At 37.6% G+C, this 222,545-nt stretch overlaps 3 protein-coding genes across 4 annotated transcripts; 1 reads left to right on the plus strand and 2 right to left on the minus strand.

Annotated features, from left to right (window-relative positions):
* The first annotated feature begins 3,174 nt into the window (after positions 1–3,174).
* Positions 3,175–35,379, plus strand: kcnmb4 (potassium channel subfamily M regulatory beta subunit 4). Its single transcript, NM_001017211.2, is given in 3 exon segments — positions 3,175–3,571; positions 16,124–16,251; positions 34,852–35,379. Coding segments are annotated over 3 exon segments (633 nt in total). The 5' UTR covers positions 3,175–3,235; the 3' UTR covers positions 35,021–35,379.
* Positions 35,380–64,882: 29,503 nt separating this feature from the next.
* On the minus strand, positions 64,883–123,168 carry ptprb (protein tyrosine phosphatase, receptor type B). Of its 2 annotated transcripts, NM_001137616.1 has the most exon segments (34): positions 65,027–65,120; positions 65,202–65,322; positions 67,627–67,762; positions 68,026–68,189; positions 69,210–69,332; positions 70,660–70,794; positions 71,774–71,850; positions 72,245–72,335; positions 73,308–73,389; positions 73,473–73,490; positions 73,577–73,666; positions 75,373–75,478; positions 75,812–75,918; positions 76,607–76,850; positions 77,682–77,831; positions 78,048–78,326; positions 78,909–79,190; positions 79,729–79,992; positions 80,429–80,692; positions 80,995–81,264; positions 81,357–81,620; positions 82,343–82,606; positions 83,150–83,413; positions 83,661–83,924; positions 85,636–85,902; positions 86,387–86,647; positions 87,675–87,941; positions 88,489–88,755; positions 89,542–89,799; positions 90,168–90,446; positions 96,215–96,485; positions 108,069–108,658; positions 110,465–110,848; positions 122,940–123,168. In NM_001137616.1, coding segments are annotated over 34 exon segments (6,981 nt in total). In that variant the 5' UTR covers positions 122,995–123,168; the 3' UTR covers positions 65,027–65,097.
* A 1,886-nt stretch (positions 123,169–125,054) lies between these two features.
* ptprr (protein tyrosine phosphatase receptor type R) lies at positions 125,055–210,730 on the minus strand. Its single transcript, NM_001103009.1, has 14 exons — positions 210,641–210,730; positions 199,101–199,402; positions 179,446–179,559; positions 177,563–177,718; positions 172,623–172,733; positions 166,017–166,276; positions 153,014–153,200; positions 150,526–150,610; positions 146,216–146,295; positions 145,397–145,534; positions 140,695–140,805; positions 139,258–139,415; positions 137,038–137,151; positions 125,055–125,675 (listed from the first exon to the last, which is right to left on the minus strand). Exons 1-14 carry the CDS (start codon positions 210,699–210,701, stop codon positions 125,582–125,584), a joined length of 1,971 nt encoding a protein of 656 aa, NP_001096479.1. The 5' UTR covers positions 210,702–210,730; the 3' UTR covers positions 125,055–125,581.
* Positions 210,731–222,545: the final 11,815 nt, after the last annotated feature.

Here is a 222,545-nt window from a genome sequence, read left to right on the forward strand (position 1 = left end):
TGACCAGTAAGACCAGCATGGAATGGTAATGTTATCAAAGTACTGACTCTGGGGCTCATTTCCAAGTGAGATACTAAAAAGTGGCTTACAGGTTTATAGCACTGATATGGTGAAGTCTTTGAAGTGAAGTGTCATAGACACAGGACTAAAGGTAAGTGTGCTGAGGCCCTTTATTAATGAACTATATGGTTTGCAGTCCCACTCCCCAGCTCTGCTACTGTTTTATTCTGCCAATCTCTGGTGGTGCAGGAACAAACACCTCCCCTAGTAGGATGCCAGCTCCTGTGGTTGCAACACTCATCATGAGCCCATGGTACCTGCATAGCTATACTTTTTACAAAGTAGGTCCAGTGCTTTAAAAGTAGGCTGAAAAGGTATGATATTGAACTATGCAACCTGTCCCATCTGGGGTTGCAAGTGTGTAAAGATATCTTGGGTTACTGATCACAACTGGATAAATTAATTTCCTATTGCATTGCGCATTTTATATTTTGGCTTATGTCACACAGGGAGAGGACTTGCTGGTACCTGTAGCTGCCTAGGAATAGGTTTATTTATTTCCTATTGGGGATGAAAGAATACTTGCACAATGTGAAGCAAAAAATAATTCTAGACAGCTACAAATAGCTGTTACTCATCCCCATGTGTGACATAAGCCTGACAGTCATTTTCTGTTTATCCATGTACTACCACTGATGTAGGTCACCTTCAGATGGAGTCACAATAGATGTGCTCACCTCTCTGAAATAAGCCACATAGATTTCATTTTTACTTTAGCAGCATTTTACATGTTTCTTCAATGTTTTCTTATTCTTCTATTAAATCTGTTGCAGATCCTTTTGTACATACTGGCTTCTTTGAAGGCAGGAAACAAATAATTATGTAGTAGGGTGCTTATAAGAAGGGCAAATAAACCAGCAATATCAAAAACGTATCCCAAACATATTTTTATTCAAAAATCCATATTAAAAACATACAAACCCCACAAGTTGCCGCCTTCCACATTTTCATACCCAAACCGGTAGTCATAGGCAGTTGTGACCCCATGGGTTCCAAAGCACATTTTTAAGCACAAGGTTGACCCACCCATCGTCAATTAAAGGGAGACACCCCCTACATTCACGGTTCCCAGAGCACCCTGCGTCAATAGGCACAGATGTGCCAAAAGTATAGTCCAATTCACATCTATGTGAGAGTGCAACGGCTTTAGTTTTGACATATAAGCTGCAAATGCATCAGGCACAACGCCCTGCAGACGACAGCGTTGTTGAAATGCTGCATCTTGGAAAAAAAACACGGTGATTGCCCTCAGAAATGCAGTTTGCTTAATGCCCTTGTAGTGATAAATGACCCCTTCTGCATAAGGATGACTTCTTCAGCTGAGCAGTTGGCAAGCAGAACCTTATAGACCATACTGCATGTGGCCAGGTACAAAGGCAGTAGCACTGCTTAGAAGCAACAAGTGAATCCAGTGAGGGAACAAAGCTTGCAGTGAAGATACACAGAGCTACTAGCAGCAGCTACTTGTCATGGTTACCAAAAAGAGACAATGCTGATCGTTTACTGATAATTGTCTCTACATGTGTTTTAGCAGAGGTAATTCTCAGTATTATCTATGACAAGGTATATTCTGGTGCTTAATAGCTGTGACAAGAACCCGCTGATAAAGGTGGCCAAACACTGTAAGATCCACTCGTTTGGCAAGGTCGTCAAACGAGAGGATCTTCTCCCGATATGCCCACCTATGGGTAGGTAATATTGGGTTAATTTGATCGTCTGGCCCTAGAGCCCTACATCAAATTAAAATAGTGGGTATAGGTGCTGTCCGTTCAGGGACCACATCAATGAACCAATGTGGCCCCCGATTTAACAGAAAAATCAAACCAACTCCACCGAGATCTAGCCAATTTTGGGCCTGATTTCGGTTGGGAAGGCCCAGCATTGGTGCCCATACGTGGGCATACAAGTTGCCACATTGGTCCAAAGGACCAATATCGGCAGCTAAAATCTGCCCGTGTATGGCCACCTTTAGTAGCTCCATGTGTCTTCACCCTATGCAGCTGTGCTGTCTCCTGTACTGTACTTTTCCTAACAAGCAAGCAGCCTCCTGTGAGCTGCAAACAGCAGATGTGATGTGGTGCTCAGTCTGCAATCTGCTGATCAAGCTTGCTGTGTGACTGATTGTTAGGGTGAAGACACACTGAGCTACTTAGTAGCAGCTACTTGTCACGACTCATAAACACCAGAAAATACCCTGCCATAGAGAATACTGAGAACTGTCTCTGCTAAAGCACATGTAGAGACAATTATCAGTAAATAATCAGCATTGTCTGTTTCTGTAAACTGTTACTTGTTCTGTAAGCTGTTACTTGTGGCTTTGTGTGTCTTAACCCTTAGACGTCCAGCACAGGAGACAGCACTGCTGCTAAAAGGTCTACTCAACTGCTCCACAAATCAGTACAAAGGGACTGGTGCTTTCTTGGGCATCTGGAAGTATTAAAGGTAATAGTAAGGGAAGGACTAATCTTTGCAAACTGTGGAGGGGAATGAAAGTAATGAAGCGCTGAGCAGCCGGTAATACCAACAATCAGGCAGCATAAAAGGCAGATTTAAATGTAACCAATCAGGAAGCCACATTCAGACTTGACTGACATTTGATGCACTTAGTGGGGTTCGGTGATAGGGAAGGTATTACACAGGGACTGTATTAATGACAGCTCCCAGGGCACTTCATGGGGCCAATTTGCCACAGGGCAGGAGGTCTTGAAACGGGGCCTGTCCCTCTGGGAGTAGGGGGGGGGGGGGGGGAGATGGTAAAGTTATGCTAAGGATTCGAGCCAGCCTGGGCACAGTACAGTAGCAGGGTCCCCTTTGCTGCCCCCGGTCCCCAGAAGGAGCCAGTAGCGATATGTGAGCGCTTGTTGCAGAAGACTTGAGTGTGATCTCACTGGGTACAAGCGGCTGCTATAGGCTCCCAGGCAGATGCCCCCATTGGTGGGAAAAGAAGCGACAGTGACATCCCTTTATCTCCAGGGGGTGGGCATGGGGAGGAACTCAGCATTGGAGCATCCTGATTTCTACACTGAGCTGGAAGTGATCTAAAAGTAGCTCGAAAGAGCCGACTTTGTTCTTCAACATGAGCTAAGTGCCCGCAGGCTGCCCATTGTCCCTCAGCCTGATGAGTCGGTGCCACCCAGTGTGAAGTCTCTGTGCAGATGCCACCCAGCCACACGCCATGGCAAAGATCCGAGTGGCTTACGAGTACTCAGAAGCCGAAGACAAAAGCATCCGCTTGGGATTATTTCTCATCATCTCCGGTGTGATCTCTCTCTTTATCCTGGGCTTCTGCTGGCTGCACCCGGCTCTGCTGGAGATGCAGGGCAAAACCGCCAACTGCACGGTGCTGTCTGTGCAGCAGATCGGGGAGACGTTTGAGTGCACCTTCAGCTGCGGGAGTGAGTGTAAGGGCACCTCTCTGTACCCCTGCCTGCAGATCTATGTCAATAACTCCGAGTCCAATTCGCGGGCTCTGCTTCACCAAGACGAGCGGCAGCTCATCAGCAATCCCAAGGTAAGGGCTCCGGCAGGTACCCAATCCCAAGGTAAGGGCTCCGGCAGGTACCCAATCCCAAGGTAAGGGCTCCGGGCAGGTACCCAACCCCAAGGTAAGGGCTCCGGGCAGGTACCCAATCCCAAGGTAAGGGCTCCGGCAGGTACCCAATCCCAAGGTAAGGGCTCCGGGCAGGTACCCAATCCCAAGGTAAGGGCTCCGGGCAGGTACCCAATCCCAAGGTAAGGGCTCCGGGCAGGTACCCAACCCCAAGGTAAGGGCTCCGGGCAGGTACCCAACCCCAAGGTAAGGGCTCCGGGCAGGTACCCAATCCCAAGGTAAGGGCTCCGGGCCGGGACCGATAGGGAACAGCTCAGCTCCCCAGCGGCAAGGGGCTGGCTTCTAGTTAGTAACCAGGGAAGGTTTCCTTAGTAACGCTGGCAACTTGAGATCTTTGGAGACTTTCAGGCGGGACATATATAGGCCGGTACTATAGTTTATTGCTGCAGTGTTCCCCCCAGTGTCGTACCATTTATGTTTATAGATTTCTACTGAGCCCTGGGGGATTGGTAAGGAAGATACGTGTAGCATTGCAGTGCACTTTCTCTGTGTTCCCACTGAGTAACTTGTGTGCCCCTGAGAGACACAGTCCAGGTGTTGTGTAGTTCAGACTTATGAATGTCCAGGTTTGAGTTGTAGTTAAGGCATATCACTATCCAGCGTTGAGTTGTAGCTCAGACTTATGACTCCAGCTGTTTCATTTCAGACTGTTTCATGTCCAGCTGTTGAGCTGTAGTTGGGATAAGTGGGACAGCAGGTCAGACTTGTTTGAAAGCTCACACATCATTTACTGATATAGGAAACACCGCATTACACAGGGAAAAGCATTCCTGGAATGCCTAGTTCCACATTTAGAATGCCCTCATTCCCAGTAGGATGCCCAGGAATTGTTCTATTTTATCATATTTGTAGGAGCTTCATGATATTCTGAGCATCACATCTTGTAATGTCAATAGAAAGGCTTTCTCTAGCACAGGGATCTCCCACTGTCCTCCAATGAAAGCAGACTGGGCAATCCAACCCCAGACCCTTTAAAAAAAAGGATTGTTCACATTTGTTCTTCCCAGTGCTATTGATCTTTCAGCATCCACTGAAAGGGAAAGACTAATAGAAAACATGGAGATAACAGCCACTGGAGGGCAGAAATTTGAATTCTGTTGTTACTTTGCCTTCGGTTTCTACAGCTCAGTTCCACACACAACCTCATATATAGAGGTCTCTTACAGAGGTACAGTAAAGTTGTAACTAGAGGGGGTAGAAGGGGACAGCTAGATTAAAGCTGGAATGCTTATTATAAAGGAGTAGGTAAGAGAAAGCCCTGCTTTAGGTGAATAAGAATATTTACACAATATGGTAGCAGTGAGAGCAGTAATGTGGTGCCATTTGTGACAGACCCCAAAGGGATGTACCACAACAAAAGGGCTACTTGGAATTTCTCGTACAAACTGTCACCAGTAATCCACTAAAAGAGATATGACTTGTTCATGTTATTCTCCCAGTCAGTTGTCATAAAAGAGTTAATGCAATTTTTATCATTATGAGATCAGCTCTGTTGCCTAGGGGATGAGATTTGCTAGTATCTAAGGGCGACTTTTTAAAGTGAAACTGCATCTCACTGCCACAGAATACTTATCTACTGCATTTTCACAACCTCATAGGTAACAGTCATTGCAGCTCATTTCCCTACATATCTTATATCATTAGGTGCTGTAAAGACTAAATTACTGTAGGTATAATGTGCAGATATCCCTTCTAACTGTACCAAACAATTCTGTATTGGGGATAGGAATACTATTGGCAAAGAGACCAAACTAATTAGTTTTTCCAAAGTGCAAAAATACCATGCTCCACAAATCCTTAATTACAAGAGCATTATAGTAAAGATTGCCAGAATAAATATGTGGTAAGTGAAGTTCACTGACACCCAAATTCATTTGCTTTCTAATTAAAGTGAAGAGAGCATAGCACACAATCAGCACCGCAGGCCCAGGCATGTATTGAATAAATATATAGTTTATTCAGAACATGCACAATATAAACCTATATAATTGTAAGTTGAGTTTTTTTCTATTCTTCCAGCTTCTTTTTTTTGTTCTTTGAAATTAGTTTCTTATTCAGTCAGTTGAATAATTTACTGATATTTCAAAAGCATAAATGAACTTGATTTCCCCATATAGAAGTATAACAGGGATGCCCTGCATAGTATGCACTTACTTCCAGCCTGTTCAAGCGACTCATATTTTAAGGCATTAGGTTACGGATTTAAAAGTATATATGTGGGGGCATGCCCTTCATAACACACATCTCAGTTCTACCTACCCGTAATGGTTCCTGGCATGAAATGTGGCACCAAAGTGCACATTATAACAATTCTGCCAGTTGATTGAATAAGAAACCAAAGCCTAAACAAAAATTGAACATGCAGTTTTGTCGGACCTCTGATGTTAAAATTCACTCATTCTTTATTTCCTATGTGCTGTATCATGTATAACAGGGCTGACACAAATCTGGGGCCAGTCTGCAGTTTATTGCTCTCAGATTCACTGGTCAAGCCAGTAGGGCACAAGGGAACAACCATGTGTGTATATGGACATTTCTACAAATTGTGAGTGACAGGAGGCTATTCTTGCTGACATTAGTGACATTATCAGTATGGCAGCCAATTAGAAAGAGAAGGTTCAGAGCATGTTCTGGAACCAGTGTCTATCTTGATCAGAATGTCAGCAGTATTACAGCAAGTCACTTGTAACAATTCAGGGTCTCTCACTGAATGGTTTTCCTTTTGATTATGATATATGCTTAATGTTTCAGGATCAGTTTTAGGTATGACAACTATCCTGGCTCTCAAACCTTAAGCTTTAGGGCCTCCTGACCAGAAAACTTCCTAGGTACTCATTCATTCATAGCATACTATCAGAAAATTCCCATGGCTGAACATAAATATTCAACATTCACAAAAAATGCAAGCGTTAAATTTTGTGTGAAATTTAAGTTTAATGCTCTACTAAGTGATTTTTCTGCTTTACAATATCTTGTCACTTCACTTATCTGCTTCTCTTCCTCCTATTGTTACTGTGCCTCCCTTCAGTTCCCTTGTATTTTATAAGACATCTGTCTGTTACTCATATTCTCTCCCAGCGTTGCTCTCACTTTCTCATATCTTTCACTTCCCTCAGTGTCATCTATTTGTGCTGCTTTCGCCTCTGTTTTCTGCTTCTTGCCATCTGGGTATTAATTACCTCTTTCCTTTCTTACAAGTGTCCTTCTATCACATTTATCCCTATGCTACTTACAATACATATTTTCCCGGGCAATTAGAATGCTCCCTAAATTCATCAGAATCAAATTTTTTTTGAGAGGGGGGGCGATGCAAAAAGTTTTACAAGAGTAGTTTTGCATAACTGATAAATAGTGCAGATGTTATATGTGTCTACCAACAAACTGCAACTTTGTTCCCAGTCAGTATTGTGCATAGCGGAACAATAGTGTACAGTTTTTTTAGGCCAGTATCTTCTGCATAGTGGAAAAGAAGGCATTCTTCTTAAAACCTCTTTACAGCTCTCTAGCTATTCCGATATAAGGACTGATAACCTTTATAACCCCATGTCATGCCGGCACAGTATTTCTCTGGCATGTCCAGAGTTAAACCTGGCAACATTTGGCTTTGTGTTCAGAGGAGACCCTTAATTAATTAAATATGCAACAAGGGACTGTGGAAAGGTGACAAATTTATCTGGGTTAGCAGACAATTCAGAGCCAGCCAGTTGGGCGGGAAAGTTGGTGCAATTGGTTTCTTTGATCTGTTGATCAAAGAAAGGGAATTGTGGACCTAAGAACTGCAGGGGGTGCAGCTATGAGAAAATATGGATTATAAAAATGGATCCATATCTCCTTTGCTTTAGGGTTCACATCCTCATAAATCACATATGGGTTATGAGGAGGTCACATGCTTCCTAATGATACCAAACAAGGACAGCCTATACCCACCAATTTGGAGGGATAGTTTCTGGGGGACAGGAACATGAGACCCCCTTCATGTTTGGTATCATTCTGATCACCCACATATGGGCTAAAGCAAGCCCATATTTTCATAATAATATTGGATACTGGCAAGTGCCAATATTATATGACAGAAACTGGCCTGAGAATTGCAGCCCTCTACAGGGGGTCCCAAGGGACAAGTTCCTGGACACTCCCCCTCATGCATACAGTAATGAGGAAGGGTCCCAGCAGGGGATAAAAGGGCAAAAGACCCAGTTACTGACAGCTCATACCTAAGGTCCCAATTCTCTAGGGGGTGTGTGCTCAGGTGAATGATGTGCGTGCGTATATGCGTACCCTAAAATAGGAATTTTACTGACGAAAAGGAAGGAAAAGGATTTTATAACATGTTGTATATTATTTGTTTTGTCCAATTCAACCTAGCAACAAGGCATTTGTTTGAAAGAGATACAAGAATACAAATAAAGGAGAGATTGAATAGTAATAAATAATAATAATAAGTAATAATAATAATAATAATAATAAGTAATAAAAAGTAACAATAACAATAAAATTGTAGCCTAAAGCAATAGTTTTTTGGCTGCTGGGGTCAGTGACCCTATTTGAAAGCTGAAAGGAGTCAGAAAGGCAAATAATTCAAAAACAATAAAAAATGAAGACCAACTCCCCAGCCCTTTTTCAATATATCCCTGCCCCTCGCCATCGCCCCATCTGCGATACCCTAGCTTGTATTTTTTTCTAAGAAAGGTGGCAACCCTAATAGTACTGCGCTGTGGAATATGTTGGGGCTTTATAAACATGTTATAATAATAATAGGTTCCTGAAATACTACCTGAAATAAAATGTGTCATTTAGCACGTTTATAAACCTACTAGTTTTTTCTGACTTGGCTACCCCATTACACCAGTCAGTGTTTGGATAATTGAAGTCATCTATAATATACTGTTATTCCTCTTACTCCTGGGTGGTTTGTAACATACACCAGTGATCATTTTTTTGTTGTGTAAACTTAATTTCAGCTGAAATCTTCACCCAAAGGGCTTCCACCAACCACACCCCATGTGCTATATCTGGTAATTTCTTTAGTGTATGACTTCAATTCTGGCTTTACATAAAGACATCCACTTCCCTTTGAACTCTATTAATAATCTGCTTTCTGGTCAAATATGACCAAGCTTAGAGCAAAAGACAAATTACCATTCCAGCACCATGGACAGTTCAGCTCTCATCATGGCGCTGCACAATAATGGGTCTGATACACAAAAGCAGCGATAGGATGCCAGAAAGTTTATGTATGGGGTTATTTCTGTCCTACTCATACTTACACAACACCATTCAGAGTAATAGGAAGTGAGTGATATGCAGTGTGCTGTATTGAATGATGCTGTGATATTTCAGGTAGCCAGTATAACTGGAAGCTATACTGAGTGGGTGAATGATTAAGATGCTGTTTGTAACAATGTTGTGCCATTCTGGATACTTAAAAGAGATCAGCTTTCTATACCAAATGTAAATGCTTATATAATTACATCTCCAGCATACATGGGGACGTTTCACTGGGTGGAAATTTTTTTTTAAATCATACATACCTGTGCATGAATTAACATACATACTGATACATATATATTAAAGGCCAAGCATATAAATCACTAGCATTTTTTGCAAAGTAGAATTTAATAGTCCTATTGTCTTATATGGGACTATGCAGTTCTCTGGTTGTCATGTAGAAGGAGCTCAGCTATTCCCAAAGTTGTTATCATTGTTATTAAATGCAATCAAGTTGATTTTGATTCCTGGCAACCACAATCAGGTTGTTTGTGTAGAATGCTCTGGTTTGTTTTTACGCCTTCAGGCTGATTAATGGCATATTTATAAATGTAGTGACTGAGTACATCCACCTTGTTGCTGGTCTTCCTCTTTTTCGCTTTTACTCTTCTGTAATGTACTTCTATATGGTTCCAATCTTGCTCTCAAATTGCAGACGTAATTCTGTTGGTGGTGCTTTAGTTGAGGCTTATTGATAATATTAACGCAAAAGCCTCACAAAGTGGAAAATATTTTTCTAATGTAGATATGCTAATATTGGGTGTTTCTGGCTCTTCGGGCAGCACATGCTTATTTCCTATATCGGTTCTCCGTGAACAGAGATGAGCAAATCAGTTTAAATAAGAGTAAAAAATATGTGTGCACTTTTGCTTGGGAACTTGGGCAAGTAACTTAATTCCATGTCCCTCACTTATTAGCTAGATACATGTACCTGGAAATTGTTGCTACATGCTGGAGTTGGGACATGTAAAAGTACGGTTACCACCTCTTTATGGCTAAAAATCTGGTTAGGGGATGTTAGGGGCAGGTTGAGTGACATTTGGGAGATGATGGAGTTTGGTGGGCGAGCTTGTGATGTCAGGGGGCAGCTATGACACAGCAGCCAGTAATTGGCTAGTCATTCAGTGCAGTGTTCTGTTGAGGTTTCAGAATGCTCAGTTCAAAACTTAGCAGATGGCAACACCATGTAAAAGCAATTTTTCTAGTTTCCTAACAGTTTTTGAATTTACATTTTATGCCAAAACTGTGCTTTCTATGGATGAATTACTGAACAGTTTGCAAGTAATTAATTATAAACTGTATTAACAAAGATAGAATGTTACTTTATTCCCTCAATTAATTTTATTGCTGACTATAATTTCAAAGCTATCAATTAAATATTCAGTTATAAGAAGAATGACTATGGCAAAGGATAAATTGTTGAAATAATATGTACATTTGCATACAAATCAACCTTTCTTTTTCATTAACCATGCAGTTTTGTCAGTTTTATGCAAAGAAAACTTAGCACTCCAAATTCTGATTAAAGTTAGAGGAATAGAAGGGCTTTTTCAGGAGAAAAGGCATAAGGACAAACATCTTTGTACTTCCGACCCTGCAGTTCTGTAATATACAGAACATATACACAGAGCTGTCTCTTTGAACTCAGAACTTTGCATTGTAAAGAGTGAAATGTACTTTCTGTGAGTACACAAAGGCAATGTACCCTGGCAGGGAAAGTAGTTTAGTAGTTTAAGCTTACTGTTTTATCTCAGATTGCCTCCCCAGAGTAAAGGTGGCCATAGATGGGCAGATTTCAGTGCTGATTTGGGTCCTTTAGGCCGATTTGGCAGCTGATCTGCCCCTGTATGGGGATCCCTGACTGGCCTACTGATCGATATCTAGCCAAAAATCATCCAGGTGCTGTCTATATAGGTTTCATTTTACCGACGGATCGGTGACCGCATTGGCTTATTGATGTGGTTATTTGTCCGACAGCTCCTGTGCTATTATTGTAATTCGATCGAGTATGGCCAGCTTAATGGAGAGTAAAACAGATTTGCATTTGAGAGTAAAACAAAATCTGCACATTTACATAGGTAGTTTTACCTACATTATATTCCCTATTATTTGATACAACCTGTGGCCAAAGTGCTGCTCTCACTCCAACTCTGTAATGAAACTACTATCGCACCCCCAGTGATTGTATTTTCTTACCTGATACCCTGGACTGGAGCTACTGTTAGGAGAAAATTGCACCAGCCCAGGGTACATGCGGGTGAGTGATCCCCTTCCGTCTTCTTTCTTCTCGCTGGCTGCACATTAGCAGTAGTGTGAGAAGCTGCACTTTAACAAAAAAGACAGCCCTGGGATCACAGCGAAAGGAGAAGAATGGTAGAGAATGCCTCGCCTGCATGTACCACGGGCTGGTGAGATTTTCTGCTCAGCACCAGCCTGGGGTATCAGGTAAGTGATCTTAATCACCTTTGTTTTAATCCACCTTTCCTTCTCTTTTAAAGGAAAACTCTACCCCCAAACAATGTAGCGCATATGTAAAACCCTGCTTCATCTAAATAAACCATTTTCATAAAAATATACTTTTTCAGTAGTATGTGCTATTGGTTAATTCTTAATAGAAAATTGCCATTTTAAGAATTAAGGGCCGCCTCCTGGGATTATAGGATTCACATTGCACACAAACAATGCTAGGCCCCATCAGCCAATTAATGGACAGAGTTCTGCCTTTTGCTCCCACACTACTTCCTGTTACAGTCAGAGCTGCATTATTTCTGGTCATGTGATCTCTGAGGGAGCACACAGCCCATCACTAAATGGTGGATCAAGGGAAAGGATGTGAAAGGGCAATATTTATTGATATATATATATTCTAGTTTGGCGAGATTCTTTGATAAGTCACTTAACATAATATAAACTATCTGTGTTTATGTATTCATTCTGGGGGTATAGTTTTCCTTTAAAAGCACAAATATTATTGGTTGCATTGTGTTACTGCCTTTAATTATATGGAGGAATTCATGCCTAAGCTTTCAAGTACCATATGATATTGTTTTTTTAAACATAAATAGCTGCCTCTCATTAAACTATTTTTGTCCCTAAGTAGGCCATACGGGCTTCCAGATTCTATGGGATCACACAAAGCCTGGGAACCTTGCTCATCTCATTGAGCTGCCCCCCAGCATCTACATTAGCAAAAACATATCTATGACAATGCCTGGTTTTGTTTTGGGAAGTACACAGTATCCTCCAGCGGAGAACACAATCCAGGAGTGGTAGTGACTAAACTGAGTACTAAGATGCGTCACTCCTAGAATGTATTTCCTGTGGGGCCTCTAGAGGATATTGTATTTTCTGCTGGATTCCTTAAATGGAATAGGCATTATTTTAGCATAAATTAATAAGCATTGGGAGCTGTGACCTTTTACTTTTTTAAAACATACATATTTCTTTTGAAATGAATTTGACAGGAGTTTCTAATTAGAAGTGATGTGTTTTTGATCAAATGTGAATCATCTAGAAGAGAGTTGCTGCAGTGTATATGAGGTGGCTAAAGTGAGCTTACAGCGGACAGTTGGTCTGTCTCTCCTCTCCCCTGTGATTATCACACAAGGAACAGAGCACCTTCTGCTATTCCCTGTCTATGGGAAAACTCTTGCTTTAAAATTATAGTAATCTCTTCTTTCATGAACTTTTCTTTTGTGCCTAGTGGAAATATTGTATTATGTATGTATGTATGTATGTATGTATAACTTTATTTATAAGCGCCACAAGGGTACGCAGCGCTGAACAGTCTTACAATATACACAATTACACACAGGGAGGACAAGTGATATAATAAATAAATACAATAAATATATATATATATAAGTGCCATGTGGTATAAGACACAGTAGGAAGGAGGTCCCTGCCCCATAGAGCTTACAATCTGAGTGGTTGGGTAACATACAGGCACAAACTGGAAGGTAAGAGTGCCTCAGGTATGGGCATTTGCCCTTAAGCGCAGGACTGGGCAAAATAATGTCTTAGTGCTCCAGAAGGTAACAGCTGAGTTTTTTCTTAAAGAGAGTGGGTAAGTTTTCCCTACGGAGGGATTCAGGGATAGAGTTCCAGAGGTAAGGAGCAGCGAGATAGAAAGGTTTAAGACGAGAGAGCGCAGTGGGTGTGGATGGTGTAAAGAGACGGAGGCTCTGAGAGGAGCGGAGGAGACGACCAGGAACATGTAGGGAGACCAGTGAAGAAATGTAGTTAGGAGCAGAGGAGTGAAGGGCTTTGAATGTCAGCAGAAGGATTTTGTAAGCTATCCTTTGCTTGACAGGCAGCCATGCTAGTGAGCTTAATTGAGGCTGAACAGGATCCCTCTTAGGAGACAGCAGGAGGGTCCTGGCAGCAGAGTTTAAGATTGATTGCAGGGGAGAGAGGTGCGAGTCTGGGAGGCCGGTTAGTAGGAGATTGCAGTAATCTAAGCGGGAAAGGATAAGGGCATAGATTAGTGTTTTAGCTGTTGCTTGTGAAAGAAAGGGGCGTATCTTGGCAATATTGCGGAGGAAAAAGCGGCAGGTTTTGGCAGTGTTATTAATATGGTTAGAGAAGAAGAGTGACTGGTCAAAGATAACCCCAAGGCAGCGTGCAGAATTTACAGGGTTGATGGTCATGCCATCAATAGTAATGGTGAAAGAAGGAGGAGGGCCAGGTTTGGGCGGGAAGACCATGAGCTCTGTTTTAGCTAGGTTAAGTTTGAGCTGGCGTCGGTTCATCCAGGAGGAGATAGCCAGGAGGCAGTTACCAATCTGGGTTTGAACATCAGCGGTTAGTGCAGGGGTGTCTAAATATATCTGGATGTCATCTGCATTTAATTGATATTTAAGACCAAAAGAAGAAATAAGGTCTCCTAGAGAGAGAGTATACAGGGAGAACAGCAAAGGACCAAGCACAGAGCCCTGAGGCACCCCCACACTAAGCGGAACCGGGGTAGAGGATTTGTTAGTAAGAGCGACAGAGAAGGAGCGGTTAGAGAGATAGGAAGAGAACCAGGATGCTGCCTGATCCCAGATCCCCAGAGAATAGAGAATTTGCATAAGGATAGAATGGTCGACAGTATCAAAAGCAGAAGAGTATCAAAAGCAGAGGATATTTTAGATATTTTATGATACAGAATGTGCCTTTTGTTCATATTTCTTTTGATCTATAGAGGTACCATGAATAAGTGTGCATACAAGGCACAGGCTCGGAAGGGCTTTTATAGTCCAGAGGTATTGTGTTGGTGATATATGGAAAATATGATCCAGTTTCTTTCTCATTATTCAGTACATCTAAAGGACACACTCATTTGCATTGGTCAGTGGAGATTATAACTCTTTTTGACTTTGCCTATAGTAATATGTGCGATAATTTCAGTGTTAGGTGCCAACGTTTCGATATTTTGATGCCTTTATATAAGTGCCTAATATATAACACACACGAGCCAAGAGTCTTGTAAATGATATCCTTACAAATGGTGCATAGTGATGCTGTCAGTTATAATAGGTGCTTAGTGAGTCATATGACTCACTAAAATGTGTCTATTATAATGTACCCCTTATGAAAAAATATAAGAATATTATGTCACCTCAGAGTTCCATGACCTGTATAAAAGCATTTGGCCTAGTGCCTTTGTATGGGGGTACACTTTTCACTATATGTCTCCTTTGCACATTTTGCACATTTGCTTATATTTTGAACTGCTTTGCAACATTTGATCCATTTTTTTGGGGATAGTTAGTAGGTAAAATAATTTCACAGAAAATGTAAACAGTACAAAATAGTGTTGTGAGCTATAATACATTTTGTACTACTGAGATTAAACACAGATCGGGGTCCATTTACCAATGTATGTGTTAACCAGTGTATGTGTTAACACTAATCTTTTACACAACAGCATACCTCCCAACATTTGAAAAATGCAAAGTGGGACAAAAGAAAATGCTGTGCATAGTCCCGCGGAAATTGACCATGCCCATTTTTTTGACCACACCCCTAAATACCACTCCCATTTTACACAATTTGGCAGGTTTCGTAAAGTTTAAACACATTTCTGGGGATTTTGGGGGTCTTGTTTTATGTATTATTACAGTTTTGCTAATGCTGGTGAAATTGCCCATTAAGCTGCAAGAGACCGGTTTATCTTATTAGTTACTATTGTATCTAAGTGCAGGTGTTGAGTATTCTAGGCTCTCTGCCAAAAGCCTATTTTTCTAATTAGGTTTGAGAAACTTTGTTTTGTTTTTCCTTTGGTATTATTGATATATGTTCCCCTGACTGGTCCTACCCACTGGGGTGTTATTTTGATCTTAGGTCTGATTAATATGAAAACATTTTGTTTAGAAGCAAGGACCCCTTTCTTGCTTTTTGTGTAGTGCAAAAGCACCAATAATGCAGCTTCTGGCAATGCACCACTTAGATTAAGTGTAAAATAATAGTAAACCTTGGCAAAATTCCTTTGTATTCACACATATAGTCATTATACTAGAGATAGTAACAGTGTTACTGAAGAGACAGTAATAAAGGCACACTTTGCTTTCTTCATATAGAGGAGAAATATCCTCTAATATTATTCATCAGGAGGTGCAGAAAAGGCCATATATAGTCATCTAGCCTTAGTAAAAGATATTATTATCTAATATAATACACAAGTTACTATTTTGAAAACCAGGAAAATATATAGAGGTAAACTCTCCTTCCCACACTATGCTTAAGCTGTTGCATGCTGTTGAACCTTAGTAGGAGGGCCCTGTGTTATGCCTTTGTTAGGGGCCCCACCTTCCTGCTTGTGCTGTGGTCTTGTATCCTTCCAGCCTGCTCTCTCCCCTGTATACTTGCTTTTCCTCCATATCCTCAATCCCTCTCCTCCCTCTCTTACTCTTGCTGCTGTCACAAACATATTGATTTTTGAAAAAATTTACTTCTGTGGGAAAGGATTGTCACTAGGCTTTCCGCACCAGATTAAATTGGCATACTATCTGTTAAATCAGTCTGAAAAACAAAATACCTGCGCAGCAGATATGTCGGTGTAGATTGTCCCAACTCTTTGTGGTTTATAAGAATTCAGTACTAGGTTGTGATTAATATGATTTCTTTAAAGGAAGGGAAACTTGATGTACCTATTGTAGCGCATAGAACTAATTAAATGTTTTCTGAAATCCATCTCAACAGTGTTCCTATATTCCGCCCTGCGAAAGAGAAAACCAGAAGAACTCTGAAAACGTTCTCAGCTGGCAAGAATACTGGAATAACGAAATTGGATTTCAAACCTTTACTTGCTATTTTAATAAGCACAGAAGGTAAAAGAAACATTTTATACCTACAATGGCAGTGGGAAGTTGACAATGGAAAGTTGTCTGAAAAATTTAGTATGAACAGATTTCCAGTTGGTATTACATATATTTAAAGGGTAAGGAAAGTCACAATTGTCTGTGGGTGCAAAAAGTTAGGTGCCCCCCAACGATTGTAATCTCTTGCCTGATCCCCTGGCCAGTGCTCCTGGTAGCAGAAAACTGTGCTAACCAGGGGTTTTAATAGCAACCACCTTCTTCTTTCGTCAACATCCCAGAGTAGACATATGCGCAGTAGAGTGAAAGGGCAGGGTTTTAAAGTTCTGCTTGTCACTGCACCTGAACCCCAGGCAGTGTTCTGCAACATTGTCCCGGGGTATCAGGTAAGTGAATATAGTCACTTAATTTTTGCACCCTCAGTGATTAATAAGAAAGGATTATTCTTATTTTCAAATGGGGCAGTTTTGATTCTTTCCCTGATAATCTTAAAGGAACAGTTCAGTTAAAAAAAAATATTTGAATGTAAAATTGCTCAGTGTTCCTCTGAAAACAAAGTTTTTAAATTTACTTTGTTGAAAACTTCTTTTTCTTAGTAGCAGTTTTACACTGCTAATTTCATGATTTTGAACAACAGGGCTTTCGCTGCTCTTCTGGCCCCCTGGCCACCACAGTTTAACTTGTATATTTATCATGCTGTGTAAAAAGTGGAGTAAAACATCATCGGTGATGTTGCTCAAAGCAGCCAATCAGATGCTTTGCTTTCATTTTCTAACTGTTGAAATCTAATTGCTGATTGGTTGCCCTGGGCAACATCACTGGTAATGCTTCACTCCACTTTTTACACAGCATGATAAATATACCCCTTAGTGTATGTTTGGACACTTCTCTACACAGTTCTCTTGCTCCTTACCAGCTGGTGTAATATTAAATGTAGCAGTTGACCCTTTGTGAGAGTGCTGCATAGAAAAGCTATGCTCCCACATTCAATATAATACCTAAAAAATATGGTGCTTTTTCTCTTTAAGAAATGCCGCATAGGTCATTTGCCAGCATTCTGTATTTGATGTAATATGCTAGAAAGGTCAGTGGTTTTAAAATAACAGCAACACATCACTGAATCAATACAAAGTAAAATTCTAACACCTCAGAAGAAATGAAAATGTATTGTTATTTAAAAAAATGTGGAAACATATGATTGCCTGCAGGATCTCAGTCTCGAAGTGTGGCTGGAGAGGAGATATATTAACTTTATTACCGCAGCAAAGTAGATCTGCCATTTCAGTATTTTATTTGGGATTTATTCAGTATTCACAAAACACTGAGGAGCATGAAAATAGAACTCCTGTGAATGTGCTGGGTTTTATGTACTGGTTGTTGTTGAGTTGCACTTACAAAACCTTTAGATATAGGCCTTTGACGCAGTCAATGATTGGCAATGATTTCACCCAGTCAATGATTGGCCAACTGTAGGACCATTGTGACCATATGTGTTAGTGAGGGCTTTAGGCAGCTAGATGAATGGCAAAATTACCTGAGGGGCTGGCAAATGCCTGACTGCTTTTAGTGATATGAGATAATCATTGGCTAAACTGTTATACTAACAGAGAATGACAAAAATGGCCAAGGGGTCCCAACTGCTGACGTATAGCACTTGGCTACAAATGTCATTATATACTGTTCTAACTGTTACACGTAACCTAAAATCTGAGAGAAAGTCTAAGGAGGTGATATATCAACATCCCAATTCATTTTTTTTTTTCGCTATTCGTTTTTTTTGCGCAAAAACTTGCAATTTGAATTATGATTTGAAGTCAAATGTTAGATATTTACTAAGTGCAAAAAAAAATTTTTTTTCATCATTGATAATGTAGAAACAAGACACAAATCATCTGGGCTTATATATAGTAATATATTATATAATAATAATATCCAGGGTTGCATACATCTCTTGATATAGATCATCTATAATCAAAATAGCACTTCTTGTAAATCTGGGGGATATTATAAGAGTAAGTGGCAGAATTAGTGGACCCTACAGCAAAATTATTTTAGGGACCCCTGAACATGGGTTATTACATTTTTTGTTACATACAGTATATTTTGGATCTGCTTATTATCCAATGCCCCATAGGTATGCTATTGGTAAGTTTATATTCTTTTGAACAAGAATAAAAATGAAATTACTTTCTGGTAATCACAAGATCTGTACTGTCTTCTTTACCAACCAAACAATAATTTAGTCATGCTTTATGACAGAAGTTCATATGAATTCCAGATTCACCATCTGGACGAAGCAGCATTCTGTTGTTTAGAACATTAAATTAGGAAGGGGCCTTCAGGATTAGGAGAGATAAGTGAGTGGGAAAATGCAAACTAGATTCCTGTTAAATTATATTATATATGAAATCAAGAAAAAGTTATTTATGGTTGTGGTTTTATGTTAAGGTTACAGACAAACTGATTTTTGCATCAGGTGGGGCCAGTTATCTTTTGTGGATAAAACTGCACAAGATGAGATTGTGGTTTCATTTATAGAAATGTAAAATTTCCAAAAGACTGAAGCTTTATTTTAAATGTATTAACTTCTGTCACGTTACACATATTTGTATTGTTACTAGAAGCTCTTTCACATAAAGTAACCGCCACTTTAAATACCAAGACCAAGACCCTGGGTCATGCACATAATATAGAATTACTATGCAGTGCATGTGAATAAATAAAATTTGTGAACGTGCTTTGTACTCCCTAAGAAGGAGCACTCCCAAACACTCAGCCCACCAAAGCCTTCCCCTTAGTAAGCAGTGACCAATCGCAACCAGGTTGCCATGGTGATTTGTAAATCAAGCTGTAAGATATACACACCGATTGGCATGGGCTTATTACTGTGTTCTCCTCTGAGCCTATTTTACTTCTGCTCCTGCCTACAGAGCTGTAAGGAAGATCATCATCTAATGTCCACAAGTGTAATGAAATTTACATCAGATGTTGGTAACAACCCAAGTAATCCACACATACAAAGAAATCAAAACAATTAAGTTTATATATTAAGCTATGTGTAGTAAAGTGGAATGACACAGGATAAAAGTATTGAACATGCTTACTGAAATGTATTTAATACTTAGTATTTACTACTTACCTTTGTTGGTAATTTATCATTCCTTGAATTATATCATATATATATAATTATATATATAATTATATGATAATTAACACTTATTCCCTATCCCTGGCCAAATCCATATATGCAGAGTTATATCATTTACTACGTTACATCAATAGTACCACATTACATGTACGTATTTGTTTGTAGATAGCAGGCTTAACAGCTGGAGCCTAAGCGTCCCCTTGGTTACGCGCCCCCATTTGGCGAGCGGCCTTTTTTGTATTGTGCCTGCCGCGCGCCGTACCTGTTGCCATGACTACGCGCCTCTTCTTCCAGCGAGACTTTCACACATCCGGTTTCAGGTTCGACGCGTCTCCATGGCGACGTGTGTTTCCTGGCGAGCGGCCGCCCGTACTCTGTGCGTGCCGGCTCCACACCGGTGTTTTTGGTTTCAGGTTTAGTTAATTTCTCTATATATACGGTTTCTAGGGCCTATGTTGGTATACTCCATTTTTGCTCCTGAGGAAGCGTGCAGAGAGCACGCGAAACGCGTTGGGATACCACTGACTCCTCTACTGTTCTGTGTTTTTATACCTACTACTACATTGTAAGTAGCCTGTATTGCGCATGATTTTATTATATTAAACGATTTTACACTATATTTTGCTTCATTTTCTACCCTATATACATTGTGTTACTTGATCCCTCTTCAATCAACGCCCGGTTGGGATGGTTCTACATGCTCCTTTATAAGTTGTTCTGGTGAGCAGATACAGAATCAGTATCATAATATATACAGAGTTGGGGTCACTTTACCTAGCATTGGTGTTTTGACTAAGCACTCACGTTGAATTTTTTGTACCTTTTACCACATTGATTTGCACTATATTTTTATTTTTTTACTTTTATTTTTATTTTTATGCGCTTCCACCAACACCACTGCACATATTCTTTGAGGCTCATCTAAAGGGGAGCTGACATCAGGAGGAAGCAGCATTTCATCCACATTGATTTCCACCACATCGAAGGTTTATACATACGGATCCTTTCATCAAGAAGCGCTGGATTAGGAGTGTTCATTCACTCCATAAATATATAATTATATAGTCTACCAGTACCATGTGCTGAAAAACAGACCCACCTCAACTTCACGGTTGGTATGGTGTTTTTGGGGTGATGTGCAGTGCCATTTCTTCTCCAAACATGTCTCTAATTCAGCAGTGGAGTCTTGCTCGGTGAGCATGCATAGAGGCCATGTAGGTTGAGTGCAACTCTACCTGCTAATTTAAGCAGGCCCGGATTTGTGGCGAGGCCGGGGGGCGCCGAATGGGGGCGGCCTTGGGGCGCCCCAAGTAGAAATCCGGCCCTGAATTTAAGGTCTTTCTGAAGCTCTTCGCTAGTGATCCTTGGCTCTTGGACAACTCTTCTGTTTATTCTTTCTCTGTCAGAAATCATGCGAGGAACACCTGGTTGTGTCTGGTTTACGGCAAAATGTTCTTTCCATCTCCGGATTATGGCCGCAACAGTGCTCACTGGAACATTCAGAAGCTTAGAAATACATCTGTAACCAGTGCCATCTGTATGTTTTGCAACAAAGGTCTTGAGAGAGCTCTTAGCTTTTACCCATCATGAAATGCTTCTTGGTAATGAGAAACCCTTTTATAGGCAATCAATTAGGACTAAACTAGCTGATATTAATATGCACTGATAGGGGGCAGGATTGCTTTCTAAAAACTAACTGATTTCAGCAGTTTCTTGGCTTTCCTTGCCTTTTTGCACCTCCTTTTTACCTTTTCTTCATGTATTTAATACTTATTCCCTGTGTCATTTCTACTTTATTACACAAAACTTAATTTATAGATTTATTTGTTTTGATTTCTTTGTATGTGTGGATTACTTGGGTTGTTACCGACATCTGGAGAAAAACATTGATGTGTTCAATACTTATTTTCCCTGCTGTAGCTTGAAAGCATTAATTGAAACTCTGTTGCTAGAATCTTTCTCATGTGTCATTACCCATGTTTATATCACTGAAATAAAAGAAAAAAAACAGGACAGTCCACTTCATTTGCAATATTTATTTTCCATTTCCCTAAGTAACATTCCAATTTCCTAATCACTCAGCTTTCTGAATAGCATTAATATTTTACAGATGAACATTCCACATAACGAACACCAATTCTCTATCATCTCTAAAATGGTATTTAGTAATTACCCCATAGTAGTTCTGTATGTCTCTCTCCTGTGGATTATCTTCCTTACACCATGATGCTTTATGGCTTCCCATGGTCCTGCTGTTCTACAGCACATGCCAAATGAGGGCATATCATAGGTGCATAACCTGTGCGGTACAAAAAAATGACTTAATATGTCATAGTTTTTTACATTGGGTAGGTCTTTGATATGGTAATACTTAGGGGATGCAAGTCTTAAGAATATAGGTTACTATATAGATTGACTGGACTAAGCACTGTATGTGTGATTTACATAGATGTAAAAGATGCCAGGGCATGTTAATAAATATCTGATTATCAGATTTTTACAGAAACCTTATGTGAAGCCTGTCAGCTATGCCATGTCCAGCTTCCCCTGTGCTTTGAATCTGCTAATAAAGAGACCCCTATAGTGCAATAACAATTTCTTTTTTTACTAAATCTTCTGTGTGTTTGTGCCTGGCCTGCCAAGTTTCCAATTAAACAAGTAAATTACACAGCAAGCCCGAACCAAAAGATGAAGATAGGAAGCCAGTATCTGAATAAACTCAATTTATTGCTGAAAATTAACTGTGACATTTAACAGTACTACTGTAAAATCCCACAGGGGCAATAATTGAGGTTTGGTGAATATATTAACCATTTCATTATCTTTAGACAGCTTTGTAATTTAGCATCACTTTAAAGACATTTTATCTGTGCTATTTGAATAATTATACTTCATTATATTATATTTAGTAATGATTGTACTTTTAGTGCCCATTTATAAAAAAATTGTATTTTTGAGCGCTAAAAGTCACAAAATAAAGTCTCGAATATTTTGAGATTTTACCCGTGTCAAAACGGGTAAAAATCATTCGCTACCTAAAACCTGCCAGGATCATGTAAAAGTCAATGGCAGATGTTCCTTTATTTTTCCTGGAGGATCCTTCTTTTGCTTCAAAACTAATAGAGGTTTCAGATTTTTGATGCTGGTTTTTTGTGTGATAATTCAAAAAAGGTTTTGGTGGGACAATTTTTTTTAAAAAAAACAGGGTTTTGAGACTTTTTTGCAACTTTTTCTCTTACAAACGTTTTCAGGTCAGACTATTAAGTAAAAGTACCCTCTGGTCTTAGGTACATGGGCAAACTTTCCTAATGGTATCCCTGGAACCTGTCAGCAGCTAGCTTTAAAGCGGTAGTTAACCTTTAATTAACCTTTAGTATGAAATAGAGAATAATTGCAATTAGTCTACATATTTTATTTATTGCAGGTTTTGAATGAATTAGCACTATGCAACATGCCAGAATTTTGGCAACTCTCTGTTTGCTAGGGTCCCAAACAACCAGAGAATTACTGAACAGAGAGATAAGTAATAAAAAGTAACAATAAATACAATTGTAGACTCACAGAGCATTTAGGCTGCCAGGTCAGTGCCCCCATTTGAATAAAACATTGTTGCATATTTAATGAAGACTATGAAAAATGAGGACTAGTTAAGAGCTGCTATGATCAGGATATTCTGTAACTTAATTAAAGTCAACTCAAATGTGAACCACCCCTTAAAGGAGAAGGAAAGGTAAAAACTAAGTAAGCTTTATCAGAAAGGTCTATGAAAATACAGCCATAAGCACTCACAGAAAAGCTGCACTGAGTTCTCTATCAAAAGAAACACAGGATTTCTTGCCTCCTTTTTTGGGAGCATATTCTTTGGTATCAGACTTCCTCTCTTCTAGGGCTCCTTCAGGTTTGGGGCTTGACTCTGCTCAGTTCTCCCCTTTCTCACTCACCCCCTTTCCTACCTACACCTAGTTCCAGCCCTGCCAATGGCTCATGAGGTGTTTTGTCAGTGGTTTTGGTATGAAATCTCCCTCTATGTGGGTGAAAAAACTGCCCAAAAAATACCTTTGTATTCAGTGCATAACTGTGTGGAACTGCTCCCTGCTGCATGATTAAGTGATTAAAGTGGCATGCATGCAGAGAGGGATAGAGGCTGAGATTATTGCCTTGCCTCCCTGAAAAACAGGAGATCCCACAAATGTGCAGGGTCAGGCCATCCTTGAGGTCTGCAGTATGGTAGTTGCAGCACAGAGTAGGAGACAGACCACCCTCTCTGTATAATAAGGTAAGCTATCATTACCATTCAGTAAAATTTACTGTCCCTTCATAAATATGCCCTATTTTAAGCAGAAACAACTGGTTCTTCCCAACTTATCCCCAAATTATAATGCTGTCACTGTTTCTTTCAATCATTCTGTCTATTGAATATACACACATAGAACAAGCTTTCACAGTCACAGCTCTCTCTCTGCTAAAATACAAAAGGCTTGACCTTTTCTTGGCTTTTTTGTTTCTTTTCTGTTTTTAAATAGAGCAGCTAGTGCCAGAACAAATAAAAAAATGTAACTTAAATGTTTGACTCATTCATGAACTGGCCAGCTGCTGGGCAGAATTCAGTAGGATCTGAATGTGTTTTTACTCCATTATTATGGAATATTTCTTATGTGGCTACAGCTTGGGAACTCAATTGCAAATGAAGTCTAAAATTGTATGAGGGTTTAAAGTTTAAAGAGCAGTGTAAAGAGTGTAGGCATTGGCATTTTGGTTACTGAATATAAATACTTCTTTATATTAAAATACCAGGGAACTTTCACTTGGGCTTTGATGGTACAGTACTATTTTCTGTTAGCTAAAATGATCAAACAGAATGCCACAGAGATATTTTTCTCTTGCTAAATATGAAAGAATTGCTTCTTTCCTAAATAAATACAACCCATTTCTCTATAATTTTACAGGCTTATTAAGAAACTATATAATAAATGTTACTTATTTTGTTGGGAACCAAGGGTGTTTATTCTCCTTGTAGGAGAATAATCCCTTTGTTATATGGTCCTGCTGGCAATGTGGTATAGGTACCCGGCCTGTAGTATTAGTGTGGGTGCAGGTATTACACCTTGCTTGCTTAATGGGGCATTTCATACAATTTGTTTTTTACTGTTTGGTGGTTGTCTATATGCCAGTAGCGGTGGTTCTGGGACTATATTTTGCAGCCCATTATAAAACTGTGTTATGTTGGCATTTTTTCATGATTTTGCTTTAGGCCTCTAGGTGTGGATCGTATGTGACGACAACAGGGGCCCATTTATTCTTTCAGTTGAAAAATACACAAATAACTAAAAATTATTGATATATTTAAATGCATGTATATTGTAACATTTCTTGGGTTAATACAAAAAATATTGGCTTTCACTCTTTGGGAAGACATCCCCTTTAATTTATATGTTGGCAGCTGTGCTACAAATGGAGTATTACTCAAACAATACTTTGCAATGATAAGACATCAGGTCCTTATTGTTATTGTGGATATAAGAGAAGCTTGTTATTATAAGATGGCAATACCCATTTCTGTGAGTTGATTTTTAACAGTACATGATCATCTCCACTTTGTTTCCTGTCAATTCCTTATGACAGTAAATTCAGTTATATCTACACATCTGATACATTTTTTTTTTTTACTGTATTACTATTTGTATGGTAATATTCTGAAATAGAAATAGACAGTAAAAAAAGCCCGACATCAAATATTGGGAATGACAGGTAGATTGTAATACTGAAGGGAGAGTAGTGCACAGATGACTGACTTTATCTTGGAAGGGGGTATTTCAGCAGAGATGATCTGCACATAAAGGGAACACCTGTAAAATACTATTAATGAATAATCCAAAGGAGACGTTCATCTTCCAAACACTTTTTTCAGTTCATCTTTAAATTCCACAGGCCTTTTACATTTGATAATAAGTAATGCTGTGGACAAATGTATCAACTAATGTAACAGATCTGTGTTTTCTCCCACAGTTCAAACACATACAGACAGTTTGCAACTGAACCTAGGATTGATAGGAAAATTAGTTTGCAAGCTCCAATGTGGATGTGTGTCATTGCAATATATATAAGGGGCAGGAATGCCCTGTGCCCACTGATGCTACACTCTGTACCTCCTGCAGCTAGACCCCAGCCAGATATTCTCTCTGCATGGGCAATAAGGGGTGCATTTTTGTGTCCCTTAGTACTTTTACACTTCTGGTTGCGGAAAACATGAAAATAAAGCTTCTCCAGCAGAATTCTGCATTGAAATTATTCCCCCCCCAGCAGCTGATTTACAGAACAATAGGCAGGTAACAAGATAGCAACTTCCTAAACTGATAGTGCTTCCATGGGCTCATAGCACTGCTGGTACTGTCTTGAAGTTTAGCAAGTCGGTAAGCGGGCAAAACTGCCTATACTGCCTCCCAATAATTTAGGGTGGCTTCAGGCATTTCTCTGCCAGCTAAAAAACACTGTCCCGTAACTGCCCCATGTGCTATTATCCTCAATTAGCTTATATATATATATATATATACACACACAGTTTGCACATTAACTTCTATGAAAAAATAACTCCAGATCCTAAATACATTATACAGTGAGGGGCAGAAGTAGCGGCACACATTGAATACAGTGATAGAGAGAGGGCAGTGGCACCCAAAATACATTAAATAGAGTGAGAACCAGTGTGAACTTCACCCCCAAATACAAGTAAAAGAACACCATAAAAATCATGACAGAATCCCTCTAAGTACAACCAATGTATGGCTTAAACATTATGGTGTTCATACATTAACTCAGAGCCGGACCATTTTCCACAAATGTATCCATGAATAGTGTGGCTATTTTTAAGAATTTTGCCATTATCAAATTTTATAGAGTTGTTCTGTAGGAAGTTTTTTTGCACAATGGCCCCAAATGTGTAGCATTTCTAGCTTGATTTTTTGTTGAGCTTTGCTACCTTTTTAACCTTTACTTGCTATTTATCATCATGCTTGATACAATTTTTGTTGTTTTCTAATGGAAGTGATATTATATGTTGGTACATGATTGGAATAAAGGATGCTGTCTTATAAACATTAAGTCTTAATACAGACCCAACGTGTCACTATTGCAGAGTTTTAGTTACATCTGTAATTAGGTGCATGTCTCTCAGATGTGACCTTCTAATATTCACAGCTACATTTACCATTCATCAATAAATCATGATAATGAATAATATATCTACCATTAGCTGTGTCTAAATAAGCATATCATAAGCTGCTAGATATAAACATGCATACTTTACTCATTAGGGCAACTTCTTTATGTAAATTAAAGCAAATTAGATTAAAGCAATATATTGGCAAATATGCCCCGCCTAGGGATTATTATGGCCCCTTGCTTCTGAGACCCCTATATATTGTTTTTTAATTCATTTAGCGGTATATTCTGACCTGTGAGGTATGTGTGAACAGTGGCCAACAGCGTCCCACCTGGCACAAAAATTAATAAACAACCGCAAAAAATCCTCTGCACTCACCCATTATCAATATGTAGAAATTGGACACTAGGGCATTTCACTACTAAGAAATGCCTTCCCTCCCCACCTCAAAAAGAGGGATTGTTTGTCCGTACATTCCCAGCTACAGTCAGGTGATCCCAATGGAGCTAATAAAAGGGCAACCATATGGGAGTTTTAACCTTATACGCAAGCATGTTGCAGGTAAAGCTTAGTCCCTTTGCTCAGTACTAATCTTAAATTACTTATATAGGTCAGTTAGGGTAGGACTGGCCAGAAGGGATGACTTTGACGTAGTTGGCCAGCTTGAAGTATATTGCAATGTACGGACAAACAATCCCTCTTTTTGAGGTGGGGAGGGAAGGCATTTCTTAGTAGTGAAATGCCCTAGTGTCCAATTTCTACATATTGATAATGGGTGAGTGCAGAGGATTTTTTGCGGTTGTTTATATGTATTTTATGGTCACAGCCTCATTGCACCCCCGCTTAATGGTTTACAATTTAGTGGTTGAGCACAACTTTCCCTTTTTGTGTTATTGTTTATACAGGAGCAGTGGCCAGCTCCATGTTGTAGCCCCCACTATTCCCAGCTACAGTCAGGTGATCCCAATGGAGCTAATAATAGGGCAACCATATGGGAGTTTTAACCTTATACGCAAGCATGTTGCAGGTAAAGCTTAGTCCCTTTGCTCAGTACTAATCTTAAATTACTTATATAGGTCAGTTAGGGTAGGACTGGCCAGAAGGGATGACTTTGACGTAGTTGGCCAGCTTGAAGTATATTGCAATGTACGGACAAACAATCCCTCTTTTTGAGGTGGGGAGGGAAGGCATTTCTTAGTAGTGAAATGCCCTAGTGTCCAATTTCTACATATTGATAATGGGTGAGTGCAGAGGATTTTTTGCGGTTGTTTATATGTATTTTATGGTCACAGCCTCATTGCACCCCCGCTTAATGGTTTACAATTTAGTGGTTGAGCACAACTTTCCCTTTTTGTGTTACAAAAATTAATAATAAGAGCTGAGGACAGGGTTCAATGTCTGAGTATAGGTTCAACTCCTGAGTGTTCCTGAGTGCACTATAATTCCTAATTTCTGTCTCCCGACCTTCCTGATTTGTCTCCTGACTACAACTGACAGGCACCTGCCCTGATTTTTTGTGTGGAAATGACCATGAATTCTTTTAACCCCTTGATTACCGTGAACAAGATTATTTCCTGCCTAGTCTGTGCACCAGCTTCCTCCTTGGTCCCGACAACCTGTAAGCTGCTAGTATATAATACCCATGAACTTGTCTGCAGTAATGTATGTGGATAATAGAACTGAACCAAGATAATAATAGATAATAGAATAGAACATCTCCCATATGTAATAAAAAGCACACAGCTTATCTTTGTGCAGTAACCCACAGCAATCAATTGTGATTTGGTACAAAGCCTGTACCAGACGTTTGTATAACAGGACAAGCTGTCCCCACCAGTTATGGTTTCAGCTCCCCTTTCCAATCTTTTTCCTGCCATGTTGCCTACCACCTTAGGGGTGTCCCTGCAGTTATACTTTGTACCTCCTTATCAATTGCCCATGTACCTTTTTTTGTATTAGCACTCATCATTAGCAATTAATAATTTGCAATTAGGATAGTAAATACCCCATGTTAACAAACTAATTTAATGAGGTAATGTACTGTGTATTGAAAACCAAAATGCCTGCCAAATAAAACACTGCCTTGTGGTCAAAAATGACTGATGTCTATGGAGTATGCCTCAAAGCAACATGGAAAATGGCAGCATCCTCCAGTCCTATATATAAATACTAGTATGCACAAAATAGAAGTTCATAATGAGCAACACCCCTTGATTTGCTCTTCCTGTTGCTCTCTTCATGAAAAAAAAAAATCTCTGTGTAAACAGGGTTTATTTTAGCTTTAGAAGATGTAGTGTCAATAAAAGGATGGGATTAGTATCTGCCTGTTTCTTTGCAAAGAGATTCCATCTTCTAATAATAAAATTAATTTTAGAAGGTCTAAAGGGATTTCATCATGTGATTAAAAGTTGAATTATATCTGACATAAGTAGTAATTACATATTTCAGTACAATCATAAAGCAAAATCCAGTTACAGTGATGTGTGCAGCTGATCAACTCCAGTTACATAGAAATGGGAAAGAATATAAGACAAATATAAGGGTGGTGGCCAAAGCTAAAACTGGTCACATAAGAAACATAAGAGCTAAGTCATATGACTTCCGTTGACTCTAGTGGGTTATGTAATTAAAGGTGTTAGGTTTGCCCAGGAGCAGTAGCCCATAGCAGCCAATCAGCAGATAGCATTTAATGGTTACCTGTTTAAAAACAATCATTGTATTGGTTGCTATAGCTTACTGCTCCTGAGCAAACGTAGTGCCTTTTTATTACATATGGGGTAAGTGATACTACTAAAAGAATACCTACTGGTTTTACTGGGGATGTAGAACAAGCTAATGCCCATTAACTATACATTGTTTAGGCTGTTTTCATTCCTTGGAGGTCATTTATTAAAAGAAATAAAATGGATAATTCATTTTAATTGCACAGACACTGACTTTTCCCTTTGGAGGCCAGGTTTCCCAGTATGCACAGCTGTAGTGGAGGCATGTGGTTGCAGGAGTTGGCATGGGTTTTTTTCCTTTTGAGAGACAAAAGAAATGCATACTTTCACATATTTGCTTATTTACTTGGTAAAAAGTTAGGTCCATCCCACTTGTCCCTTTTATTACACTTGTTGAGGACTCAGCATTTGCAGGTCTAGGTAAAAAAACTAAATATTCTTTAATGTGCAAAAATCAATGTTTCGCTTACAATTTAGGACCTTGAAGGTCATAAATTGTGTCCACTGGAAGGGTACTGGTATAAAGCATTAAAAAAACTATATATTTTTACATAGTTATTACATACCCCTTAAGCACCTCTTCTCCAGTGTAAACAAACCCAACCTAGCCTCCCTATTCTCACAAAAGAAGCAACCCCTTGGATCTGGGATCCCCAACCTTTTTACCCGTAAGCCACACTCAATATAAAAGTATTTGTGAGCATCACAAGCATGAAAAAAGTTCTTTGAAGATGCCAAATAAAGACTGTGGTTGTCTATTTGGTACCCCCTTGTGGGCTGCTAGCGTGTAGGAGGCCCTGCTTGGAGTAAATCTGCATCTCTCTGCTTTCAAACTTGCCTCCTAGCTAGAAATGTAAAAATAAGCACCTGCTTTGAGGACTCTGGGGGCAACATCAAAGGGGGTGGTGAGCAACATGTTGCTTAAGAGCCACTGGTTGGGGATCACTGCCATTGTTGTAAAAGGTCTAAAAAGCTCACAAGTCAGTGAATTGGGTTTGGGTGCCAAGCCCTAAACCTACAGCGAGAAGGAGCAGATTACACTGTAAACACATAGACGAGCAGGCACTAAATAATTCCAGTGTTGACAGGTTCAGTTAAAATAATACATTTTTTTTAAATTAAAGTTTACAGGTCAAAAAAAAAGCCTCAGAAAAAAGCTTTTTTTTCTGGACCTGTAAACTTTAACAAAGATGGATTTAATATTTTACCTGAACCTGTCAATGTTGGAATTATTGAGTGCCTGCTCATCTATGTGTTTCAGGTTCTCTTAGCCGTTACATTCTTTTTTATTATAAGTTCTTTTGGACCGTCTCTGTTCCATTAATATCTCTTTTAAGGAGACAGACAAAATTTAACTGCATATTCAACATGGGACCTTACCCCCTCAGTACCCTTTCCTTCTGTGAATCTTTACCCCTTTTAATACAGGATATGTATAGTTCTCTGCGATGACTATGGTGTAGACAAAGAAGCTTGTGCCTGTTAGGCCTATGCCACAAGTGGGCGGGAAGCCTTTTATTTACTAGCAGTAACAGGGGGATTTCAACGAAAACATTATGGGCTGAAATCCATTTCTACCTTAAGTGAAAAAGTTAACTTCAGAACACATGGCCACATGTGGATGCTTCTCCACTGGCTGAAAAATTATGGCAAAGAATATGCCCTACTGCAGGATTCCTGCAATACAAGCTGTATGTTGCTGTATACTTTTTGAGCTACAATATCCTCCACCAACATATTTACTTGTTTCTAACAAAACGCCCCATCATAGCCAGCCTGACATTTGCATGCAGGCCCCAGCTTGTTTAACACTTGCTTGGTTAAACTTGTAGCTGTAGGATTTTTCCCAGTTAATAATATTGTCTTGCCTGGAAGGCACATGGTGCTTTTTATTTAATTGCTTTGTGACAAGAGCTAATTATTCAGATACAGTTATGTCATTACTGACACGCATTGTGCTCTTCTTATTGTTTGCACAAAATGTTTTTCTACTGGTTTGCATTAGGTATTCAGAGAGTATAGAGTCTTTGGTGTGTTTTTATAATGATTTATTCACATGCTAATTTACCCTGTTATATTTTTCTAGACATTTCCTAGCAATTAAAGTTGCCTTCTGGAGTGAAAGATTATAGTTATTTTTTTCTAATTATTACATGGGGCTGTTTCATTTTTAAATACTTTCTGATAAGTATGATGATTTTTAAACTGGAAAATGTTCCTTAGTCTTAGCACAATAGGTAGGAAAAAAGCTTAAATGAACCCCTTTATGACCACTAAAAATATACACTGTGCTCAATCCGTATCAGGCAAATTGCAGTATGACATAGTCACATACATTCTGCATGCAGTGTTAAGAATATACAGTAAGTGCAGTTACACTGATGGGAAATAGGTGATAGGCCTCCTCATCATTATCCCCCACCCCACTTCACCTACTATGTCACAGTCCTGGTCCCTCTATATTACTGATCTGCAGTGCACCTCTTGGTCCCACCGTGCTCCATCACCCGGACCCGGGCAGAAGGTTGCAACCCTACTCCCTACTCATGCATGTCACTATAAACAGCAGCTCAGAGATTCATTAGAAAACTGAACATGAATTCTGCAGTCTGACATTGCCTAACTGACTGACTAAACTAACTAGTTTTGAAAGAAAGATAACTTGCATTTTATGAAAGAAAACGAACTTGCATTTTATGAAAGAAAGGTAACTTGCATTTTATAAAAAAGATATCCTGATTTTCCCTTTTCCTTTTTTGCCTGTCTGTCCTATATTTAAATGGTAATTGTTTAGTTTCATCGATATATTAGACTTGTTGGTCCAGCAAGGGGAAGATATATAAATCTGAACAACAACAAAAATGTTCTACCTAGGGAAAGAAAAGACTAAACCTCCCTTCCTACAAGGATCTGCAGTTTTTTATGTTAACCTACTCTTAGGATAATGCCAGAATTTTTAGTTAATAAATGCAATCAACACCACAATAAAGGCAGTCGCCTCATTTCAGTTTTGTTTTCCATCATGGAGAGGAGATGTGTGGCACCAATGACTTTGACAATAACCTTTGTTGCTGTAAATGAGTCATTTATCTGTGAATGCCAGAGAAAAGAGTGGAAACTGGAAATAAAAGGGATGCAGACTAGAAAAAATGCAGCTAGAATGGATAAAAATGTGGCCCTGGATTTCAGGTGATACACAACTGTACCAGAAGGGACCCAGTGCATAGTGGAATCACCCAGCTACCTTTTGGAGATTGTAGTAAAAGGCCTCATATTTTTCTCTTCAGTCGGCTCCATAGCTGAATAAAAATAAGATATTTATTGTTTTGTTTTTTCCTTACTTAATATTTAACATTCACATTTTTGTTGACCGTTGCCTCTGAAATGCCAGCTGCTTACACAAAGAGTTTCACGTGTTTTTTATCATAACTATAGCATGCGAAATGTAGGATTACATAACAACAACAAAACGGTGTTTGCCACTTGCTGACAGGTTGCCATAGCTACCACTGAGTTACTATATTCCAACATTCTGGCACACTGTGCATAACAAATCAGCTCATTTTGTATGAAAGACACACAGAATATGTGACTGCAAAGGGGAATGGGCTCAGAAATATTTTGTAAGGTTTCTTGCATGCATTGCGATCCTGAAAAATGTGTAACAATTAAAGCTAATAATATATTCATTATTATGCCTATTTTAAAGTGTAGCGCAATTAGAAAATATGTCAGTAGTTTAGAGTTTTAGCAGTTTGGCTAAAAATAAAATAGAGTTTTCTAACTGGGAAACCAAAATATTGAGTTATGCTTCCTATAATTTCTTAATATCTAAAAATGCTTATTTAATAATACACTAATTAAAGGAGTACTGTCATGGGAAAACATGCCATGTGACCTGTGCTCTGATAAACTTCAGTCACACTTTACTGCTGAGCTGTAAGTTATAATGGTATCACCCCCTTCCCAGCAGCCGATCAGCAGAACAATGGAAAGGTAGCAAGATAGTAGTGATGTGCGGGTTGACTATTTGTCGACCTGCACCTGACCCTAACCTGCCCCTTCTTCACCCGCACCTGCCCCAACCCGCGGCTTCACATCTATTTATAGACTTGAGCCTGATCCGTCCCGCCTATCACTGATGGAGCAGGGCAGGCACACGCTTATAAATAGATGTGGCCAGACCTGGAACTGGGGCTCAGTTAGGTTGCGGGTAGGGAGGGAGGAAGAAGCCTACACACACCCGTGACCTGCTTTTGATGTTGCGTTCTCAGACTAAACCCACCCAACCCGCAGGTTGCAGGCTGGCCCACACGTCACTACAAGATAGACGCTCCAAGTAGATACCGGAATAGCACTCAATAGTAAGAAATCCAAGTCCGGCTTGGGACTCCTACAGTTACATGGGAGTAGGAGAAACAATAGGATACCTGAAAGCAGTTCTAATGTGTAGGGCTGGCTCCTTCTGAAAGCTCAGACTCAGGCACAATGCACTGAGATGGCTGCCTACACACCAATATATCAACTAAAAAAAAAACATTTGTTGGTTCAAGAATAAAAGTTTAAATGGTAGAGTGAATAACTTGCTATGTAAGCAGTGTAATTTATAAATAAAAAAGTAATGAAAACTTTATAAAAAAAAATGGTAAAAACATTTAGGGGCATATTTATTATGCTGTGTAAAAAATGGCAAGAAAATTTGCCACATATCACCAGGCTTCGCTGTGTAAAAAATGGTGTCAAATTGGCCTTTTTTCTTCCACCGGAACTTACGTAAAATACCGGCGTAAATTCTGCCATTTGGAAGGCGATGTTCTCCGTTTATTTTACACAGCTTTATACACTGTTTTTGTAGCAAATTCGTTTTATGCAGCATAATAAATATGCCCCTTAGTGTAAGCAGATGATTCAGTCTTCTTCCACGATTTTACATGTTCTTTAAATGCAAGTAGCATGCACGTTCTGCAGAAGCCATGAAAATATGTATGCGTTATTCAATTTTGAGGTGTCTGGTAATCCAATGTATCTAACTATATAGTGGACGCCTGGTGTTTGTATTTATGATTCATTATCTTAGTACCTAAGGACATGTGGGAGATAAGATGCAGTAAAAGGGATCTTTTGAGCTGATTTTCAGAAAGTGCTCTTTTCGCACACCCTATTTTGGATTAGTCGTAATGTGGGATCATCTTACTGTTAATGAACTCTTGGCAATGCAAATTAAAAAACGTCTGTACCTGGCACAGTGCATTGAAAGCTACTACTGCGGTGAGTTTACAATCTATAGAAGCCAGGAATAATAATCATTTTGATATGTTTTGTTACAGAATACACAAAAATTCAGGCAGATTCAAAAAGTTTGTGCTGAAACATACTTTTCTCCCAAGAAATGCCCCTAAATGTACAAAGTGTTTTTGCAAATTAAGAGTAAAAATCAGACAGCTGAAGGGTAAAAAAATGTATTAATTGTTGGCTCAGCCATGCCAAAGGTTCATAGTGGCCAGAAATTGTATAATTCTTACCATGTATAAAATGTCATTCTTATCTCCTAATGTTGAATGTGTTTTGTCCTTTGCTTGTAGGCCAGAAGATGTGCTTCTGAGAAGAACTCATGATGAAAGTGTTCTCCTGCACTGCTTTCTGTGGCCACTAGTTACTTTTATGGTGGGTGTGCTAATTGTAGTTCTCACCATCTGTGCAAAATGCCTTGCTGTGAAAGCGGAAGCTATTCAGAAGAGAAAGTTTTCATAAAAGAAATAAGACTGATAAAGCAGCTTTACAAGCCAATACCCAGTAATACTTATAGTCCTCTTCTTGCCTTTCCATCACTATTTTAATGTACTTGGATCTCTGAGGATGAAGAATGCATTAATTATCATATTCACAGACTCTGTGACTGTGATTTTCCTTGGGAAGGCTGCCCAGAGAAGGTCAGAGGAAGATATCTAACGAGATATATAGAGACTTATATTTGGCAGAGTGTATAGGAAACGGAGAAAGTTACATTTCACCTTGATGATAACATAGTTTTTTAGTTGGTATATGAAATATCAAGATTTCAGTTTATTTTGTATCACCTATTTCTGAGCTATTAAAATGTGCTTTTTTTATGCCCTTCGTCTGCATCTTTTTATCAGTATAGTTTTTTATTACAAAGTTCTTTGGGAATTTAAAGTACCTGGTGACTTTTGCAGGCGTTGATAACTTTGTATATGATATTTTGAAATACTGCAGCAGTTACGTGTCAGTGAAGCAATGCCCAAATTTGTATTTCCTATAGCTTCATTTTTATCTTAATAAGCTTCTTCTGGCTGTCCCTGACAGCTGCCTGATTTATTGGTTTATATACAGAGATATATATGTAAGGCAATTCCTGATTGTAACATTTCTAGAATACAAACCAAAGCCTTGAAGACTGTTCTGTATTCTGTGAGATGTAAAAAGACTTACTGTAGATGCTATCACACACAATCTACACATTGAAATGCATCTCATAAACTTGTTCTTGATACCAACCACAAAACAGTTCCTTGTTTGCTCTTTGTTGCAAATGTAGGTTAGAACTCAGAATAAAGCACTACTACAATAATATGCAAGGAAAATATTTTATAGCAAATGTAAATACTAGGGCTTTGTGGGTAACTGTAATTGCCTAAATGGGCTTTGTGGGTTCCAGTTTGTTCTTGTGAGGAGCAGGCTACATAGATTAGCTACAAGGATTCCAAGTGGTTGTGTGAGAGCTTTCTGGACATGAATTGTGATAACCTTATGGCTCAGCACAATAGGCTGCCTGGCAACAGTGTTGCTTGACCACTCTATAGCATTTTCTGTTGCCACTATTACTTAAAACCACTGTATCTGTCATAGATGAGGTAGGTGAGGGGGACAGTACACAAGTAAAAAAACAACAAAATTTGTAGCAATTTTCAAGCTGCCATTAGAAGGTTCAAAATTGCCACCTAGGTAGGAGTAATACCAACTATAGGCAAGTATTTAGAGAGAAAACTGGAAATAATAATTGTGTACCATTGGATTTCCAGCTCATAAATATTTGATCCTGGGACCACGAGGAACATTTTCCATACCTTGTATATGTTTCCTGTGTTTACTGCCTTGCTTGTTCCATTTCTTGTGCTCAGTATGTTACCATATGTGTGTCCTAGTTCTGCTGTGGTAGAAAAAGACAGCTTCTTTAACCCCTTCTCTTTTGAAATGCTAATTCTTCAGCTAAATATATTCTGTTATGGTATTATTGTATGAAGATAGCAAGGCAATACCTTTATATGGGAAATGTACTGATAGTTGAAAATATTGCACACTTTTAAGACACCCAGGCCCATTCTTCAGGTCCATACATCTCTTTTCTCATCCTATTAATTTACTAAACCCAGAAAAATTTTGTTTTTTTTTCTAGTTTTATTCTTACATGGGATAATTATCTTTTTTTATATACAAGGGGCATATGATGGGGGAAACTTTTTAACATTTTAAAAAGCAATACTTAACACAATACATGTAATACTTTTAGCACGTCCTGTGTGTGTCTTTTAACTTTGTTCCATTTTGTTTTCTGCAGAGTAGTGAGAATTCTTGACAGTTGTACTGGTTTAAGCATTTTTGTTTCCAGAGGAGTTTTGAGCTCACAATAAAATGTAGTGTGCACACAGATAGTTTTGTGAGAATATAAATAATTAAGTACTTATTCTGACCTTCTACACTCACAAAATCAAGTTGCAAGCACTATTACAAATTGTTAAAAAGTTGTTTAATGAACTTGTGTTATGATGTAACAACAAATGTTGAAAGGGTACATTTTCAGTAGTATTAAAGGAGAACAAAACCTAGACTAAAGTAAGGCAGAAATGTTGTAAATTATGTTTTGGGCTTCTGTACCAGCCCAAGGCAACCACAGCCCTTTAGCAGGAAAGATCTGTGCCCCCAAAGATGCCGCAGTAGCCCCCCATCTTCTTTTCTGCTGATTCACTGCACATGCTCTGTGCTGCTGTCACTTACTGAGTTTATGGACCAGCACTTAATATAATGTATTTGGAGAATATAAATGTCACAATATAACGCTGATTTGTAAATAATACAGATTATTTGTACATGGCATCTCTAAAACCAGTGCAGTTAGCATCACAATTTAATAATCAGTCCTGTATCATCAGGTTATATGACAGACAAACATCATTTTCTGCTTGATAATTTGCTACAACCCCTAAGCTCAGCTTCCAAACAGCTGCACAAAGCACACTGAGCATGTGAGTGTCACTGACACTTCTAACAGAATTCAAGTTTGGGAGCTCCTATGACAACTCTGAAGGCCTGGATCATTACTACTGTACCTTTAGGCTGTTGCAAGAAGTTCAGTATATAAAATATGGCATTTCTAGCCATATTGTTTTTTATATTGCTTCAGAACCTCAAACAGGTGGCGCCAGGGCCAGAACTAGGGGTAGGCAGAAGAGGCACCTGCCTAGGGCGTAACAGTGAGGGGTTCTAGGCAGGTAATTCTTTCTAACCCCTAGTCTGGGATCTCTCACCCCTGCTGCGCATTTCATGGTACTCACCCCCTGCACACCTGTGTGCTCCCCCTACACAATGCGTGGGGAAGGGGTGGTGGGGGCAAGGTGGCTGGCTGGGTTGCCTATGTGCCATAGCCCCTATTCCTTTTCAGTCTCTGTTTGTTTTCCTCCTTTTACCTGCCATTTGTTTCTCCCTCCACAAGGTTCTGGTTTTCAATTGCTACTTTTGCCAGCACCTAATCTGTGTAAAGCAAATTGGGCAACATATACACAAATTTTATCTTTTATCATGGTACAGAAAATTCAGGAACCAATTATCAACCCAGAGATGTAAGACTAGGGTGTGATAAAGTAACCCATAAGTAACCCATGTGATTACAAACTCTGGGTAGTGCTCTGCCAGGCCAACACTGAATATGGTTGATAGTTATGGAGTCATTTGTATGTGCAGAAAATCCACTACAGACTAATGTTTTTTTAGAAGTATATTTTTCGAAAATGTAACTGATAACTGGCTAGACAATTTACTACCTTCAAAAATCCTATAAAATTCAACAGAGCTATAAAACTCTCTTTGTTTGTTGAATTTGTGTTAAATTGTCTGTTCACACTTTGATAACTATGCTCCTAAAAATTACAGTTTGTGGTATAGATGCTGCATGTATACATGGCAGAAAACAATGCATCATTATGTGTGCCTCACTTCTGTAAGGAGAATATGAAACCTGTAGGAAGAGGTTTCACATTCAGATATATGAACAGCTGGACAATATTGTTCTGTATTTGTCTTTACTATACAGCTAAATGCTATCTTGTCTGGGGCTCTGAAGGCCAACATTCTTTTTTGCACTACAGTTAACTAACTTAACTAACAGTTAAGGAGTAACTTCTCCATCTACTTCCCTATCATCAGTTACAGAAAAACACATTTTTTGTCTGCCATTTGTCTTTAGAAATGCTAACACTGCTAAATACCGAGCAAAATATATACAATGTATATAATGTTTACTATATTACATCTGCCTAATACATGTTCACATGGCCATAAAAGAGGTGCATGATACAATATATAGTCATTTGGAAATAAAAGGCAAATTCACACAATTCTTACAAACAAAAGCAATGCTTGGGATATTTACAAAGTAGTTATTATGCACCACATATAAGCTCGGGACCTAGAGTCTTTCTGTAATTTGGATCTCTATACCTTAAGTCTACTAAAAAATTAATCAAACATTAAATTAACCCAATAAGAGGTTTTTGCCTCCAATAAGGATTAATTATACTTTAGCTGAGATCACGTAGTAGGTACTGTTTTATTATTACAGAGAAAAAGGAAACATTTTTAAAAATTTGAATTCTTTTTTATGGAGTCTAAGGGAGACAGCCTTCCTATAGTCAGAGCTTTCTGGATAATGGGTTCCCAGATAACCAATTCCATAAATATTAAATGAAAAAACAAATGGTACATTAATCAAATGTTTATGACATATCAGGGTAGTACTGTCAGTTTATTTTTATGAGCTATTCTTAGCTACTTTTCCAATCTGTATTGAACTACAGCTTTCTGAGCACTTTTCTAAGTCACAGTTATGTTCAAAATTAATGGAACATATCATGGAAATGGTAAATTGGAGATGGAGTTCAAAGCACACAGCCTTTCATGTATCAATGTCTTTAGCTACTGTATGGCAGCACATGATAGCGTCCTTGTAAATAAAGTACATTAACTGTTGAAGAGACTCTATAAAATAGGCAGGATTTGCGTTATTGCTTATTTTGTTTCCTTGCCTGCAACAATATATCTATCTTTTCTTCACCGAAAATTACAGCTTTCCCTTGACCTGTCTGGTTTGCTGCTCATCTCACTATCCTCACCCTTTACCCATTAAAGTGAAAAATTAGGTATACGCGTGATAATTCTAATGAACTTATTATTATTATTAAGAAGAATAGCTGATTGCAGCCCAAAGTGAAAATGTATAGAAAATAGACCATGACTACAACCCTGTATAAGTGTATGTTTTAGCCCTTTTCTGCCCTTGTAAAGCATATGATCAATTCAAGGAAAGAATAAAGAGATTATAACAGAGAATGCCTGGGAACATAAAATAACTGTGAGACAGATGATTAAAAAGTTCAAAAAACAAACTGTTTCCAAAATGTAGAACTAACAGAACAGAATTCTAACAAATCTAATAGCATTAAGTTAAGCATTGTGGTTGAACGTGATGGACGCACGTCTTTTTTCAACCTAACTTACTATGTAAAAAATTAGATTCCAATACTGCATCATGAAAAACGTACTCTTCACTATCCCGCTCTCTGCACATTTTCTCTCTTCACAGAGGCTGTTGTGTAAGTTAGTTTTTTTAATGGACAGCTGGCTCTAATATATTATTGTTTTATGGTCCCTTTGCCTAGCTGAGGGATTAGAACTAAATGCCTCCAACACAAAGCCTGCATGTAGACAGATTGGTGAAAGGGCGATAGTGAAAAGACACTTGTATGTTTCAGATGTGGATTAATTGCATATATATTTATATATATATATATATATATGTATATATACATATACATAGTGCTCCTTATTTCCATGATAAAAGGCTCGCATTACATTTGTGCTTTTTTGATAGGTCACCTATAGCATGCAGTTTAATGTTGATAAGGCAGTTTAATGTTGATAGGTCACCTATAGCATGCAGTAATTGTATTCATTGTAGTTTTGTATCAATCTGATTACTGGGGAATTATACTGGGGTGCTGGTCTTTACTGATGTAGGGTCTGGCCTGCTGATAGACATTACATCAGGGTATACCATCTCAAGTTTCATGCTAACACACTTTAATAATCCTAATAAAAAGCAACCAGACTGGTGATCTTATGGTAGTGTTCATAGGCAATGCTGAGTTGCTGTTACCTACTGGTCACCAGTGCAAGATCTACTGTTAGACCACAAGCCTCCTTCAAAATCTAAGTGCCACTAAAGAGTGTTGCAGTCATTTACTTTGTTCTAAGTTACTGATACTTGGCGAATCATGGTGCCTGAGACGAATAGAGCAATGCCTTCTCGCAATGTGGTTAACTGTTATAAATTAACTGTTATAAATGGAACGTATTCACTTAAAACAACTGCAGCTATCTACACTCTAACCTCATTTCTTGTTTGGGTGCCCTTACCCAGGTACTAATGGCCATTGTTGACATTTTTCTCACTGATATGCTACATAAATTGAGTTGTGAGATTCAAACCTTAAATGAAAATTAGTCTCTTGTTTTATTTGTTTATAATATTTCATGTGATTTTATCTGTTTGAAAGACATGGATTGACAGCTTGCCATTAAGAATACTGAATTGGCTTTAAGAGATGTCGCTCTCCTGAAAGTAATTTCCTAAGTGGCATGTCGTACAAGCTTTGAATAACCCAGACAGATACCAAGCATTGTAAACAAATAGCCACTTTCAGAGACGGCTTCCCTCTCGGATCATTTCTTGTCATCACATATGCCAACTGACCCCACAGCAACCGTTATGTGATTACAGCGTCATATTTCTTCGAGCCAATTTTTAGAATCCACAGCATCATAACTGGCTGTAACCTAGCAACTAAACTAAAGACAGACTAATTTGGCATGATTACAGCCAAGCATAAGAAAACTGCAGGAGACAAAAGACGAATGTGAAATAACATAATTAGTTAATTTTTCATAAATAGGTAACCCTTACAAGCAACAGTGGCTTTTTAATGAAAATTAACTAAACATGTCCTAAAGGGCTTCTATCTTTACATAAGATGTGCACAACAGCCCCATTATACAGACAAACTGCAAATGGAAGAGGAATAGCAAGGAAAATAATGAACAAATACTTTGCATCTGCTGTAAATGACTGTGACATAAGGGTAGTGGGAAGTGCAAAATGTTGCAATGGGATAGCAGTCATGTTGGTAGCTTTCTGATTTATATTACTGTGTATGTGCATATGAATAATTTATTATTGTTATTATATATATAAAATGACAACATATTCCAAAAAATCAATACAAGAGGTAGGGCACATATATATTGACTGGAGAAAGAAGTTTCATTTTACATCATTTGTAAATTACAGACCAAGCATTCATTATTACCTGAGGGTTGGCCACCAGTGAAGAGGTGAAACAAGTGCACAATTGAGAATAAAAAATATGGAATAAAGCAAATTGAGTTTTGTTTTGTTTTTTTAAATCACGAAAATAAATCTCCCCCTTACTGTGTTATTACATCCCAGGTCATCAAAATGTATTTTTCATTTAACACAGACGTAAAGAATTCCACAGATTGAAAGGGACTTAAGAGCATGTCCTGAGAATATGCACACCACCCACTAAATATGGCAGAGGGATTTCAAGTCCCAGAATCAGTGGTGTAAGTAAATGTTACTTGGTCCGGCAGTGAATTCAATTTATGGCCCCAAAACAATTCTAAGTTGACTAATTCCCCAAGATATTTTGAAATGGCTCATTAATAAAGGCCTTACTGGACCCTTTGCACTCCTGGGCCCGCCTTCAACTGCAGGGTTTGCTTTCTCTGTAGTTACAACACTCCCCTGAATTCATTACTTCACACAGGCCTGGGTTTAAAAAGTAGGTGCCCCTAGGCCCTATGGTCCCTGTCTCTGTTTTGGCCCCCCATCCCCCCTTCATGCATGTGCAGATATCACTTTTTGGGTCTGAAGCAATGGGAATTTAGCGCACAGGGGATTTAAGGATCTATAAAAGCTCTTGTGTGTACCAGGTGCTTTAGAAAGAATTTAGATGTGGTTGGGCAACATGCCCTCCCTAAAAAATCCTGCCACCCTAGGTCTGGGCCTTCATGGTCTTCCCACACATACTGTCCTGACTTCACAGTGGAACAAGGTGAGGGAGGGGTTGCAATACACTGTGAACAACTTTCACTAAAAGTACTTGTGGAAAAATATGCTCCTTGCACTTTATAGTTACTGTATAGTTGATCTTGGTGCCACTCTTTCCTGCATGCTGTTCCTAATTTAGCACTGCTGTCCCTATTGATGCACCCTGGAGCTACCACCACTTCCAGACCAGGCGTTGGGTATAGGGTTCCCTCAGGACCTGCATGGTTTCAATTCTGGGATTGTTTTTTGGGGGGGGCAGGCTAGGGATGGAGTTAGTTTAGTCAAATGTGTCTTTGATCTTTATGAAACATGATATGGGTTTAAAATGAGCCAGTTTTACAGGTATGGGATCCCTTATCCGGAAACCCATTATCCATAAAGCCATCTCCCATAGACTCAAATAATAATTTTAATCAAATAATTCAGAATTTTAAAACTGATTTCCTTTTTCTCTGTAGTAAGAAAACAGTACCTTGTAATTGATCCCAACTAAGATATGATTAATCCTTATTGGATGCAAAACAATCCTCTTGGGTTTAATTAATGTTTTATTGACTTTTTTAGTAGATTTAAGGTATGGAGATCCAAATGACAGAAAGACCCCTTATCCGGAATACCCTTGGTCCCGAGCATTCTGGATAATGGGTCCTATACCTTTACTGCATTTTCTTGCAGGCACTGCAAAGATATCAATGCATTTTAAGCTTTTACTTAGATTACATGATACTGGTCCCCTGTCTCACCACTACCCTTGGTTCCCTGTCTTTTCTGCATTAAACCACTGCCCCTTGTTCAGTTCCTTCACATTCTATCCTTCCTAATTCTATTTCCCTTATTCTATTTCCAAACAAGCTCTCTAAGCCACTGAACATTGTCCAACTTTAGGTTGTAAAACAGTGAGTAAGGTACCCTCTGCCACGTGTAGTACTTCTGACATTGCATTTCTCCTTAAAGAATAGTATTTTTCTTTCAATGTTTGCAGGTATAAGCCAGTGCTGTTCCTTAAATGTTATTGGTTTTCAGTCACTTGTAAGCCCCTATTCAAGCATTAACCTCTAAAAATATCCCCTCTGCATAACTGATATTTTCCATGAACATTACATGAAAGGGCCAGATGCTGCTGCACATTTGCATGATAATGTTTTTCTCTTTCCTTTTCAAGAAGCAAAAACAGTGAAATTCCCAACACACATATTTGGTTTTCAAATGATGAGAATCTCATTCAGAAAGAAAAGTTAATTAAGTAAAGCTATCCAAAGGTATACATAGTTATGAGCATAAGTAAAAATTGGATTGAATAATGAGAGATGGTTCCCATTTATACCTTATCCTGCAGTTGTGCTTAAAGGGGCAGTACCCCCCCCCAGTACAGCATGAGTTCAATGATCAAAATTTTTTATATCATTAGCAAAACAGGGCAAATGGAAATGTAAGTTCTTTATGTTTAGTCCTTGCAAGGTAAATAGGTATTTTACTAGTGCACAGATAATCCCTCTGCATAATGGCATAAAGGCAGGGTTATATACTGGAAATATAATAATCATCCTTGCAAGGACCAGTAGCTTTACTTTTCCTGTTTGGACCATATTTTTTTTCTAGCAAGAAAATGGGCCAAAAGGCTTCAGCACAAGCCCTATTCATTTAAGTCATATTGAACAAGTGGTTATACTGCCCCTTTAAGAGATTCAAAGACCCTTCTTTGTCTTTTGCCAGTTTTATGCTTTGTTTTTGCTACTGTGTTATGCACATACTGATTGTTTATAGAATTTACATTATCTGGATTTAAAATAGAAAAGAGTGTCTAACACCTAGCTAGCATGGGGTCATAATCCTTTTGGAGGTGTTTTTCAGCTTTACCATTGACCCTTACCATTTAAGGCAGCAATCCCCAACCTGTGTATTGCCAAACACAGCCTCCTGTACTCTTCCAGTCCACATTGGGCTACCAAATAACCAATCACAGCTCTACTTGTCACCCCCCTAGAAATGTTTTTTATGCTCGAATTGCTCCCCAACTTTTTTTTATGCTTATGTTTTTATGTTTAAATGTTGGTAAAAAAGGTTGGGGAACCCTGATTTAAGGAATAGGGTTCTAGTAATGGAGAGGTTGGTGAATATTACAAGTACCAGGAAACAGCCCAGTTACCAATAAATATACTTAGCTGGATAAAGGATAGAACCCAGCGGTTATTTAATTGAATCCCTTTTCTTGGAATCCCTCTGGGCAAATGGTAGTCTTACAGTTACTGAATGTGATAGGTACCCCTTGAATATACAGATCCATTTCGTTAACAGCTAAAATGTGGTTCAGCCTTCTATTGGGTGTAGAGCCAAACTCTGGCTGCTAAATCCTCTTAAGGACCACTCTCCATTTGAACTGGAAAATAATAATAATATCAAATATTTATCAGAGAGATGAGTGGAAGTCTTTTTTCAAGGGCAGGGGCACATGTAGCAAATTGTCCACTTCCATGTGCTCACTCTTACAGCTTCATTGACAGACCTGGCATTGGCCTGTGTGGAGCGACATGGTGTGGATATCAGTGGGAAATGCATACGTTCACGTTTTCACACCAATATCCTAAATGCTCTGAAGAAAGTGAGAATTTCAACACTCTGCCTCTTCTCTAGTTCTATTAAAAACTACAAGTTCCAGAACATTTTTGGAAATATAAGACACAATTTTTTCTTAAAATCACCAAAATTACAGTTGATGTTATATGCATTCTTACATGGCTTTCACAAAAAGAGATCTAATCAATGCTTTATCATAAAATATACTAGAATTCACCATTCTGATAAAAAAAATCTCGTGTCAGAAGAGATTTTAGCGAAGAAGAGAAAAGTTTTTCAACAAAGCAGTAACCAATTTTATATATATAGCAAGACTTTGCCCAGAACAACTGTGACAGGCGGGGAGTAACAATGCGCTTGGGAGAATCTGTAGGCCTCTCTGTCTCTGGTTGGGGTGTAAAAGCCCTAAAAGATCTTCATCTCAGATGGCTAGGCAATACCTTTTACTTTTAAATAATGTCCTTTAAATGGAAAGTTGTATGGATAGAGCTCTAGGAAGAACCTGTCAGCTCTTTCTGCTCAGTTCACATCAGGGTGGTGTGTGACCAGAATGTTTCCTATACCTGCACAGTCTGCAAAAACGAGCAGTGGCAGCTTGATAGAACTGTCAGTAACAAACAAATGACAGTGTTCTCTGTCAGATATCCTGGAGGACCATCAGCATACAGATAGTTGGCTATAACATTTAGGCACAGTATTTCAGGTAACTTTTTTTTAAGTTTTAAAGGGGCACAGTGCATTCATAAGGCATAGTAACAGCATCACAATGAAACTGTTCTACAGAGCTAGAACACTTTCTTGTTTAAAGTAGCTTTTACATAGTTTAATGCTTAGACACTTAAGAAGAAACTATGTTTTATAGTGTGCCAAGTTAGTTTCTCATAACAGATTCTCAACACAGTTTGTATACTCTCTCCATGCTCCAGGGACTCTGGGTTCCTCCCACACATAGAAAGGCTAATTGGTTCCTGAAAAAATTTACCATAGTGTGAATGTCACTGGGACCTTAGATTTTATGCTCTAACGGGGCATGAACTGATGTGAATGCTGTACAGCATGATGTGATACTCTATTTGCTAAAATCTATTGGCAATGGGTTGAACTCAGTTATTATATATGTTTTTCTTTCTTCTTGTTCCTCCTTACTGTAAACTACAGTGTGAAAAGTCAATAAACTTTAAATTAAAAAAAATAAACCTGTAATTATTCCTTACTTTTCCCTAAACCTTTTTTTTCAAGATAGCACTTGAGTAGGGACAACATTGTGGTTAAGGCACATTATGGATTTGAATTCAATTGTTTCTTATGCTCCTTCTATATGCCAACTAAGCCTTAAGTTATTCTCACTAAACACATATGAGTGTCTTTCTCCAAAGTTTACTGATGATGCCACAGTTTCTACCCTAATACAAGATTAGCAATCAAGTCAATGAGATGTACAGGCATATGGTGGAGATGATCATTAAATATAGTATGGATAGTAAGCACAGCAAAAACAAAGGAAATGGTAATTAGACAGACAATTATTCACTCAACATAAGACTCTCCTCATAGACCAGGTCTTAACATATTAAATAATCCTGTCTGGAAAGAGAACAGGAAGGTCATGGTGTATAAAAGGCACATCAGAGCCTCTACTTAAGTAGCCTTAATAAAAAAAAAGAGCTTACTATCTATCTTTAACTCTTTAACTGAAAGTATACTCCCAAATAGCTTTACAGTCTGGTTTGAAAACATAACAGCTCGACAAAACAGCACTACAAACAATAATAGGAACAGCTGGAAAGTCATAAGCACCACACCTCCACTTTGAACAATCTTAATAGAACTTGCTGCAGGGAAAATATTTTATCCATCGCTAGTTACCCAACTCATTCCAATAACAAACCGTTCAAACAACAATACAAATATGAAGTTCAACATACAAGTTATCATTAAAACAAAATGCACCAAATTCAGAAATAATATTTATCCTAGTTCAGTTGGCTTTATGGAATATGGAAACAGCCCAAAGCAGTTCAGCTATTGTGCCATCTCAGACCAACTTGCTCACTGTGTTGAAAAGCATGCCACTAATGCATTTATTGCCAAACCCCATTCCTTGTTCTATTACCTTGTATTATGCATCTGTCACTATGAACTATGCAGTACCTGACACTATCTTAGCACAGTAAATCCCTTGTGACATTACCTTTACCCTTCCTTTGCTATGCAAACTGTTGAAATTGTTTTATTATGTTAATATGTTATATTTGTTATGTACCTAGAACAAAATGCAATAAACTTGTACTTAAACCTACTAACAATGAGAATAAATATAAGTTAATTTACCTGGTCATAATTGATATGCCTCTATTGCATACACTGAAACATTAGTCATGTTTATAAAATACATTTAGCACCACCATAGATGTGTTCAGAATCTGTTTATCTTATGGTCAATGTGTCCCAGTATTGCTGGACTAGGACTATTGAAAGCTCCAAAATTAATTATACACAGCATCAGTTTAACAGTAAACCACGGAACCCTTTAATAAATATACAGTAACTCATCAATAGCGATAAACAACATTTCTTAACAGGCATGGATTCAGAGCAAACTCCCCATTTTGCCAAACTGTGGGATGTTTTGCAAATAAAAAAACAAATGCAGAGCATGTTGACTCGAATATATTTTGCATGGGAGAAGTCACCACAAAAAATCCCAATGAGTCTGATGTATTTTGTACAAAAAGCCTAGGGCCTAGGTTGTATATCTTCCTCTTCTGCATTGTGGGAAATGTAATACCATTTTGGAGCACTGTGCCTATTTCATATTTATTTGCAATATTTTTGAATCATATATACTTTTGAAACTTTCTGGAGAATCTTATATACCTAGGGTGCATTGTGGGCTGTATCATACTCTATTTGGGGGGATTTCACTACTTTGTAAGATAAATATTTTGTTAAATCATGAACAATGAGGCCATTATAGTATATCTGATGCATCTTGAGATTATAGGGCCAATTCACTAAAGTGCGTTATTTAAAGCATGCGTTAAAAATTTTATTGCATCTAATTTTTCGCGTCAACGCACGATTCACTAAAAGTATATTTGCGTTAATTTAGACGTGATGCTGCTTGTGTTATTTAAGTCACAAAGACTATTTTCGTGCGGTATTTGAGGGAACGCGCGCTAAGCAACGCATCGCGCACAAATAGTCGCCACGTGCGAAAAAATTCACGCCATATTAGCCATACACGCTACTATGAAAATGACCATTTCCCTGCAAACTGGAGGCTGCATCACTCTAGGGCCAACACACACTTGAATAAATCCCACTGCAAAGTCCATATTGTGTTGCCAAAAGCTCATAAACTGTACTTTTCTATAATTACCGCCTGCCTCAAGTAGGTATTATTTTTCGCACAGACGAATGCGATATTTAGCACGTAAGTGTTTGTGAATCATGCGTTAGTATTGTTTCTGCGCACTAATTAACGCAATGCGGTAAAATTAACTCATGCGGTTGCGCATAAATTAACGCACGCGATATGCGCCTTAATGCATGCGATAATACTTTAGCGAATCGCGCATTTTTTTTGCGTCAATTTTAACGCAAAAAAACGTGCAATAAAACTTATCGACCATTAGTGAATCAACCCTTATGTGTTATATGCACCTTGGGGAATTATGCTCTATGTAATGCAATATAGATCTTCTGCAGCCTATGTCATGCACTTTGGGTTCATTTTGATCTATACAATGGTTCCTCGGGGGGTACTGAGCTATTTCTTGTACCAAGTAGGCATTTATGAATTATAATGTCCTTAATTAACAGTTTCCCATTGTATTTCAATTACTGATCTCTGACTTTTCCGTGAATATTTTGTGCATAAAAGCAAAATTATATGTAATACTATGCATTTCAATTATGTTTGCTATTGACCTTATTAATAGAAGGGCCTTTACACTGTTAGACTGGGCCACCTAGTACCCACCATCTGGCATCAAAGGACCCACTCTTACAACTATTAGATAGACAGTGCTACTTTAACAGGTACCATAAGTTTATATAATGGAGAAAAGAAAGGACTGATCAATATATCTGACAATTTAATGTGTACTGTACCTGTAATTATGTCATAATGGGTTGCCTAGCCGAGCATGACAGATTATATGTCTGCCCTGACTATTATAATGTCATAATGTATGGCCTGGCCAGGCATACCATACCATTATTATTACTGGTATATCACCATGTCTTGCAGTTCCCAACCTAATGTTTGCTTTAATTAATTTGATGTCATAATGCTGTACAACTGTCTGCCTTGACTATTATGTGATTAAAAATGTATCCCCTTGCCAGGCTTATCATTAATACGCTAATGCATGCTATTCCACTTACAATGTCATAATGCCTATCAGTAGAACAACCAATGTAAGCCCTGACAATTATGATGCCATAATAAATCCTCTAGTCATGTCTTGCACCTCAACACCTCTGAATTATGTAATTTTTATGATCTCATAATGCATTGCCTCACCTGCCATATCTGTACAACTGTCTTCCTTGACTATTATGATGCCACAATGTATTCTCTAGGGAGGCATAGACCTAATTCTCATAATTCATCCTCTTTTATGATGTCATTAACTATTATGATACCATAATGTACATAGTATGCCTGGCCTGGCATACCATTATAACAACCAGTGTAAGCCCTGACAATGATGATGTCAATATACATCCTCTTGCACTTCAAAACCTAATACATGTTTTTATTATTTTGATAATAGATTCATAATACATTGCCAAGCCATGTATGAATGTATTTTTATAATTTTACTATTTATGGTAAATCTATGCATGTTATTATAGGTCTCCATGCTAAATTCATATCTATTGCTAACCCTCATTGGCAACATGTCCTCATACTTAGAAATTAATAGCTAATCTTATTCTGCATTCTTACTGTTTGGTATGCATACACTTATTAAACATCAAAAGGTAGCATGTATAATGGAACTTTAGGACATAAGAACCCAACACTACATCTATATGCAGAATTATTCAATTCTACAGGGGTGCATTTTGATGGTGCATTTTTGATGATCATGTATACATCTAACATTTGGGACCCAATCAAACTCATTTGCAGTTATTACATCATTAAAGGGATTCTATAGTGATGGTTTAAGGCCAATGGGCTATACAGATCATAATATTTCTGCAGAAGAGGCATTTGCCTTGATTATGATGACGTCATATTATGATGTCCTTATACGGGGGTCCCCAACCTTTTTTACCCGTGAGATGCATTGAAATGTAAAAAGAGTTGGGGAACAACACAGTTATTTACATGGGGGTCCCAAATAAGGACTGGATTGGTTATTTGGTAGCCCTATGTGGACTAGCAGCCTGCAGGGGGCTGTTTGGCGATACACCTGGTTATTATACAACCAAAACTTGCCACCAAGCCAAAAATAAGCACCTTTTTTGAGGTCACAGGGAGCAACATAAAAGGGGTTGGTGAGCAACATGTTACTCCTGAGCCACTGGTTGGGGACCACTGTCCTAATATACTGTAGCCAGACTTAAAGTGAAAATACACAATGCACCTCTACCTCTATAGATGTCATAATGCATTGTCTAACAAGGCACATTAGTACAACTAATGTATGCTCTGAGTATTATGATTTTCAAAACACAATGCTTTACCAGGTATAACTAAAAAACTTAATATGAAAAGGGGGTATACTGTCCCTTTCAAACATCTAATGCATGCTTTTTCACCTATGATGTTAAAATGCATTGTAACATCAGGCATATCAGTAAAACAACAATAATGATGTCATAATATGTTCTTTAGACATGTTAGTAATTATAACGTCAAATATAACGTTATTAGCCCCCCCCCCCCCCCACTCTTAATCTATATTGTATTTGTTAATGTCTGGAATGTTTTCTTTCTGCACTTCGACTTTTCGCCATCTTTCAGTATTATTAAGAGTGATATCATGATCACATAATGTGATTTTGGTTTTCAACAGATGTAATTGTTATATTTTCTGCTGCTCTTTTATCTCTTTTAATTAGTGGTTGTTCCTGTCCTGAATTGTGGGGCAGTGGTTTAATATGGATAATAATATTTGAAATCTCTTACATAAAGCAAGGCAGGGTTGCTGCTGTTTGCAAGAAGGGAAACCAAACCAGTGCCAGAAAATGGATTCTTCCATGAAGGTTGAAAATATCACAATAACATTTTCTGAAGTAAAGTTAAACATTGTCTCCAAGACAACATCAAATTTAAGATATTATTTTTTCACAAAGCTGTTACATCTTACTATAATTTGCTGTATAACAAAATGCAGAGAAATTGCTCTTCAATCATGTTTGTCTTAGGAAATAATAATAATAACAGACATAAGTTGCCCTTTAATAGCTATAATATTTAGGACATAAGTAATTCATTGTTTACTGTAATTCATAGTTACTAGAATATAATGTATTCAGATTCTAAAGATATAAAAAAAATTGACCTTTTCATTGAAATATGATCATTTTTGGGCATTCTATATGCCGTATACGCCAGAGTAGTATTGTTCACTTTATGTTAGAAAAGGCATAATGTCATCTGTATTTTAATGAACACATTGTCAGTTTGTCACATTGTTACATATGAAAAAATAGAACAGATTTGTTTGTTCCCTTAGACTAGTGTTTTGCAAACACTAGAGCTGCAACTGGAGGGCCAAATATAAAGACCAGTAGACCAATTGGAGGGACTAAGGGAAAAACTGCCATTTGGAGTTCTTAATGCTACTTCATACAATTACCTTGACTCACACAGAAACCAAGGGCACACATACATCAGCTAATTAATCGACAAAGATAGATAGATAGATGGATAGATATAGATAGATAGATAGATAGATATACCAATATGATAAGATTCTTTAACTGCTCACTTATTATAATATAAACTGTTGGTTATGTTTTCATCCTGAATGTTTCCTTTAGGCAGCTGCATTACCAGTTCTATACCAAAACCTAAATGTGGCAAATGTATTTTCTGAAAAATGTTAGACTGTGGTAACAATTCGTAGTGGAGTTCCATCCTATTTAATCTTTTCTATTTCTCTTCATATATTAGGTGATTGCAGTCCATGGGCTGGAGCTATGCCTAGAACACGAATAACATACTGTTTAAGATTTTCCCCTTAACTTTATTTTTCTGCTACTGAATATATATTATTTTGTGTAGGTGCAGAATCTTTGCGTCATTCTGAATGCATCACTTGGCTCAAATGCTTGTTTTGGTTCACCAGAAAGGCTTTGCATACTGACACTGAACATGAGTGTGATTTCTCTTAGGTTTATTAATAGTTAGCTGGTAGTATTGCCAGCATATAATTGCAAATGAAAGACTGGTAATTTGAGGTAGAGGAGTCTCAGGCTAAGATCAATATGTCTGGCTAAAAGCCAGGTCATATTGCTCCTGGCAATTTCTTTTGACTAATGCTTTTAACAGAGGAATTATAATGAGCCCATTCATTAAATTGTGCCTGAAGGGGTTTCCTCTTGGCTGGGCATTTGGTTACACAATCTGTGCCAGTGATCACACCCCAATAGTTTACCCTGCAGTAACCTAATGTTTAGTAATGTGCACAGAGCATTAGCCACCAGCTCAGCTACATACAGGGAGCTACAGTACAGCAAAACCTGGGCCCCTGACATTTCACTAAAACAAGACTTTTTTACTGAAAAGAAAAAAGCTATATCTGTCAAGTTAAAATCACTTTGTCATATCAAGACACAGGCAGAAATCGTTTTCCTAATAAAAGCCCAGCTTTACTACTCTTCAGTGCTGCCTAATAATAAAAAATGGCAAGTGCTGCTTTTGAAGAAATAAGAAGTGAAAAGACCAATCCAGAAAGAAATATTACATGTTTAATGCATAGAATGGAAAGGAAATGATGTGGGGCTTGGATGTACAGTATTATGGTAGGAAACTGTTTGTATGTGTGTGTTGGCCTTTTCAAACTAGTAGTTTTAATTTAGATCCAAGGGATCAGGTGGCCACAAATTTCATTCTTGTAATAGGATTTCCTCCTGGTTTGTTTACTTGAGATTAGATTTCTATTTATCAAGCATCAAATTGTGTTTACCTTGAAGCAGATGGTGCTTGTTTTCTCCTATAAATCTGTTACGGGTTGGATTAGGTATATCCGATTTGATTTTTATTATTACTGTTAACAGGTTATTTTATAGGTAAATCTTAGATACTTTTTATTGACTACACCTAAAGGACTCTTTAATGCCATGTGTGGCATCACTGCTGCTTATACCTATATTTGATGTGGATGTGATAAACGCTTGAAATAACTGCATGAAGATCTCTTAGCTCAGCGTTGCTTATCTTTTCAAAGCAGTAGGGGCCACAGTTATACAGTGTACTAGATGTTCAAGGGCAGGCTTTTATATAAACAGTGATGTCATACAAAGAAGTCTGGGAAACCTTTGGCAGACTTTGGGCCATAAAACTCCCTAGAAATGTGCTTTTGACCAGCAGACCTTGACAGCCCAGCCTTAGCATGCGGCATGCAGAAAAAAGTGAAATATTTTAAACAGCTCTGAAGTACTTATTTCATGTTCTGGCTTGCTCCATTAAAGCATTATTGCATTACAGGTCCATTATACGTAATAATGACACCTTAAAACATATAGCATCATTAGATTCTTGGCACAAACTTAGGGGCTGATTTACTTACCCACGAACGGGTCGAATGGAGTCCGATTGCGTTTTTTTCGTAATGATCGGTACTTTGCGATTTTTTCGTATGTTTTGCGATTTTTTCGGATTCTTTACGAATTTTTCGGATCCAATACGATTTTTGCGTAAAAACGCGAGTTTTCCTATCCATTACGAAAGTTGCGTAAAAAGTTGCGCATTTTGCGTAGCGTTAAAACTTACGCGAAAAGTTGCAAATTTTTCGTAGCGTTAGCAACTTTTCGCGTAAGTTTTAACGCTACGAAAAATGCGCAACTTTTTACGCAACTTTCGTAATGGATACGAAAAACTCGCGTTTTTACGCAAAAATCGTATTGGTAACGAAAAATTCGTACAGAATCCGAAAAAATCGCAAAACATACGAAAAAGTGGCAAAATGTTCGTTTTCAAGTCGGAACTTTTCCAATTCGGGTCGGATTCGTGGGTTAGTAAATCAGCCCCTTAGTCTCAGATTGTTCACAATGTTTGCTTTGCTTGTGACAGCCCTGTCGCTTCTGCCTGCTGTTCTTTCTGTGCATTGCAGAGAGAAGCACCAATAACTTCATTTATCTTCAAATAGTCTCTTCTCAACAATCTGTTTCTCTTTATACAGGCTTCTGTGTCAGTCATGTTTTTTTTTAGAAAACTTTTAGTTTTTTGTCTACAGAAGATTGATGAGAGGGGCATCGTGAAGATAAAAGATGGCCATACTCAGGCCAATAAAAGCTGCCATTTCAGAGTTTAATATGAGTTGGCAATTCATTGACCTGTATATGGTGTGCTTGGAGCTGCCCAGATGACTGATATAAGGGCAAAAATTGGTCAGACATCTACTGGGCAGGTTTAAAAATTCTGATGGCCAAGGGCATTATTGGTGCAATATGAAGTCCTCGTCTCATGGGTCCCTCTATGGCTGCAGCATGATCCAATTCTTGGTTCCCTGGCCAATGATCGAATGAGCCTGAATTGGCCCAGTGTGTAGGTGCCCAAATCAGGCAGAGATTCATTTACTTGGTGACCTCTATGTGTATGGCCAGCTTAACTTGATTATCTTCTAAATTTGTTATGTTTTTGAACATTTCTTATTTCCATGAGAAGAACATGCAAAATGTCTCTCAGGCAACAAAATACTTTAAAATAATTTTCCTTTATACAGCATGGAAATAGCTGTAGATGTGCCGGCACACATGCTTTATGGCTCAAAAATATAATTACTGTTTGTGTAGCTGAATGCCAAAAGTAAATGAAATTGTGAGAGTCAACTTAGTGTCATTTTTCAGAATTAGACAGTCATTATGCAATAAATTGCTGCCGATACAACAAATGACTACTGATGTCAATCATTTCTACAGAAAGCCTTTAAAGTCTTTATAGAGCAGCACTAATTCCCAAGAAATGCAACCATGCAGGAAAGTTCTAGCCTATAAAAAATGTAAGTAAATAGTTAGGAACACCATTTGAGGTTACCTTGATGTGGGATTGTGCTTTGGCAATTTTATGATCATAACCTTGCACCAAAAGACATTAAAAAAAAAAGAAAACCCTGTCTTTGAAAATGTACGACCTTGCACAGATGTTAAATGACTAATAAAGCATGGAATGCACATCAACCAATGCTGCTATTTGGCCAGGTCATTCGCACTTTCATTATACTTTACTTGTACTTTAATTAGCCTTGGACTGCTCCCACCACCTTTGTATTTCAACACAAATGGGGCCAAATAGTGAAACTTTGCCCCACTAGTAACCTACTGTATACCAATCACAGCTAGCATTTCGTTTTCTATTGAATTTAGAGGTAATATATGAAAGCTGTAGGTTACAGGACAAGGCTAGGTCTGCCATAAGATGCAATTTACAGAATATGGCCTTCAACATAGAATCTAAATGCCTCTAAGCTGCTCTCTTCTTTTAACGATTCTAAAACATATTGTAATTTACAGCCAAATCCAATTCAGATCTTTTTTTTTCAAGGGCCTAATTAGATAATGGTGCCAAAACATTGTCTGTGTTCTGACTTTACGGCATAATAAACTGACTCTTAATAAGTTCCCACTTCCTCTCCTCAAGGGCTTTTCTTATTGATGAATTAGTATATGCTATTTGTCACTCCTGTGATTTAGCACCTATTACTCATTGCATTACATTTTTATTGTTGGCAGTATTTTTCTTGGGCATATATTCAAAACATCTTAGCAAGGTTGTTGCTGGCTAAAAATTTGGTGTGAATGACTTTGTTCTGTTATACTATTGTAAGTCAGTACTGATTTCTTATGTTAAGTTAGCACTGATTTGGCAAATGTTAAATCTCTGTACAGATGGTTAGAGTAAAAGTGAAGCTGTTGGCTACTTGGCTAGTAATTACATTTCTAGATGGCAAATCTTATAAGAGTTGTGTGTTGGAGTTTTGTAAGACTCACAAACCAATTGCATATTTATGCCTAAAGCTAGAAGCCGACATGTAAATTTATGAAGTAAGGAGAGAGACCTAAAACAATATGGTGTCAGCAGTAGAAAAATGCTCTAAATACTATAGGATTCCACCCAAATCTTAGAGAGTTGTGTTTACTAATTAAGAATTGATAGCTAGGCACTTGCAGACGGCAGCTCTTTAGCAAATTTACTGTCTCCTGGGATACAGCTGGAGAGATTCAATTCTCACAGGGCATTGTGATATAATGATCTCTCAATGATTCTGCTTCACAGTTTTTATAAAAGGACTCTCTGCTCATAAAGAAATTGCCTCTAGTACTGAAAAAACATTATGGGGAGTTCACATTGAAAACCTATAATAGCAGCTGCTATGCTTGCATTTGTGCAGGGCTCACACTGGCACTTACAGGTGTTATATACAGTACGTGCTATATACATATGCATGCTGATATCATGTAAAGCAGCTGCTATTAAAAATGCTGAGAGATTTTGCAAACGTTCCTGCACTCCTGCAAGATCTGTAACTCCTGCAAGATCTGTAGATTTTTCCCGGTACATAGTTGTTTGCAGTATTTATTCTTTATACTGGCAAGAATTTGTGCTAAACAAAAGGTAAAAGAGAGGAGATGTTATCTGAAAGGTTGCAGAGGGATCCTAACCCATATGTCTAGAGCACCTTTATAAATTTGGGAGCACCTCTTTGCAACATTTATATATACCGTAATCACATCCTTTTTATTTCAGGCAATGCAAAATGGTGTGGGAAGAGGCCAGAGCATATACCTGCTTACCCACTGCTTGTTTGGATTGCTGAAAAATGTATGTTTTGCTTTACACAATATATGTACATGTATCAGGGCATTACTTATACACAGTCATACTGTTGCATGCTATGTGCCATCCCAGTGAACTACTATTATAGCACAACCACTTTATAGGGGCAAATTGCTTTCTAAAATACTAACATATTACATGACGTTTCTTTCTCTTTTGTAGAACCTGCTGCACAGAGCCACCTGCTGGTTAAAGAAAGCAGAGCAGCAGATGTACTACAGCATGTTAACAACTGCAGCTACTTCTACTTTCATGAACGAGAGTGGCATTGGGGTATATGGATTTATGTTTTTGAATTACTTTTAAATTTGTATTTAAAAGTGTGCACTTAAAAAAACAAGTATAAATGCTGATCTGCGCAAAGTAATGAACAATTTCAGAAATTATCTTTTTCCTTCCCTCTCTCCTTTTCTTGACACCCTCTTTATTCCGTGCTCTTCATTTATTTTATCTCCATCAAATTATTTGATCTTTTCCAAATCGACACTTATTGACTCCACTCCTCATTCCTTGTTTATTAGTCTCCTAGTGCTTACTCTGCAGTTTACAAACCATTAATTAATTGTACTAAGCATAATTACATATTATTGACTTTCCTTGTTTCTGTCTTGGAAATGGAGCAACAATTTGGAAACCTGCAAAACTTATGAGCTGTTGTTTCGCAGTTTAGCAACAAAGCGATTAATAGAAAAAGTTTTGTTTGATTTGCTCACAACAACTTGCAAAGATGTTCAGAAATAAGCTGCTATACAATCCTCACTGTGTGTATTTTCTTTCATCTTAATTTACCAGCATTCGTGGCTAGTTAGAGAGCAAGTGGGGTGCATCTCCTTAATCCATAATGCTGTTTAGCGGCTGAAGGCAAGACAAGAATTGAATGTTTGCATTGTTTTTTTGAACAGCTGACCAGTAAATGCTACCTGTTGATTGGTTGCATGGGTTGCTAGACAAGTAACGAACATAAGACCATTTTTTACATTTCGCCCTCAGTATATAGAAAAAGGGCAGAGGTAATATATATTGCATTGTATTTTATGTTGCTAGGGCTAGGGTAACATATATTGCATATAAATATGGGAGATAGGAGGCCCTTTCAGACTTCAAGGCAGCAAAGGAAGGCAGGCAATGGCAGGGTTCTGCAGCAGCATTAGTTAGACATTTTTCCAGGAAGATATTTAAGTAGCAGCACTGCAAGGAAGAATAAATAGAGAGAGAGAATTGTCATCTAAATATCGATAAGGAAAGGAAATATTCATTAAGAAAAGCTTAATAGCTAGTGTCAGCCAAAGCATTTTAAAGTTAAATGATATAGTTGTCATACAAGATCCCTTAGAATGAAAGCGAGTAAGAGGCTATAAATCTATCCATAATATAAAAAGGCACACTTTGGGTTTGCATACTAAGTTTGCCCAGGAGCAGTAACCCATAGCAACAAATCAGCAGGTAGCCATTTAATTGATTTATGCTTTCTCAATTCTTTTAATAAATGACTAGAAAGTGGAAATTAGTTTATTTGTGGTTTCAAAAAACTCTAAAACCACTAAAAACATTTAAACCACTCTAATTGTTTATTTTCTCTATCAGGACCAGAATGGCCTGCTGGGAGAATGGGAAATTCCCCAGTGGGCCCTGGTCAAGGTGGGCCTTTGCCCCTTTCTGCAGCACAGAGGATTAACTATCTTTTTGTCTTCTGCCTTTTAAAATCCAAATCATGAAAGAAAGATAAGAAAGATGATGTTGGATGAGATGGGGTCAGGGAAAAGACAGGTGCCACATTTATTGCCACAGATAAGCAGGAGAATTCATAGAGGTGCCCCAGTCTGACACTATTCACAAGGGATTTTCATCTGGAGACACTAAAATGCAACAATAACTAGTGCTGTCAGACATAAAGTAATGAAGATATTTGATGTTTTCACATGGGCATCAAAGATGTGTGCAGCTAAACAATGGTTGAAGGAACACTAACAGATAATATGTGTATCAAATGCTAAGAATGCAAATTATTACCTTAAAACTCTTTTTATCACCTGTAACATTTTCTGCTGCTATGTTTAAAATGGTGTATATTGAATAAATAAATACACAAGTTGGTATGCATGTGTTTGCATAGACACTGTATCTCATTCCCTTTTTATCAGACTTCTAAAAAATGAGGCATTTCCTAATATTAAATTTACTGTTGTGCAAATAAGGTGATTATCCAGCGTACACTAGGTTTCTCAAACCCGGCAGCTGCTGAAACATGACAGCTGAAGCTCAGTGGTATTTTAAAACTGTTCTTGCAATGTGACCTTTAATGCCTTTGTCAGTTGATCTTGCCATTCTAATGCTGATGATTCATCCATCTAGTGCCGGTCTCTCAGCCTTAGCCCTAACAGGTTTTCCCATGAGAATCAGCAAGGGGAGTTGTGTAGGTGTAGGAATATATTTTAATTCCTACACCATATTTAGAATAAGTCGCCTTTGAAACATATGGGGAAAACGTGCAAAGTTAGGTACAAGTCTAATCACCTAAAGTAACCAACATTTACTAGTCACAAACATAAAAACAAACATCTATTTGGTTGCTATAGGTTACTGCACCTGGTAAAAAATGTAGTGCCATTTATTACATACAGGGATATTGTTTTAAATTGTGCTGTAGAAAGGGACTTTTCGTGAGAGAGTTTTATATGCAGGTCTGCATTCAAGGTGCTCAAATACCTATGGTGCTTGCCCTAGAATGGGTGGCACTGTCACCATTCCTAAATGTCATATACCCATAAGTTAGCCAGGATTTACTTTGGTACAAGGTCAAACTTGCTGGACATATGTCTTTTATTATTTATAGGATTATTTTACAACACTGTGATTGTTATAAAATGACCTAATGATTATAGAGCATGCAATTAAAGCAACCAGTGGCTATTTGTATGCTAATCAAATCTGCTTATGTTGAATTTGCACCAATCACTATATTAAATATACAGTTTTGTAAAGAGTGACAAGAATTAGGTGTCCACCTGACAGTATCAGTCTTAATTGGGCAAATTATTTCTGACATACTAAAGTTCGATTTGCTCAGGCAATTATATGATTTCATTTCACACATAACAGATTTCCATGTTCAAATATGATTTATTTATTGGCTCTGTAACAGCTTCAAGTTATTCATTAGATAAGGACTTACATAAGGGACTGTGCAAGATTGAGTTTCCATAAATAGTTTGAGCAATTTTAAATTTGTTCATTGATGCATATTATGATATTCACCACCAATATATTTCTGCAAATTAGATTTTTTAAGGAAATCTTATTCTGACAAAAACTCAGTCCACAAAGGGGAATTTTAAAAATGCATGCAACTTTATCAAGCTAAAACCGAGGAACCAACGGTGCTTACTGCCCCTAACAGAGAGAACTTGGTGTCTAGCAGGGGGGGCTTCACAGAATCTTATAGGTTAAGAGAAAAGGTACTAAGGAAGTGAGTGTGCTTGTGTCTCACATTGATTGCTTTTTCCCCCTTGTGTGGAGATTTTTTAACCATTATTGTATTGTATGGCAATGTTTTTATGTTTCTAAAAAAAAAATCATAGAACAAAATCCTGTATGAGAAAGAATAAAAACAACTGATGCAAAAAAATGTGAGCAAGTTACAGGAAAAGGAAAAGCACTTACAGTAATGCTGCACTGAGTCCTCTATCAAAAGAAACACAGGATTTCTTGTCTCTTTTTTTGTAAACAAGATGTTCCAGTGTCTGACTTCCTCTCTCAGAAACATCCTTAATTCCCATGGCCAGAGTCTGCGCAGTTATTACCCCTCTCTTGCTCCCCATCCCTCTAGAATGCTAAGAACTCCCGCCAGACAAAATAAGAGTAATATACATCAGATTTAACCTCTACTGGCTTTTAAGCTGGGCAGGTGTCTGCTTCATTCTCTCCTAGACTGGCCAGCCTCACAGTATGAGAGCATACAGGTTAAGCTGATTTACTCCAGCATGTGCTGAACCTTTCCATTTAACTTGCAGTTTGTGATTGGCATAAACGCTGTGGCATAAAGCCTTTGTTCCTTAATTGGATGCCTTTTAGCCTGAGAGTTATGAAAAGTCAGTTAATCTGCTGTGAGAGCAAAATATCTTTTTAGCATGTGATAAAAAGAGATGAATAAATCTACATAAAATAACCCAAAAATGTAGATGGCTCCTATGAGTTTTTCAATCCTTGCCACCAGCCTATCAGTCACAAATCACTGCTTAGTTCTGTCTCACTGACCCACTACAGCTTCGGATGGAAAATAAACCCACACCAGACGCAAGCTGTTAAAAAGCAGAATCTTTTATTTTTGACACTTTAAATTCGACATGAATGTTGTCATACAGCACAATATCATTAATCAACAAATATCATGTAATGTAGAATACATCATATTACACTTTCAAACATTTTTCATGGGATAATTTCATATATAAATATATGTGTAGATATGTATCTATCTGTCACAGGGCAGCTGCATAGCAGATATTAAGCTCTTTTTAAAAAAAAAAAAGCTATTTATAAAAAAAAATAAAGTTAGTAAAAGCATTTTCTTTTGCATTTCTTTAAAAAAATATTTGCTGGAATAGCAAAAGTGCGTGTTATTTTTTATGTGCATAGTTATCATTTATATTATTACCGATATCATAAGTTATAAATGACAGATTTTGTCTGAAACCACCATTCTGTAGTTACTTAACTGATGGGCACAAGTTTTGCTGCTACTGGCAGGAACCCACCAGAATTAGGAGTATAAGAAGCATTTATCAACACTATTTGGAAATGGCTATACATCTTCCATTTTATAGCACCCTAAACAGTAACATAAGGTATTGAATGCTCAAATAAAAAAAAGCTTGTCCATCAAATTCACCCCTTTAGTATTTTAAATTGTAATCAAATTGAAAAAGAGGTGCAAGAGTGGACCTATTAAAGCTTTCTTAAAGGGTCAATTACAATGCAGAACGCAGTGAGCAAACTGAAAAAAAAAGGCTGCCTGTTTTCTCACCTTGCACACTGCATTCTGCATTTCCTGCACTGCTGCAGGTCAGGGCTTGGCTATACCACCAGATGCTGTGCTGTACCAGGATGCAAGTGTTTGCTAAATGAGTGCATTCTAGCACGTGTGCCATGTGGTAAAGCAAATGACCCCTTAGCAAGAACTTGCACCCTGGGGTAAGCTTGGCTCTGCTGGTGAATGCAGCTGAATGGCGGTCATTAATAAATTTCAAATACACCTGATCTATCTTTGTAGCCACGCTGGTGGTAACCAGTCTATGTTTAGAGTGATACAACAACATATGCAAAGTCTGTGCATGCCTAGTAAAAACCAGTGGATTTTTGCTGTAAAAATGGTACGTGTAGTTGACCAATAAATGCTCCCTGCTGATTGGGAACCATTAATGAAGCAAGTCAGAATGATGTTTTGGGGGGCCCAAGCCCTTGGTCACTCATCCAGTTAGTTACATTTGCCTATTTCAAATAATCAGACTTTCAGGATCATCTTCTTTTCCAGCAGTAATCAATGTTAATCTTTTCTGTATGTCAAAGTATGTCAAATTTGGAATAAACAAATTTTATAATCAAAACTTTAGTCAATAACAATATGTCTTTAAAAAGAAAGATTATGTACTTTTTTGTTAAATTTTATAATATTTTCGTGTGTGAGTGCTCCCAGCAATCTAATGTTTTGCCTACTCAGTCTGGCAGTCTGTGTTATTGGTTACTGACACGCCTGCACTAATATATTTGCACTGGAATTCCAGTCAGTGGTGCAAAATTACATACCCTAGCCTAACTTACTAGAGGCCAACTATTAACTGAATAATGGGAAGACTTACTATCTCCAAGCACTACTAATATTAATGCTGTTCTGTAACATGCAGTATGATATTGGTCCAGTTATACAGTAAAATCATTAAGATACAAATGACTAATTTAATCATATTTATTTCCTGTAACTACATTAAAATAGCTTATGTTCTGTATCTATTCTAGCCTTTGGTTAACCTAATAATCAATACAATCTACCTCCAGCAGGACACGTTAATGCTAACCTCAACCCTGCACCACTCAGTGTAAAACTACTACCTTCAGTGCATACTCACAGAGTAATGGAAAATGAGTCTTACTCAAACTTTAGGTGAAGCTTGGCACCACTTTCTTTTGGGCTTTGCCCTACAGTGGCTGCACATGTTTTTCTGATAGATAATATAATGTGCAGCTTGCGTGCTCTCCATTATTTTATAAACATGTATTTATTTGTACAGTGCATCAACTTTTAAAAGTAGTGCTACACTGGAAAAGAATGACTGTTACCATGGAGGATAGAAAAGGGTTTTAGCTCCAAAAAGACATTTTCATTTCTAAATAATCCACAAGATTCAAGTTTGTAAAAACTAATCAAACGCTCTTTCATACAATTCAGTCCATTTATGACTTGCCATTGAGCCATTTGGCTGAGCAAGCTCTGGTGACATGACATAAAGCCTAAGGGGCACATTTACTAACCCACGAATGGGTCGAAATGAGTCCGATTGCGTTTTTTTCGTAATGATCGGTATTTTGCGATTTTTTCGTTTTTTTTGCGATTTTTTTTGCGTCTTTACGAATTTTTCGTTACCAATACGATTTTTGTGTAAAAACGCGAGTTTTTCGTAGCCATTACGAAAGTTGCGTAAAATCGCCTGATTTTTCCGTAGTGTTAAAACTTACGCGAAAAGTTGCGCCTTTTTCGTAGCGTTAAAACTTAAAAGGTGCGAAGTTTCGCGTAAGTTTTAACGCTACGAAAAAAGCTCAACTTTTTGCGCAAGTTTTAACGCTACGAAAAATCGCCAGATTTTACGCAACTTTCGTAATGGCTACGAAAAACTCGCGTTTTTACGCAAAAATCGTATTGGTAACGAAAAATTCGTAAAGACGCCGAAAAAATCGCAAAAAATACGAAAAAGTCGCAAAATGTTCGTTTTCAAGTCGGAACTTTTCCAATTCGGGTCGGATTGGTGGGTTAGTAAATCAGCCCCTTAGTGTATATTGGTTTATAGCCTAGAGAGTTTCTACTGTTTTGAAAGGTAGTGGGAGAATGGGAAAATGTTGTTCTTAAGTGCTAAGTCAACCCAGAAAACTCAGCTTATAGCTTATATAGTGTTTATCACCCTGATTGTGGGTCATAAGCCACTACTAAATGGTGTAAAGGTTCTCCTATTTTACTTGCATATCTCTAGGAGTAAAATTTGCTGCTTTGAGGTATATACATTTATACAGCTGAGAAAACTCACCAATTTCCCTAGGTTTACACCACTAGACCTGTTTGTTTTAAACCTTTTAGTCAGTCTAACCTATTAAGATCAAAACACCTGGTATGACTTTGCCCTATGTTTAGTTAAGCAAAACAGAAAGACAAATGTTTCTTGAGCTACGCAAACATCTACTAAGAAAGAAAAAAAGCCCATTACTATTATAGTAAATGGAGGGCATAAAATAAAATGACTGACGCTTGTGTGTCTGCTACATTTCCTCAATAAATAAAATGACAAAGGAAAAAAAACAAATTGCAACACTATCTGCTCATGGACATTTCTTAGCTTAGTGATTGTGGTTTAATGTGAGACTTGAAACAGAGAGAAAAAAAAAAATATATATATATACATCTGAGAATGAAATGTACATTTAAATTACATATAGCTTACAAAATGACAAAGACAAATAAATAACTGAAAATCTAACCAGTACAGGCACTGTTTATTGCTTGGAAAATATAGAGTAACACTGTAGAAGATGGTCTCCGAGGAATACTTAATGCCTTAAATAAACAGCATCTGTAAGACAAATGCAGGTTGTTAGTACTGCAGGAAAAACTTTCCATGCAATGCATTATGTACTGTTGGTGACATCCTTACCTCTGTGATACTCTGGATTCACATTTTCATATATTGGAAACAAGGGATTGTCCTGTTCATTGCGAAGTTTCCTGGCTCTTAAGACGTCTCTTACACATTGATACAAATAGACGTACTGACACTACAAAAAAGAAATATATTGTAAACAGAGATATACATGTGTACCTGGCCCTCCGGGTCTGTGTGGGTCTCGGTTATTCCAGATTCCTCCCACACTCCAAAAACAGTTAACTTAAGGCCCCCATACATGGGCGATAGAAGCTGCCGATATCGGTCCCTTGGACCGATTCGGCAGCTAATCGGCCCGTGTATGGGCAGAAACGAGCGGCCTGGCTGACCGATATCTGGCCTGAAATTAGCCAGATATCGATCGGCCAGGTTAGAAAATCCAGTCGGATCAGGGACCGCATCAGCTCGTTGATGCGGTCCCCGAACCGACTGCCCCATGGCCGCAAATATTTTTTTTAAAGCAACTTGCTACCCGATATCGCCCACCCGTAGGCGATACTCCTATTGAAATCTAATCTGCCTTAGGGTGTAAAAGTGATAGGCACCTTAGACTGCAAACACCCCACCACAGGGACAGGGTCTGAAGTTAATGAAGTGTACCCATTAAGGCCAAGTGTTTAGCAAATTTTATATAATAACAGTAGGCATTATAGTCCCTGGTAAATAAAGCTGTCTTAAGAATAATTTCAGCACATTTGAAACCTATAGATGTTCAGTGCATTTTTTATATGTTATTTTGCAAAACAAATATTCATAACCCGACATTATGCCAACTAGTTCATGAAACCTAATATACATTATACAGCTGCAGTATATAAAATGTAGTTGCTATGTTGAAATGTGGTCTACCTACTCTACATAAAAAAGAGCCTGCAGAGTTATTGTATGAAAACTGGAATAATTTCACCTGGTTCTTCTTCCAAGCTCAAGTTGAGCTTTATATAATATATTGTGCCACCCCACACATTATTCAAGCTAACTGGAATGAGTTTATTATACAGGTGGATACATTAGAATACAGGCAGTTCTAAATCAACACAGAGTCCTATTACAGTGACTATACGGATTTCAATGAGGGTTTAATGAAAAGAATTAGTGTAAAAATGACATTAAAGCTGTGTTTGGCGTGTTTCAAATGAATATATTTAAATGTTTTCTCATTAAATATATTTTTCATTATGCAAACTCTGCAGTGTAGGTAAATGAACCTTTCACTATGGACCTTCAGTTCTTGGTATTTGATAAATAAAAATGTTTGTGTCATCTAGCCTTACCTCATCTAAACAAAATGAAATATTTAGTATTCATGACAGCAGCATATTAGCAATGGCTATTTAGTGTAAGTTAATATGATTAATCACAGAAACAGTAAAACAAGATAATGCAAGGGCTGTGCACAGCAACAATATGAAAATAATCATTTATATTCTTGACCGAATAGGAAAGTACTTGCCAGGCCCTCACAGCAAGAATAAAGTGAAAAGATTTTACAGTGTACATGGACACACTAAGGGGCACATTTACTAACCCACGAACGGGCCGAATGCGTCCGATTGCGTTTTTTTCGTAATGATCGGTATTTTGCGATTTTTTCGGAAATTATCGCGACTTTTTCGTTACCAATACGATTTGTGCGAAAAAACGCGAGTTTTTCGTAGCCATTCCGAAAGTTGCGCAAAATCTGGCGATTTTTTCGTAGCGTTAAAACTTGCGCGAAAAGTCACTATTTTTTCGTAGAGTTAAAACTTGCGCGAAACGTCGCGCCTTTTAAGTTTTAACGCTACGAAAAAGGCGCGACTTTTCGCGCAAGTTTTAACGCTACGAAAAAATCGGCAGATTTTGCGCAACTTTCGGAATGGCTACGAAAAACTCGCGTTTTTCCGCGCAAGTCGTAATGGCTATGAAAAACTCGCGTTTTTTCGCGCAAGTCGTATTGGTAACGAAAAAGTATCGATAATTTTCCGAAAAGTCGTAAAGGCGCCGAAAAAATCGCAAAAAATACGATTCGATTTCGAATTCGTGTCTTAGTAAATCAGCCCCTAAATGATTAACAAAATATTTTATTGTACCCGCTCATTGTGAGATTTAGGGGAAAACTTTCAGCATGACACTAAAACCTATCCAGGTTTGGCCATAGTTAGATTTTGAAAATAAACCCTTGTAGTAAATCCATATATAGTACTGATTATTGGCAGCTTTGTTCATCCATTTTGTTAAACCTGGCAGTCAAGGTGAGAAAGTCTATACAGTTTATGCATGTATAATTAACGCACTTATGTTACAAATGTTTTCTGCCTCCTTTACAGGATCATTCTGTATCTATATTTACTACATGCTGCTATGCATTTAATATACAAGTAGTTTGTCAATGGGACTCAGTGATGTAGATGAATTGGATCTGAATCCTACTTCTTACCTCGGTCTGCACCATGTACATCCGGTGAATTCGGAGGTCCCTAACAGCTCCAAATATATCCACTGAATCCACTGTATCAACTTGTTGAAGCATTCGGTCCAGTACAATGAATGTGCCAGTTCTGCCAACACCAGCACTGTAACAAATACACATTGTCATCCCATGTACTGCAAATATAAAATGTGTTTTTAAGGCTGCACCCATGCATGAACTACAATATGATGGAAACTAAGGTAAATAACTTTATTAAAAACAGTATGCCCAACTGTTGTTAAACTGACATCTCCTGGACCACATTTACGATAGTAAAACTGCAGCAATTTTTGCATTAATCAATTATGTTTAATATGCAATAATGTAAATGTAAAAATTAAGGATAAGAAACTAGTTCTGCTGTACCTGCAGTGCACCACAGTAGGGCCACTTCCAGGAGTTCTGTTAATATAGTCTCTGACTGTTCTTACAAACTGGATCAGTGATTGGGTGGTTTCTGGCACCCCATGATCTGGCCACACTGTATAGTGGAAATGACGGACTAGTCGTGGTGCATCAATTTGATCTTCCTGTAAATGAAAAAAAAACAGTGTTCTGTTTCTATAATGTGACATCTAGCCAGCAACATAGGACTGCAACACTTTATAAACAAAATACATTAAAATCAAACAATGAACATAATTTGAACATACAGTATTATTAGTTTTTTTACATTCTATAAAATTGCTACAACAAAAAAAAATTGAAAACATACCATACTAATACATTATGGACTATATTCCCTTTAATTAGACCCCAAAGAAGAACTAGAACCATCACCTCTTAAGACAGTATGTCTTCAATAAAGGGTGCTTAATAGCAAGCCAATCCATCCTCCATTAAAGCTTATAAAATGTGACAATTTAATAATTACCATGAGCCAAGAAGTGTATTTATTTATAAATCACTGTAATTTACACAGTGGGATGTAAAAAGTAAAAAAAACGACATATGATATTTAAGTAACTAAAGTCTGAATGGGCAACAAAAGACAATATAAAAAAAGAGACAGAGCTGTCAAATTAAAACTTTGCTCAGCTAATTCCTACCTAGTTTCTAGCTGTTCAAAAGGAAAGTGACAGGAAAGTGACAATAAACCAATTTTTGATGTGTTGTTACAGTTGTTAATGTTGTCTTACCAGTTCCCAGCATAATTTATTATTGCATTGCCAAGATTCTGTGTATATAGCAAGAAAAGGTTATGTTTGTTTCACTGCTGTAGGCTACGACTTCTATATAAGAAAGCTGGAGTGAGGGAGCTGGGAAGTGTGCTCCTAAAAATTCTGGAGTGCCATGAAATGCCACAATATAGCCACAACTCTGTCTTTTAGTGATTACTCTGCCCCTTTAAGCCCTAAAATATGTATTCTGACATTTAATTTTCCGAGGTATTGAAAGAGGCACACAACAGGATGATGAATTGCTACAACACAGAGAAGCTAAAAACGTACTGTATATACTTTTGCATTGATTTTAAGAGACTGATAAATGGCACTTGGTAGCAAAGGAAAATTCCACATGGTTTAAACTTTATAAGAAGAATTTCTTACACTGCAGATTTTAAATTCCCTTATTGTCCATTCAGGAAGCACAGATTCTGACAGCATTTGTACTATCAGGTCTCCGTAATAGTATGAGTCTTGGTCCATGGGCCAATAATGATCGCATTTTGCCTGTGAAGGGACACAGCAAAAATACAGAATGGATAATGGTGTTAGACAAGATAATGTTTCAATTCATTATGAATTCTTGTTATTGAATCATTTCAGAACTGCTTATAAAACACAAAGCTCTTTAGTTTTTTTTATTATTATTATTTACAAAGAAAAGAAATATGGTTTTGGCAGTAAATAAAAATGCAACCCCCTTGTTAAATATATCAACTGGAAAACAATGCCTATGTATTTTAACTGCACCCCCATTTCACTGCATCCAAAATACACTGTAATCAGATAAAAACATAATTGTTGCTTTCAAACCTTCTTCCTGCTCACCAGGGAAAAAAACCTGTATAAACCTGATGTTAAATAATGTTGACATAATCATCACAGATACCCTTATATATATATAATGATATATATAATTTTTAGAGAAAAATTGCAGTGGACAAAAACTTCACCAAGATCAACCTACAGCTCACCTTGAAAAGGATCCAACAATTCAAGATGCCAAATTTCTAATTGGAATGTCAACCAGGGTCTTTAGACAGTTGAAACATTTTTCCTGCTAAGTCATAAAAAATCCTGGCAACAAGGTGTAGTACAATGAAATGTACAATCCAGGTTTCTATTCTTTTTTTTGAGTTCTGCCCTTTATCATACCGACTTAGTATATATGTCACTTTTCCCAATGCAGCAAAACTTTATCCAGTGCAGTAATGCTATCCTGCTCTATCCTCTTACACAACTTCAATTTACTTCCATCAAACCATCAATTCCCTGAATTCTTACTCCCCTGGCTTGATTTGCTTCCGATTAGGTGTTTTTTTTAAGTAAAAAAAATTGCAGCAGTTTTCTATGCAAAGTAATTTACTCCTCCTCCCTCCTACAACTTTTTATATCAGTTAGCAGAAGATTTCTTGTTCCCAGGATCTTGACCATTAATAAACCTGCCCTACAATTTTCAACCTTGTTCAACCCTCCCTTTCTACTGTACAGAGCTGTGTGCAAAAGTATCACATTATAAATGAAAATATACACACATACCTGCAAATACTATTTATAATATAAAATTACTCAGTTGGGCAAAACAGATGGACTTTTTTTGTACACAGAAAAACTTCTGCTGTGTTTCTAGAATATGGCACTTGCTGTGCATCCGACTTTCCTTTCCATATAAAGCTGTTCTATTTTCATACACTTTTTTGATCCTGAATTCTCCACAATACCAACCCATGTTTGTTATACTTTTTTGGCTCAAAACAAAAATAGATCCCAGTCAATGTGTATTAATGGAACATACTATACAGCTAATAAATAGCATTTATCAACTGCAGCTTACCCGTCCTCTCTCTGTACACTGTGTCACCATCACAATGATGTGAACATTTTGTTCCCACACCATTTTCCAGAAATCATCTTTGGTTGCTGGTAAAGGCCCTTGTGTAGCAATATATTCTCTCCGAAAGTTGATGCCCTAAAAGTACAAAGAATTCACTTGTTAAGATACATTTAAAAAGATATGTAAACACAATCAGTTTCACTTTGTGTTAGCTGTGTATTAAAGCAGTTCGTACAAAGTGAAAATTAATAAAAAAAATTGAGCTGTACCAAATATGTATGGAAAGTATGTCAGGACTAAAGGAAAGCAGAACATCTTACAAACATATTCTATTTAGTCCCCAAATGGAACTAATATAACTTTTTCATAGATTTAATTAGTAAGTTTTACTTAAGATATATACTACTTATTATGAACTCATTCCTAATGTTTGCTCTCATTCGTAAAGGGGCAGTTCACACCCACAAAACTTATGAATAAAAAATTCAGACTTTTATCAACAACTTTTATTAATAACTATTATTCTAAAAAAGTTTTAAACTCAGTATGTTTACTTTGTCCACTCTCAGCACAGAAATTGTATCAATTTGACACCTTAGCTGCTGGTGTTTCTCTGTTGTTGGGGGCAACCAAATCATTTTAGAATTTGGGTGCAGTATTTGATAACAGTGAAAAGGCACATTTAATAGCAAACTTAACTCACTGAAACATGATCCTTTTTAAATGTCATTATCGTAAGATATTTTAAACATCTAGGGGCTTATTATGTTGTGTAAAACAAAATTTGCCAAAAAAAATGGTGTAAAAAGTGGTGAAAAATAAATGCCAACTTTATTAAGGTGTGTTTTATGTCACACAATCTGAATGCCAGATTTGTCACCGTTATTTTACATTGCTGCAGATCTTGTGTAAGTTCCAGCTGAAGTTGCTCTAAGAAAAAATGCATAAAAAAATTACGCCATTTTTTACACAGCAAAGCCTGGCGATGTGTGGCAAATTTTCTCACTGGTGTTTTCACTGCATAACAAATCTGCCCCTTAATGTACACATTCAGAAAAAAATATTTGGAATTCAGGGGAGCTTGGGATCACATAACAATATAACTGTTACTAACTGGCATATAGCTGGCGTTAATATAGTCTGAACAGGGGTCATCGTCAACGTTGGCAAGTTTCACTCTTGTGGAATCATCTGTAAGAAACAACACAAATGAACAGAAATATTAATGATATATACTGAAGTAAAGCTGTAAAAAATACAGCACATGCAAACAATACACCACAGCGACTGTGCTGAAATGTCTTAACCATAACAACTCCAAACTAGTGTTTTCTTTCATGAATTTATTCTAATTTAATTCCAATGTATTTGCCAGTAGATTAAATAGATTGTCTCAATGCAATCTGTATGGATTCAATTTTTTGTTATGAAGTAGCCTAAACAGGTCTACAGACAACAGACCAACTTTCAAACCAGGGCATTTGTTTCACATCATTCTAACAGTCAAAGTTAATGATGCTTTCTAATTACTGAAAAACTCACCTAGACCTAGTAGAAGACACTGAAATAAACATTAAACACTCACAGGGCAATATGTTGCTATATCTATTCTTTCCTCTGTTTTCTGGGAGAAGGGCAGTATCAGAAGACTGGTCTCGACCAAAATCTTTAAGGTTCTGAAACAAATTAAAACAGTCACATGAAATGTAGTTTTTTTAAGTAATTCTTCTCACAGTCTTTACAGGCAGGATACATTCACACAAGTGCAAAAGCCACCCTATTGTGGCTTATCATTTTTATTACTAGGCCCCCTTATTCCATAAAAAGCTACAAATATCTAAAAACACTGTCCTAAATGACATGGTGCTATAGGTAGGAGTATTTGAGACAGCAAATAAGCATTCACTCCAGAGATTACCATAACTAGCCTTCGGTCTGGGCCCCATGAACAGCTTTGAGAAACAAAGCTGTTTGTACCAAGTGGATAGTTAAATAAAAACAATTCTTCTTTGATTACTTTATCAATACATGTTCATTGTATTGATCTTTATAGTAATCTTTATTTAGATTCTGCTATGCATCTAAATGTTAAGGCCAAAGCCTCAATAAAAATATTTGAAAAATAAGAAAGTAATATGTTTGGTTTAGGTGCAATGTGTGTATCAGGGTACTATGTAAATACAATGTGTGCGAGAAATACAAAGAGCCTTGGGTCATATCCAGTTTAGGTTATATTTCTGCAGTGGGATCGCGTACCCACAGTGTAGTGACAGTTTCTAGGGTCTGTGGGTAGTGACACAGGGCAGATCAACACACACCATCAACTTGAAGTAGTTTATGTCATAATCTACCAATGCATACAGACATTTTGTTCACATACTGTTTGTTAAAACATATTTAAAATAATTAAAATAAGGCCTAGTAAAAAATGTAACTAGTTGTGAGCACATAACCAAGCCATATGCAAACAACAAAATGTTAGCACTGTACTATTTACCATGATATAATTATAGCTATGGCAGGCCACTAACCAGTGATCCTAATAGCATTTTCTCACATTTACTTACAGACTGACCTTTTTTATGACACCAGTTTTAGTGCTAATCCCAAATATATAGTCTGCATTTATGCTTGATGAGATATCTCACCTCATACTCCCGAGAAAGCAAGTAATTGGAATCGGTCTGAAGCTTGCTGAAATGTTCTTCAAACTGGGCAGTTAGAATAGGCCTACAATTTAAAAGAACATTTTAAATAGTCAAGTTTTTTTTTTAAACAAATACATTTTTAAATCTCATGTACAGATAACTTACCTTGATGAGATTCTGTCTCTGCAAATAGAAACAATGAAAATGTAAGTGGTTTTGGTATAAAAAAAATAGCTGTGTAGCTCTAAGAAAAGTCCAGTTATACTTACCCTATTTGTATGTGGCCAACATTTAGATGGACTGATGGAATCCTTTCTATTTGTGAACTCAGATGTGTGGTCATTGGATCCTGCTCATACCTAAAATACACAATGAATTCTGCTATGCCACGGAAAGCTCTCCATTTCAGAAAATCATTTACAGCAGGGTCCACAAATAATGGTACTGAAATTGTTACTGTAGTAGAAATATTATAAAATATCAAGACTGTATAACAAATTTTCCTCCAATTACCTACATAAAACTACCAGGATCATGGCTTTTGTCTGTGGGAAAATCTGTAAAGGCAAATGTAATAAAAAATGCAGTCTGAACCAAGTCTTGTAACTCACTGCAACCAATTAATTGCTTGTGTTCTACTGAATGGTTAAAAGAAAACTATACACTATGCTCACACACAAAGCAAGAGCACTCTGAATGGATAGACCTGTGTCTTTTGCTTACACACTTCTTCCCATTACAATGAGAGCTGCATTATTTCCTGTCAGGTGATCTCTTAGGAAGCACAAAGAACATCACCAAACGGTGCTCAAGGTAAATATTTACTGATACATATGTGCTAGTTAGCTAAGATTTTTTTAATATATAATTAATTATGATATAAACTATCTGTTATGTTTTTGTTAAAAAATAAAGAACATTTAGGGGCTGATTTACTAAGACACGATTTCGAATCCGAATTGGAAAAATTCCGATTGGAAACGAACATTTTGCGTTTTTTTCGTATTTTTTGCGATTTTTTTCGGCATCTTTACGATTTTTGCGTAAAAACGAAAGTTTTTCGGCGTCTTTACGATTTTTGCGTAAAAACGCAAGTTTTTCGGCGTCTTTACGACTTTTGCGTAAAAACGCGAGCTTTTCGTAGCCATTACGAAAGTTGCGCAAAGTCGCGATTTTTTCGTAGCGTTAACACTTGCACGCAAAGTCGCGCCTTTTTCGTAGCGTTAAAACTTAAAAGGCGCGACGTTTCACGCAAGTTTTAACGCTACGAAAAAATCGCGACTTTGCGCAACTTTCGTAATGGCTACGAAAAACTCGCGTTTTTACGCAAAAATCGTAAAGACGCCGAAAAACTTGCGTTTTTACGCAAAAATCGTAAAGACGCCGAAAAACTTGCGTTTTTACGCAAAAATCGTAAAGACGCCGAAAAAAACGCAAAATTACCGATCATTACGAAAAAAACGCAATCGGACGGATTCGGCCCGTTCGTGGGTTAGTAAATGTGCCCCTTAGTGTACCACAGTAAAGAGTTTGAGAAGACAAATGTCCCATAAAAGAACTCCATTTTTTCTTCTATGCAAAATTTTTACATGGACAAATACTTTGCTATTAAATACATTTTACAATTTATCAATGAGGATCAATATCAATTAACGTATGGCCTTTAACGTTTTTAAAGTTGCAGGAATATTATACAATATGCCCAACAATTATGTAATGCAATGAAGATTAGGAAAGGCAGTCCAACCCACAGGGACCAAGATGGACTGTGTTGCACTAAACAGTCAATAGCGATGACAAATCTACTATAAAAGAACAGACAAATAAGAGATAAAGAAATCTGAACTCATCGTAAGATGAGAGAGCAGGGCCTCCAATATGATACTTATGTACATAACACATATTTTAGACTATTTCTTATTGTTATATAGTCATAAAACAATACAGATTTCCAACAAACCTTCAGCAGCTGATGGAAATAGGAGTCAGCTATTGGTAACAGAAAGATATAAACTATGTTTACTGCAGACTGTCTTTAAAAAGTAAACAGCAACAAATGACTTACACTCTCTTCTTTTTTTGCCGGTAGATGAGTAGCACAGTGAGCACAATGATCATGATAATGACGAACATGCCACCGCTTACACCTTCTATAACACCAAATAAAGGCTCTGAAAAGCAAGTCACAAATTGTTTGATGTTCATAATTTATTTTAATTAATTGTAATTTAACTTATTATTTAGATATCCTGCAAAGACACATGCATTGCACAGTTTACACAGTGGACAGAGTGCACACTTATGGAACTGCAATAGTGAGCTCATGGAGCAAAGAAAATGATCTATGTAGTCTTTATGAAGGAGAAAAATGATAAAAGCACAGTCAGTGTCCCTGACAGGTGCAGTCATGGCAATGAATTTTCTTCATGCAGTGTGAAGTTATGGAATAGTAAATCGTGCAAAAAAACAAAAAGCTTTCCCCCTGAAAAAAAAAAGTTTCTCACCTGCTTCCGTTGTGATTGGCAAGGAGAAGAAAGTGTCACTATACAGTGGCTCAGGGAATGTCCTCATTTCTTCAGTAAATAGTTGGGTAAAAGCTCTGACACTTATCCTAAGATTTGTAAGAAGAGATAGTTATCAAGGAAATGAAAGACGGCCAAAGAGCATAACAATCTGCAAAGGTGCAATACTTTAAATGGGTAAAATACTCAACATAATACCTATAAACAAAGATGATATATGATGGATTACCAGAATCTCAACACAAAATATTTGGAAAAGTATTTGTGAATTGCTTGACTCTGGGAAGCTCGGAATGTCTTCTGCGACTTCTGATTATACAACAGAGAGTATATTGCCCTTTCTATTTTAACTCCATCTTTTTCTTCAAATACAACATTTTTAGAGGATTCACATGGATTAAATCTTTTGAAAAAGCCTAAACACTTTGATATTAAAACATTTTTGTTAAGCTAAAAAATTAATAAAATATGAAGATAACTTTATAGCCTATTGATCTTGTTGTGTCAAGAAGCACTTTGTGTGCAATGCTGAATAACAGCAGAATTTTAATGCATATGTGAAGGAGATGGTTAAACTTTGCAAGGTCTGGTCTTTAAATGAATGAGCTGTCAGACTATAGTTTAGGGAATATTTACACAAATTTCCTTTAAGGCTGACTCTGCAAGCCAAGATAATAAAATGTGTATAAGAATATGAAAGGCATTGATATGAAACACTTGCTTTTAAAAATAGCACTGGATGTCATGTAGATATGTAGTAGCTGCAGTAAATCTTACCTGTAGGATGTCCTTGGACTCAGTGGTCCATCACAGTATTTATTTTCATTCTGATCACATTTGCCACCCAAAAGTTCCATTCCTGTACCCAGCTTAATTTTGTAACTCTGGATATTGTAGTCAGGGTTCTCTGCACATCGACTTGGAAAGTAGCTAGTCTGGTAAATTTTAGTGGACTTATTTGTTTTATAATCTGCATATGATGGCAAAGGAAGGCTTGCCTCAGGCCTCTGGTTGTCATTGCCTGTTAAAGACAAAATAAAACTTAATTTAAACGTAACAAAATATTTCTTATAATGCTACTGAATGACATCCTACTGCTTTTGGTGCATACAAAACGTTTTATTGGACTTTATAAGCAAATGCTAAATACAAACTGTTAGTAGAGGCAACTGTCAACAATTGCCTGGACTTTGATCTTATTACTACAACCCTCTTTATAAATGTCACTTGCCTAGAATGTTACAGAGTAACACTTCTTGTGCGATACAAGTTAGGAGAGCTTGTGTTGCCAACAACTTAACTCCCTTCCAAATTAGCATAATGTTAAACTGAATCAAAGACAGACCTATATATCTCATATTTTTACAACTCTGCCAGATAATATGTGGGATTTACTTAATGGGTAATTTATGTTTCAGGAAGTCAAATGAATTATGATTGAGCTCCCTCAGGAAAGAAGATTTGTGAGGATAATCTAAAGTTTTCATTCAGTCTGTGCCATGAGTACACATTACTATGGAACAAAGGAACAACACAAGTTCTGTTGGCTTCATCAAAACTTTGCCAGATATAAACTGCGATTAGAATAGCTGTACTACATCATGGAACAGGGGGATGTTTATACAGAATTAAAAGGTCACGTGCACAACTCTTGCCACCATTCCAGCACTGCAGTATACTGTATAAAACTATGGTTATTCTGAGACATATGTTTTAGGCTAACATAAAGAGGTTCTTTACAGTTATTTCAGTTTGAGGAATCCTGATCTCTATAACTTCTAGGCATCAGGGAGTTTTAAGCAAAATCCTTTTTGGAACGCAACAAGACAAAAGGTATTCAGTGGAGACGTACCATCTGCTTCCGAAACAATCACAGTGAAATATTTGACAGCTCCATTGGTGTCACTGAACCAACTGCAATTAAATCTGAAGTGGATTGATGACTTGCTAATGAATGTATCTTTTTTATTCACTCTGATTAAAAGAGGTGGCGGAGGAGGGCCTGTAAAAAAAAATAATGGCGATTCAAAAAATCATTGCCAGATAATGGAAATGTTATTTAATACTTTTGTGCATAAGCTACATAATAAATAATACTTATATTGTTATACTCTTAAAATGTAAACTGTAAGAGTTTCAATTATCCAGCATTTTCTCTACAGACAATACAAGAGTTTCACTCGTGCTCACTCACACTTTGTGGTAGTGATGTACTTACGATCTATCATTGTTATAGCGCTATCTTCAATTACTTGACTAGTCATGTCAGCAGAGTGCACTTTGATTGAAACCACATATCTCTTGTGTGGTACTAGGGTTGAGATTGTGATTGATGATTTGTCTTTTTCTATGCGTTTGGAAAACTCTACATCATCACTTCCATTTCTTCTGCACTCAACACTGTACCCATCAAAGTCTGAGTCTGGTGGTGTCCATGAGCAGGAGATGGCAGTGGATGTTTGTGGACGGCAATGAAGATGATGTATCTTGTCAGGTTCTAGAGAAATATGTATAATAAACAATGAATATATAACTTATACCTTTAGGCCCATAGTCATCCCAAATTCTTCAAGAGTCTTATAGTTATAGAAGAGTAAAAATGAATATCTAAAACACCCCAGAATTTCTCATTACCCAGGATGTAGAAAGATGGTTGACTTTTTTTTTGTCAAAGAATGTGTGGAGCTGCCTCTGTTGCTGAAGCCACATGAACAAGGGGCATCACAGCAAAAAAATAGCCCAAGGAAAACTGAGCTAATGGGATATTTCTACAACCAAACAAGTGGGATAAATGTGAGCTAATTTATATAAAACAATTTATTTGTGTTCACTTCTTTAGCCAACTCATATATATCTGTATGTTATTTACATTTATAAATTGGCATAAATATTACCAAGTACTTCAGTATTACATAAAAGTTTTATACACTTATTATAATTATAATCCTTCTACTGTTTTATGCCAAGCTGAGGTTGTTTTTAGGCATTTCATTTATTCAATGATTATTTATTTACAAACAACTTTGTCTAAAAAATGTAAAGTTTGTTTTAGATAAAAAGCCAGTTATGGATGTCTTACTTGTCCTTACTGTTCCAAAAATGGCTGGGCTTAAAGTCTTCCCTGTGTTCCCGCTGACACTTTGAACTCCAAACGTGTACTGACGCCCAGGGTACAGGCCATTTATAATTCGTCCTTTAGATCTGCCAATACTGTAAGGGTTTACCACCACCAACAGATCCTTTGGTGACCACTGGAGTTCAAAGTCATCATAATCTGTCCAGTCAGGAGGACCAAGCCACATTATGGACAATGAGTTGATTTTGACATCAGCAAATGATACAGAATTAGGAGGTTGAGGTGCTTTTAAAAGATATAGAAAAAAGATGATAAATAGTCTTTCTCTTCTACAGGAATGCTTAACTACAAGCAGACACAGACACATATATATATACAGTCCATAGATTTTCAGCACACCAAACTTGTAACACAAATTACCTGGGTGCTATCTCCATGTATCTGATTATCCAAAAGTCCAAAAATATTAGGTGCACACCACCTTGATAAAGGTCTTAACATTACAGGTTACTTTAGATTTAACAATTTAATTTGTGCTCTGAAATGGTTCAGATGAGTGTTAGTGCTCAGGACTGCTAAGCTACAGTTTGTTGAGTAGTAACCCCCTCTAAGAAATTAAATGTGTCTGACTTACAGCAGTCAAACACATTCTGCCACATTGACACATATATCTGCTTTGATAAATGTCTTAACCTGCACACTTTTGTTTTATTATGAAAGACCATAAATAAACAAAACTTGTTACAGCATTGTGTTCCTGACACAGTTGCATTGCACCTTACATGGATAACAAAAATATAACATTAAAATTAATATTTCATACCTGTCCTTCCAACTGCTGTGGCCTTGTTAAACAGGTCTCCACTATGGGTGAATATAACAAGCGTGTACAGTCTGCCTGGGACCAAGTTCTGGAAATGGCTTTCAGTAAGATCTTTGTCTTGTATTTTCTCTTTCTCAGTGCCATTGGGATTATAAAGAATCAGTTCATAAATGTCCACATCTCCCAGTGCTGGTGCCCATGTAAACCACAGACTTTCAGATGTGTTTCTGTTTGATACTTGTAAAGAGCTGACAGGAGCTGGGACTGGAAAAAAATAGAATAACTGTTTGAATCATTTGGAAAGTCGGAAAAACTGTCCAAAAGCTGTACTTCGTACTTTCTGCCATTCTCCATTTGTGCTGTCTTGCCAATACTATATACTGTATGTAACTTGGCCTCACTAAAGTAACCACACCAAGAAGCCTAACTTATTGGCTCCTGTTTACTTATTCTTTTCTGGAATTAGAAGCAACCATTTGAAAATTTGAAAAGAGTTTAGAAATTTTAATTTGAAGAGCAAACCCCCTCCCTAAAAAAATATTTAATAACATTCTCATATTTTGATGTTCTCTTACCATTGGTACAATTTTATTTAAAAGGCTATTAGTTATCAAATCCTAAGACAAGTTAATACACCATAAACATTCTGACATAAGATATTGAGAGTCTCTATGCTTTGCATGGCGTGTATAATGATTACCTGTCCTTCCATGGATTGAAGACTCATTTGTCAGTGATCCGCTATGAGTAACTATCACCATTTTGTAGAGACGGCCTGGCAGTAACCCCTGGAAAGAGCAGTGTCGAAGATCTGGGTTGCCTGACTTTCTGTCATGAAGAGAGTTATCTGGGTTGTACAGGAATATTCCATAGGAGTCGAGCTCTCCCTCTGAGCTGTTCCATGTGAAAGATAAACTGTCTGTGCTATTCCCTGTGATTTTCACATCACTTACTGCTGCAGGGACTGTAGATAAACCAGATATGGAAACTTCTTAAACACTAAAAGTACAAACCTTCATCCCAACTAGGCAACATATTAAGCTTCTGGTTATGGAGAAAACATGCTAAGCGAAACAAATTGAAAGTAAAATGTTTTGTGGGCTGCAGCATCAGATGCACTAGCTCCAAGCAACCAATCAACAAATTCCTTGTAGAATATGTAATTGTACGTTAGTGGTATTTTCCCTCTATAGCTTGGCATGCCATATTTATGCAACTACTTTAGAGTTTTGATGTATTTTCAATGTAAAACATATTATTTCTTACCTGTTTGTCCTTCTGTTTCAACAGCTGCGCTGAAGAGGCCTCCGCTTACTGTGAAAACTTGGATTCTGTATTTTTTGCCAGGAACTAAGTCTTCAAACTTGTGAGACTTAGCCATGATGGGCACAGATTTATTAGTTATTACAATGCCATGGTCCGACAGAAGAAGGATATCATATCTGTCAGTGACACCCTTGGCGCTCTGCCAGCTGACTATCAACAAGTGACTACTGTATGCATTATCTGCAGACAGACTATGTACAGTAGCTGGAACTGGAAAGAGGAAAAAAGAAATGTTATTCATGGAAGTTGTATTTATTGGTAGGTCTACATTTAGTGAAGATTACACGCATATAAATTCTTACTTGTACGTCCAAAGGATTCTAAGCTTTTGTGTAATGAACCACTGTTTGTCTGGACATCCACTTTGTAAAGCTCTCCTGGGTTCAGGTTTTGAAAGGTATGCTCAAAAATGTGTTTGGACGTAGTGTGAGATCCAATTGGGGAATTATGGTGAAATATGGACACAGTATAAGAGTCCACATCGCCTCCTCCTGGGGTCCAGTTCACTTTAAGGCTGTTTGTCATTCCATTTGGTGAAATATGAATGTTCTTTACTGTACTTGGAACTAAAAACAATTGGTGGAACATAGATATTAGTTAATACTTTATCAATAAATAAAGGAAATACACATTTTGGGGAGCCAGCTGCAAAAGTGCAAAAACATATACCAAGAACCATGTTTTTTGCCAGAATTCCCCTTGGCCCTGCTATTTTGTTCACATTATCCCATAAAGGAGACTGCTTTCTCACCAAATATTGCTTCAACTATGTACTAAGTATGGACAGTTGTATACGTTATGCTTTGACAGAAACTTGCAGTTTCACAACTGTGAGATATTTCCTGTACACTGTATACTAAAAACAGATATGCTACACACATAGCACTGCCATAAACATTAAAATGAGAGGCTTTATGGTCAGAGTCATGCAAATTACTCCTTAATGTCCCCATGGCATGCATCCAGAACCACTGATTTAATGGCACATATATAGTAAGTTTGGATACACGGCTCTGAATTATTATGCTGTGCTATTAAAGCAGTGGTTTTGGATGCATATGTGGCCACAGAGACATCATGGAATTATTTGCATGTCTCCACCAATACTTCCTGAAATAAGAGGTAAAACCTTGATTATCTATAGCTTGTGAAACCCCATTATCCACCTGTACCTTCACAAGAAATATAATCCAAACAAATGCTTGACAAATTATCTGTAGCTCTATGTCAGAAAATACACCCAGTTTTTTGAATGATAAGATTCTTTTAGAAATGCAAATGCAAATACCTGTCAAGGCTTCCACAAACATTGCCCTCTGGGCTTCACCGCTAAATGTCAGCACAACAATTTTATAAAGTCGCCCAGGGGTCAGAGAGGTGAACTTGTATTCGTCTGCAGTGTTATTTAGAGTTATTGGTGGAAAAACCTTCATGTCATTGAAAAGCAGCTGGATTTCATAGTGATCCACATCCCCATCAGCTCTGGACCATGTCACATGGAGCTCCTCACTGCTTCTTTCTGCAAGAGTGAGCTTCTTTACAGCCTCAGGGACTAGTAGAAAACAGACAATGTTTAGATACTTGTGGCAGGCTTGTTATATAAGCAACAGAACACAGATCTAAGAGCCATGATATATTATGCAAAAAATATACAAAGGGTTGACAGAAAAGAGCCACTGGTGATGAGAACAGCAAAGGATTGTGTCTACACAACATAAGCCTTGGCTACAAATCAGGAATCAGTGAGCATTATATATTTGCACCACTGTTAAATCTTTTGTTCTTCTAGTGATTTGCAGTGCATGGAAAAATATTAAACAGTTATCAAGATCCTTACATTTCTACCTAATTAATGATTTTTCACTATCTATTTATCTATCTATCTATCTATCTATCTATCTATCTATCTATCTATAGTAGATCAATGTTTAACATTATATTTTTCAGATGTTTATGCATCCCCCTGCTGCATGGCATAGTTTCACACCCCATATTGTATACAGGAACTGCTGTGAATGATGATCTATCCCTGTAAGTGCTATGTAAATGTATTGGTGCTGTATAAATAAAGGATAATACATAAATATAATCTTACAGGTTCTGCCACTTGCCATGGCACTGGCCTTGTAATTCCCACTCTTGGTCATAACAGTGATGCTGTAGAGCCTTCCTGGTACAAGATTTGTAAAGACACATTCATTTTCTGTCTTGGTGACATCTTTGATTTGTATAAAGTCATTGTTATTCTTAATGGTAACTTGGTAAATATCAAAGTCTCCAACAGCACGTAACCAAGAAGCTTTGAGATAATCGCTCCTTGCTGCATTGTTCACAGCAAGCCCCTGAACAGCAGATGGAACTGAAAGACACAAGACCCAAATTAATTTTAATATGATTTTTAAAATGATTTTAACATATAACTTAAACACTGTATTCACAAACTTAAGCTGGCCATACTTTGAAAGATCTGCTCGTTTGGCAAAGTCACCAAACTAGTAGATCTTTCCCCAATATGCCCACCTTAATGTGGGTGATACTGGACTGATCCAATCATTTGGCCCATCCAATGATTTTATAATCATGATGTATTATTCTAGACAACATACCTGTCCATTCTTGGCTATAGGAATGGTTCTCATACTTCCCACTTTTGGTGGTTACTGTAACATTGTAAAGCCGACCAGCAGTAAGAGAGCTAAATGAGCACTCATTGACAGATTTTGATATTGCTAGAGATGGTAGGATGTTATTCTGATGAGACAGGGTAACAAAATAGATGTCCACATCCCCAGCAGCTGGTTGCCATGAAATACTGAGATAGTCACTTCGACCAAAATTATTAATTGTGACCCTGTTCACGCTAGAGGGAACTGTTAAATATGGAAAGAACACAAAGAACATTATTAAAACACATTGAACTAAGCCTACTATATCCCCTCATTAATGTTCATATACAAGAAGTGACTTGCAAATCTTGCGCATAGAAGTGACTTTAGAGTGGGAAAATGTGCTATAAACAATGGGTCATGGCAGGAAAAATAAATAGTATTGAAACCACTATACACTGAATAGGTGCCATAAAAATATTGACTATTTTACTATAATCATATTTTAGTTGTGAGAGATTCAATCAGATGTAATAGCAGAAGCCTTTTAGCTGTGGCAAAACCCCATAATCCTTAGCAAGCCAGCCCCTGGGAGCTGCAGTTTTAGCATCCCAGAATTAGCTAATAAATAGTTTAATGATGCTGAATGTACTTATTTCAGGCACCAAGTACTTTGGTGCTAACCAGTGTAAAATGGTTCACAGCTTCATTGCTTTTATGCCAGCAGCGTGTTTTATGGTGTCTAGATTCACTGTACTAGCTCTGAATTAACTTTACTGCCTTAAAAAGTAAACTTTTTTGCTCATAAATTTTCTCAATAAAAGGATGAGCCTTCTGCCCTCTGGTGGTGACACACCCTGAATGCCGTAATCTTGGGTGTGTATACTCAGAGCTGACAGAAAGCACGCTTCTTTTCTGAACAATTGGCCCATGATGTTCACAAGCATTGTTTAAGGGTGTTTAGATATGTCTCTAGAGTACAGGAAAATAAGCACTCAGAGGAAGGAAACTGCATGATTAAGATCACATAAGTATGAACTTTAGGATTTTGCTGATCTTGTAATTAAACATTCATTCTTGTCTTAAACATTCCCACTTCCTCTAAAATGCTTTTTCACTTAGATGATATCCTTTCTCAGGTCTTCACATTCTTCTTGATTTGATGTTATTTCTTTTATTGATGGGACTGATGCTTTCTATAACTGATAGCTTTCTATAGCTACTGCAAATTTAGATTATAAATATATATTTATATAGTTTATAATATAATATTGTTTGTGAGAATTTATAGAATAATATTCACTTAAACAATTTATGCAACATGTATTAACTACAACTAATGGAATAGCTTCATTGTCTCTTGGATATCTGTTCGTACCCACAGTCTTTTGGACAGAGGCACCATCAGTCATTACTGTAGTCAACCAGACAGCAGGGAATAATGTGACCATATGGCTAAAATGCATACTTGCTGATAATCCATTCTGACAAAATATAGGGCTCCTTTACTAAGGGCAGAAGGTTGATAAAAAAGGCTCTTTTACCATCACAGTAGATACTAATTAAGGAACACTACAATGCTTTAACAATTCTTTAAACTAGGCAAGCAATATCTTATATGTACAAATGCCATTACACAGGGGAAAGAACATTCAATTCCAGGCCATGCAAAAAAGAGATCTTTTGCCAGAAATTTTCCTTGGCAAATGTGCAAGCATTATTTCAGCATGTCATAATTATAAGATATTTTAGCATTACACCAGGGATGTCCAGCCTATGTATCGCAAGCTGTTGCTGGACCAGGATTGGTGTAGAAAGGGGGGTCAGGCTTCCTGTATTGCCTGCTATCCAGTGATGTTTATATTTTAATGTTTACTACAATGTAAATTGGAAAATCAAATCTTACTCATGAATAGGAATTACTTGCTATTATTTCACCTATACATACTGGAAATAATTGAAAGCAACTTCCTACCTGTTCTTCCTTCTGACACTGTTTGTCTGGATGAGATGCCTCCACTAACAGTGGTTACCACAACAGAATAAAGACCCCCAGGTTTTAGCGAGTGAAAACTGTATTTATTAATTTCATTTGAAACGGTTTCATTTTTGATTACTATTTTTTCATGAATTAGAAGAACTTGGTAAGAGTCAACATCCCCAGGAGCTTTTGTCCAATCTGCATGCAAACTTGAGGTTGTTCCTTGGTTTTCAACATTCAAGTTAGTCACCTGTGCTGGGACTGCATAAAAAAGTAGATACAAGGCACAATTTAAATGTTATTTATGCATTCAGTAAATGGTAAATCTAGGTAAAGGCAAGTTTGGATTTTTTTCTTTGATGCAGTTTCCCTGGCTAATATGATACCCACTGGCTTGTAATGACAGCTCTCAAGGCTAGAGAAAAGTAAATGAAAGGTTTAAAATACCCACCTCTCAAGTTTGCAGTCAGCAATAATTATAGCAAAGCTTATTATGCAACCATGCCTTTTTAGAAATAAATCAGTTACAGTGACTATTTAAACTACAGTTTAATTAATTTTTGTAACAGCAACAATTCCTCTTTAATACTTAAATAGGAATAGTTTTAACATAACTATGAATTATAGGCTACTGACAATTTAAACTGCATAAAAAAACAGAGCAAGTGACCTATGCCATTTTAGTATTTTTGGATATTACTACTAATATTAGTAAATGTAACATAGAAATGTTAACTGTTCATACCTGTTCTTCCTTCAACAGAAGCACGGCTGCTTAGATCTCCACTTATGCTGGTAACTGTTGCTATATATTTTCGTCCTTGTGCCAAATGATTAAAAGTGAACTCTTTGGCTTCTTTAGACAGAACTTTGTTAACAGGAGTAAGATCCCTGTCAGCAAGTGAAACCACATAGTTATCCCATTCCGCAACTGGCATTACCCACATGATAGTAAGGGAAGATTCGTTAGCATGCTTTAACCGAAGGTCCATGACAGCCGGTGGAGCTGATGGCAGAAATAGAATATAAAATTTCATACTGAGACAATTTAAAGATTACATTTTTATGTGCACAGTAATTATTCTGCTTAAATTAAAACATTTAATACTTGCAAAAATGACCTCACTGTATATTACAGATTGCGTTTCACAGTTTTGCTGTAGGTAAATGATTGCCTATCCTTCTCACACTGTTGTGAATAGGAACTACTATCTATCTATCTATTTATCTATCTTTCTACATCAGGAAAATCAGCGCTTGAGTTAACTAAATTTAGCAGTTAAAAAATTGCCTGTGCTTTGCATGTTTGAACATTCCATGGTAAGATTTTTTTCCAGCGCAGCTGGATCCTCAAGCAGAAAGAAATGTCTGAGAGATCCAGATTCCTCCAGAATCCTCCAGAATTTTGCTGTACAAATAGTGGGTTGTGGTTGGGGTGCAAATCATGGAAATGGCCAAAATATCCCCTTTTTCATTTTGAATGTAGGCAGGTAAGCAGCTATGGTTTCTGGGGGACAACCACAAATATGTGCATTGTTGGTAAGTTTTTAGGGCTCTTAGTATGCATGTAAAATTCAGTGTGTCACATAAAATTACTCCATTTTAGGATATTTTCACTGTTATTTTCCAAATAAAGAATCTCATATTAAAATTACCACAGCCCGCCCAAATGGGCCAAAAACTTATTCCACTTCAACAACTCATTGAACTTCTGAATAATCCTTAGCCTTTTTTCTGATTGCTTATTTCTGAGTCTGTTAGTAATTACCCTTCCAATTTTTGCATCTGCTCTAAAGTACATTTAACAAAAAGGAAATCACTGTTGGTGCAGTCTGGTCTGAAATAAATAATTTCTTTCCAAGAAGTAATACTACTTTTATTATATGTGTTAACTCTATAATGTGAGAATTGGGATAGGATCAGAGAATCATCATAGTTATCTTTCATCAGCTCTAAAATTCCTATTTTTCCAAATGCACATAGACACAAGTGAACATGAAAAAGCATTTAGTTTAAACAATACACTCACTAACCTGTTCTGCCTTTGCAGCGAGCAAGGTTTTTAAATTTTCCACTCTCTACAATAACGACAGCCTCATATTGTCTTCCAGGTATAAGCCCAATATCCTGTATAACATACTCTCTGTACTTTTTGTCTATTGTGGTGTTCACCAAAACAGCTGTATTGTTGTAAAGCACTATATTGTACTTGTCCCAGTCTCCAGAAGGTGGCACCCAACTCAGTCTCAGAGATCTCAAACCATTACTAACCGCCTTTAGATCTGCAACTTTTTCAGGGACTGAGGGAAAAAAAATGAACAAGGAAAATTAAAAGACAGTGCGAGGGTGGAAAGCTAATTAATAAGAAAATTAAAGACTGCATCTTTCTGCCAAATCCTGGCAGCTTTATACAAATGTATAAATGCTCTACAGTAATTAGGATGAGTAATGGAATTAATAAAGAAGAACATGATTAAATCTGCATTATGGGCTACCCATTAAGGAATTAACTGTTGTTTTATTTTCTTAAATTGGTATGCTACTTATTCTAATATTATAACGGGAAAAAGAGACTTCTTACCAAACAGAACTACATACAGATTGTATTATACATAAAGGTCAGCATATGCACAATTGGCTGCTTGTTTTTAACTTCCTTCTGTAATTTGTGTATTCAGATTTATTAAAAACTGCCCAGTTGGGTGTGAATGAAAAAGTGAACAAGCAGTAACACAGTATAAAGAGCCTCCGTTTTCATATTTATAGATGGTGAAAGACCACTGTAAGCTCCAACCATTATTTCTGAATTTTCCTACAATTAAAGTTCATCATAAATTATATACTTACTTGTTTGGCCAGTTGCCATCCTGCTTGTGCTTAATTCCCCAGCAATGGTGCTGATGCCGACCTGATAAAGGTGTCCTGGGGTGAGGCCAGTAAAGGTGATCTCTGTGGGTGTTCCTGGATGCACAGTCCTGCTGTATTTTATAGAACCAGTATCAGATAAGGTGACATTGTAGAAATCTAGCTTGCCTCGAGGTTCTTTCCACTGAACCTTTAGCGCATCCGTCCTGCCATCACTTTGTACAGATATGGCTTGCACTTCAGCCGGAGCTAAAGCAGTCAAAATGAAATAAGTTTGCTTTTATTGAATAACTGGGTATCTCACAAAGAGAGTCTTTATAATACATGTGAGGGTAAAATGGTAACGTAGCTAATTATTTACTCCCCTCCTCAGTGTTTCTTTCAGTTGCTTATTAGTCAGTAACACTGCAAGATTCAGATTTCCTGATTTCTCTGCACTTTGCAAAACTCAGCACTGTATCCAGTTTAATAGTTTTTTTGCTATTCAATTGGTGTTGTTACCTTATACATACTTCCTTGTACCATAACTGCAGTATATTCTGGCATATATATTACTATTGTGCTTTTTGGCTACATAAGTCTACTTTATATAAAAAGAAGCAGTGCCATTTCAAAGCAAAGGTCCTATCTACTACATGTAAGCACCGGATCACTAAAAACACAGCTCCTTACAAAACAAACTAAACAACAACACTCAAATGCAGGACATTTTTAAAATTAAATGCTTTTAGTAAACTTTCAAGATGACAAGCAACAGTGAATGTCAATCAAATTCTGCATGAATGCTTATCACCTTACATATTGCATGATCTCAAGTTTAGTCACTAAGGCTCATATGTAATAAAAAGCACTAAGTTTGCCCAGGTGCAGTAACCCATAGCAACTAAATGAATGTTTGCTTTGCAAGAGATGATCAATAAATGCTTCCCTCTGATTGGTTACTATAGGTGATTAGAGCAGTAGAATACGTTGCTTCTTTTATTAAGTTTTCACTTGTAGTAACTACTTTTGCTCCAATATTTTCTGAAACTTTACCTGTTCTTATTAATTTAGAGTTCCAGGTTCTCAGACCAGCTGCTTCAGAGATCACTGTCAGGTTATAAACATATCCTGGGAGAAGCCCATGAAAACTGTATGAAGTGATATTTTGTTCCAGGACAACTTCTGTTATTTTGCGATCTTCATTTAATAAGATAAGTTTGTAGCTATCAATGTTTCCATGGCCAGGCTTCCATGAGGCATCAATGGTGTCTGTTTTGCTGTTAGCATCAATACTCTTCACAGTAGATGGAACTAATGATAAATCGCAAACATGTTACTGAGGTGCTCATTCAAAACCATAATTTTAACCATAAAATAGTTTTGTAGCTTGTTAATGCTACTATTATTATGCTATAGTATTATTGTTGTCCCTGAATTCCTTTAAACTTATCAATTCATTATTTCTTCTCTATGCATAAAACTAAGCAATGTACTTAGCAATATACATATAACAAATGTCTCACAAATGAGACACCATTATTTTATTACACCCAAAAATCTTGCATACTTTACAATCTACTTAAAGAAACAGTAGGGTATACTGGTAGTAGTAATACATTTAAGGAATCTGAGTCTGATTGAAAAATAGTTCAAAATGAGAAACCATAAAACCTTCGAACCTGTAGATGCATTGATCACAGATGTTGGTGACCTCTTGTTCCCAGAAATTGCAGTTATCTCAATGCTATATTTGGTGCCTGGAGTAAGGTTCTTAAATGTCACTTCCTTTGTTAAGCTTATTCCAGAAACTTCAATCTCCTGAACAATTTCTTTTTTGCTATCGAGTAATTTCACTTTGTAGAGATCCACTTTGCCTGAAGACGGTGCCCAGTTAGCTTGAACACTTGATGATGTGACTGAATTCTTATTTACGACAAAGTTTGAAGGTGGCAATGGATCTTCAAAAATCAATGCAAGAAAATAAACCCATTAGTAACAAGTAAAGCACATTTTAACTGCATCGTGATGAACTAATGGAGAAGATGGTGCACTAACATTTTTAAAATACTTTTTCTAATAAGGAAGATAGAATAGAGAGAAGAGAGGAGGAAAAATTAAAAATAAAGAAATTAAAAAAATGGTAAAACAGGAAGAACAATACAGTATTTGAGCAGAAAAGGTAATGGGAAAATCCAGTATGACAAGAATGAAACGTAATGGGGAAAACACAGCTTAGTAGTGGAACCTATAGAACCTGCATGTGCATACTTAATTTGGCATTTCCCCTTCAAAGAAGAGATAACAGTTTTGCTTTAAATGTTTTGTTTTAAACAGTCATTCTCTAGTAGAAAGAAAAATAATAAAAAAAACACTAAATCAAATTCTTTCTCACAAGAAATGCTTAAACCGGGAATTTATTTTCTTTTACTTCTCCCCTGGCAAATGTTATTTTGCATGCCACTGAACATAATGTAAATCACTCTCATCTCAGACCATCTCAAGTTAAACCAACAAAGCCCTTTAAGAGACCCTGAGAAAATGGCTTTAAAGCTGGTAAAGTTGTCGTTTTGTGCTAACTTGTTATGCCCAAAAAGATTTATTATACACATATATCTTTTATATCTTTCAAATCATCTACACAATGCAAAGTGAGTACAGAGTATATGCGTAAAAACTTGGGTAAAGTGGTTTTTCCACATTACCCAATGTAATGTGGCAAGAAGACTTTTAAACCACTCTACAATGCACTATGAAGATTTGGGGGATATATCCCAGTGAGCTGCAAATCGCAGGTTGCGTGCCTAGAAGGTGAAGTTTAGAAATTCATACTTTATCTAATCTATCTGGCCCAGAACACAAAACACTTAGTCCTTTTAACATCCGCTAGAACAAAGGAACAATGTGCTTGGGAAGTGCCTGGGCTGAAAGAGTCCTGTCTGGAAACAAACACTTAAGCCATTCACATTGTTATAAAACGTCTCCGCTGGCTGCTTGCCATAAGTGCAATATCACACAGATTCTGCATTAACAAATGTAAAGAACAGCTTTAAATCAGTTTGGACCTTAAAAGAATCACCATATATATTGAGAATGCAAAATAATATAAGAAGGTTTAAAACATGATGAGGTCCCCCGGAGAAATTTAGTATTGGTTATCCAAGCAGTGGTGTTTGTTATACAATAACCCCAGCATACCACTTGTGCTTATCTCTAAACACCCTGCGCAATGCTTTGGAAATGCGCCAGTTTTCTTCAGTGGGACCTTCTGATAAGTCTCTGATGGGATCTTTTCACTAGTCAGCATGCACCTGCTGAAGCTCAGCTTGAACCTGTTGCCACTGGTGACACAAATAGCAATAACATTGGATAACTGTGTCTTAGGTGCACAGCTTTCATGATCCAGTCTAAATATCTGGAGAGTTACAATTTAGCCATTTATGGAACCTATGCGATCAGCATTAGGACTCTTGCCACTGCAATTATATGTTTTAGGATCCCAAAAAATGTGTCGATATTGTTTTTTATCTAATATTTAAAACTATAGAGAACCTGTAAAATAAATTTCACTGTTTTTAGCATGAGGTGACTCCTATAATGAATAATACACCACAACTAAAATATGAAAGCTACACAGCATATGACAGAATTCATTGGCTGGTATGAAATAGAGTTGGTTCAACATCACAAGTCCAAACAAAAATACACTATTGATTAATACTGTTATTTCTTTTAATAGATACAAAAAGACACTTTACAGTGCCTTGGTAACAAATATCTTTAAATACATAGCAGGGAAAACATTACCCAATAGTTTTTTACATGAGATTTGTTCAAATTAATTGGCTTCACTTACAAATATATCAAGGTGAACACACCATGCTTTTCTGTTAAACTAAATGATGTATGAGAGGTTACTGACTGGTCTAATTCAGCAAATACAGCATTTGTATGATAAGACCACTATGATATTATAATCATTTATCTCACAGGTAAGTGTATTACCCTTTTAGAAGTAGCTTAATATATTCATACTGTGAATGCCAAGCACTGAAGAAATAATCTTATATCTTATATAAAATCTTCACAAAGCTTGCTTAGTACTAAGTATGGGTTACCTGTTGCTACTTTAACATGAAAATCTTTGCTATGAATAAATGAACTTACTGAATAAAGACTGGTGACTGCTTAAGATATGAGGGCTCATTAATGACCACAATGGCATGTCAGAGATAAAAGAGACTATTCAATACTAATATGCAGATGAACCTACCTAACAATAGGGCACATTTACTTACCTACACATGGGGCAGATTTATCAAAACACAAGTTCGAATCCCGAATGGGAAAAAAAACGGATTGAAAACGAAAATTTCTGAAGATTGCAAATATCACGAAAATGCTTATGAGAAAAATCGTATTAGTCATGATAATATCGTATTGGCGATCCGAAAGTCACAAAATTTTTGTACCGAACTACTGTAAACAACGGCAAAACCGGTCCGACTTTTTCGTACTAAAGATACGAAAAAGTTGCGAAAGCGCCGAAAAAGTTAGGTACAGAAAAGTAGCGGAAAATACAATTGGACCTAGGAGGTATAGAGGGCCCCATGAGGCCCTTAATAATAAACAATTCCAATAATTATTGGTAAATCAGGTTAACCTCTGGACATTTTGAAAATAAATTTGCTGTGGGGCACAATGCAAGTTTTTTGCCACAATTCCAGTGACATTGTGGAGAGCAAAGACAGATGGAAATACAGGACATTTTCATTAGCCAGAATACGCAGTAAGCCATTATCACTGTATCCTAAGCTAATAAAGCTACATTGTAGATTGTCTTTCTACCACTTTATTTAAATGATGTATTTTTAATTAAGCATGAAACACCCTATGCATAATATTTGCATGGAAATCAATGTTTGATAGTACATATGACTAGTTTCTCATTTCTGAGTACCAAGGACAGAACACAACAAACAGAATTTATGAATTCACTATAACATACATCTGTCCAGAACACCATGCATCTGACTTCTGAAAAACTCTGGGATGTGCAGGGACAGCCACATACTGCTTTGGCTAGCCATTACATTTACAAATAACTTTAAAACCACTGACATACTTTAATAAATGTATATCTGAGATTTGCATTATGCAATGGGTGGAAGGCACATTTGATGGAATTAAAGGCATTTAAACACAGGGGATTCTCTAGCTGTAAGTGCCAATGTGAGGTTCCCCTTGATTGCCCTCTCAGTAATATATTTTTGTGAAATTAAAATATCCTTATGGGAAGTCCGGGGAATTAAAAAATGAAGATAATATGCAGCAAACCTGGCCAGCCATTCAGCTTCACATTTCCCAAGGGAAACATTTAACCAAATATGTAAAGTTTTCTGATATTTCCAGCTTGTATCACTGTACAGAAATGTATACTTTATTTCTGAAACTGATGTATTTGAGAAGTGTTGTCTGGGCCCAATTGTCAGTGTTCTACAATTAATACAATTTAAATTTTTCCACTGTAAAATTCCTGAATGCTGAATGTATATATTTTGGCAACCTTTATCTAATGCAAATTTTGCTGGTAGTGCAATAAAGTTATTATAATAGCCCAAATTATCATTCCTTTCAGTACTTTCAGTGGGGTCCATGGAGAATTGCTGAACAAGGACCACATTAATTTGCCAATGCAGCCCTAGTCTGACGGGATTTTTTAAAACTCCCTGACAGACTGTTAAGATGTTGCTTCGGCAGGCTGACCACTGGGCCCCATACATAGACCAATAAGCTGCAAACTTAGTCTGGCAGCTTTCATCAGCCCCTATGTCGTCAGCTTTACTCTATGGGGTAACTGAATTCAGGAAGAGCACAGAAATTGCACAGACAGTTAGGGTCACTGGACAGCGGGTGGCAGCCCAAATGTTCTTCTTGGAAACACCTTACCTGTGATATTAACACTGTACCATACCCCCTTCGCTTACTTATATGATAATTATAACTGCCTGCCCTGCCTCTCCAGTTACAAAACTGCCAAAGACAAAATTAATGTAAATTGAAAAAGTGCTCAGAGGAGAACTCAGAGTAAGTTTATTTCAATTCATTTTTTGAGTATAGAAACCAATAATGCAATGATAACATGTTTATAAGCCCTCTGATATAGCCATCTAAGAGAAAATACTTAGCAATGGCGTGTTATGTTTTTGTTTTGTTTCCAAGGAAACTATAGCTAATGGGCTTCCTTGAAAATGTATCACTTTTCTTAGCTTCTTATCCAATAGCGGAGGAAGTGCATATGCGTAAGCTAGAACAAGCAATGTAAATTGTTTTATCTAAATGGAAAAGGTTGTTTCTTAGTTGCATGTTATCCTTATTAGGATAACCAGTGGCATAACTACCACACAGCAGGGTATGGAAGACTGAGGGTGTGTTTCCCCTGGCATTTTTTTTGTGGGGGCAAACCATTGTAAAGGTATGCCACTGAAGGTGGGTATGTAAGATTCAAACATTACTCCAGTTCAATAACCCATAGCACCCAAATATATGTGTGATTTAAACAGGCGATCAAGAAATGCTTGTATGACATTACTGCTCTTTGTAAAGAGGAATGATGAGTGTGGACCCCTGATCTAAAATTAGTAATTGTCTGCTTTCAGGATAAAACACACTGCAGATATGCTATTCTGAATATGCTGATGTCTTCAGAATATAGTAATCGCTAGACTAACTAGGTAATGGCTCTATAATAATGTTCCCATAATGCCCATTTTATACCATTTACTAAACACAATACTTTGCCAGGAAACTGAGATTACCAAAGCAATTTTCTGTTATAGACTTATTTGTTTTATTATTTTATGTATCTTGTGATATGTACTAATATATTGATCAAAAGAAACAATTACCTTTCCTATACACCATTTGACATATTATCTGACATGGATCTATATATAGATGTTGCTAAACTACAGTTACAGGAGTTCCAGCAAAAGCAAATGAATTATACCGTTGCAACTAGACCAAAATTACTGACTGTAGAACTGACTAACATAAAGGAGTTATAAGACCTGCACTTCTACAAATCATTCAGACACAATTGGAGGACTGTTGTTGAACAACTCTAATGTTTTGTTTTATTAGAGCACCAAAGAGAGTGTATTTATACAGAAAGGCATACAACTGCCCAACCTCTGCTTAAAACTATGTTTTTTTTTAGCACATGGAATAAAATGCCCCACTAAGTTGTATGTTAATAATGCAATAATGATATACTGCAATGAAACAGTTTCTTAGAATTCTCTCATTACTCTGCCCCTATTTTAATGTGCATTTTTATAGTGAATAAATGTAACTAACATGGTTACTGTATTTATGCCACATAAAATATATACATATATGTATATACATATATGTATATATATATATATATATATATATAAACAAGGGAAGGTGTTCTCTTTCATTTAGCAATAAGATGCTTATTAAGGAAGTCTTTAAAAACTAGAATTAGAATCCTGTGTGACTAAGATTTCTTCTTAACTATAAAAAAACTACTATTCCCTTATAATGAAGCTATTAAGTAATCATGATACCTATCTGTCCCATGTTATATACTTCTGCTTTATATGCTTCTAGTGTTCCTTTGGTTGTCCAGTTTCTTAATACAATTGAATTGAGCCGTGTGACTGTATAGAATAAGTGCACATAAATGCATCTGTCTTCCTACCTGTCTGTAGGGAGAGATTCTTCATTTCGCCATCTTGTAGCGATACAATCCTTAGGTCAAAGACTGTTCCAGCCTCAAGTCCACTCAGTGTGCATTCATAAGAGTCATTAGACTTTTGGATGGGGTTGCAGGTGATTTCCCAAAAGTTGTGGGAGCTGCAGGTCAAACTGAAGTTGCAGTGACTGCCAGGACTGGTCCACTCTAAGTAAATAGACTGTGAGGTAACCGTTACATCTGTATTGTTGATTGTACATTTCACTGGTTCCACATTCTGAAAAAAAATGAAATGTACAATTGATTGAGCATTAATCTAATTCTTTAATTCAAACACAGACAAATTAAGTTTCACAGTTTAAAAAAGGGAAAAATGTTATGATGGCATGCTAAAAGAAAATACATAAAAATTCAAATGAAGCTAACTTGTTTCTGAGATTCTAAATACATGTGTAAGCAAACAATGGGACAAGACATTAATAGCGAAAAGCTTAAATTTAGCTTCTTCATTAGCAGGTGTTGCACAAAGTGCAAGAGTTATACAATACAACTAATATATATGGATACAGCAATGACAACACTCACCTTGATGAGGTTTAGTACAATCCATAATGAGAGTCCAAACGCATATCTCAGCATTGCGAGGGGCCTAATTACAATATGCTTTTTTATATATTAAATTACATTGCAAACTATTGACAAATAGAAGTTCTCCAAAGTTTGTCAACGTGGTTTCTAGTAATTAGGAAAATAGTGCAGGATTTTCCCTGGGAGTTTGGGATTGTTATGCAAAACGCCTTAAGTACAAATCCTAACAGCAGGTGAATCTTTGTAATTTCTTTCTGAAAGGGGGTGCAGGAAGGGTGAAGGGTACTAGAAAGATCCGTTCAGGTGTAGAAATTAATAAGAAGGTATAGTAGACAACGTCTTGCAGTTCACAGATTGCCATTCTGTCCCAGTCTAACTGTGTTCTGTCCTCTCCATTCACTTCCGCAATCAAGAGTCAATTTCCTCGGCTAATTGTATAGCAACAATAATGAGCTGCGACCCAGGAGCAATCCAGCCCAGGCAGAGCAATCGTCAACACCTCCCCTCCCTCTGAAATTTTAGAAGAGTCCAGGCTGTCTTCAAGGTCCAGCTTTTCAACTACCAACCCCGCCAACTTCCTCTGGCTACTGACCCTTTAGTGACCTGCCCTGGCATACAAGCTTACAGTGTTCAGTGCTCTATTTGCCCCTTGTGCCCATTCTCTGGACACTGCCGTCCCATGCCAGCACTTTCACTTTTCTGCTCTAAAATTTCTTTGCTGTGAATCTTGTTTCTTTCTCTCTCCAATTTTCCTCTCCCCCACCCCTGCCTTCCTTCCTCCTATCTTCTCATTTTCTCTCTCAGGCTCGTTTCCCGAGGCTATTTTTGGCCCTTTTTGTTTTCTTTTCATAATATGTTTGCCCACTATAATTTCACACAAGCAGCCTCACCCAGAAGGTTGTAGTCTTTCACCAGTTCATTTTGGTCCTTATACTTTGCAAATCCCTTTTTTCCCCAATACAACTCTGATGCATGCTAATTTCTATCTTACTCATTTAACATTCCTTATCCCGAACTCTTCTCCATTGCTCTTTCCTTAAACATAGTTTTTAAATCTCAGCCAACAAATCTCTATTACTGCAAACCATGTTATATGTTTGCAACTTTTTGCTACAGAATATTCTGGATATCAGCCCTTTTTAGTGCTACTAAATATTTTATTAACATGAGACAAATGTAATATACCAGCAGCAAACAACACAAAAGTGTTATTTTAATGATATACTTCAGTTGTATAGAGTTGAACTTTTTCTATATAGTAACAATCTACATTTCTTAAATCACAGGAGCCAAGCAATTACTTTTTATCCTTTATGTTATATAGTGTTACAGATATACAGTTCTCCTAGAATTTTTAGAAATGTGTTCCTCCAATGTTCTAATATAAAGTCTGTAAATATTCTTTATGTACAGATAGATGAATAATGCTGAAAGTGTCTTACAGAGAGAGTCCAGAAGCAATAAAGAAAGGGTCAGCGTTCTTTTTCTTACCGTCAAATCTAAATAAAAGCTAAGATACTGCAAGTAGCCAACTGAAAGAATGCCTCCCTCAACAGGCCCTCACCATTTAAGTTAAATGGATTAGATCCATGTAAACTATAAGGGCACACCTACAGAGCAAAGGATATTATAACAAATAGTTACGGTTCCCCAGGGTGGAATATGAGGTAGATCAATCAGAATTTATCATGGAACTAAATTCAACTGCCCCTCCCTACCTCATTGATACCCCTCCTTCCCCCCCTACCAGTTCCATAGATCACTAGCAAGTTGTACGGAGATATGATAGCAACTTTGATCACACTGGTGATCCTGGCCAAACCTCATTTTCTATGCCTGTTAACTGCTTTTTCTTACTTATGCCTGTAATAATAAAAAGCTAACTCACTCAATGAATCCCAACTACAGTAAAGAATGGTTCTCTCCAGTGTATTTATTAATTTATATCTTATTTACTGATCTAAAAGTTGAAAATCTATACTTTCTGGGGAGATGATTTCTAACATAGCAACACAAAAGCAATTTAGCAAATACATCTCTGTTCATAACTAACTATGATAATTATAGGATAAGTAGGACTATTAGAAATACAAAGGGCAAACTACACAACCTGCACACAAGTAACAATTAAAGGACTTAACACCTTCCACAGGAAAGGACAAGGCTTCACCAGCTGCTCTAAAAAATGGAACACACACTTGTTATTGAAAGCAAACAGGGAACCCTATACAAGAAATAAATCCCCTAAAAGCAAAAAGCAGAGATAAACAGTAGATGTAAAGGTGGCCATAAACAGGCAGACTCTGAGACTCAGGCCAGTTGGCAGCTTATCAGATGGGCCTGCCTGAAGCATATCTGTCCAAAAATCAGGCAGATGTCTTTCAGGCAAGTTTAAAAATCTTGTTGGGACAAGAACTGGTTTGGTTTGGCAGTCTTCACCCTGATATCCTACATTCACTGTGCGAGGGGCCAAATGATCAGATCTGCTCATTTGCCAAGATAATGTATTGCCAGCTTTACTGAAATATAGGATTTTTTCAAAGAAAAAATATATTGTATTAATATGTTAGCAATGCAATGAGTATATAAATATTGTGTCACTGTACAAAATGCAAAGAAGCTAGGAAGACAACATTAACACTACATTAACGTTTGTACCAAGAAAAAAATATAGCAATATATTATTGTTTCAGTGGAGGTCTAGGAGATTAAACAACACAGAATATCAATCTCTTAAAGGAGAACTAAACCCTAAAAAATAATATGGCTAGAAATGCCATATTTTTTATACTTAGCTTAATGCACCAGCCTAAAAGTTTAACATCTTTATAACAGTAATAATCCAGGGGGTCACCATCTTGTATTCTGCTAGGAGTGTCAGGGACACTCACAAGCTCAGTGTGCTCTAGGCAGCTGTTGAGAAGCTAAGCTTAGGGACTGATGCAAACAGCCTGTAATACAGGGGGCTCAAACTCAATTTACCTGGGGGCCGCAGGAGGCAAAGTCAGGATGAGGCTGGGCCGCATAAGGGATTTCACAAAAAATTGGCTTTCAAGGGATAATGCAAGGCACGGCGGGCGGGAGCTGCTGATTGCGGAAATGACGTTATGCCATCATAACAGTTATTATGGGAAGACGTTCTGTGTGCACAATTAGCTCCTTATGATGGCATAACGTCATTTCCGCAATCAGCAGCTCCCGCCCGCCGTGCCTTGCATTATTCCTTGAATCGCAATAAAAATCGCAATCCATTCATTGCTTTTGAGAAGGCGTTGGTGCGGGCCACAAAATATTGTACCGAGGGCCGCAAATGGCCCGCGGGCCGCGAGTTTGAGACCCCTGCTGTAATAGAAGGTGATGCTACAGGGCTGATTTTTAATTCTGATGCTAATTGCACTGGTTTCCAAGTTGCCATGAAATGAGTATCTGAATTAATTAATAACCAGCCATGTACTGTGAAGGTTATTTTCTATATAAAGTATATTGGGAGTCAGCCCCTAAGTTCAGGTAAGGGACAGCAGCACTAAGCATGTGTAGTGAATTAGCAGAAAAGAAGATGGGGGTCTACATGCAGGCATACATCTTCATTGCCAATGGTCTGTGGTTCCCTTGTGCCGGTACAGAGCTCCAAAACATAACGCACAGCATTTCTACCCTACTTCTTTGTTAAGCTTTAGTTCTCCTTTTTATCTTTTGTATGGTGTAGACCTTTTTTGTATTTTTTTATATATTTTATATTTTTGTGTGTTCTGAAACTGGTAACTGCATATCACCCTAAGAACCAGGAAGAAGTTTGAAAGACAGAATGGATTAAGAAAAGGAGAGAGCTAGAAAAAAGGTAAGCAATACAAAATAACATACAGGTATGGGACCTATTATCCAGAATGCTTGGGACATGGGTTTTTCTGGATAAGGGGTCTTTCCGTAATTCGGACCTCCTAGTTGGGATCAAGTACAAGGTACTGTTTTATTATTACAGAGAAAAAGGAAACCATTTTTAAAAATGTGAATTATTTGATTAAAATGACGTCTATGGGAGATGGTCCTTCCGTAAATTTGGAACTTTCTGGATAATGGGTTTCCGGATAAGGGGTCCAATACCAATACCGATACTACTGTTCTATAGTATAAAATGCTTAAATGTACAAAACATGTTGATTAGCATTATTATCCTTTATTTGTTGAAAATTTTTTAGCATATTTTATTCATGTTTTCTAACAAAGCAAAACCAGTAAAAGATAATGCTCTGCTGACTCAAACTTACATGAACAGTTTTTACCTTTCATACATGCCAGGCATGCTGCACATATGAAAAATGCATTTAAATATCATAACAAAATATTTAATATACATATACAGGTATGGGATCCCTTATCCGGAAACCCATTATCCAGAAAGCTCCAAATTACGGAAAGCCTGTCTCCCGTAGACTCCATTTTAATCAAATAATTCAGAATTTTAAAACTGATTTCCTTTTTCTCTGTTGTAATAAAACAGAACCTTGTAATTGATCCCAACTAAGATAAAATAATCCTTATTGGATGCAAAACAATCCTATTGGATTTAATTAATGGTTTACTGATTTTTTAGTAGACTTAAGGTATAGAGATCCAAATTACGGAAAGACCCCTTATCCGGAATACCCATGGTCCCGAGCATTCCGGATAACGGGTCCTATATCTGTATATATATATAACAGAAAAATACAGATTTAGTATTGATCTGTCACTAGATTCCAGCAAAAGAGAAATGTTGTAGTCAGTTGGTCGTACTAGCCAAAAGGATACATTGAGCCAGACACAAGTGAAAGTTGTTTGCATGCATTGTTTCTGCCAGTGACTTATTATTTGTAGAGTAAATGAATCTTCAGCTCAATCCCTGCCAAACAGCCAAACAGGCTTACAAAGCATTTTCTTTTACATGTACTGTCAGTATAAGGATTTGTTTCTCTGAGCAGATCATGGGCTAACAAACTGCCTATTCTCTTTCCTGCATGTACTTACAATGTACAGTGAAGAATAAAAGACTGTACTGATCTATGTGGTCTATTAAATCCTGTGAGTAATAGCCTGAGCAGGGAACAAACCAGACTGAACATAAAATGCTATTATTATCACAAGGCCCCTTTTAAAAATGCAGACATCACAATAAGTTACTGAGACCACTGAGGCAAAACTGAAATCACAGACCCTATTTTAACCTATGATCTAATCAAATCACCATCTATCCAAGTATCCCATCATAGATCAAGCACAGGTTTACATTCCTTCTAATGAAGTGTATTTTCTTCTGTATATACATACATACTATATTTATATAGTGCCACTTATGCACCTCTGCATAGCCTTGTGACAAAACTCTTTGACTCCATAGCAATTTGACAAAGTAGTACACAGTTTAGTAAAATACAAAGTTCTAGTGCACAGCCCTGAAGTAAAACAAAGAAGGATATTTCTTTTTAGTTTGGCGCACTGTCATTATTTTTATTTTGTAAAAATTATGTTTACCTTGTAGAATTGCTATTCAGATTTTCTTAACACCAGATATGTTGCTACCTCCAAGTATATCTGAATGTTACCTCCCATGTATATTGAAAATTACATTTGCTGTTCTCTATGCCTGATGATTCTATTATCTAAACCCCGGTCTTCTGGCTACCTGTCAACACATTACCTTCCTTGTTGCATTTTCTTCATGATAATTTCCCCTGCTACTTTTCCTTTTATCACCCTGCTGAAAACTACACCTGCTGTCTTCACCCCTTCTTTCTCCATAAACCATGCACTAAAGGGTTCTCAAAGATATTAACCCACAATGTGCCCTCTGTTAAACCCAAAATCACAAGCTTTTCTCTGCATAAAAATATGGATATTATTTTTTGCTTAGATGCTTAGTGGTCTCTAACTTGACTCCAACCCCCTAAATTTTCATGACTTTAAGGCAACAATTTATTTTTGTATTAAGCATATTTTTGGGGTAATTTTGCTCAACTGTGGTTAAATCTTTTGAATAACATTTGGTATACACTAAAATGCAAAAATTAAGGATTATGAATTACTGGTCAAAACAGCAATCTTCACCTCCAACCACTTCCCATGTTTATACAGGTATAGAACCTATTATCCAGAATGCTCAAGATTTCCAGACAAAAGGTCTTTCCTTAATTTGGATCTCCAAAGCATAAGTCTATCAACATTTAAACATTAAATGAACCCAAAAGGATTGTTTTGGCTCCAATAAAGATTAATTATACTTAGTTTGGATCAAATACAAGTGCTGTTTTATTATTACAAAGAAAAAAGAAATTCATTTAAAAAAATTAAATTATTTGTTAAAATGGAGTCTATAATAGAGACCATAATATGCAGCTTTCTGGATAACAGATCCTATGCTGTCAGTATGGCATCTCTGCTATTGGCAGTAGTCAAAATGCAATTTAATTAAAGCTGAAGGTGTTTTATATGAATATATTTATTGATATCCTGAAGCAAAGTGCAACTTGAATTACAGTCATTGAATAACAAAATATAAGAATCTATCATTTGTGTCAAATCTTTTTAATTCTGACAGCTTTTTACTACTTACTTAGTAAAAATTAAGAAACATTTAGGGTCAGATTTACTAAAAACTCTAACTATTCCTATTTTTTTCTTTTTAAAAATTCGAATAAACTCATTTCCACGAATGTCTGACATTTACAAAAAGTCTGAACTGAAAAAGTATGTGTGGGAAAAAGTCAGAGAAAAGTCCCGAAACTGCAAATTTTACACATTTTTGCACAAAAACCTCTGCTTTTTTGAACTGTCGTACAAATAACAGCATCTAAAATCCAAAAACCAAATGTTTCCTAGCAAAGAAGGATCCTCCAGAGAAGGGAAGGGACATCTGACATCTTTGTGATCTTGACAAGTTTTAGCTGGCAAATTGTCAGATTCCGATTTTTAGCCATTTTGTTGCACAGTAAATCTCAAAAAAGTTGCAACTTATTTTTTTGTGAGCTTTAGCGCTAAGAAATCCAAATTGGAAAAAATAAATCTGACCGTTAGTAAATGGCCCCCTTAGTATGGTAAATATTTAAAATTCTAAATCAACACTGGAAATCTGGTGATGCCTGTATTCTCTTTATAGCCATTTGATATAAATGTAAAGCAAACTGATTGTCTATAGTTCCCCTTATTGCATTGCAAGTTTTATGCACAATTATGAATATTGGCTTTTACTTGTTGGAGGGTTCTAAATAACATTCAAGTTGAAGCCACTGTGCAGGTGCCATTAGTATAAGGAAAATGAATTATAGTTTAAGAATAGTCATTGTTTAACTTAATTGTGGTTCTACGACCGAGGAAAATAATTAAATATCACTCTTCCTGCTGTTCTAAAAATAAACTGCTACAATTTCTTTATAAAAATGGATTCAGCATCAGTTGTATTGTTCTAATTTGAATGACAATTCTCACTTTTGTATAAAACAAAAGCGTTAGAATATGGCCCTCAATAAGATTAACTTAGCAGGTACTCCAGTAGTTAAAATGGCTTCCTGTGCAGAATAATTTTACTGTACAAGCTACGGAAGTAAGTTAGGGAGTGCCCGGAAATGTGTCTAATAGCAGGCTCCAGGGGCTCTTGCAGACACTTTCCCAAGGTTTCCTGACATTTTTTTTAAAATACCAACTTTACTCCCTCTTTATCGGGAGGAAATGGGCTTTGAACAGCCTTTGTCTCTGAAGGCATACTTTTAGCAGAATGCTGGCGGATAAGCTCATTTTTTAATAGGTCAATTGTAAATTTCATAAAATGTTTGGAGTTTGCTTCTTCTAAAAATGTATTTGTGTTATTTCTGAATATTCCAGGTCTTGATTTGATCATAGACCGCTCTTTGAAAAGATCTCCATAGAAAGATTAAAAATACATTTTCAGTAAAGATGCTTTGAGATGCCTTATAGATGCTGCTTTAGAGGGGTATACTTGAAATCTATAGCAATGGAGAACTCTAAAGGGGAGCTAAATCTCAGAACATCATCTTGGCAACTGAATGTAAATGAAGCCAGAAGGGGTCCTTCACTTATGCCCCAGACCCAAGTCCAGTAAGGAATGTGCCCCTTAGTGCTCATTTAGACAACATTTGTGTCTAGAGGTTGTGCAATACCATATTAGTAGCTGATCATTGAATAAGGAGGAATACAAAAAATGATAACCAGTGAATATATGGTTAAAAATTACTACCCTCAGCACTACTATTAGGCAGACTGCACAGCACAATGTTGGGTGTGCAAAGAAACATTTGTCAATTCACTATAACATGCAACATTTCGCTATGCCAGCAGGGGGCTACTGGTTACACTCTCCAAGGTTTTACTAAACTACCGTATACAAATAGCAGTTACTCATACAGTATAACACAAACTGCACTTTGATGGGGAAATCACAGTGTCCTGTCATGGATTTTAAAACTACTCGTAGCAGTCTAGAAATCGGTTTCATTGTTTACTAGGTCTAATACACAGTACAACATAAACAATGTAAGCTATATCTGGTTACACGCAGCTACTAATCTCCTGCTCTAACATATGCTTTAGGCCAATGGAATGCACAACAATTTAGCCACTAATATTATAGTGATATAAAGAAATAGCAGTTATAAGCATGTTTCCCTACCTGCTGCTTTTAAATGCTTTGCTCTGCTTAAGGCAGATGGTGCAACTCTTTCATGAGATTGGCTTACAAACTTTCTGAGGGAACTGTGGTAGCCTTTATATGACATGGGTCTAATGCATACTAGATGAAGGACACTTTAAAGAGACACTATATGCTATATGGTATACAGGTACACAGTTCATTTTGTCTGTATAGTATTGGAGAAAATACTGTATGTTTTCTAGCAACATTTAAAGAGAAAGAGCGCTCATGTACACTTTGCCAGCTAGTCTGTAATGACAATAGTGAGAGTTGGTTTTGCTTTTTTGTTAAAATGTCCCACAATGCATAAAATTCTATTTGACAAGTACACTTGGCCCCTAGCTGCTGAAAACAACCACTCAAAGAAATCCAAACAATGTAACAAGAATATTATTGTATGTAAACAATACAATGTTGTTATTCTAAAAAAGGCATACAATATTGTTATTCTACAAAGGGAACACAACCAGATCTTGATTTTCAGTTCTCATCATTTACATCCCGTATTATTACTTAATAATTCCTGGCCATAAATAAATAACTGCAATATTTAAAAGAAAAAACAGGTGTACCATATGATACCCAAAACAAAATAAATGTAAATAACTCCTCAAGTCTATATTATCTGCATTCTAATTAAACTGATCTGCTATAAAGGATACATATTGCATTACTGCAAAACCCCCCAACCTTGTAGGCAATAATAAATTAAATGATATGGTGCCAGTTTCACTCTGGGCTGAAATTATTATAAATCATAATCTTTAAAAATGGCCCCTTTATTGGGGATCCCTATTGATCTGCTACAGTCCCTGTTTCAAATAAGGGATGAGCGTGTTCTAATGGTCTCTGCCAGAAGCACAGTTGGAGGGGAATAGCCAATCACAGCCCTGCAGTCACACAAGCAAAGACAGGCTTCAGTTCCCTATCAAGTCAGCCTAGCTTATTGGCTCCTTCCCTATAGTGCAGCCTTGGAAAGTAAGCAGAAGAAAGCAGAACAGATGTGTAAGACTGGTAGGGTTTTTGGAAACAATTTCAATAAATCAGCCAAAAACACAACTTTTTTTAAGCACTGGTACATTCTTGTTTTTAGTATAATAGGTCCACTTCAAAGATTCTGAATCCCTAAATAGCTACCAAGTAGTGTAAGTAATATTTGCCTCGCTTAACATCTGACTATACATGTCAAGTAAGTGTATGGAAACAAATGTTATAAGTAATAGCAACATGGGGTTTATAAACGTAAATGCATTGCAAATATGTCAATGCACCGTACAGATTCACCTCACACTAAAACTGCCATACCTTTAAAGGTCACTCATTTAACAAGGTTGCCAAATGATCAGATATTTTGTCCAATAGGATGATCAATATTAGGCTGATTCGATTGTTTCATCTTTGGACCAAAATATTGGATCACAATCAGAGTAAATGCTGGCCATTGGGATGAGGACTACATCAACTACATGTCCGCCCCCACACAGGATTTTTAAACCTGCCCAATTGATATTTGGGAATATTCGCCAGGCCAGTCAGAAGGACTTAATCGGCAGCTTTTATCAGCCTATGTATGGCCACCTGAAGGCAGCATACATAAAGCAGTTGACTTTCAGTAACATAGGGTTGCTGGCCCTGGGAAGGCAAAATTAGTCGCCCGCGACAAATCTCCCTGTTCACGGGCGACTAATCTCCCCGAGTTGCCATCAATTGCCATCCCACCGGCACACACGGCAGCGCGATTTCTGCAAATCGCTTCAGGGAGATTAGTCGCCCGCGAACAAGGAGATTTGTCGCGGGCGACTAATCTCCCCGTGTGCCAGAGCCCTAAGATGTATTTTTCTATAATTAATAAAACATGGGTGTGCAGGCTATTCTTCACAAAGACCACTAAATTATCTACATATTTCTAATGATATTTGCAGTAATATTCATTCCCTTGTAAAAACTATATTGACTCCAGAAAATCCAAAACATACTACACTCATTTTTGCTGCTTTTCACTAACAACAAATTAAATGCAGACACACTGGTCAAATTTGCACCTGGGAGTAACCTATAGGAACCCATTTGTTAGCTCTGTGTACTCAGCTTCAGGTAAAACATTGAAAGCAAAAATGTGATTGCTTGTTATGGGTTATTTTTTTTTAATAAGATATATTAAAATCTATTAATATCAAAATAATTGCATAATACAAGTATGTGCTCGGTTATCCAGAAACCCATTATCCAGAAAGTTCTGAATTATGGGAAGGCCATCCCCCGTAGACTCCATTATAAAGAAATAATTCTAATTTTTAAAAATAATTTCCTTTTTCTCTGTAATAATAAAACACAAACTAATTAATCCTTATTGGAGCAAAACAACCTTATTGGGTTTATTTAATGTTTACATGATTTTTAGTAGAAGGTATGGAGATCCAAATTAAGGAAAGATCCCTTAACTGGAAAACCCCAGGTCCCAAGCATTCTGAATAACAGGTCCCATATCTGTACATGAGATTAATAACAACATACATTTGTTGCCTAACAAAAAAGACTTTAACTTCCTAGATGAATTATAACCATTATTATTAGCAGCAAATAAACCACTCTTACCTCTGCAATTGAGTTTTCATTAAGTTGTGTAGTTGTAGGAAGAAAGACGTCTGTAGCTACAGTAGGGCTCAGGTCACTAACATACCAGCTTGTGCCATTTGGACTATTTAATTCTGTGCTGTTGGCCATCAGTATTAATGGCGTGGAGGTGCCATTTGAAACATCATTTGTTGTTGGACTTGGGTGGTTGGTTGGTGGCTTTGTTATACTTGGGTTCTTGGTTAGTGGCATTGTTGTACTTGTACTGTTTGTTGGTGACTTTGTTGTACTTGACCTGTTGGTTGGTGACTCTGCTGTACTTGACCTGTTGGTTGGTGGCTTTGTTGTACTTGGCCTGTTTGTTGGTGACTTTGTTGTACTTGACCTGTTGGTTGGTGACTTTGCTGTACTTGGCCTGTTGGTTGATGGCTTTGTTGTACTTGGCCTGTTTGTTGGTGGCTTTGTTGTACTTGGCCTGTTGGTTGGTGGCTTTGTTGTACTTGGCCTGTTGGTTGGTGGCTTTGTTGTACTTGGCCTGTTGGTTGGTGGCTTTGTTGTACTTGGCCTGTTGGTTGGTGGCTTTGTTGTACTTGGGCTGTTGGTTGGTGGCTCTGAAAACAACATATTTTCTGTTAGATAAAAAATGACTGCTGTACAAAATAAAAAACTTATTTTTCCCATTGAGCCGCATCCAATTCAATGAAATAACCGTATCTCTGCTGAAGTTTATTGGAGAAAAATGGAACTGAATTTGGAGAAAACTCTTTCTCTTCAAACTAAATCTCACCCTTAAGATTTCATGTGATAAGTCATAAAATAATGTTTTCTCATTGATTGGAGCCTTTATATGGTCTTGTTCTGGTGGGAAGTTATGGACTGTTTAAGTGACAATCTAGCTCTAATTGGATGTGGAATCATAGATGAGCTATTACCACAAACTAAGACTAGAATACCATGTATGTAGAATGCCGAGGTTTTGCTCTAAAAAGGCTCACTATGTCTTATATTAAGATTCTATAGAAGACTATGTGAAAACTGGAACTGCATTAGGAGAAAAGTTTATTCTCCTTGAATTAAATCTTGACCATAAGTTTTCAGGTGATAAACCATAAAATAACATATTTTCATGTTACTAAATCTGGAAACAGATACTGTTACAACTCTGGATTTAAAAGCTCTTCATTTTTATATATAGATCATAAAACATAATTTGTTTTGTTCTCCATATTATTATTAAGATCAATCCAAATATTTTTTTGTTTTTCTTTTCTTTTTGCCACCAGTTTTCAGTCCATGGTCAGGTTAGTTTTCATTCAGCTCTGATGGCTAGTTTAATACTTCCAAATTGGTGTGGGGTTTCACATGCAAATACATACTGTATTTACTACTACCCTTTTGAAAAAATAAGAAGTGATTGTTCTAAAAATGTACTGAATAGTAGTGATGTGCGGGTTAACTCAACCCACCTAGCCTGCAAAATGTTGCCATTGTAGGACCTGCACTCAACCTGTACCTGTTTCTTTGCACTCTGTACACTACTTCTGCACATGCCTTAATTTCCATAACATGGAAACTTTGGGAGCAGAGGAAAAGTGTACGTCCCCAGTCTAACCCACACCCAACCTGAACCTGCAAATTTCAACCCTAGCCTATGGGTAAACCCCTGGTCTTATTGGTTGTGGGTCAACCCACACATCACTACTGGATAGGTTAGTGACATAAGTCACTAGCTGTTCAGAGACGCAGGACACTGAGGCATTTTACAGTTCCAGAGAAAAGCAGGTTATATCAGCAAGCTCTCACTCACAGCAGAAAAACCTCTACAGATAGGGCCAGCTTTAGTTTGATTAAAAAAAAAAAAGCTATTTGCTAATTCAGTTCAAGAGCTATATGCAATTCAATCAAAAAAATATATATCTCACTATTTAGCTCTTACTGTAAGCACTCTATAAAAGTCAATGGGAAAAACTGGAACTGTATTAGGAGAAAAGTTTTTTTCTGCTCAAATTGAATCTCACCCTGAATATGAATATGGCACATAACTGGATAACTACTGGCACTAAAAACTCTGCAGAAATTTGCTATCATTCAGAGCTGACTAGATGCACCCATAAGTAAAAAGTGTTAAAATATATTTTGATATGATACAAATATATTGTGGTAAAAACTTCATGTCAATTAATGTCAAATATCATATCAATAAGGTGTGCTAAAATGAATATTAGTCAAATTAATATGGCACAACTATTTTACGATGATACAATTGAATCGTTAAAGAAATGTCAAATGTCACTACTTATACATTTGTCTTTGTAAATAACTAAGCCTACAACCTAACATACTATTTTTAAGAAGCCCCTCAAGAACTAGTTATGAAAAGGGCCAATTAACGTTACAGAGTGTCGATTACCCTTTACCTGTGCATAAGCTCCAGTTGGTAGCCACTCCTTGATCATCCACTTCAATCCTTCTCCAGGTATTGGGGTATTTCATACCCTTTCTTACTACAAGCCTTGGCCCTTGTTTTCTGAGAAAAAGAGATGTCTCTGCAACCTCAAGTAGATTTTCATAGCATGTCCACTTAGGGGCCTTAAAACAGGACAACATTAAGGCTGGGCGTGAGTGTGCAGCTGAAGAATTTGAGATACCAAGACACATAGCAGACTTCATATGTTGAAGCTTTCCATCCTCTGTCCATTTCCACTGCTGGCCACGGCTGGTCATGTTGCATCTTCCAACACTTACAATCTTGCTTACAATAATGCACTGATTTTTCTGGTCATGAAGAATGAGAAAGCCCCCTAAAGATAAAAAGAACAATGAATATAAGTTATTAATATTCAAGGCTACAATTTAACATGTGTAATTTCATGGGAGTTGTACGCTGGATGTAATATTGTTTACCTAAAATAATAAAGAACCACTCGGAGACCAGAGCTGGGTGGAATATAATGGCCGCAGCTTATTTATTAAATCTCACCAAAATAAACACAAAATGAACCAAGCACGCCAGAATAATAACTCTTCCAGCTGCCTTATTTTAAATATTTTGACTCCGCCTTAATGCCAGCCAGGAGCATATCAAATTTGTTTCAACTCTCCCATTAATTTTAGACCAACATAAACACCTCCAAGCTGCGACAATATATATATATTTATATTTTTTTTTATACAACTACTGAATTATAATCATTACAAATTAAACACTAACATGGGGTGGGTGGGAACGTCTTAAGACCGCTCCTGATGGAAGGTGAGCCTGTGCCCAAGAGTTTGCCCTTTTATACCCCCGTACCCTGTACATGTGACCCATTATAGCCAATCTTCTGTTAGCCCCCTTTTCTTGCCAGGACCCCTTGCTCAGCTGCTGCTTAATTTTCATCAGGAACCCCATTACCCACCAGGTGCGTTATCATTAACCCTGCCACTGCTGCTCCCCCCAGCTACAGTCCCATGCTACCTACAGCCCTAGATTAGGCCCTCCGTCTACATTAGATAGAAAGCGTAAATGGTATATTAATGGAAACGGTATATAATGGAAATGGTATATAAATCATCATTTGGATCTATCCATGAATTTAACACAGCCTCCTTGTCTTGACTGTAAAGGAAGGTGCACTACATTCCCAAACAGAAAATCTCTTATGCCGCACACAGTTGTGCCCAACTACAGTCTTATCAGTCCCCTTTTATTTTGGTACTGCAAATCTAAAAGCTGCCGAAGATTTTTTGCCAAGCTTTTCTTAGAAAGAAACACTGTATGATTAGCAAGCTTGCGCAGGGTTTCCTTTATGACGACCTGATCACAAAATCTTGGGAAATCATAAATGGTCCTCAGATGTTTACAGATTAACATGTAGCTTTATTTGTTATTGCCTTTAAGGAATGCTTTTAAATTAATGTTATTCTGCCAGTGGGTTACAAGAGTATATGTTTAAAGGAGTACAGAGCTAGCAGGTTAAGCAAATATTTTCATGGATCCAACCAAAAAAGCAAATTGTGAGACATCAGTTTCAGTTGTACAGGTATAGGTTGCCTTATCCAGAAAGAACCGAATTACCGGAAAACCATCTCCCATAAAACCCATTTTAAGCAAATAATTCTAGTTTTAAAAATGTTTTTCTTAATCTGTAATAAAAAAAACAGTATACCTTTCTTGAGCCTAACTAAGCTGCGTGAGTCCATATAAGTGCCAAAACAATCCTGCTGGGTTTATTTCCTGTTTAAATGATTAGTAGCAGACCTAAGTTATGGAGATACTAATTACATAAAGACCATTTAGCCAAAAAAAACCCAGGCCCAGAGCATTCAGGATAATAAATCCTATACCTAGAAACATATTCTCTGTACTATACATTTCTAATTCTAATTCTACAACAGCTATCTCACTGCCCTCATGGTAATTGGTATCAATATTAGTACACCCCAATTGATTTAGCAGAATATATTAAAACACCACCTGTGCCTGCCCCACTGTCAGCAACCTTAAGGGCAAGGGCACATGGGGTGAATTGTCAGGCTGCGTTTATCCGCCCTTACACTTAAAAAATCTTTTAGTTGTGCCTGCACCCGGAAGCACTGAATCCGTTCGGGTGCCGGCAAACACAGCCGATATCCACCAAAAATGCAAGACTTGGCATGTGTTGGTGGATATAGACTGTGTTTGCCTGCACAAGGGCGGATTCAGTGCTTCCAAGTACAGGCACAACTAGAAGTGTAGGTGCAGATTGTCAGCCTGTGCTTATCCATACATACATGATAAACCATAGAATAATGTTTTCTAATTTATTTTAATCTAGCCTTTTATATGGTCTTGCCCAAGGGTGGGAAAATTCTGGTGGGAAGTTATGGGCTGTCTGAGTGACAATCTAGCTCTACATTGCATTACTTCTCCTGAACTTTACAAATGTGGAATTAAAAATGAGCTATTACCACACACTGAGAATATTTATCATGCTGTATAAAAACTGGAGTAAAACATTACTCATAGCAGCCAGTCAGATGCTTTGCTTTGGTTGTCTAACTGTTGAAATCTAATTGCTGATTGGCTGCCCTGGGCAACATCACCGGTAATGCTTCACTCCGCTTTTTACACAGCATGATAAATATACCCCTTATGATACTTTGCATGTAGAATTCCACTGTTTTGCACTAAAAATGCTGTTATCCTTCACTGGCATAGGCGCAATTCCCCTACAATCTCATACTGGCTAAATCTTATTAATAAGATGTTACCATTAATAAAACTCAAATATAAAGCCAGGGGTATAGTAACAACATTTTAATAAGATTTGAGGAACTTGGGTTAATATTAACCCCATAGGGCTGATTCACTAAAGTGCGATAAATTTTATTGCACGCTTTTTTGCGTTAAAATAGACGCGAAAATTAGCGCGCAATTCACTATAGTATTATAGCGTGCGTTTTTAAGTCGCCATATCGCATGCGTTAATTTTCACGCTGAAAGGAATACGATCGCATGATTCACAAACACTTAGGCGCGCTAAATATCGCATTGGTCGATGCGAAAATTAGCACCTACTTCAGGCAGGCGATAAATGATAGAAAAGTACAGTAAATGAGTTTTTGGCAATAAAATATGGACTTAGCAGTGTTATTTATTCAAGTATGTGTTTTTGTACGAAATTTTACTAAAGTCTTGGCATGTATGTAATTTCGCTACTATAGCGGTAAATATTTAGTCGCCATAATATGCAATACTGTAGTGGTAAATATTTAGTCGCCATAATATGCAGTACTATAGCGGTAAATATTTAGTCGCCATAATATGCAGTACTGTAGCGGTAAATATTTAGTCGCCATAATATGCAGTACTGTAGCGGTAAATATTTAGTCGCACAAAATACATTACTAGGTATATTTTGGTGATTTCTTTGTCGCGACTTTGTAATCTCGCGACTTGTGGACATTTTGTAGCGATTTTGTGACATGTGCAACTTGCAGCCATTTTGTGTCATTGAGCCTGCAGTCACACTACAGAGAGCATCATGCCTGGGGTATCTGATCTGCTACCAGGGGAGAGGCGCTATATTGTGTCATTTTTCCTGCGCTCAGGATATGACAGCCTGCCGCTGGGGCCCTTAGGGGTCCACGAGAGGAAGAGGGCGATCCTGCGCGAGCTCAAAGATGGGTTGCTCGCCAGGTTTGCCCTTGATGTGGACCTCCGCCTGCTCCAGCGCATATGGTCGGACCTGAAGCGCAGGAATTCAGATCTGGTCGCTGAAATAGCGGAAGGTAATTATTGTACTTTATTATGCTTTTACAGAATACGTTCAGTAAAAGATTTAGCAAGTAATTTGAACTAAAAGTACAAATGTTAGAAATGTCAGGGATGACGAAAGTAACATAGTAACATAGTAAGTTGGGTTGAAAAAAGACATACGTCCATCATGTCCAACCATAATGCCAGTGAGGAACTGAAACGTTGGTCACAATAAACCTCTGAATATTATTTCACATCTTTGTGACTCCTTGTGAAAATCCTGTGTGTGCCATCACCCCATGCCTGTCTAGATTTTGTTTTGCCACAGGCACCCAGGTATTATTGTTCCTTATGGTGTGCAGCTTCCCAGCACTTCGTATTGTATATATATATATATATATATATATATATATATATATATATATATATATATATATAGAAAATAATCATCTGTGGCCAGCACACCCTTCAATGTTTTATCAAAATTTTTTTATTGTAGATATATTGTTAAACCTTGGTTTTAACAATATATCTACAATAAAAAAAATTTGATAAAACATATATATATATAAATATAGATATATATATATATATATAGTCTCTAGAAAGCCGGCACTCACGTTTAGAAGTCACAGGATGCCCGGGTGCAGTGTTGAAAATTCAGGAAACATGTCAAAAGTAGAATACCGCACTCACAGGACTTAGTAGAAGATAATGAAGATTTATTGTTCACAGCATACAACTGACGTTTCGGCTGTATCCACAGCCTTTATCAAAGTGATAAAGGCTGGGGATACAGCCGAAACGTCAGTTGTATGCTGTGAACAATAAATCTTCATTATCTTCTACTAAGTCCTGTGAGTGCGGTATTCTACTTTTGACATATATATATATATATATATATATATACAGGTATAGGACCCATTATCCAGAATGCTTGGGACCAAGAGTATTCCGGATAAGGGGTTTTTCTGTAATTTGGAACTCCATACCTTAAGTCTACTAAAAAAAATAAAACATTAATTAAACCCAATAGGATTGTTTTGCATCCAATAAGGAATATTTATATCTTAGTTGGGATCAATTACAAGGTACTGTTTTTTTCTACAGAGAAAAGGGTAATCAGTTTTAAAATTCTGAATGATTTGATTAAAATGGAGTCTATGGGAGACGGGCATTCCGTAATTTGGAGCTTTCTGGATAACGGGTTTCCGGATAAAGGATCCTATACCTGTATATACACATCTATTTTCAAATACATATGCATAAATAAGTTTAAAGCAGGGGGGAAGCAGCAGGGAGCGGCCCATAGTATGATTCATTTGGGGAAGGGCCACGAATGTTTTAGGGGGCCCTGGCTAACAATGTCTGTGTGTCCTTTGTATTGATGTGAGGGTTCACAGGGGGAGGAGCCAGTGGGGGCCCAAAAAATGTTGTTGTGAGGGGCCCCGTTATTTATGATGGTGTATGAATGTATATATATATATATGTATAATATATTACACAAAATAACATCTTGCAATATTATCTCACAGAACTTCAGCTGGTGCCTCATCCCCAGGCCCAACCCCAGGCACACCAGGCTCCTGTGGCCCCCGAGGCCCACCAGGCTCCAGAGGCCCACCAGGCTCCACAGGCCCCCGAGGCCCCAGCACCCGGCCAGGCCCCAGCACCCGGCCAGGCCCCAGCGCCACCAGAGGCCCCAGAGGCAGAAGAGGCCCCCCAAGGCAGAAGAGGCCCCCGAGGCCCCGGACACTCCCCCCCTTCATTCCTCCCCCAGTTTCCCCCCAGGCCCTTGAGTTCTCAAGGTGCCCAGCGGACTCACCCCAGGCCAAGCGCTGGGCACCAGGTTCTCCTGCCGACGAGAGACCATCACGCAGGTCAATGCAGGAGGACCTGGATACCATCAAGGCCGAGTTGGCCCAGCTCCGGGGGGAAATGGCCGAGCTGCGGAGGGACATCAGAGAACTCAAGGGCAGCAAGCCCTAAGTTTTATTTTCCCTATTTTTTTCTATTTTAAAAGTTTTTATTGTTAAAATAAAAGTTTTTATTTTTCTACTTTTGAACTGGTTAATGTCTAATTATTTTTCCTTCCTTGATATGGTATTCTATACTTTCATGTAGTTTCTCCTACACTCTTACATTTATCAGTAACAGCATCAATATGCTATATGGGTTAAATTTTTGCAAATATTCTTCCAACAATTTTGTCTTTAGCCCATTTTGCTGAATAGTAAAACTTGCGTTAATTAGTACGTAGCGTATTTTCTGGCAAGCATGATAACTGCCAATCAAATGTTTTGTTGCCAGAATAATTGCAATATTATATTTGTCCCCGTTTAATAAAGTGCCCATAACATATTTGCCACTTAATTTAAGCCACTTTAGCAAACGGACCCCTAAGTATTTGGCTAAATATTCTTAAATGCCCCCCCTATTTTATTATCTCTAGCACTTCTTTTTTTTTCTTACTTATATTTTTATTGTTTTTTAAGGTTTTTTTTGCAAATAAACATTTATACAGCACCTCTCTAGCACTTCTGTGCTCTCCAGGGCAAAATGTCGCCAGTTTTATGCTGCCGATTGCCGCGTGCGTAATGTCGCGACAATTAGCACTTGCGATAATTAGCGTGCATGCGAAAAATACCGCGCACATTATTTACCGCGACAAAAATATTGCATGCAGTATCGCGCGTAAATTAGCGCAAGTGTGCTAATAGTGAATTGTGCGATAAGTCGCGGAAATTTAGACGCAATAAAATTTTTACCGCACGTTATTTCGCACTTTAGTGAATTGGCCCCCATGTCTCAAGTTTAATCAATACTGGTTGCATTTCAGGCCCTATATCCTCAACCTCATACAGTATTTCATTGGAATCTAGCGGCAGCTATGGGAATGACCAGAAGAACCTAAGTGAAACCATCCATAACAGTCTCTCCATCCACACGTATTTCAAATTCACACTGGAGATTGACAAGTCATCACTTCCTGGCACAAATACATCATCCTACAAGGCCACTAGGTTCCTAAATACATACCACTGAGCATGTTTGAATATGGTGAAATTCTAGTAAATATTAAAGTGAGGTTTAAAGAAGGGTGTGTGTTAGGGATCCTATATAGTATTAAACTGAAAATGCTGAATCTTTTTTTGTTTTACATTTTTAACTAGAAAGAATCTCTAAAACTTACCAAGTTTGAATTAACTTCCTTATTCTCTTTGACTGATTTTAGGCATATACTTTTGTCCTATACTATCCCATTATAATGTTTATGCCTCACGCTCTGTTGACTTACTAGTAACCATTACTTAGGGGCAGATTTATCAAAATGTGAGTTTACAGCTTAATACATAAGAAATCACCTGCATTCTATTCATTCCTATGTGATTTTTAGAAGCATATGTGTGCAGTGTGTGTAGCAGTGGGCCTAACTTTCTCAGAGCACTTTTACCAAATAAGGCCATGGTCTTTAAACTGTACATAGAGCGTCCAGATTCTTGAATGTCTCACCAGATTCTCTGTACAGTTATTTTACTAGCCTGCACCCATACAATTCACTTTAATAATGTGAACTCTCTTTAAATACACCCATTGATAGTTTGCAATACTAGCTTCTAACCTTAGGAATATTTTTATTCCCCTACATGTTCAACATGGGATTATTAATTATTGTATCTTATTACTTTACATTTCTTAAGTATTTCTTAAAGAACAACTAAATATAACATAAATTTTCAAAAACAAATTATCACCTATCCTAAAATGCTGGATCCAAAAATCAGCTATTTGCTTACTTCACCGGCACTGGCATCAGCTTCTTTTGCACAGAGCAGACGCCATTTTGCCTAGCCATGTGTTATGTATGTGCATAAGCTGTGTTATGTTTTACAGTATCTAGTAGAATTAAGTCTAAAACAACTGGACTTTTCTGAGTTTTTCTTGAAAACGTTTCACCACTCATCCGAGTGGCTTCTTCAGTTCAAATGACTGGTAGGGAATTCCCCGGTATTTAAACTCTTGATGGTAGTAGAGTCACAGACATCCAATCACAATTGTTCCATTGAACTTGTTCAGTTAGGTGTTAGCTGAAACTGACAGGTGTAAGAAGGTATGATCCAATCACAATGGTACCAAGATTCTCATTGATAAAGGTGTTAATCCTTCAAAGTACATGACTGGAAGTGTGAACTGTTGTGAAACTGCCGGGGTAAGGATGTCAACGCGCCATTGTATGTTGGTGACAAGCGGTGTCTCAGGCCCCCTCCTCTGTTCAGGGATGGTTTTTCCAGGCTGGCATAAATGGCCTCTTTCACACCTCTTTCAAACCATCTGTCCTCTCGGTCCAAAATATGCACGTTACTGTCCTCAAAAGAGTGACCTTTTTCTTTGAGTCTTGTCCTGAGGAGTTTGCCCGCCTATGTTGGGCCATTCTCTTACAGAGAGGTTGTTTTGTCTCCCCAATGTATAAGTCTGAACACTCTTCCCTACACTGGACAGCATAGACCACATTACTTTTCATGTGCTTGGGTGTTGGGTCTTTCGGGTGCACCAGCTTTTGTCTCAGGGTGTTGCTGGGTTTGAAAAACACAGGAATGCGATGTTTGTTGAAAATTCGCCTAAGTTTTTCCGATGTTCCAGCAACATATGGGATGACTATGTTGTTTCGCCTGCTGTGTTCCTCCCTTCTGTTTGTAGGTCTGGTCTTTCTGTTGGTCTTTGATTTGGTTTTGATGAAGGCCCAGTCTGGGTACCCACAAGTTTTCAGAGCTCCTTTTAGATGTTTATATTCTTTCTCCTTAGCCTCTGCATTGGATGCCACAGTTTCAGCCCGATGATGTAGAGTCCTAATTACACCCAGTTTATGTTCCAAAGGGTGGTGGGAATCAAACAGCAAGTACTGGTCTGTGTGGGTGGGTTTCCTGTATACTTCAATATCCAGGTCCCTCCCCTCTTTGATAACTATAGCACAGTCCAAAAAAGCCAGTTTGCTGTCTTTCACATCTTCCCTTGTGAACGTGATGTTTTTGTCCACCGAGTTTATGTGTTTGGTGAAGGCTGGAACCTCGTGTTCTTTAATTTTGACCCAGGTGTCATCCACATATATCATGACCTGGATGAATGAGAATCTTCATAGACATGTGTTATGTTTTATTAAGTTATATGCTTTTGAAGGATGTTAGAATGTTGCAGCCTTGGGAAATAGTGGGAGGAGACTAGGAAGCTAGTAAGAATTAAACATGGTCAACTGTTAACAACCTGCCTGCATTATTGTCCTGCATCACTGATATAACAATGGCGACAAGGACATCTGAACCCTCTGTGCAACCCCCTGAAAAGTTTCTGCAGCACCCTGGAGAGCCTGCAGTGCCCTGGGATCTCTGGTATGAACAGTTTTCTATCTACTTACTGGCACTCCGTGTCTAGTAAAATGTGCCACACAGCGGCTCAGGCAGGAGGAGCAGGAAAGTATATTGATGACATTTCGGAGCCTCATGTGACTTGAACGTCATCACTGAACACACAAGTGCACAAGCAAGGCTCGAGGAGAATGTTATGCGCATGCCCTGAATGAGGAATTTTCCTAAAGTGACAGACAGAATTTTTTTTTTATGTGTGGATTATAGAAAATTGAAAAAGGTCATGCAGTCTGTTCGTATGTACATGTACACATGATGACCAATTTATTGAGCTAGAATTACTTTTGGAGTTTTTCTCCTTTAGTTATTTAAAAGGTCCAGTTATGGTTTTTTAGTTTATTGAATTAAAATATGGAATATAAAGGTGAAAGGTGAAAGGCATCAGTCACTACAAAACCATTTTTTCACACTAAGGGTAATACAGTAATTTCCAATTTGCAGGAATCAATCATTTTACAGCATTGAGCAACTGGAGTTCTATGCTAGACAAGAAAGAAAAGGCTGGCTGGGGTTCATGAAAAAATAGAACATATCTAGGGTATATAACAAAATCTACCCATAGGAATGGGCCTGCTGGCCTGCAGTCTGCCACAGGGGCAATGAGTTTTTTTATACCCCCCCAATGCTCACCTCCATTATTTTACCTCCCATATCTCCTGGTCAGAAAATATGCCAGTTTGCCAAAATGCACACATGATCTCACACCCAATTTTGTGTTACTGGGTGGTTCCTTGTATGAATAAATCATATGGTTGCCCACCAATTCCGCCCCCTGAGAGACTACTCAGTATCCACTGGGCTGTGTCAAATTTTCAATAGGCAGGAAACCACAAGGGGTCTTCAAGGTTGGTTTTGCCAGTTTTGTCCCCCCCTTTTTTTTTAAACCACACCTATGTTATCACAAGAACTTTTTAGACAATATCCACATTAATGGTGATAGCACACCAAATAATTGATGCTCATTGAAGGGATATCCCCCATCACTCATGTGTGCAAGAAGTTTATTATGTCAAATTAAGCCACACCCTTAAATCCATATAGCTCCTCCTCCCCTGTGGATAGCACAGCACAGAGGCCACCAGTTCGACAGCACTGGCTTACATCATTAGCAATATGGATAAAGACTTTTAGCTATCACCCTTATATATAATTTAGTAACTGGGCTGTTATAGAAGTATGAATAAACTTGCAGTGACACAAGAAATGCTATGTAAGATATATGGAAACCCTTAAATTTTATAAAACAGCACTAGTAGCATTGGTCTACATTCATTGTGAAACAGATGTAAAAAAAACAGCAAAAAATTAAGAGCATACTTTGCAAAAAAAAAAGTGTTTGAATTCAAGGTTTGTCTGATGGCCATGACCTCATACTCTGCATTCCGTGACAACTGCCACGGCATTCAGCAACAATAAAACAGGTGCTTGTTTTAAAGGGGTCAGAAATTTGTCAGGCACAGTGACTGATTTATAAAGTGCAAAGTGAAAATCTTCTGCCAAATTCCTACACTGGATTCATTTAAGACAGAAAGCTCAGAGTAAACCCCCTATGTAATAAAAGGAACACAATTAGCCCAGATGCAGCAATCAACTGGAACCAATAAGGTGCTTGCAGACCACTACATGCTTGCTCTTGATTGGTTGCTATAGGTGAATAGACCAATAGAAAACTCTGAACCTTTAATTATATGACCCTATTAATCTTTGCATTACAAGAAATCTGTTGTATTTCCTTGACTATCTTGCTAAAGGGTGGTTTAATATGTTCCCTCTATGTTTTTAAAATTACTCTAATCGGAACATTAAGAATTTTACATTTTTACAATTAGGTACTTTTCCAATGTGTGCTTGTGGGTTAAAAAATGTCAACATAGCCTAACTATAATATATAAAATATTCTGAATAACGGCTTACTTTTTAACAAAATCTATCTCCCAATATTATACCTTCAGCATAAACAGCATCAGGGAGATAGCATGCATTTCTAAATTACTATGTATTTTCTAAAGCAATCATAGCTTCTTGGTTCAATAGTTTGGTCTGAGCTTTGAATTCTGAATTATAGGAAAGGAAGGAACTCAGCTGTCCAGAAGGATGTTCTCTCCCAAGAAAGAAAGAACTGAAAAAGAAAACTAAAAATGTTTTGAAAGCTTCGTAATCAGCTTTGACTGAAAACCTGCTGCTTAGTTAGTCAATAAAGATATCACCTTTTGGCTAACTAAGATGGAAGGCCACCTAATTCTTTTGTTATGCTTCATATAAAAAATGTTACCCTATAACTGTTCCAACAGTCAAATTACTGTATTAAGATGACTTGTTACTTAAGTACATTTGAACATACTGTCTTGGATTTATGCCTTTTTGATAAAACAAACCTCACTCTGACTCATGCTTTTACATAATAAATGTATATAATTTTAATTAATTTCTGTGACTTGCTGGTTGGTTGCATCCTAGAATGTCAGAACTAATTACCGGTATAGAAAAAAAAAAAAAATATATATATATATACATATTTACAACAGCCATTTTCCATTTGGAGCTAAAGAACGTATACTGTATGTGCTGCAAGATAAATATGTTATTCAAGGCCTGTAATGAAAATACATCCAAGTTGGGTCCAAGCTGTCATACAGACTTTCCAGCACACTTTATTTGATCCAGAGACATTATCCATTTAACCACACAGGTCAGACTGCAGCTTAGACTTGAAGCTTTTTTCATTCTCTCCTTACAAACTGAGAACTGCTTGGATGTTATTTTTCCTAAACTCCTCTGGATCAGCTAGGAGCTAAAGTAAAGGAGTAGAAGGTGATGGGAATAATCCCTCAGCATTACTAAGAAGTACCACCAGCATTACTATTATTATACAATATGTCACAGTAATTACTGTAGGCATTCTTACCTTGCAGCAGTAACACATCTCAGATGGAATGAAAGCAGAGGACCAAGCTAAGCACAAGGCCGCGCCAGACTATGTTCAGGATACAGAGATATTTAGAAACAGCTGCACACAGTACAGCCACCTAGCTCTTATTTTAGCCTTGGGCAGGGTGCCCTGCAATGTATGCCCTGCAATGTGTGCCCAGCAATGTGTGCCATGCTGCTCTATGACATTCATAACAAACCACATAGCGCTTGTGGAAAGGCAGCAGTGCAATCTCCTAGGCAGCCATCGACCTGATGATAGTGACATCTCCTCAGCCCTATGCCATCTATCTGCCCTGGCCCTCCAAATCCCACACTCACCTGAGAGGCCCCAATGTAGGCAGCTCAGAATCAGCAGTGCAAATCCCCGATCCATTTTGCAGCTGGTCAGCCGTTCCCCATACTTCTCCACACAAGCGAGATAAGTGAGAAGCCAGTGCTAGGAAGGAAATGCGCCTTCACGGAGGGAAAAAGTCCGTGACGAGCAACTTCCTTCCATTCAATTGTTTGGGGATTTTTTTTGCAGAACGTGCGAGTCTTCAGCATTGATTTAGTATCTGCTGTGTGAGCGTCTCTGTGGATATCATTGGCACAATTGTGTGTGTGTGTGTGTGTGTGAGGGATAGCAGCGTGAGGCTGGCTGCCAGCAGTGAATGGCGCGCTATTCTTGGTACAGTGAAAAGCTGTTCCAACCAATCTTCCCCGCAGTTGTGGAAACCTTAGAATGTTGTTATGGGGCCCAAAAGTAACTTACACACTGTATATAGGCTCTTTACTAGGGGCCACAGACAATGTGCTAGAGTTATGGGGACCAAACGAAAATGTTACACATCCTATTACATTTATTTTTGCATAAGCCTTGGACGCTGTAAGGAAAGATGCAAACTTGTTGCACAATGTAGGCATTGACTTTTCCTCTCAGTGCAGTTCATTTCAGTGCAGTGACCCTGTGTGGCTGGCTGAGTGCTGGCACCAATAAGCGTTCTACTTATGTAAGGATAGAAAATGCCTTGCCTAATTAGGGAATGATTACAATAGGACTTGTGACCAAACTATGGGCTTCCAAGTTATTTTGAATATGTTTCAACAACACCCTTTAATACAGTAAAATTGCTTCCTATAATAGCAGTAATTAAAGTTAGCCATACACATATAATATAATCATACAAATCTTAGTTTCATATGATTTTTGGACCATGTGTGGGCTCCAAATTATCGTCCTGATAATTTTTGTACCATGGTGATCAGTAGTTTAGCTGGTTGGACAGGTTTGAAAATTTTAGTTGGATAACGATAAAATATGTATGATTGGTGTCTGCCCACAAATTCATGTTCAGAATATCATCTGATATGTTATTTTTAGGGCTTCATCCTACAATTTCAGTCTGAATGTTAGGTTTACATTGTTGCATTTAAACATATGATTGATATCCAAAGGTTTGTCGGAAGAAGACTAAAATTTGAATGTGTAGACCAGTACACTATATCTGTAAGATATCTGTTTGTTCAGCATCTACCAATACAATATTTCTTGGCCCCAATAGCCTTATTTAATTGAGAAATGGTTTTAGTCTCTAGATGTGTAGATAGAACCATGAATGGCATTTAGAATTACATTTTTCATTACTTGCATAACAACAGTGTTGTCACAGGCAGAACTCCTATGCCATACAGTACTAATTAAGAGGCCATCTGAGGTCATCTGAATACAATATATTGGAGTACAGAAATGCAAGAGATTTTTAATGAAGTGTACTTTATTGGCAGTGTATATCAGAATGTTTACATTAAAAAATGTAAGATGCACATAATGACTGTTCCTGCAAACAAATAACCAGGTCACTGGACATCAATAATCTGATAGCGCAGTGCAAAGAAAACATAGCAGCATTGTTCTTTTTCTTAAAGCAGATGTAATATTGTCCCTAATTTAAAAAAAAACTAATTTCTGACCAGTAACAGAGTGACCGGCACTAATTCAGGGCTCCTTTCTGCATGTGGAGCAGTTAGTAGTGCTCTGATTCACAATTATGTACTGGTTTGCAATTGCACATACATCAATAGGGCATTTCCAATTAAACAAATATATTTAAGGAACAAATTCATTCATTTACCTTTGCAGTAAAAGACAACAAATATATTTTTTTTAAATCTTGCAGTTTTAATATATGCTATAAATTTCTCAGGTAAAATAACTCACAGGATTTACAAATACACTGTATTTAGATCTGGAGAAGAGACTGCAACAGTAAAACCCACAGATTTAAGAGTAAATGCATATCCACTCAATAAAAGACATTGTGCTGTGAAACAAATTGAAATAATCTAATAGAATTTCACAAGTTGCTAACTGAACAAGAACACATCTTCATACAAAATATTGACTGGATATATACAGTTTAGATAGAGAAATATCAACATTTTTTTTCTTTCTTCTTTTTTTTGGAAAAATAAAACAACATAAATTGATTACTTGCAACACTAGCAGCAAAAATTTTATGTGGGTAAGAAACAAGCTCACCACATAATATATAATAGCACTTGGCAGGTACGGGGTGAAACTGACAATGTACAAGACATAAGTTTCGCAAAGGTTTATTTGTTATACACTGAACAATCTTTATAAATCCATTGACTGTTGACTGTAGTACATACATTCTGCATTGTAGATAATCGTATCTCAGTATTACATCCACCTTTCAGTTACATATACTGTATAGAAAACGCATATACAACTACTGTTTATCAGAGAAGTACCTTCCATTACTATTAACAGAATCTGTAGTACAAGGTACATTCAGTTACAGACCAGAGTCCATCTCATTGCACCAGACTTTCCAGCAAGCCTTCATGGGTTGTCTTCCCATCCCTTCATGCAGTCTACTTGACTCCTTTAAGAAACTGCTGGTTGGTAATAAAACAGATTACCTTAAAAAGATCACTTTCATTTTCCTCTTAGCTGTTCACTGGACAGTTTCTGCAGATAGTCGGCTTTCATATAAGCTCAGCGCATGGTGCACAAACTGATATTGCTCACTTGTTTGAACCATTCCACCCCTGTCAAAGGAAGATATGTATACTGTAAATAAAGCATATGATGTGGCACATGATAAGATGCATCACAATATGGGCCAGATTCAATTCCACATGAAAACATTATTTATATGGCCATTATTTATAGAGATCCAGTTTTTCCTTCTTATATTTCTCATAGCATGGACTAAGCATGGATGAATCAGTATAAATAGATTTGTGATTTTAATACCATTAAGTGGTAAGCCTTATGCACTGACCAATGACCCTTAAATGAGATTAAGGTTTAGTCTTACACAGAGTAAAAACTTTAGATTTATACACTAGCAATGAAAAAGTCAATCTTCAAGCCTAGACTTTTATTTTACAGTACGTTATGGCTCAATAATACACTGAGTATTTATGATTCTTTGGACTAGGTGTAAATGGATGAATCTTACAATTACACTTGAATTCTTATACTAGATATGAATCAGTAAGATTCTTATGCCATTTATGGACACAGCTATCATGCACTGAGTATGGAATATGATTATTATGCATAGCATGGGTTGGTCAATCCAACACTGACAGTGGCTGGGGATTCCTCTACAAAGCATTGTTGGGCCAGTCCTACACATAACATGGATCATAACTTTTTTCGAGTGGTTATGGATGGGTCAATATTACACCAAACATAGACTTGTGATAATTCGCAATGAGAGACTAGAGGACAAACATAACCACTGCCCGAAACATGTTGTGTGTGTTGCAAAATTGCACTATAGCAGTAAATCAGCATTTGTCCTCTAGTCACTCTAGTCATTACTAATTATCACTAGTTGGATTATATGGTGCAGAAGACAGTGCACCAGTGAGACCATTTGTAGGACAGTAAGCTATCTGTTTTTAGTGTATAACTCTGGTATAAAGACCATACATAGACTTGTGACTCTTGCTACAAGTCAGAACTGGGTCAGAATGTACCAGTATCATTTTATAGTTGTGCTGAGGAGAAACTTTTTTTTTCATAATCACTTTTCTTTTAAACTCAACAAATTCTTATAATGACTGATTTGGTATAAAATGATGCCCATAGAGGCCTGATTATTAAGAACAGTGATATCACCTTGTGTGCATGTACTAAACATTGGAACCACTGAAGTCATACACAGCTTTTGAAACTGCTCAGTAAAATACACAAGTTCACATCTAATACCATTGTTTAACTTGGCAGGTACAACTTTAAACAGATCACATTTTAATCTTTCAGACGTGCAGTCATTGATGCATTCACAGTGTGAATGAGCACAACTGTCAGAAAACCTAATGATTAGGAATGCATATTTGGCCTACAATAGGCATCCTAGATATCCAATCCAATTAGCTTCCCTGTGCAGGGGTAGGTTTATGTTTAGAAGCATTAACTAAAATATTCTGACCAGACACTTATATGCTTCTGAGCAGTTTTTATATTTCTATAACATGCAAGTAAAACATCTTATTAGCTTAGATGCCTGTGGCAAAAATAGATCTTTGTGTTCTTCATGTATACAAATCGTTCACACCCTTCATGACCATGAGTTCACACAGACACTGGGCAGCTTTTCCTGTCATTTCCTAGCAGGCTGCAATATATCCTGTTGAATGTGTGGTCAAAGGACACATTTCTGCTATGACAATGTAGTTTTGAGCAATAAATCTATTTGCAGAACCTAGAGATTTAATTTCTAACTAAAGAAAACATTTACTGCCTAAATATGTTACGCTAATATTAAAAAGGTTCCAAGCCCATAGAAAATTGAATTTTAGGCAACTTTTCAATAAATATGAATTACACATTTTCAATTATTTTAGAGTGATTTGCATATGTAATTGCTTTTTAACACAATATTTATATTTTTCTATTCCCTGAACAGCTGCCTCTTACTACAGGTACCATTAAAACAATACCATTGTAGTTACATAGTTACATAGGGTTGAAAAAAGACCAGTGTCCATCAAGTTCAACCCATCCAAGTAAACCCAGCACACCTAACCCACACCTACCAATCTATACACTCACATACATAAACTATAAATACAACCACTAGTACTAACTGTAGATATTAGTATCACAATAGCCTTGGATATTCTGATTGTTCAAGAACTCATCCAGGCCCCTCTTAAAGGCATTAACAGAATCTGCCATTACCACATCACTAGGAAGGGCATTCCACAACCTCACTGCCCTCACCGTGAAAAACCACCTACGCTGCTTCAAATGGAAGCTCCGTTCCTTTAATCTAAAGGGGTGACCTCTGGTGCGTTGATTGTTTTTATGGGAAAAAAGAACATCCCCCATCTGCCTATAATCCCCTCTAATGTACTTGTACAGAGTAATCATGTCCCCTCGCAAGTGCCTCTTTTCCAGAGAAAACAACCTCAACCTCGACAGTCTCACCTCATAGCTTAAATCTTCCATCCCCTTTACCAGTTTAGTTGCACGTCTCTGCACTCTCTCCAGCTCATTAATATCCTTCTTAAGGACTGGAGCCCAAAACTGCACTGCATACTCAAGGTGAGGCCTTACCAGGGACCTATAAAGGGGCAAAATTATGTTCTCATCCCTTTAGTCAATGCCCTTTTTTATACAAGACAGCACTTTATTTGCTTTAGTAGCCACAGAATGACACTGCCTGGAATTAGACAATTTGTTATCAACAAAAACCCCTAGATCCTTCTCCATTAAGGAAACCCCCAACACACTACCATTCAGTAGATAATTTGCGTTTATATTATTCCTACCAAAATGCATAACTTTGCACTTATCAACATTGAACCTCATTTTCCAGTTCGCTGCCCAGTTTTCCAATTTTGTCAAATCGCTCTGCAAAGCGGCAGCATCCTGCATGGAACTTATAGTTTTGCACAATTTTGTGTCATCAGCAAAAATAGAAACAGTACTCTCTATGCCCTCCTCCAGGTCATTAATAAACAAGTTAAAAAGCAAAGGACCAAGGACTGACCCCTGCGGTACTCCACTAACCACACTGGTCCAATTAGAAAATGTTCCATTTACCACCACTTTTTGTAATCTATCCTTCAGCCAGTTCTCTATCCAATTACAAATATTATGTTCTAGGTCAATATTCCTTAATTTGATCATTAACCTTCTGTGAGGTACTGTATCAAACGCTTTAGCAAAGTCCAAGTAGATGACATCAACTGCCATTCCAGCATCGAGGTTCCTACTCGCCTCCTCATAAAAGGCGACTAAATTAGTCTGGCAAGATCTGTTACGCATAAAACCATGCTGGCACAAACTAATAGTATTGTGAACTGCAATGTATTCAAGTACCCTATCCCTTATTACCCCTTCCAAAATTTTTCCTACTACTGATGTCAGACTAACAGGCCTATAGTTTTCAGGCTGAGAACGGGATCCCTTTTTAAATAACGGCACCACATTAGCAATCCGCCAGTCTCTCGGCACCATGCCAGACCTCAATGAATCCTGAAAAATTAAGTGAAGAGGTTTGGCAATCACAGCGCTCAGCTCATTTAATACCCTGGGATGAATCCCATCTGGCCCTGGACCTTTGTTTACCTTTACATGTTCAAGTCTCTTTTGAATTTCCTCCCGAGTGACCCATGCGTCAGTAGCTAAATTACTAGAACTGGGCATATTTAAAGGGAAGCCTTCATTAGCTGGCGCCTCAGATGTATAGACAGATGAAAAATAAGAGTTCAAAATTTCAGCTTTTTCCCTTGTTCTCATCAACCAACTTACCCCCCCATGATAATAAGGTTGCCACCCCTTCTTGCTTCATTTTTTTACTATTCACATACCGTATATACTCGAGTATAAGCCGATCCGAATATAAGCCGAGGTACCTAATTTTACCTAAGAAAACTGGAAAAACTTATTGACTCGAGTATAAGCCTAGGGTGGGAAATGCAGCAGCTACTGCTAAGTTTTAATAATCAAAATAAATACCAATACAATTGCATTAAATGAGGCATGAGTGGGGTATATGTTTTTAAATATTTATTTCAAAGAAAAACAGTAAATTAGCTCTGTAAGTGGAGAAGAGGGTCAACAAAAACAATATGGCATCAATAATGATACCTTAAGAGTACTACCCCCTTAGCTCAAGCTGCAACCCAGCTAAAACACAAAGAGTTAAAATCCTTCAAAACTATATATAGATTATATAGAATATAAAGTGCAATGTATAGTGCAGAATGGGACAGGTGAGGATGGTAGATGAAGATGAATTTGGGAGTGGGCCAGGGCACTGGAGGGTCTGGTTGCAGGTGGCCTAATTTGCACACAAAAGCAGAGGGTGCTAGTCTGGAGGGACCCATGGCACCCAACTCGAGTATAAACCGAGGGTGACTTTTTCAGCACATTTTGCGTGCTGAAAAACTAGGCTTATACTTGAGTATATACAGTAATTAAAAAATAATTTTGGATTCTTTTTACTCCTAGCTGCAATATCCCTTTCCATTTCTATTTTAGCTTGCTTGATAGCTTTTTTGCATGCTTTATTTGCTTCCTTGTACCTGATGAAAGTTTCTGCTGTCCCAGCTAACTTGAATACCCTAAAAGCAAGTCTTTTCTTACCAACCTCAACACTAACACCTTTATTCAGCCATAAAGGTTTTGCTTTGCGATGCCTCTCCTTGCTTACAAGGGGGATATACTGTTGCGTATACCTGCAAAGCAATGTTTTAAAGATGTTCCATTTTCCTTCTGTGTCTAACCCCATGAAAAGCCTTTCCCAGTTGACACATTGCAGAGATGCCCTTATACTGGCAAAGTCTGCACGTCTAAAATTGAGCGTTTTAGTTACTCCCTTATAGAGCTGTCTCTGCAGCATTATCTCAAAGGAGATCACTGTTCCCCAGATGCTCACCCACACAAATGTTAGAGATGAGTTCATTATTATTAGAAATCACCAGGTCCTAAATAGAGTTATTCCTAGTAGGTTCTTGAACCGCCTGAAATAAAAAGTTGTCATTTAGCATATTTACAAACCTACTAGCTTTTTCTGACTTAGCCACCCCATTACTCCAGTCAATGTCCGGATAATTAAAGTCCCCCATAATAACAACTTGACCCAGTTTTTTGAAGCCTCCTCCATTTGCAACAATAGCTGGGCCTCATCCCCCTCATCTATACGGGGTGGTTCCCATAATACCTTGAAGATTTCTGTGATTCTTCTTTACATTGTTTTCAATAGCAGTTACATTTTGTTCTGGCATTCCAAGCTTTCCCTGCACCTACTGAAGTTGGTTGCATGCACAGTACAAAAAACAGGCAAGACGTTCTGTATTGCTTATGCCCTTATGCAAGGAGGTGCAGGGGATGCCTTGGACACTGGAACAGTATAATGGTAATTGCACCCTGGGCTGGTGCATTTTTTGAGTAGGGGAACACAAGCCCATGGTAGTACTATATGTAATCACTATAAGTAATCACTGGGGGGGTGCCTAATCCCCTGGAAACATGTAAGTCACCATTTTTCCATGGTAAAGCCTGGCTATGTGTGCCAAATTTTGTTGCCATTTTTTACACCACATAATAAAATTTGCCCTTAATGTACATCAGCATGCAAGAGCTTAGACTTAGCTCTCAATGCAGGCAAGGATCCTAGAAACACATACTAATTTGTGTAGTCTAATTATCTTTAAATAATGCGCAAGTACAAGTTCATTATGCTACATTATGCTATTACAGTTCCAAAGCCTAGCTTATGTTAAACAAGGGAAACAGAACAAAGTTGTTCCTTGAATCATCCTTAGAAATAACAGACACATTAATAAAACTGCAACTTCTTCAACTTGTTACATGAAAACCACAACTTTATGGCGCACTCTAAGTTTGAGACAGTGGCATAAGAAGGGGCCCATCACGCATACGCACCAACCCACCACCCCCTCCCTGCTCACACAGCGCCAAAGTTTTGTGGACTGTAGTGGATATAGAGGAAGCAGACCCCCTGCCAGCAGCAGACCTTCAATTGCACTTGCATCAGGGTTGGCAAATGCCATTGGGTTATCTTCTCTGCAAGCTTGCAACAGAAGCATGTAAGCTGAATCCAATCTAAAGCTGGCTTTAGCTGCAAAAGAAGGGGACTTAAAGCGAGGCAAGATGTTGTTGGACAACCACACGACTTGCGCGAATTGTCGCAACTTTTTCGTAGCCATCGCGCCGAGTACGAAAGTTTCGGATTCATTCAAGCTTCAGTATCGTGACTTTCCTTGGGCCAGGTTGGAGCTGCAGGGTGCCATTGAGTCCTATGGGAGGCTTCCAAAATCATGCTAAGTCTGAAAGTTTTGCCCGCAGTTTACGAGCGCTCAATACGAAAAAGTCGCGACAAGATACGAGCAAATTGTAACGGCTACGAAAAAGTCGCGACACTTTACAAAAAAGTCGTAACGGCAACGAAAAAATCGCAAAAAATACGAAAAAGTCGCAAAATGTTCGTTTTCCAATCTGAATTTTTCCCATTCAGATTCGGATTCGTGGGTTAGTAAATCAGCCCCTTAGGGTTGCCACCTCACTCCTTTAATACCAGCCACATTTTGAATCCACATCCTGCTTTAGATGCTTGGCTGCACATAATTCTGTTATGTCTGCAGAATGAATTGCTAATGCCGGGTGTAGATTTAATATGTGGCCGGCATTAAGGGGATGAGGTGGCAACCCAAACTACACTGGGCCTGGTGTTGTCACAGATGGACATAAACAAAGAATAAGAAACATTGTTCAAAGAGAGATGGTTACATTTGGATAAGTTCTTCAAGATCACAGGGGTGCAGCACAGGCAGCAACACTGAGAGTTTTGAAAGATAAAAAAGATTTTTTAAAGATGCATTCTGTAAGAGACAGTCAATACAAGGGGAAGTGGCACTTCAGTAGCAGGGGATTATACGTAGCTGCAGTTTTTCTCCCATTGGGTGACTAGACACTGAAAGTAAAATCGAAATAACAATTCCTTATTTGTACTCTTCATCTTGGAGAAGGAAGGAGGGGGATGAGAACGGCATAATGGACTCTTCTCTTTCCCACTGCGTTCTCTATCTTTGACATAATAAATGAGGCATTCATTTTACTGCATTGTTAATGGCAAAAAAGTATTGGACTAAATAACACCCACTCCTCTCCCAGTGACTTGTAAATGTAAATATGACTTCATTTTATAGCAAATGAAATATTTTGATTAAAACAATGAACAAAGGAATATATCAGCACAAAGCCTATTTTATGGGCTCATATACCTAGTATGTAACTTCATTTATCCCATCATTATCAATTTTGCACCTCATAATTCAAATTCAATAAGGTATGAATATAGAAATAAACAGATTACGAGAGACCTCTATTTATTGAAAACCTTTTTTTAAGTTTCTCACATAGCATGCATTTAAATAGAATTATAGTGATTTTAATTTGGTCTTAAAGTGATAATGACACCAAAAAATTTCTTATAAAAATATGAACCTACTTCCAAACCTACCTATAGGTCATGTTGACTGTTTTTTTCCTAAAAGTCCTGTTTCTCTACATAAATCCTACTGAAGATCCTGAACCCGACTGTCCCTCCCTCCCTCGCATCGCATGGAGTTAGCAGGCAGGCTTGATATTTCCATTGCCTGCCAACTTCAAAGGGCTGTGCCCCCTCTCTGCTCCTCCCACGAAGCTTAAGCTTTCCCGTGCCTGCCTGCCTGCCTGCCTGCCTGCTTCTAAGGGCTCTCCCTCCGCCCTCCCCATTACACATGGACAACAGAGCTGAGCTTGTCACACACCCGCTGAAAGCAGAAGGGGCATTGCAGGTCTGTGATCGGGCATATTTATTCACTTGGGAGGCATTTAAATTAAAACCCAGAAGAGGGGAACAAACATGGCTGCTCCGTGGGTCTGTAATTTGTGCTACCATAATTATGAAGCGAAAAAACTTTGCAGATTTAGTTTATAAGGAATTTAAAGCTGATACAAATTAAAACAAGACAGCAGGTGTAAAAAAAAATTTAAGTGGCTGTCAGTATCACTTTAACATTATACACTAAGTTCACAAAGAGTTTCTCCTGCACAGCCTATATTCTTCTCCTTTAATTAGAACTATTAATGATACTGGTACTAATGGTACTGATTAATAATAAAAATGTTTTATATTTTACATTTGTGATGTATATACTGTATATATCCTGTATAGATTTTTTTTCCCAAATGGGAAGTGTGAGTAATGTACAGGACATACCAGAGCTATTAAGAAGAAAAGTATTCATTTCCTACAAACACACGCTTCTTTTTAATAACTCTGTGCTAGTTAAGGCACAGATACAGAACTCCAGGCACTGGCGTTACATGTATTGGTGACTGAAATTAACTGCAGCTAGAATACTATAACTATGCCAAACAAAGAAAGAAGTTAGACAATAAATGTCGCTTAACCAAAGATGTGCTGCTGCTGTACAGGTTTAGAATTCATTATCAGGAAACTCATTATTCAGAATATTCTGAATTACGGAAAGGCCATCTCCCATAGACTCCATTATAAGCAAATTATTCAAATTTTTTAAAATGACTTAATTTTTGCATGTAACAAAAAAACTGTACCTTGTACTTGATCCTAACTATGATATCATTTATACTTAATGGAGACAAAAACTCCTAAGTAAGGCACCTAGATTTATATCCTGGCAATAGCAGAGCAAAGAAATACAGTGCAGTCAAACTGGGGTATAATGTAGCATTACTAGGGGGCTGATTTACTAACCCACGAATCCGACCCGAATTGGAAAAGTTCCGACTTGAAAACGAATATTTTGCGACTTTTTCGTATGTTTTGCGATTTTTTCGGATTCTGTACGAATTTTTCGGATCCAATACGATTTTTGCGTAAAAACGCGAGTTTTTCGTATCCATTACGAAAGTTGCGTAAAAAGTTGCGCATTTATAGCATGCGCTATTTATAGCATGCGTTAAAAATCTTATCACTTCTTATTTTTCGCTCGATTCACTAAAAGGACACTTGTCATAATTAAGAAGCGATGTTCTTGGCTTTATTTATCTTGCGACGACATATTTTCAAGCAATATATTACGCAGCGCACAACATATTACGCAGCACGTTGCTTGAAAATATGTCATTGCAAGATAAATAACGCCAAGAACATCGCTTCTTAATTATGACAAGTGTCCTTTTAGTGAATCGAGCGAAAAATAAGAAGTGATAAGATTTTTAACGCATGCTATAAATAGCACTCCTTATTTCGGACTTTAGTGAATCGGGCCCGTATTCTGTTACGAAATTCTGTTGTTCTCTTTATCTGGATATTGTTCTTTGTACTGACATGAAGGGCTTGATAGAATTATTTGGCTTATTTTAAATGAGGACCATGAAACTAATACACATCATATGTACAAATCCTATGTCATAGGCATAAAATACAGAGCTTTTTTGAATTTTGGCAGTGTATTATAACCTTGAGAGTAATTAGTTGCAGCCACGAAAACAAATAAAAGAGTAAAATAATTTATATAATAATAATAACATAAATAATAAACATAATTTTTAAAGAAATACAAATAAATAACATGTAGAAGTAATGAATCCATTATTTGGAATGCTTGGCACCTACAGTATCTACATCTTCCCTTCAATCGGGTTAGGTGAAGCCCCTAACCATGGTTTGAACACACACAGCTGATTTTAGGTTACCCAAAAAAGCATTTAGGGGCAGGTATGTGTAATCAGTTGTGTGGTGTAATTGTGAGTCACATGTAGACTCCCACTGTTATTAAATTCTACAGGACTTACTTTACTTTATGGGGCAAGCCAATATACACCAGATCTAGTAACCCAAAGTGGCCAATTAAATATCTGTGCTCTAACAGATGACCAGTAAGTTATGTATGCTGATTGGATTTCTGTCCTTAGGGTGAAGACACATGAAGCTACTAGTAGCAGCTACTTGTCACGGCTACTTAAATAGACAATGCTGATCATTTACTGATAATTGTCTCTACACGTGTTTTAGCAGAAGCAACTCTCAGTATTGTCTATGGTAGAGTATTTTCTGGCATTTAGTAGCTGTGACAAATAGCTGCTACTAGTAACTCCATGTGTCTTCACCATTAGATGTTTACAGCATTTTTGCAATTAGCCATTCTATTCAATGCTACTGACATAGTTGTAGAATGTAAGGTGCAATATGGAGAATTCTTCTAGCCTTAAAGGAGCAGTTCAGTGTAAAAATGAAACTGGGTAAAATAGACTGCGCAAAATAAAAAATGTTTTTAATATAGTTAGTTAGGCAAAAATGTAATCTATAAGGGCTTATGTCTTACATAATGGCCAGAACTCTACTTCCTCCTTTACACCTCTAAGCTGTTAGCAGTCAGTAGCTAATCAGTGACTTGAGGGGGGCCATATGGGGCATAACTGTTCAGTTAGTTTGCATTTGAATCTGACCTGCGTGCTCACAAACAACAGAATAGTTATGTCCCATGTGGCCCCCCCTAAAGTCACTGACTAAGAGGTGAGAGAGCTGAAAGCAGGAAGTAAAGTTCTGCTCATTATGTTAGGCATCTGCCCACTCCAGCCTTTATAGATTACATATTTGCCTAACTAACTATATTGCAAATATTTTTTATTTTGCGCAGTCTATCCATTTTACACAGTTTAATTTTTACACTGAACTGTTCTATGGCTAAACCTTAAACATGAATATGGCTAGAAATGTCATATTTTATATCATGAACTTATTGCATTAGCCTGAATGTTAAGCATCTCTCTAGCAGTAATGATCCAGGCCTTCAGAGCTGTTATAGAAACTCCCCATCTTAAATTTTGTTAGACGTGTCAGTGACACTGCACATGCTCAGTGTGCTCTGGGCAGCTGTTGAGAATCTAAGCTTAGGGTTTTTGCAAATTATCATGCAGAAAATTAGGTTTGCCTGTATTATATGCTGATGCTACAGGGTTGGTGAATCAATTCTGATGCAGAATGTTATGTACTAATAATCTGTATTATTTACTAATCTGCCTTATTCTGTGAATCGGGGTAGAGATGCACTGAATCCAGGATTCAGCCAACATTTTGCCTTTTTCAGCAGGATTTGGCCGAATCCACACCTCTGGGAAATGGAAATATTTTGTAAAATGTAGCACATGGTTGTCTTTAACCCGAGGATTCGGGGTTCGCCCAGATCCTAAAATAGTGGATTAATTGCATCCCTAGTGATAATATTTTTCCTTCTACTTGAAAAATCATGCAACATCACTTATACAGTTGTTGAGATGCAATTATCTGGCATTTTCTGACATTTTTTTTTCTCTGCATTCTATTGCTTTGTGCTGTTTATTAACTGGAAAATCTGTATATTCTCCAGTTGTGAAAATTGAGAAACTTACCTGTCCATTCTAAGCTGGCAGACAATATTTAATACATCAACAACACCTTTCTCTTCCAGTTGACAACAGCCAATTGATGTTGAGATGAAACAGCCAGTCCTACCGATTCCAGCACTAAAATTTAAACAAACGGATTAAAGATACTGGGCATTAATAGTAAAAAAAAAATTTGCAAAAGTAAGAATAAATCTTGCATTCCGGAATGCAACAAATAACGTCCATTGTGTGGTTTATTACACTGCAAAATTTGGAGTTTGCGCAGTTGTAAAACCAGGTTGAAGGTGGTATAATTTTTGTTGTTGTGGAAACCAACATTTACGCCGCAAGGTGTTTGGAAAGTATATTTGCTGTGCGCAAAGGAAACATTATTCATACAGAGGAAACGTGGTTCACATTATGCATTTTTTTAAACTACTGCTGTTTATTAGAACAGCATTGCATGTTGAACTTGAGCTATCTTTTTTAGAGGAGTGGATGTCTAATGCAATAGCCAGAATACTGCTTTCTCTTTTACAGCTCTCTGACCTGTCAATAACTCAATGACTTGAGGAAGGGGGGGGGGGGGCATATGGGACATTACTGTTTTAAAATCTGAACTGTGTGCTCAGGATCAAAATCAAACTAAGCGAACAGTAATGTCCCATATGCTCCCCCCCCCCCTCAAGTCACTGACTAACTTAGAGGCTAGAAAGCAGAAGCTTTTAAAGATTAAATTTTTGCCGAACTAACTATATTAGAAACATTTTTTATTTTGCATAGCCCATCTATTTACCCAGTTTTATTCTTACCCTAAACTGTTCTTTTAAAGTGATCATTTACAAATTTATGTGCACAATCAAGGTACATCCAATACTGGTCCACAGACCTTAACAAACACACTGATGCTTTTTAGTCATATTTTCAACCAAATTAACCTTGGGCACCATACCAGAAAATAGCAAAGAATAGCTTATGATTCATACAGAGTCTACTATATAAGAGACATGAACAGTATATCAAGGATATAAGAGACCGGTAACTACTATATTGATGTTTTTATCTATATCCTTTTTATAAGTCACAATAGTGATATAGTATGGCACTTGGAAAACGCAGCAATGCATGTAGTTTGTCCTTTTTAATTTCTTTATCCTCTCAAAATACATTGAAATAGTGAGTAGATGATCAGTGCCTTTAATGAACATGACTCACTTTTGGATTTTATGTTTGCAATAGGTGGTTCATACCACCTAGGATGACACAATGAAAAATTAGTAGAAAAGGGTTAGGTCAGGCAAACACATGCAATAATGTAACCTATAAAACTAACCAGCAACAAGCATTGATCCATCTACCATAGTTAATGGAGTCAAGTCAAGCATCTATAGCTGCTCTCAGCACTGGGCCAAGCCATGTGAGCATAAATGACTGGACAAGCAGGTTTGTGTGGCTGAAGCATCCCCATGGGTGGAGGAAGGTAATGTGGGGGATAGGGGGGACATGTGGGCAGTTTGGGGACAAAGGCCTGGACCCCTTAACGTTGTGTCCTAGGCTTGTGCCTCTTCTGCCTACCCCTAGTTCCAGCCCTGGTTGCTTTGAGTTACATATTTTCTCAGGGATTTCTGAGATCTAATTGGTCATCTAGATTGGCAGGCTTTTTTTGTCTCCTATGAGAGCAGCCCTTGAAAAGTTTTGTTGCATTTTATGTCCAAATTAATGACAAGTGGTAACCTGAAATACCAGTGTTTTTTCTACACAAAATAGTTATTGACCTCCTCCTACATGAAAGCATGGTCCTTGAGGAATTCCATTGCATTTGCTCATATTGAGTCCAAACAAATAAAGAACAAAGCTGCAAACAAGCTTACTTTCATCTTAATATAAATTTAGAAAATCTGGTTTATGGATTGGACATATTATGCAATAAAAAAATAGACATTAAAGGAAATAGGTCTTTTTTTTAACTTCAGGTGTGTCAAGCAAATGTCTGTAAACTGGTGTTTATGTGCTATGTATGAGACAAACACACCTAATATTGGGTGTATATAAATTAAGTTAACACTAAAAAAAAGTTTAAAAAACTCTGCAAATGATTCCAGTATTAAAATCTGAAATTACTGAAAGAACCTTTAAACCTGTAAACCTGCTCTCTGTGCATTTTGTCATTAAACCCTTGTGGTGTTGGAGTTTTGTAATATAGAGTGAACAAAGTAATATCTACATATCTTTCTTTCATATTACCTGCAATGCACTACTACAGGGCCCCGTCCTGAAAAATTCTTCCTGTCTTCTTGCACATCCAACATAAGCTGCAGGAGAGGTTGGGCACTGTCTGGAGTCTTGTGATCGGGCCATGATGTGTACCAGTAATGTTTAACAGTACGAGACTGACTCCCTTGCTATAAGAGAATTATATTTACACTTAAAGTGAATACAGTGGACCACTAAATTTAAACAATCTATGGTATTAGAATCAATGTTCTCTAGATGGAAAGTACATGATTTAATCCTTGTAATGATACTTGTAACATTGCACTTGTAGATTATATAGTTAATAATGTACCCCCTAATGTAAAATATAAGGAAATTCAGTCAGCAAGCAGTTCTATGAGGACATAAAATCACGAGGCCAATGGGGGCACTTTATTTATTATAATACACAAGTTTTAATGAGTCATGTGACCGAAAATACATCATTAAGCACCAGTTATAACCGATGACATCACTAAGTACTGTTTATAATAATATAATTTACAGGATGTTCTTAGTTCTTGTGTATTAGTCAAGAATAACCTATATTAGCAGCATTCTAGTACAAGTTTGTTAATTGAAGATTCTGGAACAACTGTAAATGAGTGAAAAAGTGTGCCGGAAGAGAAACTGAACATCAGACAAAGTGATGGTAGGGGGAAAGAGCACAGTGGTGTGGAAGCAGAGGGAGAGAAAGAGAGAGAGAAGAGTTAAGGAAGGAGAGGATGAAGGGGAATAGATAATGGAAGCTAGAATATCAGGGACACAGAATAGAAGGAAATAACTCTGAGCAGAGCCAGAACTATTATGGAGAGGGGAGTGGGTCAGGTACAGGTATAGAAGCTGAAACATTGGGAGACATGGATGGTACCCATAACTATGAAGTATATAAAGTATATGGGGCTGATACAGGGGCATACTGCACAATTATTAAATATTAGTAAAGAATCTCTTATTCATTGGAGGGATAAAAAATTAGCAGTGAAATAGTAGGGAAGTAATGGATGGCAGAGCAGCAGGAAGATTTATTCAATCAATGGCCGCTTGTTGGAGTGGCAAAGGGGGCCTAGGGTAGAGAGAGAAGAGAGTATGGAGATAAACTATACATACATAAATATATCAAGTGGAAAAGAGCATGGAATTAAGAGTGAACAATAGGAGACAGTGGACACCAGGAAAGGACAGGGAAGGAGATTGGAAGAGAAAGTGACATCAGGGAAGGAGCCACCCTTCCTCAGCTGCATTATAAACTGTGTTGTTCTTGACATATACAGATTTCCTGTGATTAACTACTAGCAATACTATTGCATGGAGGGGTGAGTAATATGACTTCAGTTGGTAAAATTGATGAGCCTGTGATCTGTCCTTCGCCTAGTGACACAAGCTGTAAATACATGAGTGGTAACCATTAATCTCATTCTATTTTACCTTTAGTGTAAGATTCCGGATGGTATAATAATCACATTCTTTTACACTATTAACTAGGACCTCAACACCTCCATATATGCCTCTCTTTTCTGGCCAGTAAAGAACACATTTCTGTAAAGTAAATAAAAAAGAAATGTCAATGTTTTTTAGGGATACTGGAAATAAATATATACAATGCTTAGCCATAGCTTCTCACAAGAAGGGGGTTTTGCTTTGATTATTCATAATAAGACTGAAAGGAATGTCTGCTAAAATACTTGTAATTCACTATTGTTCACTGTTCAGTATAAATACAGCATAATGTACATGTCAACAAAATGCCTAGGCAGACAAAGCTCAGACACAATCAGCAAGTCAGTCTGCAAAATGGTTTATCTGTTACTAAAGTATAACTTACAGGTGGTTGTCCTGTGACAAGGCCTCAGATATTTATATATGGGTTTTAGTATTGGTAGATATATCCCTTTTTATATATGTTACATCGGTTTAAGCAAACAGATTTAATGACTCTCTTAAATGAGATCCCAGATCCTTATGCCTTGCATACCTATTTATTTATAGTACAGATTATAAGAACTTATAACCTATATAAGATCACTGTTTTCAATATTCTAAAATGTACTGTAGAAATATTCTCTCAGCCATGCTATGTATATAAATACATAAATACACACGTATATATATATATATATATATATATATATATACATACACTGTATATATATATATATAGGTGCTCGAGAGAGGGTCAGCACTCACAGGACTTATATAAACAAATTATATTTATTAAAGAGGAGACTAATGTTTCGGCTACCACTCTAGCCTTTATCACCACTTTGATAAAGGCTAGAGTGCTAGCCGAAACGTTAGTCTCCTCTTTAATAAAAATAATTTTGTTTATATAAGTCCTGTGAGTGCTGACCCTCTCTCAAGCACTTTCAACTTTATTTGGACCTGCACCCAGGCAACAGCAACTTATCTATACGTGAGTGCCGGCATTTACTTGGAAGTTTATATATATATATATACAGTATATATTTATTTATATATGCATGGCAACATCTTCCGCCTAATGAAAGTCATTGAGGGGCCCTCTCTTTGAAGCAAATGTTGGTAATAAGTTGTTATTTACCCCAAACTGTTTGCGCTCCTAGACTGTTACTGTAATACAAGGAAAAACTTTAAAAAAAAGATATGGCATTTCATTCATAAGACAACCTGAATGCTTATTTTATTAATACATGGTTAAATAGACCGCTAAATGACCTTAGCTATGAAAAATAAGCTTTACCTTTACTGATAATCTTTGTAATGTAGCTACAAACACTTACCCCAAAGCCAATTATGAACTACAATTATGAGACTAGGTACATACAGATGCACTTTTATGGGATTAGCACAGTCTTTTATCTTTAAAGGAATTCTCAAAATGATTATTTGCTACAAGTAAAAAAAGTAAAAAAAAAAATACATATATGTGTATATTCAACTAGTGATTGCTAGCTACATAAGTAGTATCAGGCTGTATCTGTAAGCTCATGGACTCTGGTATGGTAATGAACTGACCTGTTGTATTTTCCTGCAAAAAGCATTTCAGAAGGGTCTGTAGGCTTCAACAGCTACATTCAATGTCTGCCTCTAATCTCAGTGTTAGACTTGCTTATAAGTTGTTAAGGGGTAAAAAAAAACCATTTCAATTCAGCTGCCACCCATTGTAAAAATGTTCTCATTGTAAAGTTATCTGATCTTCAGGCCTTACTCCTCCCTATGAAACTAAGGGAAATTATAAACATGGGAAAACAAAGGTCTAAAAATACAGTTGCACCCTCTATGGCCTCACTGCTTTATTCAGATCATACACTTCTATGATTAAGAAATCAGTGTCTCCCTGAAGATCTAGGCGGCCCCTGCTAATTTGCAAGCTTACATTTTCTTCTAGAAAAAATTGACATGTTGCAGATTTGCACAATAATAGGGCTAGCCTTTAGGGAAAGACCCCCAAAAAAGTGCAGGACTATAGCAGATTTCACTCTTCTATCCAAGTTCTGTTTGGCTGGCATATACTGTAACATTCTATACAAAAATAAATGGTTTAAAACCTGACTATGAAATGTGTGCGATATCAGGTATAGAGCAATACCCTTAGGAATAGGAGGAATAGTATATTGCCGAAATAGCCACCAAGTCTAACACCAAGTTTTATAATATATTGATATTGATGACAAAAATCCAGCACAACAAATGTACAAATTTATCTAGAGATATATATATATAATTTAGTAACTGACTCTACCAAGTAATTTATAAAAAAATCTGTAGCACCACTTATAATACTATAGGGATTATTTACTAATGCAAGTGGAATGTGCAAGGAGCAAAAAGATAATTTACCATTTTCCAGGGTGCAAGTACTAGAACAATAACAGGGTCAGCTCAGGGAATGCTGCTCTCTACTGTATATCTGAATGACATGCAAACTGGCAGCACTATATTTAGGCCACAGGACACAGGTCTCTAGAAAATGGAGCACAGAGACCTGCAACAGCTTATACAATGCAGGACGCATTGGCCATTTTTTGCACTTTGCACACTATGTCCTGCATTGTAAATGATCCCTCTTTTTTTAACCATAGAATTCCAATAGCAAATTATTCGCTAGTTTTTGTATGACTGGTGTCAATGTGGGTGTGATTTCATGATTTTCTGTGGGCAAAAAAAACATTAGGAGGGGTGTGTGGGCTTTATTAGGAGGAGAGGTAAAGAAGCAAACATGTTTGTAAATAACTTTTAAATTGGCACAGTTTTGCACCATGAGAAATATATGCTGGCTTTATGCCCTGTTACTTTATCTATCAACAATTATTTAGAACTGTATCAGCAAAAACAAATGTAGGGAAGTGCTAATTTACACTTTCCCCAAACACACAACCCTGTGACTTTAAATCTGGAGCAACCAAAAACATGGCTGCTGACTGTACTGCAAAGGGACAGTTCCCAGTCACAGCCTGGCCCAATCAGCAGGGGGGATTGGCTTCTGACCTTGTGACCCTGCTGAAAGAGCTTTGGAGCCAAAAAGATATGAAAGTGAGGCAGATCTGATTCAGGAAGAGAGGAGAAGGAAAGCATGGACTCTGCACAGTATTACTGAGAGCTGCCTGAGGTTTCTCCATCTTTCCTGTGAGTGTTCCTGTGATCTGTACAAGTAGGGAGCTAGGGTTCCACCTGTAGAACAATCTATTATATATAGGGAACCCCATAATCAGAGCATAGGGAGTTAGTTAACCCTTCCCATTCAGCCATTTAGTGAATGGGATTACTGCAGCAGGCCTGAGCTATTGTTAGGGTAGTAATCCCTGTATGATAGTTAGGACTTCAGCCCTGTAGTGAGTTACCAGCGTGTACACTGGATCTGGATGTGGGATTACCCATCAGCCTCCGTGACACCTGCAGTGAATCTCCATCAGGATCCCAAGAAGCCTTTCTCTACTCCAACATCTCAAGCTCAGTGAGGATTAAAGCTGCCAGACTGCTTCCCTGCATCTGCTCTGCCCCACAGGATCTATTCCCCTTTCACTGCCACCAGGAGTTGGTGAGGTTTTACAGTTACACACCCCGGGGTGCTACAATCTGGTGTTGCAACACATAACTCTGTTACCCCTACCTTCATACAAGGAGTTAACCTGTGCACACTCAAGGTTCTTAAAGTGACAGGGGACATATCTTACACAAAGGGTAATAGTGTCAAATATTATATGTGTTATGTGAAACTGTTATTCACTGTTTTCATTTCATTGCATCTTGCATATATATTACAATTTATTTCATATCTATCAATTGTGTGGTTTATTTCCATTGCATTTGGTATATTAATCACTGCTGTTGCAGTTCCCAGGGAGTTGTTGCCCACTAATACATGGTTTAGCCCTGGGTGGAGGCACTTAAACTTTCCAAATCCCGCAAATCTCCCACTTAGCGGAGGCTTGGGATTTTTCCTGTTTGCGCCCCAGTGTGGCCCTGGATATCAGTGCCAAGAAAGGGTTACACAAATATACCAGTTTATCTTTTCCATAACTTCTATTTGATGACTCTCTATTTTCTATTCTAATTTTCCAGTTAAAGAGTAATGACTTTTTGTTCTATTCTACTTCTTTTTATGGTTCATTACCTCAATACCAATTCAATACCATTTGAGATTTGAAAATGTGCTGGAACTGAATTATTTTTCCTTTTTAATAGGCTGCTACTAAATTCCACATACTACAAGGAATATTAGCAGTCAGGTCAGATGCATGCTTCATGGTATAAAAGGCATAATATGGTAACTGCTTACAGTATGAGAAGCTGATTTATTAAAATTGAAGATAAAGTTTTGCCTTGGCTGAAAAACTGTGGCAAAAATATTTTTGCAAATATTTTTGGGATTTAGCCTGTTTTTAAAAAAGTATTTTCATAATTGTCATAAAAATCTTTTAAATATGCAGCATTCAAGTTTAAAGAGAAAAAAAAAAAAATTAAATCAACTTTAGGTTAGTTTTTTGTTTTGCTTATTAGTAAATCAGACTCCAGTTATAGATAAGTGACAAATGTTTCAAACAGGGTAAAAAAAATCAGATCACTTTTTAAATTAGTAATTTTCATTTTTATTAGCACTAGTGCTTTTCTGATAGCCATATACAAAGTCAGTCAAAGAACTACTAAATACCTCATTTTTTTCTTTCAGTTTGGTGATCATAACAATAACTGGGACATCTTCTTGCCACACCATTTGCCAGAAGTCATTCACAGTGTTAATCATGGGACCTTGTGTGGCAATAAAAGCTTTGTCTTCTCCACCATAACCCTACAGCGCAAAATCACTTTTTAGATGGTATAACATGTTATGCAACATCTATTAATTGATTCAAGCAAAACAATGATTTGGCTATTTGTGCACAAACAGGCAACACATCTTAAATAATGAATAATTGTTCTCATTAAGTAATTCCTATCCTCCAAAACATGACACAACTTGCTTTACACTATTGATCTTTAACTGTGCCACTATGCAGTCAATAAAAAGGAATGGTTTAATTTCACTCTAATACAAGGCCCTGAGAATTTAACCAAAAGCACTTATGAAGTTGGCTTTTTGAACCTGCAGATCTGGGCAATTCCCTACCAGATAATGGTTGGGTGGATTATTGTTTTAGCCCCTACACAAGTCAATAAATTGCCGGCATAATCTGGAACCTCCATATTGTCAGTCGGTGATGCTCCTTGTATTGCTAGAATAACTGTGTTGCTCAGTATTACAGTTTTAGGATATGAGTAATATTAGGCAAAAAAAAACAAATTTTAGTAAGCATAAACCTAAATACATACAATGTAAAGGTGTGTGATTGCACTTCAACATAGTCAAGAAATGGCTAGGAATTCTCACATAGGCTAGAAATGAAAATTGAAATGAAACAAAAATGGCGGATAGGCTATACAGTATGTGCTAGTAGCAAACAACAATATAAACACAATAAATGGGTCTTACCCTAATATAATTAGCATTTATATAGGTGCTTAATGCATCATTTGCGTTCTTTGTTTTCAAACATACTCTGCTAACTGGATCTAAATAAAAGTAGCAAGAAAAGAGTTAATTATTACAAATCTTTATTTTAATAACACTTAGGTGCACTGATTCTTAGTGTTTTATTAAAACCGGACAAAATACAATCTGGAACGTCTCGCTGTTTCTCCGTAACTGACTCATTTTATTTCCCACCTGTAGACAGAATGGCCATTTGGTTTCAGGAGAAAAAGTTTGTTTAATGCATCATAAATTTTACAACCAGAAGCATTTATGGAAGACATGGGTACTGTAGAGAGGGTTAGAGATTGATGCAATAACAGAATGGAGACAGTTACTCTTTGTGGTTTCCTAGGGTGATTGAAATATATATGAATACAACATCGGACTGGCCCACAAAAAGTATCTGTGTGGAAGCCACAAAAAGTAATTGTGTCCATTCTGTTGTCGCCTTAATTTCTAACCTTACAATGATATATATGAATACAGCGCCGTACTGGACCAGCGGGGCACCAGGACCACATCCTGCCTGGGACTAGGGTGGGAGATAAATTTGCAGGGGCTATGGTGGGATGGCAGGACTTTCATCAGGGGCAGAAGGGGCCTATGACAGCAGTAGAGGGGCCCAGCAGCTGGGGTGGTGGGGCCCAGAGATGACAGCACCTGTTGAGCCCAGCACACGCCAGCCCAACACTGTATGAATATTTTAATAGCTTTTAGCAAAACTGAAGCTTAACAGATGTTTGTCGTTCTACATATGGGAGTGTGAAAACCCAAACAATTACCTTTTACTAGGACTACAACAGATGCATTATGTGCTCCACCTGAACTGCATCCAATGTGCACTACTTTCTTACTCTTCAGCTACACGTCAAAATTAGAATACAATGTATATTTAAAGCTACCACAAAATCTACCACATTTCAATTATTTTAGATTATGGGCATGCAATACACACTTACAGCAGGAACAAAATTATTAGGAAAATGTTGTGTATTTCTAAAGTGATAGTTGCACCACACGATAACAGTTCATTTGTATGAATGTTTGCAATCTAAACGTTCTTTGGCAAAAAACACAGCCATGCAAATAACTGACTGATATAAAACATCCAAGGCAACATCACAGTTAGATAAATGTTAATTTCATTTTTCAAGTGGTGGCAGCACAGTCTGCCACTGGTCTTTTATTAATTAGTGTGTTCGGTACACATTTTTTCCATTCCATATTTGCCTAAATCAGCATGGTATTTGATTTATTGCATTTTATCTATTTGTCTATATATGTCTTTTATCTATTTAGTGCACTTTACAAAGGATGTTTACTTGTACACATTAGTGCCTGCTCCTATGGAGGTTATAATGTATTACCCTATCGCAGTGCTGTCCAATTGGCGGCCCGCGACCCCCCTCTGTGTGGCCCCCCACCTGTCTGGTTGCTTTGATGGCTTACCTTTGTGTAAACTTTAAATGGTATCAGTATTGAGATCAACTGCCCCCCTGCATGGTTCTCACCTCAGATTCAGGCTGTAATCCCCCTGTATTGTTTAAAAATGTATTCCCATGTACTTTTCACACCTTTTAATCTCTGCATTGTTCACCCCCTGCAGTGTTCACACCTCAGGCTCAGGCTGTAATCACCCACATTGTTCCCCTGTTCACACCTCAGGAGCAGTAGAAACCCACAAATAAACCCTGCACACTATAAAAAGAACATATACTGTGGTGGTACTGCAAGTTTTTTAATATATAGTTATTGTGCAGACTGTAGGAGCAGTACCAGCATTGTGTCACTGTAGGCTGCCTGTGTGTGCCATACTCTGCCTGCCCTATGCTGCCTGTATGTGCCATACACACAGGCAGCATAGGACAGGCAGAGTATGGCACACACAGGCAGGATAGGGAAGGCAAAGTATGGCACACACAGGCAGGGTAGGGAAGGCAGAGTATGGCACATGCAGGGTATGGCACACACAGGCAGGGTATGGCACACACAGGCAGGGTAGGGCAGGCAGAGTATGGCACACACAGGCAAGGTAGGACAGGCAGGGTAGGGCAGGCAGAGTATGGCACACACAGGCAGGGTAGGGAAGGCAGAGTATGGCACACAGAGGCAGCATAGGGCAGGCAGAGTATGGCACACACAGGCAGGGTAGGGGAGGCAGAGTATGGCAGGTTTTTGCTGTACTACCACCATTAATATGGCTATGGTCATGCGATAACATGGGTGTGGTTTCAAGTGGGTGTGTTTTTAAAAAGGGCAGTGGCCAAAACTAGCCTCCATTATCGGCCCTCCACCATGGAGGCCGAAAAAATTCCGGCCCTCGGTAGCACAGAAGTTGGACAGCACTGCCCTATCGCATCAACAACAATGCACACACAATATGGGCTAAGGTTGGTTTTATCAGAAGCTGATTGCCAATTTGTTTTTGGACTATAAAAGGAAACCACAGGAAGATATTTACACAAACAATAAGAGAACATACAAAACTCCACTTAGACAGTGAATAGAACCCAAGACCCTAGCAGCCCACTATTGCCTCTAAGCACTATACAAAACAACTACTAACAGAGGTCACAGTAGGGAAACCCTTCTTTAAAGAAATTAATTACAAAACAATGATATGTACCATGACAGATATAATTCAAAGACTGTAACTGTAACGTCTTTCACATTAAATTTGTGGCAAGGAGATTAACTTATTTGGGAAGAGGCTGTGATCTAGGGTACTGTGTTTTATTGTATTCTGGACAAAAAAACTCCTATGCATAGTCATTTAATCCTACAGCGTATCCATTAGACAGATACTTTGATAACACACAATATTTTAAAAACTTTGAAAATGATATTAATAACAGGTTCTTATGGTTATGGAATTTTTGTTTCTTTTGATTATGGCATTATTTCTTGTCTACTGATTATGTAGATTTGCACCAGTTATCACATCACTGTCTAAATATTTATTGTAAAATTCTCCTGTATAATTGTGAATCTACTTTATAAGAAATATTTTCATGAAAAACAACATTTTGGACAAAAACCACATCTAATAGCTTTGGTTTTTTAAACTTTTTTGAATTCTGTAAAATATGTGTACTTACGAACCATTTTAGCAGAATTTATCATTTTTCTCCAAACATTCCAAAAATCCTTATGTGATTTGGACACCTAAAGGTGGTCCTAGATGTTTATGTGCTAAAAGGGAGCTTCCCTGCAAGTTAACAGCAACCACTAGATGGCGCTGTGCTAAAAGTATAAAAAGGGATGACTCCTATGTTCAGCAGGTTTTAGTCCTGGGATCTCCCCTCTGTTAAGAGGTGTTCAACAGGCTTGTGCTCTAGTTAGGAGATTTTGGTAATAGGTCGCTCTAGGAGTGACAGGCAGGATATTTAGATGGGCAGAGATCACCCCACCAGGAGTAAGAGGGGTTAAGCACTCATGGCTGGAGTTTAGGGTAGTTAGGTGGCCACCAGGGAACAGCGTGGGTACAGCGTGCACCTGGGGCTGCAAGAAGCTATTTTCACTGTGTAAGCACATGTTAACTGATTCTAGGTGGCCACCAGGGAGATTCCTAATCGAAACCTAGGCGAGAGTACCGGTGTGAGTCCTTGTGGAGGGTCAGCCTGGCGGGAGTACTGGGGAGACCCCTAAGAGAAGGTCTCTTGGCGAGAGTGCCGGGGGGAGCTCCTAGATACGATCATCTGGCGGGAGTACCGTGGGTAGCCCTAAGAGAGAGGTTCTCTAAGAGAGAAGTAAAGGAGAAGTGTAACCTGAACTGTTTTGTGTAACATATCCTGGAAGTCCTGCCTGCTCTCAATAAAGCAAGGTCATCTGTTTCATCATCATAACCAGTGTCTTGGCTCTTCAAACACAGAGGATCCTCAACTGCCTGGTAAGCAGCTACCCCAAGGGAGGGGCAAGGTACCGGGAGTTGCAGGGAGTCCCTGTCCAAGGAGGACAGTACAGAGTTTCCCAGGGAGGGGGGTTATAGTTCTACCTGTACCTACCCTGGGTGGAGGCACGCCATTCAGTAATACTGTACCTGTTCCCTCATAGTAATCGGCTCAAGGCTCCTGTAGAGCCAAAAGTAAGCCATTGGAGGCACAAGTAGCAGCACCACGTTCTAAAGTGGGCTACATTAAGATACCATATAAGGGGTCCAACAGCTGGACCTGAGACAATGCTCATATATACACTTAACATGTCAGCCACCATTAGAAGCCTATAATGTAACTCTAAGAAAATGCTTAAAAACTTTGTGTCTAACTTACTTGGCAATATAGTTTTATATCGATTTTTGGTTCCATGGCTTGGAATATTAAGTTCTTTGGGATCCACAAAATTCATTGGTATTTCCTGTTGCAAAAGAACAAATTTGAATACTATGTTAAAAATGTACTTCCTAAGCAAATTTTCTTACTGACAGTGATACATTGCTAATGACATTTGTTTGGTATTTCTGGCACCAAACATTTTCACTAAACTGTAACGAGAATTAGCAATGACCTAGAACACAGCTATATTCTTTTGCCTAGTTAAAATGTCATTAGTTCAGGGGTTCTGTCTCAAATGCAAAGGCTGCGATAATGAATCATAATATACACAGACAGTCTCACTATGTAGACAGGACATCATGTCAACAGAATGCCATTAAATCCTTAAAGACAAACAATAACTCTGGTTGAATGGTTATCATATTTAAAATGCTTTGTGTTTGAGAAGAACCAACACCATTTCATAGTTTACTAGTTTTGAAAGAAAATCAAGTTTAACCTTTTGCCAAAGTAAGCCTTACCTCAGTTCTTGATTCAGTAGAAGGCAACAAAAACATTTTATCTTTTGAAAATTCTTGACAAAACCAGGGCATGAATATTCAGTTTATGGGGTGAACTAGAACTATCACAGTCCTCCAGAAACAGCTATGGAATGTCAAATTAAGAGAAAACCCTTGAAACAGGATTCCTCAGTGGTAACATATCTATATTTTAACACTGTCATTTCTTTTTCTGGGGAAGACTAATATTTTGTTTGCTTGCCTCAGTGTGGTGTAATGCTTTAACATTTACAAATGCCTATACCTATAAATTACCCTGCAGGCAGTACTAGGCACTTAATTTAATCCAGCTGGCATTCAATTAAGCTAGTACACGCCCTCTTTGGCCTATTCTTGGGCTGCCCAGGGACTCAGAATCTTCTGAATCACCCTAACCCATCCAGCATTGTCTAGAAAAGTAATCACTCCGTGGACAGCCCTACTATCATAATGTACAGTATGTTGTCTTTCGAAACTGTCCTAAAGTGAGCACTTCTAAGACTAGCACCAAGCTGATCTTTCAATTAGACCCTAACAGCCTGGCTTGACCAATTTGTTTCAGGCATCCAGGAGGGACTACATAATCTTGTCCACAGTGGCACGGCTGCTTCCACCTCTCCACACAACCCCTTTGATGAACTGCAAGATACTACACAGATTTCCTTTATTACCAGACACATCCTTAACTTACATGGTATCCCTTCAGTAGAGAAGACAGTAAGCTACAGCAGCGTTTTTCAACCGCTGTTCCGCGGCACACTAGTGTGCCGCGAGATGTTGCCTGGTGTGCCGTAGGCAGGGCCGCAATTTTTACTTTAAAAAAAAAATCCGGGCCCTGTCATTGGTTGCGCCCCTTGTGTACGGGTGACGTCAGTACGCACGGGGCGCAATGTTATAAAAGGGCCTGTGTGCGGTCGCGTGTAGGCAGAAGTGCAGAGGCGGCGTGCGTGAGGGGAAGATGCTGCTGAAGCCGCCGAAGAGTAAAATGCTGCTGGGCACCAATGTATTAGGGGGGGCCACGGGGCACACTGACTTATGGGGGCACTGCTGCTGGGCACCAATGTACTAGGGGGGCTGGCTCTTGGCACCAATGTACTGGGGGCACTGCTGCTGGGCACCAATGTACTAGGGGGGCACTGCTCTTGGCACCAATGTACTAGGGGGGCACTGCTGCTGGGCACCAATGTACTAGGGGGCACTGCTCTTGGCACCAATGTACTAGGGGGGCACTGCTGCTGGGCACCAGTGTACTAGGGGGGCACTGCTCTTGGCACCAATGTACTAGGGGGGCACTGCTGCTGGGCACCAATGTACTAGGGGGGCACTGCTCTTGGCACCAATGTACTAGGGGGGCACTGCTGCTGGGCACCAGTGTACTAGGGGGGCACTGCTGCTGGGCACAGAGTTAAATTTTTTAACATTTTCTAATGGTGGTGTGCCTCGTGATTTTTTTCATGAAACAAGTGTGCCTTTGCCCAAAAAAGGTTGAAAAACACTGAGCTACAGAGAACAATTTTGAAAAACAGCTCATTACTAGTGATGAGCGAAATTTTTCGGCAGGCATGGATTTGCGGTGAATTTCACCATGTTTTGCCACTGGCGGGTTTTTTTGGGAAATTGAAAATTTTTGGTGTGCAACATTTTCCGCATTTCGGGAATTTTTCACTGTTTTGTGAATTTTTATTCTCTCATCCCTACTCAGTACTGCTGTAGGGCTGCTGAAGCTCTGGGGTGGTGCATTCATTCAGTTATTTATATAAAATACAGGATTTCCAATTACACTCTTTTTAAGATTTAGTTCTTTAATTTATGCTCTACTCCTGTCTCCCCAGCCTAGCTTTCAGATGCCATTACTTGCCCTCATAAACCTTTTTCAATATTTCCTAGGTCCTAGAACAATGAAGATGGGTTTAGCATTATGACATAGGTTATGGAACAGAACATACCATGAATTCAGTGTGAAGCAAATGGGAGCTTTGAACAATATGCCTGAGCTGCTGTCTGGTCAGGACTCGAGTGGCTGACTGTAAGTATTCAATGGATACTTTTTCTCTTGGGGCCGGTACCACAGTGAAAGGTTCCACCATTCCTAAACTGCTCATATCTAAAGTAAGTGACACATTGGAGCCTCTCCTGTAAACAAAGAAAAATATTACTTTTACTGCATACCATCAAAGAGATTCTATAGATATAAGGCTAATGAATTTTATATAAAAAATAATTGTTTGTACTTTAGTAATCTAAGGTGCTGTGATACATTGAATAATAATTTAATCCTTGGGACTCCTGATATTTTCATAGATCTACTTTTCTTCAAATGTAGCATACATCTACTTTCATTCTAAATGCACTACTAAAACCATTTAAATAAAATAATTAAAAAAGTCATTTTGTTCAACATTAGAAAACATTAGAAAATTACACATGCTTTGTAGAGAATAATCATTTTTAATGGCATTGGACTAAGAAAACAAACAGTCCTGTGAAACATGAATACTATATTTCATGTTTTAAGAATGTTGGCAATTGCACCAAGGGAATGGTGTCATATTCAGCTAAAGAAAACATAAAGTGTAACGTAAATACAATGTTGTTTGTCCAATCTAAGCAAATTAGTTTTTGGTAATTGTTCATCTAAAATAACAGCATTTTTTAGTTTCTTCTGGTCCTGTTTGTTCTATATAGCCTACAAGCCAGAAGATATGTATAAATGATGCCTATAATGATTATTTAACTCCCACTAAATAAAAAACACAAAGAATGTTCCCCAATGGCTCAGCATATATATTGTTTGCCTGCTGCCCTGTCAAAGTCCCTGCCCTTTTAGCCCTGTAATTTTAGAAAAGGGAGTAGCTTCCTATAATGACCTCAGCTTGCAGTCTCTTAACTAGGTTCTTTACTGATTGGATCAGTTGAGCTCTATGTACCAACAAATGTGCAGGTGGAAGGAAGCCATTAATTAGCTGGAAGAACTGTTGGCTGTGATTGCGGATAAGGGACCTGGGTTTAATCTCATATATCTCCTCTAATGCCAGTCAAACATATACACTAATTCCCAGTGGAGCTGTACAACAAAGCTAGTGGAAAAAGAGATGCCCATAAATTACCTTAAAACAGGTATGGGATCTGTTATCTGGAAACCTGTTTTCCAGAAAGCTCCATTATAATTAAATAATTCACATTTAAAACAATGATTTCTTTTTTTCTAATTTTGATTCTAACTAAGATATAATTAATCCTTATTAAAGGCAAAACAATCGTATTGGGTTTATTTACTGTTTGTGATTTTTTAGTAGACTTAAGGTATGAAGATCCAAATTATGGAAAGATCCCTTATCCAGAAATCCATAGGTCCCGAGCATTTTGAACAACAGATCCCATATCTGTAGTACAATATATATATAAAAACATTTTTCTCTTAAAAATCAATGAATGTTTTTCCCTCTGTCAACAGCAGGAGCCGATATTCTGTACAATGCTGAGACTCGCAGTAGGACAGGCATGATGCACAATAGCACTCTTACGGGCCGAGCCAACTGTATGAATGAGGATTGTGTGCTTTAACGCAAAGGAGTTAACATTTTACTAAAGTTTTATAAACTTCTGCAGCTCATGGTGAACTAAGGAAACACTCCTGACAAGCATTTCTAGACTAAGTTTAAAGCAATCAGTATAAGGGTAGGACAGGAATTACTTTACATCCTGTGGTGGAAAAGAGCTGACATAAGAGCAGTTTTAGCATTCCCACTTTTAATCACATTTTCTTATGTATTGCCAACTATTTCCTATTTCTGCCCTATGCTACAGTCAGGGGAACTGAAAGATTGGAAAAATTGGAAGTTTATACAACCTCTCATCTTTTCCTGCAGAATAGCTCCCTAATCAACCAAAGTTGTCTTAATCTTGACTAGCGTTAATGCCACGGTCAACCATTTTCATTGTACTTCCTAGTAATGTTACGGTTTGTTGTTTCATGAGGATGCAATCGCTATTAAAAACAAGACTGTCTTATATTTTAACTTGTTCTAATAAATTAACTTAGTCACGTACACATTAATATTACAAACCAAACACAAATACTTAGATAACAAGGTCACAATCCTTTACGATGCCAGAGCCATTGTTAAGAAAAGGAACGTTTAATAATGTGAAATCGAGATTTATGATATAGGTCCCCAAAGTGTGAGGCTAGTTCCTACGGGGGTCCATAAGAAATGAGAGGGGGCCCACATGACCTGAGTTAATTTAAGTAAACATAATTTAAAGGGGTAGTTCACCTTTAAGTTAACTTTTATTATTTATAATTGTCTAAGCAACATTTCAATTGGTCTTTATTGTTCTTTTTTTTTATTATTTTCCTTCTTCTGACTCTTTTCAACTTTTAAATAGGGGTCACTGACCCCAGCAGCCTATATGCTATTGCTCTGTGAGTCTAATTATTATTGTTATTGTTATGTTTTTATTACTTGTTTTTCTATTCAGGTGCTTTCCTATCCATATTCCAGTATTTCAATCACCCACTTCCTGGATTCTAAGGTAAAGTGGACACTAGCTACAAGATAGCTGCTGAATTGAAAGTGAAATAATTAAAACAAAACACAAATAATAAAAATGAGGACCAACTGCAAATTGTCTTAAGGTGGCCACACACGTGGCGATTTGCGATCTTTCGTGCGCCCATCGGTCACACGAAAGATCGTACAATCAGCCACAAACCGTTCAGGGCTGAAACGCAGATAAGGAGGTAGAAACAATAGGATTTCTACCTCCTTCTGCCGATTCAGCGCTGAAGGCAGATTTTGGTCAGGCGCCTTCTATGGCGCCCGATCAAAATCTTTTAACTGGCCCGATCGGCGAGTCGTTGACCAGCTTTAGAATATTTCTCTCTCTCTACGACATACTAAAAGTTAACTTGAAGATGAACAACCCCTTTGACATAGGATTAAAATATTTGATGTTCTAGAATAGTCTTGGAACTAGGCTGGAAAGAGAATGGTGTTAGAAATTCTGTCACTGAATTTATTTAAATTAAAGCACATTTGATGAGATAAGTCACTTACATAGCAGTAAGCAAAGGAGCTGCTACAAAAGGTCTTGGTATCAACAGGGAGCACTGTCACCATTTAAATAAAATAATAATGTAATAGCAAAAGAAGCATTCTTTGCTACCTTATGCACAGATTTTATAGCTTTAAATCCCATGCTGATATATGATTATGAGCTTTTCAGTTAATGTCCATTCCCTCAGGAGGTCAAGGTTGGATTGGGGTGTATGAGGCTCACCGGGGCTGCTCCCCCAGGAGCCCCAGCTGCCCATTCACCTACCACCAGCCCCTTTCCCAACCATGGGGCCACTATTGGGGGAAGGAGGGCAGTGGGGGAGCAGTGGAGGGGGGCCCACTGAGTTTTTTCCTGGTGTCCCGCTGGTCCAGTCCAACCTTGCAGTAGGTTATGTTGGCTTCTTAAAAGCCACATTATTTTTTAAATTCCCAAATAAAGACATATTCATTTTAGAGAAATATGCAATATAGTGTTTGCACAGAAAGTTGTATACATAACCCCAGGGTGAAACCTCAAGAAAGCTTAATAAATAGCACCAGCATTGCAATGAGAGGTAAAAGGGTCAAATAAAGCAAATACAATTATATTTGTTAAACAGCAATGTATTGGTTAGCAGCAAATTAAATAGTCACAATTCTACTTTTGTTGGCTCAATTATAAAGCAATCATTATGCTTATTTATATGTATTTGGCAAGCATTTTATGAGTTTATGTCATTGTTTCACTACCAGCCAGCAGATTTTTAGGCAATTATAATCAAATGATCAGTTATTCTTGCCCAAGTTTCAGAACAGACAATATTATTTCTGTGGTTTGCCATTTTTTTCCAGCAAAAAAAAAACTGTAGTTCTATTTTTAGCAAGGGTTTTTTTATTAACATGTCCCACAATCTTTCCCAAGCACACCTGGATCATTTAATATGTTTTCCCTGTATGTGATCTACTATAATCTCTATCTCTGCCAGTAATAACAAGTCCATTATCAACCCCGCTATGTCATGCATTGTTTGTTTGACTGAGGTTAAGGCAATGATTTCTAAGCTGACAACTGGAGTAGTAATAGTGCATCACACCCATTTTAAGTGTCATTTAAAGCTGAATTAACAATTAATCATGAAAATGTGCGTGAGTATTCTCTTGCTAAGTTTAAATGTGCAAAGTAGAGTAAGAACTTCTCATTTTAGTGATATGCTGCACACTATATAGTTATAAGGTGTTACAAAAGGCACTAGGTTTACTCATCTCCTATAACCCACTGCAACCTATCAGCAAGTAGCATTAACTGGTCACCTGTGTAAAACCAAACCTCCTTTTTTGTTGCTATGGGTAAGTGTACCTGGGCAAACTACTGGGTACAGTGGACAGATAAAGGGCAGCATCTAAATATATGACGACTACTCTATATAACCTCTAATAGAAATAGTATGTTTTACTGGGAGGTAACAGATCCATTTTATGCTGGGGTCAAGGTAGCATTTTATGCTTGGGGGTCACTATACATGTTTTTACTGGCAGTCACCGTGCCATGTTATGCTGGGGAATTAATGCTCTTTGTCACTATATTGGGGTCGCTGTGGCATTTAATCCTGGAGGTCTTGCTACCAGTTTCTTTTAGAGGTAATGATGATATTTAATGCTTTAATGGAGCGTGGCTGCAAATTGTCTCCTTATCCTATGCCCCTGTAATAATCTGTATTTTCTCTTTTAAGATTATGGTGTATCAGACACAGAAAGGTCATTGGAAAGTGTGATTTTTAAAATGAATTTAAAAAAATGCAGTTATATCACAAGGCATACAAATAAACCTGCCCAGCTGCTATAGTGCAGTGCACAGTGTTTGTTCGATATGTTTTGTAACGCTATGTCACATACCTTAACATAAATAAGAGAGAGACTCCTTAATCCCTGTTACATTTCTGACAAGGGAAGCAGATATGCAACAGACACACCACTGCCATCTGCTGGCCAATATCTGCACTGCACATTCATTTTGAGCAGGTTAGAGTAAAATTGCTTTGGAGAAATGAAATGCTCCTGCAATGTGATCAAAATTAGGCATTCACTCACTTGCTCATATAATCTATATTAAAGTCTACATATAAGAAGCAGTCATATTAACACCTATTACTAAACTGCTATTATTACATGCTTTCTGTCTTTACAGCCATATGAACTAGCATCAGCTAAAGCACCTGCAGGTAGCCACACTTGTTTTTTACTGTTATCTCTATTGCTGGCTATATGTGCCAAGCCCAGTCACCAGCATGGTGTACTAAACAGCAGAAAAACTGGTAAAACATTTTTCATATATCTGTAACATCAGGACATTTTGGGACTTATGGCACTGGTATTCAACTTGCCTGCTTCTGCACCTAGTCAACTTTAGCTAAGCTCTGCATCAGTGTAGTACGCTCATCACAAAAAAAGGGGTAACTCATTCATTTTGTATTTAAATTTTCAAGCCTTTGCATCCTTCTTCATATTTTTAATTGGACCTGTTATCCAGTATGCTTGGCGTTTTCCAGATAAGGGGTATTTCCGTAATTTCGATCGCCATACTTTCCATCTACTAAAAAATAATTTAAGCACTAATTAAACCCAGTAGGACTGTTTTCTCCTATTAGGATTGATTATATTGTAGCTGGGATCAGGTACAAGGTACTGTTATATTATTGCAAGGGAAAAAGGAAATAATTTTTAAAAATGTAAGTTATTTTCTTATAATGGAGTCTATGAGAGCTGGCCTTACCATAATTTGAAACTTTCTGCATAACAGGTTTATATCCTATACCGATATAATAAATCTCTTATTAATATGGTGTACTGTATTGGGTGAAACAGGGCATTTGCTTTATCTATGGTTATATAATGTACCTCCATACAAATATATATACAAATATATATACTGTACATAAATATATTATACTTTGTTATGTATGTATATTATATTATGTTATATGTGTTATTCTGTATGTCTTAATAGTGAGCTGCATCATTCACATTTATGGTATCTTCTCTGTCCTAATTTGATCCATTTATATTCTATGTCTAGGATCAAATAGCAGCTCAAATGTGTAATTTGGATTCTTTTAGCTCTTGCGCTATACCCTTATTGGTCTAATTTTGTTATATTACATTGCTGAGCCAGCAGCTAGAGTAACTTGTTTAAAGTTCAGCCAAAAAGGAAACGTGAGAGAAGGGTGGAGCGTCGGACAAGCACAATCAACATCGGACCCAGCAGGGTTTCCTGTCACCTTGGGAACCTAATTGATTGGTGCAGTGGTTTCCTGTGTGTATTACACAGAGCCAGTAGCAACTGCAGTAACGAGCCAAAGTGCACGATAAGAGACCTACCAGTAACATACACACTGTTCTGTTCTGAAACCATTTGGGCAAGGAAATGCTGCAAATAGTTCTGTTGCTACTTATATTTATATAAATAAAGCCACAATATTGAACAGACATATCAAAGCAATAGAACAGGCACCCTTTCCTAATAGCAATAAATAAGCAATAGTGCTGTGGCACACAGTTATGTATTTATAGGGTAATAATACCTTTTTTTTTTTTTTTTGCTACTTGTGGTGAGGTATAAGAGATAACATTAAAACAGTCAAAGATATGAAAATTACAAAGGGTACATTCTTTTTTTAATTTACTGGTTCTGTACATTTATCATATAGTGCACCAAGCCTATGGTACTAGAGAAAATGTCTATAATCCTCCATTTCTCTTTCACATCACAAATAAAACCTAGAAGGTCATGGATCTGCCATGTCAAAGATGTGGCTGCAGGAGAAATTCCAGTCGAATGAGGCCATCTCTTACTGTATATTCTTGGGAGTATCATTAATAAGTCTCAAAGATAAAAGCCTGGGAAACTGCACGAGATTTATTAGGGGAGAAATACAGCTACTGATATTCAAAACAGCATGTCCTTATATTAATAAAATGGTAAAGGTAGACTGTATAGCATAACGCCCAATAGAACACACTATGTAACCAGTTGCAAGTGCACTTTCTGGTTTTGAGGTGCATTATGGGCAAAATACACTCTGGTTTGCTCTCATTGCTAATAGTACATGAATCCTATACTCAGCACAGTCTTTAATAAGTCACATATTCTTACACATCCCAGACATATAATCTATATTTTCCAAGCACACAAAAAAATAATGTTTATATGCAAAGGTTATTATAATCCTTAAATCTAGAAAAATGATTTGCCACATCCATAGGGAATAACTATAATGGAAACTGTTTACAAGACAGCATCAAAGCTTAAGCTGATCTTAGAATTAACTTTTAGTATAAGTAAAAGTATACTGTAGATACTGATATTCTGACAAAATTTGCATTTGGTCTAGTTTTTCTATTTTGTTTTGTATGTTTTTTAAATAGTTGCCTTTTCATTCTAACTCTCTCTCTCTCTCTAACAGAAGCTTTATTAAATGCTCTTTGGGAATAACAGACAAGGAGAAAGTAGATTTACAAAAGCTAGATATTATTTTTTCATTGCTTAGCTTTCTGTTCGGCCCCCTTCTTTCATCTTGGGGTCTGCAGAAGCAAAGGCTGGACTATCCAAAATGTGACCAGTACTTTGCAACAGCGGTGCAGACGTCTAATAGGGCTACTTGTCCTGAGGATGGGGGCCTAATGGGATGCTATACAAAACAGGAGATGACAGTAAAATCATTGTCTTGCCCTTGTGCCTTCCAAAGTCCTGTTCTACCCATAAAGAGAACTCCTATTTACATAGCAAAAGAAAGAGTGAGCACATAGTACTATTATAGTTATTCAATAAGCATAAGAAACAACATGCCCAGTAAGCCTATACAAAAAATATGCATATGTAAAAATAATATATTAAACTATTCAGGTTGATCTTCACTAACTGCAGTGGTGGGTTCAAAATGTGATCTATTTTTATCACAACAGATCTTGATGAAATGGTTGAAGCCCCTGTCAGAGTGTTTGGGGGAAACTGAGCTAGCCCAACCTTTATATATGCCTGACATTTGATGGGGAACTAAACTAATCAGTTTCCAAGTGTCTAGACAACATGGGCAATGAGATATAAGGGCTAACTACACCCAGTCTTTTTGTTCAGATTCAGTTTGGGGTGTTCACCAATTTTCTGTCCTATATATTGCCTTATTCAACTTAATTAAACAATTCTGTAGACTTAATATTTGTATTTAAAAGCATATCTAGCTTTCCAGCTTCTGGAAAAAAAGCCATATGATGCTGGACTAAGTAATTATGCTTTGATACATGAGCAGAGGTAACTGTAGCAAGGTTGCCATGGCAACTGCATTTAGCACTACTTCCACACAGAGAAAACTACATTGTTAAATTCCCTACCTCTGTATTTTTAGAGCAAGTGCTCACTTGGGTAACATAGTGGAGAAAATTACCTTGCAGGTTTGTGTTTTATCTGGTGAACAATAAGGAAATGCCACACATGGAGTTCTTATATAAGTGGCATATTTTAGCACTATAGGCTTTTATGTAGTTGTTTATAAAGGCAATTGAGTGCCAAGGTTACATAAGAACATATGTATTAGCAAACTAGTGCTACACAAATGGGTGCTTTCATTGCTAGGGGGCATATAATGTAATGTAATAAGAATGTTTATTCAGGCCCTTGTGTTTACTGCAGCTGCACACAACACAGTCTGCCAGTTCAAAACATATGAGTGGAAGATGAATTACAATGTTTCCTACACCAGATCTTAGGTCTGGACTGAGATTTAAACTAGGTCCTGGCATTTCAAGTACACAGAGGCCCAAACAGCCCTCTACCAGTTTTTCTATGGCATCTTACAGCAGCCCCTCTGGCATTTGCCAGAATCTACAGATGGCCAGTCTGGGCCTGCCAGATCTCACAGTCTCAGGGCTGTTAATGCTCTTTATCTTGCAGTGACATGACTATCTTGCCAGATTTTCAAATATTAAGCTGTGTGAAACTACTTCACTGGCTTTGCATTTGCTTCATCCAGTTATCCCTATAGTACCTTCCTCAGCCCAATAAGGATAAAACTGGTCTGTACCAGCACCTAACCGTAGCTGAACATTACATCCCAGTGGGTAAGCATTGTCTTGTAGGGTATTCTATGAAAATGGAAAAATATAAAGAAAAACAAAACTTCCTCTCCACCCTAATGGTAATGGGAAAATAGGCTTTATTTCCATTTCATCTGCAATATGTATTTTCCATTACAGTTCTATGACAGCTCTGGTTCTATTGTTTCAAGTCCATCTATAAATTCAATTACATGAATATAGGTAAGCTTGCATTACAGACTCTTTTCTCTCTGTTTACGGAGGCATGCTTCTCATTATGTGTATGTGATGAGATGCTGCATTTGCATTGTGTCTTTCAAAATACTGTAGATATATTACAGCTTTTCAACAGAGTGCACATGTTTTATTTAGGATAAAGTGAACAGTAACAAATATTTTTCCATTGGATTTTAAACCAAGATATGAATAGATCCATCCACAAGTGTGTATTTTGCATGCCCTTGTCCTGAGCATTCAGACTTCTCTCACTACCCCTCTGTTCCCATCTGTTCCCATGGCAAAGGCACTCACTGGCAACCAACAGGCCTGGGCCTGTGTATAAAGTCTGAAAATGACTTTACCGTACAGTTATCGCCTTTGTTGGCCAAACACTTGGATCATCACTTGGCACACAGTGGGGGTTAGCTGAACTGGCTAAAAATCCACTTATTTAGAAAACTGGCCATAGATCTTAACTTACTATCTATGGCCAGCTTTATCACAAAGGATTTACATGGAAAACATCTGCTCAGACAGTTTCAGACTTGTCTTGACACTGTTCCCTTTGAAAGCTGCAAGAATGGGCTACACAATATATTCAACAATAGGCAGCAGAGAAGGTAAAATCAATAGCTAAGTTCTGTTGTGGCTGAAGGTTAACAAGTTAATTACAGGACAATGCAGCCTGATTAAAAAGACAGCTTCATCAGTGTAAAAAGGAAATCAGAGTATGCAAAATATTTGTAATATATGTGCCTGAATGCTTGCATTGACTAATTTGTAGTTTTGACTAATGTTTATGTCAATAGTGTTTTTACAAGAGATCACAATGTCACCTGTTATTTATGGTAAAAAATCTTGGAAAAGGACTGAAACCTTGCAAATGCACCCCTAACAACTGGCACTCAGTTGAACAGCTGGAAGTGAAAAATATATAGAGTAGCACCAGGCGGATGTTCTGGACAGATGTTACAGTATATGCCACATAGATGACATAGATTGTGCACTCCAGATAACTATGGAAGCACAAGCCTTGGTGCCTGCTGCCATTAGCAATAGGTATCTAGCTTACTGTTATATTCCTTTGTTTTTTATAAAAAGAAACCCCACCTGTGGGTATGTATCTGTGTGTGTCTTCCTTTATTACTCACACATACACACACAAAAAAATAAACACTGTGGAAATGGAACTGAATTGATATTATTTGTAATAAAGTAGAAATATACCAAAAACATATACCAAAAATACAAATTAAAACAAATATAACATAAAGACCACAAGTAATGGCATGGTATGGCAGTGCAGCAGAAAACTGACCGGCACAACGAGTGTGATGCAAGCAGGGCTTAGCCCCTGCGTGTTTATTTAAAGCAGGGATCCCCAACCTTTTATACCCATGAGCCACATTCAAATGATAAAAGTGTTGGGAGCAACACAAGCATGAAAAAAGTTCCTGGAGGTGCCAATAAGAGCTATAATTGGCTACTTAATAGCCCCTATGTTGAATGGAAGCCTATAGAAGGCTCTGTTTGGCAATTACATTGGGTTTTTATGCAATCAAACTTGCCTCCTAACCAGAAATCCAAAAATAAGCACCTGCTTTGAGGCCACGGGGAGCAACATCCAAGTGTTTGGTGAGCAACATGTTGCTCACGAACCACTGGTTGGGGATCACTGATTTAAAGTATAGCAGCAACGTTTTGGGGGCGTACCCCTTCGTCAGGCGAAGAGGTACGCCCCTGTAACGGTGCTGCTATAATTTGAATAAACACGCAGGGTCTAAGCCCCACTTGTATCACACTCGTTGCGCTGGTCAATTTTTTCTCCTGGATTGTGGTGAGAGTGCCGACTCTCTAGGCTGTGCACCGAGTCTAAGGATTGGAGAAGGTAAGGGTGTGCTGGTGGAACTTTTTGTCGTATGGTATGGCAGTGCTTAGCACTAATTTGGCTACAGAAAGATAATGGCACAAGGACATAAAACAGACTGACACAAATATCTACAGTCATCCCCATAAGCCCATCCATATACATCAGCTTTTACTTGATGGATGCATTTGTAATCAAGTAATCCCATCAAGGCAGCCATGCAGCATACTGTAAATCTAAATTAATTGCTGACTAGCCATGCAGGATGTGAATTCAATAAGTGGCTGGAATTAAAGGGGCAAGATGGCAACCCTAGTCCCTAGTGGTTGAACATAACGGTGTTTAATTACAACCTAAAATACTGTACATAAAGTGGTAGTGCCTGTGTTTGCCAGTGCAACAGGTGTGCCTATTACTGTAACTTAGTTGCATGGGCCAGCAGCTATTTGTGTGTCTGAATGACATAAAAGGGAAAAATGTGCTCACCACTAAATTTTAAACCATTAGGCGGGGATGCAATGACCACAACATTTATGTAGGCAACTTAAAGGGTTAGGCATGTCTTAATGTCCTATACATATTGATAATGGGTGAGTGCAAAGATCTCTTGTTGTTGTCTGAATGACATGCAAGCCAGGGGTAGCATGGGGAAATGCCTGCATGACAACCCTCGGAGTCACACACAAGTCTCTGGACTCCATTCTGCATTGTAGAGATCTGTTGTATTTCAGAAATGTACAGGGCTTGGTGCCAGTGTGCAAAAACCATGGTGGTTTGCATTCCTTTTTGCATTTGTATGTTGTCCTGCACTTTGTGAATGTCCCCTTGTACCTCTGGTCCCTAAGGTCCAAAGCAAACTAGAATGCTGGTTGTCTGTTTCAGTAGCTCGATCACTTGCTCAGACCTGGTTGAGAGTTAAGCTCTATTTAAGACTCCCATACAAGATGTTTCTACTGCTTTCTAATGCCCAACTGACTGTGATCCTTATTTGTTGTCCTGCTCATGTTAAACTGATATTGACACAGTGGATTCAAATTTCTAACTTACCATCTTATTTTAGTTAAATAAGTTTGTTGGTCTGCAGTTAGTGTATCTCCTAGGAAAGGCACTTTGTTTTGTCACTGTTTTTTTCAGAACTACAAAAGCCCAAAGATATAGAAACAACTCTTTTTAGAGTGCATAATGGGCATCCAGCAACCTGACTTCCGGTTCTCTGGGAGGAATCAATCTGTATTTTTGGACTTTTGTAGCTTCAAAAATACAGCGGAAAATGAATCTGCAATGTCACTACTGCTTTAAATGCAGAGTTAGATGAGTTAGCCTGCATAATTGTCAGGGCATAACCCAGTGTTCTGCTACTTTTCAAATCAATAAAATTATTTAATTTTGGCTAAGAGCTATAATGTTTATCTAACATTCTTCGAAACACAAAAGAAAGCATGGAGATGAAAAATATACAAAAGACACAATACATAAAATAAGTTATAAATACATTGCATTAAAAATCAGGACATTTTGTTCAATGAAAATGAATAGTATGCCGGGTGATATTAATCATTTTTCTTGTTACTGTTCCTTTAAAAAAATAAACATTAACTGCAGGCATGCTTTGTCACAAGCCAGATGGTCATTGTAACCAAAAAGAGGAACTTTATAAAATGTGCAGTTGGGTGTTTCCATAGCTCATAGATGAGACAGCCGTTCGGAGGACTAATTTCATATAAAATATATGCTTACCTTTCTTGGAGGCCTACGGGTTTCATTTTAAATGGAGAAGGTCCCGCAGACAGAGGAGGTCTGATCTCAAAGGTGCCTTGGCACTGGGGGTCTACAATAACATTCACAGCTTTAGGGATATGTTCATGCTGCACCATACTGCTTGGCCGTTTAGCCTGAGATGGTGAAGGCTGAGCTGGGAGAGGCGACAGGTGGATCTCCTGATTTTTTTTGTCCTGCCTCAATGAAAACTGAATCTTTTCTTTTAATCTGTAGAGAACCTACGGAGATAGAAAGTAAAGAGTATTTACAATATTCTCCTCCTACTCTATAAACATAGCAAAACAAACACAAAAAGAATCAAAGCGGAGTTCTCAAAAAAGCTCATAATTTGTCCTGTGGGAGTTTATTTAACTTCTTGGAAGGTTTAATGTTTGTTTTTGTTATTCTGACTAATCTATCACATACTAGAGTCGGCTCTCTAAAGGTTTTACATAAGAGTTGGACTGTGACCAGTATATTAGGTATAATTGAACAGCTTGTGAAGTTCCACACATACATGTCAATGAACACACTCAAATCCTTTTTCATTCAGCAGAAACAACACTAGTGCTGGTTCCCTTTTGAATAGTTTCTGCAGAACACTAATGCTGATGTCAGACTGGGTGTTTTGACTACTGCCATCATCAGGCGGCAAACAACAGTGGTCAAAATATCCTACTCCACCTATCAGCACTTCCCTTATTAAACGGGAAACAAATAGCACTGATAGATGGACCTATGCTTAGAAATGCTTAAGCATGCATTTTTGAGTGCAGGCCCTCTGTTGCCCCCTTCATGTGCACTAAACACAATTTTTCCCATGGCAGGTGAAGAGGGGCATTTTGAGTGCTGCTATTTGTGCTGGTCGAAATTCAAAGTCAACCTAAAATGTTCCTGAATTATCAAAAACTGCAATGTCTGTACCATTTGTGCAAAAGCAATAAGAGTTTAAGGGGGTGATGTAATAAAAGGCACTAAGTTTTCCCTGGTGCAATAACCTATAGCAACCAATCAGTGGGTAGCATTTACTGGTCATCTGTTTAAAAGAGAACATATTATTGGTTGCTATGGGTTACTGCACCAGGGAAAACTTAGTGCCTTTAATTACATATTGAGGTAAGGGTATAAAAAGGGGCATTAGAATATGGCAAACATCAAGACCATGGTGCATTATTTAAAACAATATGTCTGAAAAAAAAACCTTGCACTATAGTGTACTGTCGGGTACACAGTGTGTAAGTTAATTAAGACAATATTTTACAAAAGACACATCCTCAATGGCACACCTTCAGATAAACTATCTGAACTATCTAACTATGAAAAAACTAACTTTTATTCAAATCCTTTAAAGGAAAAGGAAAGGCTAATAAAGAGTTAATCTCAAGCTGCAGGCATACCTTCAGTTCTCTCAATAGTGCCCTTAAGTCTCCCCATATTTCTCCCGTTTAGATGATCAGAAGCCTCATAGGAAAACAAGAACGCTGAGCTCTGTAAAGAAAGTTCCCATAATGCCTTGCTCCTGAACCAAGACCAAGGCCGGTGTACATGCTCCGTTAGTAAAACTATGAGGAAGCTTCCTGCTGATTGGCTCAGATATACATTCCTAAGGGGGGGGGAGTAAGTTCTTAGCATTCTTGAGGGAGGGAGGAGCAGAAGAGGGGAGAAAGGAGAGAGCTGTGTGTCTCTGGCACAGGAAAACAGAGACAACAAATCTTTAGAGGACTCAGTGCATCATTTCTGTGAGTGCTTATGGCTGTATTTACATAGACATTTCTGATAAAACTTATGTAGTTTTTACCTTTCCTTCTCCTTTAAAATCATACTTACAAATAGAAAGCACAGAGGAAAATTCAAAACTATTGGAAACTACTAAATGCAATTGTAATAAGGGAAGTTTATCCTGGTTACATAGCAAGCTTTATTTACTTGTAAAAATAATTAGTTGTGGCATAATTTTTGGCATTAGTCCGACATAAAAAAATACAAACATTACAAATACAAACAGCCCAGCTTCACAAAAGCACCATGTATTTCACACCACTACTTTTTGGCAAAAGATATTTTAAACACCATAGTAAATATTCCCCTTACTGTGGTCTCCACTGCCTGTTTGGGGATTGTTTTATACTTCTGTTGCACTCCTGTCCTAGCAATTAGCTGTCTCCTTTAGGGTTATTCTTGAGTTAAAGGCGTCACCAACACAAGAGGGATTAATATTTCTCTCATAACACAGAAATAGTAGTATATTTTAGAAAAGGCCATCTAATCTTCATAAAGCATCTGGAATCCCCATGTTCCCTAATTCCAATACCTCCACTATCCTGATTAGATTTTATTTTTATTTTTTGGGAGTCCATCTGCCATCTGATTTGGTTGCTAAGAAGGAAAGGATGATAAATATAGGCATTTCCTTCTGCTCACATGTATTAGGCAGTTCGTAAGTCTATTCACTTCGTTTCAGGGGAATAGAATGACTCAAGCAATATGCATATGCAAAACCTGTTCTACTTAACCTACCACCAAAGCATAAATGCAAATCATTCTCTAAATTCTTTACATTAGGTATCATTTACAGTGTCATATCCAGCTGCTTCAGGCTAGGTTATGTTACACACATCTAGTCATATTTGGAAGACAGGGAAAAAGAAGTGTGAGTAGAACCCACTAGAAAATCTGACAGCATCGAAGGGAAACCTTGAAGAAGAGCTTTCCATGAATCTCTATTCTGTATTTACTTACACATTATATGAGTTTGCTTACAGGTACAACCAAGAGAGCAGAAAATGAATGATTTGTAATGGCAAAGCCCCCCAAACAGGACTGGTTGCATGACCAGATTGTCTTAATCATTATTTCTCAGATCTTCAGACATGTCAGACTTGTAGGGCTAAAATTTGGGGTACAGCTATTCCAACAGGGGAAATATATAGGGGTAAAATAAATCACTTTTCTTCATTCTTCTTTGTTCTTGTGACAAAATGTATAATTAGCTTCATTCAGATTTTAGGATACTGTAAAAAAGCAGCATGTGGTCCTTAAGGGCTGTAGTACAAATCTCCCTGTTCGCGGGCGACTAATCTCCCCGAAATGCCATCCCACCGGCGAAAATGTAAATCGCCGGTGGGATGGCATACGTGGCGGCGTGATTTCAGTGAAATCGTGGAAGTTTCCTCTCAAGGCATCTTCCACGATTTCACTGAAATCGGGCCGCCGCGTATGCCATCCCACCGGCGATTTACATTTTCGCCGGTGGGATGGCATTTCGGAGAGATTAGTCGTGGGCGACTAATCTCCCTGTGTGCCAGAGCCCTAAAACACCAGGCTGGACACCAGGGCACCATACCTGCCCTAACTCTTTTGTTTCTTTGTTAAATTAACTAACAAGTATAATCTAATCTACAAACAAATGCAACTATGGAGATTTTTTCATGTTAAGAAGCAATATGGCATCTCTCATGGTGTTCAGTCAATGCAAACGTAGTATGTAGCCTAAGGGGCTGATTTACTTACCCACGAACGGGTCGAATGGAGTCCGATTGCGTTTTTTTCGTAATGATCGGTATTTTGCGATTTTTTCGTATGTTTTGCGATTTTTTCGGATTCTTTACGAATTTTTCGTTACCAATACGATTTTTGCGTAAAAACGCGAGTTTTCCTATCCATTACGAAAGTTGCGTAAAAAGTTGCGCATTTTTCGTAGCGTTAAAACTTACGCAAAAAATGCGCAACTTTTCGCGTAAGTTTTAACGCTACGAAAAATGCGCAACTTTTTACGCAACTTTCGTAATGGATACGAAAAACTCGCGTTTTTACGCAAAAATCGTATTGGTAACGAAAAATTCGTACAGAATCCGAAAAAATCGCAAAACATACGAAAAAGTCGCAAAATGTTCGTTTTCAAGTCGGAACTTTTCCAATTCGGGTTGGATTCGTGGGTTAGTAAATCAGCCCCTAAGAGTGCAGCTACACCAAGGGGCTGATTTACTAATCCACAAATCCGAATGAGAAAAATTCGGATTGGAAAACGAACATTTTGCGACTTTTTCGTATTTTTTGCGATTTTTTCATCGCCGTTACGACTTTTCCGTAAATTGTCGCGACTTTTTCGTAACCGTTACGACTTTTCATAGCCATTACAAATTTCGTGAATTGTCGCGACTTTTTCATTGCCATTATGACTTTTGTGAATTGTCGCGACTTTTTCATTGCCATTATGACTTTCGTGAATTGTCGCGACTTTTTCATAGCCATTACGACTTTCGCGAATTGTCGCGACAATAAAAGTCACGACAAGTACCGATCATTAAAAAAAAAACCGCATTCGGACGCTTTTCGGACGTTCGTGGATTAGTAAATGTGCCCCCAAGAGTACTGTAGAGTACTGCTTTTGACCTCAGGGGTCAGTTTTTACAAGTAGACTATCCAAGATCTACTGCGATCTCACTCTGCTGGTCATGTTGGTTCTGTCATGTGTTATAGCTGCTGTGTGCTGTCTTTATAACATAACATTCACACAATTTAATATCAATAGCAAATAATTGTTATAGTCAAATGAACTGGCCTATCAAATTGATTGATCAATTGACTGGGCCATTTTAAATGGGTTTGTGACTGTAGGAAGGTAGCTATTCCTTGCATTCATGAGGTCTGACAGCATTTGCCCTCTGTAGGGCAATGTTATTCATTTGGTGCATCCAAAGCATCCATATCAATGTGTATTTTTTTCAATGTGTATTTTTACTGAAATACTGTGAACCATTTAGGGAATAAAATGGATAGTGAAGGTTAAGTTAGAAACCATTATAATGTCCTAATAGGGAGGAATGAAGAAGAAGAAATAAATGGAATCTGAGAATGATGAAAAAAGGAGAGAGAAAAAGTACAATGGAAGAACAGATGGGTTGAAAGGTACAATGTGGCCACCATAGCCTTTCTGACCACTGGATCATTAACCAGAGGACCACTGGCCTTGTGCTTCTTGATCCTGCTTATTCATCCACAACATAAGCCTAGGTTGTATACAGATTGCTTAACCAATTTGGCATTCGCTGAAAACAACAGCAAGCATATAAATTTACTGTACTCATAAGCAGCATCTGCTGGGCACCAAGGAGGAGGAGGGAAGCCATTTGAAACTCCTCTGCTTTTTCCCAGCTGAACAAACATTGTTGTGAAGCTTTCCTGCTGTTCATCTGTCAAAATATGTATTACAGTACATAAATTTGTGTGTTGTGCAAACTAGCGCAGCTTGGTTATGAACAACTTTAATAAGCAGCATCTCAGTGAGCACATATAATGCTAAGGTTAACAGAATATGATGAATTTGGCCTTCCAGCCTTTGGGAATATTTACTTTGTTGGTAAAAAGTGGTGTCTGGAGTAAGAACTTGGTTTCACAAATAGCACTCCAACAGGGGCTGCATTGTTTGTTAATACATTGAAATAAAGTGTTCCTCTCAGCTCTGCCTTTAATATAAAGACACCCTCACTTTCAGCCCTGTAATTACAGCCAAGTTTCGGTTTTCGTGGTTTTCTTCATGTATTTTTGCATTTGTGCTTTTTCAATTCAGATCTATTAATAAATGACTAGACATCTATGGTTTTAGTGGAAATGAGTTTAATTGTGGTTTTAAAAAATCTCTAAAACCACGAATATGAGAATGTTGATAAATCTACCCGAAGTGATGAGCCGCCAGGAAAACAGTGTTTCTCATACATATTAATTACAACATATAAGCGTAGGTTATTAACTATAAAGTAACCTGTCAGCCTACTTATTAACATGACTAAGTGCAGCCATGCTGATTCCTCTGTTGAAGTAAAGTTAGAAATCATCTTCCATAGAAATGAACACACAACCCTCAGAGGATTAATTACTGCAGAAATATGCATTTGTCTTTATTCAGCAATAACTTTTGAACTGAGCCTCTATAAGAATAGGGTGCATCAATAAATATTTATTTACTGAATATGTTTTCAATCAGTAAAGAGAAGTGTAAATTACACAACAATACTATAACACCTTTTTGTCAATTGTTATTTTTTTCTGGCCCAGAAGAAATTCTGTAATGAATTGCTGTGAGGTGAGGCCAAGTATCCCAGAGCCAGACTAATTATTTATTCAAACATTAATAATATTAGATCAGCTCTTCATCATGGTACAAAAATATATACCCTCTATTATTATAATGACTATTATGTAGATTATTGCAAATAGTTCCTACAAGTACATATTCCAAGGTATTTTCCTTCTTTTGTCTCTACTAAATTAGGGATGTCAGCTATCCCCACTTTATTAGTAATAATGATCCACTGACTACAGGCATATTTGAAAGTTTAAAATAAGGAGGAAAAAGATCTCCAGTGTTATCACCACTAATGGCATGGGGTCAGTGTATCTAACTGCTAAATAGAATTTACAATAATTGTTTTCCAGGACAGTAAGTGCATTCTGGATAATGCAGTCCTGCAACAGTGAGAATACTGTATATTGGGTTCACCTGCCATATGGTTCATTTGAACTCTAGCTTGAATTGTAAGATACATCATTAACAGCAAGTAGACTATTGAAATGAAAAAAACTTACCATTAAGCAAGTCACTATTATGACAAATATGCTGAGAAATATAACAATGGTGTAAAATCCTTCTTTGGTCCATAGTTTATCTGCTTCATGTTGTCCTTGGAGTACATTTTTCTTGTAATTAAAAAAAGACAAAAATAATCTGTTATCCTTTTCTAGTGGCACATTTAATCTTTAGTCATTTCACAGTCACCAAAGAGCACAGTGCACTACTTCTACCTAGAAAGCCAAGGAGTTAAATGACTTTTGGCAGACAGGCAGATAGCTAAGATCCTTTTAATGCTTAAATAATCTTCCCACACACATATTATGGTCAGACCTCAACAAAAGCAAACACAGGTAGTGTTTTTTTTGAAAATCACCTGGCCCATTAGGTATGTGAGTGCTTTTCACCTGCCTGCTGAAGAAATGGTTAAATCTAATCTTTCATTTTCCTTTCCAGCTCCTCCTTTAACACCCACGCACTGCTGTAGTGTATGTCACCCTGCCTACCTTTCTACAGGTGGAAACAGGTGCAGCATTCAACACAGTGCTTATTGGTTTCAATGTTATTTATTTGTTCGTAAGTTATCAGAATTACTCGACTTGGCATCAGATAAATAATAGCAGCAGTCCAGCAGCCTTAATTTGGGTTTAAATTATAAATCGCCTATTTTATAAAATTCAGGTTACATTTGTTATTGACATGGGGCCCCTTTGATAAATGAAAGCAGCACCAACAATTTGTACTTAATGTTTCTTAACTTAGTTTACCTTATGAATGAACAATATATGCAATAATGTGCAAATTATACAGATATTAGAATCACAAATCACAGCCATTAATATGAATGGAAAAAACCCACCCAAACAAACAAGATTTATAATTACAGGTATGGGATCTATGATCAAAAATGCTTGGGACCTGCCTTTTCCGTATTTGGATCATCATACCCTCCTCTATCCAAAGTCTCCTAAAAACAGCCAAACATTAAATAAACACAAAAAATCATTTAAACATTAATTAAACTCAACAGGATTGTTTTGCCCCAATAAGGATTAATTATATCTTAGTTGGGATTAAGCTACTGTTTTAATTATTATTATTATTATTATTATTATTATTATTTATTATTATTAATTATTATTATTAAAATGGAAATAATAAAAAAAAAATGGACCGTGGGAGATAAGCTTTCAGTAATTTGAAGCTGCCTGGATATTGGTTTTCCAGATAAGGGATCCCCTGCTCGTCTTTGGACAGTGTGTGGACATTATACCTTGTAGTGGCCATATATATGAAGATAGCATCTTTTAGCAGGGATGATAGTGAGATATATGATTATTTTCCATACTTTTCCACCAGAGGTTATTAGTTTCTTATACTTTAAAATTTCCTTTCTATTTGGTAGAAAAAAATTTAATCATCTTTTTTTAAAATACTGCTCAACAGTTATCTACATATTTATATTTATGGTTAGAAAATAATTTTGTTAAAAACACCGAGTTAGGGCAATGACATAAGGCTAATGCCACACATGGCTCCTCGGCCTGTGCCTGCACTTGGAGCCATTGCACCAGAATGGGTGCAGGTACACTGAGTATATGTGCTCCATGTGCTTGTACAGGAAAAGGTTGATGACAGCATAGGGGATGATTCTCGGTCTATGCTTATATGCATGTGGCATTAGATTTATAAACTGTACCACTAGGCTAATCTCCTTGTGTCAGGCTTTAATGCATCATATTAGCACAGTGTTACATTCATTTATATAAGTGGCATTTGGCCAGTCTGGCATTTGGCATAGCTACTACAACCAGCAGGCTTTTATATAGCTAGCTATATCTTGTAATGCATTGTATCTACCCATTTAGTTTTTGTGGTCATCTACCCTAAAGACAGTAGTGACTTTGGTGGAACAGTATTCACAAGAATGGAAAATAATCCCAGAAGATTTGATTTCTGGAAAATCTGGTAAGCATAAGGGATAGAAGTTAAATAGGAGGAGAAAGGGATCAGTAGTGCAAATTAAGCCACATTAGCATCAGGCCATTTATAGACTTAATAGCAAAACTATGAACACAAGTAATATTATGTATAGCACTACACAATAGAAATTAAATTAAGTGTTATTCTTCAGACATCATTAAAACTAGAATGTTAGCAGAGAAGGTGCATAAGATGGGTTCTGCTTGACAGGATATGAGCCTGCTGCTTATCTGCGAAAGATAGAATGCCAGTCCCACAATATAAATGCATATAGTTGTGACTTTTGGCGTTGCCTTAGTTACTGTCCTCATTATCTGCGCTTAAGCCTTTTATTACAACAGCATGGGGGGTGGCTTCTCATTGATTCCTCGATTCAGAAAATAATGGCATGGCATTTTGCTAATTGCTTTACAGAAGGAAACTGTGATTATTGGAAAGCATTTCCAGCCACCGAAACATGGTGCATAATTCTACCTGAACACTTATTGTAGTTTTAAAACCATGGGAACAGAAAGGTCGCAGTAACCAGCCTGTCCTGTTTTACCTGATCTACCTATAGAGATTGCAGCTGCGTAATAGCACAATTATCTCTTTTTACAAATTTTACTTTAAATATATAGTGCTTGTTATGAAACATGTCTTAATATTATTTTAGCATGTTTTACAAATGTGGTGCTTCATGTGCCATTTAAGCTGCTGCCATTTTTATTTCTGTACAGAAACAATTCCTTTTTCAATATCATATGTGTTTTTACTTCTACTAATTTATTTATACAATACATACACCAAGCTCTGGATGGCAAACATACCAGTACCACCTTCCAGACCACCATTTACTATAAGGCCAGCCCGAATTAATTTATTAAAATGTCATTCATTTTACTATGATGGTATCAAGATACCTCAGGAAGGAAGTATAGTCTTTCAAGAATGGACTGAGCCCAGATACATTTATTCAGATGACAATCCTTGCATACTCAATCATCAACCCATGAATGTCATGCTGAACTTTAATTAGCATGAACAATGAAGGCCTCCAATTCCTATTAAAGTCAGTATGGCTAAACACAATATAATTATGGTAAAAAACCCTACCTGTCTACTAGAACAGTCAAGGCGTAAAAATAGCAACAGCATAGCCCTTACTGGGTCACTGAATGACCATGTTTGCACAATGTGAGACAAAGGAAAATTAATGCTTGGGAGCTACTGATCTGTGAACAGTAAGGGAGTCAAATCTGCCGTTGCACTACAGCAGGGTTCATTACTAGTATATACAGAATGTGATGATCCAAGCCATTCACATCATATTTTCCCTGTATGCTAAGAGATAATTTTAGTATTCAAAGCCCTGAGGCATTGATTGTTTGCTGTCTTCCATCATCTACCTGTAGATCTCTGCAGATAAACTGAATATTGTGCCAGATTGATTTTGGTACAGTAGTACAAAGTACTTGTCATAAGACATGATCACCTCAACTGACTTGTATTAATGAGAAGGTAAATCACAATTTTCAGCCATGATGCCTGCTTTGTAACTTCAGAAAGATGCACTAAGCAGAACCATACACCTTGGTACTGGCAGCAATGTGGGTTAAAAGAGCCACTATCCACCTCACCAGTGTCTTATTTTTTTGCATTTCTCTGACTTCAATTTCCTTTTACATTCTGCTTTCTGCTCATTAAATTCTGCTTTATTTTATGAAATGAATAAATTATCATTATTAAAGAACACTGATCCAGGAAAGTTATAATTGGCAGGAAGTTGATACAGGAAGTTACAGTTTACCTTTAAGATAACTTTTAGTATATTACAGAAAGTCCTATTCCAACAACTTTGCAATTGCTCTTCCTTATTTATTTATTTTTTATTTTTTAAATTGTTTGCTGTTCTTTTCTACAGCTTTGCAACTTGCAAATGTGGGTCGCTGACTCTTTCTCCTGTTCATAGTACAGACTCTAATTCAAACCACTGCCTGGTTGCTAAGGTAGCCATAGCAACCAGAGAAATGCTGAAATTCTTAATTGGAGAGCTGCTGAACAACAAGCTAAATAACTGAAAAAACATAAAAAATAAAAAAAATGAAAACCCATTGTAAATTTTATCAGAATATCAATATCTATGTCATACTGAAAGTGAATTTAAAGGTGAACAACCCCTTTAATGCTAGGAACAAAAGTGTGAAGAGCTTGTGTAGAGCGGTGTCCTGCACTGAAACCAAATCGAATGACCAAAAGACATTCCCTTAAGATTTCTTGATGCCTGTTGTTGGCATTAATAGTCATCTCACATGACAAATTATGGTAATATTCCCAATATGGAACTATAACATAGACTAAAGGAAAACATTAAACACTGTAGACCCAAAGGGTCAACTTCAACTGTTTCTCAGGAAGTTAACCTTGCCCTGCAAGATGGGGGTTTCCTAATCAGCCCAGGGGTAGTATTACTAGTTCCTGTACCTAGTTTATTTGAAGGAAGGGAGTAGTCCCCAGGAGATAACAGGCTAGTGTACGGACCGCAGCTGAAAAGGGACTCTGGCTACCTTCCATCCCCATGTCAGAGAGGCTTCCACTGGAGGAGATCCATTTCACTTAGGTGATTATCCCTTCAGATCATTATATCTGCTATGGATAATGGTATATGAAGCTAATTTTTGCTTTACCAATATAGACTCATTTCTTTATCATTGGTGTACTCATAACTGGTATTTTTTGGTTAGCAAATTACCTCTCTGGTTAAGTATTTAGAGTTTATCTTGTAAATCCCTTCCTCCAACACCTCTGTAAGGGTCCGGCTAAAAAACAGTGCTGTACTATCCAGCACCTGGAGTGAGAAGAAATTTCATATGACCCTCCTTTCTATCATGTTACATACTTATTTCTGTATCTAAATAATTCTTTCCCCCTCGTACCCCCCTTCACCTTAGGTGGTCTGCAATTACAGTAAATCAGACTATGAACTGAGTCTTACCTCTGCAGAGACTTCAGTGATTCCAAAATGAGATAATCTTTGGTGCAGCGTGTGTAAGTTGAGGGAACGTAAGACTTCTGCAGAAGGAAGGGCCTCCGGAACACCTATTTTTTTGTTCAGTGGAGAAATGAAGAGTTCTACGCAATTCTTTCTACCCTGTGTGTGGAGAAATCATGTGAACAAAACTTTGTTTGAACTTCTCCTTTTTGGTAAAATACAGTGGAAATTACACCATTAATCTTAATCTGCACCTTAGCCTCTGTCTAGCACAGCAGTAAAGGCTCAGCACAATGTGTGCATAAAGTAAGGGACAACACTGAGAACTGATTTCTGGCCATATATGGACTGTATATTTTTATATAGGAACTTAGGGTTGAAACTTCAGGGGGTGCCCATAAAGGGAATATTTTTTTCACTTAAACCCACTGCCCAACACAGTAAAATTTGGCAGCTGAGCTGAGGTGGGATGCCACCCTCTTGCAGGTTCAGCAAATGTGAAATACGTGATCAGTAAAGCGCCTGTGCTGATCAAGCAGCAGAGATTGGGGGGGGGGGTGGCACACACAAACGGAAAATAGGGCTTTAAGAATACTTAGGGACTGTTCATGTAAATTTTGCCTGTTTGTGACCAACTATAGAATGAGTTTTGTAATCAGTTCTAAATGGCTTGAAATCACAGGGTAAACAACCACAAACACTGTGGCTTGTAATTCATAGTTTGAAGTAGAAATATGCACATAAACATAAACAAAATGCTGAAACTGATCTACAGAGCAGAGTAACAGAACACACACAGGGTTTGCAATAAGGAATAGTCAGTACAGGTATGGGATTTGTTATCTAGAAACCAATAATTCAGGAAGCTCAGAATTAAGGAAAGGCCATCTCACATACACTCCATTTTCATCAAATGAAAATTTAAAAATGATTTCCTATTCTCTGTAATAATAAAACAGTAGCTTGCACTTGCACCTATTAGAGTGAAGACGCCAGTAAATACCCTGCCATAGACAATACTGAGAATTGCACATAAAGACAATTATCAGTAAGTTATTAGCATTGTGTATTTTTGTAGCCATGAAAAGTAGCTGCTACCAGTAGCTCTGTGTGTCTTCAACCTTATTGGAGACAAAACAATTCTATTGGGTTTAATTAATGTTTAAATTACTTTTAACTAGACATAAGGTATTCAAATCGAAATAACGGGACAACCCCATTATCTGGAAAACCTCCTGAGCAGTCCAGATAACAGGTCCTATATACCTGTACACACAATATAATTTGCATTCAGTTTGCAGTGCAAGACAAAGCCATATGATAAAATGACTCCCAGCTAATCATTCAGGAAATGCAAAACACCACACTACCAGCAAAAAAACAGTTTCACCTTGGGTTCTGTCTTATTTTGGAAAACATTCATAAACAACATCAAGGGGCACATAGCTGCAATTTTACTGTCGCCCTGGCTGTTTATTTACTAGTTCTAACTATGCATCGCATACTTGAATAACCGATGTGACACATAAGGAAATTGCCAGAAATAACACTTTTTATATTCTGATGTATATATAATGGAAGATACAGCACAGTTTCAGTTCCCCCAAAAAGAGAGAAGATTTTGTCAGTCGTTACTGATGTAGCTTTGGCTGGTGAAAGGCATTTTCTGTTTCATCATTGGTCTTTCCACCCAGCCCTACAGGTGTCATGAGAACTGTCTTACAGTGTCAGTGTAGAGAAATGCATTTTTTGAGTTCTGAAATAGCAAACAGCATCTGACAGAAATATTCTAAGCTATCCATAAGGTTGGTTATTGTACAGGACAGAAAGCTAGCTATTAGGAGCTTACAAACACAAAGAACATTTGGACACAACAGTGCACTTACATTGAGACGATTGATGTGAACTTGCTGTGGCGACAAGCCAAGGGCTGCAGCAACTCCCTGACGAAACTTCCGGAGTAACGTTGTGTTCAGTTTGTTTACATCCATTTTCAACATCTGAAAAGCAGAACAAGTCCCTAGATTAAAATGTTTAGTCCCTGACTAATGCCTTAACTATGTGAACCTTTCTCAGATCTATTCCCAGTACACTCTAAATGCAGAGCCTCTTTATTCTGTTTTTTCTTCTTATCGGTTAATACATCTTTAACAGTGACCAAAATAATTGCAGGAAAAAAACTGCTCTGCAACTATGGTAAATAACAACTTTTTTATATTGAAAGCTCTTGTGGGCAGGGCCCTCTTTACCTGTGTATATATACACTATCATCTGTTTTTATTTTATCTCTATGTTCAATATATACAAATGTATTGTACAGCACTGAGGAATATGTTGACCCTTTGTAAATATGGACTAATATTAAAGGAGACCTAAAGCCTAACTACAAAATGTACAAAATGTTGTACATTATGTTTTGAGTTCCTGTGCCAGTCCAAGGTGACCACAGCCCTTTAGCAGGGAAGATTTGTGCCCCCAAAGATGCCCCAGTAGCTCCCCATCTTCTTTTCTGCTGATTCTCTGCACATACTCTGCGCTGCTGTCAGTTAATGAGCTTAGGGACCAATGCACAATATACTGTATGTATAGAATATAAATGTCACAATATAAAGCTGATTAGTAATAAATTCACATTACATGACAGCTCTGAAACCAGTACAATTTGCGCCAGACTTTAATAATCTGCTTTGTAGCATCAGTTTATATGACAAGAGTGCCTCATTTTCTGCTTATTAATTTCCAAAGCTTAGCTTCTCAACAGCTAATCAGAACTCACTGAGCATGTGCAGTGTCAATGACACTTCTAACAAAATACAAGATTGTGAGCTCCTGTGACAACTGTAAAGACCTGGATCATTACTGCTATAGAGATGCAGAAACTTCAGTATATCAAATATGGCATATATATATATAAAATATGGCATTTCTAGCCACATTCCTTGTTATTCCTTGTAATGGTCAGATACCTGCCTATCTGACCAACAGTATACTGTATACACAATTTATACAAGTATTTTCAAACATATGACCAGTAACTGCTACCTGCTCATTGGTTGCTATAGGTCATTTGACATGTAGCAGATTTAAGACCTTTGGTTACATTACCTCTTTAGTCTCTAACACCTTCACAGTATCCAGGGCAAATGAGTAAATAAGAAAATGATTATATATTTAGCTCTTTCCATAGACCAGTGCTGTCCAACTGGCGGCCCGCGACCCCCCTCTTTGTGGCCCCCCCCACCTGTCTGGCTGCTTTGATGGCTTACTCTTGTGTAAGCTTTAAATGGTATCAGTACTGTGATTAACTGCCCCCCCCCCCCCTGCATGGTTCACACCTCAGATTCAGGCTGTAATCCCCCTATATTGTTTAAATATGTAATCCCCTGTACTTTTAATCTCTGCATTGTTCACCCCCTGCAATGTTCACACCTCAGGCTCAGGCTGTAATCACCCACATTGTTCCCCTGTTCACACCTCAGACTGTAGGAGCAGTAGAAACCCACAAATAATCCCTGCACACTACAAAAAGAACATATACTGAGGTGGTACTGCAATTAAAAAGTTTTTTAATATAAAGTTATTGTGCAGACTGTAGGAGCAGTGCCAGCATTGTGTCACTGTAGGCTGCCTGTGTGTGCCATACACACAGGCAGCATAGGGCAAGCAGAGTAGGGCAGGCAGAGTATGGCACACACAGGCCAAGTATGGCACAAACCAGCCAAGAATGGCACACACAGTGAAAGTATGGCACATGCAGACAGGGTAGGGAAGGCAGAGTATAGCACACACAGGCAGGGTAGGGCAGGCAGAGTATGGCTGTTTTTTGCAGTACTACAACCATTAATATGGGTATGGTCATGTGATAACATGGGTGTGATTTCAAGTGGGTGCGGTTTCAAAAAGGGGAGTGGTCAAAACTGGCTTCCATTATCGGCCCTCCACCACGTAGGTCGGAAAAATTCCGGCCCTCGGTACAACAGAAGTTGGACAGCACTGCCATAGACTAACACAAGGCAAGGTATAACATGTGAATTTAGTGGTCCTTTAAATTTTCATTACTACTCACACTACTATACTACTATGAAAATTTCCAGACCTGCCTGACAATCACATTCAGTATCACTACTCAGCAACAGTATGCAAGTATGCAAATCAACAAAGAAATCTTGCTGTAAATGAACTGGTTACATGAGAGTTGCCAGGCGCCCGGTTATATTTATGAAGCCTATTTATTAGCCTTCCTGTTAAGCATGTCATATAAAAAAAAGACTTTCATCAGACATCATGCCAAAATTCTACCAACTGTTGTGAACTTTAGTTCAGCTAGCAACCATCAGGCTGGCACTGTGTGACATTCACACAATATGGGATCTATAATCCACAATGCTTGGGAAGTTTTCCAGAAATCTTTTTAATAAATTTGAGTACTGTGCCTTCAAGGATATCTCAACCCCACCAAAAAAATTTTTTATTAGGCAAAAAATTATTATTTGGGTAGACGTCCTTTCAGGCTACTAAAATCCTTAAATTATAGAGAAAAATATGCCAAAACATAAAATACTTTGCAATCAAAATCTAAAATATATGACTTTATGCCACACAAGCCAGGACTGGGATTCAAAATAGGCCCTGGCATTTCAGGTACACAGAGAAAGCCCCAGAATAAAGCCCCCACAGGCCAATAAATAGGGACTGTCAATGGCATTGTACAGCAGCCTCTCTGCGATTTTCCAGAACCCACAGATTGGCACTTTGAGCCTGATGCCATATAGGAAACTGTCTAATAATTACGTACAACAAGTAAATCCTTACAAAATAAAGGATTTTTTTTTATTAAATGGGAAATAGCAATGTTGTATTCTAGAACTTTCAGGTTAATGTATTTCTGACTAATAGATCATATATATACATCTGATATATCTAAATACACATCAGATTTTAAAAAATTTAGCAAAATCACCAGAACATTTTGAATTCTGCTGAACAGTTACTCATGGGTGTAAAAAAACATGGTTCCTAAACAGAATGTCAAATATAAACATGTTAAATATGAAGTGCAGTTGAATATAACCATGGAAGTCCAGATAGATGAGGATGTGATACATACATGCTTTATAGATACAAAACATACCTTGCATACACTTACTACAATTTATATACTATACTTGGGCTGCTGTGAGGAATTTCTATTTATACCAGTGTAAGTACATTTCTTTTAATTGTTTATAAAATCCGTGAAAAGCATGTACTAGACTATGAAAATAAAAGTTCAGTGTCCAAAGTGACCTTACCTTTAGGATGATCCATATAATGTTCACCAAAACAAAACGAGAAAGCTTTCTGTGTCAGAATAGCAGCAATGGTATCGCGTAGCTTGTGTATTTGTGTTGAACACCTGGCTCAGAAAGATGATGACACCTTCTATAAATTGTCTCACTAATTAGCCTTACAGTCTCCAGCCTGCATCTTGGGCTTGTCCTATTGAGATTTGTATCAAATGTATAATAGAAGGCAGCATCTGATATATTTCTTGCTACAATGAATATAGAAATGTGGGCACAAACCTATGTTGAGTGAAAATCAATACACACTGTTATAGTGATAGCATAAATAACCAGTAAACTACTTTGTAAATATTAATGCACCATTGCAAATATCTTATATATAATTTTTTGTATCTATTGTGTTCTTGGCCATATATTCCTATATCATACAGACTGGTCCCTCAGTGAGGGAACATCACACAATACAGTATATAACAGGAAAGATGTCATATAGAGTTTGTTTCCAGAGCAATGGCAGATCTCATATCTCTAGCCAAATGCTCCCCTGGGTAAAACCTGCTTGTTCCTGCTGTTTCCTGTGAGTGTTTATCACCCTACTAATTAATGTTGCAAAAAGAATTGTTTGTTTTGTATTTTAAAACATTGGTATTATTATTTATATATGTGTTAATAGGAGAGCATTCGCAAAAACAGAGCATGTGCTGCAACTACACTCTGCATTCTGTTTGGCTGGTCATAGCAGCTACAGAACAGCACTGCCCCTTTAACTGTGCTCCGTATTTCTATTTAGGGCCACAAATTACTATTTGCAGGTAGAGCTTTTGGGAATAGTTGATAAAGATAAGTATTAATGCACATTGTAAAAGTGTTTTTTTATTTACCCTTACTAACATTGTGTCCAATTTCAACAATTATTAGTAAGAAACTATCAATCGCCCCTCTTGAATCCTGCATGTATTTGGAATATATAAATATATATATATAAATGATACATAGTTTGGTTTGACATACAGAGTAGCAGCTACTACTGATGATTGAATTGACCCTTAATCAGATTTCTGAGTTTGTAAAACAGATGACCTGACTGTATCTCTGTCCTGCAATGCTTCTCCCAGTAGACACAACGTGATGCCTTTTCTCCCACCAAGTAATTTAAAAATGTAAGAACAATAATGTTTTTAATTAATTTTTTATAAATTGATATGATTTCGAAGGGTATTTCTTATCTTATAACAGTTAGCTCATTTAAATCACAGATGCTGCAATGAAAACAAAAGTTATTTTTTTTCCACAGCCATTTGTTGTTTAGAGGTCATCTGTCAATATTACATTATATTAGTAATTCCCAAGCCCGCAAGGTCATTCTAAGATCCCCTGTCATTATTTCAACAGTAATTATGCTGTCTGGAACAAACTCCAGCTACCATCTGTTCTAGAGTACTGCTCACAATATAAGAAAGTCTCTGGCTGTTACTTGTTTGCATATGATGCGTGTATCCTGGGGTTGCCAATGGTGCTGAAATGCCATCAATAGAGTAATTAAAAGTTGCCTGCAAACATTCTAACATCTTAAAGGAGAACTAAAGCTAAGCTAAAGAAGTAGGTCAGAAATGATGTCTATTACTGTTGTACCAGCCCAAGGCAACCAAAGTACTTTAGCAATAAAGATGATCTGTGAGACACCTGGCAGTTAGGCCTAGTATAGCAGAACCTAAGACACTTCTAACTCCAGGAGATTATATGAGAGTTTAGGGCTAATGCACCAAAAGCCTTTGCACTGCCTCTACTTGTAGAATTAATCAGAACACTTTGGATTGCAGCCGAGAGGTGCTTGTTGAGGCTTAGGTAACTCCGAGGAAATACGCAGTGTTTAGATTGCTAGCTCAAGAACGGAGGTAACATTGGCTTTAGACATACATTAGCTCTGTATCCAGAAATCCTGCCTGCAACACTCTTAAAGGAACAGTTACACCAAAAAATGAAAAGTGTATAAAAGTAACTAAAATATAATGTGCTGCTGCCCTGCACTGGTAAAAGTTGTGTGTTTACTTCAGAAAGTCTACTATAATTTATATAAATAAGCTGCTGTGTAGTATGGGGGCAGCCATTCAAAGGAGAAAAGGCACAGGCACATAGCAGATAACAGATAAAACACTATTGTATTCTACATAACTTGTCTGTTATCTGCTATGTAACCTGTGCCTTTTCTCCTTTTTTCCAGCTTGAATGGCTGCTCCCGTGGCTACACAGCAGCTTATTATAGAAATTATAGTAGAGTTACTGTAGCAAACACACCAGTTTTACCAGTGCAGGGCAACAGTGCATTATATTTTTATTACTTTAAAGCTCTTTTATTTTTTGGTGTTACTGTTCCTTTAAGGATTTCTGTAGAAATGTATTCATTATTCTAACATCTAATGACGTTGCCCATTTGCAAGTGGTATTGCCTTTCATTTTAAAATGTCTTGAGCTTTTTTATATCACACTAGCAGTTGCAGACTCATTCTTCCTTGAAACAGACACAGTTTAAGCCTCTGACAGCATTTTAAAAAGGTTGATTTTGTCAAGTGCTAACCCAAAGCAATGATCCCAGTGCCAAAATGGCACAGACTGAAAGGTATCATTGACAGCTTGTCAACTGATGAGATGCCCTGTTGGCATTTTATTAATATAGGACTGCCAGAAAATAAAAAAATAAAACATCACACTAGACACTAGAGCATTTGTTCAGCCACCGCACTGCATGACAAAGCAAGGTACAATCAAAACAAATATAAGATATACATTAAAGCATTTCCTAAGGGTCACCCTTCTATAGTTCTAAGAGTTTCCATGTAAGAAAATAATAGTTTACTTCAAATGTCAACCAAACTGGTCTTCAGAATGAATCCCCAGCCTTTGCTGGGGCCAACCCCAAAGTATTTTGGAAACCTCTACACTATATTAATACTAATTTGCCAGGAGCTGCTTTAGGCTAAGTGACAGTATAGAGTGGATGCCCATATTTTGCCCATAATGACATTTTTTGCACTAGTTTCCAGTTTCCCTTATGGACAGCCTGATTTCATGCTTCCTTTATATGGACGGTGCCAGCACTGGGCATGGTGCCAGCACTGGGCATACAGTAGGAAGAGATTTCATCTGAGCAACATCAGGCAGCAGGGAAATCCTGAATTCTGAGCATACAATAGGAAGAGTTCTCATCTGAGCTACATCAGACAGCATGGAAATCCTGAATGCCCTTAGGATCATATTTTTCAAAATAAAAAGACAAAACTCAATATTTACCTTGGTCCCTACCAGAGTTCATCTTAGAATCTAAGGTCATACACAAAAACACTCTACATACAGCAGATACTACCCTGGTAGAAATTAACTCGGACCCTTGTGCTGCAAAGCACACATGCTGCCCTAAAGGTGTGAGCATGAGATTTGTTCTAGCTAACTTCAGTAGACTATGGAGATGACTGACTTTTTGGGGGTTATTTATTAAGTGGATGCAACACGAAATGTTATGAAATGGCTCTGCCAATTTACATAATTTGCAGCGAGTTACTGAACATTCCACCAAATCAAGCACATCCCACCTTATGTCTTGTATGAAATGTAGATCAGATGAGAACTCTTCTTATTGTATGCCCAGTGCTGGCACCACTCCTAGCATGAAATCAGGCTGCCCACAAGGGGGACTGAAAACTGTCCAGTCTCTTCTGCCAATGCTGAAGCCGAACATGGGAAGCTACAGTACTTATTACAGCTAAATTAGTTATTTAATTCTCTAAAGTGCAATAGACTGTTTAATTCTAATTTCTTATTGGCTGCTATATGATGTGCAGTTTAGTTCCCTAGGTCAGTAAATAAGTAATTTACTTATTTATATGCATGTGTCTCAATACTTCTTTCCTCTCACTCTAAGAGAGCTCCGTTGCAACCTGTAATCTCTGCTGTGTTATATTGTGCCTTTATTTTTTTTCTAATGAGACACAAATATTTTCAAGGTGAGAAACAGGAAAGCCTGAGCCAGATAACTGCTGTGCAGAGCTTTCCTCCAGTTCCCAACAGACATAACATTATTTCCTTGCAGAATATCTGAATATGGCAGAACCACAGTGACATTTAAATTCACATTTAAACAACATTAAAGTATTAATATTAAAGCATTTACATTTGGTTTGTTACACTATGGAGGCAATTCTATGTAGTTAAATTTTACTGACCAGTCAAAACTAATAAAAAAAAATAAAAAGAATTTCTGTCTACATGAGAATCAGGAAAGTCTTTGTCAAAGGGCTGGTGCGCAGAGTTTTCCCTCCTTTTCCTGACAGACATAACAATGACAGATCTCTAGAAGGAATTCACTGAGCCATGAATATCAGGATTGCATGAAAGATATAGTACATACTCTTCCCTTCTGTGCAGCCACTTTTGAAACACTCAGTAGGGGATATCTGGGACGGGGCAGTAGATTCCTAAGCAAGAGGAAGGAAGGAAATACCTGAAATAATCAGACAAAAAAACAGACTTAAAGAACATTAGCCCCTTGGTAATGTATGGGAGCTCTGGACAAACTGTGCTCAGTTCCTGTTCTAAATACAATTAGGTTGAGGTAGTGGACATATAGGGGTCATTTACTGTGACCCCAAATGCAAATGCTAAAGCACTAAAGGGGTTCAGATATACACCCCTTATTACAGGGTTTGGCTACAGGCTGCATTTAGCACCAGATTCATAAACTGAATGATGCACAAATTAGGAGGTGGGTGGGAGTGGGATGCCTACGTGCCTCTTCTGCATGCTCCTCATAGAGCTATGGAACAAAGACAGTGCTGTATTCATCAAGGTTACACAAGCACCTGCAGTCCATTTTGGAGTACAGATTCCTGCAGAATTCACAGAAGTCCTGGGCAGGGTGCAAAAATCCTTGCAGATTGTACCTCTTCTTTGGACTCGTGGTTGGGCACATGGTAATGGTTGCTATTTACAAGGCGATAAAAGCTGCTGAACCTGCCTATCCAGAACATGTCAGCAGCTTATTGCTCCATGTATGAGGCTTCCCAACAGTCTACTTGACCAATATTTGGCTTGTATTTGGCTGAAAATTCGGCAAATGAGAAAATTTTGTTGGACAAGGACCACATTGCTATGATGATAATGTCCTCTCCTGACAGGTCTGCATAGACCCAGAGCATGATTATTGGCTTTGAGACCAAATGATTAGTTCAGCCTGATTGGGCCAAGTTAATGGGAGTGACATTGTGGGATAGTACAACAGAGAGATTAATAGCTGCCACTTGTGGCTGCTGGCTAAACATATTTTAGTGTATTTTTATGAGGAAAATATTCTGCTAACAGGAAAAAATAAAACCATAGTTACTGCCTTAAATTAATATTGTCAGTCCCAGCCTTTGATTCTTTTTTCCTAGAAATATTTGGCTACAGAGATTCTCTTTTTAAAAGTGGCCATTTGCCAGTTGTATTTTAATCATTTATGGCCATGCAAAGAATGTTTTAAAGTAATTTCATTGTTATCATAAAATCATCTAAATGAAGCATGTAGGGGTGAAACATTATGCCTTCTTTTGTGTAATTTTCAGTACAAAGGCCCCAGGCAAAACATACCTGAAATTCTTTTTTAATAGTTGGCAGCCATATGAAACCTATTTAAAGCCAGCTATAAATGGCAACTAATAATTCCATTTTGTCAAATAGGAATAACTGCACCTACAGCAAAACATGCTGCCAACTGCCATTTTTAAACCACAACTATCAGCATCAGTCGGCTCCTGGGAAATGCTTAGAATTGTAGTTAATAACAGCTAGAAATCTGCCTGCCGGATCATAAATAATGGGGCATGTGGCTCAACAAACCACACAGTCTCATTACAAATCTGATATTTTGAAATCAATAACTAGAAACACAACTGTGCATTAGAACAAATAACCTGTGCTTTACAGTTGGCACATTATATGCAGTTTGGGTATCATTTACTCATCCCACCCCCTCACCATCTGTTTGCAGTCCTTTGTGTACAGAGTATTGCATCTAGTCACTTGATTTGCAAAATATGGCTGTAAATGATTGACTTGTTAGTGCCAAACACTCTTGGGCACAATGACTAACATGCTGGAGAATTCACCTGCCATTTTTAAGTTTTTCTCAGGAAACAAAAACCTTTTCCTATCATACTGTATGTTTTTTCTCTCATCTAATACAGGTATGGGACTTATTATCCAGCATGTTCAGGACGTGGGGTTTTCTGGATATGGAGTCTTTCCATAGTTTGAATGCCATACTTTAAGCCCACTAAAAAAATCATTTAAAATCAAATAAAGCCAATAGAATTGTTTTGCCTCAAATAAGTATTATTTATATCTTTGTTAGTATCAAGTACAAGGTACTATTTCCTTGATTACAGAGAAAAAGGAAATCATGCTTAAAAATTAAATTAGTCAATTAAACTGGAGCCTATGGATGATGGCTTTCCTGTAATTCAGAGCTTTCTGGATAACGGGTTTCTGGATAACAGATCCCATATCTGCACCACAGCATAGGTTACACCGAGCGCTGGCCATTTCATTCTGTGTGCCGTGTACACTGTATATTTTGTAGCTAAATATTGCATTTAGCTTCCATTCAGCATTTAGAACAGGGAAATTATTCACAGGTGTATGTTTATGAGCTGGGGCTTAAAAGCTCCCTGCTTGCTCGCTTGAGCTCTTGAGTTAAGGCTAATGCCACACAAAGCGTATTCTCAGCAAACCGAAAAATGCTAGCCAAGACTACACCCTGCCACTGTAAAATCCTCCTACTTGCCTGCACTGGGAAGCAATGACTACGTTTTACCTGATATATGCTGAAAATGCTAAGTTTTGCTTTTGTCCCTGCATGAAGTGCAACATGGTCTTTCTACTCTGTACACACATTCTCACACTGTATGCTGGGGGACTTGATTTTAAACACACTACACGTTTAGAATGCTAATAGGCAGTGTAGGACTGTCATGTACGTTGCTAACATATTTTGGCCAAAGTATGGTTTTTTTGTAAAAATTATTTCTTAAGGCAAACTGAGCTCTGGCAATTTTTCTCTTTAATGTACAAATAATGGCGTTTTGTTTCTAGCTGCTGGTCAACTCTAGAATGTGGGAGCCGGACAACGTCACAGTATGGGATAGACCAAAAAATATTGAAGTCCATGGACGATTTTTTGCAGCTACCATTCAACTTCTTTTCGCAGCCATTGTAGTATATTTTCATGGTGAAATCTTCCAAAAAATGTAGTTTATGACTGCTGGGGAATACTAAGTGGGTTAAGATGAATAAAAGGAGAAGAAGCCTTGACCCACAAACAATACATTTATTAGTATTTCTATTACTATAATAGTTGTATTTTTATTATTATTTATTATGTGCTGTCATAATCCTCCTGGACAATAATTTACATTAATACTAAAGGATTCCCAGCAGTTCAATATTTTCCCAATTTATCAACACTTTTTCAACTGCAATGAACATTTTCCTAACAGTCAGAAAAGTTTTTAACAAATTAAAAGATTTATAAAAGAAGATACCTGTGACAATTTACAGAGTGTGTCCCAATTTTGTTTAAAACAAATGTTACTACTAGTAGAACTACAAGTAGAACTGGTATATATTTTACAGTTATTTTTAAAGGACATTTTTAAAAAATCCTCATCTTTTCATATTCCATGTATTCCTGGAAGAGCCTGGTTCTGTTTTCCATCAGTTGCAACAGTGATATAAAACGATGCCTGCCAAACTACCTTGTCAGCCTTCTTTTCAAAGGAAATCCAATCAGAATGAATTATAGTGTCATATATCCACATGGAAATCTAATTTAGTTAGTTAACACACTTATTACACAAAAAACTCTTGTTTTGTAAAGGTTATTTAAATATAGTAAAATGCCATGCTATTTGTAGTGCATAGAATTTTTAAATATAAAGAAAGCTACAGCTGAAAATTGATATATTACATACAGTAGTATGTGTGAATAAAAATCCCTTATTGGGGATATTCTTTAAAAATCCCTTATTGGGAAAAACTCATTCTGTCCTGCTCAGACATTCTTGTGCTGGGAGAGCAACTCATGTTCCAGGATTGCACCTGTTAGCAAACTAATAGGCCAAATAACTTGTCCAATCAGGTTGCTGTAGCAGAGCAGGCAAATGGAGACAAACATTTCCTAATTCCAAGCTCATTCACCCAAACCTTTGTACCTTCAGTGTTTAGGTATCTCTGGAGCTGTAGGGACTGGTTATTGTTAGTTTTTGTTCATTTTACAGTGACCTACTTTATGCAAATTACCTGGTCTCAAACCCATGGACTCATATCCGGGCGCCCCTATGCCGCCCTCACTAGTCCCGTCCCCCCCTGTGAGCAATCCAACACCCCTCACCAACCTGCATCGCCAACATGCACGACTCCCATACGGAGCAGCGGGTAAAAATCCCTATTGCTCCGTATTTAAGGGGGGCATGCCGCCATAGGCCCGGGCCTTTGTGGCCTCGTGACAAATCCGGGCCTGCTTGAACTGGAGGTCTGAGGCTTACCAATTATGCTGCAAAAACAGGCTGTGTCCTTGGCACAGAAACTGTGGCTGCCCAGGTTAATACAGTGCCGATCAACGCACCCACTACCTCCTACCCTTTGGCTCTTGTACTTTTTTTCCTTTGTTCATGGTAAAAATGGCACCCATGGTGTCATATACTAATTATAGGGTGGGCTTCCTCTGTAAATTCTGGGTTCTAAAGACCCTAAAAATATGATGTGAAATCTGAAGTGCACATAAAGTGCATTGCTGGTAAATAAATATTAGGAATAATAAAATATAAATGCATATAATTACTCACTAGTAAAGCAGTCTTACATTACACATTTTTTGCTCTGATAGTCTAACAATTCAGACCCATGTTGCACAGGTGGCATTCAGATGAATGAGAACCATCTGCTATACGGAATTAAGTATTTCCATTAAATGGGTATCACTTGGGAATGTGAAAGTTATGTTCCCTGAGTACCCAGAGCAATACGTGTGTGCCATACAGTATCTATTTCCCATTCACATTATAGTGGGGTATGCAGATTTTCAATTCCAACAATACTGTCCTACAGAGCAGGTTGTGCCTTTTTACCCAGATACAAAGCGGTTCTCCCTGAGATTGCCTGGCAAGCAGAAAGCGTGTTATCCCCCTATTTTCCTATTAAAGCCAGATAAATTGATCAAGTGCATTTTATTAACCGCACAATCACCAATCCTATTATACATTCACTAATCCAAGAAGCATTAATGTGCTGCTCTGTCCAATTTATCAGTGAGATAGAGTTGCTTTTAGAAGCATGAAATTTGCACCTTAAGTAACATTAGCATTCATCTGATGCTTATTCACAGAGCCTTGAGAATTTTATAATTAGATATGAAGCTTATTTAGAGGAAGCTGTGGGAAGTATTTCCCCCCAAGTATCTTCTCTGGAAAATCAGTTTGCATTTTTGAAATAATCATACCAGTAGATATGGTAACAGCTTTATGTTGGATAAGTAATATAAGTAATATATTCATAATTAAATGTATGTTTTTATGTTAAGTGAGTTGCAGTTAAGGAAAATGAACACAAAATTGTACATGTTTATCAAGTATTTTTATATATGGCTCACGTAAACCTAATTACTAAAGTAATATAAATTCCAGGAACATGGTTGGTTACATACAGCTTGTTTACTCAAGGCTTTATTGCTTAAAGGAAAGATATACATCCAGCTGTCACTGGCAAACATTTACCAATACAATTATAACAACAAAGCCATTTACCAGAAAAAAATTAAGAATTTTAGGTTTTCCATATGCATATTAGAATTTGTAGGCAAAACAAAGACAATGCTTGAAAACACTATGGTTCCTGTATGGGAAAATACATTTTTTTTTAAGTTAGATGTAAATGTAATTGTCGTACATGTATGGGAACTGTTATCTATAATGCTCAAGACCTGGGGTTTTCCAGATAAGAGATCTTTCTGTAATTTAGATCTTCATACTTTAAATCTACTAAATATCATTTAAACATGAAATAAACCCAATGGGATTGTAAACAAGAAATATGTTTTCAAATTTTAAATTATTTAAATAAAATGGAGTCTATGGTAGATTACCTTTCCATAATTCAGAACATTATTGATAACAGGCTTCTAGATAATGGGTCCCATACCTGTATTTGTATGGTTGTTTTGGGGGGGATGATCCCCTGTTGTTACTTGTTTAGACAGCATACTCATCTGACCCAAATGTAAAACAAAGACAATGTTTAAAAACAATATGGTTCATTTATGAGGAAAATACAAATTTTTCTGAATTTAACTGCCCAAAAGAATGGCACATGTCAATATAATCATGCCCTCTGTGGCACAGCATATATATGGAGTGGATTGGTCTCAGCATATAGCTAGTGGATGTAGCTCTATTACCTGCAGATTATAACTGCACCATATACTAACTTATACTAATGAGAAGAAAGAGCAGGAAAAAACACAAATTGTAACAGCCATCTGTCCTAAAGGCAGAAGAAAAAAAAGGTATTCATTAAAAAAAAAAAAAGATTCATATACAGTAAATAAATGATGTTTCTATACATCGTTATAAAGTAATGCACCAGTTGGATTGCAGACCTTAAACCTTTAAACCTTTAATTGCCAGCAGCACAAATGAATGGAAAAAAGTTACTAGGCAACACACAGTCCAGGAGGGGAAGCAGTTTCTGGCAGTCAAATGAATAGGTCATGTGTGGTAAATATATATATATGCTACAAGTAAAACAAAACTAATAATATCTCATTTAATAGTTTTGTTTAGACAATTTGTTGTCACGTTGCAATTAAATTATTTATTCTGATTATCAGTTTGGTGCTTTGTTACGTTTCCAATGGCTGCTTAGTGTAAGGGGGCTTCTCCCTCTGTTGGATGTCATATATTTCCATTAATAAATAAAAACCATGACAAAACTGCAACATTTGGCACAGTGTGTAACCTACATTATTTCTGGTAGACTGTGGAGTGATGACCTTTACTATGTGACTTAAGGATTAGAATTGTAAAAAAGCAGTTACCCATAGAAAGCTCAAATCAAGTTTTCCTGCACTATTGTTAATGTTATTAGGGCATGTGATAAAACTCTTGAATGAAATCCCTAGGAAAATCTTCTGAAAAAAATGCCCCAGTACGTGTATAGTGGGAATTTAGATTTTAGTTTCCACTGGCATAGAAGCTGATGTGGATGATTATATTAATCCCTGGAAATGCTAGGTGATGTGTTGGCACCATACAGCTCAGATATTAAGGTAGACAACCATAACATATCACATGTGCCAGAGTGTGCTCAGAGTAAACAATGCAGGAGGCTCCACCTAAAAAACAATTTTTGCTGGATGGACTGCACTCTTTTGCAATCGAATAAGCTATAAGTGTGTTTTAATAAAAGTTATATGCTGTAGATCTGTGTCAGTTGTTTACAATGACCTGTTCTGAAGCTATAGCTGCTAATATTGCTAATGGTGGGAGCCCTTATCACCCCAGGCACCTTGCTTTTATTGTCTTGTCTAGTTTCACTAAAAGATAGCTAAGTGCAAAAAGGAATATTTGACTTCTATCATCATTAAAAAAGAACAGAAACAGGTATACTTTTGATTTAACACCCATATGACTTATGAGTCATATTTCTTAATTAGTGTATTTATTTAATATCAATTAATTATACTTAGGTCTTATTCTATGTTTCTATAATAACTATTATTCATTCCTTCAGTGACATCATACTGACTTTAACAGCTACAGAACTTACTGCTACAAAATATCACACATCCCCCTACCCTAGAGGGCTTCACTAGGGTAGAACTCAGCCTTAGAACTCAGCCAAGCCTTTCAACAGTCTTTGCACATCAAATCTGTTCCAGCAAGTCTATTCCTTTCCATTCCTATCTTATTTTAGCTGCCATGAACTTAATGACCACTCAGTTATGTATCCATCAAACATCCCTCCATACAGTTATTTGTATAGATTGTGCCTTATTTATCCCCACTCCAAAGCACCTGCAGACAGGGCCCACATTGCCTGCTGTCTCCATTTGTCTCTATGTTAAATGGAATAAGTTGATGCCTTATAAATGTATGATATAGCTGTAACTGTGATTTGCCTGCTGCATGTACTGTGGTAAACAAGCAAGAAAAATAGTAAAAAGGACAGCAAACTGTAAAATGGGTAAAATAGACCCCAGTACTCTAACCTTTAGTAATAAGTCAGATATTTGCTTTCATCATTCTAGATACACTAAATAAATATCTTCAAATTGCTTAGTGCAAGGCAAGCAAACATTTACGTTTGCACTTTTGAGTTGTTGAATGATAGCGCTCTCTGGTGGACAACAAAAATATGTACAGACTGCAGTGGCATCTTAGTAACAATTGATGTGAAGTAAATCTTACTGTACATGGAAAATTAATTAAAAACACTGTTTATTTCAAACAGGTTTTCTTTCCAAGACAGAAATTTTATAATAATTGTGCACCAAATTAGACAGGAAAATACAAAATTACTTTCATTTTACCCAAGAAACACTGTATATGACACAAGCAAAGAATGTATTGTTTTCTATAAAAATAATGTTGAAGGAGCCCATGCCATTCCTTTCTCCTACATGTAGTATCTCCCATTTAGGAGTCATCTTTAGACAATATCCAGTTGCATGAGATTTAAGTGGTATAGAATACCTCTACTTACTTCCTGGCAGGTTTGCAGGGGGACCATGAGTGTACAGGGCCCAGTAAGGCCCCAATTAAAGAGCAATTTCGATATATCTTGGTAGAATAGTTCAACTTACCAATGTTTTGGGTCCCTAAATTAATTAGCTATGGGGCCCAGTTACATAGTTATGCCACTGCTTCCTTGTCAAGGCAGGTGCCACGTAGAGGGCACCATACTGACTGTACACACTGCACCTTTTGCCTGGGCAACTGGCATTACAGTAGATGCTTGCAATTAGGTACAAGCACATTTTGTATGACTTCTATATGGGGGTGATTTTGCACCCATTTCTGTGCTTTGTGATTATAAATGAATGACTGGACCTCTTTAGGGTACCATTCCCTAACATAACACCTTGGGCATCTGAGGGACCTACATATGGTTTAAAAATTTTGGGGGTACAATTGCAGAAAGTGTTTGTGGCAGATTTGTTGTGCAAATGCTATAAACAGTAATAGTAACAGTTTTATGTCTCACTTCTTCAGTCCTTTGTAAAGTTGGCCATAAATTATAAGATTCACTTGTATGGCAAGATCGCCAATTGAACAGATCTTTCCCCGATATCGGGCTAATTCGATCGTACAACAATGGAGATAGGAGTAGTCAGAGGGAGGACCACATCAATGAGCTGATGTGGTCCTAAATCCACCTAAAAAATAAAACCTGCCCAATCGACACACCGGGATTCTCAATTTTCTGCCAGGTGTCAGTTGGGTAGGGCTGTCGTGGCCCCCAAATCTGTCTGTATCTGCCACTAACTCTGCCAGACAATGGCAATGGTGTGAAAGTATCACAAGGGGAGGGGAACAGATTGCCACCATGCTTTGGCTGACTATCAGTAAAAACTATCACTTTATATAGTTAAAATGGGAATATTTTTAATGGGGATATTCCATCCATGTAGTGTCTAGTGAGCGCTTTCCCTTGTGAATGCTTATACTTAAAATATATTCATTCAGCTTATTCTGAATGTTGGATGAATGTAGTGCCTGTGCTACTACAAGGATGGATTGCACCTGCCTCTATATATTGCAGAGTTTTTCTTAGTGAAAGAATGAGTGGCCTTGAAGGTGCTTAGTTAAATGGTTAGCTCTAGACAAATCTCCCTTTTCCCCATGTATTAAAGCTGTGAGTAATCACAGCTAAAATATATGTCATAGAGAATATTCAATTCATATATTTTGCTAAATACCATGCATGAATTTACCATGACTAGGGTAAGGGGCAGGGTTTTTTTTACCAGCAAATCTTAGGGCTGAGGATTGGAATCTGAGAATTCAGCTCACATCTCAGCTTTTTCTGGCTCCTGTGAGGAAAACCTTGGGTCAGATATTCTTACCTACAAGAAGTAAAAGTCACAAAGTTTACCCAGAAGTAGTAACCTATAGAAACCAATCAGATATTTTATTTTAAACAGGTGACCAGTTAATGCTATCTGCTGATAGGTTGAGACTTTTCACTTTGTATATACCCAATCACTAGTGATTAGTTTTAGAATCTCACATATGTATAATTCTATTGTGTAATGTCTTTATAATTTCTTTATCAAAATCTAATATCTAGTACCATATTTGGGATTTTATTCCCTGGTACTAGAAAGAGGATTTTGTAACAGGAAAAGCTATTTCATCTCACAAAATGTCATGTGTTTCAGGAGCTCTCAGGAGAAATATAATTTTAAATATTCCCATGCAAAACCTTTCATCTGGAATAAGTAATTACTGCTTCAATGAAAACTATTATTTAATCTGATTAATTTTGATTTAATATTGTAATTTGATTAAATATCAACCTATGTGCTATTGACCTAAAAAACTAACAACCTATAATAGGAACAAAGAAGAGAACTGATTACAGAAATGTGTATCCATAACGTCTGGACTTCTTACATGGTTTTTTAAGTTATTGTAATTTCCATCCAACACTATCCTCAGCTTCCTTTGGCTCCTGTTAGGCACAAAGTTTCAATGCTCCTTAAGTAAGACCCCGACAAGTTAGCATGCTATACAACAAAGTACTGTCCAGAGCTCTCTGAATTGCAACCTGAAGTAGCATGAGGGGATTTTCATTTTCATACCAGATGACCACTGGTTCTGGGGAAACGTGTAAACATCTCAACAGAGCAGGAGAAAGGCAATTAGGAGAATAATAATAGGCGCTTATCTACTACTATTTTGTTGTCCTTCTAAATACCAAAATGTAAGAAATTATTTTTATTATTGAACAAAATGAAAATGAGGTGCAAAGTCATAAATCACAGCTTACATACTTACTGTTTGGCAATTTTTGAGGGAAAGGGATTTGTGTCATGCTCTGCAGCACAATGTAGGTATAAGCTGCTAATTATGTCATCATTGTTTGTTAAGTCAAAATGTTTTCTGAATGTATAATATTTTTTATATAGCATCACAGGGTATTAAACACTTTGGTTTGTACTTGTATATATATATATACAAAAAACAAGGACACAGCTACTATATAGGAGGCATGTTGGTGTGCAGAATAGAATCACTTCATTGTGTATGAACCAAAAGTCACTCAAAGGGCATGTCCCTTTGAGTGTATATCCTATCTGATATGTACTTGTGCCTTTTCTTTTCTTTTTCAGGTTGAATGACTGCCCCCTGGCTACATTGCAGCTCATTATATAAACTAGTGGTCTTTCTGGAGCAAACACATCAGTTTTACCAGTGCAGGACAATACTATATTATATCCAAATTACTTTAAAACTGTTTCATTTTTTGTTATACTTTTCCTTTAACGTAATTAGATAAAATCTAGTCACTAGGAAGAATCTTGGTAATGACATAGTAAAAGTTAAAACATAGATATAAAGAACAATCACAATAAACCCTAAAGTCTGTTAATGCTATGAACAGCAAGAAATTAAACCTATGTTGTTACAGGTATGGGATACATTATCTGGAAACCTAATATCCAGAAAGCTCTGAACTATAGGAAGGCCATCTACCCATCTACCATAGAGTTCTCTTTAAGCAAATAATGCTGAATTTTTTTAAAAAAAGATTCCTTTCTCTCTGTTATAATAAAACAGTACCTTTTACTTGATCCTAACTAAACTGCATGAAACCATATTGGTGCCAAAGGAATCCTACTGGGTTTATTTGAAATTAAACTGTATTTAAGTGGATGTAAGGTATGGTGATCCAAAAAAAAAAGAAAAGAAAAATGAAAGAAAAGGCTTATCCAGACACCACCATCATTCTGGATAATAGATCCAGAAAATATCCCATACCTGTAATAATAATGTAATGCATCGTAGACATGGATATACTGTATAAACTGTTATGTGCAGTTGTTAGAAGCATACCCTTACAGCAGCATAAGGAGGTGCATTATCAGCTATTTTTATTGTGGTATCCTGAAAATATGCAGTATACACCTGGGAACTACTGACCTTTGGGTTACAAAATAACACACTTACCACCAGAATCACATTGGCCTGTGGAATAGGAAGGTTTTCTACATCAACCTCTGTGTCACTTGGAGCTAAGAGGTTTTGTGCGCGGTTATGAGAGCGTGGAAAAGACGATTTATCGAACCCTGCAGGATGAAATTTGCCAACATGCAGGTGGGAGGGCATGTGGAAATTTTGGTCAGATAACTTCTGCCTTTCCAGGTCTAAGCTCTTCTCAATGCTTTGTACGTGGTGGTAAATAAACCTGGGCCTTCCACTCTTCCGCTGGTGAACTGCCAATAAATGATCATTGTCGCCAGAAAAGCACTCTGTTAAGAGATGGAAAAATATGTTAACAAATCTTGCTCTAGGTTGGACAAAACTAACTTTTACTTTAAAGTAATCTATTGATTTTTAGGTCTACAGGAAGCTACCCTTCAGTTTTCCAGCCATTGCTATAAAGATGAGTTTATCCCCAGTATTTGTCTGCAATTCTCTCTAAGTTACAATATATGCTCCACAACACATTAATTACTGGTACTGTATTTTGCACCTAGTCCTAGGGAAGTATACATAGGAATCGAACGGATAGAGAGAAATAGAGCAACTGCTCATTTACACAGCACAAATAATAAACAAGCATCCAAACACATGAAAGTGCTTGGATACAGAATTCTCAGAATTTTCCCAGTATTTTGGCCTGCCAATTGGGACTTCCCCCTACAGTTCTTTGAGTACAGTGTTAAAATTCCTATATTTACCCTGCCATATTTATTTTCTCCACTATGAAAAACATACATCTCCTTGATGTAGATGCAGATCACTTTATGGATTGATTATTTTACTTATATAAACTGGTAAAATCATGGCCAAAAAATATAAAGCAAAATATTAAATAAAGAGACTCATCTTTTATATTGCAAAAGTACAACTGCCTAATTTTGTGAACCATGTATATTCATCTGATGGAGGGAGATATGGCTCTGTGTGCTTTATTCTGTGTGTGAGAGACTGAGTGTCTCTTATGCTTTGGGTGATTCTCCATATTAATTGGTAATTCTGTTTCTGTTTGCCATTCCTGATTCTATTATTTTATGCTTCTATTATCCCAGTATATCTCTCAGTGTAAATAATGTCATCTATTGGGTCTATTTAATCTTTACATATTTTATGTTGATTTATAAAATGGTGATCCAAATTAGCATCAGGAAAACCCCAGGTCTTAAGCATTCTGGATATTATGTCCCATACTTGTACTAGCTTGCTTTCTTTTTGTTGTAATCTCTTTCCCATAACCTGTTAATTCATTTCTTCAAAGAATTGCACTGCGTGTATAGTTTTCCAGTCCCTAAACCATGCTGTGTCTCCAGTAACAACAATACACTTTAGATTTAGCTTCATAGGGTCCACACAATAGCATATCTGAAGTTATTTTGCAAATTACCCATAATACAATACCACTTGTGAGGCTAAACAAGTAGATTCATAAAATATATCTTGACTTCAAATGCTTTTTTTTATATCCTCTTATTTTCGGTGGAAAACTGTAACTGATATATTGTGCCAATTAGAGAAATCTCTGTGGGTGTGACTCCATGCTGCCTGGATCTTTAAACTGTCATTGAATAAAAAGTGAGTCATTCCTTTTATTTGATAAATCTACAATAATGTTATCAATTATTCATGTTGTAATTTCAGAGTTTTCATAAGCAGAGTTCCTGCTGCAATAACTTGATAAAAAAGCAATATGATATATTCATTGTTAATTGCTTCCTTCTATATAGCAATGTTATTTTGCATTAACTAGCAGGGACCTTCTCAAATATTAATAACTGCTGTAGGTTTCAAAAATATTGTTTTTCTATAAATATTTGACTTAACTTTGTCCTTTATTTTTGGGAGACCTTTACAGCATAGATGACTGTACCTAGATGGTTAATGAAAATTATGCACAAGTTGGGTTAGGTACGGCATCTGGAATATTTGTGTTGTTCATTGTAACCTGATTTTAGAGCAGATGAGCCATTTTAGGTAAACTGAAATAAGAACATTATACAGTTGTCCTAGGAATATACAGTAGCTTTACCAGTTATATTAACATAAACCGAATAACTAGGTGTTATTCACTTGTCCCTGTCTTCACTTACCCTTGAGAAACATTGTATGCTGTATAAGAAAATAGCAGCCCGTTTTAGTATCTGTTGATCGGTAAGGGATAGACTGGCTCTATGTACACTAATGTACAAGTAACTAACTGTAGGTACATTAAGTGATGATGATCGATAGCCTTGATGATCATTACGCATCACCCAGAGTGCTCAGCTAATACATTCATAAAGACTTAAGCATCAATTTATTTAACTCATTCAAATCAGAAAAAACTAGAGGGAAAGGTAGGGCTCCTTAGTCAACCAATGTTTAGAGGCTATTACTCTCCAAACATATTGTAAGTATTTGTATAAAGCCCACACCAAACTTAACAGAATAAAGGCTGGGTGGTAGCTAATGATCCATACATTAGGATCCATTTCTCCTGGCATTTGCCATTGATCTTTGCTTATATCAGCAGTGTGAGCTGGCAATGCAAAGATCTGCAGGAGACCACAAGCTCACTTTCTATTAAATCAAAAGTGATTTAAAAAAATAGTTATCTCTGCTTTGCTGGATGGAACTGCAATATAAAGCAAAATGTATCAGCCTTCTGTCAGCTCGTATTAGACTCACATAAAGGAGAATAAATATAAGTTTTCAAAAGCTCTATATTAAATCCTCTGGTGATGTAGAGCCAACAGCAGCCTACAGTCCTTTTTTCATGGAACAATACATTTCCTTGCCTGGATTCTGCAATCATTATATTCTTTTCCAGCCTTTTGTTGCTAGACAATGTAATATCATTGCTTTTTTCTTTTCTTTATCATCAAAACATATTGATCATAGACATATGCTTTAGGATGGCAATGCCACAAAGCCCACCCAGTAAATTCCTACATGATCAAATTAAATCATGGTTTCAGGTGGGAAGGCGTTAGGGGATTTTTTCCAGATTGACCTTGGTGAATTTCACAATGTAATTTTCTTTCCACAGGTGCACAAACGAACTTTCAGACCAAGATGTAGCTTGGCTATAAAGTAAGCCATGAGAAAGGTTGAATTTGGACAAGTTGATACTAAAAGGGTTTTGGCTGCATTCTACAGTGGCTACAAACTGTATCTGTGCTTTAAAATGGATCAGGAATTGTTGCTGCTTCACTACCCAAACCATCTTGTCTATGGTGACCATAAACAACATAGTACAGGTATAGGATCTGTTATCCAGAATTCTCGGATAAAGGATCTTTCCGTAGTTTGGATCTCCATGCTTTAAGTTTACTAAAAAATCATTTAAACATTAAATAAACCCAATATGATTGGATTAATTATATCTTAGTTTGGATCAAGTACAAGGTACTGTTTTATTGTTACAGAGAAAAAGGAAATTATTTCTAAAAATTAGAATAATTTGTTTAAAATTGAGAGTCTATGGGAGATGGCCTTTCTTTAATTAGGAACTTTCTGGTTAATGGGTTTCTGGATAATGTATCCTATACCTGTACAGCACCTCATTTGCTGCATGTGGTGAAAGTGGAAGGAACTTCTAAGTATGCTGGGTAGGTTACAAATAGTTTCACCCAGAGTGACCTATTTATATGTTCTAACATATCGGGACTAGAAGAAATGGAATTTATGAATAGTGGAATTCTCATTATACAATATTTGGAGTACAGATTGTACTGGCCGAGTTTAAGAATAAAGCTATAAAAGAGTGCCTAAATAAAGGGATACTCTGATTTCTTTCCATGTGTAGATTTTGGAAATAATCTACTGTAGATAACCTGATGCAGACTCTTTTATTCCTTGCTCATTTTCTCTGCCCTTCTAATTACTTCCCAGTTTCTGAGGGTATTGGTATGTTTTTGGCTTCTTATAAAACTGACAATAAGATGTATTCATGTATGTGTGTGATCATGCTAGGGTCTGAAGCTTCACTGAGGCAGGGTATAAGGTGAATAATCAAACTCTGTAAATGCTATGAACATCGTAAGCACTATAGAAAGAATAAACTGTTGCTGTTACACAGCATGTTGATGACAACTGCTTAGCGGTATGTGACATAACATTAGAACAGTGTGATGGTGGGGATAAACTTTGATATGCTCTCAAAATAAATGGCTTTACATGTTTAGAGTTGAACCCACATAGCATATCGATCACATGCAAAAGTAAACAGAATCTTAGGTAGATTATCCCCAAAGTCTCAAAGCACATTTCACAGAAATGGACAATGGCTTGAATATCTTGAAAAAGCCTTTTAGGATAAAAAAGGACTTTCAGCTTCTAAACTATAGCCATTATATATTTGGTTCCATGGTTGTATGAAATATTTTACTACCAAGAAATTACTTTGTCCATGAATCTGCTGTACTGTACAACTGTATCTGAGATGTTTCTGCAGATGCACATTTGTCCTTCCAGGCTTGTATATATGTGACAGATGTGACATTCTGACAATGAATCAAACAAGGTCTAAAAACACAAAAGGACCCCATTGAACCTTACACTCACATGCTGTGCAGCATGACTTCTAATTCTAAATGCCCCTTCAGGCTCTCGCATCTATTTTTTCCTCTAAGCTAATGTCTTACCAAATGCAGACATGTACTACATGAGGACATAAATCCATTTAAGCACACACACACATTACCACAATTCCCAGTAAAAAAAAAAAACAGATTTTCTAAACTCAAAGAGAAAAATAGACTATTAATGAAAAAAGAATAAATGTTGATATTAATATTTAGTATAAATAAATCTAAAGCAACTGGACTTGTTAAGTAATCATTGAAAATGATTTCAATGATTACTTAACAAGTCCAGTTGCTTTAGATTTATTTTTACTAGATATACCATGACCTGGATGAATGAAAATCTTCATAGTCATGTTGATATTAATGATGGTAATTCATGATTTGCATACTCTGGTGCCTGCTCAGAATGCAAATAAAAAATTTGGCCAGCTAATACACAAGCGAAATGTCTTGCGAACATTGGTCAAGAACTTCTGTAATGCTTATTCATTTTGATATCATGTTTACTGGAAAGGATGCACAGCAAAAAAAAAGCAAGCAAAAATGAAAAAAAATCAAATTTTTTGTTTTGTCACGCAAAAATACCCTCAAAACCTCTAAAACTGCGAAGCAAAGAAAGATTAGCCAATTAAAATAGGACTTCTATATGACCTTGAAAGCTTTTAGATGGCATATTTTAACTTTTTACAGATTTGTTGCAGTTTTGACACATAATAAACAGCAAAAAGATCAGATTATTTCTGCAAAAAAAAAATCAGAATCGTGAAAAAAATACAATGGTAAATGCCCCCGTAGACCTTCTCTAGTAACCCCTGTGTGAGAAGTATATATACCCAATGATTTTGAGAAATGTTCACCTGAAAGGTATTCAAGCATGCATAATCTGTAGGTTTATTACAGGATTCAATGACTATAAAAAACCCAATCATTTTAGTTTTTCTATGGTAAACCAAAAACACACAAATTAACTTAACTCAACTTAAGGTGGCCATACATGTTTAGATTTTATTATTTTTCCAGCAAATGCTCAGATATCAATTGTATGTTTAAATGCAACAATCTAAAGCTAATATTCAGATTGAAACTGTAGAATAAAGTACTTAAAATAACAAATCGGGGGATGTTCTGGACGTGAAATAATTGGCAGACATCAATCATACAAAAGTGACGTCCCAGAAATGCATTGTAGGTCACCCAAGGATACTGACAGATACACAAAAATGCATAGATTTTATCATTACCTGGGCAAAATGTTCTAGCCTGTCTGATCAACTAAACAACCGATCATATCAGCATGATAATTCAAACCCCACACATGGTCCAAAAAACATACGAAATGTAGTTTTGTACAACTATATCTGTATATGGGCAGCCTTAAAACTGACTAACGATGGGCAAATTTTCCCAGCCAGACATGGATTCTCAGCGAATTTGCACTTTTCACCATTGGCAAATTGTTTCATGAACCTTCAGCTAAAAATCACAGTGGAAAAATCTGTGGCGCATTACAAAAAAATTGTGCTCACGTAAAAATAGAAACGAGTTTCATGTCTGATAATTAGTGAGACACCTGAAAGTTTATTGGAAACCCAATCCTAATGGGTTAGGTAACAGGGTCATGAAATGTATAATCCCTGGGCATAAATGGACATGTGCACAATGGGCATAAAGGAACCTACACTCATTTGTGAGTTATAAATGACACAAGGTGAAGGTTTAAGGGACCTAGTGAGATTCAACCCATAACCCTCACTCAAAAGTACAGTGAGTGTGCAAAATGTCACAAACTGCTGTGACCATTAATAACGTGCATGTGACCCAATAATATTGTTCTGTATATTGGATGTGAAATGTCTGAATTTTCTACTTTATTAAAATGCTTGCTCATTTTAATAAAAAAAAAGGAATAGATATAAGATATAACACAATAATATCTAGTGTGTTACCTACAAGCAGGTATATAAGAGGCACGTTGACCTGTTTATGGGGAGACATGAAATAATACACTGGATAACAGACTGACAAACTAGATTTTGTCAAATATGTATTTCATATTTATAAATATTTTAATATACCTTAATAAAAGGTGTGTGTTACCCTGTCCTTAGCACTGTGCGACTTTTAGCTGGCTACAAATATGTTTTATAGGAATTGTTTTATAGAACAAATTAAAGGATATAAGAAATTAGGCTAAACATTATGAACACTGTGTTTTTGGATATTGGACCAGTCAATGCCCCCCACAGCACATTAGCAGGGAAGATCTGAGCCTATACTGCATATAATCTGCTATCAGTTACCTGGGCTTAGGGTCTGACCCAAAATAACCAATGTATACAGGGGTGCTGCTGCCATAAGGGCCAGTTGAGAAACTTGCCTCAGGCAGCAGCAACTGCTCCTGGTGACTTTATGAGCTGAAATTCCAATATTTAAATGTAGGCTGTTCTAGTGCAGAGAGCGTACCTGTGCTCTGTACACTAGTAATGCAGCCCCCCTTGACTCACACAACAGCGCCAAGCATTAGGCAAGGGGAGTTGAAGGAAGGAAGCATCAAAGTTTGCCTCAGGTGGCTAAGGGCGGCCAATAGCCTCTGAGTGAATATACAGTATAAAAGTCACGATACAAGGGTGATTAGTAATAAATTCAGATTCTTATTACATGGCAACTCAAAAACCAGTGCAATTAGCATAAGAATTTAATGATCAGCCCTGTAGCATCAACTTCTTTGACAGGTGAACTTCATTTCCTGCTTGATGATTTGCAATGACCCCTAAGCTTAGCTTCTCAACAGCTGCCCAGACCACACAGTGCAATGTTTTACAGTGTATAAAGGGTTAAATTATTCTTTACTGGCTATGTAATCTTGGCATAGCCTCTAAAGTCACTGGGACCATTCTGCCTGCTGAATGTAATAGCAGCCCCTGCTGTGAATTTTTCCTGCCCATACCTTGTCTGTCGCTTCCCCCATAGATCCCAGAATGGGGATAAGGACAAAGGGATGATATAGTATCTGTTATGTTAAATGGCAACAACTTGTTGTTCTAATTGCTAGTTAAATCCTAACATTGATCAGTAATGTCTCTTGCCTGATAAATATACTGTTTTATTGGTTTATGGGTCATAAACCGGGCCTGAACTAGGGGTAGGCAAAAGAGGCACCTGCTTAGGGCACAATGCTGCAAAACCTTGATCCATGCTCCCTTGCCCCACTGCTTGCCGGCGCCCCCCTTCCCGGCTGCAAGCCAAGTGCGCATGTGCAAACATTTAAAGTCCCATACGGAGCAGTGGGGAGAGGTGACCCACACTGGAAAATGTACCTTCTCTAAAGTGAATGTTAATGTAAGGTTTCATTTTACATATACAGTGATGAATATACATAACGCTTCTGTCTTACTTCTTACAGTTTTACTTCTTATGTTCTCACATTGCAGGCAAAATTCATACTTGCTGCTGGTAACAAACTGATTACCAAAGTACTGCCATTCAACCCTGTATGTACTGAAAATCACATCATCATCACCACCAAAGGCTTTTGCAGTTCTATGGAAATCTTATTTGTTAAAAGAAGATCCACATTTGGCAAACCTGATCTGTCCTATTTGGTATTCAGGCCCTGAGTGGCAACTTAAGCATTCTGGCAAATGCCAGAGGGGCTGCTGTAAGATGCCATAGAAAGCCACCTTTTATTTTGCTGAGAGGGGGTTGTTTAGACCACTCTGTACCTGAAATGCTTGGGCCTGTTTTGAATCTTAGGCTGTACCTGGGTGGGTGTTGGTAACATTTACACATGTGAAGAGACACTACAGAGATTTTGTTGAGAAGGAGGGAAGAACGAATAGTCTTGCTAGATTCAGATAAAAGAGCAAAACATCCTACACCCCACTCTCTCAAAATTTGGACACCCTGGGAACTATATGCCAACAAAAGCTGAAACCCTAATATACTTTTGCAGCACAGCCATTCAATATGTGTTTTATTACCAACTTTCTCTTTACTTTTTCTGAATTATGATACCATAGAACTCACCAATGTGAAAATGTACCTATATCTTTCATAACTCTACCACACTGCACTGTTAACATATATATGTTTACTTTTTGTTATTGTTACTGTACAATCAACATTGTCAAAAATTACTAAAAATATAAGTTACAAAAAAAAAAAAAAGAGCAAAACATCCTGGATAGAAAGTGGATCTGAAAGGCAAGCATCTACTTTATATGACTCATAAGATGGCTGTGCACAGGCCATTTGATACCATGTGATTTTGCCATTCACACATATAGCACTAATACATTCATCTGAGCCTTGGAGTGGAAGCTGTGGCTTCCACATATTCTAATCCAGGGGTCCCCAACCTTTTTTACCCATGAGCCACATTTAAATGTTAAAAGAGCTGGGGAGAAACACAAACATGAAAAATGTACCTGGGGTACCAAATAAGGGCTGTTATTGGTAATTTGGTAGCCCAGATTGGACTGGCAGCCTACAGGAGGCTCTGCTTGGCAGTACACCTGCTTTTTATGCAACCAAAGCCAGAAATTTAAAAATACGTGCCTGTTTTGAGGCCACTGGGAACACCAGCCAAGGGGTTGGTGAGCAACGGGTTGGGGATCAAGGTTCTATTCCATTCACCCATAGAATTTTTAGTTTTGAAATCCTGACTGTAAATTGGTATGTTGCTTGAAAGTAAAAGCCAGGATGCAATACATAACTTAAGGTGGATGGACAGTATGATTGGAACATAGAAAACCACCCAAATGGATGTGGACTTCTGTGGATCCTTTAAGTGGAACAAGACTCTGGAAACTGGACCTAAAACTGAATTGCACAAAGAAGGAAGTGATATTTTAGGTTATGTCTACACATTTTGGTCAGATGTCCAGGATGTAGGCAGGGAAAGTTTCACACTTTAATTCTGTTTGTCCTCTAAAAAATTCCAACTACTTTTTAATGCCCTGTATTAAAAGGTTAGCTTATTATTGTTTTTACATCATCCTTCCTAACATTTATAAACTACAGTTCCCTGGCAAACTTTGTCTGTTGGGGTGTGCTGGGAATTCCACATCCATTCCTGCTATTCAGTGTATTATTTCCCATGATATGGCAGAGACAGAGAAATGAACAAACCTTGTGATGATGGCAAGGTAAGAGATCCTTTGAACCCTGCACTGTATATACCTATTTGGGTAATAAACTAAAACTGTAGGTAGAAATTCAAAGGCCAAGCACTGTGTAATATCCTCAATACATATGAGTAGTTTTATGGGAAGAGATGAATAAATCAGGCACCATAACCTATTCTGTTGTGGTACTGCACCTACTGCTTTTAGGACAATGTTGCAGTTAATAAAATGCAATAAGATACAATGTTAGCAGGTATAAAAGCTATAGTTTGTGAGCGATAAAGGTTAGGACTGATGCAAGGACACTGCCTTGATGGGGGTGCGTCAGCTTATGCATACTTTGTACAAACTATTTAACTAAATGTATCACATATTTACCAAATGCAGACATTTTTCCTTCAGTGTGTGCAAGTTTAGGTTTTAATTTTCTCTTAAAGCTATATAATGAAGTGCTGGGGTAATGTGTATAGTATATAATACAAGCTACTCACCTATATGCACCCAATTACTTTTGACTGAACCATGGAATGAGCTGCATTTTTTGAATATAGTTGTACATATATAGAAAGTAAGTAAGTAAGTAAGGTCCCAGTTCATAGAAATCCACTGAGAGGAGGTGAATATTTATTGCATATTCTTTGTAGTACAGTTGTATTATATGAAGTTCCACACAGGTGCTATATAAACTGTGACATTCCCAGATGTGCCAATTGCAGCAGTATATGTAACATATTATGGGTCAGTCTTCCTAGCATATATATTTCGCCTGAAAAAGTGTGTATGGGTACATGAAACACACAGTATTAGATAGTTAGCATTAACTCACATACATGTATCTCCACACTTGACACATTTGATTTTAATAAAGCTAAGGCATTGCCTGTGCTAAAATTCATTTCTTGTCATGTCATATCTTGTCGTGTAGCTTTATCTTTTCACATACACATGAAATCTATCACATAGAAAACCATTATCCAGGAAAGCTGGTTTTGACTGCTAAGTACCTTGCACTTAAATTAATTAAAAAAAAAAAAAGCCCTTAGTTGGAAAACCCCAGGTTCCAAGAATTACAGATAATAGATTCCATAGCTGTACTACACAATATTAATACTAGATGAAAACTAAACCCTATCTAAGAGCCAAACCACATCCCAGCTAAATTCTGTGCAAAGATAAATGAGTTGAATACTGCCTGTGCGGTAATAATGCCTGTGAGAAGGGATGCTGGGTTTGTTTTCCTCTGTGTTATCTCATGCGGGCACAGGACTGGCTAACATGCAGGCAGGGAGCTAATCAATGATAACTGGACGCTGCCCTGTGATATGATCATTGTCAGTTGGGAGACCTGATGCACCAACCCAAACGCAGTTATAAACAGCCAAGGTCCAACCTTTTGACCTAAGGGTGCAGTATAACTACAAGGCACGGAGGGTGCAGCTGGAGGGCCACAGAGGAGCCAATTAGGCGCCCAGGAGAGCCTGTATATGGAATCCTCTTCCAATGTCCGCGGCGCTGCTTGCTCTCCATGGTGCTGAACTGGAGGCTCTTCCCATGCTGGCGGCGTTAAAAGTGCTGCAGTCGCACCAACACCGTGCAGCAGCAGAAGCAGCAGTGACATATAGCTACAATGCATTGGCACTGAGTGCATTAGCGGGGATAATGCCACACTAGATTCCAGCTCCATTAATCAGCAGTCAGCAATGGATTCGCACACATTTATAGGAATTCTGACAGCATAACACAGATTGGGTTTATTAGCAGGAAGGGAGCTGATACACAGGTGTGAATATGCTAGAGAATATTCTAGAGATCTTACCTGTAGCGCGAATGAAAAGCAAGCAGCACAAGAAGGGTAAATAGCCGCACATTGTATCCATTCTGCTCTGTCTCTAAAGCAACATCTCTCATAGAGTGTGGGAGGGAGGGAGACAGTTGCTCAGTTGCTGCTAATGCTGCTCGGATCCGTCCCTTCCCTCAGAGCTGCGCTCTACAATGTGACTCCAGGCTGTCCCTCATTGCCTAGCGATACCACGTGTTCCCAGCCGGCCACTCATCTGCAGCTGCTGGGGATGCTGGGTAATGGGGCTGCTGGGTAATGGGGCTGAATTCTGCTCACCAAACAAAGGGCAGGCACTGCATCCCTGCTAGGGGCTCTTAGGGAAGGCAGGGATTTCAAAGCACCGTGCTCCCCCGGGGTGCAAGCCTAATGCATTTCCTGTGCACTGCCAAAGTAGTATGCTTCAACCTTAAGCATTAGCTCCATCACTAGCAAAGTGAATAAGGGATTGCTTTTCATGATTCAGTACTTTAGGCTGCAATACAAACCATAAATGTATAACTAACAATCAATATCTTTACAGCAACCGCTGATTTTCTGCCTCTCTCCTGAACATTGCAGGTCTCCCAGGCAGTTCCCTGGTGCTTGGTATTTTGTTTCTTTTAGAAATAAAAATACAGCTTGGTCACATGATGCAAGCACACTTTCATCTGGGTTTTGGCTGTGCTCAGCACCTAGTGCCAGACTACAAATCTGGCACTATGTGCAAAACACTGCACTAGCAGTGGCAAGGCAACCCTGTCCTTAACACTTGCCATAGGGAAGTTGGCCAGTGTCGGACTGGCCCACAGGAATAGCAGGAAAACTCACAGTGGACCCTCCTGCTCGTAACCATTTGGCCTTTTTTTGGCATTTACGTCATGGTCATTCCCTATTTCTAAATGGGAACAAACAGGAGAAATAGATGGAAGAATAGATGCTGGCATCTAAAAGAGACTTGGAGAATAAAGTGGTTGAGTGAGGAAAGTGGAAAAATAATTTGGAGAGAGAGAGGGCTCATGGTTTAAGGTTTTCTGGTGGGCCCTTGGGGTCCCAGTCTGGCACTGCAGGCAGGATCGGACTGGGCCAGCAACTGGGTCCCAGCGACCCAGACCTGACCAGAAGCGTTGGCACTCCCTTGCTGACTTTCTTCTGCTGATCGTAGCAAAGTTAAGTATAAGGTAAGCATGCTTGGGGGGTTGGGCAGTCATTGGGGGCCCCAGTTTGACACTGAGTACAGGGTTCCATAGCAGCTTGTGCACACCGATGTTCATTAACATTTAGGAAATTGGTAGGGGACAGAAAGGTTGACAATAATGGGCCTCCCAGCTCTCCAGAACACAGCATCATCAAACACAACAATGTGCTTTATTCATGGGGTACCCAAAGTTCTCAGAGCTCCATTTTGGAACAAGATGGCACAAATGTTAAAAAAAAACAGTTGGCAACAGTTGGCCATTTCACTCAGTAGATTTTTAAATTCTCCAAATGGATTCATGAGAGGAAAGCACAAAAATAATCTTGGGAGAGGAAAGCACAAAGTGTAAAATGTGATATCCTAACACAAAGATGTTACTTGACAGAATAGAAATGGATAGTGTTACTGCACCTGGTCCTTGTGCTTATTACACATAGTGCTTCCCCATTCCTTCGGAAATAGCCATATCTTCAAATTAGGTTGAATCTCCCTGTATTTATGTAATGTGCCAATGGTTTTAAGATAACATGGGGAAATCACAACACTATAAAAATCACAACATTTAGCACTTGTTCTCAGAAATGTAAGGTGCAAGAAGAAAGCAACAAAGTTCATTTGTGGCTTCACACAAGAGAATATAGTAGCTGTCCTGAACAAAGGGCCAAAGGAGTGTAATTAATTAACTACTGTACATGCTTAATCATGAATAGGTAGTCATAAAACTAAAACAAATAACTAATGGTAATGCATTTAAAAATGATTCATTCCGTTACAGTGATGGCTTTTATAACAGCACTTACAAAGTTCCGCCTTTAGCATAGGACACAACCTGAAACGTGCTACTGTGTTCACATCTACTCTCATACAAAGCACCTGAGTCACAAATATTAAAATGGGAAAAATGCCTACTCTTTTTAATAATGTGACCAAGACTGCTGCCAAATAACCTGTGTTTAGTGTGCTTACCTAGTTTCAGTTTATTACTGAACAAACAGTAAAAAAACCATGTTGGGTAAAAAAAGTGCCAATACAGTTTGGGTGATAACTGTGATAATTTGGTAGATATAGTTAAAGGTATGGGTATGTGATCTGTTAATCAGAAACCCGTTATCCAGAAAGCTTTGAATTAAGGGAAGGCTGTCTCCCATAGACTCCATTTGAATCAAATGATTTCGATTTTTAAAATTGATTTCCTTTTTCTTTGTAATAAAAAAGTACCTTGTACTTGATCCCAACTAAGATATAATTAATGCTTATTGGAGGCAAAACAATAGTGTTGGGTTTAATTAATCTTTAGTAGACTTAAGATGTAGAGATCCAAATTATGGAAAGATCCCTAATCCAGAATACCCTTGGTTCTGAGCTTTTTGGATAACAGGTCCTATACCTGTGTATATTTTAGAATTTTACAATTTAAGTAAAGTTCATTTCGAAATTCAGCTCACATGGCCTACCATATCACTCCAAATCATATTCATCTGCATAAACCATTTTCTAAGCAGTCTCTCACCCACTTGTTTTGCTCTACAGGGCAGACACCTCCTTCCTTTGACCTCTGTATCACTTATTATTAAATATAACTTTTATATATGTATATTATTGTATTGATCCCTGTTTAATGCTAATGAATTAAGCACAAGTAGCTATATAAATAAAATATGCCTACATACAATGTTAACATGATGAAAAAAATAATTCACAAACAGTTATAAAGACAGTAATTTGAAAGCAATTTCTCAATCCTTTTCACTGTCCAGTACTTGAGCAAACTTGCAATGACAGTACAACCTTGTGTTCTTAATGGTGCTGGCATTATGTATCAGAACCTGCTATCAGTATGCCTTCCTCTCAGTAGGCAGTAGTGGCCCTCAAATATAAACTGATTTGACAGCTCCATTTAGAAGTTATACTTCCAAAGTGTACTGAGGGAAACTGTCTAGTTAGCTTATACAAAGGCCATCACTGTATAGTAGACTACCTGATGTCATGGAAGGGTTATTTGCATTTAGATAGTTGAACAGCTGGTAGGGGACAGTGTAGCTGCACTGATAAAGAACAATAAAGAATTGTTAATATTTTAATTAAGATAGTCCTGTCACAGCAGAACAGCTCTTACCTTTATGTGCACATGCACTCATGGGCCATTTTTCATGTCTGAGGAAAGGCATATCAGCAGTTCATGGCCTTATTGCCTTATTATGAGTCATGAGAGAGGGCTATTATCAGTAAACAATCAAAAGAGCTTGTTGTTTGGAACTTGTAGATTTATTATTGCATTTTCTAATATATATCTCAGTGTGGCTCATCAATGCAATGGCTTTATCTCATTTACAAACATTTAGCTAAAGGGGTAGTTCAGCTTCAAGTATGATGTATACAATGATTTTCTGTTGGTCTGTATGCAGTTTGTCTTTATTTTGTATTTTTACTTATTTTAATGTTTTTTTCAGCAGCTATACAGGTTTAAAATTATGTAGGGTCAGATTTACCCTAGCAGTGCTGCCCTAGCAGTAACGAGTTGTTGTTTTATGTTTTAATGCATATGTTTAAATGCATTTTGTTATGATGCCACCCAGTGACCAAGTCATATATTGCAAGGTGTTTCCTGTAAACTGATACCCATTCCTTGCAGGGCCTGAATTAGGGGTAGGCAGAAGAAGCACCTAGCCAGGGCACCAAATTTTGGGGGGGTGGGCAGGCAGGTACCTCTCCTGCCTACCCCTTGCCCCCGTGTTGGAGTTCTATATAAAGGGACACATAAAATCACCCAGTGTCCCCTAGACACTACAGACAACCCAAGTCACATTAAGTAGGAGATAAAGGTATATAAATATGCCATGCATGTAAAGTATCAAATATAAGTTCAATATGCCATCTTACAAAATCACAAGGGCCTGACATGATAGTGCTGACTAGCTAAGCCCCCACATGCACTCAATGTTTGCATAACTGTAACCACATAATACGCAGAAAGTTGTAAAAGGGGTGTCATTTACTTTTGAGATAAGTATTCTATAATCTAAAACTGCTGAGATTTTCAGGGTCTCACTTGAAGCTGTTTGTGACACGTCCGTTATTGGTCTGGTGGAATCTCAGCCTCTATTACAGCAGTTGGATCAGAATACTAGCAGCTAGTCAGTAGTTTGAATGACAGAATAGAAAATGAATAGAAAATACTCTGAATAAAAAAGATATGTAATAACAGCAATGAATTGCAGCTTCAGTGGGAAACAGTGTTCTTGTTGCTTTTTGGAGACAGTGATCCTGACAGCCAGCTATGATTTTACATTGCAGCTGGAAAGGGAAAGTCAGATATTCAGATTCTTTAAATTACAAGGAAAGGATGGTTCATCACCATTTCAGCTCCTTGATAAAGGTGCAGACCATCTTTAATTTATGTATTATACTCTTTGGTTCTGTGCACCCAGCAATTATTAGCCCCTAAGTAATTATAATCACTAACCTAATTAATAAAGGCTATCTAAATCTTTCCAGTAGTGCTTGCTGATTTTTTTCTATTATTTTATTTTACAATATTTGGAATTTTATTTATAGTTTTATGTATTTTTATTTTTAACCCAGTCAATAACTAATTACTAAAATGTATTACTAGATTCTGACACTAGGTGGAGCAAACAGTGAAATCATTCCCTTGAAGCACCCTGGCATATGATTTTTTATGTGGAATGCTCCTCTAAACTGGAAAGGTAATCATCCTGTAATGCTTTGAGTCTGTTAAAAGAGACCATCAATTCACAAACAAAGCAATGGATTTTTATTTATAAATTAAAAACATTTAAAAAGCTAAACAAACTCATAACATCAGAATAACACTATTTACATTATTTACAAAGAGAAAGTAGAAGACTGAGTCCAAGAAAAATCCAAGTTCAATCAATGCTTCTCATTCACAATCTGTTATGTCATTGATCTTAATAAATACAATTTTCCTTAAGATTTTTTTTATCATTTGGTCTATTGAGTCATGCTCTTTCCTCAAGGTTTTCATTGGGGAATTCATTTTCACTGACAATATTATAAACACATGCTCCCAGTTAAAGCGATTGATTCCATAGGCTCTCTCAGCATAATCATTGGCACATATTAATCATTGGCACATAAGGGAATCTTGTGCTGTTTAAATATTTTATAAACAAAGCAATACAGACTGTGTTTTTGTGGGCATGAGTGCCATGAGCAACCTGTTTTCCTAGACTAAGGGCCAGATTTATGAAAATGGAAGATTAGAGCGCACCACAAAAAAATTCACCTGCTTTCTATTCATTTCTATAAGATTTTTAGAAACGCAATGATTTACTTCTGAAAACCCCATAGGAATGAATAGACAGTGGGTGAATTTTTCTGTGGGGAGCTCTAATCTCACATTTTCATAAATCTGCCCCAAGTCTCTATGCAATAACTAGATACCAAGGTAATAACAGGCAGGGTCGGACTGGGCCGCTGGGACACCGGGAAAAACACACCACACAAACTACACAAGTAGTTGCCTGGAGTAATGCTCATTAGGATGGAACCTTCATAACACAGTAAAATAAACAAACTGTGGCTCATCTATAAAGACTGGGCAAATTTGCTGCAGTAACCATTAGTAACCAGCTGCAGGTTGAACACTGCAAGCAATCATCTGATCGGTTGCCATAAATTACTGCCTAGGAGAAAATTTGCCCAATTTTAGAAACAGAGTTCAACAGAATGCAATATACAGCCGATTCTAGTAATAAAAACAGCATCAGCAGATTCAACACATAATTTGTGCACATTTACTACACAGTGTGTTAAGAGTTCTCTTCCCCTTCAAGACTTGTGGTGGTGACACCAGTAAATGAGATGCATAATTAAATCACATTGCCATAAGTCAGCAAGTTTTGATGTTTTTTTGTATGTAATAGCTAACAACATTGTTTTACTCCAGAGGAGGGAATGGCTATTGGTAGAAACAGGTTTCACAAATGCTTCTAAAGATGTGTTGTCCATTTTTGTTGGATTTACAGGGTCGTTACCTCAGGTGATGCCACAGTTTGGGACTCTAGAGATACCACTGTGGTAGATGGATGTGCAACAAGGCTTGGTTTTGCTCAGTGGTAATTGCAGTATTACATAGATGGTCAATACAACAAATGTCTGCTCCTTTTACTGTATAAAAGTATTAGCAGTCACAATTACTAGATGCTATTTACTAGGTCCTCAGTTGCTTCTTGCCATTATTGTTTATCCACCCCTGATATTAAACTGGTGGGGTCTCACATGGTTTCTGCAAGTCTAAACATAATCTAAGATTGCAGGCCATGAATAACATTGCAAGTGTACAACTTGTAGCTGCATGAACTGAATGCCGATATGAAATCTAAAGCTAGACCATTTGATGTGGGATGGTTTTAATTTGAAGAGGAATGTTTAATTCCATTGTGCTTAATAAGCAATTGAAATCCTTCAGAAATTAACTGGGGCCTATTATCGTTCTGGTGTCCCTGTTCTTGCAAACAAAGTTCTCAGTATACAAATTGTATATGAGTGACAAGCAGATTTCATTCAGAAAACCTGTGCCCATTTGGACTGGGTATCCAAAAATGGAAATTAATGTGTACACATTGCCAATGAGCTGATCATCATTCCCACAGGTGAATTGGAGCCAATGAAGGATAGACTACATCTGCATCCATGGCACTAGTTTTCCAGGTGCTGTATTTCCTTACCAGTTCCTGGTCACCACAAAACATTCTTAGCATCATTTCCAGATGACCTTAATGCAGCTTATCCAGCAGTCTTGGGAGACAAACTTTGAAAATGGCTTATGTAGATGAAGCAGGGTGATATCTTTTAGAAGATGGCTTTCCTGGTGCTATTAGGTTGTGCATTAGGCTGTAGGATTTCCCTCCTATTGCACATGCCATATATTTCTCTGGGCTTTTTTACTTTAAAATACTGTTCCACCCTTTTTTATATATGTGGACCAGTCGTCAACAGTGCTTCCCCTTTTTCAATTTAGCTAATGCAGGCCACACTTGATTCAAAGACCAGTTAACCTGTGGGTATTTGCACAATGCCCCAAGCAGAGGGCAAAGTGCCAAAAAAGGACACAGCCATTTTTTTCCACACTGTGTGGGTATGGTAAATTAGCCCTCTTATCTCACTGTTTATTACATGAAAACTCCATAAAACTAGACCTGCATTAGGATAACATTTTTCTGACTAAATCTCACCCTTAAGTTTTCATGTGATAAATCATAAAACAATATTTTCTCATCGATTTGAATCTGGCTTATTATGCCCTGGTCATCAGCGTGAGTTTGCAGTCGTGTGAGTTTGGAATCCAGTTGCTATACTATGTATTGCATAGGAGAGAGTAAGTCTCCTGCCGCACTTATCCTGGTCTTTGCCTCAGTCATGGGGTTTGAATATTTTGCATGTCCTTGTAAAGCAAATATTCTCTGTGAAGGAGATTGCTAGCAGGGCAGTAACTGTATTTTGGCAATTCACAGTGGCCTAAAAGACAGTGCTAAAGTCATTAACCAGAGCTGGAAGGGTCGCCTCACATATTTCACTGTCTTGTGAAGAGAGTATTCCAGTATTTTTTCCTGCATTGCCATCTTGATCAGGCCATTGAACCTTTTCACGTTTCTAGCGTATGTCCTGCTGGCACTTTGGGGGATGTCATTTGGTGCAGTCGGTGCACCAATGTATTATTGATGGTTAATTTACAATAACATAATTTATACTAGAAATGGAAGCTTGAGAACAAACTTGCTAGTTTGAAAAACACGTGAAGACACTGATGAAAATGAAATCTGTGCAAAGTTTGGGGACCCTGATTTTAGAACTGGTGTCAGAATGGCAGCAATTTAAATTTCCCCATTAAAAGTCAGTGAGTGACATCTGATTGGCGGTTGGTAGTGCCTCCCACTTTTTCTAACTTTAAACCAGTTGCCCAGTGACAACTCATTTTGGGAACCCTGTAATAAATACAGTATTGGAAGAAGCTTACATTTAAACTAATGAAATTCAATTGGCTCCTCCCACTTTTGGTCTTCTAACAAATGTCTCTGTTTCATTTGGGGTGACTTCATGATTATGTTATTCAAGTTTGGGGGGTGTAGCTTCAAAGAGTAGAAGCAGTTTGAAAATCTTCCCTGTCAAAGTCAATGGAAAAATTGGGGTGTTTCACTTAGAAGAGAAAAGAAGAAGCGGAAGAATAAACTGAAGTCAAAGAACAGTATGTTGGGTTTTCAAACCAACAAATTAACAGAATAAGATAGCACAGATGCTTATTTGGTGGGTTCACTTGGTGCAGCAGCCTTATGTATCAGTGCTTCCCCCCTTTCTGCACACTTACACATGCAAACAGAATGACACTCGGTCAGTCCCATGCACATGCACACAAGTATATTCAGCCACTTCTCGCTTCTCCCAATATGACCTGAACTAGAGCAATATTCTACCTTACTTCTCTCACACACGCACCATCATGTGACCCAGCTTGAGTCAGTTCAGGTAGAATTTAATGAAGGTTTCCTTCTAGGGCAGCTGCCAGACAATGTTATCAGGAGCCTTCAGGTCTTGCAGTATAAATGTTATGAGTGCTGAAATTGGGAGCTAAATCCTAATTGCCGGCAAGTTTCTTCACTCTTTGAGGCTTTATAATGGCTCCCATATAGTTCTTCCAAAGGGGGAACAAAAAGGGGTAAGGGAAAAAATGTATGCAATAAGAAAATGTTAGACAGCCATGAGCATATTTAGAGGCAATGCCCACCCTAACAAATTTAAAAAAAATAAATAAATTTGACTTCATTTTTAGACTTTCATTTGTTTTGGATAAAAAACCAGGACACTGGGACTTTTTTGCATCACCATGGCAAACCTACCGTAGTCTGTTATGCCATGTTAAAAAGAGGGAAAAATCTTATTTTGTCATTTTTCGGAAAGATATTTTCTTATTTAGTACATTAGCAATTATTTAAATGCATAAACTCAAGACTAGGCAAGTCGGCATTCACATGAATTACCCATAATTAAAACAATCCCAGCTTTGTTCTCATTAGTCCAATTAAATAAACAGTACATACTGACTTGCAGGGAGATCATGGAACGGATAGTTATTCCATCAGCTCATTTGGCAAACGGCAATGTGCTTATGAATCTGTGATGAGATATTAAACAGGAATGATTCCTGCACCTTCTATTGGATATTAATGCTTCGGAGATCAAGAGAAGTTATTCATTCTCTGGCTGAGAATTTATTGCTGTGTTTTTATTAAAAAGTGACTTAATCAACACAGTAGTTTAGAACAAAAGAACAAAGGTGAGAAGGCTTGTCGCTAACTAACATCAAACATGGCAAGCTCCATGGCTCTTTGGTTCCAGATTTGCTACATGGATCAAAACAGAAAGTTCACATGTAAATTGATCTTGGCAACATTTGTACACATTATTTTAATTTGAAACCATAGTTACAATGTGTTGTGGCTAACAAACACACATCATCTCCAGACACCTTCAAACCATGCAAAACCAGTACATTATTATTATTCACTTTCTCCTAATAAAAATGGTGTGTGCTGTCTAGAGAGATCCTGTATATTCTTAGCCTATTATTCATAATCACATAAAATAAGAGTTTTCTAAAAATCTAAGACTATTTTGCTTAATATTATATTCCATTTTTTTCACTGATCTATGAGCCAGCTACTCATCCCTTATAGCAAAATATCAGATAAATCAATACATGATTAGACTTCAAAGGCTTTGTAACTGGGAACAAGAAAAAACCTGATACAGCACAAAATTCCTTTATGAACTTGTTATTTAACCTTTTCATAAAATATTCTTATAAAAATGGTGTGTGTCAAATTCTGGAACTAATCCCTTTGTAACCTTTATTTTGGTTTCTGTAATTTAGAAAACTCCTTTGTAGTCAGGGGTTTTCATGATCAAAACACATTCACTAGATGCTATTTTTTTGCAAACACTTGACTGATTTAGTTTAAAGGAAAACTATACCCCCAAACAATGTAGGTCTGTATAACAATATATCTCATAAAACCACCCAAAGGTACAATGCTGCTTTATCAAAATAAAGCAAGTAGAAAATTGCTATATTAAGTTCTCTGGGCCACCCCTTGGGATCATATGTATGCACACATACATGTTAAATAAGAAGTAAACCTTTTTTTTATCTTTACAATTGCTCTAACCAACCCCCAGAATAACATACCTTAGTCCCTGCATTCAGTCTGACCTGGTTTCTGACTTATAAGTTGAAATCTCCAGCTCCTTGCCTCTACTTACTGGTGCAGCGGGAAGCCCAGTCCCCTCTTCCTGTTCAGCTGGCCTCATCTCTTCCACTACAGGGTAGTCGAAGAGGAGAGCCTTCTGTGCATGCCTGACAGAGAAGAAGCTTTCTGGGAATGCAGTTCAGGCAGTTATGTATGGGTACAGAAAATAAAGCTGCTGCTGCACTGGCTCCTGCTTCTCTAAACAGAAAGGAGAGCTGAACCGGAAGAGGGGACGGGGATTCACATTGTATCAGATAGAAGAGGAAAGGAGCTGGAGATTTCAAATTATAAAGCAGAAACCAGATCAGACTGAATGCAGGGACTAAGGTACAGTATGTTATTCTGGGGGTTGTTAGACTAATTTTAAAGACACAAAAAAAGGTTTACTTCTTCTTTAAGTCACATCAGCCAATTAATGTCCTTTACCTCAGTTGGCATTAAAGGAGAAGGAAAGCTTAAATCACTGAAGGGTGCCAAAATGTTATTGTAATCTCTTACCTTATACCCCAGGCTGGGGCTCCTGGTAGCAGAAACCTGCACCGGCCCAGCATAGCTGTAAGAGAGATTCAAACAGCTGTCAAAATCTCCCATCCAGTCCCCAGTGCAGATGCGTCCAGCAGGTGGCATTCTGCCCCCAGATCTCTGCTGCCCTAGGCTGCCCACAAATCTGGGCTTGAGCATACTTGTGCCTAAAGAACCATATATAGATGTAATTTTGACACCTTTTCAGTGCAGTTGCATGTGTTTTTAACACATTTGATGCAAATGCATCCCCCCACCTCAGTTACACCGGTACTATGGGAAAAATGCATTGTGGGTAAAAACTTGTATCTGAAATTGCACTTTGCATGCTGAATTTGTGGCAATAAATGACTTTTTAATGCTCTTTGTCCGAGCTTTGCATCTTCTGCTGCATCTTCTATACAGAAATGTATCTGATGTAACAATTGGCAAAATGATTTTCACAGAGCTGACCATAGTTATTATGCTGATCTTTTTCAGTTGTATAAGATGATGTCAAGTGCGAATCAAGTGCAGCAATAAAACGTTTGTAAAATGATATATGAATTTGTATTAAGCTCAAACCTTGCCCATTTAATGTCTAAATTCATGGACACCACAAAGCCAGGTTGGAAGTGATGGAGCTCTTATCAACAATTGGTGACAATGGTACCATTCCTGGTGCATAGCTGTTTTGCTAAATGGCTTGTGGCTATTGTGGCTTAGACTTGCCACCTTTTATTAGCCCAACTAGTAGAAATGGTGCTTGCTGCCACTGTTAATAGGGAAAAATCTCAAAATACAGTATACCAGACCAGTATATTCACTGCAGAAAATGTAGCAACCCTGGTTGAGGCTGCAAAGGTTTTCTGCCAAATGGGGTAAGTTTTAACCCCAACAGAGGAAAGCAACACAA

The sequence above is a fragment of the Xenopus tropicalis genome, chromosome 3 (assembly GCF_000004195.4).
Source record: "Xenopus tropicalis strain Nigerian chromosome 3, UCB_Xtro_10.0, whole genome shotgun sequence".
NCBI classification, from domain to species: Eukaryota; Metazoa; Chordata; class Amphibia; order Anura; family Pipidae; genus Xenopus; species Xenopus tropicalis.

Bases quoted from the DNA above. Each gene is read 5' to 3' on its own strand.
- ptprr (NM_001103009.1), bottom strand. From the start codon at position 210,701: ATGGATACAATGTGCGGCTATTTACCCTTCTTGTGCTGCTTGCTTTTC. The intron at 172,734-177,562 runs GTAAGACTCAGT...TTTAATTACAAG, and splicing joins TCACTGAAGTCTCTGCAGAG to AAAAATGTACTCCAAGGACA. The intron at 166,277-172,622 runs GTAAGTTTTTTT...CTATCTCCGTAG, and splicing joins TAATAGTGACTTGCTTAATG to GTTCTCTACAGATTAAAAGA.
- ptprb (XM_012958662.3), bottom strand. From the start codon at position 96,847: ATGCTGAGATATGCGTTTGGACTCTCATTATGGATTGTACTAAACCTC. The intron at 89,800-90,167 runs GTTCGAAGGTTT...ATTTATCATTAG, and splicing joins TGTGATCAATGCATCTACAG to TTCCATCTACTGTGAAGAGT. The intron at 81,265-81,356 runs GTAAGAATTTAT...TCCTCTTTCCAG, and splicing joins AGAATCCTTTGGACGTACAA to TTCCAGCTACTGTACATAGT.